At 43.7% G+C, this 283,105-nt stretch overlaps 6 protein-coding genes across 15 annotated transcripts; 2 read left to right on the forward strand and 4 right to left on the reverse strand.

The window, feature by feature from the left end:
• Positions 1-324: 324 nt before the first annotated feature.
• On the forward strand, positions 325-62,708 carry ABCB1 (ATP binding cassette subfamily B member 1). Of its 4 annotated transcripts, none has more exons than XM_035129581.2 (28): positions 325-565; positions 1,503-1,618; positions 5,821-5,875; positions 7,987-8,131; positions 15,401-15,452; positions 18,394-18,585; positions 20,918-21,089; positions 22,561-22,685; positions 24,309-24,480; positions 27,664-27,777; positions 28,381-28,491; positions 29,616-29,741; positions 31,753-31,956; positions 35,652-35,822; positions 39,459-39,620; positions 42,082-42,255; positions 43,376-43,522; positions 44,784-44,888; positions 46,262-46,339; positions 47,093-47,176; positions 49,404-49,607; positions 50,072-50,172; positions 51,621-51,761; positions 52,587-52,743; positions 54,721-54,918; positions 57,422-57,628; positions 57,839-57,985; positions 60,150-62,708. In XM_035129581.2, the coding sequence occupies exons 2-28, from the start codon at positions 1,527-1,529 to the stop codon at positions 60,354-60,356; spliced, it is 3,843 nt and encodes a 1,280-aa protein (XP_034985472.2). In that variant the 5' UTR covers positions 325-565; positions 1,503-1,526; the 3' UTR covers positions 60,357-62,708. The 4 variants fall into 4 exon arrangements, with proteins under 4 accessions (XP_034985472.2, XP_034985471.2, XP_034985468.2 ...); XM_035129580.2 differs by having other exon boundaries at positions 1,521-1,618; XM_035129577.2 differs by having other exon boundaries at positions 326-565; positions 5,818-5,875.
• CROT (carnitine O-octanoyltransferase) lies at positions 62,471-87,430 on the reverse strand. Of its 2 annotated transcripts, none has more exons than XM_060280784.1 (17): positions 87,407-87,430; positions 84,735-84,855; positions 82,789-82,913; positions 80,363-80,544; positions 79,612-79,736; positions 76,801-76,909; positions 74,442-74,535; positions 74,220-74,345; positions 72,522-72,623; positions 71,681-71,764; positions 71,467-71,574; positions 70,183-70,313; positions 68,421-68,544; positions 66,418-66,496; positions 65,151-65,244; positions 64,250-64,369; positions 62,471-63,043 (listed from the first exon to the last, which is right to left on the reverse strand). In XM_060280784.1, the coding sequence occupies exons 2-17, from the start codon at positions 84,847-84,849 to the stop codon at positions 62,923-62,925; spliced, it is 1,839 nt and encodes a 612-aa protein (XP_060136767.1). In that variant the 5' UTR covers positions 84,850-84,855; positions 87,407-87,430; the 3' UTR covers positions 62,471-62,922. The 2 variants fall into 2 exon arrangements, with proteins under 2 accessions (XP_060136767.1, XP_034985473.1); XM_035129582.2 differs by lacking the exon at positions 87,407-87,430 and adding an exon at positions 86,992-87,247.
• A 6,258-nt stretch (positions 87,431-93,688) lies between these two features.
• On the reverse strand, positions 93,689-102,156 carry ACBD7 (acyl-CoA binding domain containing 7). Its single transcript, XM_035129575.2, has 4 exons — positions 101,998-102,156; positions 95,076-95,193; positions 94,921-94,983; positions 93,689-94,820 (listed from the first exon to the last, which is right to left on the reverse strand). The coding sequence occupies exons 1-4, from the start codon at positions 102,007-102,009 to the stop codon at positions 94,747-94,749; spliced, it is 267 nt and encodes an 88-aa protein (XP_034985466.1). The 5' UTR covers positions 102,010-102,156; the 3' UTR covers positions 93,689-94,746.
• Positions 102,157-106,936: 4,780 nt separating this feature from the next.
• RPP38 (ribonuclease P/MRP subunit p38) lies at positions 106,937-111,360 on the forward strand. The gene is made up of 2 exons (XM_035129573.2): positions 106,937-107,057; positions 108,680-111,360. The coding sequence occupies exon 2, from the start codon at positions 108,713-108,715 to the stop codon at positions 109,559-109,561; it is 849 nt and encodes a 282-aa protein (XP_034985464.2). The 5' UTR covers positions 106,937-107,057; positions 108,680-108,712; the 3' UTR covers positions 109,562-111,360.
• Positions 111,361-111,880: 520 nt separating this feature from the next.
• Positions 111,881-143,678, reverse strand: NMT2 (N-myristoyltransferase 2). Of its 4 annotated transcripts, none has more exons than XM_035129571.2 (12): positions 143,551-143,678; positions 132,250-132,326; positions 125,136-125,238; positions 122,871-122,989; positions 122,564-122,655; positions 122,202-122,318; positions 120,096-120,266; positions 118,069-118,177; positions 116,327-116,497; positions 114,909-115,076; positions 113,414-113,551; positions 111,881-112,596 (listed from the first exon to the last, which is right to left on the reverse strand). In XM_035129571.2, exons 1-12 carry the CDS (start codon positions 143,576-143,578, stop codon positions 112,576-112,578), a joined length of 1,314 nt encoding a protein of 437 aa, XP_034985462.2. In that variant the 5' UTR covers positions 143,579-143,678; the 3' UTR covers positions 111,881-112,575. The 4 variants fall into 4 exon arrangements, with proteins under 4 accessions (XP_034985462.2, XP_034985461.2, XP_034985460.2 ...); XM_035129570.2 differs by having other exon boundaries at positions 125,094-125,238; XM_035129569.2 differs by having other exon boundaries at positions 132,191-132,326; positions 143,551-143,672.
• A 5,574-nt stretch (positions 143,679-149,252) lies between these two features.
• On the reverse strand, positions 149,253-226,085 carry FAM171A1 (family with sequence similarity 171 member A1). Of its 3 annotated transcripts, none has more exons than XM_035129183.2 (8): positions 225,769-226,085; positions 192,388-192,615; positions 186,587-186,679; positions 180,877-181,035; positions 178,965-179,141; positions 157,200-157,316; positions 156,561-156,675; positions 149,253-153,411 (listed from the first exon to the last, which is right to left on the reverse strand). In XM_035129183.2, the coding sequence occupies exons 1-8, from the start codon at positions 225,863-225,865 to the stop codon at positions 151,704-151,706; spliced, it is 2,694 nt and encodes an 897-aa protein (XP_034985074.1). In that variant the 5' UTR covers positions 225,866-226,085; the 3' UTR covers positions 149,253-151,703. The 3 variants fall into 3 exon arrangements, with proteins under 3 accessions (XP_034985074.1, XP_034985075.1, XP_034985077.1); XM_035129184.2 differs by having other exon boundaries at positions 178,965-179,102; positions 225,769-225,920; XM_035129186.2 differs by lacking the exon at positions 225,769-226,085 and having other exon boundaries at positions 192,361-192,451.
• Positions 226,086-283,105: the final 57,020 nt, after the last annotated feature.

Below are 283,105 nucleotides of genomic sequence, written 5' to 3' on the forward strand. Positions count from 1 at the left end.
CTACTACTATTATTACACAATATTTTGACTGCTCCCTTTCTGGAATCTTCAATCCCTTCCCTAAAACATTATTTCCATCTCTCCCATTTTGAGATTTCCTGCCTTTTTATCTTCAACAGGTTACCTATTCCTCTACCGTTTGTGCTCTGTAATACAAGAGAGTACTTTTAAACTACCAAGAAAGAGAAAGAAGAAAATAGTAGTTGATACTGATATTTTGGGAAGCAGATTCTGACCTTATAAAGCATCATGAAAACAGGAAGGGCTCTTTATTCATGTGGAATTATGAAAGAGAGAGAGGTTCCTAAGTGACAGCTCAGGCTGCATTAAACATTAAGTCTGGAAGGAGGTGGAGTCTCCCGGGGAGTAGGCAAGGTCCAAGGGGAGCAGGAACTGCCAGCAAATATCTGTTATAACAAGCATTTGCCTTTGTCACTCACTGCTTTATGTAACAGAACAGCAACTTGCCATATCAACTACCTCCCATCACCGGCTGTTTCACTGCAACTCATAGCTGTTTAACATTTCAGGAAGAATAGACAAGAAAGAAGAACCCCAATTTTCAGTAAGTCTGCATTTTTCTACATTTTTCTGAATTTTGTGCAGTGCTTTTTTCTTGGGGGACGACGACGCAAGGGTACACATACCCCTAAACATTTTATGAATCTTAGTACTTTTGTCCATTTACTGTATTTATTTTTCCCAATTTGAACTATAAAATGGTTATTTCATTGAGTCAAAATTAGAGTACCCCTAAACATTTTATTAGGGGGGGAAAGCACTGGTTTTGTGTATCATGTACACTTAAATGCTGTGTTTTTAAAAAGCAGAGACTGAGTGTGTGAAAGTGAGAGTGACAAACTGTTGTTGTTGTAGTTGTTTAGTCGTTTAGTCGTGTCCGACTCTTCGTGACCCCACGGACCAGAGCACACCAGGCACTCCTGTCTTCCACTGCCTCCCACAGTTTGGTCAAACTCATGTTTGTAGCTTCGAGAACACTGTCCAACTATCTCGTTCTCTGTCGTCCCCTTCTCCTAGTGCCCTCAATCTTTCCCAACATCAGGGTCTTTTCCAGGGAGTCTTCTCTTCTCATGAGGTGGCCAAAGTATTGGAGCCTCAGCTTCAGGATCTGTCCTTCCAGTGAGCCAAACTATTAAATAGAATACTTTGGTCCTTTTTTAAACTCTGTAATTAATTCCACAAAACTATTTCAATCAGGGATCCAAAATCCATGTTAATGTATGCCCAAATTTAAATGAAACAACACAACAGGTGTGTGTTTTTTAAAACCTACTCTGGTGAATTTCATGTTACCCCATCTGAAGGCTGTCCAATGTAGCATTTTATTTCATACAAAATAATTGCTGGCCGGTTGTTCTGAATGCTATTTTGGAGAAGGCCATTTGTTTTAAAAGCAGCATTTGCGTACGTGCGTGTTGTAGTTCCATTAGCTGCATGTTTCTTTAAGACCTAAAGTGGTTTGTTATTTAATTTCCTGAAAGATTCCATTTGCTCATCAGGCAGAAATGGCATCAGAGAGCCAAACAAAGGCAAACATGAACGGAAAGCTGGAAGAGATGGCTGAAAGAAGCAATGCTTCTCAGGATGAAAGGAAAAGGTGGGTATTTTCCTACATTTACAGTGCATGAGTTTGTCTTACTTGCTTCATAATGCTTCCTGTTAATGGGGGAAAACATCACTTACCGGTAGTTATACACAGCCTTTCAAATGCAACTAGTCTGTTCAAGTTATTTGCCTGCTGACTCTTGTACTTTAGGGAAGTCAGCAACATCTAATACTGTATCTCTTTTGGTGTATCTCTACATTAATTTGTGATATGCAGACATGGTAGAATAATATATTGTCTTCTTGGTAGCTTTACTGTCTGTCAGTTATTACATGGTTTGTTTGTCAAAATTAAGGATAGGGTAGAACTTAAATCCTATTCATATTTAAAGGCAAACTTAACAAATTGCATTTTCCAAAACAGGATGTGAAGCATCTTTTGAAAATCACACTTCTCTGAATTTCACAATCTAATTCTCCATCCTTCTAATCCATAGAAGAATCTATTAGAGTAAAGGGATAGATAGATGAAAATAACATACACTAATGTATTATATTAGGAAAAACTCGCAACAAAAAATGTGTGTGTTAGGAGAAATACATGCTAAGATGCTGACAAATTTTCATTTTTTAAAAAGGCAAAAATCATAAATTGCTATGGAAATGAGAACAACTGAACTTAAGATTGGATAAATGAGAACCAGAGAACCAGAACTGACTAATTTATCCATTCCGAGTAAAAAGTATATATTTTTTAAATAAAAAAACACACACAATAAACATTATTCAAAAATACAACCACCTAGAAACAGTTCTGACATTATATATTTCATCATTGGTATATTCTTTTTTGACTACTTTTTGACAAGGCCTTGGGGCCATTACAAATATATTTGCGATTCTAGATCTTTGCATCACTATCTTGATTAATTCAGAAAGCTTGAAACCACATTTGGCACTTTGCCAGCCATGTATGAATTTGCTCAGATTTTACTAATCCCCCCTCCTTGCAGATCATAATTGGTGCTTATAGGCAGAAGTTCAGCAGTTGTACCTTATCCCACCATTGCCACTAACTGCTAGGAGAAAGCTTCACCTGCTGCATTACTGTCTAGTGGTACTGCCTAGCTCTTAAAAACACAAGGACATTGCACGTCAATTATGTTGCTCTATTGTGTTCTCACAGTACAGTAAAATATAATGTACAGTAGGTGTTTGCTGCAATGCAAAGCGGGTCACATTAAACTTTTAGGAAGCTTCATGTCTAGTTTTGTGTGGGAGGTGAAACCAATGACAAATTGCCAAGCCTGCAGGCGAGTAAGGATTGTGCTGTGAAGATTCCCATCTCACTTTCTTGTGGGTCCCAAATGCCTTCAGAGCCCCAGTGCCCTCTAATGTTTAGGGCTCTTCTCATTTCCAGGCCCCCTCCTAGGGTGGCTTTGTTATGCTTTTGCTACTTAGCCCATTGTTGAGGTAGGATGCCCCAGATTTGGGGCCTCTCTTCCCTGTTTCCTCCTTCTCTGGTGGTATTTGTCATTTCCTTTTTTTCAGCTGTAACCTCTGAATTTACCACAGGTGATGCTGTTTCCCCTTATTCCTATCACAGTCAGCATTTTGCTCTCAGTTGCTGTTACTGTCCCTTGTCTCCCCACCCTGTTTACCGGTACTTCCAGGGCCTCTTCTATTCCTCCTCAGTTCCACTCACTCACATATTCCCCTTCATTTCCCTTTCTCCATGGCTGGAATCCAAACCCAAAGCCCCTCTAGCCCCACCTTATCCTCTGCAAGGCTGACCATCAACACCTCAGTATGCTAGGAAGGAAGCCTCCCTGATCCCTCCTCTCACACACATTTTCTTTTCTGTATCTATCATATATCAAGTGAGGGGGAGCTGATTAGATGTGTTTGGATCAGTTCATAAATAGTCATATCCACACCATACATTTATTTGAGTTCTCCTATTGTCAGAGGTCCTTTACCTTTATACCCCTGTATCAGTCTTGACATCCCTCAAAGACTCATGGGAGATGTAGCTCTTAAAGGGGTCTCTCAACAACTCTCAGTAGTACCCTTAACAAATCACTGGGTACTGTGGGTGAAGCCATGCCTTCTAAAGTGGTATAAGACTGCTTGAGGGACGCAGGTGGCGCTGTGAGTTAAACCACAGAGTCTAGGGCTTGCTGATCAGAAGGTTGGCGGTTCGAATCCCTGCGACAGGGTGAGCTCCCGTTGCTCGGTCCCAGCTCCTGCCAACCTAGCAGTTCAAAAGCACGTCAAAGTGCAAGTAGATAAATAGGGGCCGCTACAGCGGGGAAGGTAAACGGCATTTCCGTGTGCTGCTCTGGTTCGCCAGAAGCGGCTTTGTCATGCTGGCCACATGACCTGGAAGCTGTATGCTGGCTCCCTCGGCCAATAATGTGAGATGAGCACCGCAATCCCAGAGTTGTCCACGACTGGACCTAATGATCAGAGGTCCCTTTACCTTTTAAGACTGCTTGAAGCATATGCCATGGATGTGCTCATAATTCTAAACAACTCTGGTTCAGGATTATGACAAGCAAGTGAGGCTCACATGCTCTCCCTTCCCTTTTGTGCCCGAGGAAAAGACGTTTAAAGCTTCCTTTTGCTCTTTGGAATACATTTCGGGATCCTGTTATGTCTGAATAGTTTACATCAGAATATACGGTAACAATCCAGGATCAAAACTGTGGTTTCAAATCCTGGTTTAAATCATTGTGGTTTGGACAAACCATACTGTCCTCTGCATACAGCTGTAATGGGAAACCATGATTTGTTTGAAATAGCAAAACAGATGCTGTAAACACATACGATAATATAAATACTGTATGTAAAGTTCAGCCTAAAAGAAAAAGACAGATGAGAAGAGGAAAAATGAGAGATGAGAACTAAACTGAGAGATGAGATTATCAGGGTGTGTGCTAGTGAGATTTATGGCTGCTATCTAAAATGTATAAACCAGGCTTCCTCAACCTCGGTCCTCCAGATGTTTTTGGCTTACAACTCCCATGATCCCTAGCTAGCAGGACCAGTGGTCAGGGATGATGGGAGTTGTAGTCTCAAAACATCTGGAGGGCCGAGGTTGAGGAAGCCTGGTATAAACTAACTAGGGCCAATATTTGTTGAATGCCTTGTTGAATGCTTGTAATTACCGTATGTGTAATTTTTGACTTGCCACTGCTGTTCATTTGATATGTTCTGTGCCAATTTGGGGGGAAATGTTGTGTGGAAATGATATGCAAATAAACCGATGATGTGGCCCTCTGAGCCCTCTGAAATCTCAAAAGCTCTGATGCAATCCCAGGAATCAGGAGCAGCCCAATTCTGTTCAGATGCTTTGATGGATGCCTGTTTCAATTGGGAAACACATTAAATCCCTCTGAGAATACACAACCCTAGTATAATGTTGCCGGCCCTGCTCTGCTATTTTGAAATCCTATGTCAACCCAAAATTACAGAGCTGCCAATTCTGAGGAGCAGAAAGGGATTTTAGATTTTGTATTTTAATGCCTGCTCTTACTGTTGCCTGACCATAATTTGGTGGTGATATGATACTGACTTAAGAGATGTTCAGTTCTGGGCACCACAGTTTAAGAAGGATACTGACAAGCTGGAACATGTCCAGAAGAGGGCAACCAAAATGGTCAAAGGCCTGGAAACGATGCCTTATGAGGAACGGCTTAGGGAGCTGGGTATGTTTAGCCTGGAGAAGAGAAGGTTAAGAGGTGACATGATAGCCATGTTCAAATATATAAAAGGATGTCATATAGAGGAGGGAGAAAGGTTGTTTTCTGCTGCTCCAGAGAAGCGGACACGGAGCAATGGATTCAAACTACAAGAAAGAAGATTCCACCTAAACATTAGGAATAACTTCCTGAAAGTAAGAGCTGTTCGGCAGTGGAATTTGCTACCAAGGAGTGTGGTGGAGTCTCCTTCTTTGGAGGTCTTTAAGCAGAGGCTTGACAGGCATATGTCAAGAATGCTTTGATGGTGTTTCCTGCTTGGCATGGGGGTTGGACTGGATGGCCCTTGTGGTCTCTTCCGATTCTATGATTCTATGTTGCATGCACAAACATTTTAAAAGGGGCTTTAGAAATAGCTGCAAAATGCATCACACAAAAACAATTTGCTTTTATTTTATGCCTTCAGGGGAAATTTTTGTTTTTGTTTTTTGCTAACAGTTAAACTTGGTTCTTCTCTAACATCTCACAAAGCTATTTATTATTTGTTCAGCAGCAGTAAAGAAAAGCCAAGCAAAGAGAAGCCTAAGCAGGTCAGCCCATTTACGATGGTAAGCTCTGTTCCATGTGTATATTGTACTGCACTTCAATTGATGCACACTTCTACAGGCCCATTGCAGATGTAGCACTGGTGATCTTTTAATAGATAAGAGATCAACTGTAGACTCTCACCTCTTTTTTTCCTCAGTGCAAATTTCACCCCTTATTCTCTTATCAGCATTAATTATGTGGTGCAGTGTAACATCTTCATCAGTGTTAACTATGGTCAGCTTTAACCAGGATCTGCAGAGTCTGTTAAACACTAATTCGGGTAACCCTTCATGGTTAAATTAAGGCTGTGTGCATATTGCATGCTTAAAACACAGCAAGGTTGTTGTTGTTTTTCTCAATTAGGATTGAAGTTCATTTGGGGGGAAACACACCAAATCACAGTATTTCTATTAGAAACAAGAGGAGTGATATTAGTTGTGAATAACCTTATGTGCACACTGCTTCCGAAAGCGGCTGTGGGAGCACACTATATGCAGAGTAAACAAGAATGTGTACACAGCAGAGTTAATCTTGATGCTGATGTAACGCTATCGAAAGAAAGAAATGGTTTACATGGAAAGGCAAGGATATGGTAGTGAATGGCTGCATAATATTTGCACTAGGCTATTGTGTCAAATATTAAATGTATCTTGGGTGAGTAAGGACACAAGTATGACTGATTGCTATCCATCCATAGGGTGCTTAAGTTATGTTAGGAAACATCAAGCCTAAAGAACGACATCTTCATTTGCATAGAAATGTGCATTTGTTCAACTCACTATAGTACTGGAAGCCTTAGTTTTTATCCCATCCCATTTCCTGATGCCAGAGCCTCTTAAACTGGTGCAAATCAGCAGCTCTAGATTCTGCAGCCTCCCAAAATGGCACCCCACAACTATGTTACGAGTAGAGTGCGGTTTGGCAATTGCAGTTATAAAATTTATGCGACATTCATTTGTCAGATCAGGCAGCACAAACACCAACAAACTATTGAGTCAACTATTTGCCAGACCTATATTGTGAGTATTGTATTCAGTTCAGCACCTTGAGATCAGTGCGGATGAATTGGAAGGGGTTCTGAGGAGGACATCAAAGATGGGGCTGAAAGCTAGTTCTATGTAGAAAGTTGGAAGGAAGTTCGGAACTGGGGATTTAGCTTGGAGAACAGAAGACTGAGGAGGGAACCTGAAGAGCGGTCATATTATTTTCTTTAATAATAAAAACACAAGAATTATAACAACAATTAGCTCATAAACAGCAATGCATCCACATTAGTTTATGCATACAGATTGATACATGCCAACTGAATGTCAGAAAAGGGGAAGCTGAGAGGGTGCTGCTGACGATTGGAATCCCCTGCTTTTAGACTCACAGAATTATAGAGTTGGAAAGGACCACGAGGATCATCTAGTCCAACCCTCTGCAATGCAGGGACATTTTGCCCAACAAAATATTGGGCTCGTTGGATGGTTGCAAAGAGGAAGAGAGGAACCCCAATGCCTGAGGCTGGCCCTGTTTTAGCAAGCAGCCCATCTCTCCTATTTGTCGAAAGCATAGATAATTTAGATATTTTCTGACGTGGACATACACACCCCACCAGCATCTTAACAGCACATCTTCTGCGCAAAGCAGAATACCAAAGCTCTCATACTACATTGGGCCGTTTTTAGTTGCGTTCACCCTCTTGCCAAAGTACTTGTTCACAACCAATAGGAAAACTCGTATTTCAGCTACCTCAGGAGCATAGGGCAGTGTTTCTCAACCAGTGTGCCTCCAGATGTTTTGGGACTACAACTCCCATCATCCCTAGCTAGCAAGACCAGTGGTCAGGAATGATGGGAGTTGTAGTCCCAAAACATCTGGAGGCACACTGGTTGAGAAACACTGGCATAGGGAACTACCAGGAGTACCCCATCAGAGGATCTCAAGTGATCAGGGTCGAACAATGCCACAGTTCTGTACTTGATTTAATGCCAATGAGAAAGAATGAAGGAAAAAATTAGTAGATTTCTCTTGAGGTTTTGTCTTATCTGTGGAATACTGACAAAAGCAAATGTTTGTTTTATGTGCTTTGTTAAATGCACTTTACTTAAGACACTGCATGTGGATCTTTTTTTTTGTTTGTTTTCAGTTTCGTTACGCTGACTGCTTGGATAAGTTGCTAATGATATTAGGCACCGTCATGTCAGCCCTTCATGGAGCCTCCCTTCCTCTCATGATGATTGTTTTCGGAGACATGACAGACAGCTTTGTCAATTCAGCAAAGGTCCCTATAGGTAAGTGCTATCTTAAAGGGAAAGGGACCCCTGGCCATTAGGTCCAGTCGCGGACGACTCTGGGGTTGCAGTGCTCATCTCACTTTACTGGCCGAGTACAGCTTCTGGGTCATGTGGCCAGCATAACTAAGCCGCTTCTGGTGAACCAGAGCAGCGCATGGAAACGGTGTTTACCTTCCCGCTGTAGCAGTACCTATTTATCTACTTGCACTTTGACGTGCTTTCGAACTGCTAGGTTGGCAGGAGCAGGGACCGAGCAACGGGAGCTCACCCCGTCGCGGGGATTTGAACCGCTGACCTGCTGATCGGCAAGCTCTAGACTCAGTGGTTTAGACCACAGCGCCACCCGCGTCTTAGGGAGGAATCATTTTTGAAGTTTTCATATAGTAAATGTGTGTTTCTGATTTTTCTATATATAATTTTTTTTAATGTGGCAACTTTGGATATAAAACCGGGAGAATATAAATAATTCACTAAGGAACAGAAGCCAGAAAAGCTTCCTCAGGGCTCTGACTTCCCAGCTGCATCTGAGAAAAAGAAACAGAGAATTCTTGCTTCAGCTCATTCTTTGGTTCTGTCTAGGTCAGCCTTCGACAACTTTGTCCGCTCTGTGTCTTTTGTACTGAAATTTCCATGAGTCCCAGCTAGTATCAACAGGCTGGCCTAGGTCTAACCTTGCCCCCTACTACTGCTGACTAGGCAAACTCCCCGCCCTGCTTTCTTCCCTTCGAGATTGGCTTGACATATTGAAAGGGGAAATGGCAAATGGCCTTTGGGCTACTTTACAAAATAAGAAAGTATCACACTTACAGTTAAGAGTAGTTATGCTCCTAATGTGGGATGGAATACTGGGGCAGACAAGTCACAAAAGTTCCCAGAGTGTCCACATGGAGGACCACGTGGAGGAACACCTGACCAGGTCAGTTTCCTGTTCCTCCACACATGCAAATGAGATGGGAAAGGTGGCAGATAAATTCACTGGCCAGTAGCCATTTCCCTCTCTTGGACCACACACTTCAGAGAAGCAACATCTTAGCGTTAGAGTCTTTCTCGGCTTCCTGCCAAGAGAGAGACCAAACGGAGCCTTACTTTACTAAGTAGTCTCCACATGTATATAAATGTAACTTTTCTAAGCAAGCCTGCCTTTCTGAGATTATGCTGTTAACTCAGGATGTCATGTGAGTAAATTCTATCTTATTTTAAGACTATTGTGCTGTGTATTTCTTTTAAGAGGGATAAAGGGGATTTGCCAGGAAGTATAATATTGTTGTTATACTCTCGAAGCTACGAACATGAGTTTGACCAGACTGCGGGAGGCAGTGGAAGACAGGAGTGCCTGGCCTGCTATGGTCCATAGGGTCACGAAGAGTTGGACTTGACTAAACGACTAAACAACAACAACATAATATTGTTGTAGAGGTTTTAACAAACCTAAACGCTCATGTTCTGCTGCGCACAAAAGGGGAATGTCACTCTGCTGATATTGGAAGCTTGATAACACAAGCTTGGATAGGATCTATCTAATACCGTAATATATCCTAATCCACATCCCTAACATTCCCACACCTAAGGCAGGTGCTCATCAGTTGCCCTGAACAACTGCAGTTCATTAGGTACATTTTTGGGGCATGTCTAAGGATGCACATTTGCTTAGAAGTTTAATTGAACTTGATTAAATGAATGTCTGGTTAAAATGGAAGACTGGACTGCATGCTCCATTTATTTCATGGGAATGACATATCCAACACCTCCAAAACTAAGCTCATATTCATTGCAGTAGCCAACAAAACCTGTTATTTGGTTGTATATAAGTATTTAATCAACTTACAGTATCTTGAAATAAAAGAGGTGTCCCTGTTCTAAAGTCCTGCAATCTACAGTCTGAAAGTGTGCACAAACTGTTCTCTTTTATACCATACTGGGGTGTGAAAAGCTGTTTCTTAATATAGCTAACTGCTTATTTTGTTAGGGCAGTGAGTCTTTTTGAATTATATTGGTTTTCCTGGAAGCCTCTCTCCAAGGAGAATATCTAGCCAAAATGCTAATAGCTTGCTATTGAAGTCTATTCATATCAAACTCGTAAGAGAGTTTATTGGGAGATGGAGCAGTCATTCCCTTAATTAAGCTCTTAAGGAAGAAACAGCATCTTTAGCACTGATTTAATGAGAAGATGGAACTAGAGTGTGCATTCTGTTAATAAAGCCCTTGAAGAAAACAAGAAGTTTCATTTGCACTGATTTAATGAAAAAGTGGCACCTAGGGGTGTATTTAGTCTCATATTTTGGTCTTTGTTACTCACCTTAATTTCTCTTTCTCATCTGTAGTCCTTTAGAAAATGTAACTTTTTTTAAAAAATGATCTAACTCTGTTAATTACATTGAAGAATGACCTGTCCAAGGTTCTTGCTTTGCAATCTTGAATACAGCGTCTTAAAACTTTATTTCAATTATTTACAGTAAATGCAAAGACTGAACTAGAGGACCATAATAACTCAAGTAAATGATGCAGAACAACACTGAGGCTCAAAGGGCTTTTTAAAGGAGGCATTTAACCCAACTTTTTTTTTTTAAAAAAAAAAAACAAACCACAGTATTACTTAGTTACGCACACCACTGTTTATTTAGTACCTACTTGATAATGAATCAGTTCCTGTAATGAGAAGTATGTATTTATTTTCTTACATATTATATATATATATCCTTTCTATCATCATGGAACTCATGGTGGCTTATGTAGAGTTTCTAGATGGCTTCCCATCCAGGCATTGTTTTGCTTCGGCAAGGTGTTTGCTTCGAGTACCTTTGCACCGTGTCCTGAAACCACTTATCTTTATAGCTGATCAATTGTCTAGCTTATCTTACAGTTCTTCAACCTAACTGACCTCTTCCTTTTGAAACCATGCTGTCTTGGTTTCAAGGAAAAGCACTGCAGAATAGGAACTATGGGATTTCACTATGTTTGGGGTCTCTAACGTGGTGACGATGGGCACCATGCTGGTCTGAGGAGCCCCTCCCCATTAATGCTAAGGTTTGCAGCCACTTCCAAATTGGGTAGGTTGTTTGGTTGAGGGGTGTTGTTTACTTTTTTCTATCTGTTTGATTTGTTTTGGGATGCAAATAGTTGTTTTGCCTGTTGGTGGTGTTTTTTGGGGTGTTTGGAAAGTTTTCAACACCACCTGTTTTTCTATGGTGAACTGGGTGTTTTGTGGTGTGCACAACATTTTTCTAGGGGGGGATTCCCAATGTGCCCAGGTGTTCAAGTAGGCTAGGAGCCCCTTCACTATGGGATTGGAAAACAGCTGGACTTGTGCAGTGTAATGCTCCTGATAAATTAAACCAAAGAAGCTGCTAAGGTGATAACGGTGACTGAGTGGATATATCAAATTCAGCTCAACCTTCTCTCTCTCAAATGGACTTCGCATTCACGTTCAGCTAGAAAAAGCAAATCAGTTTCCAGGAGGAGAAGAGGGAACAGCCAGAAAGGAGGGCAGCCTGAGACATTCATCCAGATATGAGCAAAAGGACATCAGTGGGGCTTTGCAACTGTTTTGAGGTCCTGAAAGTAAAGGGGCTGAGAAGTGTGGCTCTGATCGTGGTCTGTCATGGATGGGAAATAGGCCGAGCTGCACCAAACAACGAGCAAGAATGAGTTGGCCATGTGGTAGTGCTATCTTTAATAATAATCACTTAACCTTAATAATAATCACCGCATGGAAACGGTGTTTACCTTCCCGCTGTAGCAGTACCTATTTATCTACTTGCACTTTGACGTGCTTTCGAACTGCTAGGTTGGCAGGAGCAGGGACCGAGCAACGGGAGCTCACCCCGTCGCGGGGATTTGAACCGCTGACCTGCTGATCGGCAAGCTCTAGACTCAGTGGTTTAGACCACAGCGCCACCCGCGTCTTAGGGAGGAATCATTTTTGAAGTTTTCATATAGTAAATGTGTGTTTCTGATTTTTCTATATATAATTTTTTTTAATGTGGCAACTTTGGATATAAAACCGGGAGAATATAAATAATTCACTAAGGAACAGAAGCCAGAAAAGCTTCCTCAGGGCTCTGACTTCCCAGCTGCATCTGAGAAAAAGAAACAGAGAATTCTTGCTTCAGCTCATTCTTTGGTTCTGTCTAGGTCAGCCTTCGACAACTTTGTCCGCTCTGTGTCTTTTGTACTGAAATTTCCATGAGTCCCAGCTAGTATCAACAGGCTGGCCTAGGTCTAACCTTGCCCCCTACTACTGCTGACTAGGCAAACTCCCCGCCCTGCTTTCTTCCCTTCGAGATTGGCTTGACATATTGAAAGGGGAAATGGCAAATGGCCTTTGGGCTACTTTACAAAATAAGAAAGTATCACACTTACAGTTAAGAGTAGTTATGCTCCTAATGTGGGATGGAATACTGGGGCAGACAAGTCACAAAAGTTCCCAGAGTGTCCACATGGAGGACCACGTGGAGGAACACCTGACCAGGTCAGTTTCCTGTTCCTCCACACATGCAAATGAGATGGGAAAGGTGGCAGATAAATTCACTGGCCAGTAGCCATTTCCCTCTCTTGGACCACACACTTCAGAGAAGCAACATCTTAGCGTTAGAGTCTTTCTCGGCTTCCTGCCAAGAGAGAGACCAAACGGAGCCTTACTTTACTAAGTAGTCTCCACATGTATATAAATGTAACTTTTCTAAGCAAGCCTGCCTTTCTGAGATTATGCTGTTAACTCAGGATGTCATGTGAGTAAATTCTATCTTATTTTAAGACTATTGTGCTGTGTATTTCTTTTAAGAGGGATAAAGGGGATTTGCCAGGAAGTATAATATTGTTGTTATACTCTCGAAGCTACGAACATGAGTTTGACCAGACTGCGGGAGGCAGTGGAAGACAGGAGTGCCTGGCCTGCTATGGTCCATAGGGTCACGAAGAGTTGGACTTGACTAAACGACTAAACAACAACAACATAATATTGTTGTAGAGGTTTTAACAAACCTAAACGCTCATGTTCTGCTGCGCACAAAAGGGGAATGTCACTCTGCTGATATTGGAAGCTTGATAACACAAGCTTGGATAGGATCTATCTAATACCGTAATATATCCTAATCCACATCCCTAACATTCCCACACCTAAGGCAGGTGCTCATCAGTTGCCCTGAACAACTGCAGTTCATTAGGTACATTTTTGGGGCATGTCTAAGGATGCACATTTGCTTAGAAGTTTAATTGAACTTGATTAAATGAATGTCTGGTTAAAATGGAAGACTGGACTGCATGCTCCATTTATTTCATGGGAATGACATATCCAACACCTCCAAAACTAAGCTCATATTCATTGCAGTAGCCAACAAAACCTGTTATTTGGTTGTATATAAGTATTTAATCAACTTACAGTATCTTGAAATAAAAGAGGTGTCCCTGTTCTAAAGTCCTGCAATCTACAGTCTGAAAGTGTGCACAAACTGTTCTCTTTTATACCATACTGGGGTGTGAAAAGCTGTTTCTTAATATAGCTAACTGCTTATTTTGTTAGGGCAGTGAGTCTTTTTGAATTATATTGGTTTTCCTGGAAGCCTCTCTCCAAGGAGAATATCTAGCCAAAATGCTAATAGCTTGCTATTGAAGTCTATTCATATCAAACTCGTAAGAGAGTTTATTGGGAGATGGAGCAGTCATTCCCTTAATTAAGCTCTTAAGGAAGAAACAGCATCTTTAGCACTGATTTAATGAGAAGATGGAACTAGAGTGTGCATTCTGTTAATAAAGCCCTTGAAGAAAACAAGAAGTTTCATTTGCACTGATTTAATGAAAAAGTGGCACCTAGGGGTGTATTTAGTCTCATATTTTGGTCTTTGTTACTCACCTTAATTTCTCTTTCTCATCTGTAGTCCTTTAGAAAATGTAACTTTTTTAAAAAAATGATCTAACTCTGTTAATTACATTGAAGAATGACCTGTCCAAGGTTCTTGCTTTGCAATCTTGAATACAGCGTCTTAAAACTTTATTTCAATTATTTACAGTAAATGCAAAGACTGAACTAGAGGACCATAATAACTCAAGTAAATGATGCAGAACAACACTGAGGCTCAAAGGGCTTTTTAAAGGAGGCATTTAACCCAACTTTTTTTTTTTTAAAAAAAAAAACAAACCACAGTATTACTTAGTTACGCACACCACTGTTTATTTAGTACCTACTTGATAATGAATCAGTTCCTGTAATGAGAAGTATGTATTTATTTTCTTACATATTATATATATATATCCTTTCTATCATCATGGAACTCATGGTGGCTTATGTAGAGTTTCTAGATGGCTTCCCATCCAGGCATTGTTTTGCTTCGGCAAGGTGTTTGCTTCGAGTACCTTTGCACCGTGTCCTGAAACCACTTATCTTTATAGCTGATCAATTGTCTAGCTTATCTTACAGTTCTTCAACCTAACTGACCTCTTCCTTTTGAAACCATGCTGTCTTGGTTTCAAGGAAAAGCACTGCAGAATAGGAACTATGGGATTTCACTATGTTTGGGGTCTCTAACGTGGTGACGATGGGCACCATGCTGGTCTGAGGAGCCCCTCCCCATTAATGCTAAGGTTTGCAGCCACTTCCAAATTGGGTAGGTTGTTTGGTTGAGGGGTGTTGTTTACTTTTTTCTATCTGTTTGATTTGTTTTGGGATGCAAATAGTTGTTTTGCCTGTTGGTGGTGTTTTTTGGGGTGTTTGGAAAGTTTTCAACACCACCTGTTTTTCTATGGTGAACTGGGTGTTTTGTGGTGTGCACAACATTTTTCTAGGGGGGGATTCCCAATGTGCCCAGGTGTTCAAGTAGGCTAGGAGCCCCTTCACTATGGGATTGGAAAACAGCTGGACTTGTGCAGTGTAATGCTCCTGATAAATTAAACCAAAGAAGCTGCTAAGGTGATAACGGTGACTGAGTGGATATATCAAATTCAGCTCAACCTTCTCTCTCTCAAATGGACTTCGCATTCACGTTCAGCTAGAAAAAGCAAATCAGTTTCCAGGAGGAGAAGAGGGAACAGCCAGAAAGGAGGGCAGCCTGAGACATTCATCCAGATATGAGCAAAAGGACATCAGTGGGGCTTTGCAACTGTTTTGAGGTCCTGAAAGTAAAGGGGCTGAGAAGTGTGGCTCTGATCGTGGTCTGTCATGGATGGGAAATAGGCCGAGCTGCACCAAACAACGAGCAAGAATGAGTTGGCCATGTGGTAGTGCTATCTTTAATAATAATCACTTAACCTTTCCCCCCATTTCCTCTCATTTAGGTAATATATCTTTAGGTAATATATCTGAAAGCCTGCAAGAGCAAATGACAAGGTACCTTTTTACTTTTAAGTCGTTTTGATCATTACATATATTTTGTGTATATTTTGTTCCGCATCTCAGGTGTCCCTTAATATAACAAGGCAGGTGGTGTAAGCCTGGATAGAGTATAGCAGTAGTCTGGAAGTCAGCTTGTGGTCTGTTTAACAGATATCAAAAAAATCTTAACAGTTGCTTGAAGGAATCGGGCTGACCCTCAGATATTTTGCTGTCTGTGGCAGCAGTGCCCTCCCCCCCCCCTCTCCACGAATAGAAGTTGGCTAGATGGATACACTGGCAACAAGAAAGCACCTTCCACCACACCTGTGGACAACAGGCTAGCATAAGGAGTATAAGGCAGGCCAGATGGTACTCACAACTCTGCCGCCTTTCAGTACCTCACTGCCATTGCCTCCCCTTCCTAGCATCTGCTGTTTGAGGCAACAGCTTCACTCTACCTAATGGTAGGGCCGTCCCTGGTAGACCTTTATGACTGTACTGCAATCTTGAGAACCACGCCTGCATGGGCGTGGTTCAGTCACCCAGAATGGGGGGGGGGAGACATTCCTGTGCAGAAAAATGCCACAACCAGCCAGGAGAACTCCAGCATGGTCACAGAACATAGTGTGGTAATTATATATATATATATATATATATATATATATATATATATATATATATATATAATGACTCCCATGTTGAGCACTGGCTCAGGGATGTTTTCCACATGGCTGGAGTAACATGTAAAAGAGTTAAAGCAGGCATCCCCAAACTTCGGCCCTCCAGATGTTATGGATTACAATTCCCATCTTCCCTGACCACTGGTCCTCTTAGCTAGGGATCATGGGAGTTGTAGGCCAAAACATCTGGAGGGCCGCAGTTTGGGGATGCCTGAGTTAAAGCCTATTAAGCTCTCCTTTCCCTTTTCTTCTCCCTTTTTGCCTTTCGCCCTCTCCCTTCCAGTTACCTTGTGACCTCGGTTATGAATGTGAATACAAGCCTTAATGCTAATGTGGCATAACTCATTTCGTATTCATAGTTGAAACTTTGGCCTCTTGAAAGCCCAGCCCGTATGTACAAAGGGCAGAACGCTTCCTGAATGAAAGCCTGAACTTGTTTGCTTCTGAAATCAATCTATCATTGCAAGCACAATAAATTATGTTTCCTTTGATAGGAGGAAAAAAGAAAAGCCCAAGTGATTTCACAAAAGCACAAAAGACTAGAGTTGAAAATTGGGTAGGGTTGCCACTGTACGTGTTAAGTAGGCGTGTCATTTCCTTCACATGCTCTGTCAAAACCTCACCTTTCAATGAGGACATCTCATTACAATGAACTCTTGCTGTCTTGTACCCCAGTTGCTTCAGTGTTTATATTGTGTTGTTTATGTATGCTTAAACAGGGGTGCCATGGCCCTGGGAGCAAAGTTTTTGAGGCGATGCGAACCAGGCAACCCCCCCCCCGATGACCCCATCTCTGGCCGCCAAGGAACTCCCCCTGTGCAGGCGGGCAAGCGGGTCAGTGGGGCCCTGTTTTGCTGCAGTGGGAGTGGGATTGCCGTTGGCAGTGAGGGCTGGGCTGGTGCCTCTTGCCTGCCCCAGGAGCCGGCAACCAATGCTATGCCACTGCAGCAAAGGTATTGTTTTAAAGCCCCCCCCAACTTGGTTCCATAAACTCAACTCCAGTGCCTCCCTACTCTACCCTATAAAAAAAGCATTATTCAAAATATATTGACCCACTAGCACAATAAAATAGCACAATAAAATTCGGAACAGTAGCAATTAGTTGTACATTTATTCAAAATCCAATTAAAGCTATTTAGCTTAATTAACAATGATGATAATTGATTCAACAACAATGGTATCACTGGTAGTCAGTGATACCAGCTTTTCAAAGTCTCATAATCATTTACACCTCCAACTCCCCACCCTTCTCCTTTGCCTCTTAGTGCAACAAGCTAAGATCACTGAAAGGAAAGTTAATGACATGGGGGGTGGAGAGGGGGCAAGCTTCTTGCTTGGAGGGGGTTTACTCCCTTTCACCCCCTTCTGGAGCCACCCTTGGAAGCACATCTTCAATTAACACACATTTAAACTATGGAAACTGCTGCCATAAAATGTCATGATCAAAACTACAACCCCAACTCTATTTACCTGGGAGTAAACCCCGCTGAATTCAATAGGACTTAATTCTGAGTAGGCATGATTAGGGTTGCACTGATAGTTGGCAAACTCAACATCAAATGGCATGGAAAGGAACTGGAGAAATGCATGGCGGATCATGTTAGCAATGGCTCTAGTCGTGAGTGAATGACTGTGTTATCTCCAGTATCAGAATACCAGGTGGTGGGGCCCAACTTCAGAGAGCAGCTAGAACAAGTGTGATGGTTAAGAGTGCAGGCGACAAGGGTTCAAATTCCCACTCACTGGCGGAGGAAGAGGGGTGTCGGGGGGAGCGCATCGCCCCCAGCAGCGTGATCCCGCTAGGGCGCCCCCCCCCCCCAGTGCCAGAGTATGAAGCTCTGCCACTGTTCCCACTCAGCTGTGAAGCTTACTGGGTGACCTTGGGCCAGCCATCATCTCTTAGCCTAACCTACCTCATAGGGATGAAATGGGGGGAGGAGGAGAACCATGTACACCACCTCAAGCTCCTTGGAGAAAAAGTGGTATATACAGTAAATGTAAATAATAAATAAATAAATAAACAAAACTATCACTTCCCTGTCCTGCTTGTGGAATTCTCATAGGCACTTTGGTTGGCCACAGGGGGCAGGAGGAGATGCTGGACTAGATCGCGATAGGCTCCAGCATTGAGACAACCATTTTAGCTGTGCATATTGAATGCATTTTCTCCTTTATACTCGCAAATGAAAAAGATTATTCCCAAAGACCATTTTGTGATGCTAAAGACTTGCACGGGTGCCCTTCTTGAATTTGCCTCTGCAACATTGTGCTTTCAGGCATGCATACTATTACTCAGGAATAGGAGCTGCTGTCCTTATTGCTGCCTATGCTCACATTGCATGCTGGACAGTGGCAGCCGGCCGCCAGGTCAAGAGAATAAGGCAACACTTTTTCCATGCTGTCATGCGGCAAGAAATTGGATGGTTCGATGTAAATGATGTTGGGGAAGTGAATACTCGTCTTATAGAGTGAGTATATCTGTTTAATACTTGGCTGGTGTATTTTCTTCAAAAGGAAAACCAAATTTTAATTCTGTTACTGGCTTGGTTAATCTGCGTAAAAAATTGTGCTTGTTCCAGATGCTGCAGTTAGTGCAGAATGCTGTGGCACAATTGCTGATCAGAGTGAAACTTTGCTAGCGTATAGCACCTGTGCTCACCTGGTTTCTAATCTGCTATTGGGTGAAGTCCAAGTATATAAAGCCCTTAACAACTTTGGGACCAGTTTATCTGTGAGATCGCCTTACCCTATAAATGCCGTTGTGACCAACTCAATCTGCGGAACTGGCACTGCTTTAAAAGATGATGCTGTTAAGGTGCTATACTCAGTATGCCAGCAAGTTTGGAAAACTCAGCAATGACCAGAGGATTGGAGAAGATCAGTCTACATCCCAATCCCAAAGAAGGGCAGTGCCAAAGAATGCTCCAACTACCGCACAATTGCCCTCATTTCACACGCTAGCAAGGTTATGCTTAAAATTCTACAAGGCAGGCTTAGGCAGTATGTGGACTGAGAACTCCCAGAAGTGCAAACTGGATTTCGAAGGGGCAGAGGAACCAGAGACCAAATAGCAAACATGCGCTGGATTATGGAGAAAGCTAGAGAGTTCCAGAAAGACATATACTTTTCCTTCATCGACTATGCAAAAGCCTTTGACTGTGTCAACCACAGCAAACTATGGCAAGTTCTTAAAGAAATGGGAGTGCCTGGTCACCTCATCTGTCTCCTGAGAAATCTCTATGTGGGACAAGAAGCTACAGTTAGAACTGGATATGGAACAACTGACTGGTTCAAAATTGGGAAAGGAATACGACAAGGTTGTATATTGTCTCCCTGCTTATTTAACTTATATGCAGAATTCATCATGCGAAAGGCTGGAATAGATGAATCCCAAGCCAGAATTGAGATTGCCGGAAGAAATATCAACAACCTCAGATATGCAGATGACGCAACCTTGATGGCAGAAAGTGAGGAGGAATTAAACAACCTTTTAATGAGGGTGAAAGAGGAGAGCGCAAAATATGGTCTGAAGCTCAACATCAAAAAAACTAAGATCATGGGCACTGGTCCCATCACCTCCTGGCAAATAGAAGGGGAAGAAATGGAGGCAGTGAGAGATTTTACTTTCCTGGGCTCCTTGATCACTGCAGATGGTGACAGCAGTCATGAAATTAAAAGACGCCTGCTTCTTGGGAGAAAAGCAATGACAAACCTAGACAACATCTTAAAAAGCAGAGACATCACCTTGCCAACAAAGGTCCGTATAGTTAAAGCTATGGTTTTCCCAGTAGTGATGTATGGAAGTGAGAGCTGGACCATAAAGAAGGCTGATCGCCGAAGAATTGATGCTTTTGAATTTTGGTGCTGGAGGAGACTCTTGAGAGTCCCATGGACTGCAAGAAGATCAAACCTATCCATTCTTAAGGAAATCAGCCCTGAGTGCTCCCTGGAAGGACAGATCATGTAGCTGAGGCTTCAATACTTTGGCCACCTCATGAGAAGAGAAGACTCCCTGGAAAAGACCCTGATGTTGGGAAAGATGGAGGGCGCTAGGAGGAGGGGATGACAGAGGACGAGATGGCTGGACAGTGTTCTTGAAGCTACAAACATGAGTCTGACCAAACTGTGGGAGGCAGTGGAAGACAGGAGTGCCTGGCGTGCTATGGTCCATGGGGTCACGAAGAGTCGGACATGACTAAACAACTAAACAACAACAACATGTGTCACATAATACCAATTACGCATCTGGATAACCTACACTTTGGAAGCTGCTGTCTACTGAAATCAGGAAGTCATCTACACAGTACTCATGCCTGCTAAAAGCCAGGGATTAAACCTGGGACCTCCTGCATGAAAAGCAGACATTCTACCACTGAGCTATGGCCCTTCCCTTCTAGCAGATAGAGAATGTTCGATACAGCCCTGTATCCTGTATCCTGTATAATGCTATTGCTGTCAACTGTGGAAGTATATTGTTAGTTCATTGAAGATTATGCTGTGATAAACCTGCCCTTAAAGTGTCCCATGACTCTTGTAAAATATCTGTGTATATCTGAAAGGCTTTGCAGTGAGGGAAGGGGATCAGAATAAAAGTAATTATTTGTTTGCTTTTGATGAAAACCTGTAGCATTGGTATCCATATCTCTGGGGCTAAATGAATATTTTGTAGCATTTGAGTTGTGAATTGAGTTGTGAAAACTATGCAGTAGCAGCATAACAGGAATCCCTTGTAGAAATGCTTCTTGTTGGTTTTCCTGTCCTAAATTTTGCCCTAATCGGTTTACCTTGATTTGTTTTTAGTGATGTCTCCAAGATCAACGAAGGAATTGGTGACAAAATGGCAATGCTCTTTCAGGGAGTAGCTACGTTTCTAACAGGATTTATAGTCGGATTTGCTAAAGGATGGAAATTGACTCTTGTAATACTTGCAGTCAGTCCTGTTCTGGGGCTCTCAGCTGCAATCTGGGCAAAGGTGGGTATAATTTTGCTGAAATGTTAGGGTACCGTGCACAATAAGCATTGTTCAGTTATGAAAACACCACCCTGGCTACCTCTAAAGCTTGGCTTCCGATGGCTTTTGTGTTGAGCAGAGATAACTAAGGTCAGCAAGGGCTTTTATCTTTCTGGCAAGCTTCTTTGCTTCCTCGTAGCATCAGGTTAGCCCAGAAGCCATGTTCCCTTCTGGGCAACATTCGGAGGGATGCCAGTGGAGGTGAGGCCAGAGGCAAACGTGGATGGAGCAATGGATGTGAATGCTGACCTTCGTTTCTGCTCACACACCACTCTATCCTTTGTCCAGACAAGCAAGAGGCGTTCTCAAAGTTCCAGGTCACATTTCAGCTAGGCAAAAGCATTTGGGATGCAAAGCAAGACCAGTGAGGGATGTGGCCTGGAGAGAGGTTGGGCACTGTGGGGACAGTTCTGAGGGCCAGATAGGGAGGCTTGGAAGGGCCACATTTGGCCCCTAGGCCTGAGTTTCTCTACCCATGACCTAGATCAGGGTTACCCAAACTTGAGTCTCTCCAGCTGCTTTGGGACTACAGTTCCCATCATCCTTGACCCACTGGTCCTGCTAGCTAGGGGTGATGGGAGTTGTAGTCAAAAAACAGTTGGAAACCCCAAGTTTTGGAAAGCCTGACCTAGATCATTTCCCACAATATGTACATGTCTACAACATCACCGTCACATGAACAGCAGGTCTTTTTGTTTGTTTGTTAAAAAAGACTTTATTTCAAATTTTTAAAATATACAGCAAAAGAGGAAACAAATTTAGACGATGGTAAAATCAATCATATACATAAATACAAAATCCCCTTTACCCGCCCTTTCCCTCCCCTCCCCCCTACACTTCCCTCCGCACTCTTTCGACTTCCTTTTCCACTATTATAATCACTCGTGCATTTATTTCCAATACAATTCTACTTTACTGTTAAAAATACTAATTTTACTTATTATATTTATTTATATTATATTTACTAATTAATTATTTTTATTTTTATTTCCCTTCATATCCCCTAGTCTACACATATTAACATACCTTCTTTCGAACAATGTTTTCTTATATACTCATAATAACTTTCCCACTCTTTTCTTAATTTCTGCTTCGACTGATTCCTTACAGCTGCTGTTAGTCTTGCCATCAGAAGATACTCTCTCAATTTATTAATCCATTCTTCCACTGATGGTATTCTAACAGATTTCCACTTTGCTGCTATTAGCATTCTTGCTGCTGTACTCTCTCCATTGTTGGCCCCTGCTTCATGAATATTTATTAGAATATGCAGGGACACAGATTCTTGACCACTGTATTACACCACGATTGTTTTGGAGTGTTGTTTTATTTAATAGGGAAGTATAAGGAAAGGGAAAGAAGCACGTGCCAGACCCCACACACAATTGTATTGGATCATAGCATTGAAATCAGTAATGTCTCTATCTCACAGGTCCTTACTGCATTCACCAACAAGGAGCTTGCTGCATATGCAAAAGCTGGATCTGTTGCTGAGGAGGTTCTCTCATCAATTAAGACGGTGATGGCTTTTGGAGGACAGAAGAAAGAAATTGAGAGGTCAGGTTATGTTTTGTGGTCACTAGCTATAGATGTACACCTGGATTATTCTGTATTTGACCTTTTCCAAACCTAGGGTTGCCATACGTCTGGAATTTCCCAGACATTCAGAAGCAGTGACTGGATGGAAATTGGGGGGGGGGGGAAGTGAGAAAATCCAGACATATGGCAACCCATGTCGGCAGTGTCATTTTTGGTGATTTTGCTCAAAAGCTGCTTATTTTTTTTTGCAAATTTGCCAAAAAGGGTCAACAACTTTGGCCAAAAGAACCCCAAAAGAACCCTGGCTAAATGCCACCAAAGGTTAGTGAGCAGTAGGCCAGTACCTCTCCCCCCCCCCCCCGGTTGATGATTTAAAATGAGAAGGGCCATAGCTCAGTGGTAGAACATCTGTTCTGCATGCAGGAGGCCCCAGGCTCAATCCTTAGCATCTCTGGAGAGAGAATCCTGCCTGAAACCCTGGGCAGTGTAGACAACACTGAGCAAGATGGACCAATGGTCTGACATGGTATGAGGCAGTATCCTAAACCTAGTTGGGGGAACCTTTTCCAGCCCAAGGCTGACATTCCCTCATGAGTAACTTCCTGTGGGATGCATGCTAAGGGTGGGTGGGGTCCCTGGATGCACTCTTACCGCTTTATGATAGGATACAATCCATCCACACAAACCCAAATGTTTCTACATGCATTCCCCATACATATGCATATTTCTTCGATCTTTATCCATCCCATGGACACACTCCAGCCATGCCAAAACACTCAAGAGGACGAAGAGCAGGAGGGAGAAGGGTGTGGCTTAGGGAGTAGTCTGGAAAGTGGCCTGGAAAGTTGAGACTCCTAGGGAGCCGCATTTGACCCCTGGGCTTGAGGCTGCTGATCCCTAATTTCAACATTCCCTATGTAGCTATATTTCTGCCTGCAAGTAATTGGCAGACAAGAGATAGGTGGCTAACTAAATTTGAAGTGAAGCCATACGATCCTTCCACCGTTTCTGGCTCCTAAAATGTCATGTCTTTGCCACATCATATAGCACAGAGCTTTCCAAACTTTTACTCTTAGTGACACACTTTTTAGACATGCATCACTTCGCGACACAGTCATTCAGTTTTACTATCAAACTGGAGGTTAAACTAACCCCTTTCCAACCACGACACACCTACACACTGCAGCCGACACATGCGCCACAACACACAGTTTGGAAAGCTCTGATATACCGGTAGCAGAGGCAATTGTGTTGACCATTCAAAATTTTGTAGGGGCAATTATTGAACTAGGGGTGTGTGAGATTTTAAAAGTTGGAATGATTGTGTTAACAGACAACTATATTGGTATTTGTTTAGGACCTAACTGGCTAGTTGTTTTTTTGTTTTAGCAAATCACATAAATTTCTACAGGAGGAGTGATCTTTTGGAACCACTAAACATACATTTTTATCACTTCTGTGTAGGATTTTTAAATATATGTATATAGATAGGTTGGCCACAAAAAAATATGTTATGTCTGAATGGACTGGGTATTTTCAAAGAAATTCTAGCAAAAATAAATAATAAAAATGGGAGGGAAAATGCATTTTCCTATCAATTGGAGATCATATAATTCAATCAGTTTGCTGTTTTTCTTTCAGATATCACAAAAATTTAGAAGATGCTAAAAGACTTGGAATTAAAAAGGCTGTGACTGCCAATATGTCCATGGGGATTGCTTTTTTATTAATATATTCTGCATATGCCTTGGCTTTCTGGTATGGAACTACCTTGATACTGGATGAAGGTTACACCATTGGGGAAGTCCTGACAGTAAGTGTTGGTGAACAGCTGTTCAGTCTTCTCTCCATCCCCCCACCAAAAAGGACATATTCTGCACTGAAATTCAGGATTGCTCAGAGGCTAAGTGGGTCTTTGTGATGAATGATGAGGCTATGTACAATTCACTACCTATGGATTGTCATATTGGTAGACGCATAAAAACACCCACAAAATAAATACTGTACTGTATTTTTTATCCTGCTCTTCCTCCCAAAAGAGCTCAGGGTGCCAGACAGCAAAACGATGCCATTTTGGAAAAACATTGGCCCTGTTTGCTGGGGCTGATGGGAAGTGTAGTGCAGAAGCATCTTGAGGGCCAACGGTTCCCCACACTTGGTCTAGACCATACTGAGCTAGATAGACCAATGGTCTCAGTAGAAGGCAGCTTCCTATTTTCCTCCAGGCTCTGGGGGGGGGGTCCTTGAGCAAGACACCCTCCATGTGCCAAATTCAGCAGGTCTACCACCTCACTGCAGTAAGTTCCAGAATGCTTTTGTCAGTGGGAACCCATGCTGGGATTGTGAGCTGTCTGCAAATGTCCAACCTTGCCAACCCTTAACACTGTCCCTGTCTGTCACTTTGAGAGTGTAGCTTTGGACCAGTCTGTTGGTTCACAGCTTTGCTTTGCTTTCCCCATATCAAAGTCTGTGATGAGTTGGTCTGCTTGCTCCATCGCTGCCTAATTTTCTTCTGTGTCCCTGACCTTGCCTGAACTTTCTACTTCAGGTTCCCAGGCCAGTGACGCCAAGTGCATCCTGGTTTATCCCCTGACACATGCACTAGCTTCCTTCCATTGTGCAGCCAAGCATTGTGGAGCTATGCTCCCCCTGCCAATTCCCACCTATTTAAGCAAGGAGGAGGAAAGGGGCTGTATATTATTATTTGGGGAGGCTCCGCATATCTCTTGCTCACTTGCTGGCACAGCATGAAAAGGCATAATTTGGGGGGCAGGTGGGGGAGGTACACAGTGTTTTTCATCCCCTCCCCTGTTCTGCCTTCAAAAATGTGGAGCCAGGCATTAGGAAAAAATTAATGCATATGGAGCTGCTCTAGGCCTCATAAATAATGCTTTTAGGCACAGGAGGAATTTCCATTGATTTAGCAGACTAGTTGGTTTGTGGCTTGATAACTTAAGGGGATCCAGAAGCATCATCTCAAGATAATTTTCATTGGTTCATGAGTCACTGCACAAGCCTATCGGGTGAAGGCGCTGGGACTGGTGGCTGTGAGGTTGGCTTTAGCACCTGAGCATTGGCGCAGGTTTCCACTGTGGGTTTTCTAGAGTAGGGTGATCTTAGGCAGGGGTAGGCAACTTAAGGCCTGTGGGCCGGATGCGGCCCAATCACCTTCTCAATCCGGCCCACGGGCGGTCTGGGAATCAGCGTGTTTTTACATGAGTAGAATGTGTGCTTTTATTTAAAATGCATCTCTGGGTTATTTGTGGGGCCTGCCTGGTGTTTTTACATGAGTAGAATGTGTGCTTTTATTTAAAACTAGCTGGCCCTGCCACACATTGCTGTGGCTCATCCGTGTGATTTCCCCCCACCCTGTGGCGATCCATGACGTATCCCGCCCCCTCCTCCCCCCACCCCCGGCTTATCCCTGTGATTCCCCCCACCCTGTCCTGACCCATGATGTACCCCCTTCCCCCCCCCCAGCTCATCCCTGTGACTGGTCCCACCATGTCCTGACCTATCCCGTCCCCTCCTCCCCCCAACCCCCACTCAGGCGACTCAGTACCTCCATTCGGCCTAGTCTGTAAAGGCTTCGGCCTAGTATGTAACCGGGAGCCGAGGTGCTGTTGAGAGGGAAGGTTTTATAGGTGCAATACCAGTGTAGCCGCCGCTAGGAGGTGCTGGTTTGCAACCTGGTTCTTTTCCCAGCATGAATTTTCGTCTGAGTAGTATGTTTTGAAACACGGGGTTTGGGGGGTTTTACCTGGCGGAGGTGTGACATCTGTCTTAGCAAACTTTCTTATAGCCTTCAGACATTCACATGTGATGTGTCAAAATTTGACCTCAATCGGTCAAGCGGTTTTGGTGAAAAGTGGAAACACACCCACATGTCCAGTTTACATTTTTTATAGATGCATCTCGGGGTTATTTGTGGGGCATAGGAATTAGTTCATCCCCCCCAATATAGTCCGGCCCACCACGTGGTCTGAGGGACGGTGGACTGCCCCACGGCTGAAAAAGGTTGCTGACCCTTGATCTTAGGGCTTTCATGAAGCAAGTGACACAGAGTTGCCTGGTGATACTCCACTATTGCCAAGTATAGCATGGCATTTTATGTGGAGATAATATAAAAACACAATTTTACAGTGGAACTTTTTTCTTGTACTTAAACCTTTCCTTGTGCTTATACCTGCTTGATCTCATTAAAATTGGATATAACATTCTCTGGACTGCATTATTTTTAGGGGGACAACCAATCAAGTAGCCACTGGTGTATGTTTTGTGTTGTTGTTGTTGTTTATTCGGGAGTATAACATGCTTTCTAGAGACTGTAATCACCTGGGATTTACTTTTCAGTAAATATGCATAGAACTGAGCTTTTAGGAGTTCCTTGGAATTTCTCTGGATTGCAGAGAATCAGGGATCTTTTCAGATATTTAATCCTCAGTACTTTTTATTGAGCTTTCATCCTGATTTGTACAAAGTTTGTGGGGAGGGTGTACAATGCTGGCTATTTATTGAGATTTCCTTATTTCTGTGTGGAGAGATTGTGCCATTGTTATCCCCCCCCCTTTTAAAGTGTATTTCCCCATCACTTTCTAATCTTTTTAGTGGGTGGGGTGACCAAAATGTCAAATCCTCTTTAATTATAGTTACAGGTAGGTAGCCGTGTTGGTCTGAGTCGAAGCAAAATAAAAAAATTCCTTCAGTAGCACCTTAAAGACCAACTAAGTTTTTATTTTGGTATGAGCTTAGTTGGTCTTTAAGGTGCTACTGAAGGAATTTTTTATCCTCTTTAATTATGCAACCTGTGTTTGCTGGTATGCGATTCCATCTGCAAAAGGACAGTCTGGAAGCACCAGTCAGCCTTTGTTATCTGCTAGGTACATGTCTGTTTGTTGGAGATCAGCCACATCGCAGTTAAGGGATGTGCATCCTATCTGGCAAAAAGGATTCAAAAACATATTTTCTTTCTCTTTTGAAAAATATTCCTGTTTAGGTCTTCTTTGCTGTTCTGATTGGCGCCTTTTGCATCGGTCAGGTGACTCCAAACCTAGAAGCGTTTGCTATTGCAAGGGGAGCAGCGTATGCAATATTCAACATCATAGACAACGTAAGCCTCCTTTTTAGAATCGTAGCTTGATATGATAGAGAGACAAAATGTCTGAGATCTAAGTTTGTAATCACCACTGGCTAAGATCTACCTACCTCACAGGGTTGTTGTGAGGATAAAATGTGGGGGGGGGGGAGAACCATGTACATCACTTTGGACCCCTTGGAGGGAAGGTAGGGTTATAATTGCAGTATGCGTTGTAATAATAACATACCCCTTTTTCTTCCCTGCTATGGTTGCAAGGAAAATCCTTCCTCTGATGTTGGTGTTGGGAAGAAATCCTCTCAGTGGAAGCTTTTCTTCCCAGCTAATGGTGGTCATAGATGAGGTGGGGTGTTAGTTGGGGCTGTGGTGGGGGGGAAAGAGTGAAACCTCTCTTTTCCATGACTGTGTTCCTGATTAAATGGATTAAAACTGTTTGTTTTAAAAGGAAAAAAAACTTGACATGTTTGCTAAAGGCAGTAGCATCTGGTCTGGATGGGTCTCCACTGGTGATGCTTTGCATGGGCGCATGAAGTGAACAGAATCTTTACATGCTAGCTTGCTTTCCAAGATTTCACTTTCCTTCCAAGTTTCAAGAGAATCTTCTTTTCTTTTCTACAGGAACCTAAAATTGACAGTTATTCACCAGCTGGCTACAAACCAGACAAAATTAAAGGAAATCTGGCTTTCCAAAATGTGCATTTCAAGTATCCCTCAAGGCCAGATGTTCAGGTACTCTATGAGTTAAAATCCATACGAATTCCCACTTACTTCCATTGAATATTTAACATTATGTTTGCAAGTGTTAAGGGAAAAATCAATACACAGTCCGAATGGTGTTTGAAATGCATAATTAAGCTCAACTGTTCTAAGTGCTTTTGTAGACATAGACTCATAGAATTGTAGAGTTGGAAGGGACCCGAGGGTCATCTAGTCCAACCCCCTGTAATGCAAGAAACTTTTTGCCTAAAGCAGGGTTCAAAACCCTATTGGAGCTGAACAATAACTGTGTCCCGCTGACCCCCATACTGAAAGCAGATTATTCACACTAATGCAAATGTTGGATGTCTTGGGTACAATTTGCATGAAAATCCTTTTTGTTTGTGAGGCATCCTCTTACTAGTATTTTTGCAAATGTATTTGCTGTTCATTTTTGTTATTATTTCTTACCTGCCCTTCCCCAGATTCTTCCAGGGTCAGTTACAGCATATAAAAACACAATAGAATTAAAACGACAATAAACACCAACAACCCCCACTCATAAAGGCATAATGGTATAAACACTGGGTTCTTTTGTGCTGTAAACTGTTATCTAATTTTTTGAGCTGTAATCTAATTTTTCTGAGTTTTTGAAGCTCAGTAGTGAATGCTGGTTTTGACATTCCCTGGCTTTTGTCCTTTAAAGCCAGACAAACATGGACAAAAACACACATACCTCCATATATGGCCCAATCAGACTTGCTGTGATGAAATCTGTTTCAAGGCAATTAACATAAGAAGAGCCTGCTGGATCAGGCCAATGGCCCATCTAACTGTGCATCCTACTCTCACACTGGCCAATCAGATGCCTGCGGGAAGCCAGCAAGCAGGATTCAAGCACAAGAGCATTCTCCCCTCCTGTGGCTCCTAGCAGCTGGTATTCAGAAGCATTGCTGCCTCCAGTTACAGGTGTTTGTGTCAGGGAAACTTGCTGTGTCTGATTGTACTTATGAATGTGCTCCACTGTCGCTCACTTTTCTCTGAGCTTGCATCATGACTGTGCATTCCAAGGACCTGGATACTGGCACAACCCTTGCGAATAAAAATAAAATAAAATTATAGCAGCTCTCGTTGTGTTTCCCCCCCCTCTCATCCAGGTGTTAAAAGGCTTGAATCTGAAAGTTAACAGTGGGCAGACAGTGGCCTTGGTAGGCAGTAGCGGTTGTGGGAAAAGTACGACTGTTCAGCTGATCCAGAGGTTTTATGATCCTATTGAAGGCATGGTAAGATACTTGATCCAAAAGCCCATAAAATGTTGTTGTTTTTCCCCATGAGCACTGTCAATATCAAATGTCAGGTTATGGATATTTTATTTGACACAGGTGTAAAAGTCTGATTTCCTATATTTGCCCTGAAGTATTCAGGGTAAATAAGTGTCTGTCTTGCTGTTAATATTCTTCAGATGACATTCTTAAGACACAGATTATTATTATTATTATTATTAAAAACCTTACACTTGCTTTTCTTTATAATATAAACTCAAAGCTAGTTATGAAAGAATTAGTAAAAAAAATAAAAGGTAAAGGAACCCCTGACAATTAGGTCCAGTCACAGAGGACTCTGGGGTTGCAGCACTCATCTCGCTTTACTGGCTGAGGGAGCCGACGTTTGTCCACAGACAGTTTTTCCGGGTCATGTGGCCAGCATGACTAAGCTGCTTCTGGCAAAACCAGAGCAGTGCACGGAAACGCCATTTTACCTTCCCGCCGGAGGTAAAAGCACTTTGATGTGCTTTCGAACTGTTAGGTTGGCAGGAGCTGGGACCGAGCAATGGGAGCTCACTCCGTTGCGGGGAGTCGAACCGCCGACCTTCTGATCAGCAAGCCCTAGGCTCTGTGGTTTTACCCAGTGTCACCCGCCACCCACAGTAAAATACATAAAATGCATTAAAAACAGTTGAAATGGAGCCGAAACCTATTTCAAACAATTTAAACCAAGAGCAGGATAAAACAGTTCAGCATAAAAACTGGGAGGCAGAACTCTGATCTGTATGAAATGAAAACTAATAAATATACGGTAACAAGGTCTTGGGAGTTCAACAGGAAGGAGCAGGACAGAACTCTATAGGGATAAAATGCATGGCTCCCCACAAAGAATCTGCAGTTCCCTGAATTCTTTGGCGAGGGAGTCATGTGCTTTAAATGTGGGGTAGCATGTGTGCTGCAATAGAGAAGCTGGTGTTCAGAATCAGTTGCAAGGCAAGTCTGTGAGAGAGTCTCAGGTCTCAAGTAGTAGCAGCTCTTCCTCCTCCTGGACCTCTGCCTGCCTCTCCTCCATTCTCTTACAACTTTTCCTGGCATCTTCCCATATTCAGCCTAAACTCACCAAAACTGTGCTTCTTTACATCAGGGGTGGCTAACTCCCAGTTCAGGAGCAGATCTACCCCCTCCAAAAAAAACCCACCCTTCACTTATTTTTATGACAACAAAGAAGGAAAACAAATAGATACAGTGCTGGGGTGAGCATATGCCAGGGCCTTAATGAAGAGACAGTTTACTCCTTCGCTTGTCATTAGACTGATAATTTGGTGAGTAGGAAGGAGGCAATAATTCTCCCCTTCCTCAGCTGATCTGCATAGATCAGCTGCGGGTGTGTGTGTGTGTGTGTGGCTGTGTATCCTGTGTGTGCATTTGAGACTGTGGGTTGGCCGCACCCACCAGTGGCACACAACCACCAAAGGGTTTGCCAAGGCTGAATGCAGCCCTCAAACTGTAGTAGTGTGGTGTAGTGGCGAGAGACTAGGAGCTGGGAGACCAGGGTTCAAATCCTCATGCAACCATGAAGCTCACAGGGGTGCCCTGTGCCAGCTTGCGCTTCTTGGAGGAAAAGGTGGGAAAGAAATGCTCTAAATAAATAAAATAAATAAGGAAGTTTAGCCACCCCTGCTTTACATGCTCGTGCCCTCCTCCTTGACTAGGGACACAGTCTATTTCCTCTTTTTCTTTCCTTTGTCAGGCTTATCTCAGATTTGTCTATCCCTCTTCCACAAAAACCTTGCAGCTGACTACCACTAGTAATAGGCTGTTGTCTGATCCTGTCCCTATCCAACACCCTCTCCCCTACTTTCCTGACTAGATATGCCCCTTTCTTCCACTCCCCTTTTCAAACTATGTACCATACCCATGATAATATTTTCCCTTTTACTTCACACATTCCTTTTATGACAGTTTGCCAATATTTATTCTGAGTTCTGTGTGGAACTCTCTTGTGTGATTTGTGTGTGCTTTGTTTTAGATTACCATTGATGATCAGGATATCAAGACCCTGAACTTAAGGTACCTGAGGGAGATTATAGGCGTGGTGAACCAGGAGCCTGTGTTATTTCATACCACGATTGCAGAAAACATTCGATACGGCCGTGCAGACGTCACCATGGAAGAGATTGAAAAAGCTGTCAAGGAAGCCAATGCTTATGACTTCATCATGAAACTGCCTAATGTGAGAAATTAGGATACCCTCCTCTGCTTATCTTATTTTAATGCCTTGTGTGATCTTCTAAAGCTGAAATAAACCAAGCAGAATAAAATATTGCCTGAGGGTTGCCTTCCCTAAGCTGTGTTAGTGGCAAGGAGAATTCCCTGGGTGTCAAGATCCAAGTTTTGGGGCAAGTACTCTTTGGTGAGAGAACCCCAGCTTCAATTTAAAATCACAAGATATATAGCAAAGTAAAGCATGGAAATATATGCTGTAAGACTTTCAAAATATGCCCTTCTGAGTTCCAAAACACCCCTCTTCCCTTAGCATAGAAAAGACCCCACGTTTGGTAAGTTACAAACTCTCCAAAGTAATGGGTTACTTACAAACTCTCCAAAGGTCAGGTTCATGTGTTCTCCATACACCAGTCAGAAAACACAGACAGAAAAAGTTGGCTTCATTACAGTGGTAGAAGTTCCTGAATTGTTGGTACTCAATAATGGCTTATAAAAGCCATGTGGTCTGAGCTTAGACTACATCGTGCTGAGCTACTCAAGTAGACAGAAGAGGAACAGTAGGCTTCATTACCCTCCTCCCAAGGTGAGGGGGCTAGGCCTGGGAGGACAGCTTACTCTATGGTGTTAACCCCTTCATGCATCAATTAGATTTAAGCATGTTGGTTATATGAGGCTTGTTTTTTAAAAAATGTTATTTATAACTTTCCCAAAATTTCAGTATATACCAGGCACCCCCAAACTTTGGCCCTCCAGATGTTTTGGACTACAATTCCCATCATCCCTGACCACTGGTCCTGTTAGCTAGGGATCATGGGAGTTGTATGCCAAAACATCTGGAGGGCTGCAGTTTGGGGATGCCTGGTATATACAGTTGTGAATACCTTTATCAACCCAATACTTCTAAGCTTCCCATCCCACCCCTCCATGGCTTCCCTTTTCTTCCTTGTTGTGCTGCACCTCCTTTTTAACCACCCATTTTCACTCTAATCTCTAGCCCAGTTGTTAATTACTACTTCTCACACACCAAAACCCACATTTAGATTTATCTGACGATTACCGGTATATCACTTTAAATAATCTGCCTGTGAATGGTTCTGACTCCTCCCTCAGCCGAGTCTCATCTTGCTCACTGATTTCAGTTGTCATGCTGGCCAATTCTACATATTCTATTTATTTAGCCAATTCTCTTTTGTTGGAATTTCTTGTTCTTTGTATTTTTGCACGTAGACTGTTCTTGCAGCTGTAGTTGCATAGAGAAAGAGGTTGAGTACCTTCTTAGGGATGTCAACATTTGTTATTCCTAATAAGAAAGCTTCTGGGTTTTTTGGGATTGTTATCTGAAAAATCTTTTTGAATTGTCCATAAATCAAATCACCACATGTGAAAAAAGGTACCCTCGGTCTCTTGGAACTTCCAGCATAAGTTAGATCCTTTTTATACATCTTGATGAGCTTGGTAGGGGTCAAGTACAATCTATGGTAAAGGTAAAGGGACCCCTGACCATTAGGTCCAGTTGTGGACGACTCTGGGGTTGCGACACTCCCTTTATTGGCTGAGGGAGCCGGCGTACAGCTTCCAGGTCATGTGGCCAGCATGACAAAGCTAAGCCACTTCTGGCGAATCAGAGCAGCACACGGAAACGCCGTTTACCTTCCCGCTTATTTATCTACTTGCACTTTGAGGTGCTTTCGAACTGCCAGGTTGGCAGGAGCTAGGACTGAACAACGGGAGCTCACCCCATCGTGGGGATTTGAACCGCTGACCTTCTGATCGGCAAGCCCTAGGCTCTGTAGTTTAGACCATAGCGCCACCCGCGTCCCTAATACAATCTATATATCATCTTTAATAGATTTTCCTTTGAGGTATAGCACGGGTTATATGAGGCTTGTTATCCAACCCGGTGTGCTCAATATATTGTTGGACTATAGTGCCCATCATCCCTGACCATTGCCCATCCTGGTTGAGGCTGATGGGCTTTGTAGTTCAAAACATCTAGAGGGCAGCAGGCTAGGAAAGGCTGCAGCTTTTTAAAAGTCTCATGTGGAGTTTGGAAGAAGAATCAACAGTCTTGTGGGATTTTTTAAAAAAGTTAAAGGTTGAAGGTCTTTATTACAGTGATACTTCTGGATAAGAACTTAATTCGTTACAGAGGTCTGTTCTTAACCTGAAACTGTTCTTAACCTGAAGCACCACTTTAGCTAATGGGGCCTCCTGCTGCCGCCGCGCCGCCGAGCCCAATTTCTGTTCTCATCCTGAAGCAAAGTTCTTAACCCGAGGTACTATTTCTGGGTTAGCGGAGTCTGTAACCTGAAGCGTTTGTACCCCGAGGTACCACTGTATTTATGTGGCACCGTGCACACAATTCTTCACAAAGCAACACATGCAAGATCAGTGCAAGGGGATTGACAAAGACAGGGAAGAAACTTGGAGGGTGAAGGTAACAGTGGAATACGTGTGTGTTCTGCGGAAAGAGGAATTTATTGTTAGACCACACTGGGAATAGTTGTTTGGGGGGTGGGTGGGTGGGGAATAGAGGACTCCTAGCAGCTCTCGGCACCTGTAACAGGCTACGGCTCCCAGAATTCTTTGGGGGAAGCCATGACTGTTTAAAACGATATGATACTGATTTAAATGTTTAATACAAATGAGGCCTGTGTGCGTTAGGGCTGCCACTACTGCTAGCAAGAGATTCACTAAAACAAGGCTTTTTAAAATATTAAAATCTGTTGTCGAAGTTTAAATACAGGCCTCATGTTTTGATCTCTTTTTTTTTAAGTTCAATTGTTTGAAAGGGCAGTGGTTCAAGGACGTACTGTAAACTGAGAATTAGTTTATTTTCACCTTCCTGTGCATGTTGGCTATGAGGTCTATTTTCACACACATTATTATTTTTTCTCTAAATATAGATGAACCTTCCTAGGTAAAGAAACAACCCCCAAATGCCTGGTGCTTGATGCAAGTATTTTTTCTAGCCGCTAAACACGTGGTGTGTTTTCAGCAAGCAAAACACACATAACACACTTGTATATTTATTCAATTATTTAGACTAAATTTTCCAGGATGACTTATAGTCTGTGCCTCAGAATTCCTAAGTATAGATGGCCTTCATGCGGGAAAAGATTCATGGTGAGGAGTGTGCAATGTCAGTGTGGACATGTGTGTGGGTGCGTGGAGTAAACCATGGGTAGGCAAACTAAAGCCCAGGGGCCGGATCCGGCCCAATCGCCTTCTAAATCTGGCCTGTGGACGGTCTGGGAATCATGTTTTTATAAGAGTAGAATGTGTGCTTTTATTTAAAATGCATCTCTGGGTTATTTGTGGGGCATGGGAATTCATTCATATTTCCCCCCCCAAAAATATAGTCAGGTCCCCCACAAGGTCTGAGGGACAGGGGATTGGCCCCCTGCTGAAAAAGTTTGCTAACCCCTGGTCAGTAAACACATGTCCCCTCTTAGCCAGCCCTCTGCCAGTGGTGGGTGGAGCCAAAACATGAGTAGGTGTGGCTAAAGTGGGCATGCTGGCCACACCCACTCTTGTATTGGCTCCACCCACTGTTAACATGCAGCCCTCATCCCCAAGAGCTGGCCAAGAGAAAATGCCATCTGTGGGCCAAAATTTACTCCCTAACCCTGATATAATATATCAGGCCATAACATCATTTATTGGTTCTGAGCTGTTGCTGGTTTTTTCCCTGTTTTGCAGACGTTTCACACTATGGTTGGAGAAAGAGGAGCTCAGCTAAGTGGAGGACAGAAGCAAAGGATAGCAATTGCCCGTGCTCTTGTCCGGAACCCCAAGATCCTGTTGCTGGATGAGGCAACATCAGCTTTGGATACCGAAAGCGAAGCTGTGGTTCAGGCAGCACTGGACAAGGTCTGTTCTCCTGTGAAAACCTTACATACCGGTAATAGAAAATGAATGGCTTACAAATAACTTACGATGAAGAACAGGTTTCATTACGAGAGCAGGAATCTCCTTGCACGATGGGCCTTTCCGGCCTCTTTCTCTCCCACCGACATGAAAGGGAAGCAAAGTTTCAGTCATTTTAACTTATTGTTGCATTTATACTGTTAGGGAGTATATGTATGGGAAGGGTGTTAGGTGAGCAGTAGTGCCTTTGGTGAAGGACACGTTGTCATGCTCCTTCTGGGGTAGTTTGCCCACCTTTGGTCCCCACCCAGCACTTAGCTCTCACCTGTGTCTCCCAGAAGCTGTCAACATGCCACAGCGACCACACCCCAGGAAACGGCTTTTGATTGGCCAGCTGAACCAGGTGAGGGTAGCCGATGGGTCTCAAACCCCTAGTGAGAAAGGGACCATAGCTGCCAAGTACCCCGTTTTCCCCGGGAAACCCCCGTATTTTCTTACTGTTTCCCGCAGGTGTCCCGGATGGCAAAATACCCCGTATTCCCCCGGATTATGGAGCTCCTGCCGGCGGCCATGTTCTTCTGGTGCTGCACCGGCACCGGAAGTCACTTCTACACACTTCCGGACATGCGTAGAAGCAACTTCTGGCACTGTGGACATTTTAGAAATCGGCAGAGCTGCACCGGAAGTCGCTTCTACGCATGTCCGGAAGTGCGTAGAAGCGACTTCCGGTGCCGCACCGCTGCTGATCCCAGATTTTTCAATCCGGAACTTGGCACCTATGGATAGGGACCTCCCCCTGCATGCAAAGACAGGCTCTGGTGGATTGAGTGGATGAGACCAATAGTGGGTCCAACAGTCAATCAGGCAGTTTCTTCATGTGCTATAGAGGGAAGTGAGGGGCAGATGGGGCTGGGAAAGTAGCCCTTCTAGGAGAAGGCAAACTCTGATCCTAATCCTCCGCTGCCTTGCGGCTATACTCATTGCTGAGAAAGGCCTTTGGAGTAAACCCATACCTGCTGCCTTGTGGGACATATTCAGGAGAAGAAAAGGCTAAGACGTAAACACTGCACAAATCCAGAGTGGAGTCCCTTCTGGCAACTCCTGCAGCCAAGCTGGTGTCAAACATATTGCTCTGATTTCCTTTGGACCACATCAGCAAGGCTGAGGCGGGGGTGGGTGGGTGGGGGTCTTGTCACTTGGCCAACCCAGACTTGCACCCCAGAGAGGTCACTTCTGTGCTGCTAATCAGCAAAACCTATCTGGGAGCAGTTACAAGTTACTGGTCCCTGAACCACAGGAGGCACTGTGATTCTCCAGTGGTTTGAGGCACACTCCCTCGTCTCTTGAGATAGATAGATGCCAGCTGCTTGGGACATGGGATTTTCTGCCGCTGGTGCCAGCCTTGGATGCTATGCACTTTGATTTGGAGGGTGGGCATTTGCTGCTCCACACCAGGCCTTTGCCCAGCCCTGCCTGAAGGTCAGGGAACCTCCAGGAAGGGCCAGCAGGGGACTGAAGTTGGAGGAGGGAATTGACAGAATGGAGGGGTCTTCCTCTCACCAGCGAAGATGCCTTTCTATACAGGGCACTCTCTTGGATGCCAGCAAATATGCTTAAATGCATTTCAAAAAGAAGATACAGTGTTGTTTTAAAAGGGAGCTGCTTATAAGGATCTGGTCATCTTCTGTATGCGTATTTCAGTTTAGGAGAGGCAATTAAAGCATGCCTCACTTGAAAGTGAAATCGAGAATATTGATTGTTTTGAAGGATGGGAGGCTCACCATCCCAAAACAGAGCAGGTGTGTTGTAATCAATATTGGCAGATCCCTATGGGAATTGCAGAGAAGCCCAGGAGTTGGTTCCAAAAAGCCTCTATAACTGCTTTTGTTTCTGGTGTTGAAAGGGGGACTGTGGGCATGTGAGATAGGGATGGGAAGAGCTGGTGCAATATCTGGTTAATTAGTTACCCTCCCGGGGTTGCTATGGATTGTTTCTGGTTGTGAGGAATGTTAACTCAAATTAAAGATTAATGCGCAGGATAACCAGAGGCCAAAAGGTTTTAGCACAAAAGTAAGGTAAAGGTAAAGGGGGCCCTGACCATTAGGTCCAGTCGCAGACAACTCTGGGCTTGTGGTGCTCATCTCGCTTTATTGGCCGAGGGAGCCGGCATACAGCTTCTGGGTCATGTGGCCAGCATGATTAAGCTGCTTCTGGTGAAACCAGAGCAGTGCACAGAAATGCTGTTTACCTTCCCACCGGAATTTATCTACTTGCACTTTGACATGCTTTCAAACTGCTAGGTGGGCAGGAGCAGGGACCAAACAATGGGAGCTCACCCTGTCGTGGGGATTCAAACCGCCGACCTTCTGATCGGCAAACGCTAGGCTCAGTGGTTTAGACCACAGCGCTACCCGCATCCCTCTAGCACAAAAGTAATGTGTGCTAAATAGTACACTTTAAAAAAAAAAAAAGACTTTGAAAGCTGGCTAGGCACAGCTGGCCATCCTTTCACCTCTTCCTGGACCAGGACCAGAAAAGGCTTCAGGTCAAATCAGTTCAATGTCGTGCAGTGAATTACTGAATTACCTTGTGGAAGATCCAAATTCAGCTCCATTCCTGGGTGTGCCACTCTCTGGCTGTACTTGGGCTGATCAGTTGCTCTCTTGCTGAGTTCCTGTTGAGGTCAAATAAAGATAAAAATATTTTTGTGCACTTGAAGAGTTTGGTGCAAGTGGTTTTAAATGCAATAGGTGGTCATCTGAGCATGTGCAGAGTACCTTTCTTCTTCTAATAAACCGGGAAGAGGTTACAGGGCAGAATTAAGCCATGATGACTGTGTGAGAGATCCTTAGAAACTGAAGAATCAAAGCTCAGTGATACAAAAGGTGTTGGTTTCAGTCCTCTGGGGCTGGGAATGACTCCTGCCTGGAACCCTTAAGAGTCACTACCAAACAGTGCAGAAGCCTTTTTCCTGTCAAGCGTCTCATCCCCACAGAGTTTATCTTTTGAGGACTGCATGCTGCTGCTGGTGAATGGGATCAGAGCCAAAAGTGGGTGGTGCAGGCTCCCCTTTCATCTCTCAGTATCTTTCTGTCCTACTTGCTACTCGTATGAAATCCGGACAATGCCTGCATGGCTTCAAGGATGCATTCCCTGGGATAGACGGTACTGAAGTAGAAAGCTTCCAGGTGCTAGTCTGTCTACGTACCAGTGGCGCCAGGTTCCCTCCAAGATTTGGGGGGGGGCTGGTGCGTGTTGCGTGCGTGTGTTGTCATGTGTGCATCGCTTGATATCACACACATCTCCTGACACTGCACAGGCCAGTGCAGTTGCACCGGACCCCCTCAGTATTGGGTGGGGGGCTGGACCCCCTTCAAACAAATGTTGAGTTGGTGTGCCTGCTGCATTCTGACTGCTTTTTTCTTTTGCAGTTTTGAGCAAGGCCTAAAGCTCAATGGCAGAGCATCTTACAGAGCTACTGCCAGCTAGTGATTGGGCTGCTTTTGATGGGTTAATGTCTCTGTGTAAACCAGTTTATTATGTTCCTTTGCCAAGTTAATGAAAGCTGTAAGATGTGATGCAAAGACTTGTGAACGTAGGCCTATGTTAACTGAATCTGAATACCGTACGTCTCTTTAGGCAAGGGAAGGTCGCACAACTATTGTAATCGCTCATCGGTTATCTACAGTCCGCAACGCAGACCTCATAGCTGCTTTTGAAGATGGCTCCATCACAGAGCAAGGGACACATAATGAGCTCATGGCAAAGAAAGGAGTTTATTTCAAACTTGTTAATATGCAGGTATTGGTTCATTTCTTTTCTTTTCTCCCCTTTTGTCACATTGGCATATAAGTCCTCTTGAACTGAGTTCTGTTCCTGTTCGTCCCTGTGGCCCAACTCCAGAAGTCCTTTGGGAATTGATGCTGCAATGCAACCTGTTTTCCTATATGCACAGTCCTATCGACTGTGCTTGATTCTGCAAATCGCCTTGCAAAAGTGCATCGTTCTGTCCATATTCACACCATATATTTAAAGCACTGCAATACCACTTTGAACAGTTGTAGCTCCCTGGGAGCTGTAGCCTGTTAAGGGTCCTGAGAGTTGCTGGGAGGCTGATTGCTTTAAACCACTCTGGGAATTGTAGCTGTGTGGGTGGAAAAGGAGCCACCAAACAATTCTCATGTGCACAGACATCACTGCCAACATGCACATCTCTCTCTGTTTGGACCATTTTGTAAACTTTTAAATGTTTAATTCTGCAACAGCTGCTCCAAGGAATTGAATACATTTTTCTTTCTGTGCCATGGGAGTCTGGGAATGACTTCTGATCCTCTTTAAACCAAAATAAAGTGGTGTCATTTATTTCGCCATACATTTATCTCACCTACACTTACCTGTTCATTCCTTTTGTTGTTGTTTAGTCGTTTAGTCGTGTCCAACTCTTTGTGACCCCATGGACCATAGCACGCCAGGCACTCCTGTCTTGCACTGCCTCCCGCAGTTTGGTCAAACTCATGTTCGTAGCGTCAAGAACACTGTCCAACCATCTCGTCCTCTGTCGTCCCCTTCTCCTTGTGCCCTCCATCTTTCCCAACATCAGGGCCTTTTCCAGGGAGTCTTCTCTTCTCATGAGGTGGCCAAAGTATTGGAGCCTCAGCTTCACAATCTGTCCTTCCAGGGAGCACTCAGGGCTGATTTCCTTCAGAATGGATAGGTTTGATCTTCTTGCAGTCCATGGGACTCTCAAGAGTCTCCTCCAGCACCATAATTCAAAAGCATCAATTCTTCGGCGATCAGCCTTCTTTATGGTTGCCGAAGAATTGATGCTTTTGAATGCTTTTGTCATTCCTTTACAGTCCATTTATTGACAGAATGCGGCAGGTTAATTTGCAGAATCAAACATTTGCTATTCTTGAGTTTTAGTTTAGGGAAAAGGCAAGTAAGAGGGACCACAGCACAGGTGAATATTTACACCCCACCTTTTCAGTGGTAAGGATTCTCAGTACAAAATTAACTACTGGGAGGGGGGGGTAGCATTTATAAAACAACTTGAGAAAGCTTAATTCCCCAAACTCCAATACAAGCTGAACGGAGGAAACACAGTGTTTGTAAGTTTTTGTCCTTCAAACAAAAATCTGATGGGTGGGTACAGGTAAGCAAAATAGATCTGCCAGTGATAATATATGCTCGCTGCAGCTTTGTTGTGCTATGGGCCCTACCAACAAAGTTTGTCCACCATCCCTTCTCTTCTCCTCTGTCCAGGGCTGCCAGCGCCTTGGTAGAAAGATCCCTCTGGTGCCTGTGCCCTCCCCCATTTCCCAGAGTTGTCGACCTTTTCCCAAGCCTCTGTGGGGATCACTCTCCTCCTGTGGAGGCTTGGGAAGGAAGCTGCACGCCCACCAGCCATATAGTTGGCGGAGCGCAGCTTCCATCCTAAGCCTCTGCGGGGATCACTCTCCTCCCATGGTTGACGGGGCACAGCTGGTGGGTGTGCAGGGAAAGGGGAGGCCACTGGCAAAGCTGCGCAGCTCCCCCACTCACTGGGGTGCCCCTGAGAGGCCAGCGCCCTGGCACAATGCGCCAGTAAGCCCAATAGGAAAGACAGCTCTGCCTCTGACTCTACCCTATTTTGTTGAGCGTTGTTGTGTATGCTGAAGTAAACAGTTGGTCATTCACCAATCCATGTAGGAAAAGGATGTCATGCAGAAAATGCCCCACAAGGCAGAGCTGAGGAACCTGTGGCCTTTCAGAGATTTTTGGACTCGCAGCCCACTTCAGGCCCAGCAGGCATGGCAGGCAATCGGGGATAAGGGGAATTATAGTATAAGTAACACAATTCCCATCCCTGTTCTTAAGCCTTTATATTATGACTGTCTATATTTAAATGGTTTACTTTTTTATTTAAAAAAATCATATGTGTATTACTGTGTGCATGCACATGAAAGCTCATACCAAAATATAAACTTAGTTGGTCTTTAAGGTGCTGCTGGAAGGAATTTTTTTATTTTGTTTGCATTGTTGTTACTTGTGCTGAGCCTTTGAGGGAAGGGCAAGTTAAAGGTCTAACTAATTAAATTTGAAAGTTGTGCCTTTTGTAAAACCACAACAACCCCAAAGCCCACCAGACTTGATACAGGCCCAAGTAATGTTTAATATATTCAGTTTTTATTTTTTTCAGTTCACTGTATATAATTCTATAAACATTTCACACCAACATCTTGAAATCCAAATCTCTTTCAAAACTTCTGCTCTCTTATTTCAGTCAATTGTAACTGAGGCTTCTTCAGATGAAAATGAGCCCATTGATGGAAAAGGCATGTCAAAAGAGGCCTTAAAAGACTTCTTGGCAAATGGAGTGCGGAGGCGTTCGACCCGCAAGAGCTTGAAAAGGCCAGAAGAGCAGGACAAAGACCTTGAGGTCCAAACTGTTCAGCCTGTAAGTGTCTCAGCTTTAAATTGCAACAGTGTTGATTGTGCTTTGTTTGTACACCAAGACACATGCCAAGACTTTTTTTCCAGGTCTCCGTCTCCCTGTTCCTGGATGATCTTATTTTCTTCTGCTTTTCTTATACTATGTTCCTCTACATAGGCTCTTATTCTGATGACTCCTTTGGTTTTCAGGGCTCGTCTCCTACCTTACAGCATCCCCAGTAGTTTCTCCTCTCCATAAGAGTGGCTCTTGTTGTGGATACACCTGACAGCCTTGATTTGATGCGGGGGGGGGGGAATCCCCGAGGTCTGAACCTGGATGTTGAAGGATATGTGTCTGCGGTTCACACTTTACAAATTTGTTGAAGGAAACACATGCAGCAGCAAACAGAATGTAAAATGTGTAACCACTCTCTGTTAAAAAATCTTCCGCTCTCCTTTTTCGAGACTTTCCTTAATGAAGACCCAGGCGTCGGCAACGTTTTCTGCCCGTGGGCCGGAGGATTACCACGGACTATTGTCCGTGGGCCGGACATGGGCCGCACAGGCGCAGAAGCGATTTCCGGTGCCACGCTGCCCATGTCCCAAACACCATGGCTGTGCAGAAGCGATTTCTGGCACTGCGGACATTTTGGAAATGGGCAGCGCAGAACCAGAAATCGCTTCTGCGCATTTCTAGCGCCGCTCAATGTGTCCCCGCGCCACGCTGCACCGGTTTACCGCAGCACGCAGGGGACTTGCTGAGCGGGTGGCTTGGTTCATGGGCAGCCTGTGGGCCGGATAAACGGTCTCCATGGGCCGTATCCGGCCCATGGGCCAGAGGTTGCTGGTGCCTGTTCTAGAGCCACTTTGGCCCACCAGTTGATTTCTCTTCATTTAAGGGAAGGGTCATAATCCAGTGGTACAGGCTTTGTGTACAGAAAGTCTAATATGCAGGCTAAGAATAGGTGGCAAGAATTAGCTCTGTCCAGAGCTAAACAATAAACAAAGGTCTACAGGGAGCAAACAGAACCTTGGGATCAACACTGTATTTCTTGTAGAAAGAAAAGCAACAAGTATAGAGAGTTTATGAATGGAAGCCAGAAAAGGGCAGAGAGCACTGCATAAAACATTCTCCTGTGTTCTAGAATGAAAATTTGCCCTCAGTTTCATTTATGAAGATCATGAAGTTGAATGTGTCCGAATGGCCTTACTTTTTGGTGGGAACGTTTTCTGCACTCATCAATGGAGCGTTACAGCCTGCGTTTTCAGTCATATTCTCTGAAATCATAGGGGTGAGTATATCCATTCCAAAACTACATTTAAATGTAGAAAACATTCAGGCCAGAATTGATCCTTCAAAAGAGAATTTGCATTGAGAAGCTTGGATCTGTGCATAGGGTTGGAAACCTTAAAGAGAAACCAGCAGGCCCTTTGTTTAATTTCCAAGCAAAGGGTCTGCTGGTTTCTCTTTAAGGTTTCCAGACTCAAAAGAGAGCAGGGCAATTAAAGGCACAGAAGTCCTGTCCACTATTGAGTCTCGCAACCCTCTCTTCATCCTTCTTTGCTGTCATTTCTAGAAGGTGTTGTAAGTCTTCATAGAATTGGTCAATGTCAATTTCTTCAGCACCGGTAGTTGGTGCATAAACTTGGATTACTGTGATGTTAAAAAGTCTGCCTTGGATTCGTATCGAGATCATTCTGTCATTTTTGAGATTGCATCCTGGTTCAGCTTTTGCCACTCTTTTGTTGACTATGAGGGCCACTCCATTTCTTCTACGAGATTCTTGCCCACAGTAGTAGATATGATAGCACTTTAATGTACCCATGGAGAAGTTCATAATACTCCTGTATAACTGAGCAGATGACTGCTCCTACCTTTTTGAACCTGTTCATAAAAATATTTCCAAACTGCCTTTTGGCCCTAACAGCCAGCCCCACAAGTCCGGGTACCCAAAGTATGTATGTTAAGCTGTCTTCAGACCAAACGTTTCCTCATTTATTTAGACAAGCTCAGAACTGGCCTTCTCACTCAAAATGAACTCAGTTTATTGATCGTCATTGGAACCTGCTCTTAACTGCCCATGTTTTGAAAGTGGCTTGCCAGTCTTTACACATGACTACTATTATAGAGTCTAATAACAATGGCAAATGCAGACTTGGAAGCCACAAATATACAGTTCCCCCAATGGCCCTCTGGGCTACAGCCAATAACAGGAAACCTCCTTCTGGGAGCAACAATTGATGTATTTTTTTTTGTTACCTACATCTTTTCAATATATGTCTCTCTTGCAATATTATATTGCCTCAGGAGAAACATTGTAGCACAATGCAAAGAAAATCTAACCCAGAACATTGTTTTTAGGGTTATTGATATGTACCAGCTAATTAATAACTGATAAGCAGTAATTCATCTGTTTAAAGATATATATGATTTTACTTTTTATATTGCGCATTTTATACTTAAGAGAATGAGTTTCAGTACAAGTAAGCAAGGTGAAGTTTTTAGAGATAGGTTAATGAAATAAAATTAACATTGAGATTACTGTTCCATAGATTTTTGCACTGGATGATCCAAACACAGTACGAGAAAAGAGCAATTTGTATTCACTGCTATTCTTAGGCCTTGGGGCTATATCCTTTGTAACATTTTTCCTTCAGGTAAGTTGGATTTGCTTTGTTCTTCTTGTTTCTGGCCAGATCCTGAAAGTATTCAGAAACTCACAGAACTATTGTTTGTTTGTTTTTGTTTTGAAGAGGTGACATTACTTTTCATCCAAAGAATTTAGATTAATTTTTGAAGAAGGACTAACATAGTGTACGTATTTAATTTTAGAGGATTACCGGTATATAGTTCCTTTGTATGCAGAACTATATCAGACATCTTTCAAATTCAGAAGGATCCCTGGATAACTGTAGCAAATTTGACTTCACAGATGTGCAGAATATTGATGTGTTGTTGTTGAAATTGCAAAACTGCAAATAAGGCAAAATATTTGAATGCAACCATGTTTTAGGTGTGCTTAGCATAAGCTTTCCATCAAAATATCCATGATTACATCATAAACATATCTGATAACAAAACAAGTTATTGATGTCAGAAGCCTTGAGAGCTTCATCATATGTCCTGTAAAATTTCTTTAGACCCTGAATACAGAACTGTTCTTCTAACTTCAGACTAAAGCCCATACACTTGTCATGGGATACTTTTAGCATTTCCAGCAAGAGCCAGTAGTTTGAGTCTTGAATCTCAAATTCAGTACTGGAAAAACATTCTTGTAGTATTATCATAGACTGGTGCAATGTTTGTGTGGCTCAAAGAAAATAGATATTTTGCTTTTGGAAAACATTGTGCTTGGCTGCCATGCCAGTACAACTTATTTTGAATTATTCTGCCCATATTATGCATTGTTGTGATTTCCTTCATGTTATAAGAAAACAATATCCACTTGAGCAATACTGTTCCAGTAGTTTTGGCCAATGGCATGCTCGGAGAATTTTGCAGCCTAGTGCCCCATTGCAGCCAATTCAGGAACCAAGATCAAGATCAGAGGAGAAGAGACAGAAGTGGGGAAGGAACTAAAAAATAAACCTGTTGATCCGCCTGGCAGGATGAATGTTTTCTCCCAATGCCTTATTTTTCTCATACAGAATGCAAAGTAATTAAGTTGCTTGTACTCTGGTATACATACATACATACATACATACATACATACATACATAATGTTATTTGTATGCCACCTTTCCATAGTTAACACCATGCTCAAGGTGGCTTACAACATGAAAAAATACACAATTGCAAACATAACAAAAGTAGTCATAAACAATAAAACATCCAAAATGACACAACCAAATTAAAAATTTCTATGTTTTTATATATGCTGTAAGCAACCCAGAATGGCTGGGGCAACACAGTCAGATGGGTGGGTTACAAATGTTGTTGTTGTTTTTTTATATATATTTATAAAATAAAGATACAAAAAATAATATCAAAACCGGCAGCATCCAATTATGCAGAAAACCTTTTCTTTCAGGGTTTCACCTTTGGCAGAGCTGGAGAGATCCTTACAATGAAGATTCGCTACATGGGATTCCAAGCAATGCTTAGACAGGTATTCTAAGGGAGAGATTTGCTTGCTTTATTGAGCTAGCGCATGATAAAAACTGATTTCAGTTTTTATTCTGTGCTAGTCCATTAAATGGGTTGCAATATTGAACTGTGCCATCACCCCTTACAACATTGCAATGAGCAATCATCCACATACGTTTGGGGAATATGTAGCCCTTCGGATGTCACTGAGCTGCAATTCCCATCAGCCCTAGTAATATGGCCAGGGATAATGGGAGTTGTAGTTCAGCAACATCCGGAGGGCCAAAGGTTCCTCACACCTGATCTACAGCCCACATCCAAGAAAATCATCCAAGTAGTTCCTTGCATCTGAGAGGGGGTTGAGTTGTGTTCCTTGAACTGGAGCTTTCTTCAGTGGTAAATTGCATTTGAAAGTGTCAAAACTAAGAACATGGCGATCTGATGTTCAAAGAAAAAAATTACTCATACAAACCCTTAATTAGTTGTATGACTCTCAGCCAACATGTTTGGAAACCTCTGAGCTCAGAAACCACAAGAGTGTGATGGACCCAATCTGTCTATTTAGATGCAGAGGGGGCTGGGATCTGTTGACTTCACTGGATTTTAGGAATTAGTTACTAGGTGCAAGACTGCAACTCTACAAATGAATAATGACCCTAATTAAATATATTTTAAAATACCTTGCCCTCCAGAACCTGAACAGCAAAAACTGGATTTGCAATGCTGTTGTAGCCAGGATTGTGTTGGTACCTTAAAATGTATTGTGTATTTCCAGGACATTGCTTGGTTTGATGACCCTAAAAACAATACTGGAGCATTGACTACAAGACTTGCGCTTGATGCTTCTGAAGTAAAAGGTGTAAGTAATACTCATCAGTACCCTCCCCCCAATTCTCATTCTCTTGATAATTCTAGTTGTGTTGTAGGCTATCCAGTGCAACTCTCACGTCTGAGTTCCACACTTGATGCTAACTCAGTTTGTACGTGGCACTAAACCATAATTTAGTCATTTCCAGTTGTGCATTTCAAAGATGCTCCCAATGAGAGATGACTAATTCGAGAGGCTTAAATAGGCTAGACTCACAGGCAACTTGGTTGGGTTCTTGCACAGTTGGAAAGTTTATCAAAAACTGAGAAGTGGTTTTGCAGAATCCCTGGACATAGGCATCACTTCTGAGATGTTGAACTTGACGTAGAGTTGGGTGAGCTGTCCATTTCTAGCAAAGCTCTCGAGGGAAGCAGGGAAACAATACAAGAACATACCTTGGACAGCTCCAAAGTGGCCCTTCTGGCAGAAGCTTTCTTTTCCTAAGGCAGCTACAGAACACTCTCTGTGACTGAGGATATAATAGTATTGTAGAGACACGTTCTCCAAGTTAGAGAAGGATAGCAGGACTGTGTCCTCCAGACGAATAAGGAAGGGTGATGAATAAGAGACTGGCAGTCTCTTCCCCCAACCCCAACAAGGAAGTAGCCTGAATCTCACTCTCTTTTTATTTAATATATATATTTATTGTTTTCCCAAATACAGAAAGAAAATAGTCATAAATAAAACAATTCATCTGATACATTTCAATTACTATTTAATACAGCTATTACTCTACTAATCCTAACCTTCGAAACATACTAATGTTCTGCCGAACACGACTTCCTTCCTTCCTTCTCCACTTTTGGTTTTCAGATCTTTTCTCTTATGTTATGCGCCTTCTCCCATATTGTCTCTGTCATTCTCTTAAATAGGTCTTTCTCGTTTATAGACAGAAACATCCATTGTTTCTGTTGTAGGTTTATGTTAATCCTGTCAGTGTCTTCACATTTTTACAGCACTCCTTTAAAGAGTCCACAAATTTACTCTACTCTTTTTGGAACTTCTGGTCTTTTTGCTCCCTTATCCTTCCAGTCATCCTAGCCAACTCTGAATATTCCATCATCTTAACCCGCCACTCATCAACTGTTGGAATTTCTGTTGTTTTCCATCTTTGAGCCAATACCATTCTGGCGGCTGTGGTGGCATACATGAATAATCTTTGGTCATTCTTATTAATTTCATTCCCCATTAGCCCTAACAAAAAGGCTTCGGGTTTCTTGTGGAAAGTATATTTTAACATCTTTTTAAACTCATTATAAATTAACTCCCAGAATGTTTTTACTTTTTCACATAGCCACCACATATGATATAATTCTCCATCCTTTTGGTTACATTTCCAACACCATTTGTTTTTCTTTCTATAAATTTTTGCCAATTTGACTGGTGAGCCTGAATCTCACTCTTGTCAGAATATTCCTCTTCTCGCTTCAACACCCATTGGCTCCAGCCAACATAACTAGTGATCAAAGATGATGGGAGGTGTAATTTAACAACACATGGAGGTTCCTAGGTTTCCCATTGATAATTTAGAGAAACCAGCTTCTACCAAGTTTCTCCACTCACCTCTTACTTCTAGGTCAAGGTTTCTGAAACAAATATTTTGCCACATGCTTCCTTAGCCCTTCACAGAGCAATGCATAGTTTCAGAGGCAGCACTGAAAGGTATGATAAAGCCTTTGGATGAGAGAGAATATGAGGTTTCTGTAATATTTACTTACTTGTTTATGCCATTTATATCCTTCCTTTTCTTCAAGAAGCTCAGGGCAGCATACAGTACATGGTTTCCACCACCCACCCACCATTTTATCCTCCCAACAGCCCTGTGAGTTAGGTTAGTCTGAGAGACAGTGTGTGGCTCCAGGTTTTGTTACAAATATACAGACTATTTTGGAGACAAACAAGCACTACTGCAGTGGGCAGCAAATATGCTTACCTTGCATCAGATTCCTAGAACAACTTTCTGTACTCAAAGACATTTCATCTTCGGTAAGTGTGCAGCAATTTGCCCTACATTCTCCCTCTGCTCCATTCTTCTCAAATACGAATGGGGGGGAAAAAACAGTTGTACTGTTCTGCCTTGTCCTACTAGCTGAGGAATGGCATGTTCACAAATTCTGGTAGGCATTGTACTCCAAAGGCCACAGAGAAATGTTCAGCTATCAGGAGCACGCCCCCACACAATTGATTAATACATTTTGTTTTCCCCTCCTTCATTCAGGCTACAGGGGCCAGGCTAGGTATGCTTGCCCAAAACATTGCTAACCTCGGGACAGGAATAATTATATCATTGGTGTATGGCTGGCAGCTGACCCTCGTCATCTTGGCTGTTGTGCCACTCGTTGCCATTGGAGGACTCATTGAAATGAGAATGTTGGCTGGACACGCCAGGAAAGATAAGAAGGAACTTGAAGGTGCAGGTAAGGTAAGTATCTGTTATAAACCATTCCCTCTGACAGCAAACACAGCTGGTTGAGTTCCACCACAATTAGAACCAAAACAGGGATGCTGAGAAACAAGAGGATGATGTCTCACCTTCATGAGGCTGAAAACCAAAGAAGAGTCAGCGAGAAAGTGGGAGGATCCTGCATTTTCCATATCCCCTCCCTTCTGCAAGTGCTTTAATGTGGGATCAGAGTGCCATTTTGAGCGAAGAGAAGAAGTCCCACTATAGTAGACTTGCTGGGTTGTGACTGATTCTTGGAAACAATTACGCACTGGTGCCTGTAACTGCTCCGTGAAGATCAGCCTGGAGCACTTTAGAATCAGTGGAGAGCCACACTATAAGAGTGTGCTGGTGTTTTGCTCTTTTTAGCTCTTTCCTCAAGAAAGTAATACTTGGGGAAACTTGTTGCTTTCCCACTAGCCAGTGTGTTATCTCTCTTACAGATTGCAACAGAAGCAATAGGGAATATCCGAACAGTTGTTTCCCTTACTCAGGAAATAAAATTTGAACAAATGTATGGAGAAAATCTGCAAGGACCATACAGGTAACAGATAGTGAACGTTGTGATCACCTCTTGAAATGACATGGTTAGGATGTTGCTGTTAAGTCTGGATCCAGCTTTTTAATTCTCAGGACAATTACTTTTCAAGTTTGAGCCAGACTTACACTGCTGTCCTAACCATGCCTTCTTGGAAGTTAGTCCTGTTGAATTTGGTGGGGTTTACTTCCAAGTCATGCCTAAGAGTAGACCCATTGAGCTCATTCACTCTTAAGTATGACTCAGCATAGATCCAACCCCAAATGTTCTGTCTTGAGTTCCTTCTTGCAGCTTGTACAAGTAGTGGCCAAGCAGTCCTGCCTTTGCCTCTCGGGTGCTACTCTTGAGAAATCTAGCTGCCCATTTGGTGGGAGGGAAGGAATGTCAAAACTGCTCCCAAGAGTTATGAGCCATCTCTTGTCAAATTTAATAGAACCTACTCAGGACTTGTACGGCTTTTGGAGATACAGTCTTCCTAAGGCAGATGCATTTTATATAGCTTCTGGTTGTGCCATAGAACAAAGACTTTTGGGATGTCTGTTATAAACAAAAATAAGACTATCGCAGGATCTGAACTGCCATTTGACCAAACAATTATATGTTGTTAAAATCTTATTCAAAACATTGCTTTATTATAAGATACCGAATTACTAATTCACTTCTTGACTGCTGCTTGCATAGCTTTAAGCTTCAAACGAAAAAAAGAAAACCTCTCCTACTCTGGATGAATGGCTTTTAAGAGTGGCCCTCCAGACCTCTCTGTCTGGCCCTTGGAACTCTCTGAGGCCACACCCTCTCTCTGCAAGCCACGCCACCTCACTGGTCATGCTTTGCCTCTGATGCAGCCTTGCCTGGCTGCAAGGTGTCCTTGAATCTGATAATAATATATGAATATAACGTTTACATTTATTGCTCTACCTTCACTGGCATATGGCTTCTGGAAATTTGCCCAGAACCTGGAAAAGGTTTCCCACCACTGGTGTCATTGGTTCTGAGATTGGCAAACACCCAGAGCTAAATTTCAGAGTCCTGGGCGAGATTTACAAGTTATATTGAACTCATAGCTACCCTTCAGTCCATAGTATCAAGGACAACTTACCTATATTCACATGCCAGTGCTGTGCATATTCCTCCCTCCCCTTCCCATAGCTGCCAAGTTTTCCCTTTTCTCACGAGGAAGCCTATTCAGCATAAGGGAAAATCCCTTAAAAAAAGGGACAACTTGGCAGCTATGCCCCTTCCAGCAGCAACCAATGATGTGATCTGTGGGAAATGTGTGAGTGGCAGGTAGGTAGTTGCACTGCAGCAGGGATTTCATCCAGCTGGCCTTAAGGCTCTTTCATTTTCTAGGGCTGTTGCATTTCATACAGAGCTTCCCATGCTTTATATTGAGACGGCCGTAATGTGTGTATCAACACACAAATAAGCAAAACACCCTTCATCTCTTGTTACAGGAATTCCTTAAAGAAAGCGCATATCCACGGACTAACTTATGGCATTTCCCAAGGCATTATGTACTTCACCTACGCCGCTTGTTTTCGATTTGGTGCCTTCCTTGTGGAAGGGGAATACATGGAATTTAAGAACGTTTTCTTGTAAGATCTCTGTTGCTTTTCTTTTTATTTGTGGTTTAAACAAAACAAATTATTATGAAATCAGCAGTAATATAGGTGTGGGTTTTCCTGTGTTTTACAAGGGCTTGGGTTGCTTTCTCAGTTGATAGATCCAGTCTGATCCAGCCCATATATTTCCTAAATTGAAGCTGTGCAATTGATGGAGGAGAACTCGCGCCTCCCTGCTGCCCCCTGACCCCAGACAAAACTGGCCTGTTCTGGGGCCTGTTGGGTGTTTGCATGGGGGTCTAGCATTTGCACGGGCTATATGCACTTAAAATCCAATGGCCCTGGACCTGAAATGCATACTCTGTACCCCAAAGCCAATATGGGAATTAATGTTTTCTTTGGAGGTCCGCATGCTGGGTTTTACACATGTATGTCAGATTATTGGCCCGTTAGGCCAGGGGTGGCCAATCTGTAGACCTCTAGATTGTTTGTCTCCAACTCCCATCAGCGCAGCCATCATGGCCAACAGTCTGGGACGGTGGGATTTGTAGTCTCACATCATCTAGAGGGTCACGGGTTAGGCACCTAATCTAATGTAAAATTGTCTATTTTGACTTGCAAAGAGAGTCTGGGGTCTTAGGCAGAGGATTTTCACATCACCTGCTATCTACGTCTTCTAATGGGAAGTGCCGATATTTGAACCTAGGACAAGTGTGTTAGTAAAGGACAAAGTCTTGTTCCCCTTGTTGCATGTAACCTTCATCAGAGAGATCAAAATAAATGCATTACAAGAATGGAAGCAGGGTAAAAAATTTAAACTATTATTATTATTATTTTATTTTATTTTTGCACTTCTAGGGTATTCTCATGCATTGTCTTTGGTGCCATGGCACTAGGACAGACAGCTTCATTTACACCAGACTATGCCAAAGCAAAGATATCTGCAGCTCACATGTTCCAGCTGTTTGAGACTGTACCCTTAATAGACAATTACAGTGTTGAAGGACAGAAGCCTGTAAGTTGATCCCTGTGCATTTATATATTACCTTCCAACAAAACACAGAAAAAGTTTCAGCACTTGAGTTTGTTGCCTTCTGGGTTTGAAAGCTTATGAGCGATTCACTGATGGATCCAGAGAATTTGAATTTGTGCCATTTTCTTCCTATTGATGTAGTCTTAACACATTTCCATCATCCTTCTCTGTTTAAATTATATATAGGCTTTGTGCATGCTGGAGACATACGGGCCTTCAGTTATTGTATTTTATGGATTGATTGATTGATTTAAAAGCACTTCTAAACCACACAACATTTCAGAAATCTCTGAATGGTGTACACTATGTATGATATAGCAACAGTATCCATTAAAATTAAATTAAAATACAACCTGATGCCAATGAAACAACAATATAAAGCCATATAAAAGTAAATATGAGAGAAATTCAGGAAATTCATTCACATAAATCAGGGTCCATTTTTATGAATCAAGGAAAGCCTGGGCAAAAAAGAAAGTCTTTATAAGATGCCTGAAACAACTGAGGGTTGATGCTTCATGCATGGCAGAGGGAGGGTTATTTTGCAGTACGGGGGTAAAAGCAACAAATGTCTGTTCTCAGGTCATCGCCCAATGATATTCTGTAGGCTGTGGTACCACCCCGATGATCTAAGTGATCTTACTGGTCTCTGCCAGTACAGGTCATCTTTCAGGTAGCCTGGTCTACATTGATCAGAACTTTATATGGTAAGAACAATACTTTGGGCATGGCCCGATAGCTGATTGACAGCTAGTGTAGTTCCCACAGCACAGGGGCAATAGATGTACCTCCAGGTGCTCTGCTCAACAAACTAAGCCACAACATTATGGACCAACCCAGCACATTACAGTAGTCTAATCATGAGGTTACCGATGCATCAGTGTCTAAGCTACCCTTGTCCACAAGTTTGTGAATCTATACCATACTCCAAGCAATGCCCACTGCAGTCTTGGATGGCTGCTACAACAAAGTGCTTTATACAGACTTTGCATTTGTGATCAACTGCAGGGGCAAGGCATCACTGATTATATGTTAGCCTGCCCCTTATATAGAGACCCAAGAGATCACTTTCTGAAACATTTGTTCACACAAGCAAGCAAATACACCCAGGCAGAAATGGTCCAATTTCTTTTGAGTGACAATAGCTTTGTAACACACACACAGAGTGTCCCTTTCTGCACTGGCTGCAAAATTATTATTATTATTATTATTATTATTATTAATTTTAAAAAAGGAAACATGAGTAAGATAAACTCATTATAAATTGTGGTGATTCAGAGGTATAATTTGAAATCAAGCTAGATTTGAGTTAGTTGGTTCTCTGGTAACTTCTCTTTTACATCTTGGATGTTATAGATGTAAGAGCCATATTGTTTAATTGGTACTATGGGTTTGTCATGGCCTTTTGTGTGAACAATAAACCTATATCATTTAGTTTAAAAGCACAGTTCCCATACCATACTTGTCCTACGGCCACCCATCTTCATGCTGGGAGTCTGCTCTCAATCCCAACTACAGTGGTACCTCGGGTTACAAACGCTTCACGTTACAAACTCCGCTAACCCAGAAATAGTATCTCAGGTTAAGAACCTTGCTTCAGGATGAGAACAGAAATCGTGCGGCGGCGGCAGGAGGCCCCATTAGCTAAAGTGGTACCTCAGGTTAAGAACAGTTTCAGGTTAAGAACGGACCTCCGGAACGAATTAAGTTCTTAACCAGAGGTACCACTGTACTCCTATAAAACACTCAGATTTCCAATTTTCAAAATCGTGTGAGATGCAGAGATGGAGCTGTACTTTCTCATAACATCAAGGGGATGCTGCACATACCTCTGTGTCCGCCTCAGTTCCACCCCTTCATCCAACTATTAATGGTATTTCCAGTGGCACCAGGTGCTAACATGAAATTGCTCAGCCATTTTTTCCTGTAACAGGCAGGTCTTGTTTGTTATCATTCTAGGACGACTTTAGCGGGAATGTCGCATTTAAGCAAGTAGCCTTCAACTATCCAACCCGGCCTGATGTCTCGGTACTCCAAGGACTGAGTGTGGCAGTAGAGAAGGGGCAGACCTTGGCTCTCGTAGGAAGCAGCGGCTGTGGAAAAAGCACTCTGGTCCAGTTGCTTGAAAGATTCTACGACCCCCTCAGTGGAGAAGTGGTAAATTACTCGGCCGAGTTTTCCGCACAATATGAATGCAGAATATATTATGTAACAGTCGTTCTCATCCATTTCATGCCAGGGATGCACCTTTTTTCACTTGCAAAATGGGGCAAAGTTTGAGTCTGCTTACAAACCATACATTGGAAGTACATGAGAACTGTAGTTTGTGAAGGGTGCTGGGAATTGTAACTCGGTGAGGGGTAAACTACGGTTCCCAGGATTGTTTGAGGAAGCTATGACTGTTAAAGTGATACGAGTGTTTTAAAATGTATGAAGGTTGAATCCTGATAAGACAGAAGTACTGTTTGTGGGGGACAGGAGGCGGGCAGGTGTGGAGGACTCCCTGGTCCTGAATGGGGTAACTGTGCCCCCGAAGGACCAGGTGCGCAGCCTGGGAGTCATTTTGGACTCACAGCTGTCCATGGAGGCTCAGGTTAATTCTGTGTCCAGGGCGGCTGTCTACCAGCTCCATCTGGTACGCAAGCTGAGACCCTACCTGCCCGCAGACTGTCTCACCAGAGTGGTGCATGCTCTGGTTATCTCCCGCTTGGACTACTGCAATGCGCTCTACGTGGAGCTACCTTTGAAGGTGACCTGGAAACTGCAATTAATCCAGAATGCGGCAGCTAGACTAGTGACTGGGAGTGGCCGCCGGGACCACATAACACCGGTCCTGAGAGATCTACACTGGCTCCCAGTACGTTTCCAAGCACAATTCAAAGTGTTGGTACTGACATTTAAAGCCCTAAATGGCCTCGGTCCTGTATACCTGAAGGAGCGTCTCCACCCCCATCATTCAGCCCGGACACTGAGATCCAGCACCGAGGGCCTTCTGGCGGTTCCCTTATTGCGAGAAGTGAGGTTACAGGGAACCAGACAGAGGGCCTTCTTGGTAGTGGAACCCACCCTGTGGAACGCCCTCCCACCAGATGTCAAGGCAATAAGCAACTATTTTACTTTTAGAAGACAACTGAAGGTGGCCCTGTTTAGGGAAGTTTTTAATGTTTGATGCTGTACTGTTTTTAATATTCGGTTGGAAGCCGCCCAGAGTGGCTGGGGAAACCCAGCCAGATGGGCGGGGTAATAATAATAATAATAATAATTTATTATTTATTATTATGGCATGTGTGTGACCTATCTGTAAAATATTTCTAATGCATTAACACACCGCAAAGTGCTCTAAATGTATGGGCTGTAGACGGCATTTTTTAGACAGATGTTCTGCCTACCTGTTTTCGTTTTTGGATTGACTTTTTTTTCCTGTTACAAAAAGCAGGCCCTGCAGGCAGCTCTCTTTGGATCTGAGCTGATAGTTAGGCAGCGGCCTCTGCTCTGCTACGGCTCCTCAGTCTCCCTGCTCCTCCTCCAGGCTGCAGCCGGTACTGCAAAATGCAGTTTCAACCCTGCTTGGAACTCTCACGCCACTTGTTGTTTGACCCAGAGAGAATTATTTGCTTTAGGTGGGGTTGTAACCTGTGCCCCCACCCCACCTGAAGGACAACTCCCACCAGACCCAGGCAACATGGTCAATGGTCAGGGATGACCTAATACCACCTGGTGAATTCCAAGACGAGATGATATTTAAACCATGGCTTTCCTGGTTCAAAGGCTGTATAATCCTGCTTACCTGAATGAGCAGTGAATAATAAAGGCATAAATACATAAATTCATAAAGCATAACAACAAAGCATGATGCAAAACCACAATGTATTATTTAGAATAAGGTTCCCGACATCATAATCTCTATAAACCCAATTACACCTTGGGTTTCCTAGTACAGGTAGCAGTGGTTACATAGGCTTATGACCACTGCACCTTAGAAGTTCACTTTGTTCATTGCTGAGGTATGCATTTATGTTGTTTAATTTAATGGAATTTATTCAATTTTATCATGTATGTTTTGTAAATGATTTTGGTCATCAGGACTCAGGTTCATGCGGGTTCTCGTCCCTGACATTATTATTTTTTTGTAGTTAACACTACGGAAGATTAAGTCGAAACAGTGTTATTATCCAGATCATGTGTATCGATGTGCATCGACAGGCATTTCAAAGACTGCATTGCCAGATGAACATTATTTCAGTTACTATTAAGAGACTATAGTACACGCATTGTTTATAGAGATTATGATGTCAGGAACCTTATTCTAAATAACACATTGTGGTTTTGCATCATGCTTTGTTGTTATGCTTTATGAATTTATGTATTTATGCCTTTATTATTCATTGGTCTATGTGTTGCCTCTTTTGTTACAGTTTCGGAGTTTGCAGCACAGGGGTTAATTGATTGTTTACCTGAATGAGCAGACATGGTTAGGACTGCAGCCCAAGTCTTACCTAAACTCTCAAGTTTTCATACGTTATCAAAATGAATTGGAATAGTGTTTGAAAATGTCAGACAATACTTTTAAACAACTTGTTAACTGCGCACTATGCGTAACAGAAATGTTCATTAACAGTACCCTGCTTCATAAAATGGACCAAGTCTTTTTTTCCCCCAGCTACTGGATGGCAACGGTGCAACACAGTTAAATGTCCAGTGGCTGCGATCCCAGATTGGAATTGTCTCCCAAGAACCCGTCCTCTTTGACTGCACTATTGCAGAGAACATTGCGTATGGAGATAACAGCAGAAAGGTGTCCTTTGATGAGATCGTTGAAGTAGCCAAAGCGGCCAACATCCACACCTTCATTGATAGCTTACCAGATGTAAGTTCATAAGATGAGCCTGCTGCATGTACATATATACATATGTATATATACACACTCATACTTCAGAAATGTTGATTGGAGAACCAGTAACAAAAAATAAAACTAAAGTCCTATTATGTTGCTGGTATATCTAATGAGACTGAGATAGATAGAAGTATAATGCTAATATAAACCTTTCTTAATTTATATTTTTTGCACATACCGTAGAAATATAACACTCCTGTAGGTGACAAAGGGACTCAGCTCTCTGGGGGTCAAAAACAACGCATTGCTATTGCTCGTGCTCTCATCCGCCAGCCAAGAATTCTGCTACTGGATGAAGCAACCTCTGCACTTGATACTGAAAGTGAAAAGGTAAGTGTTTGCATTATTTATATTGGGTGCATTAAAGGCATGGGCTGCTAGCCATCATGGTTTCACTTTATAGCATACCCAGGTCTGCTCTGCAACATTTCCAGCCTAACCGGGCAGGTGGACAATAGTTATTTGTATAGTAGCACTTTGAAGTGTTCGAAGTGTCTCGCATATTGTCATGCTGGCAACAAGCCTGCAAACTAAGTTAGCATTACTTCCCATAGCAGAGGCAGGGAATTGGGAGGGGCATCACCTTGCTTAAGGCCAAATTTATAGCTCAGCCTCTTAACCTGTATGTTACACCACCTCAACTGTGGCTACCTAATTGGCTAGCAGGCCAATATCTTGAGCAGCTGGCATTTGGGCTGGTATCTGTCTCTCTCAGAAGACAATGGAGGAGTGTGCCTTTGGGGGTGAAATCAAACTGTTGGAAGGTTACAGCACCTGTTGTGGCTGTAGAGACCGATGCAGGAGAGACATGTTTTGTTGCAACTGGAGCACCTGGTTGTGCAGCTGCACCACAGCGATTCTTCTTTCTGCGCTCCTCCCAGCAGTCATTCCTCCACTGGTCCCTGCCATGAATACACATCTTGACTGTGGTCGTCTGCAAGAGTTTCTCACAGGGTGCTGTTGACCTACCAGCCTGTGTGTCATGTCTGCAAACATCTTTGTAACACAGAGTTGATCTGCCAATGTCTAACTGGACGGTGTCCTGCATGTTCTCATGGAAGGGCACTGTCATCTTGTTGAGCTTAGGTGGGCACAAACAAGATGAATTTTAACAAGGAGAAATGTAAAGTACTACACTTGGGCAAAAAAAATATATGAAAGGCACAAATACAGGATGGGACACACCTGGCTTGAGAGCAGTACATGTGAAAAGGACCTAGGAGTCCTGGTAGACCACAGACTTGACATGAGTCAACAGTGTGATGCAGCAGCTAAAAAAGCCAATGCAATTCTGGGCTGCATCAATAGGAGTATAGCGTCTAGATCAAGAGAAGTAATAGTACCACTGTATTCTGCTCTGGTCAGACCTCACCTGGAATACTGTGTCCAGTTCTGTGTCCAGTTCTGGGCACCACAGTTCAAGGAGGATACTGACAAGCTGGAACGTGTCCAGAAGAGGGCAACCAAAATGGTCAAAGGCCTGGAAACGATGCCTTATGAGGAACGGCTTAGGGAGCTGGGTATGTTTAGCCTGGAGAAGAGAAGATTAAGGGGTGATATGATAGCCATGTTCAAATATATAAAAGGATGTCATATAGAGGAGGGTGAAAGGTTGTTTTCTGCTGCTCCAGAGAAGCGGACACGGAGCAATGGATTCAAACTACAAGAAAGAAGATTCCACCTAAACATTAGGAAGAACTTCCTGACAGTAAGAGCTGTTCGACAGTGGAATTTGCTGCCAAGAAGTGTGGTGGAGTCTCCTTCTTTGGAGGTCTTTAAGCAGAGGCTTGACAGCCATATGTCAAGAATGCTTTGAAGGTGTTTCCTGCTTGGCAGGGGGTTGGACTGGATGGCCCTTGTGGTCTCTTCCAACTCTATGATTCTATGATCTAGTTGTGAAGAGTCTTTTACAGCTGATGAGATCAAATGCCTTCGCCAGGTCTATGAAGGCGTCTCTGCTCTCAGCATTTCTCCTGCAGCCTGTGCAGTGAGGAAATAGTTTACCTGTGAACTCTAAAGCCACACTGTGACTCAGGATGGATCCTGTCAGCGAATGAGTGTAATCTGAGGCAAAGGCTTTCCCAACAGTACTCAGCAGGGAGATTCCATGGTAGTTGTTACAGTCATTGCAGTCACCCTTATTCATGTTGAGAGTCGCAATGCTGGAGCCGTGCATGTCTTGTAACACTCTGGCACTCAACTAAAACAAAAGGGCAGGTGGAATAATGCCCGATTGCACAACAGGCCTTTCCCCCATCCCCAAATCTGCCCCTGGTTTCCCAGTCCTGGCCATGATTTGTTATGATCTAAGGTGGTAGAAGGCTCTTCATTCTTACTATGGTTGCTCATTATTTTTCCGGTGGTGCATATATAAAAAATGTCCAGTTATGAAAGCTTGCACGATTTCCTCATTGTGGTGAATTTCCCTTATATGGTGAAATATTGTTCACCACTTGTATCTCAAGTAAACCCTTTCCATTTCTGTTTCCAACAGGTTGTCCAAGAGGCTCTGGATAAAGCCAGACAAGGCCGCACCTGCATTGTAATAGCTCACCGCTTATCAACAGTGCAGAACGCGGACAGTATAGCAGTGATCCAGAACGGTAAAGTCAAAGAACAAGGAACACATCAACAGCTCCTGGCTGCAAAAGGAATCTATTACGCTCTAGTCAATGTTCAGGCAGGATCAGCCCCTGCATAAATTCAAACAAAAGCAAAATATTGCTAAAGCTGAATTCACTTCTTGAGGCGGCGATTGCAAGAGGCACTGCTTGTACCATCACCGTATTAAACAAAATAAACCAGTATTGGCGAATGGGCTGAATTGCAGCAAGGCTTCTCAAACCGAAGCTTTTCCTATCTCGATCCATTTTCTACACTAGTGTGCTTACCTTTTGTTCTCAGCTGTCTAGACTCTAGAGACACACGTACGCTGTACATTTTCAAAAGTTGCAGTTGTGTGATCACTCCAAAAAATACACACACCTGAAAGTGAAAGAACAAGAGACAAGCCCCTCCCCTTCCTTGCACCCTGGAAGCCAGAACTAGAGACCAAGAAGATAGGTCGGCATCTGAACGGCTAATTGAAATAAGACCAACTATTATCTATTAATTTAAAAATGGACAATTGTGCCGGAGCAACATTGGCGAGTACTCTCAAAGCCAACTATTTTGGATTCTCGGTGAAAAGGGTTTTTATGAAGTCTCAGTTGATTGTCAAACTTCCTGGATTGACCTTGGGATGGCTGCAGTGGAAACCTCACCCAAAACTGTGTGTTGTTGTTTTTTAAACGAAGCAGCATTAAGCATGTTTCTTTATAGCTTCCTTACAACATACTGGGAAGCAAATCTACTCGTGTGGCTGTCTTTTCATTCAAGACTCCTAAAGAAGACCATAGAGCCTCCCCACAAATGGGCCAGTCAACAGCAACGGGGAAAGAGCCTTTTAAAGCTTTGGTGGGCATTGCTACTCTCTGTGGTAACAAATCCTGCAGTTAAACTGAGAGCTGCATGAATAACTCCCTTCTGTTCTTGAGTAGAGGACTCCAGCTACTAGTATTACTGGGAGAACTTTTCTGTCCACTTTCTCCAGAATATTCCTAATTTTTATACACAAAATATATCCCTTCCTGCCCACTTTTTCTTCCTAAGCTAAAGCCCCCAAATATTGTCAACTTTCATAGAATCAGGGAAGGGACCTCAAAAGTCATCTAGTCCTACCCCCGGCAATGCAACTAAAGAATCCATGACGGATGGATAGCCATCCAACCTCTGCTTAAAAACCTCCAAAGGGAGACCGTTCTACTGTTGAACAACACTTCCCATCAGAAAGTTCTTCCTGATGTTTAGTCGGAATCGAAGTTGCTCCAGCTCCTTGATCATTTCAGTTGCTTCTCTCTGCATCTTTTCCAGGTTCACAATATTCTTTTTGGGATAAATGACTGGATTTCATAGTTTACCACATTTTTGTATTGCTTTTCATTAACTGAGAGCTGCATTGGGTAGCTTCTTGTGGAAGAATGGGGTATAAAGAGATATGTTTTAAAGATAAATATCCACATTAAAGTGTTTTGAAGAATTTAAGCACCATATGGGTTCGGGGAGCCTGGCCCCCTTTCTTCACAATGAAGTGTGTATATGTACATACAGATTAATCAAGCCAACACTATCTTTGATGTGGTTTTATTCCAAAGAGAAGAAATTACATAATTGATAAAAAGGAGAGGATGGTGAGGGGGTGCTTCATTTTAAAATGCCAAGGAAGTCCTGAGAATTTTGCGGAGCTATACATGTGAAGCAACAGTGGTATACATACTTTCTAATAATCACCTTATATATATATATATTTTGCAAGCTTTCAAGTACAGTTTCACTTTATATCCTTGGTTTGGAAAATAAAAGTAAAATTTTAAAACAAGTTTCGCACATGATCATTCTATTCAAAGGCCTTTCTTAAAGTGGTGGTTTTTGAGTTGCAAAGATCCCATCACAGAAAATAGGACAGTAGTGAAGAATTACATAAAGCAATAATCCCAATACCTATCGTGATTACTTTACACCAGGGGTGACTAATAGCTAGCATTACCCAGCCCCACAACCAAGTTTTTCTGCCATTTTGTTTTTAAGATAGAAATAGTATTGGGGTCCAAATCATCCCCCATGACTAGACTGATAATTTGATGAGCAGCTGGGTGCTTACCTGCCTGAGTGTGTGGCAAGAGGGTTGTGTGTGTGTGTGTGTGTGTGTGTGTGCATATCCACTGCTGGCTGGCAGCTCATGTAAGGCTGGCCAAGGGTGATTTTTCCTCCCCATGGTCCAGAAAAGCTTACCCACCCCTGCTTTAGAAGCTAAACATTATAAGAGCCATGATAATCATCCTGTCTAGAAAGGAATCATGATTCATAATCCTTGCAAAGGCTGCTCTAAGGCACAGAGCATGTGTACTATCTTCTGAACTCCCACTGATTCGCTCATGTTTTTGCATTGCTGAGGCTTAGTTTAATATTGCATAGTTTCTACTAAAGAGTCTGTCATTTTGCATTGCTGTTGCAACATTACTCAATGCAACTACGCATTGTTACTGCAGTAAAGGTCATTATAAAAAAGAAGTGTCTTTCATTCTCTCTGCCTATGCTCAACCGGAAGGTAGCTTACCTAGTTGTAAACACTCCTCTTGGCTTAAACCTTCCTTCCTCAAGTGTACAGGGTACACAGACATAGTAATTGCACAAAGCTTTAAAGGCACTATATAGCGTCGGCTTCTTCTCTACAGCTGGGCTGTGCTCATTAACTTGACCATGTCCTGTAAACACTGGAACAGAATTTGACACAGATTTTCTGCATCTGTCTCTGGACATGACTTCCAGGTGGTGCAGGCCACAACAATCCTATCAGTGGAAATGTTAAAAAAAAAATTGTTTAGATAAATAGCATTCTAAAAATCGACACAGATGTTCAGTTGCATATGGGTGAAGCTGCTGAGCAACTAGAGCAGGCTTCCTCAAACTCGGCCCTCCAGATGTTTTGAGACTAAAATTCCCATCATCCCTGACCACTGGTCCTGCTAGCTAGGGATCATGGGAGTTGTAGGCCAAAAACACCTGGAGGGCTGCAGTTTGGGGATGCCTGAACTAGAGGATGCCATTGTGATTTGAAAAAGTGACATACTATACAGCAATTCCGAATACTAGAGCAATGACTTCAATGTAAAAAGGTATGAGTGACCAAGAACCTTTTACACCCTAAGCTGAAATGTCTGCACCGGATTTCCAGGCCCAATTCAAAGCACCAGTTCTGATTGGGTCTCAGAGTATATTGGGGAGCACTTTCCCCTTAATGTATCTCCCCCCCCCCTGCCAGCTCAAACGCTTTATCCAGTGAATCACAGTAGCTCATTTTTATATTATGAAGTCAACTGTGAATCCAGAATCTGTTATCTTTCTTTACCAGCACATTCAGCATCAAACTGAATACCATGGCAATACTAGTATTTCACAAGGAAAGTAACCTTTACTGTATTGCCAAGACAGGAACAGAAATAGCAATCCTGAGCTCTTCTTCAGATGCTTGTTGTACTTCTCTTCCCCCCCTTATTCCCCCCCTTTGAAGGACATTATTTCCTCCCATTCTTTAGGGTTGCCATACGTCCAGAAATTCCAGGACATACACGGAATGCTGGATTTAGAAGCACTGTCTGGGTGGAAATTGGCAAAAAGTCCAGAAAAATCTGGATGTATGGCAACTCATGTCAGCAGTGTCATTTTTGGGTAAAACTATAAAAAGCACCCCCCCCAAAAAAAAAAATACAGAAAGAAAAAGCTCAACAACTTTGCCAAAAATGAAAAAAAGCTCAACAACTTTTGTGTCTGGATGTTCACTTTTTGAAATATGCCAACCCTAAATTCTTGCTCAAACTCTCTTTGGCAAAAAAATATATACTGAAACCGGTTAAGTGCTAGCGGTGAGGGCAGGCTGTGATTTCTGGTTTGCCTACTGAAATACTGCCAGGGCTGATACTTTCACTGACGATGCACTTAGAGAGAAAGACAGAGAGCAGGTTTAAGTTGTTGAGTTAGGGCTAAGAGCATCCTCACCTGTCGTCTCTAATTCTGTAGAAAAAGCCGTAGCCCTGGTGCACCATGGGAACCACAGCTCCCCCGACTCTCGTGTAGCCGACAAGGCTAGTTGAAAGCACAAAGTTTCCACCTCCCCCACTGCGAATTAAAAAGAAACACGGTTGCAGAATGAATCGTTTCCATCCGGAAATCAAACAAACACACGCGGCTGCTTCCCCTTTGATCCTTAGTAAGCTACACTGGAGGAAGTGAATGCGCTCTCATCATTATCAAAATCGAAGCATTAAGAGAGGTTGCCCGTAGGTCAGGTGGTGGGTCCATCTAGCTCAGGGTTGTCTACACTGACTGGCAACAGCTCTGCAGGGGTTTCACAGAGACATAGAATCTTAGAGTTGGAAGGGACCACGAGGGTCATCCTAGTCCAACTCCCTGAAATGCAAGAATGTTCTGCCTAATGTGGGGCTCAAACCCACGGCCCTGAGATTAAGAGCGTCATGCTCCACCAACTGAGCTATCCCAGCTCGTGGGAATCATTCCCAGTCCTACCTGGAGATAATGGGAATTGCAATACTATGGCCCTGTGCCAAAGGAAGAGGAGGAGCTAGCTGGAAGGTGGGTGGAAGTCCTCTTTTTATCTGCATCCTTCCTGGACCAGCAGCAAAGACTCAAGAAAGCACCAGGTAAGAACATTTTTAAAGGGAGTGCTGCAATCTTTCTCCAGGCTCTTCTGGAGCATCTGGGACTGCTCAGCCTACAAGCAGTTGGCCATGTCACCAAGGCAACATTATCAGCTGCTATAGTGGGCTGTTACTCATCCCGTTTCACCCAGTCAACCCCGACAAATCTGCCACTCTGGGATATGCTAAGGTGTCCCACACTCCCACACTGTCAGACAAAGACATAGCATTTTAAAAGGTACCTTCTAGAGAAAGCAGGATCTAAGAAGAGTTCTGGCACGGGAAGGCTGTGCTCCTTTGACAGAAGCAGGAGACCTAAAAGATGACGGTCAAATCCTGTAAAGAGAAATTAAAATCCCATGTGGTTTAGATGTACTGTATGGATTTCTTACTCGTTGCTTGTCTCAATGGCCAGCTGCAGATTTTCATAGCTCCCTGCGCAAGAGACCTGCGGTGGGAAAAGTATGGTTCGAGCACTTTGGCAATCTTTAATTGGTCCAGCCTATCGGCCTCCTGATTACAGGAAGAGCAGTGGCCAATTGGATTGGGGATTGTGCTCATGGCCATCTGCAGGGATTTCTCAATGGTGTGTGTGTGATAAATACCACAAAGAACATATGCAAATTAGCATAGAACAGGTCTACAATTTCTGATAAATATGGGGTCTGGATGGTGACAAGGCCTAAGTAGGCCTGGCCTCTAATTAACACACATTCCAGGTCAACTCCTGTTTCCCAATGGGTAAATCTGCTGTCTCTCATAGTGATGTCAGGTGATGCTGTGCTTTGCAGTCCCAATTGTTGGGACATCAAAGTGCAGCACAGCAATGTTTGAAGGCCTTTTTCAAGCAGCCTCAAGCTGATCCTTTAAAAAATCTCGAATTTTCAGAAGTTTAAGGAGCAGACCGAGGTCACTTCAAAGAGCAGCGCTGGGAGGAAGAATCTGGTTCCATTATATGCGAACAGCTCCTCTGTCCTTCAGCAAGGTGCACTCCAACTACCCATCATCACCCGACGGGCAGGTGGGACTACATCCTGCTCCAGCAGTGAAGTGATCAGGAGCCCACTTTAAGTTTCCAATTGTTCCTTTGAAGCCCTGTCATACATGATGGGTGGGAAGGCATGGCTTCCCCAAAACAGCCTAGCAGGCCAAATCGTGAGGCCTGATAGGCCAGGATTGGTCTGCAGGTCAGCAGTTCCCTACCCGTGTCCTGGAGACTTTCCTTTTAAAATGAAAGCTGGACATCAGAGAATTATGGCACAGGGGGGAGGTTAACTACCCGTCTTGCCCCCTGCTATGGATGCTCATGAATTTGCTAAAAGGGTAGCAATGACAGCAGTTATGCTCCTAGGAGGCAGAGCTTCCAGTGCATGGAAGGGTGAATTAATAGGCCACATTTTCAGCTCAGATCAAGCAGTGTGTCTCAATAAAGAGGTGGAGAGAACCCAAATGCCAACTTATCACAACAGAAACATCCCTTGGCAAGCGTCAAAAAAAGAAGGAAAGTACCTCTTCCATTCTCACATTCTTTCATCAGTTTATTGTGCTTTGCAAATGCCTTCAGCATAAGCTGTTTTCGTTGGCCGAGCTGCAGAAAGTTAAGAAAAGAAAAATCATTTGAACAGACTGTGGTGCCCAACAGCGTAAAACTGAAGACCCCTCCCTCAAGCAAGTTGCTGGAGGAAAAAGCGTACATCCCTGCTGTTCCGTCAAAGCCAACTGAAATGTTTCCCTGTCACCGTTAATGACCTGCAATCCCCGGGCAAAATGAACACTTTTAGAGTTAATGCAACAACTTAGGGCACTTGTCTATTTAACAATACATCCGTCTGCAGGAGGGAGTCACTACCTTTTCATAGCCGTGTCCTGCAGAGATGAAAGGCGAATCCATACACAAACAGTGAGCATGCATTGTTTTATTCATTATCAGTACGTGCACTCAGTCAAGTCAGGGAGGTCTTATCCAGGTGGAATTTGCTCAAAAAGCACTGCCAAAAAGAAAATGCAGCACACCGTCCAATCCATACCTTATGCCTGCTTCCTCGCTATGCATTATTGCTATTGCTTAAAGTATGTCGGGACAGCAGGACTGGCTCCATTGGCTCAGCAGACAGATGAGCTGGTGTTTCTCTCCTCCTCTCCCCTCAACTGTTAGCTGCCATTTCCTATGGCTGCAGCAGAGGGAGAGATGGGAAGGCGGGTCCATCGCATTTACTCAACTGAGAGATCAGCCTCACCTCCTCCTCTCCCTGAACTGTTTCCTTTCAAGCTGGTCATCGGAAGAACTAGCTAACCATCAGAGTGGATCTCTGATTTGCTTGTTTTCCTCAATGGGACCAGGTAATGCTTAAATATCCATACATGCTTGAATGAATTTATTAATACGGTCACAGACCAGCATCAGCACGCACAATATCACGAATCATAAAACATATCAAAAATACACATGCTAAATAAACAAAACCTTGTTTTAAGTTTCCCCAAACGACCCAGTCTTTGGAAGGGATGGGGGAAGAGATATACTTTACTCGTGGAACACGGTATCAAATAGATACACGTGATATTTGCCCAACATGGCTAGAGCAATGGAGGTAACATACCCTAATTTCCCCAGAAGCAAAACTCTTACCACCTGCAATTCACTGGGTGCCACCTTGAGCTCCTTGGAGAAAAGGTGGGATATAAATGTAATAAATAAAAACTGCTTTAAAAGTGACTAAATAAGGGGAAAGACCCTTAAAAATGGCAATGGAAAGTGACCGCAGCAAAACCGAAGAGGCCAAACTAAAATGGGCACAGAATGAGCCCTGTAAAGGGATAAGCTTTATTACACCATCTCTGGCTGTTTGTCTTGCAACAAGTCTGTGGTGTGAGAAACCTGAACAGAGAACTGTGGGATTTCTGCAATGTGATATCCTGGCTTACAAGTGCCCAAACCGCTCAGTTCATAGTGGGTGAATCCAGAGCTCAAATGCAAGCAAAGCACAACGGTACAGTGAGCAGAATGAAAAGCAGGAGGAAGAAAGGAAGACACCCCTCCCCCCCCAAAAAAAATGTAGAAGTGAGATGGCCTTCTTATTTCTCTGCCAGATTGATAGCAAATCGCAGGAGAGAGAGATCTATCACTGCCCCACTTAAAAGCAAGGAAATCAAATTCCAGTGAAACAATATAGTTTGTTCTGCATTTTAAAAACAACAACAAACGGCTACATCTCCCATGGTGAATGGGTTTAGTCTTAGGTCTCGAGCTGTGTGTGTTACGTAACATGATTGCTTTAGTTATCTGTACTCTCTGCCATGAAGAAAGCTGGTGAATGGGATGTATGAGGCAGCGACCAAAATTTAACTACCAAGGGAACATAAGGGCTTAAGTATCCACTGGATTTCAACCTTTATGACAAAAAGGCTTGAATAGACAGCCTTGATTGCCACATCCCGGCTGCTTTTCACAGTGACAACACAAAGCATGCAGAATTGGAAATCCTAAAGTACTTATCGTTATCAATGCTTACAGTAAAGGCTGGATCTACCATGGATTTGCACCAATCAACTGCTTCCATGGTGCACGGTCTCATAGTCTCTGTCCGGCCATGGTAAAAACGTCTGGTCATAGCAGTTTCATAGCAGCAACCTGGGCTAGAAAAGAATGTTAGGACAATTACAAAAAAGGAAGCTCCCTTTCCACTCGAATGAGAAAGTATCCAATTGTGCAAGCATGTTTTAAGGAAGTAGAGGGTAATAAAAGGAGGCAGGCAAATTGGAGGTCTTACTCATTATTATTTTTTAGCTAACGCAAGTAAAGTAAGATTTTCCCCATTCATTTTCAAGGGCAGGAACAGAAGGTGAATGCATGTGAACTTTTAAAAGCAGCAGCGTAATCACAGTGCATTCGTTTATTTATGATATTTCTGCCTCACCCTTTCTCTAAGCAGCTCATGGCGGCTCACACCGTTTCACCGCTTTCATTTGATCTTCAAAGCAACTCTCAAGTGGGATAGGCTGAGACTATCCCACTGTGCTTCAAGACAGAGAATTTGAACCCAGGTGTGTACCAACTCCTGCAAAGTTGGTCATATGCAGCACGGCTATTGGGGAATCGGGATTATCACACAGGCACAGGTAAAGACAGTGGCAAAAAAAAATTTCCTTGCTGCTTAGCACAACATTTCCAGCATGGTTACATGCAAACCACTCTAATGATTAAGTGATGAGTGACCATCTGTATTTATCACTGGTTGATGGAGTGTGAAAATAGTGGGGGTGGAAGAGAGGTTACTGGAGGTGTAGTGTGGGTATATTAAAGATCCTACTGATTCAGTGTTTTAGCAGAAACCCATATACAAAAAAACCAATCAGACTAACTCAGGCATCCCCAAACTGCAGCCCTCCAGATGTTTTGGCCTACAACTCCCATCATCCCTAGCTAACAGGACCAGTGGTCAGGGATGATGGGAATTGTAGTCCAAAACATCTGGAGGGCCAAAGTATGGGGATGCCTGGACTAACTGATCCAGAAACATGAAGGTAATTGGATTGTTCAAGCCATCAACACAGTGTGTGTGTGTGTGTGTGTGTCAGAGAGAGAGAGAGAGAGAGAGAGAGAGAGAGAGAGAGAGAGAGAGAGAGAGAGAGAGAGAGAGAGCGCTGTGCAGGAGCTCTGTCAGGAGTGCACTTTTATGCAAGCCTTTCTTGGTGGTGAAGTGATTGCTTCCCAACCAAAAAAACAATTCAAGCATCCAATGTTTTAATGTAGCTGTGACTGGGGAGCAAGGTATCATAGTGGAATACCTACTGACACAGTCAAAAGTGGCTGGGAGGGGGATAAAAATACACCCCTCACAAAGGAGCCTAATCCTCCCTGGCTCCTTGGTGTGGTGTGGGGGCCTTGCCCCACTGGCAGCTATTTTTGGGGTGCACCTACTTTACTTCCACCCTTTGATGACTACCCCGATATGTACTTTCCCCGATATCTACGACTGCTTTAAAAGCATGTATACCAAGGCAGTAGTCAAAGCCTTGATGTCTCCCACAGAGCCTCAAAATCCTACAGGGACATCCCACTTTTATTAGGAGGTCCGAATGCTTTTGAAGCATCCCACATCCCACTGTATTTCAGGCTTCATTCCAAGTGGCTGCACATCCTCTCATATAGGTATTTTTGGGTGAACTACTAAGGATCTGCTCCACAACTGACTTCATTTAGGAATCAACGTATTCAAAGTTATTTGATTCTGAGTGATCAAATTTTGCCTAAATAACATTTTTTTTCCTTACTGTCCGTGACGTTTATAGTACGCCAGCTGGAGAGCAAGCTGGACAAATGTATCGGGATGCAACTGCTGTTTCTTGATCAGTGCTTTGCCAAAGGTTGTAAAGGCGTAATTCACCACCTCTATGTCAGACACCTGAGAAAAACAAAACACTGTCACCACAGGATAAAGGAGCGGGAGCCCAAACGAAACCCAAAATTTCTACACAATTACGCCTATCGACTACTCTATCTTCTCCACCCTCCACACCCCTTACACAGCACTAATGGATTCAGGTGAAAACAGGAACTCTAATGCATTCGAATCTTACCCTTCTTTAAGATAAGCCTTCATAGGCGTACTGGCAAGGGCTGATGGGAAACATCTGGAAGGCACCGTGTTGGTTTTAGATAAAGGAAGTGATGGGGTTTGTCCCTGGTTACATTTAAGCAACCCTCAAAATGTTTCTGCTCGGCTTTTGCTTGTCTAATTGCGCACCTGGAACCCTAATAGGCAAAAGTTGCCAGAGACTTCTTGCACTTTCCTAATACATATCTACTAGGCATGTCAGCAGTCTTTTTTAATCACTACTGGTTTCCCCCAGCTACATTTACTGTATGGCTACAACCTTTAATCAGTGAATATAATCTTTTTACTATGCAACCCTATGCACGTCTCCTCAGAAGTAAGCCTCACTGAGTTAAATTGGACTTGCCTGGAATTAAGCAGAAATTATTATTATTATTATTATTATTATTATTATTATTATTATTATTACTACCCTGCCCATCTGGCTGAGTCTCCCCAGCCACTCTGGGCGGCTTCCAACAGAACAGAACATTAAAATGCAATAATCTATTAAACATTAAAAGCTTCCCTAAACAGCACTGGGGCACCATCTAAAACCAAAGGAAGCATACTATTTCTTTCAAAAAGATTGCTTTCATCATTTACCAGTTTACGTCGCTTTAGAACTCAATCCCATGCAAGTTTACTCAAAAGTAGGTCCTATTAAGTTCAAAGCATGTGTGCACGGGTTTTTAGCTCTAATCAGTTAAAACCAATTTGATTCAACCGACTCTTTACTTTAATCAGGTTGCAATAATTTATAGTCACAAATAAATTGCTATCAGAGAGAAGGAGGTTTGTACTAATCAGTTCTGAAATCTCTAATGTTTAATTAACTGTGCCTGTCCCAGATATCTTTGTGCTTTGAGAACTCAGTGAAGCTAGTCAGGCAGCTAACCCACAACAGGTCTAAATAAAGGAACCCGTGTCTACAGAAAAAAGGTGCACAGAGAGGACATACCTGCTTCTCATACTGTTCCTTAGAGTGCGCAATGTCATTTAGCACTTTCTGATCCAACCTGAACACAAGTTCCTCTGGCCAGGGCATATCCCGCACTTTGTCTGGTCCCTGTTTTTCATTTCAAAAGATGAGAGAGTAGTCCCAAGATTTATTTCCATAAACGTGAGGATCTTATTATTAACTGGCATAGGATGGAACTGTAAATCTTTCATACCTTCCACCTTCCCTCCGACTCAGCAACCTTGGCATCGATGTAAGAACAGAGGACTACCAAAACCATGGCATCTAGAGGAGAATGCTGAAACATTCGCAAAACAGAAATGACTGTATTAGTGCACCAGAAATTTGGGCCCAAACTTACTGATTTTGATTCTCTGGCATTCCTCCACAAAAAGACTCTCAAGGTGTAGCACTCTCAAGGTGTTTTGCATTGCAATGATAGGCCACACCTTCTATTTATTGTGGTTTATCAGAAATGAGTAATCGTGCTTGTGAACACTGAGCAATTCCTCCCACTTTGCTACTCTCATAACAAGAGTGCCCTGGCTTTCCTTTATGTCTGTAACAGTAATTATGTTTTGTTGTCCCTAACTAGCCATGATCCTTGGCCAACCTGAAGCCATGTTTTGTCGTTCGTTTTGCTGACTAGGGAGCAACAAACCAAGGCTTCCTGGGGTATTCCATTTGCACCAGGGAAGGCTAAGTTCAGTCAGCATACTGCCCTTTCTAGATAAACCACCCGGGGCCTGAAAACTGGTTTATGGTTATGTGCAAATGCATTCATTGCGAGTTTCTTTCATTATGTTATGCTTCTTTTTTATTCAGTATATTAGCTAGCCAGCTATATCCCTCAGACTATGGCACTCTGTATCAAATGAAAGGAACTCCTTTATAAATTGTTATTTATTTGAGGTATTTGTGAAAGCAGAGTGCTAAAACTGAAACTGCTATTCAAAAAGACACAACACCTTTTTTACCACCAACTTTAAAAAGAATGTAGGATTTAAGGAAGACAAAGAATTGATGGGGCCTCAGGTAAAAAAAAATCTACTTACATCACAGTTTGAACCCAACACTCCATTTGAGAATATAATGCAGTTGTAGGATTTGTCTCCCCAGCGTAGCGTTGGATCTCCCGATAGAGCCAAAGTGGTGATCTAAGTCAAAAGTTAACATTTAAGTTCCAAAAGAAAAGCTTGCAGCGTTACCCTTGGCAAAAAATGAACAGAAGATCAAAATGAAATCATAAAGTTCCCATATCAGCTGGCTGCATCTAAGGGTGAAATGAGACAGCAAATTCCCGAACTGCCCTTTGATTCCTCCCCACCCAGAACTGGCTTCTGCAGGGGCCATTCCACCTGATCATTCATTATAGAACAGTATGAAACAGTTTGCACATTAATTTGCATTATTTTCCTCCTCTCTCTTCATTCCTTTTCAGTTTTCTTTCAAGTCTCTTAGACTATAGGCCACTAGTTTAAACTAAGTGCTTCAGCAGAAAGGTGGCATTTTAACGGAGCAAAGAAAGAACAGACTAACAGTTGCTCAAAATACAGTCGTACCTCGGCTCCCAAATGCCTTGGGAGTCAAACGTTTCAGCTCCCCAACGATTGAAAACCGGAATTGAGTGTTCCAGTTTTCGAACGTTCTTTTGGAAGCCAAATGTCTGGCGGGGCTTCCACGGCTTCCGATTGGCTGCAGGAGCTTCCTGCAGCCAATCAGAAGCCGCACTTCAGCAGTCGAACATTTTGGAAGTCAAACAAGACTTCCGGAACGGATTCTGTTTGACTTTTAAGGTACGACTGTACAGTTCTTCTTCTCATTAGCTCTTTTCGATATAGACTAAAGTACTGATATACACGTATGTGGCTAGTGCATTTGCCTGTATACACCGATATTTTATAGCACCGGTTGAACCGAAGATGCCAGTCTCCCAACACAAGCAAATGGTCCTCAGCCCCCACGTTTGGAAGCATGTGTTTTCTGACCAAAGTTTATCATTAAACGTTACAAGCACTTGCCACCAAAAAATACAAATAAGCCCTAAGAAATGACCACAACACTCCCACAGTTCAGTATTACAGTTAATGTCCAACAATCCTCTCGCTGCTAATCAGTGTTTTCCCTCTTTGCCTGTCCTCGAGAGCTGCCTGTAGAAACCATGTTGCTATATAACCACTGCAATAAGCCAAGATATAAAAGGCATGAAGATTAATGTTGATATTTAATTCCGATGGTTGTTTTGTAATCATTACTGTGATCCAACTTTGGTTGAGTTGGGGATTGTTTTGTATTTTATCAGAATTTTCGTTGTGCAACATCCAGCTGCACAGGTCTCGTTCTCTCTCCCATTTGACAAGCTTCTGATTGGGATGGAAATTTCCTTTGGCCTGAGCGAACGGCCGTCTTCCCTCTCATGACACGTGCTACTTTCTCAGGAGCATAACTGCCCTGCCGGCACTTTGGTGTTGTGCATCATGTTCATTTCCACTGTTTACTTGTGACATGCTGCAGCCTGTTCTGTGAGCGCCGTAGCAGAGATTGTTTAGCAGAGGGCGAGATGTGCCAGCCTCGTGTCGACATTGACACTGCACAATAGGTCCTATCTTAAAACAGTATCACTATTATATTAGGGTAATTGATGGGTGGAGTGAAACCTACAGCTTCGAGGACAACATGTTTATTTAACATGAAGCAGGTTATTAAGAACTGCACAGAATATGAAATCCAGCAATCCAGTAATCCAGAATTACCTCTGTATAATTTTCAGGTGTAGCTTGAGGACTCAGTCCATCGAGGCAGACTACAAATAAACTGCTCTGTATTTTTTCCAAAAGGGACAGGTTCTTTGGATCCAAGTTGATAAGATAGTCGCGTGTCTAAGAGACAAGTGTAGTCTTGATTAAACATCAAAAAAACACATCAATCCCAGCAAACGCTGCCTCCCACTACAAAAAGAAATGAAGTGTACCAACCTTTGCCCATGGGGTTCTTTCCTGAGATGTTAAGGCAGCCAATCCTGGCCCTTTGGGTTCATTTTGGCATCTCTTTTTGATGTAGGAAAGTTGCCTTGAAGGAATTAAAATAAAAAATGAGAAATTAAAGCTAGTCAGTAGTTCAGATGCAAAATATCAGTTAAGGTACTCTCTTATGCCGAGTACCCAGAACTTGAAACTAACTAATTCAAGTTCCAGTGTCCTATCAGCTAGGCCATCCTGCCTATCTTCATATGCCCACATGCTTTCTCTCAGACCCCACCAGGAGTCTAAGATGGTCTGATTAATTGTTTGCATGCCTCCTCTGAACTCATTTCAGACTCATGCCTTTTACAACTACAGTGGTACCTCTGGTTACAAACTTACTTCATTCTGGAGGTCCGTTTTTAACCTGAAACCGTTCTTAACCTGAGGTACCACTTTAGCTAATGGGGCCTCCCGCTGCCACTGCGCCGGCGCGATTTCTGTTCTCATCCTTAGGTAAAGTTCTTAACTTGAGGTACTACTTCCGGATTAGCGGAGTCTGTAACCCGAAGTGTTTGCAACCCGAGCTACCACTGGATACCCATGGCAAAAATTGCACAGAACTACTCATTTCCCACGATTTCTAGGAGGCGCACCTATGCTCAGTGGATCTTGCACTATTTCTCTGTGGAAATATGTCCTTACAGGTCAACATTCATAGCGCAACCACATATGTGTTTCTCTTTTCTAGCGCGTTCTCTTTTTCACGTCGAGATTTTTTAATTTTTAAAGTAATACTTTAATTGCTCTCTGAAGCATGCAAGTTGTCGCGATGCCTTTTCAGAGGAAAGGAGATAGAGGTCAATGGTTGTTTCTGCAGCAGGGCCCTTTAACGCGGTTGGAAACAGAACAGAGTCAAAAATCTCCTTTTCACCACCACATTCACAGATACAATGAATGGAAGAGATGGTGGTTTTTCTGGAGATGGAACACAAAAGATTGAAAGGAGAGGGATAGCTGTGGCAGCAGTGGCCCTTGTAACAGCTGCTGTCTGGAAGTTGTCATCCCCTCTTGGCTGTCCTGCCGCACATTTCTCAACAGCAAACGCCTATTAGCTGTACTTTTAGGACACTCTAGAGCAGGCATCCCCAAACTTCGGCCCTCCAGATGTTTTGGACTACAATTCCCATCATCCCTGACCACTGGTCCTGTTAGCTAGGGATCATGGGAGTTGTAGGCCAAAACATCTGGAGGGCCACAGTTTGGGGATGCCTGCTCTAGAGAGAGGGGAAATGGCAGCCATGGTCTCTTGCAATCCACTGAGCCAAGGTCTCTTGCAATAGTTTGCTCCTTTTCAGCTTTCACTTCTTTTATTAGTTCCTGTTCACGACACTTGGGAGGTTAGTAGTGACTCACAATGCAATTGGTTTCTTTCCGTTTCTCATGAGGCTGGAGAAAAGCATTAGTTTTATTTCTTTTTTCCTCTTTTCTTTTCCTTTCCTTTCTGAAATCAGTAATTGAAGCCTGTTCCCATGGGGAGCAGAAGTCGACTAATTAAGAGGCAATTCATCATGAGTCCCCCATGTATACTGAACAGGAAATAATAAGAGGAGCAGAAACTTCACGGAGGAATATTTTTAAGTCACAGCAAGCCCTTAATAGTGTCAGTATTACTTTGCTACAATTGTTTTGTTGTTGTTGTTTTGCAATAAAATGCAAAGGAAAAAAATGTCACAAATCAGCCAAGACAGAAAACACTGGAATGCAATGATCTTGTAATGACGTAATCTGGATCCTCCATAAAAAGTGAGTGAATAACAGACAGGAATTTTAGAGGAAGGCGTTAATGGGAAAGAAACATAATACAGTTGTACCTTGGAAGTCGAAAAGAATCTGTTCCGGAAGTCCGTTCGACTTCCAAAACCAAATTGCAGCTTCTGATTGGCTGCAGGAAGCTCCTGCAGCCAACCAGAAGCCGCGGAAGCCCCGTTGAACATTCGGGTTCCAAAAGAATGTTCCAGGGCGTTCCGGATTCAAGGTACAACTGTACAGCTCATGATGAAGTGGAACTCTAATATCAGAGTACAGTCCACAAAACGCTACTGCCTTGCAGATGCCATTTATTTCAATGGGGCTTGCACAACTCCTTTAAAGATGTATAATCTTCCTTGCAAAATGTCCCCTCAGTGATTTCAGGGAGACATTTTTAGAATACAAATGTTACTTGTTAACATGTTGGGTAACTCACATTAAATCTACATAGAAACAAAGTAACAAAGTTGGGTAATGCACATTAAATCTACATAGGAACAAAGTAACAGAAACAAACTTGATCATTGATTTTTAATTTGTACTTATTGTAAATATGCTGTACCTAAAAATCTCTGGTGGGCTCAATAGTTGACCATCATGTACCCCATCAAATGCAAAAATTCGACCTTGGCACAAGACTATCAAGTGAGATGGAGATTCACCTTCACTGTCTGAAAGATGAAAAAGAAAAAGAAAAGCCTGTGAGCATGATAGTAGTCACTGCAAAATGCCAGGTAAGGCGCTGCAACAAATAAAACTGATACAATAACCTCTTTTAATCATTACCCAATTCAATGGATAAATGTGTTTTTCAGCCCAACACAAGTCTGCACTGCAAAGATAACTGAAACAGAAAAGCTCTATAGCATGATGTGACAACACAGCTGAATATTTAGGATTCTCTGCAATGTTTACCTCTGGAAAGGAAGAAATGAAACATAGCAGGTGTTGGGTGCATTTTGTTTTATCTGGATGAAAACTGCAGCGATTTCCCGTGGATGCTTGGACACTTTGATCACGATACATTGGTGACTAGAGTATTTTTTTTAAATATCATATTCTTAAATGATATGAGCATTAGCATCCACACAAACAAGCTTGAAATACTGTGTACTCTTATCAGGAGATGGGTACACAAGTGGGATATTAGTTGGCTAAACTGGTCCAGACAGCCAGGTGTACACCCAGATGAGCTTTGAGACACAAATTGACCTCAGTAGCTAGACTGGTTGTGAGAGTATTTGGCTGGGGTGGAGTGTTAGGGAATTTGGCCTGAGACAAAAGCCACTTAAGAGGCTAGTGTGAGGGCCTCTCAAATCTTCAGAAACTGTCAACAAGCACTTTTAAGAACCCCAAATAATTATTTGCATTCCCTGATGTATACAGCACTCCTTTAAAAAAATCAGCAATATTACTTTAAAATTCATGCTCTGTCTAGTGGCAGAGTTCATCTCACACCTAGGTCTACTATCCATGTTCCTAAGGCATTCTGAGTGAATTGGTAGCAGTGGATTTAAAACAGAGAGAGAGAGAGAGAGAGAGAGAGAGAGAGAGACAGACAGACAGACAGACAGACAGACAGACAGACAGACAGACAGACAGACAGACAGACAGACAGACAGACAGAGACCCAAACCTGTGTTCATATAAAGGAAGGATGAGGGAACCAGTACCCCTGACATGCTAATCTTCATTGTATGGCTTTCACCAAATGCTGAACTATACTATTTAGTGTTTTGATTATTGCAGCACTTTTAAATGCTTCACTTGTTTTTAAAACTATATATTGTGACTGGCCTCAGGACTTTATGGTAAGGGGCAGGTAAGCAATATTACAAATAAACATGTGAGAGAGTTGGCAGGTCCTCGGCCGTTGCTGACACGGTCCAGGTTACAGGCTCTTTCCTAGAGATGAGAGGAAGAGGAAGCAACTGCAGATGGACTCAGGGGACAGGTTGATAGTAAAGACGCCAGCCCACAGAAGCAGCCCTTGTGTTGATCTAGAGAAGAACTTCTCACCTTTGAAGAATGGCCTCATCTTTCAATAACCAAGGGAAGAAAGAAACGTGAGTGAGCATTTGCTTTCTCCTTAATCACTGCCTCTTCCAGGAGGGGGAATGGGAGAGTTCAAAGGTTCTTATTAGGACATGGGAATATGGATCTGCCTTGAGACATCTTCATTCCTACAGCTCAGTGAATTATTGCTGCTAATGGTCTCTGCCCTTCGGCCTCAAGTACACAATTAGTGCATACTTCCCTAACTACCGTAGATGGCGCAGGTTTATAAAGAAGGCAGGCAGATCATTTTACCTTCAGAAATGTTACATGAAGAAGGCATTCTCGCTTTGTACATCGCAACTACCTAGATACTGGCATAACTGAAGAGAACAGTGGCAACAGGCAGGGCCATCTCAAGCATGTCGGGCGCCCTGGCGCCGTGGTGCAGAGATCGCTCCAGCGCCCCTGCCCTTGTGGGCGGGCGCAGCGCGCAGCACAGCTTCCGCACGGCTTTGCCGCGCAGCACCCCCCTGCCAGCCCAGCACCCTGGCACTCCGCGCCACACAGCCTACCCCTAGAGCTGGCCCTGGCAACAGGGCATGTTTTGCAGAGGCAATCAAAGCGACCGGGTGTGCCTATAAAGATTATTGTCTCACCAAGAGCTCCATACACCTGTAAACAACATTCCTGGTGATTACGTGTTCAAGCGGATTAACAGAGGCAACTCAGCATCAACGTAAATGTAACTTTGTCAGTACACTGCATGACTGTGGCATCAATTCATATTCCCTGAAGCCTCTTGCACTGATGAATAGTTTTACAACTAGTTTTATTTATATAGACATTACAATCAATGCAATTTAATCAACCTGCTAACATTCACTGTGACAAAGTACAAACATAATTTAAGAAGCTTTTTTACTGTCAACCAAATCAGGCCAAAGGAAATCCACCCCCTTTTCAATTAGATTTATAGATGTGATTGAACCTTTTTGTTCTTATGTAGGACTGCAAGATCCTGTTACTGAAGGTGCTATTGTGCTTTGAAGAGTTGCACAAAAAGTCAAATCTTGTGGCTTTTTAGTGCCAAGATGCTGCAAAGACCATGCTTAACTGAAGTTGTCATTTTAAGTAACTTTTACATAGGTTACAAAGATTTCACTGGGACTTTTAACAAATAAGTGACTACTTCCTCTGGATTTCCACACTGCAGATTAAACCTTACTGTGAGGCCAGAAAATGAAACCAAACAATAATACTGATTCTTAAAACCAGAGCAGCAAAATAAATGGACTTGTGAGCCCTTTTGTATGCAGTGGATGTTACATAAACATGCTTTGTAAAAAATATTTTTTCTTCTAATCATTTTTTTTACCTGTCCTGAAATAACTGGCAATGGAATCTTGTGTAATTCCTGGAATCTTGCAGGTGCTAAACAACTTTCGGAACTGATTCATATCCAAAGGCATATTGCCATTTTTATGTACAGGCAACTTTTCTCTGCAATAAAGACAACAATACATTGTTAAGATATTCAAATTCTGTTGAAAAGAATGGGCAGCAAACCCAGGGACTAGATGACACCAGATTTGAGACCAGGAAGGAATATTTCCCTGATTAGATAGGCTAGTGTTCTGAACCATTTTTCTGTAGCCCATGATAAGAATCACTTACCCAAGTCAGCTATCTGCTCATCAGGAAGCACTAGCGAGGTGTCCCATGTCCCTTCCTTTTATGACAATTACAGCTTCATATTGTGCATGCTAACTTGGATGCAGTGCCATACATTTCAATGGGACTTACTCCTGCCTGCAAGCCTTAATCCACAAGAAGCTGATATATGCTTGAAGCATCTTACATTAGGACACAGGTTTGGACTTCCAAGACCTTTGGGTTCCTTCCGTATTATGACACGGACAGTGGAGTCCTATACATGTCTGCTCAAAAATAGTCCCATCGAGTTTACTGAGGTTTACTCCCAAGTAAGCAGGTACAGAACTCTTCAAACAATCAAATGGGACTACATTCAGCAATGAACATTCGCGATATTTGCACTCCCACCCAAAATGTGACCAGTATCATCCTTATATATAAGAACTAACACATGGTGCTTTTAAGTTTCTTACGTTCTCAATAGTTCCCAGAATTTCAAGGTATGCCATACAGCAATGCTTCCTCTTTCTATCTGAGTCCCTTCTTTGGGTGGCCAGTAATGTTCGAGGTAAGGGCCTGGCCCTCCAAAATTATGATAGATTTGTGTTGGTAAACGTGCATCAAGATAGGCCGCATTCAGCCACCATTCCTCCAGCTGAAAAGAAACAGCAATTAAGAGCATAAGGAGCCTTGAGCACAGCTCTGACACTTAATTAGATTTGTCTTCTGCCGAATGGCCTCAGAGCAAGCATTGCTTCATAACTGGCATCGGCACAAGTAGTTCTGCACATCAAAAGAGGGTTGGGCATATAAGGATCAAACAGCCGCCCTCCATGCCACACAACAAACAACAAGCAACATTTGAAAGTAAAGGGAGGCTCAATTTCTGATCTGGCATGGGCGGTTCCTATGCAAAGGGGGGTATTTTAAAATGTGCCTAAAGTAGTTATTTGGATCAAACATTCTCCTATTATATTTTAGAAGAAGAAGAGTTTGGATTTGGTATCCCGCTTTATCACTACCCGAAGGAGTCTCAAAGCGGCATTCTCCTTTCCCTTCCTCCCCCACAACAAACACTCTGTGAGGTGAGTGGGGCTGAGAGACTTCAGAGAAGTGTGACTAGCTAAGGCAGGGGTCCCCAGACTACGGCCCGGGGGCCGGATGCGGCCCAATTGGCCTGCCAAACCGGCCCGCGACGCCGCACGCCGCCCGCTCTTACAGCGCGCAGCGCGGCAGCGCTCTTCCGGGTCGAGAAAAAAGTGCCGAAAATCCTTTGTGCGCATGCATATGGGCCTCTCCCGACCCGGAAGAGGTCATTTCTGGTGCACTTCTGGGTCGGGGGAGGCCCATACGCATGTGCACAACGGATTTTCGGCACTTTTTCCACCCTGGAAGCGCGCCACCGCGCCAGTAAGCGCCCGTGCGCATGCGCACAGGCGCACACTCCCCCGCCCGCCAGCCCGCACAGGCGCGCGCTCCCCCGTCCTCCGGCCCGCCCGCGATCAGCGCGGTGGGAACCGGCCCAAACGCCGGTAAGTCTGGGGACCCCTGAGCTAAGGTCACCCAGCAGCTGCATGTGGAGGAGCGGAGACGCGAACCCGGTTCCACAGATTACGAGTCTACCGCTCTTAACCACTACACCACACTGGCTCTATTGTATTTATTTTAGTTAAAATTGCTTTTCGTACTCTTACACAGAAGTCCTTGCATGCTCCAAGCGATGTGTTGACCACATATGCCTGGTCCAACTATCTGGAAATGCAAGTGGGCTTTGCCCCTTGCTCACATTTCTAGCAGGTAAATCTTACTTGTGGTCAACAATGAACATGTGGACATTGATCTCATGTTCAGAATCTATAAATTTAGCACTCTACAAAGGATTATCCTACACCTGAAGTGTTCTTTGTCTTTAAGTATTAGATGCTTGAATTTTCGGAAGATATTGACGATGACATTTAAAATTTCATGTGAAACTGTCTCCATTTTCTAAACCCTGATACGGGTCTCTGCACAATTAAAATAGGAAAGAAAAAAGGATTTCCTTCTGTTTCTTAGATATGAAATGGTAAAACATCACAAACCAGGAATCCAATTTAAGAATTCTTATGCAACAGATATTTTTTCTAACTCTTTTAACTCTTCTTCAATCAACAAATTTAAGACCAAAGCAAAGCAGCCTGGGCTTGAACACATTAAAATGTTTGTTCCTGCATCTAGATGGATCCACAATACAATTAAAGCGAAGCATTGGTCTTATATTAATTTAGGCTGCACTCCTATGCACAAAGGAAGTCCAATGAACACAGAGGGACTTCTGTAGAGAGTAAACATGCATTGGATTGCTCTGCAAGACTTATTGACTTCAGTGGGATGGAAATCAGAATACAGTCATACCTCGACAACCGAACGCTCCGACTTCCGAAGGTTTCGACTTCCGAAGTCGACAACCCTGGAAGTCTTTTTGCCACGCGTGCTCAGCGCGCGCGTTCTGCACCTGCGCAGAGCGGCGTGCGAGTTCTGTGCATGCACAGAAGTGTGAAATCGCGCTTTGCGCATGCGTCGACCGCACACTTTGACATCCGAAAACCTCGCGGAACAGATCGTCTTCATAAGTTGAGGTACCACTCTATAATATTTTTGTTTAACTGAACTGGTGATCTGGTTATTATACATTTGTGCTGGTTTTCCACATGTAAAAAGAGGGTTTTGTCCTGAAGAGTCTGCTAGAATGTGTGGTTCATCCCGCAACAGGAGATGAAGCAGTATAATTAAGGATCAAAGTATTGAGTCAATGACTGATATTTCTAAGATATAATCCTTGCACCCTTTTCTTGTCTTTCATTAGAAAACTGATTATCAGCATGAATTAGCAAACTGTGCAAGCTTTCTTAAAACATACCCAGTTCCTCTTCACTTTAGCTCTTTCAAGTAATTTTTGATGTAGCTCTTTCCCAATCCCATTTCCAAATCTTTTTACTATGTCGGAAGTTCTCCGATATTCTTCTTGGTTTAGGAAAGGTCTCACTGCAAAACACAAACGTTTAGTTAAACAAAAATGTTCTGAACCTATTTATGATTCTACTTCCAAGTTGCATTTATGTTCCAAAGTTCTAAATCAGTGTGCAGGAAACAAAAAAACTGCCACGACTAACAGTATCTGTAGAGAGCTATTTCTTAACAACTGAATGTTAACGAGACAAACACAGTGCAGGTTCATACATGCAAACCCATCTCTGTAGTACTAAATGACAGGTTACGTGTGCAGAAGAATCGTTATAAATTAATAACCACAAACACAACTTTCATTACTATCCAGTGTCAACTGAAACACAATGTTGCTGGAATAGACAGAGTTTGCACATATGGCTTAGTTAACAAGACTAAGATGATGCCTGGGTGAATTAGCCTGCAGTCACTACACTCTCAAAGTAAAATGGAAAGCTCACATTGAGCCTGAACAGTAATCAGTGTTTAGTAGATATATGGTAGATACGCATAAGTTTTGGGGGTTTTTTTCCCTTTGAGAAGTAGTTCACCGCAACAAATCCTGAGAAGATGAAGAGTGAAACGACATGGTCGTCAAGTCCTTTGGAAATATTTGAATACCTTGCCAAACCTATATTTTGAGTATAACTGAGCCAGGGCTATTTCTGTATTGCAAAATCTGCAAATTACTATCTCCTACCCTTTTGCCAAATCAGAATAGAGCCAAGTACCAAGCACATCCTATTTCCTGGCCTGGTTTCAAATTATTACATCTGAAGAAAAAACGAGCATGGAAGAGTTGGTCAGCAATAATCACTCAGTGATGATCCACCATTGCTAAATCGTGCTGGCAATCCTATGTCCATTTGCCAAGTGTGCTTGTTTTCTACTGAACTTCTTTCAAGTGTGCATATGGTCAGAGACTTACACTGCAATTCTAAGGAGCATTCCAACAGCCTGGTATAGCTTGTAAATTGACTCTTAAGGACATAGTCATTATAGTGCTTGGCTGGAGAAATCCGAAGTTGTTTGATTCTTAGGACTATGAAACTTTTAACAAATTAAACTTAAAGGACAGAATGTACAATGGCAGCTTTATACATTGGCAGAAATGCCCAATGTTTAGGAAGATATTCAGCGATAGCTGGGAATTACTTTGATTCAGAAATGTTGCTAAAAAAAAAGTATTCAAGTCTTCGGTAACAACCATCCTTTTCTAATAATGTTTCATGAAAAATGAAGACTTACAACAATAAGGGTTGCAATTATTAATCAACTACGGCTTTAGTTGATCAAGCAATCAATGGGAGCTAATTTTATTTAGTGCTTTCCAACCAAGGTTTAGTGCTTTCCAACCCCCAGTGGATACAACCCATCCAATTTTAAATCGTGAATATGAGAGTTAAGGTTAAAAGAAACATTTTTTTAAAAGCTACATGATTTGTAAGAGAAATAAGAAAATATTTTTTCCTTCTCGTAATGACTGCTATTTTTTGGCTTTTAAACTGTAACATCTCATACAGTAGTTCCTTGGGTATTTCAAACAGGCATTATAGTTCAAGCTCCTCCCATTTGACTTTTAAAAGTGTAGAGTTGCATAACGCTATACAACCTTTGCACAGTTCAGTGGCAAACATTTTTATCGTGACTTCATGTGCCTTAAATATTGAAAGCATACTGGTACATTTCGTGCTAACTCTGCAAATAAAGTAATGTATTATAGTAACTGTTTCAAAATCCTTAGTACTTTCAGACTCCTAACGTGCATGAAGTTATTTGACTAAGCAGACAAAAAGCAGGTTATTCTTTCCATGTTACTTAAGTCTTCACCCACAATAAACATTAACATTTGTTTAAGACCTGAATCGAGGTACTTCCTTAAAGATTCGTCAAGAGCAGGAACGGGCAGTGAAGGGAGTGAACTCTGATACTGAAAGGTACGCTCTTCGGAAGAATCAGTCACTTGGTTTTCCATGACGATCTGCAGAGAACAGTATTTTTTAAAAAATAAATAAACAAACAAACTGTGACTCCTATGAACTGATCTTCCTGATCTAGATTCAGGTAGGTATCCGTGTTGGTCTGACGCAGTAGAAATATACAGTACAGTCATAGCTTGGTTTAAGTACGCTTCAGTTTGAGTACTTTCAGTTTAAGTACTCCGCGGACCCATCTGGAACGGATTAATCCACTTTCCATTACTTTCAATTGGAAAGTTCGCTTCAGGTTAAGTACAGATTTCCGGAACCAATTGTGTACTTAAACCGAGGTACCACTGTATAAGGTGCTACTGGAAAAAATTATTTATTTTATATATATATTTCTATTCCTGATCTGTCGTTAATTCATTTTACTTGGGTCATTTACAATGTAAACCTCTCCCACAATCCAAGACGATTTGAATTCCCTTGCCTGTTTAAAAACAACCACACCTTTTACTCCAGAAACTTCACGCTCTCCTTCTGCTGGAGTGCATATCTTCTACAGACCTGTTTTTAAAGTCAGAACTTCAAAGCTATTCCCTTCTATTCTGTGGGAAAGGGAAACAGAACTGCAAGTGCTGGGTGTGCCTAGTGAAGAAGGTATTTATCCCGCCCTTCTGAAAGATCGTAATCTAGAGGGGCTCTCAATGACACTGAAGTTGATAATGATATGCAAATTTAAGTACGACCAAACCACCGTGTGCAGCTTATGAATTATAGTAATTATATGCATAGTAAAAATACATAATGATCTTAATATCATACTCAATTAGGTTTACCCAACATGAATTTTCCCTCCATGGTACATATGATACCTCTTAGTGACAACCTTAAGGTAAAGGGACCCCTGTCCATTAGGTCCAGTCGTCACCGACTGGGGTTGCGGCGCTCATCTCACATTATTGGCTGAGGGAGCCGGCGTACAGCTTCCAGGTCATGTGGCCAGCATGACAAAGCCGCTTCTGGAGAACCAGAGCAGCACACGGAAACGGCGTTTACCTTCCCGCTTGGGGTGGTAACTATTTATCTACTTGCACTTTGACGTGCTTTCGAACTGCTAGGTTGGCAGGAGCTGGGACCGAGGAACGGGAGCTCACCCCATCACGGGGATTTGAACCGCCGACCTTCTGACCGGCAAGCCCTAGGCTCTGTGGTTTAACCCACAGCGCCACACTCTATTATTTCAATCACTGCCCTTTGTTTACCACCAGTAGGTTGTTGTGTCAAAAGTCCAGAACAAGCCAGTCTTTACTGATTTTTGTGAAGCATATTGGGCACCCATGGCAACAATCTCCCCTGACTGTGTGCTCTGCCTGCCTGGCATCTTTGCAAAAGGTAATCTAAAACATATTTATTTTGCAGGGCAATTGAGAAACACACACTTCACTTTCTTCCCGAACCCTGATAAGGTTGCTATCATTTCTTGTTCATACACCGTCTAATACGCCCTAAGTGCTTCCCAAAAAGTAAAACTAAAATCAGAGGCAGCTGACAGCTTAAACAGGCTGCATATACACACTGTGTGTTGAAAATACATCACCCCAAAAAAAAACAAACCCCAAGAACAGTCGTTCATTCAGGGACCTACAATCTGCAGCACCCTTAACAAGCCACAGTTTCCAGGATATTTTGGGGAAGGGTATGCTTTCAATGTGTAGGCAACCCTATTTTCGCTGTCAGGCGCAGACAGGGCCGCCCTGCGTTCAAGTTGTAGCTGGGGCTCTACAGCAAGCAGTTGCAGGGACAGTACAGTAAGTAGTGGGCTAAAAAAGTTTTGCTAGTGACGTCAGCCCTAGCCCAGGACGGCTTATTGCACAGCAAATCAATAACACTAAACTCTGCCACTCTCCGTGGCGAACTTTGCCCGTTTTCGCGTTACTGATATTTGGTTTTTTTGTTTTTACAGAATTCATCGGGTTGTGCTTTGCAAAGTGTCGAGTTTGTTTGGCTTTGGCTGCTGAGCTGCAGAAACAACAGGAGGCGACTTATGGGGTGGGGTGAGAGGAGAAAGGGGAGCAAGCAATAGCCCCCAAAAAACTCACTTGCGGGGCGCCCCCCTCCCACTTTCTGCGGGGCTCCCACCCCACCCCGGCGCCCTCCTCCTCTTCCCATCGCGCTGCGCTGCCTCCCCCTACCTGAGCCCCGGCGCCTCGCAGGCCGCGCTGCTTGCTCGCTTTCCCGTTCGGAGGGGCCTCGGCGTAGCAGTCGCCGCCACCCGTCCCTCGGCCTCCAGCCCCAAAAGTGAAGCCGGAGTTGACTGAAGCGGGAGCGGCGGGAGGCGGAGGCTTCTGCTTCTTGGCTCGCTGCTCCTCTCACCTTTTCCCCACATCCAGGCCTGCTGGGAAGGAGGAAGTGCTAGCGGCAAGGCGGAGCGCGCAAGGCAAAGCGCGTTGGAGGCCGGCCTTGGGTTGCATGGGCTGGCGAAGGGCCGGCACAGAGGGAGAGACCCAGGGGGCGCCGTGAGCAGCTGGAGGAGGCGGGAAGCTAATGGGGGGGGGGGAGGAAGCAGACCGGGCGGCCCTCGCTGTCGGTCGGCTCGCACCTGCTCACCTTTCCAACCCCGCGTCGCCCGACCCACTTGCTACATTTCTGAAGAGCTGCTGCGCGCCACACCTGCTCATTCCCTCCTCATTCCTTCCTTCCTTCCTTCCTTATTTATTTATTTATACATACGCCGTGCTTCTTTTAAAGAAGCAGTGCGCGGAAAGGAAAGGAAAAGCACTTCCAGACGGAATATTGTCAACGAACCCCGTGAATTTCGTTGGGTTTTTGAACAGGTTTTCCCACACCCGCCGCCCACAGCAACTCTTCAAAGAAGAGCGCGTCCAGGTGTCCACAGGATATATAAAAAGGTAAAGGTAAAGGGACCCCTGACCATTAGGTCCAGTCGTGACCGACTCTGGGGTTGCGCGCTCATCTTGCATTATTGGCCGAGGGAGCCGGCGTACAGCTTCCAGGTCATGTGGCCAGCATGACAAAGCCGCTTCTGGCAAACCAGAGCAGCACATGGAAACGTCGTTTACCTTCCCGCTATAGCGGTTCCTATTTATCTACTTGCATTTTGATGTGCTTTCGAACTGCTAGGTTGGCAGGAGCTGGGACCGAGCAACAGGAGCTCACCCCGTCACAGGGATTCGAACCGCCGACCTTCTGATCAGCAAGCCCTAGGCTCAGTGGTTTAGCCCACAGCGCCACCTGGGTCCCTTACAGGATATATACACACTGTAAAAATTGCAATCGTGTTTGCTGATGCTGCAGCCAGAGGCACAAAAACCCAGAATCTTCAGGATTTCTTAAAACTTCTAATTATAGATCACATCTGAGTCCATGGGACTCACCATGGTTTGGGGAGGGTCCCCTCTGGAAACTCAGAGGATCCATGCTATTCAAACTTTTACACCCTGGAAACCCGCCCCGCCCCCCAATGCATGGTTTTCCCAATGCAGTCTATAGGCACTGGTGTGATCTGATATGTGATTCTTTTCCCTTAACAATCCTTCCAGGTGACTCCCTTCAGAACTTTTCTTATAGATGTCTTATATGTAGATTTTCTGATTCTAGGTATTAGAGTCTTTTGGAAATGACATGATTTAGACGAATACAAACATTAGCAAAAATGTAAGAAGACTGCAATATAATGCAACAATAATTATTATCACACCCGTACTACCGATTGCAAAAGGTATGGAGGTATTCCCATGAACAGTGTATATAAATTACAGAGAAATTAGTCAGGGCATCTCAGAAATTTACTTCCGGTGTTGTATTAGTAAGAATATTAGTAGGGCCCTCTACAACATTTCTAATACCAATTATATAAGTTATACAACCAAAGCTAAAATTAAGCCTCAGCTGAAAGTGGTGTATGTGTATGTGTGAGAGAGAAATCTTGTTTGCCTCAGACTGCACAATTTTAGCTATTGTTCTGGAGCCTTGCAAAACAAGGGAAATGTTCACCCATTCAAATGAAAGTATGAAGCACTGGCCTTTCTCCAAGCTGTCTTTGTGACATCATCATTTAGCCAAGTCTGATTGCCTGCATGATAATGTGACATGGTCACACCAGGAAAAGGTAGATTCAAATTAATTTCCAGTCTTAATTTTGTACTACGGTGAGAAGGCATTTGCCACATATGAATAAAATGTCTTGATAGCTCATCTGTTTCTTGGAAGTGTGGGCCACAAACAAACGCGTAGTTGACAAACTTTGTGGCAATTCCGACTGGTGAGTTTTGCATCTTGCCTGTTTCAGATGACCCTGTGAGGTAGGTTAGGCTAAGACAGGCATCCCCAATCTTCGGCCTCCAGATGTTCTTCCCCAACCACTGGTCCTGTTAGCTAGGGATCATGGGAGTTGTAGGCCAAAACATCTGGAGGGCCGCAGTTTGGGGATGCCTGGGCTAAGAGATGGTGAGTGGCCCAAGGTCACACAGTGAGATTCATGGCTGGGTGGGGAATTGCACTCTGGTGGTCACCCAGGTCATAGTGCAATACTCTTAACCATCATGCCACACTGGAAGATTCATACAAACTCAAAAGAGTTCATTTCCACTGAAACCCTACTGCTTAAATAACATTTTGTTTCTGTACAGCCTGCAGTGTTTTGAATTGTTCAGGAAGTGAAGCTTACCTGACATTGTCATATATAATCATTGTGTCAATGTGGAAACCTCATGGTTTGTTAGGTCACTGCCACCCCCAAACATGGCTTGACTTAGGGTGTAGCTAGGCAGGGTGGCAGGAGATCCACAATTGGCTCTCATATGTTGTATTAAGTTTATTCTGGTTTTTTGTTTTCTCTTTTTCTACAATATGGACCCATTGGTCTGCTGTACAGTGTTATATTTCTGCCAGTCAGTCAAACATAGGAAGCTGACTTGTACTACACTAAATAAAAAAAGAATTCCTTCCAGTAGCACCCTAGAGACTAAGTTTGTCATTGGTATGAGCTTTCATGTGCATGCACACTTCTTCAGATACCACAGTGTAAACTACACTAGTTTAGAATTGTGTGACAGGATTTTGAACAACAGCCCTACCTGGAGACACCAGAGACCTCCTGCATGTAAAATAGTTGCTCTACCAAATGAGCTGTGGAGGTTCTTCTCAGTTATTTATCAAACTGTGTAATGAGTGTTTAGTCAAATGTGGGATAAAGTAAACACACCAAGTCAGAAAATCAGTCTGGAAATCTCCAGTTTCTACACTCCCACCAACTTCCTTCATTTTAGACGTGACTTGTCAATTAGTTCCAGCAACCCCACTCCAAATCTGGAAGCTTGTGTTTCTTGGACTAGATCTTCTCATGGTCTTCCAACTGCAAAAGGTGTCTCCCATATCTGTATTTCCAGTACTGGAAGTTTATTCCATTTGCTTCTGGTGTGGCCTTGCCTCGCCTCTTTTTTGTCCTTATGACAGACGTGACTTTAATAGGATTGTAGCACTGACACCCCCTATATCCAAATTGATTCTGGTTTGTACTTCCTTTGAAAAAGGATCTACGGGGAGTGGGGGAGGGCTTTCAACAGGGGGTGTTTCAGGTCTGTGTGCATTTCCAGCATCCATCTGTTAGCAAAATGCCTAGGTGTTTAAAGTTCACTGGTGGTCCAGCAGACCTGATGCAGTATTTTTGTTGTTGTTGTTGTTGAATCAACCTCAGTATATCACATCACAGTCAGCCCTCAACTAGCCTCCATCTACCAGCCAACTTTTCAACCAGTCAGGGAGTGGCTGGACCTACGATTGGTCTCCCTGCTTTCCACCCCACCATCCCCAATAAGCACCAGCAACCACTGCAGGGATGGTTCAGTTAGTTCCAGCTCCCTGGTATATCAAGCAAAGGTACATGTGGTTTAAGTAAAGCACGCACAAGAACAGCAACCTCTCACAGTCAGACTGTAGGGCATGTTGCAGCTTGAATGTCCAGTAGATGGCAGTGTTGCCTACAACAGCCACAAGTACAGTACGGTACTGTACAGTACTTCGGAAATCCTTTGTCCAGGGGTCAGCAACCTTTCTCAGCCGTGGGTCTACTGTCCCTCAGACCATTTGGTGGGCCGGACTATTTTTTTTGCGGGGGGCGGGGGGGGGAATGAAAGAATTCCCCTGCCCCACAAATAACCCAGAGATGCATTTTAAATAAAAGGACACATTCTACTCATGTAAAAACACGCTAATTCCCGGACCGTCCGCAGGTCGGATTGAGAAGGCAATTGGGCCACATCTGGCCCACGGGCCTTAGGTTGCCTACCCCTGCCTTTGTCCTTACCAGTGTTTCAGCAGAATATTATACTATGCTTACTTAGTCTAAAGGATGTTGTTGTTTTATTTCAAACCATCCTCTACATTTGACTTCTTTGCCTACTTAAAAACAAAAACAAAAATGTGTGTATTGGCAGTTTCTGAATGTCTAAGTTCTGTCTGTTGGTCATGGCTGCAACAGTGGACATCATTTATCACACTATAAATAAATCAGGATGTTTTGCCCAGTGAGTTGGATGAGTAATTGTGACTCCATTAGAATATAATACCTGCTTGCGATAGCCAGAAAGAGCAGAACTGATATTGTAGAATGCTGAACTTGCAATCTAAATTGGTGACTTTTAAATTCTGAGCATTCAAGAGAACAAGAGAAACAAAATAGAAATGAAAATATATATATTCAAAAGCAAGGTGTAGAGTCAGATTTATGTTGCTTTTGTAACTGGGTTGCAATATTGATGTACAGTGTTTCTCAACCTTTTTTGGGCCAAGGCACACTTGTTCCATGAAAAAAATCACGAGGCACACCACCATTAAAAAGGTTAAAAAATTTAACTCTGTGCCGCCCTATATTGACTATATAATTATGACTGTAAGAAACACTTGCCAATTGCTGTGTTGGTTGCAATCTCCTGTAATAAGGCTTCACAAGCCGCTGATTTCTCTGCCAGCACAATCCTTTGCTCAGCAGGTTTCAGGTTGAGCTCATCCAGCCAGCTTCTTTAAGTTTGTCTAAAACCACCCTCCCGTGGTGGTGGCTGTTGAGAGCTGCGCTCGCTCCGCGTCGTGACCCGGCCGGCTTCCTTTCCGGCGGGCCAGGGTTGTGTATTGGCGGCCGCCAGGCACGTGACAATGCAAATCACCCTTCTCGTCGCCGCACGTCGCGGCACACCAGCCAGCGTCTCAACAGCGGTTGAGAAACGCTGGACTAGGAAACACCTACCTGCTGAGTTCCATCTCCTGCTATCAGTACTCCTGTTGTGACATCACACTCCCAATAGCCTCATTTTGGGGGGAGGGCCAAGTCTTTAACCATATTTAAGGGAGCCTTTAAACATTCAGAAAAAACTTGAGTCACAAATGACCCTAGTAGTGTGACTAGTTGCTGTTGCACAGCCTTGCTGCAACCTCACTGCTAATGAACTGCTCTTCTAGGCAGTAGCAATGGTATATTTACCAGTTTTCTTTGCAAGTGCTGATGTTCACTGCAGCCCTTAAGGCGATGGCATCATGGCCCTGGGCCAATGAGGATTTTTGCCCAGTCTGGGAATGTAACTGCTCATGCAGATTATCAATACTGCTATTATTACATTAGGTAATAGCTAAATTAAAGATTTGAAATAGAAGTGGCTCATATGAAAGACTCAGTGAATTTTATTTTAAATGAAAGAATCAATTGTTGTTTTTAAGAAAGGAAAATATTAAACTGCCCTGAAAGCCCAGTATTATTTAATGGTTTATTTGTCTGCTTTCAAGTGGCAGTGAAGCTCCTCATATTGCACATGGCGAGACAAAATGGACAGTTCAATAGCAGGTGGGTAAGTGTTTCTCAGATTAGAAGTACAATTCACTGCAGTAATTTAGGTAGATATCATTAAGTAGGCCAGAATAAACATATTAGAAAGGAGAAATATATTTTAGGGTTCTTCCCCCTTTTACAATCCATAAAAGGCAAGTCCATTCACTTGAAGACCTGTTACATTGGAAAATTCTCAGCTTCTTACAAAACAGTGAACTGCAATTTTCTGTCCTGTGCAGAGGGCAAAAATTATTAATTTTGAAACGTTTAATGGTTTTGTAACAATGAAACAACATCCAATTACTGAGTAAAGCAATTCCCATGGCTATCGTGTTGTACTGGCAACTGCAGTTTCCAGACCCTTTTCAAGGAAAAAGACCAATCAGGCATCAAGTGGGCTCATTATCATGAATAGAGAGTAGCTCCCTGAATGGCTCTATTGAATTTGTTGTGCAAGTCACATCCAGTTTCTTTCCAAACTTGTAAACTAAACTTGGAGAGGAAAGAAAGTGTGTTGAGACAATTGAATCCTTTGTTCAGTAGATGTAAGAACACGTTCAGTTAAAGAGATTCCTGAACTGTAGAATAGTGTTCACTGTGGCCAAAGAAATAAGCAGGGTGTTTTAGCAGTTTAGTTCAGAACCAAGGTTGGAATGATGGGAACAGCTCGCTGCAATTTGTTGCATATTTTTATTGCTATTTTGTTTCTGAAGGGCTTACATAAACTTGAACCTCTTGCAATTTATCTGGAATTAGGTCAGTCGTTCCTTTGGTTTTTTGTTTGTTTGTTTGTTTGTTCCTCTGGCAGAGGACCAAGGCAACCATTTCCATTTTATCCCAAACAGTTACAGCTCACGAAAAAACCAGAGAGGTTTCAAGAACTGGCTAGTCCACTGAAGTAGTTCAGCATGTCCCACTTCCTACATGGCGAGAAGTTCCAAGGCAGTGGCTGGGGTAACCCAGCCAGATGGGCGGGATATAAATAATAAATTCTTCTTCTTCTTCTCCTTCTCCTTCTCCTCCTCCTCCTCCTCCTCCTTCAATGATTTACCCCACCCAGAACACTCAAAGAGTGTTCCAGTTCCCTCCCACCGCTACCTGTTCAGAATCAATAGTTAGCAACCTCCTCAGCAAAATAAATGTATGTCCAAAAACTTAAGATTCTAAAGCTGCAGCGAAATGAGATAGCATAAAGGCATTTGGCCTTAATTGATCCTTGTTCTAATTAGACATTGTTCAGTCATGTACATGAGGCCAATGGAGGCCTGTCTGGGTATGACTCCACATGCTTCCCCCAAAACTCAAAGATATCCTCCTAAATCTCAAGATGTAACAGAGGTCAGGCGACGTGATGAAATCTGCACAAGCAGAGGTGATCACTTCACATTTTAAGGACTGTGTCATAATCTGCAAATACGTTTTGATTGCAATCAGTATTTTTTAATTAATTTTTGCCTGTTCATTGGAATATTTTGTTCTTTTAAAGAAGAGTTTCGGATAACTAATAGGTAAATTGATTTTCAGGGAAGGAAATTGCATGCAACCAGAAGCAAGTTATCATATTTGAGAAGTTTGTGTGTGGTTTCGTGTTTCTTTGCAATGGGTGTGTAGGTGTAAATACACGATTTCAAAACCTTATGCCATGTGGCAATGGCGTAGTTTCTAAATTAGAGGCATGGTTTCAATCTTATCTGAAACAGTCCATCAGTGCAAGACAGCTCCTACCACAGCCAGCACTGGCAGGGCTGATGGGAGTTGCACTAAGCAACATCTGGAGAGACACGGGTTCCCAATCCCTGGTGTCACTAGTCGGAACAGAAGTGGTACCAGTATTTCCTGTAAGTAAAACTATCCAGATGTATTATAATAGCCTAACATTGTTGAATTATTGTTTTTCTACCGCATGAGTGCAAACTTTTATATTGGCATGGGCAATGAGAAGATTGATGTGAATATTTAAGTGGCCCAAACCATGAATATTACCAGTTTAAAGAGGATCCAAACAAGCCATGTCCTAAGGGGGAAAATGTTTTTATTGCAAATAATGATGTTCACATCAGTCTGAAAATGAGTAGTGCCCTTGCCTTTGAACTAATTGTCCAAAGAAAATCTACAGTCCATATTTCTGTATCATCTCATTTGCTTTAGAAATGTAAGCCTTCATGGCATCTTCTTTTGACATACCTGTAAAGGAAAAATCAGCTTTATTACTATGCCTTATTTGTTATTTTCACACGACATTATTTTGAATCAGAATAATGAAGAGCTGAAATAAATCCATCACCTTTCTTAAGGTTCCATGCTTCCCATTTTGCTTTGCCTTTCAAATCCAACATCCCAGGACACTCTGCCAAAAAGACAACAACTAAGTATCAATACAAACCACGCAAAGTATCTTTAAAAATTAATATATAAACGTGTAGGTATGTACAAAGTTACCAATATTAATATTTCCCACAGTTGACTGCTTGTAGAGTCCATACAGTTCTTTTAGTTCATCATCAGTTGGTTTGGCCTTTAATTTTTTTACTTTTTCTGCCACAGTGTTGAAGTCGGCCTGAAGAGAGGCAAAAAACAACAACAAAAAACCCATAAGAATTTCACTTAAAACAGCCATTTATTGCTTCCAGTGAGTTTGATGCTTCAGGGAGGAGTCTCTCTGAACCCCACCTGGTCATGCCAGAGATTGAACTTGGGACCTTTTGAAACACAAGACAAATGCTCTACCAGCGAGTTATAGTAAGAAGCGTCCCATGCAACCAGCAGTTGCATGCAGTCAAGTTGTAGCATCGCTTGAGTCTCACTCTCTTTCTCTGCGTAAACTGCAATGCAGATTCTGAAGACACTGGGCATCTTTCCAACTCTGTTCAGTATCAGCTCTCTCAGCTAGTTGGGTTGTTTTTTGTTTGCCTTAGTATTTTTCTATACTTGGGTATAAGGTTTCATTTGAATGTCACATTATACTTCCAGGCTAGAATATGCTCGTCTGCAATAGGACCAATATATAAGATCACTTACTTCTTTCTCAGTCCTATGCAGGTTGGTTCAAAAGTCCCAATGGACCTGCTCCCAGGAAAGCAGGTATAAAATGGCAGCCTTAATGCAGGTTTTATTTCTCTATAACACTTTAATCATCAGCAAGGGGCTAATTTGGCTCATTGATTTTAAAGCGTGTTTATAGACTGGAATTACCTACCCAAGTTTATTTTCGAGTAAAAAGCATGGGATTTCATTTTTTTTCATATCAGTATCACAGTGTTCCACCACAAAGCAGGTTTATGCTAATTTTATCCTAAGATTTCTGTCAGACGGGCTAGCTAGCAGTTTGCCAAAAGGCCTCACTGTGGGCTCCATGGCTGCCATCTGTTCAATATTCTCTCAGTTCCACTGGTTTTCGAGTACACTGATGTCAGAACTACATTATGTGTGAAACGCAGATACTGTTGTCAAGGATTCAAGTTCTGCTCCCGTTTCTCCATAATGGGCATGCTCAGTTAGCCTGCATTGTCATATAACCACACTAGAGATGGAACCACATATTGCACGCAATCAACAATCCAAGTTCTTCTGTCTTTGAGCTGAAAAAAGGCAGCTACCCCAAGTTCAATATTATTATTTTTGAAAAAGGTTTCCTTCCCATGGGTGGGGGGAGAGAATGGTTTTTGGCTGAAAACAGCTGCTTCCACCCTAATCCTTTCAAGACCAAGTGTGTGGGCTTTGATATTTGCACTAATGACAGCTCCCAAGAGCAGGAAGCTCTGAATAAGTGAATCCAGTAACTCAAGGAATAGAGCGAGTGTAATTTTTTGTGAATTAGCTCCTAGAACAGACAACGATGTTTTTTAAAAGAGAAACGTATGGGACTGGAAAGGCTATTTTCCAGTTCTTTTTGTCAGTCTCCAAGAATCACAGAATTCTTGTTTCAAGAATTCCAAATGAAGAACTTGACGAGTTTTAAATATTCATTTATATAGCACATTGGCCACTTTTTCCACACAAAACCCCCTTAAAAATAAAGATGCTAGTCTAGAGTCCATATGGTTTAGCAATCTCCTTTCCCCTTTAGAGCAGAGCTAATTTTACAAAAAGCAAGACATGCCCAGCATCTTTTTATTCTGATACTTCAGGGTAACCTTGAGTCAGTGTCAATAATTCTCTCATCTGCCTTTGCTATAATTTTAAGTCACAAGAGATGCCTTACAGCAGGCATTCCCAAACTGCGGCCTTCCAGATGTTTTGGCCTACAACTTCCATGATCCCTAGCTAACAGGACCAGTGATCAGGGGTGATGGGAATTTTAGTCCAAAACATCTGGAGGGCCGAAGTTTGGCGATGCCTGCCTTACAGTGATGCAGGAAAGGAGATACTGCTCTATACACACAGTAGTACAGCTCTTGTATTGACCCTTTTTTTCTTCACCAACATGCATGCATTAGCTATGCCCTGATGGTTACATTGCTAAGTTATTTTATTTGATTAGCACTGTGATATCTCCAGGCAGACCTGCAGTTATATGCATGAGCAGTAGGATGCATATTTTGCACGAAGCTCATGACACAATAGTCCTGCCAGAACGGCATGCCAGCCTTTGGCAATTCAATCGGGCTCTTTCCTTGCAAATGCTCAAATGTCTGTTAAGAGAAATGAAGGTCAGATTGAGCATCGTGACTATTTTAACAAAGGTGTCATAAGGAACCTGTCTCTCCTATCAGAAAGTAATATACTGCAAAGAAACAAATAATTCAGTATGAAGCTTTCCAAATAGGCAGACAGCCAGCACTAAAATCCAGACTCTTAACCAACTCATCCTTGGCTCAGAAAAAATGCGGTGATCAGCTCTTAAATTCCCATAACCTCTCTTTCCCCCCCCCCCCAACATTCATTAGATGAAACAACTACAGTATAAACATCACTGAAATTAAACAATGAGCTACTGTGTTCCATTACAGAGCAATTATAACAGGGCACCCATTCTTTAGCTACTGTTTCCACTATGTGTAACCATGGTATCCATTCATTCATGCTATCTTGTTTTAGAACCACTGATACAAATACCGTTACAAATTCAGAGTTGGTTTCCCACCCTTCTGTTGATTAATTCTCACTATTCCACCCCCCCCCCCCAAGATTCTATTCTTTCTTCCCACATGCTTCTATTAGAATAGCAGATTTAACTACACCTAGTCATAAAACGCGGGTGGTGCTGTGGTGTAAACCACTGAGCCTTGGGCTTGCCGATCAGAAGGTTGGCGGTTCGAATCCCCACGACGGGGTGAGCTCCCGTTGCTCGGTCCCAGCTCCTGCCAACCTAGCAGTTCGAAAGCACATCAAAGTGCAAGTAGATAAATAGGTACCGCTCTGGTAGGAAGGTAAATGACGTTTCCGTGCGCTGCTCTGGTTTCACCAGAAGCGGCTTAGTCATGCTGGCCTCATGACCTGGAAAAACTGTCTGTGGACAAACGTCGGCACCCTCGGCCAGTAAAGCGAGATGAGCGCCGCAACCCCAGAGTTGTTCGCAACTGGATTTAACTGCCAGGGGTCCTTTACCTTTTAGCCATAAAAAACTTGCCATGAAATTATGGCAAACTATTCAGTTCCAGAGAATATGAATAGCCAATAGGATTATTACCAACTTGATCACCAGGAGTTGTTATTCAAGCAATAGCAAGGATCCAAAGAAACACACTTATACCCAAGTGCTTAACTTGGTCCAGTAGTAGTAGTAGTTGTTGTTGTTTTACTTTGAGCAGCAATTGCCTGCCCGCCCCCAGCATGCACACCATACATTTAAAAGACATTTCCCCTCCCTAAAGAATCCTTGGAACTGTAGGTTTTTAAAGAGTGTTTCATGTTGTAGGCCTGTGGGGGGTAAATTGGTTCCAGTGATTCTTCCAGGGCCCAGGGAATGCACTTTAAACCTAGTGATTTATATACACAGTCTAAATCAGTGGCCTTAACAGTAACACTGGTGTTACAGGAGGAGATGGCAAGTGTGGTGGGAAGATTAAAGGACAATCAAAGAACCTTTTTAAAATTTCAGTGTAGAATAGTTTAAGACGATATAGTATCAAAATGTTTTTTTTTCTCATTTGCAGAATATGGGTATATTTTCAAAATCAAGCACTGCTAGGAGTTGTTTCTTTTTGTTTTGCAATGTATTTCTTTTCCAGTTTCTTTTCAATTTTTAATTATTATTCTGAAAGTGTGGCCTAGAGAAAAAAAAGTTTTAGAACCACTGGCCTAAATCAATGCTTTTAAAAGTACCCTTTAGCTGCAATGCTATATATACTTAGGAGTAAGACCCATTGATTACTGGGACTGCACTATTCATAGGACTGCACTGTCAACTCAAAAGGGGTCTTCCAGGGGCATAGCATGGGGGGTGCTAGTGTGCAATGTAACCCTGATGTGCTTTTTTAAAGGATACCAACCAGGGTGGTAATGGCTTTGTAGAAAAAAAGGAATCCCAGTAAATGCCCCCTCTAGTTAAGAACATAAAATCTCATACTTCTTAGTTGGGGGTGCTTTGAAATTATCTGGTAAACTGTAACTATACTGTATTCAGGATTGTTTGCGTAAAGTCACTTATGCACGTGCTCTGAAAAGGAGAAAGAAGATCTGAATTGTTACTGGGGCACTGAAACATAAAAAAAACTTCACAAATATGTAATCTCATTAGTTATCACTAAATATTCTGTAATCACCTTGTGAGCTCTTTTGCAAACAGTGTATTACAGCTAACCCAGAAGGCATAGCTTGATTGCACAATACTGTATAGAATTGCCTAAATAAATGTATAAAATAGGTCACGACCGACTGTCTCTATCCTGCAGCATCCTTTCTGTAATGCCAAAACTGAGAATAAAGCCCCTACATGGCCATGCACTGTTATACCTCGGGTTGTGTCCAAACTGCCAGGCAGCTGCGAAGGAAATATACTCAGGGAAGTAGAGGAATAGAAAGTAAAAAAAAGTTATTTATTACAAATTTGCAAATTTGATGAACCCCGCCAGATGTCTTTAAGGTAAACATCCTAATGGGCTCATTCTTACAGCTCTCAGTAGAAAGGATTTCAGGCAAAAGCTAAATGCTCATTTCTCGAAATCTATATACCTGGGGCTTCTACCTTTACCCGAGACTTCAAGCATTCAGCTGGGCTAATTCTATCAGCAATAGAGTTTCAATAGATGTCCAATAAAAAGAGTTTGAAAGACTCTTTAAACTGAAACGGCAAAAGCCATTTAAAGACTTTTAAAAAGACATTTTACAGACTTGGCACACAGCTACAGCCACTTTCTATAGAACCAAGGACATTACATCAACCTTCCAGGTGTTTCACCAACTCAGTAATGGTCAGTTTGTTCCTATGACCAAATGTTCTGTAACATGCATATTTTAGCCAGGTGGCCTTAAGTATAAACATCCTGCAGTGAACTCAGCGTCTTCTTTAGTGGGTCAGAGGGGAGAGGCAGACTTTTAGGATTTTAGTAAGACAAAATGCAAAATGGTTTTAAATCTACCTGGGGACCTGTTACCTACGTACATCAGCACTTTGATGGAAAGACCTTTATGGGGGGAACCCCATTAACCACAAAGGTGGCATACCAGCATTAAAGAAACAACAAAATCTTAACATCTATTTACTATTGCAATTGATGTGGAAAAGCTATTGTATTCTAACTGGATGCTAATCACTTCTGAATACAGTTGTGTTTTTAATTCTAAATTGCTCCGTTGCCTTATTACATTTCTACATCCAGATGGCATTATAAGTAACAAGCTAGCAGCCATTCATTTAAACTGGAGCGGATGGCTGTGGCTTGCATATGTGCAGAGAGTCACAAAGACTGCATGTTACACAACAATCATCTGTAGTCCTCAAATCCTCCCTTGCGAAAGATTCAGCCAAAATCCAGGCAGTTAAGCAGAGCTGCCAAGTGCAGAGTTACGGTAGTAGCGATATTTTGAGTACTTCTGGGTGAGGGATTATGATGCTGCTGTCTCTGCCTTCAGGAGCTGCATCACTCTCGCTCTTCCTAGCCCTTCTCTGCATGACGCTAATGCTGGCCCAGCAGAATAAGTAGGAAAGAGCTGAGGTCTGCATATCAGAAAGAGAAGAGACTGCGGCTTCCAAGAGTGTTGCAGTCCTCAAACTTTGCTGGTCCCCAGCCATAAATGCTCCAATGGAGGAAGCCATAAGTGTTTGAGCTGTCACACTTAACTCGGAGTGGAGACTAGCTAGCAACATGAACAAAAAATGAACACGCAGCACCTGAAGGCAAGCTGTCTTCAAAGTGTCCCAAGTCCTGAAAGACAAGACTCTCCACTGCGCCCCTACAATTTTTTAAAGCTGAAACCCCAAACCAGTCCATCAGGCAGGTAGGTCCCTGCCCTGCCCCCAAGCAATCCCACAAACCTTGTGCGACTGTGCACGGAAACTTGCCCAAATTTATGGTTTCAACACTAAATGGATTGCAACTCACATTTGTGTGGTTGGGTGGGGGTGGAGGGACTCGTTTAATCACATTATGCTTCATGAATCAGTACTAGAGGGATGAGATGCAAATGCACGGCTATAACTGTCCAGCATTTAAAGTTCTAAAGTCCTCAATTCTGCACCTACGTACTTCGACATGAAGTGCAATGTTATGGTAACTTATGGGGGGGGGGTCCAGTTGATCTCCGCAGGGCTGACCCCTGAGCCAAACAGTTGGGGGGGGGAATTCCCTTCCAACCAAAAGGTGTAGGAAATAAACAGGGAAACCTAAGTCACACTCCCCTCTGAACTTTTTTTTTTAAAAAAGAGTGTATTACACAGCAATTCTATACATGCCTGTTCAAAAATAAGTTCTATTGAGTTCAATGAGGCTTAATCCTTCCAGGTATAGGATTGCAGGGTGCAGGCATAGGATTTGCCTAAGAATAGCTTCGCTGGATTGGATCGAACCGTACCGAACCCAGCAGCCTATCCTGCACAGCACAGGAGGCGACTCACCGGATACTGGACCAGCAGCCCTCCGCCGCTATTCTTCCCCAAGGACCTGTTTATGCAGTTAGACGTATAGGAGGATTGCGCGTTTAGGCGACAGTCATGCACCGATTTACATGGGAGTATGTCCCATTAAACTTTGTGGGACTTACTCCGGAGTAGGCGTGCGCTGGATTGCCTGGCTGGGCAAGGAGGCACCGACGAGCAAAGGGGCTTCCAGATCGGAGCCTGAAATCGCCTCCTCCGCGAAGCAGCTGCGCCCACCCCACTCTCGCGGCTCAGTCCAGGTCCCTTGGCTAGGAGCCAGGCGAGCCTACCTTCTCCAGAAGCTGCGCTAACGTCGCTGCTTCAGGCCCCGCTCCTTCCCCTTACCTCCAGAGTCATGGTGCACAGCCTGCGACGGCAGCCGCTCCGGCGCTCTCAGCAAAGCCCCGCCCCCGTCCGGAATGAAGCCGCGGCTCCCTCTCGCAGCCCTTATTTATAATGCCATCGGCCCAAGCGTCCCCATTGGACAAGGAGGCACTGTGACGTCGCACCAGAGGCGCGAGCTCCCGAAAAGTAAGCCAAGTAGGTGATGCTACTACTGCTGCTGCGCTGCTGCTGCCGCCGCATTGTAAACCAGACCAGCAGCGGCGAGGCAGCGCGCTTTCGTGATTGGCGGCTGGACTGAGTCGCTAGGGGGCAGTGGTGAGCAACGCGCGAGAGCGCCGAACGCTGTTAGCTGCAGACCCGCTCGCAATGGGCTGATCTTCAAGTCCGACCTGCAACAAAATGTTGCAGTGTACAGTTGCTTCTGACGATGGGAATTGGAGGACTGGTTCTGACGATGGGAGGTGGAGGACTGCTCGCCCTCCGGATGTTGTTGGACTGCAGCTCTCCTCAGTAGCATGCCTGCGGAATACTCTCCCTGCAGAAAGCCACTGGGTCACACTTTTTATAGCCTCAAGGTGGTTGCTTAAGATTATTATTTTTTTAATTTTCCCGTGTTATTATTGTTATTGTCTTCCAATTAGGTGGACTTATTTTTCAGCTGCCTTTTGTTTATTGCTGATTTATTGTTCCACCATCTGCCATATTGTACGTTTTAGTCTTTCATTCGTTTTATTGCATATGTTTATAAGCCTTGTAAACTGTGTTGCATATCTGTTGGTTTAAAAACCAGGATATAAATAAAAACACTATCAGGGCTGCTAAGAGTTGTTGTTGTTTAGTCGTTTAGTCGTGTCCGACTCTTCGTGACCCCATGGCCCATAGCACGCCAGGCATTCCTGTCTTCCACTGCCTCCCGCAGATTGGTCAAACTCATGTTCGTAGCTTGTTGTCCTTGTCCATGGAGTTTTCTTGGCAGGGATACTGGAGTGGCTTGCCAGTTCCTTCTGCAGGTGGATTACATTTAGTCAAAACTCTCCACTATGACCTGTCCATCTTGGGTGGCCCTGCACGGCATAGCTCATAGCTTCTCTGAGTTATTCAAGCCCCTTCGCCACGACAAGGCATTTCCCTCACAGAGCTGCAATTCCCAGAGTTCCCTGGTAATAAAAAGGATTGATTGTTAAACAGCTCGGTGTATTCTAGCACTGTGAGGGGAATAACAGTCTCCTAACAACTCTTGCAACCCTTTGCAAACTTTCAGATCCCAGGATACTTTAGGAAAACTGTCCTGAGCTCTATGGATAAAGGGCAGTATAAAGTGCAGTGGGCTGGAGACTTTGGCTACAACATCCAGATGGAATCATGGGAGAGGCTGTGGAGGGATGACCTCAAGTTCACAGCATGCTATGGCTTGAAGGATAACCGCATTAAGACACTCTACAGATGGTATTTAACACCTGTAAAATTCACCAAAATGTACAAAACTAGATCAAACATCTGTTGGAGATGCGGGGAGGCGGAAGGCACCATGATCCACATGTGGTGGAACTGTAATAAAATCAAGGATTTCTGGGAAACAATTTACAATGAAATTTTAAAAAAATGTTTAAATGTACCTTCCCAAAGAAGCCTGAAGCCTTCCTACTAGGCATAATGAATACCGTAATGAAATCCTAAAAAGATTAAGGAAGATATTTATAAATGTTGTAGTAGGAGCTAGGATCATTCTTGCTAAAAGATGGAAAGGGGACTCTGTGGCCACTAAGTTAGATTGCCAAAGTAAAATGTTAGAATATGCTGAACTAGCAAGATTCTGAGACCATACAGATCAAATATTCAACAGAGAGTGGAATATTTATAAAGGTAAAGGTACCCCTGACCATTTGGTCCAGTCATGGATGAATACTTAAAAGAACATTGTAATATTACCAATTCATTGGCAGGCTTAGATTGAGTTTCTGCTTGAAAACAGGAGACTGTTACAAAACAAAAATGATAGAGAATATAGGACAGATAAAATTAAGTGTGTAGTGAAAGGGAACTTAGGAACCACAGTGGGGGGGGGGGACTGGAAGTCACATTAGAATTATTAAAGGATGAAATTAATTCTGTGTCTTTCTTTGGGTATGTAAGGAGTTTTTTGTTAATTGCTATACTGTATATTCTGAAGGAAATCAGCCCTGATTGAGGGCACTAGGAGAAGGGGATGACAGAGGACGAGATGGTTGGACAGTGTTCTCGAAGCTACGAACACGAGTTTGACCAAGCTGCGGGAGGCAGTGGAAGACAGGAGTGCCTGGCGTGCTATGGTCCATGGGGTCACGAAGAGTCGGACACGACTAAACGACTAAACAACAATACTGTATATTGTTTGATTTGGTTTCCTGTTTTGTTAAACCAATAAATATGGTGTTGATGTGGGCAAAATCTAACAGCAAGGAGAGGCAAGAAAATAGAATGGAATTGTTAGTCAGGGACTCATTGGCTGCCAACGAAACTTGTCAGTATTTTGAGGGAAGGGTTCAAATGCTTATCGGAAATTTAGGCTATATGCATATTAGCAGTTTAAAATGCAGCAAGTTTGCTTCCCCCCTGCTGCATTTCAAGTTGCAATTTAACTTTGCTGTGTACAGAGAGGAGAGAGGCATGTCATCATCACCTGATGCAAATTACCTCATTTGTTTCCCAGCGCCCTGTGGCCTCCCAGCTCCAAGGAAGCTGTCCTCCGCCAGTGTGCAAGGGATGTCCAAACTTGTTGCAGCAGTCCGACACTAATCCTTGCCTTTCTCTGTGTCAAACCTCCCCTCCCCACCCAAATGCAATGTAAAGCAGGCCTCTTGCATTTGCAGTTTAAAATGGGAAGAAAGTAAACTGAAAGAAAAGACTTTGGTCCCTGGAATGTATTGCTTCCTTCTGAATATTATGTTACAGTTTTTTCTATGTTGACTGTCAGCCAACAAAGGTTTTGTACACGCATACATTGAATTTCCGCCGTGCCCTTGGAATGGACTGAAGCGAGAATGGTCACAATAAGCATCCCATTGTACATTTGGGATGTACATCTCATTTAGCGCCACCTAGTGTTTATTTCATGCAGTGCTAGTTCATTCCTGCCCATTAGGGCTGATGCGTTATGCGTACTTGCATTGCATCATTGATCCTAAATGGGCAGGCATAGGCAAACTCAGCCCGCCAGATGTTTTTGGGACTACAACTCCCATAATCCCTAGCTAACAGGACCAGCGGTCAGGGATGATGGGAGTTGTAGTTCCAAAACATCTGGAGCGCGGAGTTTGCCTATGTCTGCTAAATGAGTGTCATTGTGCTAACAGATTATATAGGTTTGAAGAGGAGCTGCCTCCCCCCACTTGGTCTTGCCATTAAATCATTAAGTTAGCAATGTTTAATGTATTTTAAAGTTTATTGTAGGGGGTAATATGTGGTTTACGTGGGGGAGCAGCAGTTGTGTGTGTGTGTGTGTGTGTGTGTGTGTCTGTTCAGACTATCTCAAAGTGACTTTTGATGTATTTATAATGCCATTGGCTTTAAACAATAAAGTTCATTCAACTTTATTCATTCAGTCATTCAGCAGATGAAATAGGGCTTATATCTTATTTGCCACCATAAAGCTGTCAGCCTTTAAAGCATGGGTGTAGCCAGGATTTTTGTTGGGGGGGGGGGCAGGACTTTTGCTAGAGGGGGAAGAATCAATGTCATTGGTTGGTTAGTTATTTCTATTGTTTTACCAGATGGGGGGTGGGCAGCTGTCCATGCTTTAAAGTGTTATAAGACCCATTTCCTGTTTTTGAATAAGCCGCAGGAGTGGTCAACCTTTATATACCCACCGCCCACTAATGCATCTTTCTTGATGGTAAAATTTCCTTACCGTCCACCAGTGCTCAATGGAAGGATTCAGCTTGTGCCGGTAGAACCCCCACCCCCACCACCCACCTAGAATCCTGAAACGCCCACTAGTGGGCTGTAGGGACCAGGTTGACAGCCCCCCCCCCGAATAAGGACGTGGTGGCCCTCTTAGTTTGTTTGCTGCTGGGCTTTATTTAATAGCAATCTTAGAACTGTTACTTCTCTACTTTAGTGGGACTCCTGTCCTTTGTCTCTAACAGCAGAATAACAAGCGGATATTCAGTACAGTACTATTGACAATACAGTATGCTTACTGAAGGAGAAAGCTGTACCAGTTGAACTACCCAGATCTCTCTCTCTCTCTCTGTACACACACACACACACACAGAGAGAGAGAGAGAGAGAGAGAGAGAGAGAGAAAGAGAAAGAGATCTGGGTAGTTCAACAGGTACAGCTTTCTCCTCCTACAGTTTTCTAAATATACTCACTCTGTGTATGTGTGTAGCACAGGAACCTCTGCCAGCTGGAGGGAAACGGTAGGAAGGTCTAATCACGGTTGATATTGTGCACTGATGCCGGACTTGGTTAGAGCTGATAACGCCAAGGTTGCAAGCTCAATCCCTGTATGGGGCAGCTGCATATTTCCGCACTGCAGGGGGGTTGGACTACTAGATCCTCAGGGTCCCAACTCTACAATTCTTCTATGACTCTACAATTCTTCTATGGGGCTGGTGGGAGCTGGACTCCAGCAACGTTTAGAGGGCCCCAGGGCCCCCTTCCCCTATGTCTTGGGTTGCGGGGAGTCCGAGGGAACGCTCAGCCAGGAACTAGTAAGGCCGAAAGGCTTGGGCTGCAGCCCCCCCCCCCTCCGCGCAACCTTATCCTCGTAGTAAAGCCCCGTCGAGCACAGCGGGGCTCCCGTCGGGCATCAGCTCGCACGAAACCTACACGAAGACTGTGCTCGCTGCGCCCTCTGGCGGTCGCCGAAGGGGCAAACCACGGTTTGGGAGCCTGCCTTGTGCCTCGCTTTCCGGGCGCAAGCTCCGCCTGGAAGGAGGGCGGTCCTGGGCCAGGCGAGCCGGGCTCTTCCGCTTCCCTCCGCGCGCTCAGGGAGGTTTCCAAGGCCGAGGGAAGGAAGCCGGGGCCGCAGCGCTCTCGGCCGCCGGAGAGGAGCCTGACGGAGGACGCCCACGAGGGTAGGAAGGAGCCCTGCTTTCTGCTAGAGTGGTTGGTTGTTGCCACGTGGGGATGGAGACGGGGGGTTACGGCCAAGCCTACACGTGCAGCAGCGGCCAGAGGTTGTAGCAACGTTTCCGAATGCTTCCTGCTGCCGGAGCGGAGAGAGCAGGCCGGCATTGAGCACGTCTCTTTAAAAGGAAAGGTTGGGCTTCGTTTTTGTTTAACTTGCAGAGAGGAGCTTTTTATTCCTTTTACGCTTAAGGAAGCTTTCTAAGACGCTCATCTCAGCCGCAACCCGTAGTAGTCCTTGAATTTTAGATTATCGGAAGTGATTTAGTGCAGGTATGCTCAAGATTTCAATGTCGGTAGATCTACCTATCAGGGCTAGGAATAAAACATTTAAGATTTAAAGAGCAGGGTGCGCGGCACCGTCTTCTGAGTCTAGACTTCTGTTTTCCGTTCCAAATCCGAACTAAGATCTTTTTGCATAAAAAAAGTCCACTCCTGGTTAGCTTTCTGCAGTTCAGCAACATGTTTTCTGTGGGGAAAGCCATTATGTGCTGCTGAAAAAATGGGAGTAATTCTTGATAAGCTATTGCAAATTACCCAGCGATCTCCCAGTAGATGCGATCTTCTGCCCACCTCCTTGAACTACAGTTCCCTATTTAGTGTAGGAGTCGTGCAACCACAGTTTACCTTGCAGCCTCTATCTCAAGTGCAGTGACAGAGGTTGAGCAAACAGCCTTCCTAAATCTACTGCCTAGGTATTCTCATTACTTTTTATTTATTATCCTTTATATATATTTTAGCTTCCTATGTTTTACCTATGTTTTAATTTTCGTCAGCTGCTGCAAGTCCTGCTTCGGGGGGGGGGCAGGGTTTAAATAAGTAAAGTTGATGATAGGACAGACATGGTTTAACATCGGGAGACTGATGCATTGAGGCAGGAGTCAGATATACAGATGGGTTGTGACATGTCTTCTTGAGAGACAAGGGAAGCTTAAATATTGAACTTGACTAGGTTAATGCACATCGTTGGCAGAGTCCAGGGTAGTGTTTTGTCGTTTTCATTCATTCGAATGGGGCTTGTACAGGGAACCCCCTCCTGGCAGATTGTAGCCTTTTTGCAGAGATCTCGTGAAATGCAGAAATCGAACTGAATTCCCAGATCAGAGAGCCTAGTGGAATTACACATTTCTGAGGTTTTTCTAGGAATGCTCTTTTTAAAATTTAGGATTTAAATATCCTTCTAAACGATACTAGCTTTTCCTCCTAGACTTCTCATTGTTCTAGTATATCATGTACTGTTTCCAAAATATAATTCCAGAATATTTCAGCATCAAATGGAAACACATTTGTTGCTTACAACTTTTAGATCCTTGTTGCATATTTTTGCAGACTGCCCCTTTTGTAAGGCTAAGCATGTAGCGCTGGATACAAGCAACCATGCTTTGTGCAAATGAACCGTTTAATTTGCAGTTTCAAGGCTAGGTAGGAGATAAGAACTTAGCAATGCCAAGTATGTTAGAAAAAATATATTAAAGAAGCAAGAATATGTTGGAATGGGGAGTGCATGCCTATAAATGTTGTGTGTATCTGGTTTAGTTCACAGAATTTATTGCTGATTTTTCATTCGCAGCTCAGGTTGGCAAACCATACCAAGAGCATCAAGATGTCCCTTCAGGCAACAAAGGGATCGTCAGCCCGTAAATCGAAGCAAATGCCTGTAAAGACATCTTTGAGCAACCCATATACTCTGCAGTGGAGCCCTGTGGATGGAGCAGACATGCACTACATATTGGGGGCCTTAGGAGATGTTATGAAACAGATTGGGTTAGAAAAGGTAGAGACTCGGAGAAGGAAGAAACCCTCTTCTGGAAAGAAGCAGGAGAAAAAAGAATGCCATGGCCAGACCAGCAGACTTCAAGACGAGAATTGCCCTGGAGATGCTAAAGCACATGGGTGGACTGACTTGCAAATCAGGAACCAACTCGCTATCGGGATTAACGAAGTAACCAGAGCGCTGGAAAAAAACGAGCTGCTTCTGGTGCTTGTGTGCAAGTCTGCCAAACCTGCTATGCTAACGTCTCACCTTATTCTGCTCTGCGCAAGCCGGGCCACTCCAGCCGGCCAGGTTCCCCGTCTCAGTGAAAGCCTCGCACCGGTCCTCGGGTTAACGTCCGTCCTAGCCCTGGGATTTAAAAAGGACACTGACACTTTTGCAGAGGTAGCCAAAACGATTATCCCGCGAATACCACATTTGGATGTGCCCTGGATTCAGCACGGAACAGAACGTTTGCTGGCCACTGAAGATGCTCATCCGGCGAACTTGCAGGCGGTTGAGTGCGCAGAGTCGGACCCGGAAGAGCGCTCTCCCAACCACAAGCGGAAAAGAGCAGGTGGTAGCAGGCTTGTCTCTCCTGGTTGTACAGCCCTGCAAGCACTCAAGGTTAAAAAAATAGTACCCAACCCAAACAAGCGAAGGAAGCTTCCCAAAACTAAAAAGCGTATTTCAAAGTAATCAATCATATTGGCTTGTTCCCACATTTCTTATTTGCCTTTGTGTGTGTTTAAGAAGTCAGTAAAAGCTATGTAATATAAAGGAGGCTTGCAGTTAAGAATCTATACCAACATTACAAAATTCATATTTGTGGCAAGATATTCATGCTTGGTACTTGGACACATGTCTTTTCAGAAAATCGAAAAGTGCTTGGAACAAAGCCTTTTTCTGGATTAAACGTAATTCAAAACAAAATAGTATGAAAGTGATAACGTTTATTCAAACATCCATCTGTGCTGATAGATCCAATAGCTAGTAATCTCTTTAAGATGCCGGAATCACAAAACATCTGCAAATTTGATAGCACAATGTTATCCTTTGGACACTTGCATTTGGTCAAATAATGCATGCAGAACTGACCCCCAGGTGCATTTGGCCTTTAATAGAGGAGTATTTTCTTTAGCATGTCAATCAGCCCAAATGTCTGCAAGAAGAAAAGCATTTCAGATTTGGATTTTGGGATGCAGGTCACAACTGTTCTTGGGGACCCCACAATGCAGATTTCCTAAACAGAGGTCACAGCCTTACCACGTTCAGTTTAACAGCATGCTATTGAATCTAAAAACTAAAAATGCCCCTAAACAGCTAAAACGGTAGTGCAACTTAAAATGGCTGCTCAGAGGAAACGTGTTTCAATCAGCTGCTATTAATATTAATACTGAAAACAGGCAAGTTGTAGGGACAGTAAGGATGCAGCAGCAAGAACTGGATATAGGATGTGTAGTTAAATTATTACCTATTTAGTCAGGTGCAAAACTCTGTGCTTGCAGTAGTTTGTGCTTAAAGGGTTATGGAAAGGCAAAATCACCACATGTCTACACCAACTGTGCTTTGCTTTCTTCTCTTTCCGGCACAAATATTTAATTTGTTGTAATTTTATTACAACAGGTGATTACAACAGGGACCCAGGTGGCGCTGTGGTTAAACCACTGAGACTAGGGCTTGCTGATCAGAAGGTCGGCGGTTCGAATCCCTGTGACGGGGTGAGCTCCCGTTGCTTGGTCCCAGCTCCTGCCAACCTAGCAGTTCGAAAGCACGTCAAAATGCAAGTAGATAAATAGGAACCGCTACAGCGGGAAGGTAAACGGCGTTTCCATGTGCTGCTTTGGTTTGCCAGAAGCGGCTTTGTCATGCTGGCCACATGACCTGGAAGCTATACGCCGGCTCCCTTGGCCAATAATGCGAGATGAGCGCGCAACCCCAGAGTCGGTCACGACTGGACCTAATGGTCAGGGGTCCCTTTACCTTTACCTAATTTTATTACATTTCTATTCTGCCTTTCCTCTGCCACGGAAACCTAGCTGGTTCCCTGGTGGTTACCCATCCAAGCACCGACTAGACCTGCTTGGCTCCAGCAATTTATTGGATAATAATTGGGAAGATTGTTCTCAGTTGTCTAGTGAAGGAGAAAAATGAAGGGTTATAATTAATCTTATGAAGTCTTGCGTAGTTCTGAGGCTTTCCTCACTCCTACTTCCACACTAATTTCAGATATTCGGTGTTATTTTAATGTTCTCTCTCTCTCTCTCTTACTCACACACACTTGTTTAACCAGTCATGTAAACTTATCCAGATCACTACTGAACATCTTCACCTTTGATTGAATCACGATGCATTAAATTGAAAGCTTAGAGAAGCGTGGACTCATTTACAAGAGCCGTTCAACCTATACCAACTCACTGGGAAATCGATCTGGGGTGAGTCTAGCTTGGGAAATACCTTCGTTTCAAGCAAGCAATGTCTATGCATGGCCTTTGCTTTTTTTTAAGGCTGGTTTCCATTATTAGAATTAAAGAACAAGGGGTGGGAGGGAGGAAGAAAGAAAGAGACACATTATGGCTGGTAACAGCCAAAAAAAGGTACTTGCAGAGTTGTGAACATTTGCTTATAATAAGCACAAGGGACAGTGAAATCCTTTGCTCCAAAATCCAGGACATACTACTATAAGCAAATTTTACTTATTTACACAAACATACTTTTTGTTTAAAATGGACATCCCCCCCTTTTTTAAAAAAAACAAGTAGACAAAAGGAATACCGTATGTGCAATTTTGCAAAAGCCTTGAACACATTCAGTTGTAACATCTTGATAACAGTACTAAAATTTGTAAGTTTTTTTATGTACAGGCTGCTCATAACTCGGTCACCGAAAGAACCCCCGAAAGATTTTCCTTCTTCACAGCTGCAAGATTAATAGAGTAATATATAATTCAGGCAACATATACACACTCGCACGAAACAGTGCAATACTCTTGAAGTCAAGTCAGTGATCTACTGAAGATCGAAGTACAAATCTGTAATTTTTTTATTTTATTGATTTGGCAGCATTGCTTATGGAGAAACAAATGCACTAGTCAAGGCCAGTGCATTTCCCGTACCACTCCACAGTTACAAAATACATCCAAGGTTTTCCATGTTTCCTAACAGACAGTCATAATACTCCCCAAGAATTTCCTCCTTCCGGCGATGACATCCACGTGATGGAAAATAAGCAGAAACACTCAAAATCGGCTCCTTCATTTTGTTACATTGATAAATGTACACTACCACTTAATAAATAGAAATGCAGCAGTTCAGTCACATTAACAGTAAAGAATTTGTACTCTATTCCACCACTGCAATCGAGTTGGTTGTACAAAAAACAGTCTTTCACGCAGGGGAGGGGAAGGAAAAAAAAAGGAGAGAACCCTTTTCCATCAAGATGCGAGCTAAGCGTTGGAAATTAAAAGAAATGTGCTTTTATTTCGTTTCATCGACAAAACAGTAAAAGGTTTTTCTCTCTGGTCCGAGCTGAGCTGAAGGATTGGTCAGGCATGGGTCTGTCACGCCCCCTCCGCATGGCCCCAAGGTTCAAAGGATTATTTTAAAGTTCACCAGCCTTTGTGCTTCTCTCCTCTTGGAACGGGACCGATCCAAGAGCTTCCATCAGCCCAGATGATTACTTCCGAGAACTATAAATACAAGTGTCCTTCCTCATTATTGTAATACAAGACCGACCTAGAAAGACAACAGCGGGTTTGTTAGTGCAGGTAAGGGTAACAAATAAAAACATTGGTAAGGAAATATCCAGCCCATTAGCTTCATCATTAGGCCCAGCACAGGTGCCAAGTTGGCCCAGGAGACATTCCTTCAGAAACCATTACTGCCTGCCTCCCCACCTGTTGGGCAGGTACGGATGTGGCTACAAAGAAACCACCGGGAGCTCCTATTGGTTCCTTTGCAAGCAGAAGTCCCTGCCAGCACCAATCAGCTGATTGGCACTGACAGGGAGACTCATGGAGATTGGCTGCACTAGGGAGTTCTCCCTTGGGTTTCAATACAAACCAATTTGTACTGATGGGAGTATGCCCTTTTAAAGGCATCATATGATGGGCACTGGGAGCTGGCCCTTAAAGGAGGTAGCTGTAAATGCACACCAGCTGATCAGTGGTTAAAGTGATCCTCTTTGAACGCAAGTGTCAATCAGCTGACATCAGGTGAGTAATAGAGGCAGTCCATGGGGAGTGAGAGACAGTGACCCACTGGATGGATCCAGTTCCCCAACCCTGTTTTATGACTTAGTGCTAAAACAGGCTTTGTCAGACACGCTTGTTGCTAACCTCTGGCCCTCCAGATGTTGCTGGACTCTTAACTCCCATCAGCCCCAGCCAGCATGGCCAATGGTTAGGGATGATTTCACATGTAGTCTAGTGACATCTGGTGAGCCATAGCTTAGCCTTCCCTGCCACAGGGTACAAGAAGGAGCAAAGTCACAGGGCATCTGGGTAATTCAAATCACTATAGACAACTGAGCCTCTGAACTGAAATGTGTTACCTTTTCAGAGTCCATGCCAGGACACCTCCAGTTATACAAGTAATACTGCAAGTTGCCGTCTCCGATGCCAAACTTCAGTTTTTCCAGGAATGTTTTGTTTTCCATCAAGTCTAGTGCATTGAACACATCAAATCCTTTCTGGCAATATGAGAAAAATAATAATGATTTTTTCCCTAGTAGTGTTTGCATCAAGGTTACCTATAAAAGCGTGCTGTGCTTAGCATGTGATCCCATCATTTGGTACGCATCCTGTACAGTATAGTCACCCCTCCATTTCTTGCATGTCTGGGGGTTAGCTCCCCAATTCCGTTGCTAGTCACATGTACCTTGAAGCGTGCAAAAACTTCCAAGTGGCGGGCAAGTGGAATTGATACCCAAACTCACTTTGACTCAATGCATCACAGGCAACATTCAAGGTTCTGCGCCAAAGGAGTCCACCCCGACAAACAGGAGATAGGAACAGGCACCCGCTTACATGTGACAAATGGCAAAGGTGTTTTTTTTATTTTAGTCTGCTGGCTTCTGACCTATAGTTTGTGCAAGACAAAGTTGTTCTGGACAAACCTGAAGCACGCTTGGCAAGCCAATCTATTGTTCATGAAAATTGTAATCAGACCATTAAGTCAAGACTTTTAATGGCAATGGGTATAAAAAAACAGAACTGAGAGAGACCAAGAGCTGGATTTACTTTAATCGGAACTAAAATGACATCTACTGATGGAAAGTGTTACTTTAGCATTAGTTTTTATTTCATTTGGAGCTCTCTTTTTTAAAAAAATAAATAAATTCTTGAGGTTTTCAATTAAGTACTGACAAAACAGATAATGTGAGAAAACAGGGAAGTTCTGTTGCACAGCCTCAAGTTTTTGTGCTGACGGGATCAATGTGTTGAAATACCACCCCATGGGCTCATTGGAAGGTAATAGGTTAAGAGCTCTTCTCTCTCCAGAGCCCTGCAATGAGCCACTGTTGTTGTGTCTTAAGTTTGGATTAAGACAATGATACGGGGACAAGGAAAGCTCCAGTCTTATTCAGTTGTTTCTTCATCCAGAAGTAGCAGCAGCAGGCAAAAAAGAGGTCTCTCTCAGAAAATAATAGACTTGGAATATGTGGGTGTATCGTGAACCCCCTGTCCCTCGGAAGGTGGTGGACTCTCCTTCCTTGGAGGTCTTAAAGCAGAGTCTTGGGTGGACATCTGCCATGGGTGCTTTAGCTGAGATTCCGCTATTGCAGGGGGTTGGACTAGATGACCCTTGGGAGTCCCTCCCAACTCTACAATTCTCTGGTTCTGTCTGAGAGCTGTTCCGTACAACCCAAAGGCCTCCTGGGAGCTCAAACACATAAGCAGAGGCTGCCCTGTTCTCTCCAGTGCCAAGTGGGGTGTCACACCAGGAATTGTGTTTTCCCAGCTCTCCTGGCCACGGAAGACTTGGGAGAGGCAACCATGTTTTCTATATATGCAGCCCAAGTGACCGACGATGCCAGGGCTACTTACCAGCTTTGCTATAATGAGTGCATCGTTCATGAGATCCAAGAGAGGGGTTTCCGTATGAACATTGTAGAAGGAGTAGGCTGCTTTGAGGCTTTTGTGAACAGGATGGTGCATGACCGTCGAAGGTAACGTGTAGAAACTCAGAAAGTCGGTTAAAACACCATTTGAACTCTAGGAAAGGAAGGGGAGGAAAAAGACACTACTGAGAAATCAAAGCGAAAAAGACTATAGCACACTGCAGACAAAAGCAACTCAAGCTGGTTGGCAGAACTACAGGTCAAGAAAAACTACTGCAGCCAAGAGTTATTTGATGTGCTGAGAGTTTACAGCCAGCCAAATAAATATGGCCAACAGTCTGTCTTATTATAGCCCTGTTAAATTTGTTTGAAAACAATCTCACGCTGATCATGATCTCTAATACCATTACTTTAGTCCAGTCTTTCCCAAACTTGGGCCTCCAGCTGTTTTTTTGGGGACTACAATTCCCACCACCCCTGACCACTGGTCCTGCTAGCTAGGGATGATGGGAGTTGCAGTCCAGAAACAGCTGGAGACCCAAGTTTGGGAAACACTGCTTTACGCCAAGGGGTGGCTAACCTGTGGCTTTCCAGATGTTGTTGGACTGCAACTCCCATCATCCCTGACCACTGGCTATGCTGGCTTGGAACTATGGGATTTGGAGGGCCAAAGGTTCTTGCAGCTAGAACAAAAATGCTCAATGTGCAGGCTGTCCCCTTTATTACATGTATTTCTCATCGTTTTCCCAAGGAGCTTAAGGTAGCATACACGGTATGCCACCCCAATTTAAACCACTCAGTGAGCTTCATGACTGAGTGGGGATTTGAACCAGGGTCTCCCCAGTCAATGATCACGTTGGTTCTCGCTTCCTTCTCTAGTGTCGAAGTGCACAGCCTGCCATTAAAAAAATGCAGCACAGAACGAGTCTAAACCGTGAAAGATCCCTAAAACGAGATATCTAGAAAATAACTCAAAGAAACCTTTAGATAACTCAAAAAATGAGTTGCCGGCTAAAAATATCTCGTTTCACTGTAAATGATCTATCAGTTTCCGCAGAAGGAAAAAGAAACTTATTGCATTGTAAAGGCTCAAGGTCACTTGTCAATAATTCAGAATAAGGGGAGGATTTATGAACTTTAAGGAAAACTGAAAACTCCCAGGGTAAATTACCCAAAATAAAATTTACCCCTTACTGTCTGGGAGTTTTCAGTTTTCCTTAAAGTACATAAATTAATAGATTAAAATGGAGATACAGGAGTTTCTAATGGTAAGGGAAGAGCTTCTCACAGGCACCAGGTCCTTCATTGTGAGAAATGGATGATGGACAAGACTGGCTTTTGGTCTGATGCAGCTGGGGCTTTTCTGACATTCTCGATGGAGGCAGGGGACAGACTCTCTCTTACCTCTACAACAAAGGTATCAATAATGTGATCCTGAGGCAGGAACCAGTGGGACACTTCTTCTTCGTCCATAACAGGAGCGAGGTTAAACTGCTTCAAGTAATTGTTGATTAATTCTTGCACCGCTTTAATGTCTTTTCGTTCCATTGGTCTCAAACCTGAAGTCTTTGTGGCCTTGTTATAACGAAAGAGGTCAGAGATTAAAAAAGAGAGAGCTTATACATTAAGCAGAAAAACAATGCTAGGGCATTCAGTTAGGGAAAAAACTACTGTGCCTATCCTCTAGATCAGTGGTCCTCAACCTTGGGCCTCCAGATGTTTTGAGACTACAATTCCCATCATCCCTGACCACTGGTCCTGCTAGCTAGGAATCATGGGAGTTGTAGGCCAAAAACATCTGGAGGCCCAAGGTTGAGGGCCACTGCTCTAGATTACTCAGGTGGGCAGAAGACAGATCTGAGAGATCTCTGGGAGTTTTGAGAGTCTAAAGCTTGGCAAGTTTTAGACTCTCAATTGACAACTAAAACAGCCTCCCCCATTATGTTGTTGATAATGCTGGGGTAGGGAGACCAGAAGTGAATTTTTGTGTGAAATTGCTTGGGAGCTGGGTCCTGGCACTGTTCCGAAATTCCTGGCTGAGTTTGCGCATGGAGACACACTGTTCCTTAGCTTACATCCAAAGTACATCCTGTAAGCCTGAAGTCTGCTGTCGAATGATGCTTTGCATAACTCCCAGCAAATTCAACACCTTCAAGGAGACACCAACCAGGCAGGAAAGTCATCCTTCATGAACATCTGCATGCGTACAGATGTTTGGGCAGCAAAAAAATAAATAAATGACCCCGGTCTTCTGAGTACCAAGAGGGACTTTGTAAATACAGGAAAACAAACAGTGGCTTCAAGAGTACAGTGGTACCTTTACTTATGAATTTAATGCGTTCCGAACACACATTTGTAAGTCGAAAAAAATTGTAAGTCGAATCCCATAGGAATGCATTGGGAGAAAAAATTCGTAAGTAGAAGCAACCCTATCTAAAAATTCGTAAGTAGAAAAAATCCTATCTGAACCGCATCCAAGATGGCGGACGGAGCTCCATTCGTAAGTAGAGGTACCACTGTACTGTGTTCTAAGTCTCCTTATGGCCTCATCAGATTTTACAGGAAAACACACGGATCTGTGTTGTCACACAGCGTATATCTCCTGTTTTCTCTGTCCTGTTTAATGGGGACATAATGAGTATGGAACAAACCCTGCCTTTAAAGCAGGGATGGGGAACCTCTGGCCTTGAAGATGCTGCTAGACTACAACTCCCATCATCCTCGAACATTGGCCAAAATGGCAGGACTGATGGGAGTTGGAGTCCAACAAAACATCCGGGAGGTTCACAGGCCATAGTTATTTCTCCCTAATGAACCAGTAGATTGCGGGCCCCCTCCCCCACAAAAAGCTCAACAACTTTGACTTCCGAAAAAAAGCTCAACAACTTTGGTAGATCACTGCCAGTTTTTTTTTTTAATAGTGGGAGTAGATCACAGTCTCTTGAAACTTGGACATGCCTGGCATATGCCATCAGTACATTCAAGTCAACTCTACAACTCTTTGAAAGCGTCTTCCCAACCAGAGTTAACTATTTCCACATCTCTCGAACAGTCTTGCCTTCCCAAAATGAAAGTCTGCCTTGTCAAGGATTGATAGAAGGATATTTGGGAGAGTTGGGGGTGTTGTGAACAGACACAATGCTTACATCAGGAAGTCTGTAAAGCTTCATCGTTCTCTGTAAAGTCATATTCCTACTCAAATGAGAAAATTTCACCTCTACCAATTTTCTGGGATTCAAGGATCGATGCCAATACCTAGAAATGTTAATATATATATATATATTAATTTTATTTATTCAAAATATTTATTACTACCCCTCTTCACTGTTACAAACAGGATACAGTGCATTTTTTAAAAAAACAACAACACCTAATATAATAAATAAAATTTATCTCACTTGACATCAGTCCCTGAATTGCAATCCCCGCGTTTCATTATAAGTAAACTTAACATTTTAAACTAAATTATCCAATTTAAGGGAAGTTATTGCTCCACTGCTTGGGACAGGACCTAGAAAATAACTGAGCAGAATTTTTTTACACAGAAATCTGATTTCGGTCTTTGAAATGTGTTTCCATGCAAAGCACCCACAAAATTTAACACACTGGCAGCTAATATTGTAAACACAATCTACCAAACTGCTGGATTAATTAGTTTGTTTAAGGTATGTGCTCCCCACTCCCCAACTCCCTTGACACTGTGAATGTCCCAAGGTCACCTGTGAATTTTATGGCTGAGTGGGGATTTGAACTGTGCTCTCCTAGGTCCTAGACCAGGGGTCAGCAAACTTTTTCAGCAGGGGGCCGATCCACTGTCCCTCAGACCTTGTGAGGGGGCTGGACTATATTTGGGGAGGGGGGGGATGAAAGAATTCCTATGCCCCACAAATAACCCAGAGATGCATTTTAAATAAAAGGACACATTCTACTAATGTAAAAACACATTGATTCCCGGACCGTCCGTGGGCCGGATTTAGAAGGCGATTGGGCTGGATCCTGCCCCCAGGCCTTAGTTTGCCTGCTCATGTCCTAGACCAACACTCTAACCACTACACCATGCTGGCTGTGGGCAGGAAAGGATAATGCAAAATTTAAGAGGACAGTGCATTCTACTTCCTCTTCCATTAACAGGGAATGACAGCTGAACGCACAGCCCACTAAATATCCCTTTGCAGCCTCACACTGACACCATAAAGTGATTCACCCGCAAGCTGGTTTTTCTTAGCGGAAAAGATGGAGAAAAAGAAATTGAGGCAATAGCATATATTGAGCCAACACTGACCCAGGGCCGGCTCATCATAGACCCCCGGTGGCGCAGAGCACCATGGCACCAGCCCGCCAGGAGGGCGCCGCGAGCTGCGCCCGCCCGTTGACCGGCCGGTCCGCTACGCAGCTGCGCATGGCGCCCACCGCGCTGGGAAACGGGGTGGGAGGGCGCCGTAGAGATCACGCTGTGTCTGCCCGCCCGTCGCGCAGCAGCGCCGCGCCCACCCGCCCACTGCGCTGGGAAACGGGGCGGAAGGGCGCCGGAGAGATCCGGCGCGCCATGGCGACAGGGGCGCTTAAGACGGCGCTGCACTGACCGTTTGCAAAATGAACACTGGGCACGAAAAGGTGCTTTCACCGACTCAAAGTATTCCCAACCCTATTTCCCCCCAATGCCGGTTCACTGTTCCAGCACCAATCCCCTCTTCTAGGGATGTTCCTAAGCCAAGAGCCTTTGCTTAGCCATCCATACTGTGCATGAGTTACAGGCTGCAAACACAGCCTGAATCCTCCCACTTTGCACGAGCATGCAAACAAATCAGTAAGGAAATGGTTTAGCACTACAGCCAAGTCTGGGATTGTGGTTGATTCCTCCCCAACAAGCCAGGACCACTAGTTAAGGCTTAAATCAAGGCTTGTGGTTGGCTTCCCAATCCTGGCTTATAGAGGATAAACAAACCACAATCCCTGGTTTGGACGCCACATAAAACTATTCATTCCTCTTACTGAATTATTTTTACCTGCTTGTGCATAGCAAGGGATTTATCATTAAATGAAAATGCAGCATTAAACTGGAAACTTTAAAAACACAAGATGTGTTTTGAAAGCTGCATGTATAAACCCCATATCACCACCACCTGCAAGATTTTGGAAAAGCAACCATATCTCAGGAAAACCCTTTGCTTACCTGCAAGTTGCTACAGGTTTGGGAAGTACCACTCCTGCAGTGTAAACTGCCTGAAAGATCCCTTCCAAGTTTACTCTCCTGGTTATTTCGCGAATCAGGACCGGTGCGACTCGCTTAGATCTCAGTTTTTTATGGACACACAGAAAATTAATTTCTACCATTTTCTTTTCACTGGGAACAAAAAGTTATAACCCAATACTTATTTTTTAAACAACAACAATCCAAATATTCTCTAATATTCTGTCTGCGGTGCAGAAATGTAATATAAACTTTTGCGACGATAAATAAATGAGAGATGATGACTGCAAGGCTCACTTCCTCTTATGCTGCCAGTGTATTGCAGGGATTTGCAAAGGAGGCGGGAGAGAGAAAGTGAGGCCATAAGCCTCACCTCCTGATTCTGGGCAAATCAAAAGAGCAGCCCAAGTGGGCTGTTGCAGAACGTAAGGGAGTTGAGGCCTCTCCCTGTAATTCAAGCACTGATGTAATGTGCCAAAGATGCGGCTGCAGAACTAGGAATCGCAAGCTCTTCGCACGATTAGAACTTCCCATGTAACCTTCTGCAAAATGGCCTTTTCACATGTTACATAATTGCCTTGTGCTCCCAACTTTCACTGCCTCTCTCCTGGACCCTGAGATCATCCTCTGAGGCCCTTCTTCGTGTGCCTCCTCTACGAAAGGGTGGCAACATGAGAACGGGCCTTTTCTGCAGTGGCCCTGTTTGTGGAATGCACTCCCCCTAGGGAGGATCAGGTGCCCAGTGCTCCAAGTGAGGATGCAAATTGCTCTCTCCCTGGTCATCCAATAGGTCATTTGATAAGTGGTTAAGAGGGCAATAACTTCCCTCCTCAGTGGACCTGCACAGATCTGCTGAGAAGGAAGAAGCTGTGTGTTATGTGTGTGTACAAGTGTGTGTGTATGTGGGGGGGGTGACAACCTCTAGCCTGTAGCACAGTGGCTCCCACAGTAGCTGTTTGGCCACACCTCACGGGGTGGCTGAGGGCGAACGCAGGACCTTTGGAACAAAGGAGTTGAGCCACCCCTTTTAAAACAACGAAGAATTCAAAGCTGGCTCCGTTCAGCAAAAGGAATGCTCGATTATTTCGAGAGAGAGAATATTCCAATGGTACGTTGGCTGTTTCTTATTGAAAGGAATGTGTTCTTTGCAGACCATGTACCACCATAAGGCCACATTTTTTAAATCCTGCCTTCCTCCAGCTGTATAAACAAAACATGTTTTGGAAATAATTTGCCAGCACCTTCTCTCTGGAACTCTCTTTCCCGGGGAGGTGCACTTGGGATGATTCCCTTAAAAGGTTTTTTTCTTTTTTCCTTTTCCATGGCTAGACAAGTTCTTCCCTTATTAGACAGACCTTTGGACTGTAAACATCTGGGTTGCTGCTGCATACTGGGGCCTTCTGACTTTCAAAAACGTTTTCGAAGCGCTTCATATTGCTGGCTTAAGGATTTGTGTTTTAAATGTAGGGCGTTTTGATTCAACCATGCTTTTAAGCACTAGCCTGGTAGCTCTTGGTGATCCTGTATTCCACCCAGGTGGAAACAAAATTTAAAAAATTCTTCCAGTAGCACCTTAGAGACCAACTAAGTTTGTCATTGGAATAAGCTTTCATACCAATGACAAACTTGTCATTGGTATGCATGCACACAAAAGCTCATACCAATGACAAACTTAGTTGGTCTCTAAGGTGCTACTGGAAGGATTTTTTTTTATTTTGTTTCGACTATGGCAGACCAACATGGCTACCTACCAGTAACTCCACCCAGGTGGATATGTGGAACACCATGTAGACCAGGGCCTTGATGGACATCTTGGTTTTTGTTCCAAACTATCATGAAATAGAGCAGCATCCCATTATTTAGAATAGTAAAAAGTTGCCAAAGTGATCACACTTGTATTGAGGGCATTCCCAATAAATGCCAAAGCAGGAATCTTTAAATGGGACTTCAACTAGTGTAACTGTATACTGGATTTCGACCTAAGAAAACAGTGAACATCTTTCCAACATGTCCCAATCAGCCATTGATGAAATTGATTTTTTAAAACATGCCTAGCCAAAACTAACATCAGACGTGGTCAGGACTTACCTCTCATAAATCCGTATGTGTGCAGGAATGGCGCTTATGAACCCTACCAATTTTCTATTGGATGATACTCTGACACCACAATGCCATTGCGGAAGCCAGCCTGGAGGCCGCAGAGCCCTGGAAAGAAGAAAACCACAGGTTAGTATTTATTGTTGTTATTTAAAAAGAACCTAACAAGCTTTCTAGGCACTGTTCCGAGATTTTTTTTTTAATAAAAAAAATTCCCTGCCTGCAGACTTGTTATGCAACAGACACGACACAGAAGGAAATAGAGTTGATGAGGGATGAGGAAAAGAAGTATAGCCAGGTACTAATTTTTTCAAAGGTTGCTACTTGGGAAAACATGGAATTTTGTTACTCACCACAAGAGAAACTCTGGTGAATAGTCAAATCTAAACATATTATCATCATCTTCTACATAGTTTTCATTTAGCAGCATGTACAACTCCTTGAGCTGAAAAGGCATTAAAGGGAAAACATTAGTCCCAATGCACTAACTAGAATTCTGCGCTGGACTCTGTAGACCAGTGGCTCAAAGTGCTGCATTTACTAACTGGTGGAAAACTCCCCTGGTGCCCAAGCGGAGCTGTGCACATAAAAAATGCCCAGCAGCGAAATATGTGGGCCTCCCCAGCTTGTGTTTAAAGGACTTCAAGCAGTTCTACTTACGACTTCGGCGTTGCTCAGGTCCAAAGTGTCCCATGTGAAACCCTGTGGCAAAGAATATGGCTCTATGCGGATGTTGTCCTTATCGGGCTCAATTGCGCCGTGAGATGTAATAACTTCACCTAGTTCATAAAAGAAGAAGAAGAAGCAGGGAAAGGAAAAAAATTCCATTGTGTGCAGCTTATGGGCATGTGTCAGGGCGACTCCTTACAGGGAGCCTCCCGCCATCATCCTGACCAGCGACAGCGGGGAAAGCGGAATGGAAGGGGGAAGGCTCAGCGAGGCACCAGAGCCCTGGCAACACTCTGGGGAACAGATGGTGGAAGAAGGGCTCAGCGACGTATCGGAGCCCCTGCACCACTCTGACCATCTAGGGGAGGAGGGACGGCTCAGAGGGGCGTCGGAGCCCAGGCACCGCCCCAGCCAGCGAGGGGAAGAAGGGACACCGCTCCTTCCGGCGCCCAGATGCAGCGCGAAGGGGCGGTGTTTCGGGGTGCCCAGGTTATTATGCTGGCCCCGAAGCCGACGGACACCATTGCCGGGTTCTGAGAGTGACTATGCGGTCATGTTTTCTGCTATCTCTGCACTGTAAATAGCATGCACAATAAGACCTTTAAAGACACAACGGACTGCAGCGTCTTTACTCGGGAGTAGCCGCAACAACTCCCTGACAGCATGCTTTTGAAAATCCCTACTTTTAAGGGACGAGGGGAAGATTGATGGAACCAATATGGAGTGAGAATATTAGACGTCATACTAAAGTAAGCTTCAGTTTGTGTTCTCCCAGCTGCCCTCAATTACTCAAGTCAGTCCAATGTACTGTATCTTGATTGGTTACACCAGCATAACCACTGTGAGCACACAATTTCCCTGGATGTCACCAGTCAGCCTGTCACCTTTTGCCTCTTTTTGCTGAATGCTATAATTCATGTTTAATTGTTTTTTTAAAAAATATATATCAAAAAATCTCTCCCCCCCCCCCCCCGCGCTTTTAGCTGTTTCTATTTTCTGTAACCCGCCTTGAGTCCCTTGTCAGGGGAAAAGGCAGGATATAAATATGATAAGCATGACCGCTCCTCAAAATGAACTCGCTTCAAATGCAGATTCAAACCCCAACAGCAGACTCACGGCTCCCAATTAATGCAGCAATACTTTTCTATGGCAAGGTGGGGACTGGGAATTCAACACCCACCCCAACATAGCTGCCAAGTTATCCCTTTTTTACAGGGATTTTCCCTTATGCTGAATAGGCTTCCTCGCGAGAAAAGGGAAAACTTGGCAGCTATGCACCCCAACAACTCCTGCGTGTCTATCAGAGGTTCCCTTTGGAAATTATATAGTCTTTAAAAACCAGTTTTTCTTTAACTGGTTTTATACTTCTCATTTTACAGTCCTTACTCATCCCTTTTCTCCTTTGACATTTCATCACAAATCCAACTAAGCATGAAAAAAGACCGAACAGAGGAAAGGGTTAAAAAGCAGGGGGGGGGCCACAGAGCTACAGTTCCCAGAGTGGTCTAACAATTGATCCTTCTTCCCAGGGAGCTCTGGGAATTGCATTTCTGTAAGGAGAAAAAAGGCCTTCCAATTGCTCTCAGTACCCTTAATTCTTTGGGGGAAGCCACAACTGTTCAAAGTGGAATGATATTGCTTTAAATGTTTAGTGCAGATGAGGCCTGTGTCAAAGGGCCCTAAGTAGGCAGATCTAAGTCCCCCCCCCCAAGCCGTGACTATATCTGAGGAGCAGGACCTGATGTTAAAATCCACCCGCTGTTAAGCTTTCTCTTTTCCCTTCTGCCTCTCTTTTGTCAACTGCCCCAGGATCCCACCGCAAGCTCACAGAAACGAGAGTCTGAGTTCTCTCCTTTCCGCTGCCACTTTTGCTTAGATTGCTCTATTAAGTCCCATATACAGTGGAAGGACGATAGGGGTCGTAGAACTGCTAATGGATCCCACTTTCTGACCAGCGCCCCCCGAAGCTGGGCGGAAGGGGCAACGCAACTGTGACCACCCTCCTCTCTCTCTGCTGGTTCAACAGGTGCCTTTTGGGCATCCTTCCCCAGAAGTTTCCACCTCCGATTAGACTGGTTTTTAACGCTGCCGATACACTTGCTTCTTTCGTTCTGGTTGTTTTTGCACTAGGATTCCACAAGGCAGGCTGTAAATCGATATATTCAATCAGTCAATCAGAACACTTTCATTATCCGGTCCCGGCTACAGACTTACTAAGCTTGGGTACAGGCTGTGTATCCCAAAACTGGTATTTACGTTTGCTCGCCTCGTCAATGTTCTTTGCTGGGCCCTGACATGCTGAGAGGAGCTCCATGGCTCTCTGAATATCTTGCAGTTTCTGCATTGGAATGGCTGGATTCTGCAGGGAGAGGGAGAGAGAGAGAGAGAGAGAGAGATGCAGAGTCAATTAGGGTGCATCCAAGATGTGGGGAATATTGCATTAGCTTTCCTGATTATAGTGCTAGCACTTCTAGTCCTGTGCTCTAAGGTCCCGTTCTCACTGCATTACCTGTTGTGCTATGGAACTGTGGCTTCCTGACTGATATATCATTCTAAATTTCACTCGCACCGTTAGGTGTGGTGTGACACAACAACAACAACTGCCATTGGGCAATGTCACTACCCCTCCACCCTTTGTGCATGTGTGTGTTTCTCTTTGCCCGTGATAACAGCAGGGAACAACAATATATGCTGGGATAGAGCACCCAAATTTTGTCACTCCACTCCTGTGATTTTCCAGGTTTAAGGGGGCTGCAAATGGATCCCCCCCACCCCCCACCTCCGGACTCAAACAACAGGAAACGAGTAGTAAAAACATGCCATGTTGCCTAAGTTTTCCGGAAATGGCTTTTAACATTGTGTGAAAGCTCAAATATATTGCAGGAATTAACAGTTTTACTTTATTACTGGTATATATGAATCAACTAATGCCATATATTGTGTTTGCTCTCGTCTAGATAATTTCTCCCCTTCATGGATCACTGCCTTGTCGTGGCAAAGGGGCTTGAATAACTGCAAGAAGTTATGAGCTATGCCGTGCAGGGCCATCCAAGACGGACAGGTCATAGCCGAGAGTTAAAGGTAAAGGGGTCCCTGACCATCAGGTCCAGTCGTGTCCGACTCTGGGGTTGCGGCGCTCATCTCGCTCTATAGGCCGAGGGAGCCGGCGTACAGCTTCCAGGTCATGTGGCCAGCATGACTAAGCCGCTTCTGGCAAACCAGAGCAGTGCACAGAAACGCTGTTTACCTTCCTGCCGGAGCGGTCCCTATTTATCTACTTGCACTTTGATGTGCTTTTGAACTGCTAGGTGGGCAGGAGCTGGGACCGAGCAATGGGAGCTCACCCTGTTGCAGGGATTCGAATCACCAACCTTCTGATCAGCAAGCCCTAGACTCTGTGGTTTAACCCACAGTGCCACCTGGGTCCCTACCAAGAGTTACTTTAGACTAAATGTGATCCACCTGGAGAAGGAACTGGCAACTTTCTGGATCATGTGGCCAGCATGACTAAACTGCTTCTGGCGCAACGGGACACCGTGACGGAAACCAGAGCACTCAGAAATGCCGTTTACCTTCCCGCCGCAGCAGTACCTGTTTATCTACTTGTACTGGTATGCTTTCATAGAATCATAGAGTTGGAAGAGACCACAAGGGCCATCCAGTCCAACCCCCTGCCAAGCAGGAAACACCATCAAAGCATTCCTGACATATGGCTGTCAAGCCTCTGCTTAAAGACCTCCAAAGAAGGAGACTCCACCACACTCCTTGGCAGCAAATTCCACTGTCGAACAGCTCTTACTGTCAGGAAGTTCTTCCTAATGTTTAGGTGGAATCTTCTTTCTTGTAGTTTGAATCCATTGCTCCGTGTCCGCTTCTCTGGAGCAGCAGAAAACAACCTTTCTCCCTCCTCTATGTGACATACTTTTATATATTTGAACATGGCCATCACATCACCCCTTAACCTATTCTTCTCCAGGCTAAACATACCCAGCTCCCTAAGCCTTTCCTCATAAGGCATCGTTTCCAGGCCTTTGGCCATTTTGGTTGCCCTCCTCTGGACACGTTCCAGCTTGTCAGTATCCTTCTTGAACTGTGGTGCCCAGAACTGGACACAGTACTCCAGAACTGCTATGTTGGCAGGAGCTGGGACAGAACAATGGGAGCTCACCCCGTCGTAGGGATTCGAGCCACTGACCTTCTGATCGGAAAGCCCAAGAGGCTCAGTGGTTTAGACCACAGCGCTACCCGCGCCCCAATAATAATACAGTCATACCTCGGTTTAAGTACGCTTTGGTTTGAGTACTTTCAGTTTAAGTACTCTGTGGACCCGTCTGGAACGGATTAATCCACTTTCCATTACTTTCAATGGGAAAGTTCACTTCAGGTTAAGTACAGACTTCTGGAACCAATTGTGTACTTAAACTGAGGTACAGTGGTGCCTCGCTTAACGAATGCCCTGCTTAACGAAATTTCCGCTTAACGAAAGGATTTTTTGAGCAGAGGTTGCCTCACTAGACGAATTTGTTTTATGAAAAATTCGTCTAGCGAATCGCAGTTTCCCATAGGAATGCATTGAAATTCAATTAATGCGTTCCTATGGGCAAAAAAAAAATTAGAAAAAAAATTCAATGCATTCCTATGGGATTCGCTAGACGAATTTTTCGTTATAAGAAAAGACCCGTGGAACGAATTAAATTCGTCTAGCGAGGCACCACTGTACCACTGTAATATGCCACCCATATCATATTTCTCAGTACCATATTATTTAAAAAGAGCCATTTGAAACCAAACGCCATTATGCAAAAGGCATCAAACGATGACAGCAGTCTAAAACCGGCAGTTAAACATAGTATAAAAAGCAAATACAGACAACCCAAGAAATCCAATTTGACTCCCCAAGTGTTTTTTTTTTTAAAAAAAAATGTCAACATTCAAATGTCACTATAAGCCAGGGTTGCTGGGCTCATTGTGGTTCACTGTGAATAAGCAACCTGTTGGTGCATAATGGCGTTATAGAAATATATGGCATCGCCACACCTGGAATGCTGTGTACAGTCCCCTCCCTCACTTCAAGGAGGACATTGCAGAGCCCCAACTGGCCAGCTCAAGGGCTATGGCTTCAACTCAATTGTACAATGATGCTGAAGCACTCGCAGTGGACCACCAGCTTCTGAGCCCCCAACCAGGATGGCTCACTGAACTTTGTTCACTAGCACTTGGTCTTCCATGTCTTCCCTCCCAGGTGAAGCCCCAAAGTAGGTGAGTTGGGACTTGCCACCCACTTACAACATGCCTCAAAATGTAGTGCTGCCTCTGAAAATCTGGATTTCCCCCCCTAGCACTAACCTAGCATACTTATTTCGTTCTGCAGGCTTTAAACCATATGAAACAGAAACTGTTGCACTTATCTGCTTGTACATGACCTACCACACACACTACGGAGCTAGTTAAAAGCTAAATGGTTATCGTATGAGAAGCCCTCAAAAAGATGCCTGGGAGAGAGAGAGAGACTTGCAGATTTCAGGAAACCACTGTGATGAAAATTGTAACGTGAAACAGTCCAATAACGATGGCCTTTTATTTGTCGACTACTGGAATAATAAGGGAAAAGACAATATAAGTCACTTTTCTTTTCTTTTTTAAAACGCTTTAAATCAGTGATTCCCACACTTTTTCAATTCACAGAGCACCTGGGACTTTGAGGTGCTCTCAGCAGGAAACTTCTTCTCCAGGATGTTGGCTGTCATCTTTGCCATCAATACGGGTGTTTAGCCTGAATGAACTAGAATTAAAAACTTTGAAGAGCTGATTACAGAAACATTGGGCTGTTGGCAATGATGGCACAACAACTCCCACAGGTGGAATTAGCTGAAACCTGGTCCGATGGATGGTTTTTATGTAAGAGATTGCAAGACAATTAAAAAATAAAATCCTAGCCACTAACTTAATCCCCCCCCCGTGAATTGGGAGAAGTCTACCGTTACTCCATTTCCCAGTTAATTGTGTTACCACATTCTGCAGCATCTGCAGCTTCTTAGCTGTTTTCAAAGACAGCCCCACAGACAATGTGTAGGACAGGTAACTGAAGTCAGGCTATCATCCCCATCTAGGTATTTTAACCACAGAAATGTAAGTTTGGGAACTACTGCTTTAAATGAACTTGTTTCTCAAACTATTGCCCTGATTGACTTGTGAATACACTTTATGGGTAACAGATTAACTCAAATATCCTCTCTGCCAGCCTTGTTTGTTTTCTCTTCTCCATCTGTTTTCCAATATTATATAATAGATTGAAACTTTGTTAATCTATCTTAAAATACTATTTAGGAAAGAAATAGGGATGTAAGCACAGGCCCATTTCCTTCACCTTACCTGAGAAAGGGAACTGCACCAGGTGAGGCAGAGGTTTCAGGTGCTGTGTTATCGTTTTAAAAATACAAGAGATCAAACCCACATTTTAATAACCACCGACAAATCCCCCTACACCAGGGGCCAGTTCACAGAAGAATCTGATACATCATTTCATTCAGCCACCTCTTTTGCCAACTGGTTTCCATACACACAGCAGCTGGAAAAGATCCTGCAGCACTCATGAGAATCAACGCCACCCGAAAGTGATCTGGGGACGCGCTGGATCAGACATCACTTCATTTTTATGACGGCAATCTTCGGAAAGGAAGTTGTATGTAAACAGCAGAAGCTGACCCAAATCTTAAGCAGACTAGCCACTGAAAGGTTATTTTGAATGGGTGCGTCTAAGCATAAGAAGCGGGGCAGAGCCACTATGCTAACTGTGTGACAAGTATGTTGCAGTTGCTTACTGGGAGGCAGATGGGAAGGTGCAAGGGAGCAGGGCTGGGGTGTGTGGTCAGCGCAGTGCAAATGCACTGGCAGGAGCACCATACTGACCCTGCTGGTGCGTTTGCAGCAGGCTGAGCTCTCTGCCTTTTCCCGCTCCCTGTAAGCAAATGCAACCCACCTGCCAAATATGGGACAGAAAGCCATGAATTTCTGAGCCTTTTTTGAAGACTCTCCCTTGCGGAGTGTTCCCTTAGCCTTCTCTCCTCTCTTCTCTCCTTGGGAGTCCTTTGGGCAGCCGCTGCTGGTCCCAAAGAGAGGTGCCATTTGCCTGCAGAGCTTATAGCCAGGGCTGCTGCAATAAACAGCTGTGCAAGCCTTTGGGAGGCAGAGATGTGAGCGGGCATCAGGGACAGAGCTGCCCGCAGCATCCCTGACCATCATTCAAGGCACCCCAGGGCGCCACCGGCACACTGGTTGAAAACCACTGCCACAGCACATCAACTCTTCCCAATCAGCCATGGCATCCACAGGATGATTTTGATGAGGCTTGTGTTCTGTCAGATTTGCCCGAGATACCAACCTGAGTTGGCACTTGTATGGGGGAAAAACCAAATGGAAGGGATGTACTGGCAAGCGGAAAGCATTTACTTGGAGAAGAGGCTTTTGAGATTCAGGTTGAACTTACTTCCAAGGAAATGGGTTTAGAATCGCTGCCCTCAGAATAAAGCCGAGGCAACAGAAGGCAGCAACAGTAAACAGTTTCGGTCTGAAGCACCAGAACTTACGACAAGCTGCAATCGTTTGTAAATGGAATAAAAATAACTCTCCCCCCCCCCCCCACGCTACGGAGAACACAATGGGTCACAGGCAGGCTTGAATTTTGCTGACATACAAAGTAGTACTTGGTCTTTGTGATTTAGCAGAAAAACCTACAGGCCCTTTCTGTGTGGGTAGGTATGCAATTATATTTCTACAGCACTGCGGGAAGAGGTTTAACAACCTAGCAGTTGTTATGCTCAAGATAATCGGGTGGGGTGTGCCGAGCGAGACAGAGAGTTGCTCATAGACTAAGAAATGGGTTCACAGAGGTTCTCGTATTTGAACTCTCCGTCATTCTGTCCTGTGGTATTCACTAGAGAACGCTATGACTAAGTGGTGTTATAAAGCACCTACCGTCTCATGCCCAGTGTTGCCAGGAATTCTAAGAAATCAAAATATCAGTGTTTTTGAAATCCCTGGTTAAAATCCAAGATAGCTTTGAAAGGTTCATCCCACCATCGGTGATTCCAAATGGCATCCAATTACATCCAAACATAAGACAAAAGACTGCACTTTGGACCCACTGTGCAAAAATTTGGCTGTGATACCTTAGCAGTTATTCAAATGCAAAGCAAGCAAACTTCTTTCCAAAATACGCAGAGAGAGATGCATGCAGAGAAGCAGCAGAACAAACAACAGGCAAAATCAGAAAGCAGGTAATTCAAAGTAATTTGTGCTGTAACTACACAAAACGGCAACTGAATAAAATGCAGATTTGTGTTGAAGTCCTCCAACTATAATGGATGTTATAATCTTATGTCCACTTACCTAGGAGTAAGGCGCTTTGAACTTATTGAGCCTTACTTCTGAGTAAACACATACAGGATTGCACTATTAGATGCTTTTTTTAAAAAAAGGAAATTACAGTGCATCAAAATAAGTCAACAAATTTAAATGAAAATTTCTTAAATTTGGCACATATGAACCTTTCCGGAGTAGGAGTTCTACAAAATGGTTGCTAACAAGGATAATGAATTTTAGGAGCCAAAAAGAGAGAAAAAGAGAGGGGGAAAGGTTCTAATTTTGGAATAACAGGATAGTAGAGTCTGACCTTTAGACCTTGAAAAGTCTATTAAAGTGCCACATTTTTCGCTCCATAAGATGCACTTTGTTTTCCTCCTAAAAAGTAAGGAGAAATATCTGTGTGTCTTATGGAGCGAATGTGTGGTCGATCGCTGGCTCCCTTTCCAGGCCCCGCCCCCTTGCCCAGGCCTCCATTGTTGAATGTTCTGCAGACGGAGGCTGTTTGTTGCCCCAACAACATGTGACCGGCTGATTAGATTATCTGTTTGGAAACTGTAGAAATGGCTCCCTTTCCTTTCCTAAAGAAGCTGCAGAACTGTGAGTTGAACCCCATAAAAACAGGATTTTTTTCCCTTTGCAAAGTAAGCTCAACAACTTCGAGCTGATCCTCAAAAAGCGGTTTTCCCCCTTCACAAAAGAAGCTGCACAACTTTGAGCTGATCCCCCCCAAAACGGGGCTTTCCCCCTTTCCTCCTCTAAAAACTAGGAGCGTCTTATGGTCAGGTGCATCTTATGGAGCGAAAAATACGGTAGCTTTCTTTCTGTTGGGCAGTTACCTTTACCTGCAATTGTGACAGCAGCCCATTCAGCACACCCCTTCACCCAGCACTGCCTATTACGATTCTCACACTATGCTACCAAAGTTAAAATGAAGCCCAGGCTCTCACTTTTGAAGGTTGCTGAATTTTAATCTCCTGGGAGTCAGATGCAGAGTCTGATTTGGTACCTCCGGAATTGGGCTTTTCCTTTTTTCGCTTCTGTTTCTTTTTCTTCTTTTTCGCTCCCAAGTCTCCTCCAGGACTTCTGTAAAAAAATAGAGAGTTGGAAAAAAGATGACCTGGTGTTGTTTTTAAAAAGCACGCACCCCTCCAAGAATGTACCAAAAGTAGCTCAGGGTGGTTCTGCTAGAGAATGAAAAATTAAATTAAACCTTGGAAGAGAAGCGTATTCATGCAGTCTCTGTATTTAAAAGTGGAGCTAAATTACATCATCACCCTCCCCAAAACAATTCCACCCCCCCAAAAAATGCACCCCCCACATAGAAGCACCTTCTTTGTAATTGGAATAAGAAGGACAATAATAAAATTTTATTTATACCCCGCCCTCCCCAGTGAGAGGCAGGCTCAGGGCACCTGACACCAACAAGATCACAACAAAACGTAAAAGAAAGAAAAACAATCTATTAAAATGCGGAATAAAATACAACCCAGATTTATTTATTTTTTAAAAAAATGCAGCCTCATTTTAAAATGGCCCAAATCAAAACCATAGGGGAGGAAAAATATAGTGAAACATAATAGAATGAGGTTCTTTGGGAAGAAAAAAATGTAACTCTGCTATCTGAATTGCACTGCATACACTCCCAGCATCCAGCAGAAAAGACAATATTTGAAAAATATTTTGATACCTGCATCCCTCACAGCCATCAATGATATCATTATTTTCTGTATCAAGTTTATGTAGCCTCGTCTGCACAGGACTATTTTTACCACACCTCCACAGAATCACGAAACTGTTTTGTGGTCATCAGCGTATAACCTAATTTTAAAATGTCAACCTAGGGGGGGAAATGTCTTCATTTAAATGTTCGTGTCACACCATGGAATGAGAGATTGCAGGCGTCCCCTCCCTTGAAGCTTGAGATCAAAAGGGATTGTGTGCTCAGTACCACAAAAGCAGGAGGTTCCAAATACAGCAAGGAATTTGACATGATCACATCTTTTAAGCAGCATTATTAGCTTGCAAACCTTTCTCTGCACATTGGTGCATGCAAAAAAAAATGGCACTGGAAACTGGAAAAGAAAATTTCCTGGTAGTTAACAACAAAAGGCTTTCAGTTGGCTGACTCCTGAAGTTAAGTACTCTGCGGACCCATATGGAACGGATTAATCCACTTTCCATTACTTTCAATGGGAAAGTTTGCTTCAGGTTAAGTACGCTTCAGGTTAGGTACAGACTTCTGGAACCAACTGTGTCCTTAAACTGAGGTAGCACTGTAGCTAGGCAAGCCTACTACAGTGGAACCTCGGTTTATGAACACCTCGGTATACGAATTTTCGGTTTACGAACGCCGCGGACCCATCTGGAACGGATTAATTCACTTCCCATTACTTTCAATGGGAAAGTTCGCTTCAGTTTATGAACGCTTCAGTTTATGAACAGACTTCCAGAACCAATTACACCCATGCTTCGGGTTAAGTACGCTTCAGGTTGAGTACTCCGCGGACCCGTCTGAAACGGATTAATCCACTTTCTATTACTTTCAATGGGAAAGTTCGCTTCAGTTTATGAACGCTTCAGTTTAAGTACTCCGCAGACCGTCTGGAAAAGATTAATCCACTTTCCATTACTTTCAATGGGAAATTTCGCTTCAGTTTATGAACGCTTCAGTTTATGAACAGACTTCCGGAACCAATTGTGTTCATAAACCGAGGTACCACTGTATCTGGTTCCTTGAAGAATTTATGATGGAGCCTATTAACCTAATCCTTCCCTGCAATCCTCTATCAGAGTGTTGCCTTCCAAATGTTGTTAGACTATAACTACCACCATCTCTTGAGTCATGTCTTCTCTGTAACACCCTCTGCTGTGAATTGGTTTCTTTTTGAGTCTTCATGTAGCCAGGGTGGTGCCCTTGAGATGTTGGTGGTCAAAGATGGAGTCTGGAGTCCAACGACATCTGGAGGCCAGTTTCCCATTCTGATTTTATGGTCCTCCCCTTAAAACCAGGATGGAGAGCCTGTGATGTTGTTGGGCTCAAACTCCCACCATCCTAGACCACTGCTGTGCTGACTGGCGCTGATGGAACTTGCATTTCTGCGGTATCCGGAGGGAACCAAATCTACCCTTACTTAATATTTCAAAAACCCTCAGCAGCAACTCAAAATATTCATACAATGAGCTCGTTCTTGCATCCAGTGTTAGAAACTCATATAAGCTAGGCGCCAAATGGCTCCTTAAACCAAGGTTACAGTCGCCAAAACGGAATGTCTAGTTGCCATTTTGGGGCCAGGCAGCTCTAAAGTCTTATTTTCCAAATGATGGACCAGCTGTGATTGATTCCCAGTTAAACATCTGGCTAGTTCAGGTGACAATCTTAAGTTAGGGTAAGAGCTTTAAGAACTTAAAGCAGAAAAAGGCACTTTTTCCAGGGATAGTCCACATATATATTGGCCTATTCCTACAGGATGTGGTATTTGCGTGTGAGACCAGTCCAGATCCAGTGATCTCCTGGCATGTACCTCCAGATGGTGGAGATGTCAGGCACCATCCTGGCACCCAGGCACCTTCTCAGGTGCAAAATATGCCTGGCTAATTTTGAATACTGCATATTGCTAAACGTGGTTTAATGCTACCTGCATAAGCAAAGCTCATGGTCCCTTTTGCTTTGCCTGCTTGTTCACTTGGCACTAAATCATGGTTAACATTAAATATGAACCAGCCCAATAATTTGTTCCTTTTCTGCATTTTGAGGAACGAGAGGCAATCAATTCCATTGAGCTTTTATTTACTGTATCCCATCCCTCATTAGTAATTGCTGATGTATTCCTGTCATTTGCTTATTTTCTGAGGATGCATCGCTATGCTCAACAAATTTCAACAAGTGAATGGTATGATTCACAGCCCCGTAACACTAGGCAATTGATGGAACAAGGCACCTTGCTATATGCATACTGTAGAAGTGACAGAATCAACAGCCAGGATCCAAAGGAGCTACAACATCAATTCCATGTGCCCATATAGTGGCTCTGGACTCCTACTGTGGCAAGTTGTCATCAAGCCCAGTGATTATGAACCTGCCTAATTCTCATCCTTGGGCACAGGTGCAGGGCCGTCTCAAGCAGGTCGGGTGCCCTGGCGCTGTGGTGCGGAAATTGCTCCGGCAGCGTGCGCCTGCTACCCAGTGCCCTGTGCCACCGAGACTACCCCTAGAGCCGGGCCTGCACAGGTGTGTAAGCGAGCTGGACCTAGAGAGTAGCATAGCACAACTTTTGCCAACCTGGTGCCACAGCTGATGAGTTGCAGTACAAAACATCTGGACAGCATCAGGCTGGCAATGGCTGACCTAACGGCATACAATTGTGTTGCACTTAAAGCAGGTCTGGGTTGGAGACTGCCCCAAACACCATGTAATCCACCCTGAGCATATAAACGCAATTAAAAAAGAAAAGCCAACTGAATCAGATTTGTTTTAAAATATTTGTGCAGTCGCCATAGGTGACAAGGAATTGCATACGAAGTCGTAAGGAGGCTAGCAGAGGAAAGATGGTACAATGTGTCTCTCTTCTGTGTCCAGCACAAAAACAAAGTGAACTGGGTTTTTTTTGGGGGGGGGAGGTTAGTAGCTTTTAACAACTTTACAAGGCAGACAAAGTGTTTGTAACTACTTCTGCTTGCAGCCTACTTGCACATTCATTTCAGCAGTGAAACTTTCACTCCAACCAATACATTTTTCACTTCTGTTTGCAGAGAGGAAAACGGGTTGAAAACCTGATTTGTCTTCATGACAAAAAGAAAGCAACAGCTATGCCATAGTCCCTTGCGTTTAATTAGGATGCGTGAACAAGGCTGCCTTTAAAAATTGTATCTGAAAAAGTGTGCATGCACATGAAAGCTCATACCAATAACAAACTTAGTTGGTCTCTAAGGTGCTACTGGAAGGATTTTTTTTTTACATAAAAAAATAAGAATGAATAGTATTTTAACCCAACCTAATTCTGATCAGGGGTACAAACATGAGTCTGGCCCTCAGAACTTTGCAAACCGATTATTTCAAACACCCCAGGGGAGAAACTGCCGGCAGCAATTTAATTCCAAACTAATGCTGATTTTAAAAACCAGACCCATAGAGAAGCAGGGGCATAGCCAGAGGCAACTCCAATAGTTACGGTAGAGTCAGCCTTCCTAGATGAGCTTTATAAATAAATTGAAAAGCAAGAATTTTTACAAGCCCTTACATACATACATGTATTGTCCGAGGGAATGTTCCCTCCAATTACTGTATTAGGTAAAGCTCCCTAACTTGGCTTTTATAGGCTTTTTAAAATTATTTTTCACCTAGCGAAACTGATCTGCAGTTTTGTTGATGTAAAAATTGCCTTTTTTTGCTGTCTTCCATCTGTCAAGGGCCTATGTGTATTACCTAAGGATGGAGACAAATCTAGGTAACAGTTGGATTTTGTATTTTCAGAACTGGGACGTTAACTATTGTATTTTTCTTCCCAATACAACTTGAAACCTGTAACACACCAAACAGAGCCTCTTCTGAATGTCTGCTACCTCCTCCCACATTCCGTCTTAAGACTGTGACTAAATGCATATTCTATCCACAGCTTCTGCATCAGCCAACTCCCCTCACAAGCATTTACCATTTCGCCTGGTGAACATGAAAGCTCGCACACCATTTTGTAATGTTTTGGTTGACCCAAGGAAGACATTGTCCTAATATGGATTTTGGAATACTGTCATTAGTTATTTGGATCACACCAATGGTCCAAAAGAACCACAGTTCAAATGTCGGTATGCTTCCACGGGTTGTTGACTGATTACCTGGAAGCAATTTTTCCTTACCATCAGCAACCAGGCTAGTGGCTATTTACAAGGCTACTCAGGACTAGATTGCCTGGCCTCTCTTACTACTGACATTGGGTTCCTTCATTGGAATGACCCCCATAGAAACCTCAGGTCAATAAGCTGTGCTGTCATCTACACACAGAGAAAATAGCCAAATACTTTGATTACAAGAAGAAGCTTTTGAGTGGGGCATTTTTAGAGTACCATACCTCAGTGTTAGAGCACATGTTTCACATCTAGAAGTTACTGGATTCAGTCCTCTACATCTTGATTTTCAAAGAACTGTTCCCTGTGGCAGCAGTCAATATTCAGCTAAGTGGATTTATGGCCTGACTCTGCATAAGGTAGCTTTATGTAGATGTCAGGCACTGTGGTGCAACCTCAGGATCCCAAGCCCATCCAGTTCCTTATTTGGATGGACTTCAGCTGACACAGGGGCCTTGTGCATTTCAGCTGATTTAACACAAAGGAGGGGCATTCAGTTTTAGCAACTGCATTTCAAGAAGATTGCAAAGCAAAGCAAAGCAGAGAAGATTCCATGAACAGAAAAGCTGGGGGGAACTTTGAAGAGATGTTTGGCACCGGGGTGGGGGTGGGTTGGGGGGAGAAGAGGACACATATTTTTTTAAATAGGAGGGCAGAACATTACCATCTTCCAAGGTTTAAGAATATACCTGAAAGAAGAGGGAACACACTGATTGCCCAGAACAGCCAAGTTTAAGGACACGAAGAGACTTCAATCTGGAACAAAGTGGTTTAGAATGGCCTAGCAAGACCAGCAACAAAATGTTGCAGTATGCAGTGCTCCTGTTCTGCATTACAGCCAGCTATGCCCCCCCCAAGCCAAATTTTTGAGTCCTTTTCCAAACAGTCAGTCTACATTCTGTATCCACAGAACATGCTCAGTCTTCCTTTGGGCTGTTTTAGGAGAGAGGTTGCTTAATTAAGTTTGTTCCTAAGAGTTTTTTCCTACCTTAGCATCCTGTCCATTCCATACACTTAAAGCAAATGGTGTTCTCCAAAGAATCCTGAGCACTGTAGTTTATCCCCCCAGAGAGCTACAATTCCAAGTACTCTTAGCAAACTACAGTTCCCAGGATCCTTTGGAGAAAGCCATGTGCTTTAAATGTATGGTGTGTTTGTGGCGTGGTCTTGAAAGTCTTGGGTTTTTCCTGAATCTGCTGATATCTCCTCCCCTCTTGTGTGTGTGGTGGGGGTTTGCCATTTGGGGGCTACATAAGCAGTGACACTCACAGCCTGCACGTCAAAGATGGAGGGAATGATTCCAAAATAATGTTTACCATGCGCATAAGGGGATTATCAGACAAGGATCCATCAATGTTAGTCTTGCTACTGCAACTTTGATGACTTCAAACATCTCTTTTGACTTTTGGCACTCTGAATAATGGGTCCCAATCACAAAGGGTTTATAAAGTCTGTTGGACAGATACTGTATAAGGAGAAACAAATTAACCTCTGCCGTAAGCTTTCCTATATGTTAGTACCAGAAATTCTGTGGAGCTGGTACCTATTTATACAACTGAATTTAGTACAATTTCTCCCCTTAGTATCCAAACTGGTGTCACTCTAATTAGTTCTTGTTATCTCAGCAGCACAGTGCAAATTGAATGATACAGCTGGAGTCTATGGAGAGCTGAAATTACCCTTTAAAGAGGATACACACAGCATACTTGTAAATGTTTGCAAAGACGGTGGTTACCTAGCAGGTCCCACGCTTTCAAGACACCAGTGAGCTTCAGAAATCCTTTAACCAAAATGAATAAGGAGCCTAGGGGAATCATCATCATCCATTACAGTTTTATTTATTTAACTAAATTTACAACAGTTCTATCTAATCCCCAAAGCTGTTTAAAGAATAAAAACAAAAAAAGGCATTACTGATGCCAAGAGGCAATCTTAAAACAGAACCAAAACCAAACAAGCAAGATAAAAAAAAGAAAAAAAGATCAATCCTCAAACCTGCCTCTCCACAGAAGCCAGGTGTACCTTTTGACCTGGCAACACCCAATGTCATGAGGTCCAGTGACTGGCAGGGGGGCTGTGGCTTGGCCAAAATGGGTCTGCCATGCCAAATGGGGAGGACTGGAAGCCGTAATGAGACCCATGAGCCAGAGGTTTCCTTGGTGTCCTAGGATATCCCTTCCAATTAACAGAGGCCTTGCTACCAAAGTGCTTGTGGAGCAAAAATATTCCTCCGTTGCCAAATGTTATGGGGCCAAATGCACTTCCCTGAAGCAAAGCATTCCACAGTTTGGGGGCAGATACTGAAAAGGCCCTGCTCCAAGTAGATGATGGTATTAACTTCCACAGAAGTTGGTATAATCTGAAGCAGGACTTCGCTGACAGATCTTCAAGTGGATGGGGAGAGTGTTGTGTGGGAAAATACACCGAGGACATTTTAGCAATAAATGTGAGAGTGACAAACATACTTGTAATCGGGGTGTACTAGATCTGGAGGTCACCAAGTGTCTACTCAGTGGGCATACCCCAAGTTTGTCTTGTATAAGCTATGCATTGGCCAGAAGGACTCAGAAGGCACCTGCTAAGATGATTCGATACACCTCTAAGCATCAACTAATACTTTTGCTTCTGCCACAACTTAACTTCTTCTTTCAACAGCAAAGCACGTTTATTCCCTTGGCAAACATTTTGCATCTGCTGAGCAACAAGACAATCTTGTTTTCCAGCCCTCCAGGTTTGTGTACTTGCCTTTAATTTTAGACAATTTATCTGAGTTATAAAAATCTGAATGCCTCTCTTTCAAACACTAGAAGCTTTTAAAATAAATAAATAAAGAGAAAGCAACATATTTGAGAAAAAGAAGGGGAAAGTGTAAGAAGTGGCTTTCCTTGAAGCCCATGAACCATAGTTCCCATTAGTGAGATACAGGGTTAAATAGTTTTGGCTTGCAAAAGGACTGTTCCTTTATGAAGTCAAACTGAAATGAGGTGTTTCCCACTGTACACTGGATGCAACTTGGGTCCAGTGGTTGGGCACATGCTGCCAAGTTCAGTAACAGCCTTTGCCAAAACACAGCTGAAAAAGACTCCTGTGTAAAACCCCAGAGCAGAGGTGGGGGACCTTTTTCAGTGGGCAAGTTTCTGCTCATTCACACAGCCCTCTCTATTCATCCAGACAGCAGGAAACATCAGCAAGGACACATTTATTATTATTATTATTATTATTATTATTATTATTATTATTATTATTCCACCATCCTTCATCTGAAGACACCTGAGCAGTTCACAACAGAAAAATACAAAATAAGAATACAACATATCAGCCAGGCCAAAAAAAACACGATCAAGGACACCACAAATCAGGACTGGTGAGGGGTGTGGCTAGAGAGGCCTGGGGAGAGTCCCAAGGGCCACACAGAGTGTTCTGGCTCCCAGGTCTGAGGTTCCTCATACCTGCCCTAGAGAGTCACTGCTTGTTACTTTTGGAAATGCTAAGCTAAGATGAACCAATGGTCTGACTCAGTACGAGGCATCTTCCTACGTCAGGCATCCCCTCAGCCCTCCAGAAGTTTTGGACTACAATTCCCATATTCCCCGACCACTGGTCCTGTTAGCTAGGGATCATGGGAGTTGTAGGCCAAAACATCTGGAGGGCCACAGTTTGGGGGTGCCTGTCCTACGTTCTAATGTCAATACCGCAAGATGCAGCGATGGCCACCCAATTGGACGGCTTTGTAAGTTCAGACGAATTTCTGGAGGATCAATGGCTACTAGCCATGACGGAGGCCATGGCCTTCCCTTTATAGCCAGAGGTAGTCTGCTTCTGAACACCAGATGCTGGAAACTGCAAGAGGGGAGAGTGCTCTTCTCCTGCTTGCAGATTTCGTACAGGCATCTATCAGGCTGGCCACTGTGAAAAGAGCATGCTGGGCTAGCTGGACCACTGATCTGATCCAGCGGGCTCTTCTTAGGCTCTTAAGTAGGGAAGCTCTGGCCTGCGGGCCAAATTAGACACAGCAGGAGTCCTAATTTGGCATGTGGGCCAGAGGTTGCCCACTTCCGCTTTAGTTGCTGCTTCTTGTGGCACCAATGTCAGAACATAAGAAGATGCACCAGCCATAACTATCTGCCCTACGTTTAGCATTGTGTATGAAGGGAGGGTTTGCAGGTGCCACCAGACAGCTCACTGGCAGTGCCTGCAAACCCCTGTGCCTTTGCACAGTTTGAAAGCAGCGCCAACGAGCTGACCAGTAACGCCTGCAGATCCCTGCGACTTTGCCAGCATAGCCTAATTTCCTTTGCCCAGGCTATTTGAACTCAAAGGGTTTGATCAGGAAGGTCAGGGTCTGGCTCACTCATGATCTAACACAGGTATGTCCAACAGGTAGATCGTGATCTACCAGTAGATCACTGGGTGTCTGCAGTAGATCACTGGCAGATCACTGGATCCCCCCCAAAGAAGCCCAAGAACTTTGGCTCCCCTAAAAAAAAGCTAAACATTTTAGCCCTGCAGCCCATAAAAAGCTCAACAACTTTGACCTGAACCCCACAAAAGGGGATAGATCACTGCCAGTTTTTAACTCTGCGGGTAGATCACAGTCTCTTGGGAGTTGGCCACTCCTGATCTAACAGATCAATCCTAAACAGGCAGATATGGTGGTACATCCTCTGTATAGAAGATAAGCTGCATCCTAACTGTGTTTCCTGCCCTTTCAAAGACCTCCTACCGTAGGTGCTGAATTTAGTGAAACCTGCATTTTTGGTGGTGCAAGTTACGCTATGCTCTGTGTAGCGAGACTAGGGAACAGAGGAAATTAGAAGGCAGCATAACTTCGTTTATCCCTCTACGTATCTCCAACTTGCCCCTTTCATACCCTTTAAATGCCCCTTTTTAGTCCTGGACCTGGCTTAACTTCCATGAGCTGTCCCTCAGCCAGCCTAAGCAGAAACATCAGGAAAACACCCCACAATTTATGCCAGCTTAAGTTCAGCCAATGGTAGGAGAAGGGACAAGATTATATTGCACATCCTAACCTCTCCCAACCTGCATACCTGGAAGGAAGGATTGCGTCCTAAGTCTGTCTATCAGATTCAGGAGAGTCTGCACAGCAACACAAGTTAGCACCCAACACATTCCTATGATTGGTAGTTACCAATCTGGGGAAAAAACTACTTTCCCCTCATTGATTTTTCCAGTTGGAACCAGACACTCAGCTTGCTGAATGTATATGTATGCCCCTAGCAGGTACATTTGGAAAAAGAAAATACCACTGAAACAAAAATCTCCCTGGGTGCCTTACATCTGACTGCAAGTTCTGCCCTCGGAGCCCTTTCAACTTAAATGAGGGTTTCATTGGTGAATCAACCATAATATTAAAAAGCACTCTGTGCATGCTCAATGCGTTTACTGGCTTTTACCTCTACCTGCATCAGAGATGAGATTGTGGCTTTCAGAACCAACCACACACTGCATATAACTCTTTGATACATGTTCTCTCCTCCAAACCCTATTTATTATAGATGACAGGTTTTTTCTGGCTAGAGAAGTCACACACCCTTTGCTTTACCTGCAATAAAGACTTTGAGGGATGGGGGGGGGGTGTCAGCAGGGCTACAGATAACCCACCGCAACCTAATTTCCACGGGGGTGGACCACATCCCTGGGTTCTGCATCAATCCATCAGAGACTGGTACCCCGGTTCCATTGACTCCCAGACACTTTAGCGGTGCAAACAGCCCTTCCCTATCCCGGGGTGGGGGGCGCAAGCGAGGGGCCATATCCTTGCAGCCAGATTTAGAGAGGTGTGTGTGTGTGCCGCCCTTCTGAACGGCAGACAAACGGCTGCAAAACACGAGAGACGTCCACAAAGGAAGCACGCGGGAAGGTGGAGGAAGAGAAAGAGGCAACCGCGGAAGGGGGGCGGCTGCGGCGGCGGCGAGTGCAGAGGGCGGCCAAGCCCCCTTCCCAAGCAGACTCCCTTGCTCGCCAGCTGCAGCAAATGCCAGGCCCAGGGCCGGGCGAAGGAAGCGTCGGATCGGCGTGGAGGGACCCGGGCTTGCACACTCGGCGGGCGGCGGGGCTGCTGCCTCCTCCGCGGCCACCCGGCAGCTGCAGCAAGAGCAGCAGCAGCCGCTGGGCCCCGCGCCCCTCCGCCCGCCCAAGGCGCGCAGGGGAGCGGCTCGCTCTGCCTTCCCACCTCACACAAAAGCGGCGGCCGAGCCCGAGGCGGCCGCTTGCACCCCCGTGGCCTGCGCGCTCCCTCCCGCCTGGGTCGTGGTCGCCCCGGCCGCCGCCGCCTCCTTCCCCGGGCCACGCCGCGCGCCGCCAATGCCGCAGGGAGCCGTCGGCGGGTCTGGCCGCCCACCCGCGCTTGCCGCTCGCCAGGCCGGGCCCACCCGGGCTCCGTCCCCGGCCGGGCTGCAGACGAGGCGAGCGCAACTGCGCCGGGCTGGGTGGAGGGTGGCGTCCCTACCCTTTGGAGTGCTCCGTCTCCTCTTCATTGTCGCCGTCGATGCCGCAGGTGTCCTGGTCGTCCAGCTCGAGGCTCTGCTGGCTGGCGGCGGACTCGCTGTCCTCCGCCATCACGGGGGGAAGGTGGGGGGGGGGAGGGAGGGAGGAGGGACTCGCCGGCACAAGCCTATGAAAGACAACCAGCTTGGGCGCGCAAGGCGGCGGCGGCGGCCGGAGGAGCTCCCCCTAGCTGCGGGCCTCCCCCCGTCGCTGCCCCGCCTTCGCTCGTCGCCAGACGCAGCCCGCCGGGAAGCGAGACGCTCCCTCGCCGGGAGGCCCGTCCTCAGGATTGCGAGGCTGGCTCGAGCGCAATCGACTCATCCGCTCCTGAAGTTTGCTAAACCTGCCCCCGTAATGTTAAACGGGCACGTGCGTTTTAGGACGGGTCCCTTTGCTTATATGTTAATAAATGTTATGTCCCCAGTCGGCTATGTCTTCTCATTCATCTTATAAAAAAAGCCTGCGCAAATTTGTATTTTTAACGTGGAATTTTATTACGTAGATGCGTTTTAAAACTGCTGGTTGCATTTTAGTAAATTTTATGACTACTTGCTTTTAATGTGTGGTTTTACCGGGGTTAAATGAATGTTCCTTATTGTTTTATGTAAACGGGTTAGAGGATTTTGTTGATTAAGAGGTATGTACATATTTTTAAATGAATAAATATGCACAATTAAAAAACATCCTAAAAGCGGGGAGGATGAACAATGTATATTGTTTCCTTTGGAGCTATGCATGCCTGTGGGACAGCACCTCTTCATCTTAGCAGAGGTGTTTCCCTGTTTTCTCAAAGTGTTGGTGCTGATTTTTAAACGGCCTCAGCTCCCTGTACAGTATACCTGAAGGTGTGTCTCCACCTCCATCATGCAGCCCTGACACTGAGGTCCAGCTCCAAGGGCCTTCTGGTGGTTCCCTCACTGCAAGAAGTGAAGTTACAGGGAACCAGGCAGAGGGCCTTCTCGGTGGTGGTCCCTTCAGATGTCAAGGAAATAAACAACTATCTGACTTTCAGAAGACATATGAAGGCAGCCCTATATAGGTAAGTTTTAATGCTGCTTCTTGTTTTTCCTGTGTTTTTGTTGGCAACCGAGTCAGATGGGCAGGGTATGAGAAATATTTTTTTATTAATTTTACCCACGGTTTTTATGTTGGGGAAAGTCCTGTGCAAGCACCCCATTGCATGGTTGGTGGTGTCCCCAACCCTGAGCTCTGTATGGTTAACAGATGGGGCTTCATGTGGCCAATTGCATGTGTACTGGATCCACTGGACTGGGGCCAAAACATTTCACCTATTGTGTGAAACTAAACCCGCATTTAATTTTTCATCTGCTGTGCTCCTGTGTAGCCAAAGGATGTACACGCTCTTTAAATAAGCATGCTATACTAAAAAGCAGCGTGCCCACTGTTTACATAAGAGAGTGAAGAACCTATGGTCCTCCAGATGTTGGTGGACTTCAATTCCCATCAGCCCCAGCCAGCATGGCCAATGGTCAGGGATGGAATTTGTAGTTCCAGCAACATTTGGAAGGCCACTACTGTACCTCCCCACTGTTGGCTTACATGAACAGATGTTGTAGAGGAAATTCACAAGGACGAGGCTTCACTAAGAAGAGGAAGAAGAGTTTGGATTTGATATCCCGCTTTATCACTACCCGAAGGAGTCTCAAAGCGGCTAACATTCTCCTTTCCCTTCCTCCCCCACAACAGACACCCTGTGAGGTAGGTGGGGCTGAGAGACTTCAGAGAAGTGTGACTAGCCCAAGGTCACCCAGCAGCTGCATGTGGAGGAGCGGAGACGCGAACCCGCCTTCCCAGATTATGAGTCTATCACTCTTAACCACTACACCACACTGGCTCACACTAAGAAGAGCCACTAAGCAATAAAGGTAAAGGTAAAGGGACCCCTGACCATTAGGTCCAGTCGTGACCGACTCTGGGGTTGCGCGCTCATCTCGCATTATTGGCCAAGGGAGCCGGCGTATAGCTTCCAGGTCATGTGGCCAGCATGACAAAGCCGCTTCTGGTAAACCAGATCAGCACATGGAAACACCGTTTACCTTCCCGCTGTAGCGGTTCCTATTTATCTACTTGCATTTTGACGTGCTTTCGAACTGCTAGGTTGGCAGGAGCTGGGACCAAGCAACGGGAGCTCACCCCATCACAGGGATTCGAACCGCCGACCTTCTGATCAGCAAGCCCTAGGCTCAGTGGTTTAACCACAGCGCCACCTGGGTCCCCGCCACTAAGCAAAAGCCTATCAAATTCCAGCATCCTGTTCCCCCCAGTGGACAAGCAGGTGCCTATGGAAAGCCACAAGCAGGAACTGAGTGCCCTGTCCTCTCCAACTGCTGCTCCCCAGCAGCAGCTTCTCAGAGGCATCTGATCCTGGAGGTAACATAATACAGCTACTGTGACCAGCATCCATTGATAGCCAATGGATTTTCCCAATCTGCTTTCAAAGCCACATAAGTTGGCCATCATTCAACACACCTTGTGGTAGCAAATTACAACATTTAACTGTGCAGTGGTTAGCCAGATGGGATGCTCCATTCTATCTCTCCCCAACCGCTCACCCGATTGACTGTTTTTTCCTCCTCTAGCAGCTAGCGAGTAATCTGCCCCTGCTTCACATACCCTTGGAACAGGGCCTTCTCAGCAGCGGCCCTATAATTACGGCACTCAATTCTGCACAAAGTTAGGCAGGCTCCATTCCTTATTTAAACAGGGTGTGAAGACCTACCTTTTGACTGTTGCTTTTAATCGCTAGTCTGTTGCTAGTTTATGCTGACCTTAGTCATATTCTGTAACAGTTAAAATGCAATGACATGTCTGTTTTTAATCTGATTTTAAAATTATGGTTTGCTTGTATGCATTATTCTTATTATTATCAATTAAATTTGTATACTGCCCTTCGTCCCAAGATCTCATGGTGTGGTTCACAGCATAAAAATACAAAATAAAAACACAAAATACATAACAAAACCAATAACAAAAAAGAAAGAAGAAGAAACCCAAACCCAACACATCTAAAATACCATAGAATGCTAATCAACCCAAGGCCTGGTTGAAGAGGAACGTTTTCATCTGGTGCCTAAATAGGTATAATGAAGGGGCAAGGTGAGCCTCCCTAGGGAGAGCATTGTACAAACACGGAGACACTGCAGAAAATGCCCTTTCTCATGTTGCCATCCTCCAGATCTCTCATGAAGGCACATGAAAAAGGGTCTCAGATGATGGTCACAGGGTCCAGGTAGGTTCATAAGGAGAGGCAGTTCTTGAAGTATTGCAGTACAGTACTGAGGCACTGAAATGGGCCTGGAAACTAATTGGCAGTCAGGCCAGGATTGGTGTAATATGCTCAAGCCATCTTGCCTCACTGAATTTTACACCAGCTGAGGTTTCTAAACTGTCTTCAGAGGCAGCCCCACATATAATGCATTACAGTATTCTAACCTAGAGGTTATCAGAGCATAGACAACAGAAATTAGGCTATCGCTGTCCAGAGAGCGGCACAGCTACTGGAAAGCACACTGAAGCCACCTGAGCCTCAAGCGACAGAGTGCAACTCCACCAAGAGCAACCAACATCCTATCCATCTGATCTCGGGGTCCACCCACCAACAGAGCCTCATCTTATCTGGACTGAACTTTAGTTTGTTGTAAACATGTTTGTAAATCACTTTGGGAAGCATTTTGTTTGAAAAGTGGTCTTTGAATCTTTTGAAGAAGTAATACGTGTTTCTCTTAGTGACTCTCTAATGGTTATCAGGTTTCTGTGTTGAAGAGATTTGATTTCTTAAATTAGGATCATTGCTTTTGTTTGGGTAGCTGTTTTATCCCCGAGAAGTGCCTCATTTGTGCACACTAATTACATCCTGTTCGTTAACAGCCTTTGCTTGAAATTAAAAAACTGCCAGAAATAAGCTAACGAAAAGCACAGTGGAGCTGGTGCCACCGTTTATTGAGCTATAACCTGGTCCTTGGTGAGTAACTGAGGGTTATTGCCGAGAGTTACTATCAAAGAGACTGCTGGCTCAATTAATTTCAAACACTGCTCCTTGTGCCAGCATCTAGGTCAAAAAGACAACAGCGGCAGTTTCAAACGGCTCTCTGGAGAAGCAGAATGCTATCGCAAGGAGGGAGAGGCAAAGTTCAGATTTGTTAGGTGTTGTAGGCATTGCATCAATCAATGATTGCATCACTTCTGTGTGATTAACAGGGGAGCTGCTTTAGATACATTGAGGGTTTTCTCTACTGGGTGTGGCCTGGCTGTCTTCTAGGAGTCACCTTCATTATTGACCTAGCCACATATTCCATTCAACTCTTCCTGCCAGTACAGCTGACATTTCCAGGAGCTGTATTTGCCAATGTGGTGATCTCTCTTTTTTGTGGGGAGGTGAGTTTAGAAGACAGGATATGCTATATTCATTCAAATACCTACATTATTTGAAAGATCTACACTGGCTCCCAGTACGTTTCCGAGCACAATTCAAAGTGTTGGTGCTGACCTTTAAAGCCCTAAACGGCCTTGGTCCAGTATACCGTACCTGAAGGAGTCTCTCAACCCCATCGTTCAGCCTGGACACTGAGGTCCAGCACCGAGGGCCTTCTGGTGGTTCCCTCGCTGCAAGTAGCCAACTTACAGGGAACCAGGCAGAGGGCCTTCTCGGTAGTGGCACCTGCCCTGTGGAACGCCTTCCCACCAGATGTCAAAGAGAAAAACATCTACCAGACTCTCCAAACAGTGACCTGGCCCAAGGTCAGCCAGTGAACATGGCAGAAACTTATTCCACCCTGTGACAGCAGTGGCCCAGAGTTGCTGGTGGATAGTTATTTTTGTAGTATGCCATGCTCACTACCAAAATTGTGAGGGGTCTGCAGTCATATGAAATTGTTTTGCGGGGGCGACATCAAGTCCCTGGGCTAAGACTTAGGTACCCCTGGTATACATCCACTAGTATAAATGTTATACTATGAAGCTTGTAGGATAGGGTGCAGAGTAAATATGCATTTCAACACCTCTTAGGAAGGACACAACCAGAAAGTGTCCCTTTTTACAAGATGGCGGTGAGGGAGAGTGAGGAGCAGTGGCTGAGGAGGTGTGGAGTAAGGGAGATGAGAAAAAAAAGCAGGATCATGAGAGAGTAGTTTGCCCCGAGCAAATCCCAACGCTTCCCCAATACCACAAACCAGGGTCCTTTCCCCTACCAAGGTGGCAGGGGATTCTTGAATACGTTGGCTGGGGGAAGTGCCATCTAAGTTACACACCAGGTACTCTGGAGAACAGCTGAATAATAATAATAATAAATTATTTATACCCCGCCCATCTGGCTGGGTTTCCCCAGCTACTCTGGGCGGCTTCCAACAGAAAAATAAAATAATTGATGAAACATTAAAAGCCTCCCTAAACAGGGCTGTCCTCTAAAAGTTTGGTAGTTATTTTTCTTTTTGACATCTGGTGGGAGGGCGTTCCACAGGGCGGGTGCCACTACCGAGAAGGCCCGGCTCCCTGTAACTTGGCTTCTTGCGAGGGAACCGCCAGAAGGCCCTCGGCACTGGACCTCAGTGTCCGGGCAGAACGATGGGGGTCGAGACGCTTCTTCTGGTATACTGGACCGAGGCTGTTTAGGGCTGTAAAGGTCAGTACCAACACTTTGAACTGTGCTCGGAAACATCTCCTACGAGTATCTTCTTTGTTTGATCCCCAGGATGAGATGAGTAACTATGTATCAGAGACCTTTGTTTCCTTACCTGCTAATGCTTACATTTTATATGCTCTTTCACCACATGATGTAAAAGCCACTTCTGGAAATGTAGCAGAATTTGAGGAAGTTTACCACTGCTCATTTCCATGCCGTTTCCAGAAAATCGCAGGAGTTTTGCATTGCCATTTTCACATGGTTTTTCATGATTACAACTCAGCTGCTCATGCGATGAAATCTGAAGCAGTGTTCCAACATGCAGTTCTTTCCTGATGTTTAAAATTTAGCGCAACATTCTGGTAAATTAATCAGAAAGCCAAAGTTCTGTAATGCAATAGGTATTTGCAGGGTAAAAGGAACATTGCAAATTGGGACAGACGCTCTTTCATTATAACCAGTAAAACAAATGCAATAAACCCCATGTATGAATGCGGCTTTAGTTTCTTTTTACAGGAATTATGTATATTATAATACGCTTGCAGGCTTCCCATAAGCATATGTTTGACCACTGTGAGAACAGGATGCTAGGCTAAATTGTCCTTTGGCCTGACCTAACAGGCTCATCTTCTGTTCTTATTTAATATACTGCAATACATCCATTATGGATCTCCAATGTAGAGACCACCCTTGCCCTTGAAACATAGCAAGAACGTTAAATATGTATTCTTTAATACAAGCATTCCCAAAGGTCTCAAGTAGTGTAGCTTTCTTAATATTTGTTGTCGACAACATTAGAACAAAATATACAAAGCAAATTGTGTAACATCTGTGAAATCCACAAGAATTATTATGCTCTTTAATGATACACTCACCTTTGCCCCCAGTTTAGGGAGCCATTTAAAACAGATGGCAATGTTCATTTTAATTGCCTTGAATTTTCTTTCAAAAACAACGCAACAGGTATTAAAATTGCCCCCGGGGAAATGTACAGGATTTATATGGCTGCACTGCATTTGGGCTTCTGCATTAGAGATGTACTTTGGCCTTTGAATCACTGCCGGTGGACTCTCTGTGTTCAATTATCTCCTATGTCCACAATGTTTTCCGCTACAGTGGCAAATGGAAAGCCAAGGGTTTGGCATTGCCCCTCCCTTGCCATAGAAAGATGAACCAAGGAGGGCATTGAGATTCCATGAGAGTTAAGTGAGAGTTAAGTGATAGAATTCAAGCACACCAACCTCAGCAGCCACTTTGTAGAGTTCAAATTGCTAGTAAATAATAATGCTGCAACTAAAAAGAGGAATTAAAAAAAATCCTAAATTTTTAAAAAGTTTATTTTTCAATTATAATTTTTGGATAACCAAGCAGCTTTATATAGAGAAAGCACAGAAGTGTTTATCTGGCACTTTTGGATAGCACATAATAACTTTTGCCTGAACTCTCTAAAACACACATTCAGTCCACTTGCTTGGTCCATAATAGTCCATGTTACTTCAGCCTATATACACCATATTTACAGTCATTGCAACTATCTTCTTGGCTACTTTGGGGTTTTTTGTTTCTCCAAAGATGTCCTCTAGCCTATCTTTGCTAAACAGAATCCACAGTACACACCATAACTAGAGAACACACTGCGGTGAAATGAGGAGTCCCATCAGCACAGACATTTGATGGCATGCAGTTCTTAAAAGAAAATGTAAAGCTTTAGAAAGAGAAAGAAATATGACTATTCAAGGCGCTAGCAAAAAGAAGGGGCTGTTCATTGTTCCTGTAAAAAAGGCACTTGGGAGTGGGGGATTGGAACCAGAGGAATCGCAGCTGACTTTAAAATTCAGTTTGGCTTCATTAAAAAAAGGCTCTTCAAAATACCAAGAGATCCTACTCAGGCTTTTGTGTAGATAAAAATCAGTTGCTGAGCAGACTTATCGTAAGGACATAAAATGTTTAACAACTACCTTGTACATAAGTAAGAAAAGCATAGTTTACGCAAAAAAAGGGTTACTAAAAAGCAGCAATGCATAGCCTTCCTTGGAGATAATGCATATCGGTAGACGTCAAGTGTCAAAGTCTAATGAAAGATACCCTTTCAGTAGCACATACAATTGAATTTAAGAAAACGCAATGAAGTTTCACATAGATCCCTTTTAGGGGAAAATCTGAGGTCATAATCCGCCATACCACATGCCAAACATGTCCAAATGTCCTTGATGGCTGATGTCAAGTAAATGGAATCAAGAGTCACGCTCTTAAGAGCTCTCTCGTAGGAAGCGTCCCTCGCGCAGCCTCTTCAGAGCAACTATCTGAATCTGCACAGTAATTCTTTGCACTTGCTCCATTGCCCCACCCTGAGGGTTCTCCCCCCCTCCTTTTTCTTCCCCCTTCCACAGACAAACTGAGAACATCCGCCGAAAGAAATATTTGGCAACTTTAATACTCCCCTGGGTCGGTGGGGGGAAAGATGAATGGACCGCAGCTCACTTTAGGTTGAATGTCATCAGGGGCCTCTCCTCTCGCTTTTGCCAAGGACTCTTTTTATCTTCTCCTTGATCGTCGTCGTCGTCATCATCCTCGTCGTCTTCATCATCTTCAGCTTCATTATGGACAGTCATTCCATGCTCTGGGCTCGTTAAAGGCTCTGGTGAACTTTCCACCGTTCGTTTTAGCGTCTCCTCCTGCAGGCTGGGCAGCTGGCTGCCCGTCCTTCTGCTCCCTGCCTCCAACAGGCACCTTAGAGTACTGTCTTCCGGACTGCAAACGGCAGTGCCGCATTCGCTGCCACTTTGGTCCATATCATCCAAATACACAAGCTGTGTGTAAGCTGTGCTGTCAGGGGCTTTCTGCTCCTTTTGTGGATGTACCTGAACTTGCAGGTGGGTTTGGTGCAGGGACAAATGGTCTCCCCTTCCCCTTCGGGCAGATTTGGGCTCGTTCATGTCCACCCCAGAATCCAAGCTGGCATCGTTGCTTCCGTTCCTCCCAGCTCTTTGAAGATCGATGTACGAATGTCTAACGTGAGCGTTGGAGCGCCCGTCTAGAGAAACAAACCATGCCCGGGGATGAGGCAAAGGCTTGCCTCCTCCTAACTCCATGAGAGCTTTCTCTGTAAGAAGCTGCACTTCGCTATTCATCTGCGCCAAAGAGGCGTCATTGAGCGATGCCGGAATGGATACAGATTCAGACATTGAGACATTCTGGGTGCTCCATTCACTTGCTCCAGCTTCTTGCAAATGCTGCTGAGATATTGCTTGAGCAGCCAGCTGCTGGGGCTGCATCTGTTGTTGTGAGTGTGGGAAGAGCTGTGAATGAGGGCCCGACAGTTCCGCCTGGAGCCTTTCTATGTCGATCTGCTGATCGGTGGGAACCACCAAAGGCTGGCTAATGTAAGGATGTTCTCCGGGAAGTTTCATATAATGGCCTGGAATAACCAGCGTAGGCAATACTTTTCTGTAAACACTGTCATTAACCTGATCAACAGAATTACAGCAGACCAGCTGACCTGGCCGAGGGAAGGAAGTGGGTCTCTCGAGGTGGTCAACAGAGCGAGACATCATACATTCACTGGGCCTGCAGTCTAACAGTTCTGTTTCGGGTGCTGAAGGGATGGGGTACAGTTGCTCCTGAAGATTGTATTTACTTCCTGTAGAAATATGGTTCATGGAGGCCTGCTCTGGCTTCTCAAACAAAGGCCGAGTCAACATTGCACTGTAACTCCTCCTGTGATCTTCCTTGTCAGGGGAGTCATATCCTTCTGATGCCTCCATAGATTTCCTGGGGTTTATAGGAAAGCTATCTACTGATTTAAGGTAGTCTTTTCGCAGGGTGTCGCTAGAGGCCATGTTCTCTAGAGACATACGGCTCTGATCGTTCTCCTTATGGGAAAGCAACTCTTCTCGGGAACTAAACTCTTGCGAGGTGCTGTATGTGTGCTTGAGCATGGGAGTGCGCATATCTGCTTCTCCCCCCGAACACACTTTCTCCATGCGCACAGCCCCCATCAGCTCCTTGTGGCCTGAGGATTCTGTGTGTCCATTGCTGGCAACGGACAACCCGCCAGGAAATTCTGACTCGCGGCGTGAAAATATCAAGTTGAGGTGGGACATAGAGGTCGACTGGTCCTTCTTAGCGCCACTAAGCGTTGAGGACAGCTGCAGTTTCTTATGACGTGGTTTCAGACACTTTCGCCTATTGTAAAAAGAGAACAAAAGTAGTTAGCACCTGCAACAAGATATTGTCTTTTGTTAAGTGAATGCTCCTGTTCAGGGTTCCAACTTGACAGCTCTGCAGAGAACAGGTTTTCTTAGTGGTGGCTCTCCCTTCGTGGAATGCTCTCCCTAGAGAAGCATGCCTGTCACCATCTTTATCTGTTTTTGGTTGCCAGGCAGAAGCATTTTTATTTACCCAGGCTTTTGGCCCTTAATTTGTATATTTGTGGCCTATTTTTGTGCTTATCTTTTTAGTGGGGCAGGTGAGGCTGGATTTGCCTGTACATTTTACTTCTATGTACAGTTGTACCTTGGAAGTCGACCAGCTTAGTTCCCAAATGTTTTGGCTCCCGAACGCTCGAAAACCGGAAGTGACTGTTCCGGATTGCGAACGGTTTTTGGAAGCCGAACGTCCGAAGGGGCTTCCACGGCTTCTGATTGGCTGCAGGAGCTTCCTGAAGCCAATCAGAAGCTGCACTCTAGTTTTTGAACATTTTGGAAGTCGAACAGACTTCCGGAATGGATTCCGTTCAACTTCTGAGGTACGACTGTATATATATGAACATTTTTATTTTATTCTCAGTTCTTTTACTTGGTTTTAATTCCCACCCCATTTAAGTTGCTGAGTCACTTTTGTGAAAAGAGACATAATGATGATGACGACGACGATGATAATAGAATTCCTAAATGTCTGTGCTGCTTTTTATCTTCTAAAAGTTCCCTTGGGAAAAAATCAACTACTTATATTTTCATTAATTTCACATGTTAAAGGGGGGAAAAAGATGACTCTTTTTAACATGTGACCCTCCAGTGAGCTTGTTTAGGTTCACTGGGTTGCATCCTTCTGGATGTGGAAGCCATCCACCCTCTGTTCTGACAGCAGTCTGTCTTGGCAGTTTCTCCTGGCTAGAATATTGTGTGAGGTGAAGGTTTCAAAATGCGGGAAGTCTTCGCAAGTAAAGGAGGTTTCCTCACAGCACAAAGAATCACCAGGTAACATGCTGAGGGTGACAGCAAAGACGATGGAGACAGAGTTAGCACACCCATCCATGCTCTGCTGTTTCCATGTGTTGGCTTAAGTTGTTTTTATACGTATGGCTTTTAAATGCTGCTTTTACATATAATTTATTGCTGCTGCTTTCTGTATTTAATGGTGTGTTGTTGTTGTTTTGGTGCTGTTGCACTTTTGTAAGCCACACTGAAAAGTCCTCAGGAGAGCTGGGAAATAAATAATACATAATGGCAATCAAATCTTCCTTCAAACGAAATCCTTTTTCTTCCATTGCTGTTCTTCCCTTTGAAAACGAGGCCCTCATTTTGACTAGGTGGATATCACATGCAGTTCCCTCCATGCGAGAAGCGAGGTTACAGGGAACCAGGCAGAGGGCCTTCTTGGTAGTGGCGCCCTCCCATCCAATGTCAAGGAAATAAACAACTACCTGACTTTTAGAAGACATCTGAAGGCAGCCCTGTATTGGGAAGTTTTTAATGTTTGATGTGTTTTTTATGTGTTGTAAGCCGCCCAGAGTGGCTGGGAAAATGCAGTCAGATGGGCAGGATATAAATAATAAAATTATTATTATTATTATTGTTATTATTATTATTCAGAATGCCTGAACAGAGCTCATAACAGGGAATTGAAATCCAAAGGTGTTCTTTTGCTTGACTATTATGGCAGCTGGTATACCTATCAGAGCACCAACTGCAAGTGTTTGTGGGAAAGCAACATTTGCCCTCAAGTTGCCAGTTCTTTGAAACCAACCCACCAGAACGACAAAATGAAATGGCAAACAATAGACATGAAGTTGATGGCTTTGGAGTGCCTCTCCTCCAGTTATACTATGATGCCTGTCACCTTAGGCAATTGAAACAGATCGTATGGGGAGATCAGGATGTGGACTACTGAACTGGGACCAAGATCTCTATTACAAAGTGCTTCCCTCTCTAAAGATAACTGTATATGGTTTAAACAAAATTGATAACCCCCTTTTGTAAAGCTACCCTTTTGAAAAATGGGCGTGACTCCTAGTTCCCCATTGTGCCCCTTTTTATACCACAGAGGAAAGCAAATTTAGGCAATTTAAGAAATGGGCAACTATGGGCAACTATGCCCAACTATGGGAAAAATACATAATCTATTCAAACCGGTCAGTTACTGGCTCAACTAGGGGACATCAGTTCGAATTAGTTTCAGATGGTTCAGACCCAATCATTCAGTTCTTGTTTTTATCTCACTCAAGGTGCTCCTAGAGGTCTAATGGTTTTTTCTTTTTCTTTTTCTTTTTGAGAGCTTCTGAGCCAAGAGAGAGAAAATTTAAAGGATCACTCATCAGGATGGAATGTTTCTTTTTTCCCTAGTATTAAAGCAAAATGGGAAGATGATCTCTGTACACAAAATGAGGAAACACAGTGGAGATTATAGACTTAATTTCCTCCCTATTGGCAGCCTGCAGGCTTTGAGACAGCAAAACATTTGCGCCAGAAATCCCCATCCATGCTGCAAGGATGGTGGTTCAAAGGTACGAGAGTAAGCTTTAGTAGAAAAGCTAACAGAAGTGAGTCGAGTTAGAAGGGCAGCAAAATCAATACACTTTCATAGGGACTTCATATCCTCTTACCATGGTTACATCAAGACTAAGTTGAACTGTGAAACTTCCAGAGGCCCCCGAATCATTTTGACACGACCTCCTGCCCAAACATCTGTGGTCCCAATATTGTGACTTACTGCTATGGACCATAATATGCTCAGTACAGTTGTACCTCGGGTTACGAACACCTCAGGTTACGAACTCTGCAAACCTGGAAGTATTTTCGCTGCACGTGCGTTCTACGCATGCACAGAAGTGGCGCCCACGGTTTGCGCATGCTCAAAGCGTGAAAATTGCAGAAATTGCGATTTATGCATGTGCAAAATGGCGCTTCGGGTTACGAACTGCGTCCCGGAACGGATCGTGTTTGTAACCCGAGGTACCACTGTATATGAAGACCCTTTTAGGAAGTATGAGATGGACAATGTAGTTACATTGCAGTTTTAGGGTTTTTTTTTTAATGGATGCTTGGAATGTAGGATGGAAAATTTACCGGAAAACTCTTAATTGGTTAAAAAAGAAGAAGAGTTTTTTTAAATACCTGCAGTAGTACAAGAGGAGGCACAGTAAAACCAGAAGTATCAGAGCCATCCCTCCTAGAATAGCCAAAAGAAACACTGTGTGGTAAGTGGTTATGTCCTGGGTAACAACGGGACCTAGAAGAGAAAAAGTTGAAAAGGCTGAAGAAAAGCAATTCAACCAATACAGAGCCTTCCATTTCCCCTTTGGGTGCATATTTAAGGGACAGGCTGGCTCTGGGTCCAAGTGTGCACCCTTCCCAGCCTTGGAACAAGGGCAGACTTTGGTCTCTCAAATTTCAGTGGCGCCCTCTGTGATGCTAAAATTCAGTGCCCCCAACTCTTGCACCCCATGCTACATTATTGTTGCAGCGCAGGCACACAGCTGAACCAATCATGCTATCCTAAAAACACCTCTGCTCAGAGGGGGTCCCCTGTAGGTGCTTCTGCAGGCAGCAGAAGGGATGCCACCCATGCCAGACAGTGACAAGGGGCCCAACATTTACACTTCCCACAATGCCCCAGAGCAGTAGTACGTTGGGAGGGCCTTGTGGGTAATTAAAATGGTGGGTGCATTGATACTATAGTGAAACACACAGGCCCATTCACAGCATGGTGTGCCGATATTTATGGAAAGAAGAAAAGACCAACTCTCATTTCACCTGGATTTGTGGGGGACATGGCTGCAACCCAGTATCCCAGCTGTGGGGCAATATACGTCCAGGTCATCTCGTTTCCTTCTCGTTCTACGATGCCCAAGCTGCTTTTCAACCATGTTCCTGTAACACAGGAATTAAAAATGTATTTAGGAACACCATACACATAAGGCTTAACAATTCTATGCATTGACACAAGTCACCCTGTGGCGAAAGGCCTTGTTTGAGGTGGTTTTTGTTTGTTTTGTTTTAAAATAAGAGAGAGACCAGGGCTGCAGCTGTGTTTATCTTTTAAGTGGCCCTTCAGCCCCAATGAAAACAGTGTGACTTGCTTCTGAGTAAGCATGCAGAGGGTTGTGCTATGAAGACAAAAGTTGGCCGTGATGCTAAACGTGATGCTAAACATGGAAACACGTTAGCTGAAGAACAAGAGAGTTAACAGAAGATGAAGGGGGCTGAGCTGGGAGGTAAGATTTGGCCCTTTCCTTGGTTCCAACCAAAATCCCAACAAAGATGGTCCATGTTAGTGCAGGTCATTAAGGCTGCAATCTTATGCACACTTACCTGGAAGTAAGCCCAAATTAGACACAATGTGACTTATGGGTATAAGAGTGTTCTGTTGGTGTCCCTCAAACCTCTGGAGCTACATGTTTATCACATATGAGCAACAGCAGCAAGCTTTTAGCAAAGGGAGGTGTGCACACACTTCCCATTGTTTTCAATTTAAAGAATGTCTATGTGCCCATCGTAGCACAAATCAACCATCGTGACTTTGGGCAGTTTTATTAAACGAGCCCAAGTAGTTTTGCTTTCCACCAGCAGTGGGCGCCAAAACTAACAAATAAGGAGGGAAGCAGGCAAAGTACCTGGAGGATGAGCTCGATTCAAGTTCTGCTGTATTCATTACCCTGATTTGGTGCACACTTCTCAAGAATCATATAAACGGGGGCTGTGCCGCCACCACACTCACTTGAAATTAGAATTATATCCTGCGCTGCAATTGTATTTCAGCTGGATTAACGTTACCATGCGCAAAACCAGGGATATTTGAGTAACTTGGGAATGCAAAGCCAGCCTGTGCCCAGCTCCTCACTGAATGCTGATAAGAACTCCTGGACAACCAAAGGGAATCATTAATTTTACAGCCCGGGCAAAATCTGAGTTTGCGGCAGGACTGATATTCCGCCAGCAGGGGTAGAGGAGGTGGGGGTGGGGGAAGGAGGACTCGCATCCTCCCTGACTCACGTTACACTTCATTAATACAAACAAAATCCTTCCCAACCCTCTTTTAAAAGTTCTTTGTTGCTGCCGCTGAGTGAATTTTGTCCCTGAACAGAGCAGCCATCAAAGGAGCCAGGAGGAGGTCACACAAACACACAAGCTTTTTAAGGTAGAGTTCAGCCATGGTTCCAGCTGAATTAAGGAAGGGCTCGGATCACTTTGCATTTGCCAACAAAAGGAAATACTGTACCCGTGGAGGAAGGAGGTAGCCAACAAAAGAGGCTGTCTTCCTGCATGTACAATGCTCATTTATTCCGCCCGCCTGCTGTTGCTCCTTAACATTTGGGCTGCTGTCAGGAACACCCCTCAGAACACAAAGCACTCTTGGTTAGGGCAGCGCTTTCTCTGTGGGAGGGGGATTTGGATGGGTGGGGCTGCAGCCCCCTCAGATGTTGCTAGACTCAAACTCCCACCGTCCCTGACTATTGGTTCAGGCTCATGGGAGCTGGAGTCCAGCAACTGCTCTAAGATAGAGAATTGCTTTCTTGTAGAGATGGATGAATTTTGGTTTTGCTCAGTTTCTCACCCCCCCCATTCCCATTCTAAAGTTCACTTTGCCACGTTTCTGCATCGGTTTGCGGATTTTTAAGAAGCAAGTCCGTGTGAAAATACAGCAGCGTTTTAGTGTTCTTCTCTCCCAATATGCACATCTTTTTATGTAGTTTTGGTCAACATAAACATTTTGGCAAAACCATTTCCCCTTAACGAATGCATTTCTGCAGGTGATTTTCACTAACCCATGCATTTTCATATAGGCTTTTGTGTAATTTTTGGTACACATTCCTTGGCTTGGGAACAGCATTGCGAAATTTGGAGAAGTGAGAATTTTGACGGGTGGCTGAGTTTTGGTGTGCAGATATAGTTTCAAGAAAGTGAGAATTAAGCAAGTTTGCCTGCAAATGTGAGCTGGATTGAATTTCTCCTCCACCCACCCCTACTTTCTTTGTCACAAAAGCTGCCTCTGTTCTTATCTAGGTATCTCTGCTGGATGCACAGAGGAGGAGACAACAAGAGCCAGCGAGTGGCTTCCTCCCAGCTCTCAGACAACCCCTTAATCAGTCACCCCAATTAAATCTCTCTAAGTTCCTGTAGGGAGCCATCTCCTGCCAAAAACCTAAGATGGAATCTTTTATCGTCGCCATGTTTATCTTTGAACATGCCAGAAAATGGGTCCAAAGTATAAATAGAATACAGTGAGGAGAGGGGAGGCATATTTATTTATTATTTATTTGGTTTTTTTTTAAAAAAAACCCTCTAAATCTCTGCCTGACAGTTTTGTATGAACTAAGACACAGCTCTGGTCATTTTATCATAACGCTGGCCTTAAAAAAACAAAACACACACACACCACCTAGTCACTCAAAATATACATTTTTATCCACATAGACAACGGAACTTTTTTTTTAAAATAGAATTTTCCATGGAAGAACTGCAGCTGGTTTTTATAGGCCAATATCAATGATCATTTGGCTCCAGCAAAACCCAGATGAGATAATGCTTTCTGATTCTGCTCCAAACATATGCTATCAATATTATAATACTTGTTTAAAAAAAGAAAAGTGATGTAATTGTTTGTGAGGGGACAGTTAGCAGGTAACATCCAACCAAGGTACTTTCCTTTTCCTGCCAAGGAAGACATTATTTGTCTCAGCAAGCCTACCCAAGCATGTCATATCAACATGCAATTTTAATGGGTATACTTTTTCTTTAAATGCTGCTTTTATTTATGTTTAATCTTTCTAATGTCAACTTTTTAAAACGTTTGCTTTTAATCATTTTTTTAAAAAAATATTCGCATCTCATATTCTTCTTTGTAATCCGCTTACAGTTCTACTGTTGAGTACGTGGCATATAAATATTGTTAAATGAATAAGGGAATGCTGAATAAAGGAAGGAAGCCTAAACTACGGCACTTGCTCCCACAGGAAGCAGTGATGGCCCCCAACCTAGATGGCTTTAAAAGAAGATGAGACAAACTCACCGAGGAGAAGACTATCAATGGCTACTAGCTATGACGGTTATGCTCTGCCTCCACAATTTGAGACAGCAATGCTTCTGAATGAAGGTAAAAAAATAAAAGGTAAAGGACCCCTGGACGGGTAAGTCCAGTCAAAGGCGACTCTGGGGTTGCAGCGCTCATCTCGCTTTGAGGCTGAGGGAGCTGGTGTTTGTCCACAGACAGCTTTCCGGGTCATGTGGCCAGCTTCTGGTGCAACAGGACACCATGACGGACAACCAGAGCGCACAGAAACGCCATTTACCTTCCCGCCGTAGCGGTACCTCTTTATCTACTTGCACTGGTGTGCTTTCGAATTGCTAGGTTGGCAGGAGCTGGGACAGAGTAACAGGAGCTCACCCCGTTGTGGGGATTCGAACCACCAACCTTCTGATTGACAAAAGCCCAAGAGGCTCAGTGGTTTAGACCACAGGGCCACCCGCGTTCCACCGGTTGCTGGAAACCACAGGAGGAGAGAGTGCTCTTGTACCTGAATCCTGCTTGCAGATTTCCCACAGGCATGTGGTTGGCCGCTGTGAGAACGGAATGCTGGATCAGTTGAACCACTGGCCTGATCCAGCAGGCCCTTCTTATGTTTTTAAGAATAGCAATTTTTCTATACCGGTATTTTTCACTGGTATATTCTGCCACACATCATTGACCCAATAATGGTGCATTAATGGTGGATTGATATTACATATTATTCTGTTTTATTAGTTGTTCTGCAATGCTTTCCCAATGTTACCACACGGTTGCTGTTTGGAGGGGCCCCCTTGCATTATACAGTGCAGCTAGGGCTGAAAAATAAACAAGTGGGAATATTTGTGGTATAACAAGCTACAGGATTTCAGCAGGAAGTTACAGGACAGGTGCTGATAGGAAACAAGCTAATGTGTTCAACCCCAAAACATCTGAAGGCACAAGTACTATTGAAAGCGGGATTGTGTAGAACCGCCATGAAACCACAAGCACAAGGCATAATGAATACGTACTAAAAATGTGTGTCTGGAGGGGCCGTACATCTACATTGAGTGACTATGAAGCCCCCTGACACATTCAACAAATGTTTAACCAATGTGCAAGTGATGCCACATGGCCTCATTAATAATAATAATAATAATAATAATAATAATAATAATAATAAAGGTAAAGGGTAAAGGGACCCCTGACCATTAGGTCCAGTCGTGACCGACTCTGGGGTTGCGCGCTCATCTCGCATTATTGGCCGAGGGAGCCAGTGTACAGCTTCCAGGTCATGTGGCCAGCATGACAAAGCCGCTTCTGGCAAACCAGAGCAGCACATGGAAACACCGTTTACCTTCCCGCTGTAGCGGTTCCTATTTATCTACTTGCATTTTGACGTGCTTTCGAACTGCTAGGTTGGCAGGAGCTGGGACCGAGCAACGGGAGCTCACCCCGTCACAGGGATCCGAACTGCCAACCTTCTGATCAGCAAGCCCTAGGCTCAGTGGTTTAACCACAGCGCCACCTGGGTCCCTTAATAATAATAATAATAACAATTTATTACTTGTACCCCGCCCATCTGGCTAGGTTGCCCCAGTCACTCTGAGCAGCTTCCAACAGGACATAACACACAATACACTAGACGTTAAAAGCTTCTGTGGCAGACTTGTAATCTGGGGAACCGGATTCGTGTCTCCGCTCCTCCACATGCAGCTGCTGGGTGACCTTGGGCTAGTCACACTTCTCTGAAGTCTCTCAGCCCCACCCACCTCACAGGGTGTCTGTTGTGGGGGAGGAGGGGAAAGGAGATTGTTAGCCGCTTTGAGACTCCTCCGGGTAGTGATAAAGTGGGATATCAAATCCAAACTCCTCCTCCTCTTCTTCTTCTTCTTCTTCCCCATACTGGGCTGTCTTCAGATTAAGTGTGTTTGTGGGGGGGGGGAGAGGCCAGTGCACACATGCATCTCTGACTGTGCTATACAACAGAACTATGTACCCAGATCTTTAGACCCTCTTCAGAGGCCCTTCTTCAGCAGCATACTACTCAACAATGTGTGATGGATGAGTACTACACAGAGGGCCTTTTTGGTGGTGGCACCCCGGTTATGGAACACCTTCCCCAGAGAGATTTACCTGGCACACAGGTTATGGATGTTTGGGCGCCAGGGAAGAGACTTTTATTTTCCAAGGTGTGTTAAAATATTGCTGCTGGTTTTTAAATAACCTTTACTTTACATTGGTTTTGCTTTATTTGTTTTGGATTTGTTTTGTTTTAATCTTTATGGCTTAACATTTTATTGAGAACAGCCCAAATAATATCAGTTATTGGGTGGCATATGAAAACTATTAGTAAAAATAAAAAAAAGCCCCCCAAAAGGGCAATGTCCTCTCTTCTGAAAACAGATGAGCTTGCAGTCTTCAGGAAAGCACATTGGAAAAACTACCAAGGACATCTATGGCGTAAGAACCCCAAAGGAATTGCAGAGGAGACTCTGCAGCTCATACTACCTTTCCCCAGGAATTCAGATGAAGATTATCAGTTCTCAGAGTGGGAGGCAGGCCTCCCTAAGGAGATGTTTATATCTGCCACAGAAAGTCTGAACAAAACCGAGGAATTAAAATAGCAAAGGGGTGGGGGAGAAGAGGAAGAAGGGAAGAGGCAGGAAAAAGATAAAGCCATTGTTAAATGCACAATTGAATGTCACTCAAAAAATGATCGCTATGATTTTGGCCTTGTCAAAGAGCCCTAACTCACTTAGGTACCACCAACCACATGTAAAAATTCCTAGGGCACAATCTAGCCAACCTCCTGCTCCCATTTACGGTATCTTGGTGGCATGGATCATGCCCAAAGTAAATGCAAGCTTCTTGTTTTGATAGTGGCCACATTTGCACATAATGATAGACCAAGAAAATTGGTTTGCCTTGTGATCCTAAGACTGGCCTGGGAAACAACACTAGAAGGTAGTTCATCAGGCCTATCCGAAGTCCTACTGGTCTCTCTCCAGGGTTAGAGGAGCTGATCAGAAGAATCTTTATTTGCGTCAGCCACTAGCCATAGCAATTAAACAAAACAAAATGTACTGGAGATAGAGGTGAAAACTTAACTATACAAAATACGTTTTGGAGGTTTACATCTGTAATCAAATAACAGATTTTATTCTAATTGCCCCAGCTAAAAACCTTGCAGTTTTTGCTGTCACCTGATCATCTTGATCTGCTAGAAGAAAGAGCACAGCAGCAATGCTTGAGCGACCCAGCATGGACAATAAGAGAAGAGTAACAACCTCACTCATCAAATCTTTATAAAGAGTGCAAGCACACAAGCCACTGACTGAATACTGCCATCTCCACATGGGAATAACCATTTTTCCAGCAGAATTTTTTGAAATTGACCTTCAAGTACAGCCGAAGGCAGTATATTCAATTTTGGCGTTAGTGAAAGTGCATCTGTATTTTGGAATTGTTAAATTTTGCAAACAGGGTGCTAAAGTGTCCAAATGACTAGGTGGAAAATAATCATACCACGGACCAAATTTCCTTATTGTGGCCAAATTACTCCAGGCTTAGAGGAGTGTTCTCCTGCCTCGCCATAATTTTTCAGTCCAGCCTTAACCCCCCCCCCAACCTCTATTCAAAGTACAGTAGTCCCTTGGTTTAAGAACAGCTTAGTTTATGAACAACTTGGATCAAGAACACTGCAAACCCAGAAGTAGATGTTTGGGGTTTGTGAACTTTGCCGTGGAAGCAGAACACGTTTCGCTTTCTGTTGAGTGTGTTCCATTTGTAAATGGAGTCCCCTGCTGCTATGGGAAAGCATGCCTTGGTTTAAGAACGGACTTCCGGAACGGATTAAGTTTGTAAACCAAGGTTCCACTGTATTTCCCTCTCCATATTGAAAATAAAGAGAATTGTGCTACACCAGCTCCAAGACTGGTGTAGTTCAATCTCTGGTTTGCGCATGTGCTGGGGGACTTTGGATCCATGTCTTCTCCTGATCCTCCACCTGCATGCTTCCAATCCACCCCCAACACCCCCCCCCATTTTTGCCCCTACCAATGTTAGAGCTCTAGCATTGCTAGGGCTGTGGAACTTGCCACAGTAGCTGGGAGGGGGAATCCAACATCAGAGCTTCTGACCCCAGAGGAGGAGATCTGGCACATCCTACGGCCCCTGGGATGCCCATAAACGAGACTGTGACTGAGGTGCATGATGTTCTATGCAGTCTGATTTTGCTCAGAAAGCAGGAAGAGGGCTGCCTTCACCAACCTGGTGCCCTCCAGCTGGAAGCCTCATCTGGAGGGCACCAGGTTGGCTAAGACTGGCTTAGTATTACGTCTGAAACCAGGACTGCTGTCTGTTTCTTTCAAGTCAGGATTCTTAAGCCAACAGCAAAGCACGGCGTGTTGGATGTAACACTGAACTGCCCACTTACTGTTTTGCTTACCAGCTCGTAAACAGCTGTACTGTAGTTTATTATGCCAAAGTTCTTGGCTTATTGTTACATGCAAAATGTGGCCAAATTATATCGTGCTTTTAAACAAGCTTAATGTTTATATAAATTATTAAACCTGCTGCACCTTCTTTTTTATTCGAAGAAGTTTATTTCAGCCACTGATCAAAACAACAAACCATTTAAACTTTTAAGATAAATACTGAACCCCAACTATCATGGGAATTTAGCTGCTGTGGTGTAGTTGTGATAATTGGATGGCATCCAAGTTAAGTCTTAGAGTAGACACATTAAAATGAATGAATATTACTAAGTTAGGCCCATTAATTTTAATGAGTCTATTCTGAGCAAAAGTTGGCTAAATACAACCCACAGCCGTCAGTTTCTGCTGCTGGAACCACAGGTTATCTTACCTTCTCCCATACTGGCAGCTAGAGAGGATGCCTACCTTTATTGCAATGATTGTGGGAGGGGGAAGTTAACAGCCTGGAAATCCAATGTTTTCTGAATGCATGAGTTCAGATCCCACTCTTCTGTGGTTTACAGAGCTCAACAGCAGAGCACACTTAGCGTGAAGAAGTTCCAAAGTTTAATTCCTGACATCTCCATTTCAAAGGTACACATTTAGCAGGATTGGGAAGATATCCTTGGGAGCTACAGCCAAGTCAGAGTAGGACCAGGGGTGGGGAAACTGCAGTCTTTCCGATGCTGCCAACAGCCAATGTTCAGGAAATATAGGAGATGTAGCCCAAAAGCATTTGGAGAGCTATAGGTTCTCCAACCATGGTATAGATTTGGGGGCCTAGATATTCCTCCACATGTTTGCGTGGGCAGCTATTGGAATTCATTTTTGTCCACCTCCTGCTCCACTTTGGTGGTAGCCTACACCAGTGTTTCTCAACCTTTTTTGGGCCACGGCACACTTGTTCCGTGAAAAAAATCACGAGGCACACCACCATTAAAAAAGTTAAAAAAATTAACTCTGTGCCGCCCTATATTATAATTATGACTGTAAGAAACACTTGCCAAATATTGCTTTCCGGTGGGTTAGTGTTCTATATTGGCGGCCGCCAGGCTCGTTTGCACTGAGCTTTGGGAAAGAGGAGGAGAAATATTGCTTTCCGGCGGGTTAGTGTTGTTTATTGGCGGCCGCCAGGCATGTGACAATGCAAATCGCTCTTCTCGTCGCCGCACGTCGTGGCACACCAGCCAGCGTCTCGCGGCACACTAGTGTGCCGCGGAACAGCGGTTGAGAAACGCTGGCCTACACAACGTTTCTAGGAAACACACACAGGTACGGAGGGAACCAAAACAGAACGATCTAGCATGCAGCACTTCAAAGGTTAACTCTCCACTTCAAAGTCATATCCCCACCTTATAGGGATTAACATGATGGCCAACTTTTCTTTCATCTTTTAATTACCTTTTTTAAAAGAAGAAGAAGAAGTTTAGCATGGAGAATTCCTCCCATGTGGGTAAATCACCTTCCCCATGAAGAGTTAAACATTTATCCTCAGACCAGGCATAACAATGCCTTGCCATCAATCAGCCCAAGAAAGCTTTCCTCAAAAAATATATATAGGGGGTTTGTTTAGAGTAGAAAGCTATCAGTGGTGAACATAAAACACTTCAGAAGTTCCTCCTAGGCAATTACAACAGCGGCAACAGTTCAGGCCTAAAGGTTCGCTCCCTGCCCCCCCTCCTGTCATACATAGGGGGCTCCGACCATTGTTCTGAAGTTACCAGGCAACAGAAGAAATAAGCATATATGGTCTGAGATCATACCTTCATTACTCCCGCTTTTCATTGAGTATTTTTTCCTAAAGGCTTCCAGCCAGCTGAACCGTTTTGCCTTCAGCCTGCTACCCTTTTTATAGCAGAAATATAATGGCTTGGCAAACAACAAACATAGGAAGCTGCCTTGTACCAAGTCATGGAGGAAGGGCTATCAGTGGCTACTAGTCATGATGGCAATGCTCTGCCTCACACATCACTTGGGAAGACAGGCAAACTAATGCCAGTGTACTGGAAGAAGCAAAGATCACCAGTGTTGAAGCAATGATTCTTCAACATCAACTTCGTTGGACTGGTCATGTTGTGCGGATGCCTGATGATCGTCTTCCAAAGCAACGACTCTATTCCGAACTTAAAAATGGAAAGCGTAATGCTGGTGGTCAACAAAAGTGGTTTAAAGACTCTCTCAAGGCAAATCTTTTAAAATGTAGTATAAACACTGACAACTGGGAAACACTGACCTGCGAGTGCTCCAGCTGGAGAACAGCCTTTACCAAAGGTGTCATGGGCTTTGAAGACACTCAAACTCAGGACGAAAGGGAGAAATGTGCTAAGAGGAAGGCACACTAGGCAAATCCACACCGTGATCAACTTCCTCCTGGAAACCAATGTCCCCCCTATGGAAGGACGTGTGGACCCAGAATTGGCCTCCACAGTCACTTACGGACTCATTGTTAAAACCCTGTTTATGGAAGACAATCTTACTCGGCTACGAGTGATCGCCGAAGAAGCAGCAGCAGCTCTGCCTCCACAGCTTGGGGGCAGCGGTGCTTCTGAATGCCATTTGCTGGAAGCCACAGGAAGGGAGCTTGCTCTTGTGCTCATGTTCTGCTTGTTGAATTCCCACAGGAATCTGTTCAGCCCCTGTGAGAATAGGATGATGGATGGGCCATTGGCCTGATCTAGCAAGCTCTCCTTATGTTCTTAATAGATCCATCTAGCTCAGCATTGTCTACATGGACCAACAGCAGACCTCCTGCCCTACCTGGAGATGCCAGGGTCTGTACATGGGACCTTTTGCAATGATGATGATGATGATGATGATAATGATAATGATAATAATAATTTATATTTTAATTTATCAAACATTAAAAACTTCCCTAAACAGGGCTGCCTTCAGATGTCTTCTAAAAATCAAAGTTTATTTCCTTGACTTCTGATGGGAGGGGGTTCCACAGGGCAGGCGCCATGACCAAGAAGTCCCTCTGCTTGGTTCTCTATAACCTCACTTCTCGCAGGGAGGGAACCGCCAGAAGGCCCACGGCACTGGACCTCAGTGTCCGGGCTGAACGACAGGGGTCGAGACGCTCCTTTAGATATACTTCAGATGCTCTACAACTTATCTATGGGCTTCCCTACTTTGTGTGCTTTAGGATAACCAGATTAAAAATCACACATGTACACTTGTTCTGACATGCAATCTATATGATTTTTGCTAAGTGCAGAAAAAGAAATCCCTCCCTGCAAAGGATAACTGCTTGATTCATTACTAAAATCCAAGTTGAACTTTTCATTTCCCCCCTCCTTTGTTACCGCTGTCATTTTAAGTCTGCATTTCCGTTGTATGTTTAAATTACCTGTCTAATACTGAACAAAAGAACACAGCTCTTCCCTGCACTTAGCAATTCTAATTACATCTGAAGGAGGAGGGAGGGCGAATTATGCACACAGGTAGCTTTCCATTGTTTTTGCTCCCTAAATGCTTTTTTTTTTGCTTTCGGGGCTGGGGGGAAAACTATGAAGGAAGAACTCCAGGGATATTATATATTACACTGCAAATTACTGCTTCACGGTTGGCATAGGGTATACTGCTTCCTTCTTTAGTGGAAAAAAGGAAAATATATATATATATATGCAAAGGATTCTTTTTCAGTTGTAACACTCTTCACAGTTAGCGTTCAGACACCATGTCACAGCCACCACCCCAGTTCACAATTCACACTGTTTTGATTAGAAGCGAAACCTATAAAGAAAGGCAGCCTCCTGGGAGATCATCTGATTTGCCTGGCAGAGGCCATAAATGAAAATCATGGGCAGGGAGTGACCGTAGCTCAGTGGAAAGGGACATGCTTTGCATACAGAAGGGCCCGAATTCAATCCCTGCCGTCAAAAAGATCAGGTAGCAAGGGATCATCCTGTTGGTGCCAGAGCAGGCAATATTACTAGAATTGACAAGTGAGTAGTTTGGCCTGGTAATAAGGCAGCTTCCAAAGCTTATACCCATAACTCAGGTGTACCTGAACTACTTTTCAGGTGCTTCCAGGTGTTTTAGACTACAACTCACATCAGCCTCAGACAGCATGGTCAATGGACAAGGATGATGTTGTTCACAAAACCCGGAGGGCACCAGGGAGGAGAAGACTTTGTTTTGCAGCGGGGAAATCCCTGTATATGCATACAGATCAAAATTATGATTTTTTTAGGATCTCAGGACTGAGGAAAGATTTCTACTTGAAGCCCTTGAGAGCTGTTGCCAGAGACATAGCCTACTGAAATCTCACTGGAAACAGGGGGATCTGTTCATTGTAGGCTTCAATCCCCATGCTGCATAGACATGCCTTATTTTACCTACAGCACCAGCCTCTCCAAGGCTGTTTTCTTTGTGGTGGCTGTCTGCAGTCTCAGGCTCAGCTCACACCATGGTTTGCGCTAACCACGGTTTAGAACCCGATGCCATGGTTTGAGCTTTGAAACGTTCAACAGGCAAACCACGAGGCAGAGCTGCTACTTTGTTTTCTGTTCTTCAGCACTCAGTGTGTTATGTGAATACATTCCCTCTGCTACCATCTCCATTGTAGGAAGAGGAGGAGTTGTAACTATGGTTTGTCAATTCTGAAAGAATGCCAGACTATAGTTAGCACAAACCTTGGTACACAAATCCACCCCAACCCATGGCTTCCAATTATAGTTTGCCAGTCAATCATAAACCAGAGTATATCAGCTAGAGTTTATCAGCTCAAACTACACACTAAACCACACATAAAGGTTCCTTAACCATGGTTTGGTATGACATCAGCATTGAATTCTCATAATGCTAAACCATACATCTAACTATGCTTTACTATGATCACCCCTGTCTGTTTTGTCTCTCTCTGCTCTTACAAGGAAAAAAAAAGCCACAATCTCCTACTTAGTGTTATATCAGACTCAGAAACTGTGCTACAAACAAACCATAATCAAAAAGTCAAGAACAAACATCAGCTACATATCATGGTTTACTTGAAGCAGAACAAACTATGACCCCTAATTCAGACATAACGCTAAGCCAGGGACTGCAGTTCGTTTCCTCTCAGCATGTGGAAAGGAGCAAAAGAACCCTCTTAGGTACACTGACGGCAAACCATTAACACAGTAAACTATGGTTTACTGTGATGTGCAAATTGGACTCCTGTGTCTATAGGAGGAGGTTGAGCTGCAAGTGCTTTTACACCTGCACTTCAGAAAATCAAACCAACATGTCTGCACCCTTAGCTTTTAATTGCTCCTTTCCAGTAGAACCAAACAGAATGCAAAACATTCAACACAGCAGCAGATCTTTTCCTCTCTACACCACAGCATGTCTGCTACCATGCAATTATATTTGCCTCCATTGCATTATGTAGTTGCTGCAACTGATTTAAACTATTTTTTTGGGAAAGTTTCATTTCTATAGCAACCAGGGAATACCCCACTCTTTGGAAATGGTTAAATCATGTAATCCTTGGGCAGCGTAGTCTCTCTTTTATTCCAGAAAGAAGCACTTAACAATGGTATTCTCTTAAGGCAGAAAAGGATGTCCAAAGCAAGTTATCAGCAACTGCCAAATAAAAAACAGCATGAGCTGTGAACTTTGCACCGGCTCAACTTCCCCTCTGTAGCTTGGAAACAATAATTATATAACAAGCAATCTGATGTTGTTAACAATGTTGTTTTGGTAGGCAAAACAATAAACGGCTTGGCTACAGTGACTGCAGTCGTACCTTGGTTTTCAAACACCTTAGTTCCTGAACGTTTTGGCTCCTAAACGCCGCACACCTGGAAGTGATTGTTCCGTTTTGCGAACTATTTTTGGAAGCCGAATGTCCGACGGGGCTTCCGCAGCTTCCAATTGGTTGCAGGAGCTTCCTGCAGCCAATCAGAAGCTGCACTTTGGTTTCTGAATGTTTTGGAAGTCGACTGGACTTCCAGAATGGATTCTGTTTGACTTCCAAGGTACGACTGTATGGAGGAAAGATAATTTCTTAAGATGCATGCACATTATCTGAAGAAGTGTGCATGCACACGAAAGTTCATTTCAATAACAAACTTAGTTGGTCTCTAAGGTGCTTCTGAAAGGATTTTTTTTTATTTTGTTTCTTAAGATGTGTTTTGTATGCTGCTGTGGTTTTTTTAACCACAGTTCTGCTGTTCATTTGCACACTTCTGCATACATTTGTGTACCTTAAACTTGAACACATTCACCACTGGGTAGGTGTACACATCTGAGGATTTTGAGGCTGGAGACAAATGGAAACAAATGAAAAGCATTTTGGGAGAGGCAGGGCTTCTCTACTACCTCCCCAAATATTCCTTTTGTCCCCAAAGCTGATCAAACAAGCTTTGCAGTCCCCCAACCCCCAAACAAAACAGAATCTTCCAAAGCCTGTTTACCAAAGGCAAAAGCGGGATGAGTTGTGCCCATCGCAAACAGCAACACTTGGAAAAAGAAAAGAAAACTATCATCTGATCCTGGCCCTTTATTTGAAGGGTACTGCTGTGGCTTCTTTTACTGAGGCTGGAGTTGTAGTTGCGTTTTTATTGTTGTTCTTAATTGCTTTTAACTTAAGCTGCTTTGAGTCACCCCGTGAGAAAAGCAACTAACAAAAAACAACAACATGTACACCACATGCTACCTTTGCCAAATTTTGGATCAGACAATATAAAATTTATTTAGTTACAGGCAGGTAGCCGTGTTGGTCTGAGTCGAAACAAAATAAAAAAAATTCCTTCAGTAGCACCTTAAAGACCAACTAAGTTTTTATTTTGGTATGAGCTTTCGTGTGCATGCACACTTCGTCAGATACACTGGTGACTTCTGTTTCTGTGTATCTGATGAAGTGTGCATGCACACGAAAGCTCATACCAAAATAAAAACTTAGTTGGTCTTTAAGGTGCTACTGAAGGAATTTTTTAATAAAATGTATCTGTTTGGCATTTATTCATCCAGTTTATATCCCACTCCTCTTTTAAATCCAGTGGGCTGTAGGACTTCCCTTCTCCAGCCTCTCCCCTTTCCACAGGAAGACGAAGTATGAAAACATGAGGCCCATCTCCAGTCTTTCCTGGTGAGAATCTCTTGGGAAAGCAATGCCTGACGTTTGTAGGTCATGCACATTCAGTCCTGAAGTGCCAATTGTGCGCATTGACTCAACATGTCGATATATGTCAGGCACTTTCTGAGGATCACCTCCAAACTCTTTGTGCCAAAGCGGTGCAGGAAAGCACCTTTGCATACACTAAGCACATAAACAGCACCTTGGCATGCAAACAATCCATCACAATTACTATTGATTAACTGGCGCTCGGTTTAGATTTACTCAGAGGGGGGGGGTCACAGTGGTCTATTTTGCATGAAATATAGCTAAAAACACGGTTATGGTCCAGGATGTCGGCTAAGTGTTCAGGAAAAGGAGGATGTGAGCCAAGAATGGTACACAAAAAACTGCATCTCACGGAAACTGAAAAGGAAAGAGCACACAAGAGCAAAGCACACAAATTCCCTTTCCTATCACGCAGATGAAGCTAATAAATGCTACTTCTGATACTGTTAAGTGCCTGCAAAAGTTTTGGAGTGGATGCATTGCTTCATTCTCAAGCAATGCATGTCCCAAAATGTCCTGCTGGAATCCTGTAACTCTTTAATATTGCAAATGTTCTGGATGTGTGTGTGTGGATGGGTTGTTCCACTTTAGTTGTGCTGTAGCGCAAGAGGCCCCTTCATGGATCAATGCCTTGTCGTGGCGAAGGGGCTTGAATAACTCAGAGAAGCTATGAGCTATGCCATGCAGGGCCACCCAAGATGGACAGGTCATAGTGGAGAGTTTTGACTAAACGTGATCCACCTGGAGAAGGAACTGGCAAGCCACTCCAGTAACCCTGCCAAGAAAACTCCATGGACAAAGACAACAGGCATATAAAAGTTATGACGCTGGAAGATGAGCCCCTCAGGTCGGAAGGCGTCCAACATGCTACTGAGGAAGAGCGGAGGACAAGTACAAGTAGATTCAGAGCTGATGAAGCGGCTGGGCCAAAGCCGAAAGGACGCTCAGTTGCGGATATGCCTGGAAGCGAAAGGAAAGTCCGATGCTGTAAAGAAAAATATTGCATAGGAACCTGGAATGTAAGAACCATGAATGGAGGTAAGCTGGATGTGGTCAAAAATGAGATGACAAGAATAAATATCGACATCCTGGGCATCAGTGAACTAAAATGGAAGGGAATGGGCGAATTCAGTTCGGATGACTATCATATCTACTACTGTGGGCAAGAATCCCGTAGTAGAAATGGAGTGGCCCTCATAGTCAACAAAAGAGTGCCAAAAGCTGTAATGGGATGCAATCTCAAAAATGACAGAATGATCTCGATACGAATCCAAGGCAGACCTTTTAACATCACAGTAATCCAAGTTTATGCACCAACTACCGGTGCTGAAGAAAGTGAAATTGACCAATTCTATGAAGACCTACAACACCTTCTAGAAATGACACCAAAGAAGGATGTTCTTCTCATTACAGGGGATTGGAATGCTAAAGTAGGGAATCAAGAGATAAAAGGAACAACTGGCAAGTTTGGCCTGGGAGTTCAAAATGAAGCAGGGCAAAGGCTAATAGAGTTCTGTCAAGAGAACAAGCTGGTCATCACAAACACTCTCTTCCAACAACACAAGAGACGACTCTACACATGGATATCACCAAATGGGCAGCATCGAAATCAGATTGATTATATTCTCTGCAGCCAAAGATGGAGAAGCTCTATACAGTCAGCAAAAACAAGACCTGGAGCTGACTGTAACTCAGATCATCAGCTTCTTATAGCAAAATTCCAGCTTAAACTGAAGAAAGTAGGAAAAACCACTGGGCCAGTAAGATACAATCTGAATCAAATCCCTTATGAATACACAGTGGAAGTGAGGAACAGGTTTAAGGATTTAGATTTGGTGGACAGAGTGCCTGAAGAACTATGGATGGAGGCTCGTAACATTATACAGGAGGCAGCAACGAAAACCATCCCAAGGAAAAGGAAATGCAAGAAAGCAAAATGGCTGTCCAACGAGGCCTTACAAATAGCGGAGGAGAGGAGGCAAGCAAAATGCAAGGGAGATAGGGAAAGATACAGGAAACTGAATGCAGATTTCCAAAAAACAGCAAGGAGAGACAAGAGGGTCTTAAATGAGCAATGCAAAGAAATAGAGGAAAACAATAGAATGGGGAAAACCAGAGATCTGTTCAAGAAAATTGGAGATATGAAAGGAACATTTCGTACAAAGATTACCATAATCAAGGACAAAAGTGGTAAGGACCTAACAGAAGCAGAAGACATCAAGAAGAGGTGGCAAGAATACACAGAGGAATTATACCAGAAAGATATGGAGGTCTCGTACACCCCAGGTAGTGTGGTTGCTGACCTTGAGCCAGACATCTTGGAGAGTGAAGTCAAATGGGCCTTAGAAAGCACTGCTAATAACAAGGCCAGTGGAAGTGATGATATTCCAGCTGAACTATTTAAAATTTTAAAAGATGATGCTGTTAAGGTGCTACACCCAATATGCCAGCAAGTTTGGAAAACTCAGCAATGGCCAGAGGATTGGAGAAGATCAGTCTACATCCCAATTCCAAAGAAGGGCAGTGCCAAAGAATGCTCCAACTACCGCACAATTGCGCTCATTTCACACGCTAGCAAGGTTATGCTTAAAATTCTACAAGGCAGGCTTAGGCAGTATGTGGACCGAGAACTCCCAGAAGTGCAAGCTGGATTTCGAAAGGGCAGAGGAACCAGAGACCAAATAGCAAACATGCGCTGGATTATGGAGAAAGCTAGAGAGTTCCAGAAAAACGTCTACTTCTGCTTCATTGACTATGCAAAAGCCTTTGACTGTGTCGACCACAGCAAACTATGGCAAGTTCTTAAAGAAATGGGAGTGCCTGATCACCTCATCTGTCTCCTGAGAAATCTCTATGTGGGACAAGAAGCTACAGTTAGAACTGGATATGGAACAACTGATTGGTTCAAAATTGGGAAAGGAGTACGACAAGGTTGTATATTGTCTCCCTGCTTATTTAACTTATATGCAGAATTCATCATGCGAAAGGCTGGACTACATGAATCCCAAGCCGGAATTAAGATTGCCGGAAGAAATATCAACAACCTCAGATATGCAGATGACACAACCTTGATGGCAGAAAGCGAGGAGGAATTAAAGAACCTTTTAATGAGGGTGAAAGAGGAGAGCGCAAAATATGGTCTGAAGCTCAACATCAAAAAAACCAAGATCATGGCCACTGGTCCCATCACCTCCTGGCAAGTAGAAGGGGAAGAAATGGAGGCAGTGAGAGATTTTACTTTCTTGGGCTCCTTGATCACTGCAGATGGTGACAGCAGTCACGAAATTAAAAGACGCCTGCTTCTTGGGAGAAAAGCAATGACAAACCTAGACAGCATCTTAAAAAGCAGAGACATCACCTTGCCGACAAAGGTCCGTCTAGTTAAAGCTATGGTTTTCCCAGTAGTGATGTATGGAAGTGAGAGCTGGACCATAAAGAAGGCTGATTGCCGAAGAATTGATGCTTTTGAATTATGGTGCTGGAGGAGACTCTTGAGAGTCCCATGGACTGCAAGAAGATCAAACCTATCCATTCTGAAGGAAATCAGCCCTGAGTGCTCACTGGAAGGACAGATCGTGAAGCTGAGGCTCCAATACTTTGGCCACCTCATGAGAAGAGAAGAATCCTTGGAAAAGACCCTGATGTTGGGAAAGATTGAGGGCACTAGGAGAAGGGGACGACAGAGGACGAGATGGTTGGACAGTGTTCTCGAAGCTACGAACATGAGTTTGACCAAACTGCGGGAGGCAGTGGAAGACAGGAGTGCCTGGCGTGCTATGGTCCATGGGGTCACGAAGAGTCGGACACGACTAAACGACTAAACAACAACAACAAAGTGCAAGAGGGCCCCTCCAGACAACAGCAATGCAACAACATTGGGGAAGTGTCGCAGTATAAATCAAACCACTAAAGCTCTATTATCATGTTGCAGAACACACCTGCCAAAAGCGACAGCAGTCTGGAGGGGCTCCTAATGATGTTGGCATAAAATGTATTCAGGGTGAGGCCCAAGGAGCAATCCAGGAGCAACCCATTGTGCTTGGCCTGTTTGCATATGAGGCACAGCAAACATTGTCAAAGCTGCTTGAGCAGGAAGAGGAAAGGGAACAAGTCCAAAGGCCACTGATGGACTTTTAACAAACATCAGAAATAATTCACATTGCGCTGAAAGCGCTGAATTTCATCAAGTCGTGGGAAATCTGGTGGGCTACCTTTCTATCTCCACCTGTACATTAACATCACAGGCTAATGGAGGTATGCTTACTTTAGACCCTAAAAATCCAGGGTTTCATTCAAAGGCATGACAGTACATCCCACTAATGCATCTCTTTGCCTGCCATCTCCTGTAGAGGCAACTGCTGCAGATTAAGACTTGGAGTGTATCTCCAGCTCGCGGAATAAACATAGAAATTGTGTCCTCAGGGCACAATTAGGCTGTTTAATTTTTATCAATTATTCAAAAGGTGCCACTCCTTTAATTTAGTATGCTTTGCATCCGAGGCAGTTAAGTTTTGTTTGCAATGCTTCATTCATGCTTGGAGTAATATGGCATATAAATGGATAACTGCAAAGTATAAACAATCAGCGTGATTTATTTATTTATTTTTGCTTTAATTTAACAGTTCTAAGGACATTTATGTGGAAGAAAGAGCTATTGATTTCAGTGGATCTTCCTGCATTGGGTTACAACACGTGGATGGCACTTTCTGAGCACAGCAGCAGCAGCCCTAGTGATATGTCTCAATGCACGTCAATGATGAGGTAAGCTGGTTTCAGACTCTGGACTTAAGTGGTCTGACAAGTTGCCCTTCCTCTTTAGATCAGGGGTGAGGAACCTCTGGCCCATGGGCTCAATTATACCCACCAAGTCTCTCCAATTGGCCTGTGAGGCCATTTTTGCCAAGTTTCATCCACCTGCCCTAATCCAGATGTCACAGGCAGGTAAAGTCAAGGCTTGGCCGGATGGGTGTTTGCAGTCATTGCTGATAAGTCAATAAACCACAGGGGAAGAAAGCATTTGGGGATGAGCTTGGCAAAAAATTGGGGTGGAGATGTGAGCTGGCACATTTAAGAGAATGGTACATGAAACTCTGCAATCTTGCAATGTGGTCCATATGCGTTGGACAAGGAAGATTTTAAGTCAGGCATCTTCAACCTTGGCCCTCCAGATGTTTTGAGACTACAATTCCCATCATCCCTAGCTAGGGATCATGGGAGTTGCAGGCCAAAAACAGCTGGAGGGCCGAGGTTGAGGAAGCCTGTTTTAAGTGTTAATAAATTTGAAGAAGATTTTGGAACGCTAAGCAGGATATTATATTAGGAAATCCCTCCCCCGTTTATTAACATCTAGCAGTATATCTGATATGGTGCTTTGTTTACTTCTGTGTATATGCACTGTTTTGTTTGCAAACTGAAAAATCAGCTTTATAAAATTTTCTAAAAATTACAAATATTGAATTTTATGTCCTAATTCTTGAAATAAAACAATTTTATGTAAGATCATAGCAATGATGCTACTCATCATTATTACTGTTGTTATTAAGAATATTACTCATAATTGTTGTCATATTATAAATATATCATGATAAAAGAAAAAATGTCCTCATGCCATTGGAAACAAAGGTCCCAAACCAGGGATGGTGACTCTCCAAGTGTTGGACTTCAACTCCCATGAGCCTCTGCCAGTATGGTCAATGGTTAGTGTCACGGTGGCTGGAGAAGGCTACTTCAGAGTAACGACTCTACACAGCTCTGCATTTTATGGTTTTATTGGTGCTGAGTATTTACAGTGCTAATGGCAGTGCTATTTACAAAGACACATCTGTTCAGCTTGAATCAGAACCTCCAAGTGGCTTTTGGCGCGTTTTGCGCCAGCATAATAACTTGGGGAGACCCATCCTCTTCCCCCGACGCCTTTTGTGAAGTTCCGGAGTTGGGGGGACTGGCCTGCCCCCCTTCCTTTCCCCTTCCTGTCCCACCTGGGACGATGGCTCTCTTTCCCTGCCAGAGCCTTGGAACCCACTTCCTGTTTCCCCACTTGAGCTGGAGCTTTCCTTCTTTTCAGCCTCGCTCGGGTCTGGGCTGGAACTCAGGAGGGGAGGGTCGCGATATCCCTTGCCCCTCAGATGGGTACTGAAGTCCAGTATTAATATAACCTCAAAGGGCCTAAGGCTAGCCACCACTGCCCTAAATTAATGTGAATATGGCTAAATTTGCCAAGGACTGTTCTATCCATATATGCTGAAACAGATGTTTAAATACCAGATGAGGAAATTCCCTTCATTCAGCTTACCAACTGCATACAATTTACAGCTGCACATGTAGCATTTTAAAAAAATACTCAGCAGGGAGCAATATATAAAGCAGATAACCAGAAGAGCGAGAGATTTAAGTGCCTGGCCACTGTGACTTAATGATCTAATTCAGAAAGCCTCTTTCCTTGCAATCATTTGCAAACGTATATGCCAACCTTTAAAACAGGATACAGGAAAAGGTGGACTGCTTCTTGCAGGAAATAAACCAGGCAAGTATGAGTCAATTTTCTGTCTCCCTTCACAGAAGTAAAAATGACAACATTGAATTGTAAATGAAAACTGAAGTACGTAAATGGGCTCTTGAATTAATGGATTCTAGGTACTGGAATTAAACTAAAAGACAGCCAAAATCCAACTGGCAAACAGCAATAAAGGCAGCGTCACGCTTGGCTTTGTGAAACACAAAATGACAAGTCTCACTTAACCAAGAGGCTCCCTTAAAAATTCTACCCCAAACTGTAAAATAAGAACTGCAAAGGAGAATTCTCATAATCAAGCAACAAAAAAATCATTCTTGACCCATCATGAATAATTGCCTCTCATTACTCTTCAGCTGTGTTCCAATCTGAGGTTGTGAATGATCTAATGAAGTGTTTGAGAATTTAGGATTAGTGACAAAAGGCTCCTTACCAAATTTTTGGTCAAACCTCCAAGCGGGCACATGGGTGCTATGCTTCAAGTTGTTGGTTGTAGGGAGAGGCACTGTTACATAGATGGGTCCATTCACTGGAACTGGAGTCCCATCGCTTCTGAGTAAGTGAACACTAACTGCAGTGACAGGAGTAAGATCATACCTAGTGTTATTTCCTGTAAGCAAATGAACAACAGTATGAAAATGCATAAAATATAACTTTCAAAGCCAATTAATAAATAGAATAATCACATGAACACCCACTATTTTTTATTAACGAATCAGCTTCCTGCTACCGATATACCTAAGGGTGGCATGACCTGGACACCACTTTGCAAAATTTAAAGCATATGAGGCCAGTTACAGGCAGTGGTGGAGCCAAAATGAACATTGCGTTAATGGCATGATTAACGATCACAATATGGTTTTTAAAATAAAATAAAATAAAATAAAATAAAATAAAAAGGGCTTACGAGCTATGTTCTTGGTAAAAATCCCTCTCTTCCCATGTGACATTAGAGGGGGAAAACTCAAATTGACTTCATGATTGCAGCTGGAGATGGAAGGCTTAAACACCCCTATCCATATGGCTGATGACTACCACCCCCACAATACCCAATTTTTATTTTTATTTTAGAAAGCCACAACGTGATTGCTAATCACATCATTAACTAATGTACAGTTTGGCCTTCAGCTCATTCCAATTCAACATTACTATCCTACAGAGGTTTTAACTTCCTTGTTTCGAATTGCTTAAGAGTTTGGCCACATGCCTCTCAGATGAAAGCACCACTGATTACATTGTCTTGCTACGTCCATCCCATACACCGACAGTTGCTGGTGACAAAGAAAGTGGCAAGCGAAGGATGACAATGACAAGCAATTGTTGTTCCTGTCATCCTGCAGCAGCAATGCTTTTTCTGCATGTGGACATTTAGCAAATAAATCCAAGGTGTGAATTGAAAGTACTTTCATGCACATATGAATGGCCTGTCAGTTTCTCCATTCAGCTGCATCCCTTCACACTGCCATGACCCATGACCCAGAGACCATGCACTGTGCAACACATGGGGTTCAAAGGATGATGAAGCTTCAGCTCTGGCCTTGGGGAAAGAACAGTTAAGACTGTCTTCCAGACTCCCCTGACTGAGACATGTTACCCCTGTCTCCCCAGCCTATCAGGATCCAAGGGCTGCAGAATATGGTGACGGCCCCTTCAAAGCCAGTCAGCTCATCTGGGATGGTGGGGTGTACCGCATGACAGGTCCGGACCACTTATAAGGAATCGGTTGGAGCTAGATGCTTGCTGAGACATCAGCTTGCAAAGCTAGCTCAGCAGGACCCTGGGAGCTCTCCATGGTCCTGTAGATACTTTGGGTGCCTTGCATTCCTGACTTGGCTTCTTGGTGAGACACTGTCCAGCTTCCCCTGTGAGCCTCAAGCTGTCTTAGGACAAGACCCCTTGTTCCTACAATGGCAGGAATGCCTGTTAGGTGCCCTATTATTCAAACATTGATGCAGAGAACTAGTTGCAGGCAGCCTTGGGGAAGGGAAGGGGAACAGGTCATTCTGACCCAGTATAAATGAAATGTAGGATTTTATTTTTATTCTTTGCACTTTAAAAGGCCATAAATCAGGCCTGCACAGTCTGTGACCCATGAAGCAGAACAGCAGAGTCCCTGGAGGGTTGAGTTCAGTTTGGTGGGTCACAAGCCTCACAGGACTGCTACAAATGATTTTGGGGGTTGGGACATCCTTTTTTAAAAAATAATTCAGTAGAAGAGCTAATACAGGAAGTAAATAATGGTACTACTGGCTACACAGAAATGGTACTATTCTGGTAATACTTGAACTAAGCTAGTCCGATAGAACTTAAAACATACTTTAATAATCACAAGAACAAAAGTTTACCAGTTCCATTGCCGTCATATCCTTGTAAATAAGGAAAACTATCCACTTCCCAAGGTGAACTAGCTGAAGTAAGAAATGCTGTGAGGTCGCTAAAGCTGGTATTCTCTGGCAGCTTCAAGGCTCTCCTTTGAAAATGGACTTTGGGCTGGATCCTTGCACCTAGCAATAAGAAAGGAACAGAGCAACTAAGCAAATGAATGTGACAATAGCCATCTACATAGAGCAAGTTTTCTATAAATGCAATTATAACTTTAGTAGCAAAGCCATGATATTCACCATATCCCCCACAGGATTACATTTATGATATCTATGGGAGATAGCCAGCATTCATTGTTTGCTTAATTTAATGGATTCCAGTGAAAGCAAACAACGCCAGCAGCAATTACTGTTCAACAGTTAAGCAAGCAACAAGTGATACAAGATCCCAAAGGTTAATTCAGCTAGGATGCTTGGCTATTTCATCTAAAAGGAACCCACCAAGCCTCTTCAAAGTCAAAATGTACCTTTAACGGTGCAGCCCTATGTATGCCTTCTCAGAAGCAAGTTCCATTGCATTCACTGTTAAATATGCCTAAGATTGCTGTCTAAAGTTATCTGCAGCTGGAAACGGCTACTTGTTTTAGTACATGTAAATCCTGAACGTGAGCAAACGATCAGGCACACAGAAGTGATGTGACAGGGCAATTCAATTAAATGTACATCTGCACAGTACATTTAAAACACAGAGCTGCTGTTCCCAGTGCTTCCTGGAAAGGAGGATTGTTAAACTGTTATGAGAGTTGTAGATAAGTGATGAGGACAGAGCTCTCCTAAGAACTCTCAGCTATGACTACTAAAGTGGTAAAGGACCCCACAGTCAAAGGCGACTATGGGGTTGCGGCACCCATCTCACTTTCAGGCCAAGGGAGCCGGCATTTGTCCACAGACAGCTTTCCAGGTCATGTGGCCAGCAGGACTAAACTGCTTATGGCACAACGGAACACTGTGACGGAAATCAGAGCACACGGAAATGCTGTCTCCCTTCCTGCCACAGCAGTACCTATTTATCTACTTGCACTAGTGTTTTCCCCCAAATGGCTAGGTTGGCAGGAGCTGGGACAGAACAACGTGAGCTCACCCCGATGCGGGGATTCGAACCGCCGACCTTCTGATCGGCAAGCCCAAGAGGCTCAGTGGTTTAGAGCACAGCGCCACATGTAGGGGGCTCATTTGCTCTCCAGGTGTTCACTTGCTTTCTCTCTGGGTCTGTGCCTTCACTTGCATTTACCATCCTGCTGTAAGAAGTTAACACTCCCTCCGAAGGCCACATGCAGGCCCTGCTCCGTGCTTTTGTTCAGCTAGATCATGTCACTAAACTGCAATAATGCAGGAGGAAGAGGCAGTTGCGTGAGGGTTGCATGCATGTGTGTATGCAGAAATCTCTGACTTTTGAATGGCTTAAGCACAGCCTATGGTCCACCCAATGTTGCCTATGACCCCACCCACCACTGGCATCGAGGCCCCAGGAGGATGCCTCTTGAGGGAATGTGAACATAGGGAAGCCATTGCACCATTGGCCTGCAGTATCTCTCAGCTTGAAGGCAGTTCCAGGGTGGAATCATGTCCAGAGAAACCATTATGGTCCTCCCCAGGTTTCTGAATGGCTCTCGTTCATTAAATTCCTGCTACTTTATAGTCACTGAGGCAAGGCAGTGGTTCCAGAAAGCCAGGAGTCTTTGCTGGCTCAGGTGTCAAGAAAACAGCTATCACCTCAAACCTCCATCCTCCAGGTCCAGAGCAACTTGGCTTGATTCTGCTGAGGAGTTCAAACAATCTTCCCATCATATACCAAATCTCCACCCCAGAGAAAATCCCCTGTAAGGGGAAGCCGTCTTCTAATGATTTATGCTTCCCTTGAACTCTCAACCAACAATGAACTTTTGTTCAAAGCTACTTAATGGGATTGGAGGGTTTGGAGTCTTGGAAAGATTAGAGACAGCTTCATGTAGTATTTATCATTTCAGGTCCCATTAGGTATCTGCTTCTGAAGCCAAAAGCACTTCTCCACAAATTTGTACCATTAACAAAGCTTTGCAGCAAACACAGACAGGCCCCATCTGCAAGCCTTTGCATAACATGCAAATGAAGATTTAAAACAGCTGTTACTGTTTTAAACCCAAGAGCTTCTTTTTCGATACATGGAGTATTGAAAAAACAAACAAAACCCCTGCAAATCAAGGATTAACTCCTTATTACAAGGTATGGTGTGTGGTTCTAGGATGGCCAGCTATATTCATAGCTGTCAACTTTCCCCTTTTCTCGCGAGGAATCCTATTTGGAAGGAGGGAATTTCCCTTAAAAAAAGGGAAAAGTTGACAGCTATGGCTATATTGCTCTGGGATATTCATGCAATACATATACAGTAGCTTTAAATCTGTGCAAAAATGAGTTAAGGAATCATAATTTTAATGCCTACTCAAAAGATGAGCTTTCCTTCCAACAGCTTTCTGTCATTAACACTAGATTCATAACTGAGTACTTCCCCCGAATGAAGTAAATAATAAAAATAGTAATAAAAATAGTAATAGTAGTAATAATAATAATAATAATAATAATAATAATTTATTAATCATACCCCGCCCATCTGGCTGGGTTTCCCCAGCCACTCTGGGCAGCTTCCAACAAAATATTAAAATACAGTAGTCCATTAAACATTAAAAGCTTCCCTAAACAGGGCTGCCTTCAGATGTCTTCTGAAAGTCTGGTAGTTGTTGTTCTCTTAGACATCTGGTGGGAGGGCGTTCCCAGGGGGGGGGTGCCACTACCGAGAAGGCCCTCTGCGTGGTTCCCTGTAGCTTTGCTTCTTGCAGTGAGGGAACCGCCAGAAGGCCCTTGGAGCTGGACCTCAGTGTCCAGGATGGACGATGGGGGTGGAGACGCTCCTTCAGGTATACTGGACCGAGGCCATTTAGGGCTTTAAAGGTCAGCACCAACACTTTGAATTGTGCTCGGAAACGTATTGGGAGCCAATTATAGGTCTTTCAAGACCGGTGTTATGTGGTCTCGGCGGCTGCTCCCAGTCACCAGTCTAGCTGCCGCATTCTGGATTAATTGTAGTTTCTGAATCACCTTCAAAGGTAGCCCCATGTAGAGTGCATTGCAGTAGTCCAAGCGAGAGGTAACTAGAGCATGCACCACTGGCGAGACAGTCCGCGGGCAGATAGGGTCTCAGCCTGCGTACCAGATGGAACTGGTAGACAGCTGCCCTGGACACAGAACTGACCTGCGCCTCCATGGACAGCTGTGAGTCCAAAATGACTCCCAGGGGCACAGTTACCCCATTCAGGACCAGGGAGTCCTCCACACCTGCCTGCCTCCTGTCCCCCACAAACAGTACTTCTGTCTTGTCAGGATTCAACCTCAACCTGTTACTTGCCATCCATCCTCTAACCGCTGGTAATCACCAGGGGCAGAGCCTTTTCAGTAGTGGCACCCCAATTACCTTCCCAGGGAGGTACAACTGGTGTCATCTAGTGTTTCCATATTTTGAAGAGCAAAAAAGAGGACACTATGACAGCCACTCAAAGCAAATAAATGCAATTTTTCTCCAATTCTACCCATGAAAAAGAAGATGTGTCCTGGAAAAAGAGGACACTTGGCAACCCTAAACTTTTCAGCTTCAAGTGAAAACCTTTCTGTTCATTCAGGCCTTTCAAATATTCAATGTAGTCTGGGCCTTTCAGTTTTAAAATCTGTTGACTTAACTTAGGGTGCCTGGTGAATTTTGTTTTCATTGATATTTATGATGCTTTTGATTCTTTGTCTTATTTATATTCAGATTGTTCTCTTACCTATTCTTTTTCTTTCCTATTTATTTGTAAGCCACTCAGAGAAATTTATGTTTCGGGAAGAGATACAAATGCTGCAAGTGACCACTAAGGCGACTAAGTGCCTTCTGCCCCCAATAAAAATAAATTCATATCCAGTTATGTACTCAGAACCAGAGCTTGCTGTACAAACTTACACCTACTCAAAATAAAGCCTCACTGTTTTCAATGGGGCTTACTCCCAGGTAAGGACAAAATGTTGTGAGGGTAAAATGGAGAGGGGGGGAGAACCTTGTATGCCGTATTGAGCCCCTTAGAGGAAAGGTGAGATATATATGTAATAATAAAGTAAAATAAATAATGAACACTTTTCACTTAGAACAACAACAATGTATTGGAACAATTATAGCAGCTTTCTGAAACACAATGCGAGCACAAACCACAGACAGCTGCTAAATCTGGGATCGCTATGAGGGCACCTTTGGGTGCAATGAAGCCCCTGGGGGCTTGCAAAGCCCCTGAGCCCCTCCCTGGCACTCACTGTCCCTTTTGTCAGGAGGTGGCAAAGGTAGCTGGCAATGAAATACATTTCTCAAATAGTAAGAGGTTCCCTTTTAAAGCAGTCGAAGGCAAATTGAAGGTAAAGGTAAAGGGACCCCTGACCTTAGGCCCAGCTTCGGGTCATGTGGCCAGCATGACTAAGCAGCTTCTGGCAAAACCAGAGCAGCGCAAGGAAACACCGTTTACCTTCCCGCCGGAGTGGTACCTATTTATCTACTTGCACTTTGACGTGCTTTCGAACTTCTAGGTTGGCAGGAGCTGGGACCGAGCAACGGAAGCTCACCCCATTGCAGGGATTCGAACCGCCGACCTTCTGATCAGCAAGCCCTAGACTCTGTGGTTTAACCCACAGCGCCACCCACGTCCCTCAAATTGAAGGTAGCATTTTTATTATTATTTTTGCATATTAGTGAAGTTAACTATGAGAAACTGGAGCATGCATAGCTCCCCTATCCTCAGGGATAGCTCTGCTCAGTCATAAATCTCTGCCTGTGCTGCTTTGCATATGCATATGGATGAATATCTGCAACAAAAACAAAAGCAGCAGAATAACGCAGAATAATTTTATTATCTCAGACGAAGAAACCTCTCCAAGAATCCTCAGCTGCAGTTTAGACAATTCATGCTGTGGAGCAGAAGCACCGTTTTGGCTCCTTCAATACAGGATGTATTGTTGCAAGGTGTTGGTTGGGTTGTGGCTTCAGGCCATAACAGCAGTACAGACGTAAACCGGTTCCACTGCCATGGTTCTTTTCCCTCAAGGAATTGTGGGATCTCTTTTAAGACAGAATTTTCATCACCATCACAAAACTACAAATTGCTACAGACAGCAACTGTCAACTTTAAAGAATTTACAGCTGTGAAGTGTGCATGCGTAATCCAAAACCACTAATAAAGTCTCATTTTTTCCCCCTCAGAGAGTTTGCTTTATTCATATGCAGATTATGCATATGTAATTAATCAAGCAACCCAATCTCTTGCAATTTATCTGTATTATTTTTCACCTACTAGGAAAACCTCAGGGTGTTCAATTCCATCTTGGGAGACGCACAACTTAAAACCTGCTTTATAAAGAGCAAATATCTGTTTGGTTTTTTTAAAGGGATGAGTTGTTCAGGTGATTTGTATCCTAGGAGCCAGGCCTAAGAAATTATTAGGTAAGGCCAGTAGAGGCTTCTACTGGCTCTCCAGGTCACCTAATTCAGCTCCGCTAACACACTGCAGCCTCTCTTCCTGCCACCATCAAGATGTCAAGTTGGGAAAAGGCTCAAGTCCTAGCTCTAGCTGCGGGACAGGTAAAAACTATTATGACAAAGTAAAGAAGGTCCCTTTGCACCACATACCTTGAAATCCTGAGACTATCTGTACAACATCTTCATATACCATTAGAGTAGCTGAACGTTCAGGAAGAAGGCCAAGACTTAGAGAAGAAAACACTGTGGAAGGGAAATTGGTTAAGTGCAATATAAAGTAATATTGAAAGAACTCTTTCCTCCAGATCCCCAATCTTTCAAAGGTTACCAACTAATGCCTTTTTTAGGCAATACATTTGTTTTCTGAACTACTGCATCTACCATATCTACCACATGCATTGGCTTCAACAACTTTTGTATGCTGGAGTTTGTACATTATGTGCCCACAAGTAGAAGATCAACGTAGACAGCAAGAATGAAATAACCCAGATGTATAGGGAGAGGAATGATGAATATTCCACAAGCAGTACACCAGACGTGATCACATTTTTAAACACAGGATGGGAAATACAGTCTCATTGTCCCCTTGAAAAGGACTTGAAAAGTTTACATGGCAGATTTGGTCTATATAAGGATCTAGCTCAGCAATCCCTGGTGTCCTCCAGACTAGAGTCTCCCAAACTTGGGTCTTCAGCTGTTTCTGAACTCCCATCAGCCCTAGCTGGCAGGACCAGTGGTCTCAGATGATGGGAATTGTAATCCAAAAAACAGCTGCAGACCCAAGTTTGGGAAACCCTGCTCCAGATATTACTGCGCTTCTGCTCCCTTCAGTCCCAGCCAGGATGGTGAATGGTCAGAGGTGATGGGAGTTGTAGTCCAAAAACATCTGGAGAGCTGTCACCCTACCCAGTCTTAAATGCAAGTTGCACTGGAATTCAGATTCAGTGAACACAGCACAAATTTTCTAAAAATAAGAACAGAATTCAAAATCTAAGGGAATAATTAACAGAGTTCACTAAAATTTTTGCATCAAATTAAATGTTTCAGTTCCTGTAACTCTAAATCTAGAAAGAAAGGAAAATATTTTTTTTTCCAGAAGATGGGGGCACACCCTCCAAATCTGAGGTGTTGTTTAACAGATCCCCCCCAGCAAACAAAGGAGCTTGGTGTCAATATCACTAAGTATTAATTTGCAAGACGATCTGTATCTTTCAAAAGTCAGGAGCAGTTTCCCTGAATTCCAAACATTCCCCATGAAGTTGCATTTAAAATAGCAGGAGATACCAGTCAGTAGTCATGTAAACATTATATGTATAAAGATTTTCTTCTAGTACTGCTATAACCACATTTGCATTTTGAGAATGCTCTGCTAAGCATTAATAAATTCACACTATAAATCAGAATCTTCTCAAATTTCAGCTGTTCCATCACAATAATTTCCTTGCTCATACTAAAAGCACATTATCGAGCATAATGTACTACAAGGAGAATGAATTATGGAATAGGTAGCTCTGAAGGATGGAAATATAATAATTTATTTCTTTTTTGCACCTAATTTTTATTGGTAAGAATTAAAGCCAATGCAATTCAAATAGCTTGAAGAAATGAAGAATATGTACCAATGCAGTTCCCAATTAATCGGCGAATCGAAACAAGCACAGCCTATGAATGTTCCTGAGATTTTGACTCCCTTTTGACAGTTTATTAGCTATTTGTAAACATTAATATACAATAATTAAAAATCACATTTTATTGTCTTCATATTATTAAGTTTCACAAATAACAGCATGTCCCATAGAACACATCTGGTAAAAAGTCTGTTTTTTGGGGTTTTTTTACTTCCAAAATAATCTTAACACAATAACCTTCACACACACAAAAAAGCACAACACAACATGTTAACGACATGCTTATATAAATAGCACAGCTGCATAATTGCACCGTTACCAATTCATTGCATGGTTATAGTATACTTTAAAATATTTTTGGCACATTGCATTGTATATATTATTAGAGATCTTAAATTACTTTACTCTAAATCGCTGAAAAGTGTGCTTCTGTATTTGGATTTAGAGCAGGCACCCCCAAACTCGGCCCTCCAGATGTTTTGGGACTACAACTCCAATCATCCCTAGCTAACAGGACCAGTGGTCAGGGATGATGGGAATTGTAGTCCCAAAACATCTGGAGGGCTGAGTTTGGGGGTGCCTGATTTAGAGCATTATTTATGCAAAAATAAATGGAGACCATTTTGCAGTAAATTTGTTCCAACTTTGGTCTTCTTGTTCTTATGTAGGGTACTAATGCGATCACGAGTGAAAAGCCCCACATTTTATATTTCCATTCTCTTAATGTGATTATTAGGGCCGCCCCAAAACATTTTCCCACCTGGCACAAAGGACAAGATGCTGTCTGCCTCATTCTGCATCCTGAAGCCAACTGGACATGCAGGCGAATGTTACTTTAACACCAGTGACAGAATGGGCATCCACCACTGCTGAAGGCAGTAGGCAAGTTTAGTGGGTGCAGAACAGGCCACCTGGTTCATCACACAGCTCTGTCCTCCCAGTTCCTCAAACTCATTCCTTGCCCACCTCCTCCCAGTGCCTGGGAAGAATGGGATATAAATATACTACTACTACTACTGTCCTGGTTATTATATGGATTAGTTGTTGGACAGTCTGGGACAACCTTCCTCAACTTGGTGCCCTTCAGAAGTTGTAAGACTCCAACTCCCATCAGCCCCTCTGTAATGGTCAGGGTTGACGGCAGATGTTGTCAGTTTGCAGAGCGCTGCTCTAGGATCACTGGCTCATCCTCTCACTAAGGGCCAAACCCAGGCCACAAAGTTAGGGAGGTCTCCCTAGGGAAGTCTCCCTAGTTTTCCTCTTTGTCACCGGGTTTCCTCAAGCTCTTCTACCATCCCTTAAATGTTTTCAGGGTTCCCAGTGGAGGAACTTTAATCACCAGGGTTTCTCCCACCATGGCTCACAGCTGAGCTTATGAAAGTCTTGTTTTACCTCCATGCAAAGCCGTGTCCCAGTTGGCAGTATCCGAACTGAAGCAAAAGCCAGTTTGAAAATCATAATGTTTGCACACTTTAAAACTTGGTTTGCATTAAGCTGCATTAATTTATTATTAATCATAAAGAAGCATGGTTTTGCAACACACGTTTTAATCCCCCCCTTTTCATCTCATTTGGTCATTTATCAGAGGAACTAAGTGCAAATAAGGGGACAAAAGACAAAATAATAGCTCCTTCTCACTGCAATTTGTGGCAAAATGCCTAATGAACTCGGCAGAGGATGCCCAAACAAGTGTTCCTTTCAGAGGCACACACTCATTTCAAGTGCCTTCTCTCGAAAACACACAAAAAGCCTAGTTCAGATTTCAATGACTTGTCAAAAGCTCTGCAAAACTGGCTTTCCTCAAAAAATTAAAACAAAATCAATATTAAAAGCAAAAAAAATGCACTGTAAGGACCCCTATATACAAGAAATATGGGCTGAAATAAAAGGAATAATCTACCCTGTGCACTAATGGCACCCTCGAGTCCCTCCCATTCCCCCTGCCAAAATTTTGATTAGACATGAAAAAAGAAAAGCAATATTCTTTGGTTCATCATTTTTCAAATACAGCAACAGTGGCTGCACTGAGTCCCCAGTATCTTCTGATGCAACCAGCAGGGCACTTGTTCACTCACTGACTAGAAAAGGGTGCAACTGTGCCTCATACATGCCCCTGTGTCTCACCTGTAGGAAAGGCATAGCTCAGCAGCCTTGCATGCAGAGAGTCCCAGATTCAATCACCGGCATCTCTAGGTAGGTCTGGAAAAGCCTCCTGCCCTAAACCCAGGAGAGGTACTGCCAGTCAGTGTAGACTGCACTGAGTGAGTTGGACCAAAGGCCTGACTCATTACAAAGCAGCTTCCTTTGTTCTATAGCTCGCAGCTACCTATCAGTTTGAGAACCTCTGCTCTATTTAATGCATGGCTGCTCTTTTCAAGCATGCCAGGTCAGCCAATATCAGAAAGGCCCCTTTTAACTCCAAAATGGAGGAAATACCGATGGGAAAAATGGGCGAGAACATCCTCATCCAGAGGCCAATAGGGTTGCCAGACTCAATAGAGGACAGGACTTCTGTGCCTTTAATTGCCCTGCTCTCTTTTGAGTCTGGAAACCTTAAAGAGAAACCAGCAGACCCTTTGCTTGGAAATTAAACAAAGGGTCTTGCTGGTTTCTCTTTAAGGTTTCCAGACTCAAAAGAGAGCAGGGCAATTAAAGGCACAGAAGTCCTGTGCTCTATTGAGTCTGGCAACCCTAGAGGCCAAAGAAAGATCAGCTGAAGTGATTCTCCCCTCTGGTCAGAAATAATTCTCTTCCCCACTACCAGTTAGCATAGTCTGTCCCCATCCATTTGCTAGCGCTGGGGTAGGCAAGACGGGGCCCTCCAGATGTTGCTGGACTACAGCTCCCATCACTCCTGATCGTTGGCCATGATGACTGGGGGCTGGTGGGAGTTGGAGTCCAACAACCTCTGAGTATCAGAGATTCCTCATTCTGGCTTCACATGTTCAGCTTCATTATGACCCAAGACAAAACACTGGCGCTGAAGCCAAGCTAAGGAAAGCACAGTCAAACTAAAGGCCTAACCAGGGGAGTATGGGGAGAGGCACTGTTCTTACTGGGCATCCATATTCTTCTCATGTGAAAACCATCAGGTTCTTATCATATTCATATCAACTGCCCTGGGCCCTAAAACTGGCAGGTGAGGCCTCGTTGGTGCTGCTGCTACCAGGGGCTGCTGGATTTGCACTGACCCAAGACAGGGCATTTTCAGTGGCAGCTTGCCATTCGAGAGAGGTGCACCTGTCTCACTGACTTTCAATTTAAAAACAGGCATAGCTGCCAAGTTTTCCCTTTTCTCGCGAGGAAGCCTATTCAGCATAAGGGAAAATCCCTTAAAATAAGGGATAACTTGGCAGCTATGAACAGGCATTGCCCAGGCATTTATTTGGTGGCTGAAAGGCCCCCCTGTTCCTGACAACCCTGAGATAACAGTTTTAAAGTGCTTTTAGAATGCTTGAAATATATATATATATATATAATGTAAAAATGGCATGTGGGTGTGTTTCCACTTTTCACCGAAACTGCTTGACCGATAGCATTCAAATTTGCACACAACGTCCCATGCTACCGTGAGATTAATCTTATAAAGTTTACTAAGACAGATGTCACACCTACACCATGTAAAAAAAAACCAAACCCCATGTTACAGAACACACAACTCACCCAAAAGTGCATGCTGGGAAAAGAACCAGGTTGCAAACCAGCACCCTCTAGCTACACCTATAGGTACTACACCTATAGAACCTTCCCTCTCAACAGCACCTCAGCTGCCATTTACATACTAGACCGAAGCCTTTACAGACTAGGCCAAATGGAGGTACTGACTCGCCTGGGTGGGGGTTGGGGGACGGGATAGGTCAGGACACGGTGGGGCCAGCCACAGGTGGGAGGAAGAGGGGGCGTGATACGTCATGGGACGGGACAGGTTGGGGGGAATCACAGGGAAAACCCGGGGTGGGGGGAGGAGGGGGCGGGATATGTCATGGGTCGACATAGGGTGGTGGCAGTCACCGGAATTAGCCATGGCAATGCGTGGCAGGGCCAGCTTTAGTGTGTGTGTGTGTGTGTGTGTATATATATATATATATAGATAGATAGATAGAGAATTATAGATGTGTTTGTCACCATGGGCTCCTTTGAAAGAAAGGATGGGATATAAATGATGAATGAATAAATAAATAAATAAATAAATGATAAATATGATTTTCAGCATTCAGGTTTTCTTGGTTTTGTTTTGTCCTTTAAAAAAAAAGCACACCACAGTTTTGTACCCCCCCTTTAGAAATAAAATCTTACCTCAGAACAAAAATAAAGATCTCTTACCAGGCAATCTTATTGGTTTCCATGGTGCAGAGTTTGGCACGTAAGCATGCTTAGTCGCAGTAACGATCAGCTGACTGCCCAGCTTATACTGAAACTTGATGAAGGCAGTGCCATCCGCTCCTGAGGTTCCAGAGGCAATGGGGATCTGGTTGGTAAAAATCTCAATAAAGGCTTCGGTGACTGGCTGATGTGTGCTGGCATCACTTACGTGGACCTTCAGAGTCACTTCTGCAAACAACAACAACATAGCAGTTAACCTTTGGGAGAGCTTTGCATTCCCCATTTGCACGAAACAGGTGCAAAAAAAAAAGAGGTACAGGGTACATATGAGGTATTGAAGGAACGGGAGTACCCATTCCAAATGCTGGCATTAACCTTTAAACTCCATACGATCTTCACTTGAGCACCTTCTCAAGGTACCCTTGATCCCATTGACGGCAACAGGAACTCCCCCTGCAAGTCTAATTCCAATAGGGAGCGGAGGGTTTCGTTGGGATGGCAATGAGAAGAGGAGAAAGACAAAAGGGGAAAGTGGCCGGAGGGGCTTGGCAGAGAGAGAGAGAAAAGGGGGTGGTCTAATGTTGGCTCTTAGCCTTCTGCCAGTTCCAGCCCTTCACACCTTGGCTACCCACCCATGTTATAAAGATGTTATCAAAATGCTGGTTGGAATCCAGAGAGAAGAATAATTGAACCTTAGGGGGTTTTCTGGGGTGGCGGTGGCGGCAGCTTCCCCTCCTGAAAGTTTTCCCATTCAATTCCGAAACTGCATTTTAATAATCCCTCCCTCCCTCCTTCTCTGTCTGTCTGTCTCTGTGGTGGAAGTAAAACAAGGAAGAAAAGAAGGAGGGGTGGAGAACAGCTTGGAGGCCAAAGAGAAATTCCACACCCTATTTGTTATTTGTAAAGTTTATGTGCCACCTTCTCCCCATCTGTTTTATAAAAGCAGAACTGATGGGAGGAAAGAGTTTCAACAGCACTTTCCCAGATACAACTCCAGTGTGCCTGTGGAGCACGTGTTTTTCTAAGTTGTGGCTCCCCAGAAGTTGACCATTGGGATGAAAGCTGGAGTCTAACACCATCTGGAGGGCCACAGGTTTGCTGTAGAGGTTTTGCCTATGTACTTCCGATTTACAACCACAGTAACTCAGCTCTGCATATCTTACTTTTACTTACACAAAATGCTCCCATTTTGAAGAAGTTTCTGAAGAGTCAATCTGATCCTGTTCTAGAACCTAGTGCCATTCCATTAGGTGCTAATAGGCCAATTAAGAATTGACGTTCCTGATCTTTAAGAATGCATTACACAACCCCATCCTTGCTAAAATACTGTGTTATTATTTACAACAGTCACGATCCAAAATTCACTCTGAGAACAAGTACTTGCTGTCCAGATTTTTTCGGCCTCCCACACATGTGCCATTCTTCAAGAATGCCACCATAGCAACAGCATATGATTTTAAAAAAACCCCAAACCATCCATATCACTGTGTTCTATACTGAAGGGGGTAAATCTCTACCAATTTATGATATGAAGACACAACTTGCCTTCCATCATATTCATGATTTTTGTGCTACAGCTGTACCAAATAACCAATTCATTTTACAGACCCTTCACTGCATTTCAATCAGCTCTGGTGTGCTTAAAAATAGTTTTATTTAACCACATTTATATACCACTTGATTGCAGAAGACAACAACTTTCTTTGAAAATCCCGAGCCTTGACACTTTATATGTAAACCAACGAGGCATGCCAAATTCTTTGCACCCCATTGTTCAAAAATCTGAAACCCAGGAAGCCATCATGGTGCCCTTCAGATCTGTTGTTGGACTACAATTCCCTTCATCCTTGACCCCTGGCCATGGTGGCTGGGGCTAATGGGAATGGTAGTCCAACCATACTGGCTACCCTCTGCCCTAGTCCGGGATATTACAAGGGGATGGAATAGATTTCCCTTTGGATCCCTTCCAGCTCTACAATTCTTTGATTCTGAGATTAATACATTGAAGTTTCTAGTTCACGCACTCAAAATGCTCCAGAAATTCCTGTCAAATGTGAAACACTGTGTATATTAAGGAGAAACCGATTTGTGATTCGTACTTCTACAAGTTGTAAAGTAAGCAACAAAATGAGCTCTTTCCCAGAATATGAAACACCTTGTAAGAAACTAAAGCTCTGTGATCTCAAGCTTGATAGCTAGGGTGTGCACCATTAGCATTCATTTTCTTTTGACTTGACTATTAATTCAGAAGAACCAGTGTAGCAAAGAATAATGTGGCATGCAAGAAACAAAAGAGTGAAGTAATAAAAAGGGCAGGTGAACATTACAGCTACAAAAGACTGTTCAGAAGCACCGATTCTAGAATTACACATTTTAAACTGAAAGAACAAACAGGCAAAGAAAACAAAAAATTCCCTGTTTGGAAGATCAGAATCGTAATGTGGTCCAGTATAGCATACAGTTGTACCTCTAGTTGCGGACACGATTCGTTCCGGGGTGCCGTTTGCACCCCGAAAAGTCCGCAACTAGAGCAGCGCTTCTGTGCAAGTGCAGAGCGCGATAGAGCACTTCTGCGCATGCGCGAAGCATGCAGAACGCTTCTGCACGCATGCGGCGAAACCCGGAAGTAAACACTTCCGGGTTTGCCGCGTTCGCAAGCTGAAAAGACACAACATGAACTTAATGCAACATGAGGTATGACTGTAATGGTTAAGGTTCTGGACTAGAATCTGGGGTACCAAGATCCAAATCCTCACTCAGCCATGAAGTCAAAAGTTTTCAGCCAAACCTGACTCACAGGGTTGTTGTGAGGATCAACAGGGGGAGGGGGAAGAACCTTGCACGTGGATGTGAGGGCGAGCTGGCTGCGACATCGGTCACCCCATTGATCGCCAGGGTTGATTCGGCCAATATTGAAATAAAGATAAATGCGAGCTGCCATCTTCACAGTGGCATCCTTGGAACATTTAGAATGGTCTTTGGCCATAGTTAAATATTAAGCCACCTCATGAGAAACATTGGCCACCTCATGAGAAGAGAAGACTCCCTGGAAAAGACCCTGATGTTGGGAAAGATGGAGGGCACAAGGAGAAGGAGACAGAGGATGAGATGGTTGGACACTGTTCTCGAAGCTACGAACATGAGTCTCACCAAACTGCGGGAGGCAGTGGAAGACAGGAGAGCCTGGCGTGCTATGGTCCATGGGGTCACGGAGAGTCGGACATGACTAAACGACAACAAAATATTAAGCAGTCATGTGACAATATTTGACCAGTCAGCTGCCCAGTGTGTCAACCTAAGCTACAGCACTGCGGAGGAAGACTATGCACCTGCAAGGTGCTTCTAAAGCCATAGAGTACTTTCAAAGAAACGAAATCAAACCAACAATATGTGGGCTACAAATAGCTAGCAATATTGTAGATCGGCAATAAAGGAAACAACCCCAGAAGTCACGTAGCATTTAGTGGCTTCACAAACTACACATATTTCCTACCATTTGCATTCCTTCTCCTTGAGCTCCTTGGGAAATTATACCCTACCGGGGTACTTGTTTTTACAACTTAGACGGCACACCAAAATCACTGGGTTTGGGTGAAATACAGTCGCGCAAATATAGCTGCCCTTTCCTATTGCTAAATTTGTTCTCTCATATAAAGAACAACGAAACCACAGTGTGGGTTATCATTTGGGAAGAGGTAAATCCAAAACAGGCCACAATCCAAAACCTACAATCCTTTCTGCATTGTCAATGTGATGTTATAAAGAGTTTAGGGAAAACCTACATTTGATTAGACGAATCCTCGCTGCTCCATCTGTTTTGGCAAAGTGAGATTTTTCCGCTGTTTAAAACACGTTTGCTAAAAAGAAAGGCTCTTCCATGAAATGTCCCAAAGCAACAACTTGAAATAGTCACTTGGCAAGCAGCTAGGTTTCCTGGCTGCCAGACAAGTGCTGATCTAGGGAGGATGGAGCCATTAGCTTTCACTGTCGGCACAGAATGTGTTTGGATAACAAATGTTCAACATGATGTTTGCTTTAAGACTTTCCAGGTGGGATCAATCCCGATTTCCAAATGGACTTCTTTACTGAGGCTGAGAAACAGTGGCATAATCATGGATTAAATCAGAGATACCCAACACAGTGCCTTCCATTAGATTACAACTTCCATGGCTCACTGGGCCAAATTTCCGTTGCAGTCCAACAAGTCATTTTGAGTGTTATTTTAATATAAAAGGGGGCATAAATATCTAATCTAACACCTGGAGGGTACCACATTGGCTATTTGTGGCTTAAATGTTGGCTGATACTACATCTTGGTCCAACTTTACCCTTCTCCCTAGTACAACCCCTTGAGCAATCGCTCTGAAAGGATACACTTCATCTAAGAATAAGATGGCCATAATTTTTCTCAATCCCTCATCTTTCAAGTTTTCCAAACTTAGGTTCAATCTGTCCCACTGCTGCATCTATTTTAAACAGATGTCAGCACAAACAGCCTGGAGAAGAGAAGGTTAAGGGGTGATATGATAGCCATGTTCAAATATATAAAAGGATGTCATATAGAGGAGGGAGAAAGGTTATTTTCTGCTGCTCCAGAGAAGCGGACACGGAGCAATGGATTCAAACGACAAGAAAGAAGATTCCACCTAAACATTAGGAAGAACTTCCTGACAGTAAGAGCTGTTCGGCAGTGGAATTTGCTACCCAGGAGTGTGGTGGACTCTCCTTCTTTGGAGGTCTTTAAGCAGAGGCTTGACAGGCATATGTCAAGAATGCTTTGATGGTGTTTCCTGCTTGGCAGGGGGTTGGATTGGATGGCCCTTGTGGTCTCTTCCAACTCTATGATTCTATGATTGTCACAAAGTTCTTTCTTTGCATCTGCCCATGTTTATACACACATCAGCAAATAAATTCAATGTGAACACCACTTGATCTGAACTGGCCAATTTCACAATGAGGAAAAGCTCAATGCAAAAGGAAATGTCAACCTGAATGGGCATATATTCCATGGCATTTTATCTGTAAACACAGTATGGGCTTTGGGAACATGTTGGGCACAATCTGGACTGGTTATGCAATACATGAAAATATTCAAAAATAATTCAAGCGCTGCTACCCCAAATAAGTGATTGTTCTATAAGGAACTAAATTAACTTCTACATTATCTCCAATGGCAAGTAGCTGACAAACTGTTTTGTTACCAAGATGGAAAAATACTGTAATGAGGGGAATTTCCAAATCCTACACTATCTGGTTCCTAATATCTAATTTACTGCAAGCCCAGCAGAATTCTCTTTTAATTTTTGAAACCAGAAGGTGGCATAGTCTGTGGATGTCCTTCTATTGTGCGATTAAAACCACACTCATAAATAACTTGAAACAAATAGTTATAGCTACATAAATGGTCTTATATTTGATCTTTTTAGATGCTGAACCATAATATCTTTTTTCAGCACACTGCTTTGAAGTTTTGCTTTACAATCAAGTCGTATATAAATTTGATGGAATAAACACGTATTTTATATCTGTTATTGCATGATGATACCATAAGACAGGCACCCCCAAACTGCGGCCCTGTGGTCAGGGGTGATGGGAATTGTAGTCCAAAACATCTGGACGACCGAAGTTTGGGGATGACTGCCATAAGAAAATACCAGGCTGGATGTCCTGAACTTGTACCATAGCATATTTTTAGAAAGAGATCCCTTTAAAATACAATCAAAGGGGTGGTGATAGGCCAGAAAAGGTTTAAAGTGAAAGCATTTGCTGACGACGTTATTGTAACAACGGAGGACCCAATCAATAGCGTACCCAGGGCGTTGGAAAAAATTGAGGAGTATGGAAAGTTGGCGGGATTTAAAATAAATTATAATAAAACAAATATGATGGTAAAAAATTTAGAATTAGAGGAAAAAGAAAAATTACAAGAATTGACTGGTATTCAAATCAAAAATAAAATAAAATATTTAGGGATACAAATAACGTCAAAAAGCATTGATCTGTTTCAGGAAAATTATGTCAAAATCTGGAAGGAGATTAAAAGGAAAATGGAAATTTGGACAAAATTAAAAATCTCTTTATTAGGGCGAATATCGTTGGTTAAAATGTCAGTCTTAGCGAAAATGAATTATTACTTCCAAAATCTACCCATCCTAGGAGGAATGAAATGTTTTAGTGAATGGAAAAAGGATATCACCAAATTCATATGGGGAGGCAGAAAACCTAGAATAAAATATAAGGTGCTAATAGACCACAGAAGCAGAGGTGGCCTGGGCCTACCGGACCTAGAACTATATCATGATTCAGCAGCCCTCTTCTGGATGAAGGAATGGGTGGACCTTAAAAATGATGATATATTGGACCTGGAAGGGGATGGGTTAGGATTCGGGTGGCACTTTTATTTACTTCAAGAAAATCTAAGGCCCCAAATTATTTTCTTTTATAATATTATTAGGAAGTCTATCTATAGAATCTGGGTAAAATATAGAGGCATCTTAGAAACAAAAATTCCCAAGTGGATATCCCCATTGGAAGTGGTGGCAGTCAAAAAACGCAATATGGGCACAAACTGGCCAACTTACAAAGAATTATTAGAAGAAGACGAGGGCAAATTAAAATTAAAAAGCTACAATGAATTAAAACATCTTCTAAACAGCTGGCTACAATATTTCCAACTAAATCAAAGATTTCAAAAAGACAGAAAGATAGGATTCAATAAGGAAATGTCTAAATTTGATAAAATTCTAACAATCGGCAAAAGCAAATACATAAAAATTTTATATAATCTACTATTGGAATGGGAAACAAAAGAAGAATTAACTAAGACCTCAATGATTCGCTGGGGACAGGATCTGGGAAAAGAAATAATGATTGAGAGTTGGGAAAAACTTTGGAACAGAGACACGTATTTCACACCAAGCTACGATCTGCAAGAAAACCTAATCAAGATGCAATATAGATGGCATCTAACCCCACACAGATTGGCCAAAATGTACAAGGGAGCAGATGAAAAGTGTTGGAGGTGTAAAAAGGAGACAGGTAACTATCTTCACATATGGTGGAGATGCAGTGAAATCAAGCCATATTGGGATATGATATATAGGGAATTGAAAAAAATGCTCAGATACTCCTTTAAAAAGAATCCGGAACTCTTCCTCCTGGGAATGCTTCATGATGAAATCCGACCAAAAGACAGAAATATAGTAATGTACGCAGGAACAGCAGCGAGGACTTTAATTGGTTCAAATTGGAAAAGCAATAAGATACCGACCATAGAGGATTGGCAAAACAAATTGTTTATATATTATAACTCAGCAACAAAAAATGCTGAAGTTAAAGGAATAAATGAGGAAGTTAGAAACAAAGATTGGGGGAAATACAGAAACTATCTAAGAACAATGGTGGAAAATCCCTCCTTAGCAGAAGCCATATGAGGGCTCAGATACAAAAAGGTTCAGTAACAGTACCACAATAAGAAATCAGGTATACAATTGCACGCAAGAACATGAAAGGCGCAGAACAGAATAAGGCTGGAAGTATCTAACCACGCACGGTGGGTGGTGGGTAGGGTGGAGGGATATAGGAAATAGGAGTATAAGAGAATATGTACAACTTGGAAAAAAAATGTATTATTTTTGTTTTGTTTTTGTTCGATGTTTTATATTTTGTTATTTATCAATGTTTGTTTTCTTCATTTCTAAAAAAAAAATAAAAAAAAATAAAATACAATCTCTTTCTTGAAAAATAATTAAAAGATATGAGAAACCGATTGCAAATTTTTCAGAAATGAGGCATTAATTTGTATGCATATTACCAGATAATAATCTCTAATACATTTTTCAAATTGATAATCTAGCAGTATTCTGTAATAACCCACTCTACAGGTTTTTATTTTTATAAGCCTTTCCCTATTTAAGAAGAAATATTTAATAATTAATCTGCACATGACTTCCAGCACCAGTAAAGTCATGTGTATGTTAAATACCTAGCAGAAGCAAAGCTGTGTCACATGTTGGAGAGGAGGGAGCACTGACGATTGAAAAATGTTAAAGATCTCATACTTGTAGGGGTGAAAAACAGAAACTTTAGGAACCTAGGAAGCTACATTGTACCGGGTCAAACTATGTGTTGATTTCGCTCACTGCTTTCTACTCCGACAGGCAGCAGCTCCTCAGGGCCTCAGACCGAGGTCTTTCCCGCCACCAGCCACCTGACCTTTTAAAGTAGAAACAGCAGGGATTGAACTTGCACCTTTCTGCATGCAGAGCATGTGCTCTGCCACTCAGCTACGGTCCCTTTCCTTATCACTATTGAAACATACCCATTCTTGCTTTAATGGGACTCAGAAGCAACCCATAAGGTTGCAGAACTTATGTCATGGGTCCACAACACAATGCCCAGGGGTTATAGAATCATAGAGTTATAAGGGACCACGTCGGTCACCTAGTCTAACCCCCTACAATGCAGGAATATTTTGCCCAAGGTTGGGCTCGAACCCACAACCCTAAGATTAAGAGTCTCGTGCCCTACAGACTGAGCTAACCAGCCAGAGGCCTTCCGTGGTACCTATAGAGTTTGTTCTCTACCTCACTGGAATTAGACCTTTCAAGCATTGGCAGGCCTTAGGCATGACATGAAGGGCATCCCCCCCCCCATTCCTATGCCAGTGGGTAGGCAAGGGTTACCCCTTCCCTGGCTAGCTGGAACCCCTTCTATTGGCTCCAAACTTAACTGTTGTGGTTGATGTGTGTGATATCTTCCTGGAGACTGCAGTAAGGGAGGTAAAGTTACCTCTTGCCTCCCCAGCTGAACTCTCCAGGAAGATCACGCCCCCCCCCCCCAATGGGGAATACATTTTTCCAAGCCTAATTGCTGGCAGTGGCAGGTGGGTGAGGAAACATTGTGGGGTGGTGGCGGTTGTGTGTGCATAGTTGTGGTATCCATGGGATGGCCGGCCCCAAAAGCACCTGCGTACTACCACAAAGAATTGATGCTTTTGAGAGTCCCATGGACTGCAAGAAGATCAAACCTATCTATTCTGAAGGAAATCAGCCCTGAGTGCTCACTGGAAGGACAGATCGTGAAGCTGAGGCTCCAATACTTTGGCCACCTCATGAGAAGAGAAGAATCCTTGGAAAAGACCCTGATGTTGGGAAAGATTGAGGGCGCTAGGAGAAGGGGACGACAGAGGATGAGATGGTTGGACAGTGTTCTCGAAGCTACGAACATGAGTTTGACCAAACTGTGGGAGGCAGTGCAAGACAGGAGTGCCTGGCGTGCTATGGTCCTTGGAGTCACGAAGAGTCGGACACGACTAAATGACTAAACAACAACAACACTACCACAAATATAATTTCTGCCTTTTAAGATGAGGGCAAGGCAGACAGGAAAAGAACCTCATAGTCATTTAGCAGAAGAAGCATCTTAGAAAATTAACGGATTCCCTTTCCACAAATTCTTAAAACACACAGCTCTGAGCTGATGCCGTTTCATTGCCAGCGCTGTTTCTCTGTGGCAGAATTTTCTGTCTCGGGCCCCAGAGAAAGCAGGTAAAGTACAACACGGTATTTCAGCACACCTTCCAATGATGCCAGGAATATACTTTTCAGTTATATGCAACAGAGTTTGCAGAGAATCAGTCTGGAGCATATGCCTTTACTCCCCCCACCCCTTTAATTGGATTTATCCAGTTTATTTTTGTTCTCGTATCAGATCTCGCTCACCTTGTTTTCCTGCCTACGCACGCTCCTAGCATTTCTTAACATAAATGCTTATATTTGCACTCTGCCATGTTTATGTCTCCTTGTTCAATAGAAAATGCTTAATTAAACTGCTGCACAGCCCCTTTCCAGATAATTAATAGAGACATTAAATTACAGGATGGGTGCAGAAAACCTATTTAGCCGTTACTATAATAAAACTCCTCTAGTATAACTTGCAGCCATTTATAACAGCTATCATTTATTCCTCCATCCTCTTTTCAATGTCAGGCAGGCCCCCGCTCGCCTCCAAATCATTCTGAATTATTCTTCAGATGAATACTTCTACCCAGGCTCCGTACTACACAATGATCAACAATGATAGGGTAAGTGAAGAGATAATTTTTTAGACCAAAGGGGCACACTAACAAATTATTCTGATCTTGCATCTTGGAACAGACCATAGTTAAGAAAAATGTAACCATTTCCTTGCTGGAGCAGGGCCCAGAGTGGGCAGGATAAATCAATGGACTTCATTGTCCAGCGGGGTCAATGAAATTTAGCAGTTTTTACCCCACTAATATTAACGGGCTTTGAAATATTTATTACCGGTAGCTGCCTCATAAGGATATGTTTCCTCATAAGGAAATGTTGCTCCTTCTCACAAAATAAACAAATCCTTTATTGCCTTTATACACTTTTCTCTCTCTAAGAAACTTGAGGAAGTGTATATGGTTTCCCCCCCACTCCTTATTTATTCCCAACAACAACCCTGTGAGGCACTTTAGGCTGAAAGACTGATGCAAATTATGAAAATGTTCAGAGCAACAAACTGTGGTCTTGTATACTCATTCAGCTGGACACATGAAAATGTTGTGTAGGTAGTAGAGATGTGAAGGCCCAGGAAAAACCCAGAAAAATTTAAAAAAACCCTGTTTTTTCCCTGGTCTTTTTTGTTTCCCCCCGAAAAATTGGAAAAATTGAAAAGATTTTTAAAAATTTAAATACTGTGCAGAGAAAATTTGTGGAGGTTTTTTTTTTTGTTCCACATAAACTAGTAAACAGTTCAGGAGATTGTTGCTCTATTTGTTACAAATACAAATAAATATTATTTTAAAAGTAAATCCTGATTGTAATTATTGTTTGGATACACTATATTTTTAATATGCTAGTTGTGATAATTTTATGCCCATTAAAATTGTCCATAGTTATATTTTATGTTTCTAAAGTAACAGAATTACTATAAATCTGGAAAAGAAAAAAGAAGTGCTAATGTAGCATTTTCCCCACAATTTTTCCGAAAATTTCAGTTCTCCCCCCCCCCCCCCAAAAAACCCTAGAGAAAGATCCGGGGGTTTTCCGAGCTTCGAAATTTCTGGAAATTTTACATCTCTAGTAGGTAGATCCTATTTTAACAGGAGGTGGAGGAAGTACTATGGCCATAAACCTTTACCATAGCCCATCAAACTCAACAGGTTGAGGAAATTCACCAGTGGGATAGATGAGAGATAACCATCCCTTTTAAGAACAATACTTATACTCTGTAGTGTCAGACTACAGGGTGCAGGTCTGGTGCCTTGTTGCACCCAAGTTTTTTCTCTATGACCCCAGAGATTCCCTGGTACAACAGCAATTAGCAGCAGTAACACATGAACAGTTGTATCAGCAGCTGAGGCTCCACTTGTCTACCATTTCCTCATCCCATACTGAGAGTGGCAGGGAGCTCAGGGATTGGTCCACCCCGTTGCCACTCCAATGCTCTTTATGGTCACCCAACTTTAAAGCTAGTCTCCTATTGGCTGAGTTCAGTGCCACTCTTGCCTGGGGGTGTGGGCCAGAAATTCAAAAGCACCAGATAGCAAGGTAGCTGGGACCACAGAATATCCAGCAAGCAGAGCAGAGCCATACTTGTTTGCTACCCACTCAGCAAGGTTTTAGGGGATGACCAGGAGTTCAAGCATTTTGAGAGAGAATTTCTTGCTGAACGTAATTTCGTAATTTCATACATCTTTACAATGTTTTCCACCACCTCCAGTAAATTCTAAGCAGAACCTTTCAGAAAGCTTTCTATGGAGACCACAAGTTTTTTTCCTTGGTTGGTTACAGTCAGTCAGAGGCACACCATTTTGTACCTGAATTCGGCATCGCTAGTAATTTGGCTACCTCACTGTTTCAGATCATTTATGAATTCTGTAAATATCTCTAGTCCTCCTAACAGAGGTTCGTAAGAACATGGCAATGTGCTTCCCTCCATTGTTAAAAACTCCAGGTTTAGGAAGTGATGAGAAATGGAAGGAAGAGTAAGAAATCACAGGGGCACTATGCGTTGGAAAATAAGAATGATGAGTGAACAAATATGTTACAGGCCCTGTTCACATCATACATTTAAAGCATATGGCTTCCTTCAAAATTGTGCTAATTGCAATCTACCCCTCACAGAACTACAGTCCCAGCACCCTTAAACTATAGTTCCAGGGATTATTTTGGGGGGACACCAGTATTTTAAATGTATGGTGTTTATGCAGCCACAGTAAACTGGAGGGGAAGCAGATTGGTCAGCTCCCCAATCCTTGTTCCCTAACTATTATCTTATCCAATCACTGTCAGCTCTCTTCAAGAGCCTTCAGAGAGTATCTCCATATTAGAATGCCTAGCCCTTGGATATTATCCACATGATGTCTCTCCAAGAGTTCTAATACACAAGTTTTCCCCTTTCCGTTCTATAAATTTTAACCCCAATTAGGAAAAACAAGTCTAATACACTATGACACCAATGGAAACCTAATAGTACAATTTTGCTTTATGGGTCTTTGTTGGATATTCTCATTCATAACCAAGGGTTCCACCCAGTCCAGCATGAATAATCTACAGCTTTTACTCTATTATATGTATGGATGAACAGCACAGAACAGGCAATTAATTTGCTACATTTTTGTAAAAACAAAATGGGGAAACCTCTCCCGAGTTAAATTAAATCAGCTTTATATCCACAAAGTTATAAATGTGCAAAGTTATAAAATTCTGAATGACTGCTGAAACCGTGCTCCAGTTACGCTCATATTCCCAACCTACATGCTTAAAAAGAGAATGTCAGCATTTACAATCCGATCAATAAATCCATTTGCTCATTAATAACGAGTGCTCAATCATCTCAAGTTACTTCACTGATAGTGAACAAGGTACCTCTATTTGGTGGGCCATTAAGCTAGTGCACAAAGAACCAACTGAATTTATTCTTGAGATTATATGATTATTACTATTTATCTCACATCAGAAAGTCAGTTGTTGAGTGAACAATGCTAAAGCAGTAATAAAAAGAAGAAAAACGCAGAGCAATCACTATGCAGCAGTCCACCTATTCTGGCTTGGTGCATAAGCCAAGTATTATTTGTCATCATCACTGGCACACTTCCCCCATCCATAACTTCTGCATGTGAGAGAGCACTCAGGGAGAGGAGACTAGGGGTCATCTTCTGGGAGCTGTAGTTGCTAAGGATGCTGAGAGTTGTTAGGAAACCCCCAATAGCCCCCAAAGAGCTACAATTCTCAGAGTGGCTTAACAATCAATCCTTCACAGGGGGAATTGCAGCTTTGTGACCTTCCAGCACCCTTAGCAAACTACAACTCCCAGAATTATTTGGGGAAGCCATGGCTCTTTAAAATGTGCTTTAAATGTACAGTGTGTATGATCAATCCTGGCTCATCCATAAAAGAACGATAGTAGTGAAATTAGCTGGCATTTTCAATCATTTATTTGTGCAACCCACAAAATGTGACGTTATACAAAAAACAGCACTAGTGTGTACTTTTCACATGTTTATATAAAAATGCATTTCAAGTACTCATTTACATTGCAGTCAACAGGTTGCTTGCCTGAATTTTCAGATTCCAAGTAAGTTACTTTCCAACAAGCAAAAAGTTCTGTATCTGAAGCACACAGAGTTCCTTCCATTTTACTTTGTTAAAATCTCAAAATAATAACATACCTCACTGAGCATCGGTGCCTCTTCATATATTATTTAAACCTTTACAAAACACGGTAATGGAATATAATGGAAGTGATTTTAAACTAGCATTAAAGCAGTCTGAACAGTGAGTTAGAAAACTGAGTGCCTCTCCCTTTTATAGATAAGATCAATCACACACACACATGCACACATAGTTCATTATTAATCTGTTTCCCAAGTGAGGAGAAAACAAGTCTTCAGTTTCTTCAATGGCATTTCAAAGCTGAAATTCTTTGCCTGCTTATCAACTAAATGGGACTTACATCTGAGTAATCATGTTTTAGGATTGTGCTGTTATGCCTATCATTGCCATGAGCATGTTGGCCTTTCAGTATAACATTTTTTTTTAAAAAAAACACTTTAGAATTTCACTGTTCTTTAAGATGCATTTTTGTGATGCATATAGCAAGTTCAAAATCGGCAGCAGGTGAGACAGGAGGTATGTCAATGGTAGGAACTGTAACATTTTGGAAGTTGGCCAGCTACTATCCTTTGTTTCGGAACTTACAATCCATTGCGAACTTGTGACTCTAGAGACCTCAATTGCAATTATGGCATTCTGCACAAACCTATGTTTCTGTGTGACAAGAGAATAACTGAGCGAATCAATCGAAATATATAAAATAAAAAAAATTGTCCAGTAACACCTTAGAGACCAACTAAGTTTGTTCTTGGTATAAGCTTTCGTGTGCATGCAGACTTCTCCAGATACACTGAAACAGAAGTCACCAGACCCTTATATAAGTGTATGTGTTTCAGTGTATTGAAGAAGTGTGCATGCACACAAAAGCTTACAGTGGTACCTCTGGTTGTGGACACGATCTGTTCCGGGGTTGCCGTTCGCACCCCAAAAAGTCTGCAACCAAAGCGGCGCTTCTGTGCATGTGCAAAGTGCAATAGAGCACTTCTGCGCATGTGCGAACATGGCCTCTGCCTATCCTCTCTGGCTTCAAGCTGGAGGATGTCAGCAGAGGCACTCAGAGTACACAGCAAGTCCTTCACAAGTCTCACCCATCTCTGGTTGGTGGCACAGGTGAGAGGCCTGGTCTCTTAGCATGGGCTTGGAGAGTGGAGGGCATAGTCCCTCACCTATATTTTAGAGGTCCAGTCATGGTCCTGATGTTGGGTGTACCACAAAGGCCAGCCAAACTTTGTGGAGCTTTGAATATGAGTATTTTAGAAGCAGAATCACAACCCTACAAAAATGACCACAACCCTGGGGTATTGGGGCGATGGTCTGGTGATGAGAGGACACTGAAAGGAAGACACAGAAGGCTGCTTAAGGGCCTAAGGCTGGGGCTCATGTAGGACAAGTAAGGGGAGAGCCACATGTTCGGTGCACATGCATGCAACAAAAGAAAAGCAGCTTTGGCATGGAGATTTAGAGTACAGCATCTTGTATGTTACATTAATATATATATTTATATATAATCTTATTATTAAAATGCATATATACCCACTTCTCCACTTCAAATTGTATTGGAGGGTTTCTTTCGTATTGGAGGGTTTCTAAACATATGTTTGAAGTGGTATTTGCATGTTACACATAGATAGACCTTAAATCTGCCCTTGCCTTCCTAGGCTCTTCATAGTTCAAAGAGAGGATTTTGACAGTTTGACAGCTGTATGTATGCGTGTGTTACTAGTCCTTGAGATTACTTTTTTTAAAAAAAGTGTGCCTTTTTTATTACACTGTGACAGGCACCATGACCTTAAAGGGATTTTCTCCCCCCTGCAAAGCTTTTGTTAACAGCTGTCAAATGAACTCGACATTGCCACAACAATGGGCTTAGAGCACACAAAGTATGCATTGGGAGGTTCCTATCAGTATACAGATAAGAACCAAGGTTTATTCTAATGGCTTTACTCTAAATTCAGCCCTCCTTATCCTTCTGTACCTCCTCTCACCAAAATCCCACCAGCCCGTCCTCTCTCCCTGATTTTACACCTGAAGCATTCGGTGACTACACAATATCTCAAACAATTTTGGCAACCTACACTCTGTGCCCCTCCAATATATTTTCTCCACTTGCACCCTAACTCCTCCACCCCTTGTTGAAAGAAGGGATTCTTTCCTCCTGCTTCTTTTTCCCCCTGGCCCCAAATTGTCTTCACATTCAGAGCTGCTTTTTCTACCCAATGTTCATCTTTATGCTTCTCCACCTCTTCGCCTGGTTTCCATCATAGCAACTCAGGCCAGCTATGAAAGAGGAAGGAGCTTGGAGGTGGACAAGCTAGCAGCCACTGTCTTGCATCCAAAGAACCACGAGCAGAAAGATAAAAATATATTTCTGCTGTTCTGTGAACTCTTGTGCAGGCCAAAGCAGAAGACTTGGCCAGAGTGCAACGTACCAGTGTTTCTAGAGTTTGCATTACAGCAGGAGTGAATAAAGATGACGCAGGCAGATAATAGATATGATCCATTGCTGTCTTCGCCAACCTTGCCCAGCCAGACGTTGATAAACCACAAAGCTCATCATCCCTAGCCAGCATGTCCAATAGCCAAAGGTTATATAATCCAACAATATTTGGGCACCCATTTTGGGGGAAGGTTGTTCTAGAGGCCTAACCCTCCCCCCCCCAAAAGTCTTGCAAAGAACTAGTTTAAAATATTACAGAAAGAGTTTGTGCCAGCTGAAGAACTTTTCTGGATTACCGTAGATGTCACTTTTCTCACCCATGCTCATCTGTTAAGCTAAAAACAGGCCTTCCAAAAGTGGAAGTGGCTTTCTACTAGCACAGAAGAGAGGAATCTCAGGCCCGGTGGCTGAATGAGGCCCTCCAGGATTCTCTATTTGGCTTTTAGGACTCTCCGTAGCCCCCTCCTCAGAACACCCATTTCCCTGGTTCTGCTCTGTTCTGCCCACTTTTCCAGTATTTTTGCCTGGCTGGAAGAAGTCCTTGAACTTCTTGCATGCCTGGATGGAGAAGTGTGTGTGCAGGACCGCCTGACTTTTGAAGGCTGAAGTGTAGCCTATGTACCAAGATTCACGTCCATTGTTCCAACCACCATCAATCAATCAATCAATCAAAACCTTTATTGGCATCATCCTCCAACATTCAAAATAAGTAGGCCAGTACAATCACGTCACCATAACATCAGTACAGTCACTTGCCTAAAGGAAAAGGAGGCCGGCAATCTATTTCACCTCTGTGGGTCTCCAGCAAGGGCAGGAACTTAGCTACTGTCTTGGTAAGCTCCTCGTCTCCACCCACCATCAGTGGCAGAGCAAGCCAATCGGGCGCCTGGGATAGCATGTGTGCCCTGCGCCTAGGGATGGGGCCAGCTGCCCGCGGGGAGGGGAAAGCTGGGACAGGATGCTCCACGGGGCTTCTGAGTCTGCCTGCCTCCTCCCACTTAGCTGCCCTACAGCTGGGGGGGCGGAGGCAGCCGGCGGACCATTTGGGCAGCGGGAGCCTGCACGTGCCAAGCCACCGTGGCTCTCCCAGGAGAGACGCGTGGCTCGGGCGTGCTGCAGGCCCCAGCGCTTAGTGCCGCCTGGCATTTTGTCACCCCCCTCAGTGGTGATACACGGGGCAGACCGCCCCCACTGCACCCCCTTCCTCCTCCCCTGCCCACCATTGCATCTGGCTGGGACCCCCCCACTGGAACAGAGCTGCCAGAAGGGAACACAGCCCTCTGACAGAAAAAGTGTAGCCACTTCTGCACTACTTGAGTTTTGCATCCAAGTTTACTGCTGTAAGAAGAATCATAAGGTGCACCACCAGGAACAAAGGCAGTATAGGAGCCATTGATTGACAAATGTATTTAGGAAGTACGCTCTTACAGGAGCCATAGCAATATGTAGCCTGTGCACTTTCGCAGTCTGCATCTGTACTGGAATTGTTTCAAAGATGCTTTTAAGATGCTTTATTGCTTGTTGTTTGCCACCCTGGGTTCCTTTGGGAGGGAGGGATATAAATTTAATAAAGAGCATTACACCAATTGACCAAGCGATTATTAAAAAAATGCTAGCTCTTATATAAACGCATAAACGATAATTACTTTATGGAACTAAAGAGGTCTTTATACTCTTGTCAAAATAGTGCTCCTTCTCAACATGAAAGTCCTAGACTTTAATTCTTAAAAGTTACAAATTCTAGGGGAAAATATCTAATCTCTTTGCAATGTGGCCTTACAAGAATAACATGATTAAAACACATTTTAAAAAAGAAAAGACAGCATTAGTCATCTTTAACAAGGACTCAAATGTCTTGGCAGACTGTGGTGGTGGCTACACAATGAACAAAAGAGATCCGAGATCATCAAGTCCAGCGCCAATTTTAGGCAGTTTGCTCATGCACAGAGAATACATAAGCCCCAATCAACACAAAGCACAGTACAGAAGTATCACAAAACTTCATTATTCAACCATTCAACTCATACCGCTTGGCAGCCATAGCCATACAGAATATTTGGAACCATACTTATTCTCACTTATTATATTGAAGATCTTGGAGCATATTTCACAGCTACTACAGTATTTGTTTATGGTGTTGTGGGTTTTTGTTGTTGTCAGATTTGAATTCTCCAGCATCACCTTCCCAAATATGTATTAAGGGAAACAAACTTAACGTTTCCTAAACATAGTACAAGAAGCTGGCATCATCATCATCATCATCATTTAAAAAGCTTAGCAAAATGTGGTTCCCATTATTTTTCCACTGCTGACTAATAAAACGACTCAAGGAATAACTGTCATTTATAGCCTAAATGGATGACTGCATGTCTTAAGATCCAGAAACAACACATACATAAGATTACACACTTGAATCTCCATATTCCATGATATTAAGCATTAATACATTAGTATTAGAGGATGCAAAACTAGTAATAAGTCGTCAAGTCAAGTGAATGCAACACAAAACAAGAGTCTTTCACTGAAGAGAATATCTCTGCCATATACTACAATTAGGTAGCATAGAGATGGTAGATGTAATTCAGGGGTGGGGGACCTGCGGCCCTTCAGATGGGACTACAACTCCCATCATCCCTGACCACTGGCTAAGCTGACTGGGGCTGATGGGAGTTGTAGTCTAGCAACATCTGGAGGGCCAAAGACTCGCCACATCTGCTTTGGAATGCTAATCAATCTAGAATGTTATTGTTACCATACATTGCAATTAAAAAGTACTTAAGTATTCTATAATAAGGTGCAATATCTGATCTGTGTCTAGGGATGCTAAATTGCATTATACACATTTTCCAGTTTATATCTTAATTCCAATTTGGAATTCTAACTCTAAATTGAGATAAAGCCAGGGGGCTGTTTTCTGTTCTTTAGGTAAGAACAATGAATAGTAAGATAAAATCAAATTCATCACAGTGAATTTTTTTTCTACAGAAAGTTTATGTAAAGAGTATATCCAATAGGATTTCTACACAGCACAATATATTGCACTTAGCAAGCTGTAGATGTAGCACGGAACTGATTCATTTATTGATTTCTGCTTGTGTATTAGATATGGGTTTTAATCACACGGGTTTAGGCTCGGAGGGACCCAGAGGGTAGGTAGAGTCCACCTGACAGATCTGGTGTGACAGAATTCAGTCAGTGTCTTGACTGGCCAATATCCCAAGAAGGGCATTGCTGTAAGGACGTGATGCAGATCCATTCAAATACGGCATCTAACCCTCTCCCCACAGCTAATAAGAGCACACCATGTCAACTGGTATGGCACAGTAAGCACATTGATATTAAAGTTTGCACATTATTATATCTAACATCTGGCTTGTTTGGTTTATAAACAATTTAGTACAGTTTTTGAAGAGCAGAGAGTGTCAATAAACCACTAGGAAAAGTGCCCAATATACGCCAATTTATAGCTCAGGTTCAATTCAGGTTTAGTCCATTTGTTGCAGTATTATAATCAAACATCTTCCCACACAACAGTTCCCTAGTAGTCATACCTCGGTTTAAGTACGCCTCAGTTTGAGTATTTTCAGTTTAAGTACTCCGCGGACCCGCCTGGAACGGATTAATCCACTTTCCATTACTTTCAATGGGGAAGTTCGCTTCAGGTTAAGTACAGACTTCCGGAACCAATTGTGTTTGTAAACCGAGGTACTACTGTATATTCCTACTTGAATATATTAGAACATTAGGATTCTTTACATGATTAAGTGACCGTGTATTGTGCGAATTGGCATCATCACACATTAGTTTAAAAATGCATTTGCTTTATTGGTGGAACTGCACACATTTATTTACAAGATTTATCTCTTGACACCATTCAATTGATCCTCAAAGTGACTTACGATAGATGGAAACACATTTATTTGGCCAGAAATGTATGCCGTCCTGTTGTGTTTTTCCAGCTTATAGAAGAAAGATGCTCTGTAGCTTTAGGGTTGTTTATGATAGCATGTTAAATATAGCACTTTTTAAAATCTTCTCTGCACTGTTTTAATTTTTGTGTGTTTTGTAACCCACCCTGGGATCAGCAGACAAACAATGGGCTATATTTTAAACAAAATATAATGGAATAATAGGGCCACACTAACACCAGAGTCACACAATCTAGCAGGCTTTAGTCCCCAGTCCAGAGGTTCCCAATGTGCTACCCTCCAGATGTTGTTGAACTCCAATGCCCATCAGCCCCAGCCAGCATGATCAGTGGGCAGCAGTGATGGGAGCTGGATTCCAGCAACATCTGAAGGGACTCGTGTTGTCAACCTAAGTCCTAGCCAATGGTTGAGTCCAGAGTATGCTAACTGGCAGTGGGGCAGAGAAGTTCTCCCCTCGACAGGTTGGAGTGGGGAGCAAACTCATCTCAGCTGATCCTTCTTTGGCCACTGAATGAGAACAGGGTGGCCTCACCCTTGCCATTTGTGGACAGCACGGTTGCACTTATGACTTCTGTTTGAATTTCTGTTCTCTTGAGCAACACAAAATGACAAACCTGAAGCATAAGTTGCTGGATTAGTTATACTCTTAGGAGCCAAACATGCATAAATAAAATATGCTACAGACCACCTCCAAATATAGACCGATCCCCCCACACATGGAATATTAGTATATCAGGCAGAAGGGTTCAAGTCTAGTCTCTTTCTTGACATACCAGCTTCCTATTTACACGGAGTGAGGTACATAATTGCACCTCCTGAAGCATCTCATTCCACGGTACTGGGAACACTACAAAAAAGGCCTTACTTAGCCAGAGATGACTAGCATAAAGTAGCAAAATTCAATATGACACCTCAACTTGCCCAAACCTAACCCTTAACATTTATATCTCTAGTATCTGTAAGACAAAACACACCACTGCTTCAATATATAACGACTTCACTGAAATTCACCCCACAAGCCACATAATGAGTGTGTTATAATAACTTAGTTTAATTCTTTCTGTGATCTATGTGAGGGTAGGTTTTTTTGTTTTTGTTTAGCTTTCAAACCCATTCAAAAATCAGGACCCCATTGGTATTGTGAGTTTCCATCCATGGGCTAACTGGCTGGCTTGTCTCACGGAAGAATTTGATTGCGCTTCCAAATATAGAGAAAAAATCCATATGGAATTGTAATTGTGAAACTGCTAGTATAAGCACACCAAGTCAACTTGCATGACATTATAAGCCTGACAAAGTGAAAGCCTGCAGATTACTATTTCTAACATCTGGTTTGTTGTTTTGTCTTTTTTTTTTTAAAGCATGACTTAAGTACAGCAGAAACTATCAACAAACCATGAGGAAAAGTACCCAATATTAACCATTTTTTATTTAACAGCTAAAAATAAATAAATACAACTTGTTTCATTGGAAACAGTTTTGAAGGTTAAAATTGCTGAAAGAAGCAATTGCTCTAGAGCAGGAGGGGGAAACTTGTGGTCTTCCAGACACTGTTGCCCTAAAACTCCATTCATTCCTGGCTGTTGACCTTGCTGGCAAGAGCCGATGGGAGTTGGGAGGCCAGCAAGATTTGGAGAGCCACAACTTCCCCTGGCGCCAACTGGGACATGCCTATTTGCCAGCTTCTCAGACACACAAAAAGAAACCATATACAAAAATAAATGTGTGATTGCTCCATGTACACACAAAAATTGGACCTTGAGCAAGCCTGCAACGCATCAATTTTAGCTGTCTAAAATGCTATGTGAATGTCTGAAAAATGTCCAGAGCCTAGCAGTAAATCAACTATACTTGAGGGTCTAAAATGTCAAGTTCAAAGTCATTGCAAGACTGTTGTGACTGCCTACAGTAGACCCAGATCCCCAGTTTTGTCAACACGTGACAAATGGGGGAGGGGAATATTGCTACCTTGACACCCATCACTTGCATTTTTCTCATGTCATTGTTAGGAAAGGGTGAAATTCCTCTTCCTGTTATTGAATCAGCAACCATAGAACACTTTCGATAAAGATTAGCCCAATTTTATTTCTTAACATAAAATCAACATTTTAATTTGATCTACTTCAAATTAAACAAGAGCCCATTCAGCATTTCTGGCCATCCTAGTGATGCTCAGTTGCATCTACGACCCATGGGCTTAAACATTAAATGGAGCAGGCAGATATGACTACATGCGTCACTGTGATCAACAGACTGTCACCAAATTAATTTTTATACCTGTCACCTGAGAAGATGCCGCCTGAAGGGATGTGCAACTTTGATAATGAACTTGAGTTGGCCATTTGAGTTTAGCTTGTATAATGATGGTAAAGATCTGCAGGGGATTGCCTTGGGCCCCAATCCGCCTCTACAGGAGCCAGGGCTGTAACTCCAAGTCACATACACAGCGTATATTTAAAGCACATGGCTTCCCCAAAAGAATACTGGGATCTATAGTTTACCCCTGACAGAGCTACAATTCCCAGCACCCTTAAATTATAAACTGAGGAAGAGAGCAGGAACCTGTGTGAAGGGAGAAAGCCCCCAGAAAGCTGGAGTCTATTGTGTTGGCAATGGAGAGTCACATTTGGGACATGCTCGCCCATGGAGCATGTTGCGTTGAATGTGGACACCCCTAGGGTTGGCTCACAAGACTGTTTTATTGCTGCCTGCTGTACTGTTTAGTTGGTTTTCAGTTTTCTTACGATTTGTCTCGTTATCGTAAGCAGCTTGGAGTTTGAATTTTATCACAGACAAGATACACATATCCACAAATAAGCAAACAAGCAGAAAACAGTTAACAGGTTAGAGAGCAGCTCTTGGTATTCAGCTTTGGGCCTATCTGAGTGACTGGATATTTTTTTGCGATGCCCACTTCCTATGCAGGCCTCTTAAATGAACATTAAACAGAATGTATCTGTGCGTGAATATGAGGAGCCGCTTGCTATTTTAACTCCCTTGCTGCAAAAAATTTGCTGACTTATTTCCTATCCTTTGTTCTGGGCTGCCTTCTCCTGTGACTACTTCAGGACAGTTCATAAAGGTCTCCACATTCCCATCCCCTACCAAAACCCTTAAGGATTTCTCGCCTTCAGAGAAAGAAAGAGCTTCCTGTTCTGCAAAACCCTAACCAACGCAATGTGTGTTGGAGAGTTCTCTAGTCCTTCTCCAGGCTCACAATGGTTGGCACCAGACAGCATGGGGCAGTGACTAGAGGAAGGGAACGGAGCCTCAGACCTGGGGGTGGGGGTCAAATGTGGCCCTTCAAGCCTCTTAGTCTGGAGCTCTTCCCAAGCCATACCCCTCACTGACTCTTCTTTGTACCCCTAGTGTTTTTGCCTGGCTTGCCTGTGTCCTTGAACTCTTCTTGTCTGGATAGAAGACAAGAAAGGTGTGTATGGAAACTTGCTTGATGTACACCCTTGGGCAAATTAATTGAAACAAAGCATGTTTTCTATGCAACATTGATCAGTCTGTCAAGCACCCACAAAAGAAGATGTTTGGGGGATGCTTCAGTTATTATGGTGTCGGAAGCCTGCAGCCAATAGAAGGAATGATGCGCTCACCAAAATGTATTGAGGTTCTATGAAAGTGTGTTATTCCAGAGCTGGAAAAAAAATATTCTGACGGTACTGGGATATTGCAGCTAGACTTAGCGCCCCCCCCCAATCGAAAGTGAAGAAATTCATGACAGAGCAGAAAATTCGGGTACTTGATTGGCCAGAGAATTTGTGAGCTATATGCAAAAGTCACTTCTGTGCTGTAGACTGTGCTGTATGGAGAAACTCATTCAGGCTCTGATTCAAGTGTGGTACAGGGATCCAAAAATCAACAGTGACTATTCAAAACTAGTAGACTCCATGCCAAACCATGTTCAAATGCTGCTTAAAAATAGCAGAGGTCCTATCTGTTACTAATGTACATATATGTGAATTTTGTACATGTATATTTGAGTTTTGTACAATAAACTACTGTACTAAATTCATTGTTCGTTTGCATATTGTTTGTGGGTGCTTGACAGACTGATCAATGTGCCATAGAAAACATGCTTTGTTTCAATTAATTTGCACAAGGGTGTACAATGTGAAATTTACATGGGCCTTCCTCCTTCCTAAAAAAAGCTCAACAACTTTGACCTGAACCTGAAAGGGGGTAGATCACTGCCAGTTTTTAACTTTGTGAGTAGATCGCAGTCTCTTGGGAGTCGGCCACCCCTGGTATATAGATATGGCTGAGTTACTATACACCCTAGAAAACATACATAGGATCCCGTCATAAAGTAAGTTGACAAGGACACTACAGAAAAGGCTTACCAGAGCAAATACAGAACTCACAGGTCCAGATTTGTTCTCTTCTGCATTGTCCCCCACACTTTATAAGACACATTCAAAGAAGAAGGTTTCATCATATGAACACTCGACATGAGAAGAGGCGTCAGAAGAAGAGGATAAAAGCCAGCCTATTTTTTATTTTATTTTTAAGCAAGAGGAATAAAAAACTATGGACCAGACAGACACCAAACTGGCAAATGTAGAGAACCTGAACTTAGAAGAATATGTAAAGTCAGCCAAAAACCTTCAGGAAATGAGGCATAAGCCTGAACACAGCAATTACATTTCCCAGAGGGAGAAAATATGCAGTGAGGAAAGCCAAGGACAGGGCCTGAAGGCAATTGGGGGGGGGGGAGAGATGGATGGAGATAATAAATACACTCAGAGCACCGATTAGAAAAATTAAGGGAAAGCTGGATGAAGTAGGCTGATGTGGTAGAGACACCAGCTAAATCCTTGAGGTGCTCATGTAGCAAAATGATTGATAGAAATGCAAGCAAGGCACAATGACTGCAGAAGACCAGCAACAGAGGAGGTCACCACTGGGAAACTGAAGGTCATACTTCATACCTCACATGTCTCCAAGAGAGACTGAAAGCAGCTAACATGGTTGTGTTAGGATTTAGGAAAGGCTGCAAGAGATAACATCCTGCCAATCCATGCTGATGTGATAAGAAGTCTGGATAACCTTTGGAACACAACATCATGGATTAGGGCACAGCTGGCCCTACCATTAGGCAGAGAGAAGCAAGCCTGCCTCAGGCAGCAGATTGGAGGCCCTGCTAAAGAACAGCAGGCTTTAATCTTGTCATGTTTTGGTTCTTGTATTTGTAGCTGATATGTATTAATTACACAGCTATATTATTTCATTGTAACACTGATTTTGACATGCTGGATTTCTTTAATTTTCTTGATATGCACATAAATAAGTGCATTAATTGTTATAATTTTACAAGGTGGAATGAGATTATTTCCATTTACAGTGGGCACTCTGAATGCACAATTTCCTCTCTTCCTCTCCTTTTTTATTTGACGGAATTTCAGGTAACTTGCACAAGGTACGAGCCTCTATTTGGAAACCACATTGATGTCTTAAGTCACTGTGGGTCACTAGGCGAATGCTGTGGAGAGTTGTCCAAGTTTCCACAGAGACTGCTTATAGCGTAACTGGTGAAGCCATGCTTAGAGAATTGCATGGTTGGACCTACAAGCAGCCACCCCATACATAACCACATAAGAAAAACGCATGTGAGCTTCTTTTAAGGAACTGATTTAGATGGTCGCACTGCAGTTCACTGTGAGCTGCTGCAGATTATGAAGGATAAAGTTACAGCTGAGCATTAAGAAAAGTTGCATTTATTCTTTTACACTCTTTCCACGTGGGAATGGGCTGGCAAAGACCCGGGACTTGCTTGACAGCTGTTGTTTCTGCTTTGTGAAATGCTTAAAGCAGGTGGCATGCTGACCTGGCCAAAAGCCTGCCTTGGTCTTAAAATCTTGTGCCATTGTTGGTGAAACAGTTGTGAACTTGGTTGGTTGCTGTCTCCATTTCACTTCTTTTCACTGACTTGGAGGGAGTCAGTGTCGTTTCAAGTCACAGAGATAATTGCATCACTTACAGTCTGTACTGTTGTGGCTTAAAGATCCCACCCTTTGGTTTAATAGCGTTGCCCAAAAGTGGCGGAAAAAATATTTCAGAATTCCTTGCACCAGCCTGAAATTTTAGCAACCACAACCAAAAGGTCAGACAACAGCCTTTTTACTGGGATGAAAAGAAAATATTTCATGTAACCGCATCATATGCCAGGGCCTCAAGACCGCTGGGATATTTTTTGACCCTTCAAAGTTACATTTTCTTCTTCTTCTTCACAGATATAATTCTAGATTTTCAAGAAGGAGGCAAGCCTCTGGAGTGACAAGACTGTTTGATACATGCCTATACGTTCGATAATCATCAGTTTCTTCTTTCTACCCTGGCACAGGATATCTGCAGAGCTACACTTGGTTTACAATGATAACAGAGATCCAAGAGATGTGCAGGTCTTCCTCAGTCCAGACTGTCAGTCTAAGCCACGAGGCAGGAAACTTGCTTCAGCCCAAGGACCACAATTCTTCAAAAGTGAAGTTCCAGGGGCCACATGCCAGTGGCAAAATCGGTAAAATCAATGGATGTTACTCTTTGTCCAAAGACTACATCTGAGTCACACAGAGGTTTCAACACATGCAAGCACACCTCTCTATTTTCCATCCAGACAAGCAAGAGGCATTATGGCAGCAATTGAAGGACACCTTCCTATCAGGGAAAACACCTAAAGAGGCTTTAGAGGTGGGACAATGAGGTGGTATGGCACAACATTCCCTCTCTCCCTCCCAGGCCTCCTCCTTTAAGCAGGAGAGGAGTCTCCCATCTCTCGCTGGCCAAACTGCAGTTGACTTGGCACTGTGTCTATTAAGACTATTATTAGGGCTCAGGCACAAAAAGGCAACTTGAAAGACCCTTACAACAGACTGAGTGTGACTTTATGTAGGAGTTTCTCGTAGACTGAATTCCAAGCCTGTTTACAGCTACAAGCCATTCGTTAAGTGCTAATTGGAACAGACTTCAGAATATTAAGCTATTAGAAAACATAAAAAAGCCATAGCTGCTGAGAGGGGAAAGAGGATTTTCAGAAGCATTAAAGGGCACTTCTGAAATCTCTGAGCTTTGACATTTTCTGCCACCTAGGTAAGAATTAATGGACCTAAAAAAAATTATTCTTTCAGAATGTTCAGAGCAGGCAGAATGCATTCAGCTTCTAGAAATGCAGAGGTAAATCCCATTGGCATCGCATCTGTGGCACCCATGCCTAAGCAATTGCAGGAGAATGTATGTAAATACTCTCAAGCTGTCGTTTGTTCAGGAGACGCATCAAGGGAGTAAAAGGTGCGCTAAAGGAGGAAAAGGAGATTGCGCAGCAGCCAAATGATTTCCCCACCCCCTGCATCTGTCTTTGCAGTGGTAGATACAGGGCACGTCCCTACACCTGTGCTGAAATTTTCAGGAAGGGAGTCTCAGGAACTGAGGCAAATGGGGGTGACAAGAGACAAAATTCCAGGACTTATTCACAAATTAAAAACAATCACCACATCATAGCTGCCAAGTTTTCCCTTTTCTCGCGAGGAAGCCTATTCAGCATAAGGGAAAATCCCTTAAAATAAGGGATAACTTGGCAGCTATGCACCACATCCAGACTGGCACCCACCCAAAAGTCCTGAGAGAACTCAAATGCGAAACTGTTTACCTGTTAAATAACAAATATTAATGTCCCTGTGATCAGCTTCCATACCCAAGGACTGGAAAGTGAGCAATGTTTTTTTTAAAAGATATGCAGGAAGGATCCAGGAAATTACAGGCTGTTTAGCTTAGTGTCCGTTGCTGGAAAACGGGTGGAAAGTATAGTTAAAGATGAAATTACCAAGCACATAGAAGAACAAATCATGCTGAAGCAGCACGGCTTCCACAAAGGTAAACACACTCTTTTTAAAAACTATACCAAGGGAAAAAAGAAAGAAAAACCATTGGTTGTTGCCAGCTGCCGTGCATTACCCCAAGCAGCAAAGTTTGCAGCCTGCTTCTGGAAGATGCTCAAGCTGTGTCAAACATCTACGGAAAGGGAACAGCCAGCAAACAGTTTTCTGCATGTTGTTTGCTCTAATTTGCCACTCCAGGTATTACGCTACTGATCTAAGAAATCATGACGTAAGTTATGCTGGGCCAAAGCCATACAGGGCGCCCTCTCCCTCTCTCTCTCTCTCTCTCCCTCCTAGCACCATTGAACTCTGCGCAAAAACACTCTAGCTAATATTGCTTTAAGGGACCTCAGTGACCCAAACCCCATCGGCAATGAGGATGCTGCATGATGCCCAGAAGTCACATCACCAAAAATCTTGATCTGAATAAACAGAGACACATTGTCCTAAAAATAGAATAAAGGAAAAAATCAACTGTGTCTGCTCAAAGAAGCATGCTGGGCTTTATCACAGCAATGTGAAATTTTCTGGGGTAATCATCAAGCGAGTTCAAGGCATTTCAGTTTAGATCAACTCTAATTTCAGAATGATCCTATAAGAACTGACATAAAGTTAGACTGCATGCGTGTGGGGGGTGGGGGTAGAAAATCACCATACAAATTAAACAAATTCTGTCAAAGTTTGCATTAGCCCCATTAAGTAAGGCTGTACAAACCAAGTCCTCTGCAAAACCTACAAACACTTCAAAGCAGCTCTTATCACAACATGTGCTGGGTTTTAGTATTCCTTTCCACGTTTATGTTGACATTACAAATACAATAAATAATAATGGAGATCACCCATAAGCAGCAGATAGCTAAAAGATTCCTAGCAAATATCATGGAGAAGGACCAGGTGCAACTTTCTGGCAAGACTCTTCCATAGCCAGGGTACCAATACCCCATTTTTACTGTTTGTTTGTTTGTTTGTTTTTGGAGTGGTGGACGCTAATAACTTGACCTTACATTTTATTATACAGGTAGCCAGAAATCTGCAAACCTCCTCAGCTTGTCTGAGAAGTTGTTTTTATAGGTCCAAAGAGTCAACTAATCAAATAAACAGAAAATAACAAAAAACCTCTGCCCTTAACAAACCCATACACAACACAGAATGCTGCCTTGTATTAAGTCAAACCAATGGCCCATCCAGCTTAGCATTGTCTACACTGACTGTCAGCAGCTCTCCAGCTTTCCAGGCAGAGGACATTCCCAGCCCTACCTGGAGATGCCGGGGATTGAACCCAGGGCCTTCTGCATGTATGGCAGATGTTGTACCACTGAGCTATGCAAGGCCCTTCCCCACTGGTCTATCAAGCGCAGCAATGTATACTCTGGCTGGCAGCAGTGGTTTTGGATTGGGGTCTTCCCCCAACTCACCTGATGCTGTTCACTGTTCCTGGGGTTTGAACCCAAACTCTCCTGCATGGGCTCTACCATTGAGTGTATACCACTTCTAGAAAGGGAGCCCCAGTCCTCCAAACTGTTGTGTTGACCTTACCCAATGAAGCTGGACTAACCAGGAGTACCAACATGTATAACAGATGAACATGGGTTCTCTAATATAGGGAAGAGTAAGTAAGAACTGGGAGAGGGACGTGGGTGGCGCTGTGGGTTAAACCACTGAGCCTAGGGCTTGCTGATCAGAAGGTCGGCGGTTCGAATCCCGTTGCTCGGTCCCAGCTCCTGCCAACCTAGCAGTTCGAAAGTACGTCAAAGTGCAAGTAGATAAATAGGTACCACTACAGCGGGAAGGTAAACAACGTTTCCGTGTGCTGCTCTGGTTCACCAGAAGCGGCTTAGTCATGCTGGCCACATGACCTGGAAGCTGTACGGTGGCTCCCTCGGCCAATAAAGCAAGATGAGCGCCGCAACCCCAGAGTCGGTCATGACTGGACCTGATGGTCAGGGGTCCCTTTACCTTTAACTTTAAGTAAGAACTGGATTATAATATCAAATTGATGGCACATCAAAACAAGGCTACTGCTTGTATTGCCAACACTTTATCCACCACCACCTCTGCACCTGATACTAAATCACTCTATAGAGCTTGCTCAGTGTATAAATCCATCTATATTAGAAAGGAAAACCAAGAAAATAATCCATTGGGTTTGGTATCTTGACAAACCATACAGCAGTAAGCCCTGGATTTTCAACTACTGATGACAGAACTTGACCACTCTATTCACCATAAATCAATGTTCTCTGCTCACTCAAGGGTGACATAGCTGAAAGCAGAAAAGAGGTCAACTTTTCAAAGAGGAAGAGAGAGCAAGTCCTCACTACAGCAGCTAGATAATAACAGCTGACTCTCCATCTTCAAACCTTTCCCTTGATTTACAAATCAAGCTATTCTGTAGCTGCTGCATTTTATAGTTCCTTTGACTCAAAGGCCAACCTTTAAGTCATCTTAGCACTAAAACAGAAGCCTGAGGAGACACAAGACACTGGAAATATTTAAAAATGAATGGTCTGGCAAATGTATCAAGAATTCTATAGGAATTTAGCTACTACATAAAAGAATTCTGCGGCGCACATATTTTCCATGTTATCATTCATTCGATAACCGACAACCTGATCCTATAAGAATGCTTTAGGAAACAAGTATGTCAATGGGACTTACTCCCACTCAAGAATGACAGGATCAAAATTGCACTTTCATTCCACATTATGGTATAAATTTTAATTGCAAAATCGTGAACATAGCATCACTTAGGCCTCTTAGCCTTACTTCACGGCCCTTCAACAAGTTACAAATACCACAGCTGAGATGGGAAATCCCCTCCTTACAGTGTTGGACCGCAGCTCCCATCATCCCTCACCATTGGCCATGCTGGCTGAGGCTGATGGGAGCTGGAGTCCTATAGCATCCTGCAAGAACACAACTTCTTCACCACTGTACCACAGTATCCCAAGTCACGTTTTATGGGAACCTAGTGGCAATATGAATTTTACGTTCACCAAAACAACGGGCATTGATTAATGTTTCGAAAACCAGCTAAAAACCCAATTGCCACAACACAGGGCAGCTATGCAAACTTTAGTCCCACTAAAATCAACAGGGCTTAAGTTTACCTCTCTCCCCATGCTGGGTTGTTACATTATTGTGCATGTAAAATGAGAATATTAATAACTATTTGCACAGGGCATGTCCAAATGAGCATCATTTAAAAACAAAATCTGGTAGATTAGCAATTTGTTTCAACTCATTGATCAGTTTTTCAATCATAATAGGAATTCTACACACACACACACACACACACACACACACACACACACACACACACCACTTTGTGGAGCCCCCAAGAAAGCAAAACAACAAAAGCAGCAGTCAAAAGTTCAAGAAGTCAAAGCAAAACTGATCTTGTCAAAATAAGAATCAGACCACAGGGCTAGAGCTTAGGGTTTTTTTTGGGGGGGGGGAAGGAGGTTAAGAGTGCATAGTGCAGAAGGGAGGGAATGATTTATTCAGAAACAATGACATAACATTAGTAAAAGGCACAATTGTAATCTATCTTTTATTGGTTATAGAATAGTGTCACTTAAAGGTCACTGGCCTTTACATGCATATCCACCAAAAGTGGAGGCAGGGACTGTTGCCATGGTGCGACTTGCTTTCTCATCCTTATTACTGGTGGGATGTTATTAGCCTGCCTTGATGAAGCTTTTTACTGTACAATAAGCACAAATGCCCTTGATGGTTTCATTACCAGCTACTTTGCAGTCAATCCTGCAGCAGGTAATTATTAAACTAAAAACACGAACCCCCCCCCCCCAAAAAACCCTAGTTTGCTGCAAGTTGGCATAAATACCGGTATACATCACAGCAGATCAGAGGCTTTTGAGAGGGTCTCTTTCAAAAAGATGCAAAAAGAAGCCTGGGGAGAAGGGAAAACATTCCTGCAACAATGAAGGACAGAAATGCACATGGGACCTAAATCACTAAATGGTGATTGAGCATCTCTCCCACCTCCGGCACTGTTGTGGAAGTGGCAGGTTTACAGCACACAGGTGCATTTTGTGGATGGAAGGATATGCAGCAAATAAAGCAAAGCTGCTTTACTGGGCAAAAATTGGTTCCAATAATAATAAGGCCTAATAAGTGCTAATTTTACAGATTTGGCTTCAGCATCATCTATGCTCCCTCTAATCTTAAGGCTTTTGCCATATAGGATTATTTGTGCCGGGGTAGGGGGTGGGGGATGGATAAAATCAGCATAGCAAGAAATGAGAATCGCATATGGTCACCTCTGAACAGATGAGCCCAAAGCGTGACTAGCAAGCGACACGCATGCTGCTTTTGTATTTGCAAAGCCTGCAAAAGGGCCCTGTGTAAAGACTACAGGACGGGCAGCTCTCTGAAAGCTGCTTTCCCCAGAGGAAGAATCTTAATAGAGCCAGGCGGGAGAGAAGAGAATCTCAACCTTCCAGGGCAGGGGTTGTCGCTGCCAAGATGGGTCCATAAAAGACAGCCAATGCCACCAAAAGGAAGGGTGTGTGTGTGTGTCACACAACCTGAAAGGCCACAGGAACAAAACCAGCCACAATACAACAAACACCTGGTGGAGCGGGAAGAAAGGCACGAAGCGGCAGCAGGAAGGGGTTTTAGCAAGAAGCGAAGCCCTGTGGAACCAGCAGTGCAGAACAGTTTGTCAAGGGGTCTTTTTTCCGGGCGGGGGGGAGGGGAGGGGAGGGGGAGGAAATCAAAGGTTTGCCAGATGGCCCTTCTCCCCCACGTTTTTTGGGGGGTCAGGCATCCCCTTCTTGCAAAATACAGTAGATAATTTTATTTCAGGACCTTGTGAGACCCGCAGAACAGAAAGGCTCTCATTCGTCCTCATTTCGATTCAACCCAGTAACCCCAGAACCAAAGCAGCCCGCCCACTCCAGCAGAAACATGCATGCAGAGGCCAGCCTAACACCAGTCCGAATCCTCAAAGAGGAAGCAACTGGCGGCCGGGGGGGGGAGAGGGGGGGAGAGAAGCGCCCATCACCGTGGCAGCATCGCGACAAGAGTCAAGGGGGAGGAGGGGACTCAAGACTTGCGCAGAAAAAGCCTGCGAAGGGAGGCAAGGACTCGGGGGCGGGAGAGAAGGCGGAAAAGCAAAGCGAAGCGTGCGGAAAGCACAAAGCCGAAGTGGAGGCTGCGGTAACAATAGCCTCCGGGGCGGCGGATTCGGAGCCAGGCGCCCCGCCGCCGCCACCAAGCGCCCCGCAGCTCACTTCGGCGGCGATGGGCGTCACGGCGGGCGCCGCCCCCTCGCGCCGAGAAAAGCAGCTACCTCCGGCGTCCTTCTCCCTATGCAGGAGCCCGAGGATCCCTCCAGGCGCCCCCCCCCCGCCGTCCACCCCCTCCCAGCATTAACCCATCCCGCCATCCCGAGACCCTTCCCGGGGTGCGCGCTGGGCGCTGCGGTTCTGCGCCGTCGCAGCGGCACAAAAGCGCGCCCCGCGGGCCCCCCTCGCACCGACCTTGAGCGGCGCCGGGCGCTCCTAAGGTTTTGGTCACCGCCTTCCACACGTTGCAGCCCAGCAGGCACAGCAGAAGCGCCGCCGCCGCCTTGCTCATTTTCCCCCGCCGTGGCAACAGCGGCCGCCGCCGCCGCCACCGGGAAAGGAGGAGGAGGAGGAGGCGGTGGAGAAGGAGGAGGTGGGAGGGAGGGAATTGCCGGAGCCGCTGCCCAGCAGAAGGGGGAGGAGGAGGAGAAAGAGCCGCATCAGGGGCTGGCCCGTTCCGCGCCTCCCTCCGCGCTGCCTGCCGCTGCCCCGCTTGCCCTCTCCGGTTGCTGCCGCTGCATCATTGCCCCTGCGCTGCGCCCCGGCAGCATGCCGCCCGCCTTGCTCCCACCACTGCGGCTGGGTGGGCTGCGAGGGGGAGCGCACGGCGGGTGGGTCTCCCTCCAGAGGCGTCGAGGCTCCTCCACCGCCACCATCAGCTACTTAACCCCTTCCTCGCTCCCTTCCCCAGGCGCTCTCCCCGGTTTCCAAGAGCGGAGTCCGGGGGTCGGAGCTCCACCTGGCGGCTGGCGAAGGGCTTGCTTCCGCCCGCACAAAAGCCCGCTTCGGATGGGGAAAGGGCTTGCCATTGTTGCCCCGGGGAGGCAGGTGGTCGCCGGCCTCCCTGACCCTCGGCACGCCTTAACGAAGAGTCCCGCTATGAACCTGCGCGCGAATAGAGATCGTTCAGTGGATTCCTACTCTGAATGAACCCCCCACCTCACCGGGCCCAACACCTTTAACAGGTGAGGGAGGGGGATTTTGACAGAAACGGCATTATTGATCAAGGGACCAACATTATCAATCATGTTAGGTGCCATTTGGAAAAAAAAAAAGGTTCAGGCCTCTGAATGCATTTACATTTTGAAGATCTTGCAGAAAAGTTCTCTTTTTGTGGCTGCTATCACAAGCCAGTTTAAGCTACACTCAACTTTTGATGGGGGAATGCCACCCGAAAACCTCCCTCTTTTAAAAAATAAATAAAATATGGAGCAGAGGTGGAAAAGCTCCGACCCAAAAGCCCAATGCAGCCCTGCTGACCCTTCCATTAATAATAATAATAATAATTTTATTATTTGTACCCCACCCATCTGACTGGGTTGCCCCAGCCACTCTGGGCAGCTACCAGAATATACTGTACAGAAACACAACACACCTCTTCAAGCCACAAGGCTTGCCAGCCCAACTTTGCCCCCGACTGACTGTTTTTACCTGACTGGAAAACAGTATGTTCTTGTACTATGATAAGGCCTCTTGCTTGCTGACATGGAGGATAAAGGTGTGTGTGTGTTTGTGTGTAAAACTAGACTTAAGGCAATATTTGATGCTCCTGTTTTTCCCAGTGACCACACCCACCACTGGTGTGTGACCTAGGATTGCCATATTTCAAACAAACAGGAGACAGAAAAGTTGTTGCCCAAAGTTGTTGTGCTGTTTTTATGGAAAGTTTTCCTGGACATTTGGCCAATTTCTGCCCTACTGCTGTATTCCGGATATGTCCGGGAAATTCTGGACATATGGGCAACCCTAATGTGACCTCTGAAGGTTGCTCAGAAGGAAATGTGGAAAAAGGCATCTTGTTTACCTGTCACCCTGCCAAAACATAAGGCAGTTTTTGCCCACTGGTTGCCAATGCATGGTAGAATGTGTGGCTTCCGGCTTCTGTCTCTACGCCGGGCTTGAACTCGCATCTGCCCCAGCCAGTATCTCCACTCTGCTGGAGGTGGAACACCCCTCCCCCCCACTGGTGAGAAAGAGGTGTTCCAGCCCATGGCATAACCATTCATTTTCCCTGGGCAGAGAAGACAAGCAGGCTTTGGGGCTCTTATTTGAGTCACCTTTTTAGTGGGTTGAGTTGGATCTGCCCTTTTATACATATTGTTGTTGAGCGTTTTAGGTTGTTTTTACTCTAGTTTTTAATTCTTGTTTTTAATATATATTTTTGTAAGTAATTTTCGGTCACTTTTGTGAAAAAAAGCAACTAAATAATCACAATAAATTAACACTGTGCATGTTACCATGCGGCAGAAGCAGCAATAAACAAACCTCATCCCCAGTGCAGCCCTCTTCCCCACCTAGAGACCCATTTGGATATTTGCTTTCTTCTTCCTCTTTGCAGGATCAGAACTGTAAGGAACAGGAAAAGTTCTGTGTCTGCACGAAGAGAAAAATGGATGACCTAAGAGCAAATGCCAACTGTGTTGCATCACAGAAAACAAAGCTGTTCAATGTGCTCATGAAATCGAAATTACAAATGTGTGTGCCAGCTTAGCTCCTGACCCTTGTTACCACATTTTTAAAAAAAACAAAAAACAAAAAACAAAACTACCCACCATTAATACATTATCTGACTGTAAATGTGTCTGGCTGTTTTTGTCGAATTGGTGCAGAATGTCTACCAAAAACGTATTTGGATGGTTGAAGGGCATGGTGAAATATCTTCTTTCAAAGCCTACTTTAAAACTACTTTAAAACATTTAAAGCATGCACACGAAAGCTCATACCAATGACAAACTTAGTTGGTCTCTAAGGTGCTACTGGAAGGATTTTTTTTTGTTTATATAATAAATAATAATAATAATAACAATAATAATAATAATTATTTATACTCCGCCCATCTGGTGGGGTTTCCCCAGCCACTCTGGGTGGCTTCCAACCAAATATTAAAAACAGTACAGCATCAAACAGTAAAAACTTCCCTAAACAGGGCTGCCTTCAGTTGTCTTCTAAAAGTAAAATAGTTGTTTATTGCCTTGACATCTGCTGGGAGGGTGTTCCACAGGGCGGGTGCCACTACCGAGAAGACCCTCTGTCTGGTTCCCTGTAACCTCACTTCTCGCAATGAGGGAACCACCAGAAGGCCCTCGGTGCTGGATCTCAGTGTCCGGGCTGAATGATGGGGGTGGAGACAATAACTACTGTTATTGTGCCCTGGGTCACATAAACAAGCTCAGCACTAATTGCAGTGAAACTCTCTCTCTCTCTCTCTCTCTCTCTGGCAAATGTTTGTGGAAAAGCAGGTGCCTCTCTGGGTAGACTGCCCAGTATTTGAATTGCAGTGAGATGGCCATCATCATCATCATCATCATCATCATACTGCCCTTTATCAAAAGATCCCACCTTGATCTCTGGCACCTAGAGCACGAGTATCCAACGTCTTGCCCTCCAGATGTTGTTAGATTACATATTACACTGCTGGCCAGTGTTGATGGGAGTTGTAATCCAAAAACATATTGGAGGGTGCTATGTTAGTTATCTCTCAGGTTCCTTCAGTTACAATGAGGTAAAGGGACTCCTAAGGGAGGATTTATCATAACGAAAGGGCATTCTGTCCAGGAGAGTCATACTTTTTCATCAAGAGCACAGACAACCAACCAGGGTAGGCTTGCTCCATGATTCTGTGAGCAAGGCATAGAAATTTTATACTGTATATAAAACCTAAAGACACTTACATGAGAAGAGTCTATAGCCTGGTTCCTGTGTCCATATCACAGCTTATAAAGCAGGACCAACCCTATCATTAGGCAAAGTGAGGCAACTGATTTTGGGTGTCATGAAAAGGCAGCAGAGTGATATTTAGCATCATTATATTTTTACTGTTAGGGATGGGAAGAAGCCCTTGTGGGATTTTCTTGCCTCAGGTGCCATAATCGGCTAGCTTGGAGTACTACATATCTTGACTTTTTAAAAAGAGGGTATCTTCCGCTGTTCTGCCCAAGGCAGCAAAATGTCTTGGACTAGCCCCATTATTAAGCCAAGTTAACAGACTCCATCTTCATGACATTCCCTCTTCCCTTCTTGGTGAGTCAACAGATGCCATGATGATTAACCATAGTTTCCTGTTACGTCTTTCTTGTGCTTATTTCAAAAAGCCACAGATTAGTGCAGAGGCAAGGAAGAATGGACGTATGAAATGAACACACACAGAAGTGATATAAACAGGGAATAGATGGATCTGCTCTTTTATTTATTTATTTTTTTATAATATATTTTTATTAATTTTCCAATTAAAAACATTTATATCTCATCCATTATTTCAAATTATACAAAATACATATCAATCAAACCGAATGTTATGCCAAATCATCTAAAATTTTTCGGGGTTCCCATGCTTCAAGAAATTGGGGATTCCTCGCAACTGCTCACTGCCGTCTTTTTTCTAAAGTCCAAATCATCACTCAAAGTCTATAATAGTCCCGATCTTTCCCTTACAATCACATAGATGTTTTCCTCTGTCGTCCGATTTTTTCCCAGCTGCTGAGATAAATATCAAACAAGATTTCACATATGTTCTTTCTCCTGTGTGAGTTAATCAGTCCAGCCTCCCCATAAATCTTCTTGGTCTGGAGCGTCCCTGTTGCACCGATCTTTCAACACGAAGCAGCGCCATCTTAGAAAACTCGAAACAGTTTCATTTTCTTCTCATAACTATGTAGATTAACGATCTTTATGAAATTTACAGCTTTTCCAGGCAGAAGATCCAGTCATCACATTATGCATAGATTCTTGATAAATTAGTGGCTCTCCTTGCCCTATAGCTGAACTTAGCTTCAGGTCGCTGTTCAAATTCAAAGTGCGTCACATCTCATAAATCCTCCGAACGCATTCCAGATACTCCTTCCCTCCAGCTAGAGGGGGGCTTCTCTCGTCAGCAACTCCACATCTTCAAAAAATATACTCAGTATCAACAGTTTATAAAAATCAACTCACACAGATCCCTTTTATTTCTCTTTCGTTCCAAACAAGCCAGGACATCACGTCTGGGAAGGTACGGAGTAACTCATATGCAAAAAATAAAAAGAAGGTCTCACTTCCCTTGTCGTTCCGTCCCCATCAATCCTCCTTTCAGATAAGATACAGCCTTTGACTCCTCACCCTCAGCAGCGTAAATTCCTCAGCAGTAAACAGAGCTTCTGCCCCTCCTTCTGAAGTATGTCCATGGATTTAAGCCTAATTATCTTCTTTAATCATGGAAATCCCCACCATGCAGGTTAGCGTCCGGGAGTTCCAGCATTCCTCATAAGTGCTACAGCCCAAGCCCCCCCCCACTCCTTTAACCATCGGAGTGGGTTAGGGGGCATTGCGGGCCAGCGACCCCTCTCCGTAACCCCCGGAGAGGTAAGGGGGTTGCCATTTACTCCCCTAGCAACCGCCAAATTCCTTATGAGGGTCGGAGGGATGGAAAACAGGTCAGCCATTCCTGCAGGCGGGAACCGGAACTCTAGATGGATCTGCTCAACTGAACTTAAAGTAAGAATGTGGGACGTTGTCATCCGGCAAGATCTATCACTGCTGGCAAACAGAAAATATCCACCTTGGTATAGGATGATTAAATTTTAACGTAATTATAAACTACTAGCCTGACCTTTGCACATTCTCAGTAAGGACGGCCTTTTTCTTATTTGATGTGCCAGCAAATCCCCTCAGCTGTTTTGGATGGTCATTACAGAAACATCCTGTGTGATCAAAGACATTGTATTTATGGCACATGTGTTGCGGAGGACCTCCATCATTATTTAGTTCAACTTCTTATTTATAAAGGTGAGAAATCGACTGAGTTTTGTAAATAGAACATTGAGGGACACCCTGCACCTCACTGCAAACACAATGTCTTTGATCTCACTTGATTTCCAAGGCTGCAGTCCTGTGCAATGGGAGTGCGTTCCATTGAACTCAACAGAGCTTGTTTATGAGTAGACATGCACTGAGCGATAACAGTGATTTCTGCCATTTCCACTTATATATCTGATTTATCCCATTAATCTGGGCCCTGCTAGGCCTGCATACTCAGCAGTTACAGTAATGCACACAGTAGAGCAGCCATGATGGATTAAGATGGATGGCACTAGGTCACACACCTGTGTCATTTTTGTGTAAAGTTACTTGGACCTTTCCGCATACGTCTGCTTTAGGTGCTGCCAGCTGTGACATTGGCATCATGGTAAAGCATCACAGCTATCGGCCATGAAGCCAAAACAAAAGTGGGAGCTTCATATGCAAGGTTGGCCCATGGATGAGATGAAATGAAGCAACCACTTATGGCAGTAGGATCCACAGGGGCAGCAGAAATGCATCGCCCAATGCTGCTGCTGCTGCTTTCATGGTAGCAGTGATAGCTGCGGCGCACTACACCAGTGTGGTGTAGTGGTTAAGAGTGGTAGACTCGTAATCTGGGGAACTGGGTTCGCATCTCCTCTCCTCCACATGCAGCTGTTGGGTGACCTTGGGCTAGTCACACTTCTTTGAAGTCTCTCAGCCCCACTCACCTCACAGAGTGTTTGTTGTGGGGGAGGGAGGGAAAGGAGAATGTTAGCGGCTTTGAGACTCCTTAGGGTAGTGATAAAGTGGGATATCAAATCCAAACTATTCTTCTTCTTCCTTGGAGGCCACAACTGCCAGCTCCTCGGCAGCACCCCCACCAATGCCTCTTGGTGGCCTGGCCAACATGATTCAGAGTAGCCTCCCCCCCCCCAATAACAGCCTTTGATTCCCACTTCAACCATCTGGTAAGGTTGATTTCATTCCCACCCACCCAGATGTAGATCTTCTCTCCACCCTTCTTCCTGATGTCAATCTTCATTCACCCCTTCTTTTCTGGTTGGGTGGGGGTGACATTTTGTGCTGGCCCTGCTCACGTGGAATGCAGGGGGGGGACCATCTTGTCCACCTCAGGCAGCAAAATGTCACTGTCTGGCCTTGACTTCAGTGGCAGTCCTGCCACACCCTGGTACAAGGTTCTCCCCCCAGCTCCTGCCCCAGCTTCTCCCCCAGCCCAGCCTTTTCTCTTTCCAAACACTCCTTAGTTCCCACATCTCTGGTCCTATCTACAACATACATTTAAATCACATGACACCTCCCCCCAAGAGTCCTGATCGCTGTAGCTTAACCCTCACAGACATATAATTCCTAGCACCCTTAACAAACTACAGTTCCCTGGATTCTTTGAGGGGAAGCTACCTGCTTTGAATGTATGGTGTGGATGTGATCTCTGTTTTTCTCCTTCCCTTGCTCATCCACTGACTCATCCATCTGGCTTCAGTTCACTTACCTGCTGGCCTTGTCCACCATCCAGACCCCCTGTCCTGTGTCTCCTTCCCCTGCCTCTAGACCCCACTTCTGGCCAACTATCTCAGCCCACAATTCACATGGAGACTTTTGAATTCTTGGTGTCCAAACCTACTACGAAGCCTACTAACTCAGGCAATCACTTAGTCACATATAGGGTTGGGTACCAATGCAAGACAGTGGAACCCAGCTCCTGTCCTTGGAAGCTGTTTTGTTACCATTCTTCAAAGCATATACACTGTACATTTAAAGCAGCCCCTGTAAACAAACCCTGAACTCTGCTTTTACCTTCCAGTGAGCTGCAATTCCCAGCAGCCTTAACAAACGACAGGTCCCAGGGCTCTTGGGAAAGACATGCTTTGATTGTGTTTTAAATGTAGAGTGTATGCAGCCATGATTCCTAATCTTTTCAAAAGAGCAACTTTGAAAATATCAAGAACGCGGGCCAATAAACCAGCCCTTGCTCTCTCTCTTCTTTAATTCCCATTCTAAACCCCTTTTTCTAAGGACTGAAATCAGTGTAAGCAGCTGGTGGCTTGGATGAGCAAGAGATTATATAGACTCAACAATGTGCTTCTTCATAACCATCCCTTTTCTGAACAGCTGTTGACACTGTCTTGTGCAATACTTGTCTTTGATGATTTCAGACACATCAAGTGTGGCATATTAGCACTAATCCCGAGACATAGTCTTCAGAATATTATGCACTCACTGATTCTGAATAATTAGTTTCCACCTGCATAGTTCACAAGGTTTTTGCTTTTTCTATATTAAATGTACTAATTAAAATCATGGGGTGGAAATACTGAAGGACAAGGGGAAGGAAATTTCACTTGAAAAGTAGTCCACAGTATGGATTAGGGAATGGAAAACGGTGTTCACTAAATATTACCACTGCTTACCTTGACACCTGCTGGCTTTTACTAGTGATGGAGAACCCGTGGACTCCATATTGTTGGACTCCCAGTCAGTATGAGCAGCCACCAGGAATGATGTGAGCTGCAGCGCGACAATATCTGGAAAGCCACAGACTTCCCACCTGTATTTTAGAACAAAGTCACAATGGAGAATGTCACCTTCTGAACACTTTTATGTGAAGTGGTACAAAAAACGGTTTTAAGGACATGCAACCACCCACTAAATATTCTGCTTCTTTTTTGGATGTTGTAAAGTGTTCTTTCTCCCTTGGTTTATATTGTGGATTTAATCTCCTTAAATAACCTTGTTGTCTAGATTGTGAGCCAAAGGAAATACTTTGGGGGGGGGGGTTCTTTCTCCTGCTTAAAGAGACTGTGGGCTGTTATCAACTAACTTTAACTCAGAGTAGACCCCTTGAAATGGCCATGACTAACTTGGGTCCATTAATTTAAGTGGGTCTGATTTTAGTAAAAGTTGGTTGAAGATAACCCCTTTATATGCAAAAACTTGGATACATACATACATATACTTTAAGCATAAGTTACTCTCCCATTAATTTCAATTGGCATACTCTTAATTTACTTAACCCTTAAATACATATAGTCGATTCTTTGATGTGGTGATGAGCAAAGTCTTAGTCCAACCCGGCACAAGGCAGCTTCCTGTACTGTTGATTTCCACACTCCATATTTCTACCTTTGCAATGTTGTTTATTGTTATTAAGGACCTTACTTACCCAACTCAGGCCACATCCTATTTTTTTTAATTAATGGGTTTAAAGAATATGATTATTTGATATTGTTTGTAGATGGCCCGATGGCCCGAGGACTCTGCAAAACTTCATTCACTCCTCGTCACAAATTTTTATGGAGTCTCTTGACACCAGACTACATAAGGATTTGCCTCTAGGATAATTTTGACTCAGTTGTGATACACTGTGTTGGTCTTCCCATTTGTTGCTTGTCGTTATCTTCTCTTGCAAGTCCTTATTCAGTTTTGCTGGATTCTGTGACACCTGTAACTGCTATGAATTGATACAAGGCACTTGTATACAGTGCACAGATATGATGAATGGCAAGAACACAACGTTAGAAGTTCCTTCCCTGAAAAAAACTTATTGTGATATTTAGGTAGTTAAAAGGTTGCGTACATCAGCTGAAATCCAACCCAACCTAAATTGGCTATTTAGAACCTGCCAGTAGTTCAGCCAAGTGAGCAGTAGATGGTGATAGTGTACTTTCAACAGATTTTAAATGAAGAAATGGTAATGATACCACTCTTTCAAATATGGCTACTATCTGTCAATGCATATGACGTTATTATCATGAGAAGCAACAACTGTTGGAAAATATCTGGCATTATAGGTACTTATTACAGCAGGAGAAATCAGAAATGCATTTACGTTGGCTGCCTTGGAAACATTTGTTTTCTGTTTCCCCCGTAAATGCTCTTTTTGAATGATCAGGATATTTAAGTTCTCCCAAAAGTAAATGTAGCCTTTGAAACCAATGCATTACAGATGTATAGAAAAGGATGGATCAGCCTGTCGCCAATTCATTTCAATTCACATGTGTTCATTCATAAGTTGGTTTGTCCTGTTTCCATATTAATCCACAGCTATTTATTTTTCAAAAAGCAAAAACTTTTAAAACATCACATTGGGCATTTCATTGGTTGCCCTCAGTCTTTTTGCACTGCTCTTTTTGGCAGAACGTAAGCATGATTACTCGGAAGTAAACCCCAATGTGCTCAGTGGGGTTTAATCCTAGTTAAGACTGCATACGATCCTATGTACACATACTTAGGTGTAAACTCCATTGCAATCAAACAGGCAAGCAATATTTATGTTGCACGTGTGTTTTTATTACTTATTGTTTGAGGGCTTTATCTTTCCTTTTCAAACGAATCATTTTATTTCATGCATTTTATTTTAAACACAGTATGACTACAATCCTTTATTCAATGACTTGGGAGTAAATGTCACCAAGCTCAATAGGATTCACTTCTGAGCAGATGTGAAAAGGATTATACAGGAAGCCACTTTGATTTAATCTGAAATGATTCTGACTTTAAATCTTAGAAGAGTCTGTCTTTTGAGGAAGAATTCTCATGACACACATTTTTTGATCTCCCCCCCTACCCCAAAATAGTTTTTTTTTGAAGGAATATTTATCATGGTGTTATTTGTGTCAGTACAGACTTCCACAGCCCCTTCCATGTAAGTGAGTGAGCAAGTAAGTAAATAAAATGTCACAAAATGCTGCTTTAAGAATACAGTCATACCTCAGTTTAAGTACGCCTCGGTTTGAGTATTTTCAGTTTAAGTATTCCGCGGACCTGTCTGGAATGGATTAATCCACTTTCCATTACTTTCAATGGGAAAGTTCGCTTCAGGTTAAGTACACTTCAGGTTAAGTATGGATTTCCGGAACCAATTACACTCATACTTCGGGTTAAGTACGCTTCAGGTTGAGTACTTCGCGGACCCATCTGGAACAGATTAATCCACTTTCCATTACTTTCAATGGGAAAGTTCGCTTCAGGTTAAGTACGCTTCAGGTTGAGTACGCTTCAGTTTAAGTACTCCACGGACCGTCTGGAACGGATTAATCCACTTTCCATTACTTTCAATGGGAAAGTTCGCTTCAGGTTAAGTTCGCTTCAGGTTAAGTACAGACTTCCGGAACCAATTGTGTTTGTAAACCGAGGTACCACTGTACTACTTCTCCAGCAGACGTATTTGAGAACCAGAGCCATTTGTAACAATTTGTGACTGAATAGAGGCCTGTGTCATACCTCAGAAGCATTTCTTGAGATTCACAAATGCAAAATGTACAGCAAACTTCCCTTTCTTTTGTGCAGATAGTGCATGCACTAACAAAGAGACTCAGCAGAAACAAGAGAACAGAACGTTTTATCTCTGGGTCGGCATAAGGAATCAATTTTGTCCTGTTAAGTCATGAATATGGAAGCATTTTCATGGCTGAATAAAATTCAAGTCCTAAAGGTGGGAACTTAAGACTCTAGGTAGAGAATTCCTATGAAACAATGTACTTGGGTTCGTTGCATCGTCAGGGTAATGCAGCCACCGCAATGTGGTTTTCTCTTAAATTAACAAGCAATCCTTTCATGAAGGTCAGTGCTTCAAGGCTGTGGTAAGGTTAGGGACATAGGAAGCTCTCTTACACCGGGTCGGCCCATTGACCCATCTAGTTCAGTGATGCCTACGCTGATTTCTTTCTGAGGAGATGCCAGGGACCGGACCAGAAATCTCCTGTGCGCAAAGCAGATGTTCTACTACTGAGCTACACCCCTTCCTAATGAAGGGTGGTTGAAGGATTATCTTTTCTTACTGCTGTATACTATATTTGTACTTGCCTGTTGTCATGCTGGCAACCCAGTGAATATGTACAGCCAAGTTTAAACAGGGCGAGGGGAGCCTGAGAAACCCCAGGTGAGTGAGCGAAATCAGTCCACTTGTTGTGGAAATGAATCCTAGCAACTTTTCCTCCCAGAATAGAGGATCTGGTGAGGAATGGCATCAGTGTTGTTAAAAAAAAAAGCAACTCCTGCGTGCCTTCCACACCCTGATTTCCAAAAGCCACAGGCACTGACCAAGGGCGGCCCATCCCATTTTGCCACCCGAGGTGAAATGACAATGTCCTGCCCCCTGGAAGAATGTTCTCAACAAGAGGGGGTGTTCCACCACTGGCAGAAGCAGCGGGTCAGGCGGGGCACTGCCTCTTGCGCTGTGATGCCTGAGGCGGCCACTTCACCCAGCCTTATGAGCCCTGGCACTGACTATCACAAAAGCCAGGGTTAGCTTATGTGGAATCCTCCAAAGTTGTTGGACAACAACAACTGTCACCCCTGACTGTTTGTCCATGCTGGTTTAGGCTGATGGAAGTCATAGTACAACACTGTCTGGAGGGTACCATATTGGCTATCCTAGATATAAGCATCATGACTAAGAAGGACTCTGTCAAATCCAAGATGGCTGCCATTTTGTGTTGAGAAGACATGGTAGATGTCTAGCTAGCCTATGAAATATTTTGACTGAAGGGCAGTGTAGACATTTCTACCCATAGCATCAATAACATTTCTCTCTCTTTGAGATGAGTGGGGGATTTGCTTGAATGGATTTTTGGACTTTCTTTGAAATAGTGCTAAAGTACTCAGACACTGTAAACTACTGTGCAGCATTTAAAAAGTTTCTGCTTCTGACCCCCCCCCCAAAGAAAACTTGCCTGGAAGATTAGGGGCCACTCCAAAACAATGTATGATGGGGCAGGGATGTATAGGAGGAGGAGGAGGTTGAAAAAATTTCTCCACATTAACTTCCTTTACATACAATCTAAGAGGGATTTCAGAGTCCCCTGTGCCCCAGCACATATTGTTCAGGAGGGCGACATGACACCACATAGATGTTTTTTTTTGGGGGGGGGAGGCATGGATGGCTGCAGGGGAGAGGGAAGGGGGAAAATTTATTTCCAAGAACTTCTTTCAATTAACTTACCTTAGGATCCAAGCCTTCATAAAGATTTATGATCTCAACGGCAAGTTATTTCTCGTGTAAACTATCTCATCTGCTGAAATACTTAGATGAATGGAAAATCTTGTGTTTGTGTGTCGTCTTCCATTTAAAGCCAGCAAACCTCAGCTTACAAAGAGCTCTAATTTTAAGGTGAAAAGTCTTTGTAATTTAAAAAAATACCCTTAATTAAGTTTAGAAATTTTTACTAGACTTCCTTTCATGTGACCTTTCCAGCAGGCTTTTAGTTCATCTGGTGTGTATGTGTGTTTGTTTTGTATCGAGGAAAGGCATTAGTGATAATCCATGAACGATTTCTCTAATGAATTCTAAACACACACACACACACAGCCTCAGCACACCATAACAGGGCATGGCAAAAACAGCTGAGCCAATCTGAGGTACCATCATAATGGCTAGTACATAAAGTGTTCATTCCAAAGACTGTGTCCAATGGACAACCACATGGTATGATGTAATTGGGATATGTTTTTGCATCAGATCCAAAGTTAAATGATAATTTTTGGCTGACAGCATCCAGCTCCTAATCTCTCTGCATTAGTTCCCCTGTTTTTGCATATGCAGCTGCATCCAGTTATGGGTCTGTATGTAAGGAAAAGCTGCTCTGTGCTCTCAAAGCCCCTACTGGCGGCATAGTTGTGATTCTGGGAGTGTAGAAGTTCAACATGACAGCCCCATAGCCACATCCCCAAGAACAGTCTAAAAATGCAGGTGGCTGTGGGTGATGCACGCACTACACACCTAGCCACTCCAAACAGCAGCAGCACATAGCAGAATAACCAGTTGATTAGGTTTTACATGACTTACATGAATGTGCATAGTTCCCCAGGAGTAAGCGCCATGCAACTCAGTTCAGCTTTTTACTGCACAGGGTCAACTTGCCAAACAAACTGAGCTTCAACAGGTGATCTCCAGGCAGCTGAAGTGCAACTGCATTTTAAAAACACAAATAGCATTGCAAAGAAGTAGGAACCCCATCAAAGAAAGGGAGGGAAGTATCTAGCCCAGGCATCCCCAAACTGTGGCCCTCCAGATGTTTTGGCCTACAACTCCCACGATCCCTAGCTAACAGGACCAGTGGTCAGGGATGATGGGAATTGTAGTCCAAAACATCTGGAGGGCTGAAGTTTGGGGGTGCCTGATCTAGCCTCTGCTCAATTACTTTGCTCATTTTCTGACTTTCTCAGTGCTTACTCGCCACAAAGTTGAAAACCTTGTTATCACCTCATTCACTTGCCAGAGCAAGACATGCCAAGGGACTCCTTGAGCCCAGAACCAGCCCTGCAGAGCAGTCCTCATTTACTGAATAGAATACAGTTTGCCTTTGTGCATTGGGATGCCATCTTGTTTGGAGGAGTGGAGACAGTAGGAAAACAGTGAGCCTGGACAAGGTAAGAGGGAACAGAAAAGCATCTGAGCATCTGAGAGAGGGGACTTCACATGCTGAAATATACATGCTGAAATTGGAATAAATCCACTAATTAAATATTAAGAATGATAAAAGATTACAGCTATGGTGGATCACTGGGATTGCAGGGTCAAACATTGTACAGAGATCTGTCTCACTGTCTATCCATCCCTCCCAAACTAAAAGCAGCTGTTTGTGGCTGTTATGAGAGTATGTTTGGGACAGAATGCATAACCCTTTCCCTACCGTCCATGTTCCTTCTCAAAAGTGCTCCCAGCTGCTTTTCCCTTGGAGGGTGGGTGGGTGGGGATAGACCTTCTGTTGTACTGAATCATCTTTAAGTAAAGACCTGTCTTAATTGCTCCTGATATTAAGAGAGATTATGAGTGCTACCATTTGACTTACTACTAAACTTCAAAATTTTAGCCTATGGTTTACCAGGTAGTACAGGGGTAGCCAATGTTGTCAACTAAAACTCCCATCATCTGTAACCTTTTCCCATAGTGGCTGTGGCTCATGGGAATTGTAGTCCACAACATCTAGAGGAGATCACATCGGCTACTACTGGGATAGTGGCTCGATTTCTTGGTTATCCAAAGAATTTTTCAACAAAGTGAGGAATGGGACAGGCATGTGCGTGTGAAAAAGCACAGCACTTAAGAGGAAATGAAATGCCTTATGCACTCATCTTATGCACAAAACAAAACACTATTCTGCATTGGGAGATTTGACATTTATTTCAACTGCTTATGCTTGTGCTTTTGGAGTGAACATTGGTATTTTATTTACAGAACAGGATATTGCTCAATTGCTCTGCTTTTTATATCTCCCAATCCTACCATCATGAACAATCCTAAATTGTTGTTTCCAGAAGGGCATTCTGCTTGTTCCACTTAAGCCTTAGTTGGCTCAAACACTTCCATATTGGAACAGATTTGTGGTCCTCCTTTAGGGATGAGGACTAATGTGCTTCACAGAACTAGGATGTTTTGCCTTTTTTTGGCTATACTGACCCAAAGAAGTATCGAGCCAGCCTTAAAAACCAACAATGCTTTTGAAATAAGAGTCAGAATTAACTTTTTGAACTATCCATATATAGTTTTGTATATTGATGAGCTTCGCACAGAGTGTGAAGAACTCCGTGCATGGATTTGTGAAAATGTTGTCTGTTCAGTTGCCCCACCTTCTTCAATACGGGAGAGTTATTACTTCAACCACTTTGCATGACCACCAAAAAGCTTACGATGTGTATTTATAGGCTTAACAAGGTCCCAAATGCAGAAAACATTTTCCCCTCCAGAACACCAGGGCGTGCAACTAGCAAGGCAATTTGCATCTGGAAGCCTTCATCCACCTGTGAACCATGCTTGATGAATAGGGTTTTGGAATCCATATTAAAGTCTTGGGCATACATTTTATCTAGCTCCTTATTTAATTCCTTTCCAGTCTGCCTTTCCTCAAGGAAAATTCATAGTATTTCCCTATTTTATACTTGCAACAAACTGCTGGGATAGATTGGGCTGAGAAATAGTGACTGGCCCAAGGTCATCCAGAGAGTTTTGTGGATGAGGAGGCAGTTGAACCGGGAGCCCGGTTGGATCAGCCCATGGCCCATCAAGTCCAACACCTTGTTCTTGTATTAAGAAGGATACGAAGCCATTCATAGCCTTTACCTCCATGAATTTGTCTAATCCTCTTTTAAAATGCCTCCCGAATGAGTAAGTTTGGGGAGCTGTGTGAAGAATCCTTTCTTTCATCTGCCCTGAATCTTTCCAACATTCAGCTTCATTGGGTATCTATCAGTGCTAGTGTTGTTGCTGTTATTCCTGTTCCTGGGATGTGGCTTTGACTGGCCCTTGGTGAGTTAGGGACTTCCCCCACATGTGAAGACAGGCTCTGGCAGATTAAGCCAATAGTCGGTCCAATGGTCAAGAAGGCAGTTTCTGCACGTGCTGTAGAGGGATGTGAGGGGCAGATGGGGTTTGTCAACATTGGAAGGTAGCCCATCTAAGAGAAGGAAAACTCTGGTCCTATTATTATTATTTATTAAATTTGTTTACCACCTATACTCACAGATCCTAAACCTCCACTGCCTTGTGGGAGATCTTCAGGAGAAGAAAAGGCTATGGTGCAAACCCTACTCAAATCTGGAGTAGAGTCCCTAAGATGGTTCAATGGTGCTTTGTATGCCTCCTTCTGGCAACCCCTGCAGCCAAGCTGGTGGCAAACGTACTGCTTTCCTTTCCTTTGGATCACATTAGTGAGTCCGAGACGGCTGTCTTGTTGTCCGGGCAGCCTAGGACCTCTCTACATACTGCTCAGATTTGCACCCCAGGGAGGTCACTTTGGTGCTGCTAATGCAGACATTTGACTTCACCCCTGAAGGCACACTCCATTGTCTCTTGAGACTGATGGATGCCATCATCATTATTATATTTATACTCTGTCTTTTCCCCTGACAGAGACTCAAGGCAGCTTACAGATAAAATGTCGTAAGAGAGGGAGAGAAATTATTCTCTGTCTACTTTCTCCATGCCATACATAATTTTATATAAACTTCTTACACACTTTTCCTCTAAACTAAAGAGTTCTACATGCTAGACTTGTATAAAATGGTTGGTTTTATGCTGAGTTCTGCACAGTTTCAGCTTTCAACCTGCCATCCATGCAGAAAAGGGGAATACTTTGCTTTGGTTGTAAATCACTTCAGAACTTTTTACTGCGAGAAGCAATGTATAAATTGAATGAGCCTAACCTTCTGGCAGACAACTGAAGGAAGAGAGTGGAAGAGAATCCTATGAGCATATGGCCCAGAAAAGCCAGCAGGATACATAGGAACACAGAAATCTGCCTGTGAGGGACAGGGGATATCGCGAAGTCCCTCCCCTCCTGAGTTCAAGCCCGTCCCCGAGCAAAGGGGAAAGCAGGGAGAGTTCCGATTCCAGTGGGGAAGCAGGAAGTCGTGTCCGAGGCTCAGGCAAGGTAGAGGAGCCAGGGTCCCAGGTGGGACAGGAAGGGGCAAGTAAGGGGGGAAGACCCATCCCCCCAACTCCAGAATTACGCAGGAAGAGGAGGGGCAAGAGGATGGGTCTGCCAAAGCTTTTGTGTTGGAGAAAGACGCGCCAAAAGCCATTAGGAGGTTCTGAAACCGACTGACAACATCGCTCCGTGTAAATAGCAATGACTTGAGCACTGTAAATACGCAGCACCAATAAAAGAATAAAATGCAGAGCTGCGTAGCGTCGTTACTCTGAAGTAGTCCACTCCGGCCACTGTGACAGCAACCTCCTAATCATTTTTGGGCTACTTTGGAGTTGCCGGGATGAGCGTGTCAGAGGCGGAGAAGTGGCGGCAGATCGCTGAGCAAGCCCAGCTAGAACTGCAACAGCTGTCGCTGCAGGCGCAGGGAGAATTGAAGGCAGCTAAAGAGGAGACTAAGAAGGTCCAGGACGACCGGCTACAACTTGCGGAACAGGTGAGAGAGCTCCAGGAAAAAGAGCAGCATTTAAGGGCGGTGGCGGTAGACCTCCAAAACAAGCTGGATGCAGAGAAAAACAAGGCGGGAGGGGCACCCCAAGTCCAAGTGCTGCCAGGAAGGAGAGCCGGGACCCTAGTAAGCAAGTTCAATGGAGACCCGAAGGAGTTTCAGGGCTTTGAGACTGAGATTGTGTATGCTCTTGAGCTGCACCACGATGAGTTCCCTGATGATGAGCACAGAGTAGCGTTTATTGTGGAGCACCTTACAGGGGCGGCCAGGGAGTGGCTAAGACCGTTAATTGCAACAAGGAATCCTTGCATGAAGAATGTCAAACTATTTCTAGAAGGTTTGAAAACGATGTATTCGTCCGATAGTCATATGGACCAGACTAAGGAGGAACTTCATAATTTACGCCAAGGAAATATGACAGTTCGCGCGTATTGGGCGAAATTCACCATGCTGGTGCACAGATTGGGGTGGGATCTGGAGTCTGCCCCAATGCAAGCGGCGTTTTACTTGGGGTTGCCTGGGGAGGGGTGAAGGAGAGCTTGGGAGGGGGGTGGATGTGAGGGACAGGGGATATCGCGAAGTCCCTCCCCTCCTGAGTTCAAGCCCGTCCCCGAGCAAAGGGGAAAGCAGGGAGAGTTCCGATTCCAGTGGGGAAGCAGGAAGTCGTGTCCGAGGCTCAGGCAAGGTAGAGGAGCCAGGGTCCCAGGTGGGACAGGAAGGGGCAAGTAAGGGGGGAAGACCCATCCCCCCAACTCCAGAATTACGCAGGAAGAGGAGGGGCAAGAGGATGGGTCTGCCAAAGCTTTTGTGTTGGAGAAAGACGCGCCAAAAGCCATTAGGAGGTTCTGAAACCGACTGACAACATCGCTCCGTGTAAATAGCAATGACTTGAGCACTGTAAATACGCAGCACCAATAAAAGAATAAAATGCAGAGCTGCGTAGCGTCGTTACTCTGAAGTAGTCCACTCCGGCCACTGTGACACTGCCTTATACCAAGGACTGTTGATCCATTTAGCTTAGTGTTGTCCAAATATATGGTTCATCTGGCAGTGGCTCTCAGGGTTTCTGCAGGGACTTTCTGCAGGCAAAATAGATGCTCTACCACTAAGCTATGGGCCTTCCTTTAAACACACAGATGTTTGGGGAGAAGGATGCAGCTGGGGAGGAGATATTATTTCTTTTGAGGCACTTGTCAACAATAAAATATTATGTATTTGAGAGGAACCTCCATTATCAAGCCAGGTGGGTTCCATCATTTACATTATGATGCTATTTATCCACAAAGCACACACTTTTATTCTAATAAAGATCACAGATAACTCAAGATGGAAATAAATGGCTCCAGAAGATCAAGACTAAATACCTTGGAGAGAACAGTTAAGACAATGGTTCTCAAACTGCCCTCCCATTTCCAGGAGACTACTTGAAAAAAGGTGTGGTTCCTTCAGAGCTGGCATCATCATCTAACCAAAGACATGGGAACATAGGAGGCTGCTTTATACTGAGACAGACCAGTGGTCCATCTACCTCAGTACTATCTACACTGACTTCCAGCAGCTCTCCATGGTTTCAGGCCCTACCTTGTGATGCCAAGGATTGAACATGGGACCTTCTACATGCAAAGCAGATGTTCTGCCACTGAGCTACAGCCCTCCTGCCTGGCATGTTATGAAAATCATGGCTCCTAGGCCAGGTCACTGAGAAAGGTTCATTCATCTGGTCATGGAGAAAATTGTGGGCCCTTAGGGGAAAACCTTGTTAGAATTGCTCTATAAATCCCTGGTAAAAATGGCCTTCACCACCACTTGTTAAAGAAAACAAGTCAAGTGCAGGGTCAAGGTTAATTGTCCCATAACCTATTGGAAGAACACCTGAGCAGAACTCAAGGAGGACAGGACTCTTCCTTGTGTGTGCCTTTAAAAGCACAAGAAAAGTCCTGCTGGATCTGGCCAAAGGCTCATCTAGTCCAGCCTCCTGTTGTCATAGTGGCCAACTAGGGACAAATGGGAAGCCTGAAAACAGGACCAACACTCTCCTCACCTGTGATTCCCAGCAACAGGCCTTCAAATGTATCTTGCAAAACCTAAGAAAATACGCGGTGGGGTTGGGATTCCCCCCCCCATTTCTTTTTTGCACATTTCTGAATTTAAGCCTGTTGACAAGCTTCCATTTCTATGGAGTTTGCACGGGAGAACTTCCCAGTGGATTGTGTCCAAACTAAGCTCTCTCTACTCAAAGACCATTCCTTGCAGCCTTTGTTAGTAAAAGAAATTGAATGTAGCTACCTCTCGGTAGTACCAGCACACATACCTCTTTGTGTGAACTTGTGCTGTGCTGGAAGAGAGAGAGAGAGAGAGAGAGAGAGAGAGAGAGAGAGAGAGAGAGAGAGAGAGAGAGAGAGAGAGAGAGAGAGAGCGCTACACATTTCGAAGCCAATCTTTTATGAAAAGTCAGTGTTAACAAAAAACCGTGCAGTAAAACTAAGTAGAAAACAAGACACCAGAAAAGGAAATAATGGTTTTGAGATTGAAATCTAATACAGAATGGAATAAATCCTGGCTTTCTTTGTGGATTCCAGGGCCTCATGAATACACAATCATGCCAGCTTTGGCCAGAGGCTATTGTAAAGAGGTTTAAATCTCAGGATCCCGGATAGGGGGGGAAATGCAAAAATATAATCACAACCCTTATTTAGCTTTCATCCATAGGTTGCATTTGAGAATGCAAAGAAGGAAATGCTCTTTTAGGTTAGTCCTCCAAGCATTTAAAGTTTTCATGTTTATTTTGGGAGCCAGAGTCCTTTTCTGAGATCTTTATGCTCCAATAAACTAGGTGTAACTAATATAAAGAATGCAATAAACCACATGATGCAAAGAATAAGGGTCTTGTATATGCGCAGCAGAAATCTTCAAAAGAGCAAACCGAGAACTATTTTAAGAGATGTTGAGACAAAGAAAGTTTAACTGGGTGACATTCTCAAATTTGCCACACGAGTATGTGACTATATCACACGTTGTGCAGAATTACACCCCCACCCCCGATATACATATCTCAGTGTTGGTCCCTTGGTTATTTCAATAGAAAGATCCAATTCTCATGCACACAAATACTCATATCCCTACAGCCGCCCCCTGTAATAAAATAGGGCAATGTGGGCTAGAGGCTGTCCAGAATTCTACCCACTCCACTCCATTCCCCCTCCCTCCAAGTTTTCCATTTCGCACCAATCGTAAGCCAGCATTCCATACCCACTGAACATGCTCAGTTTTCACTGAGCTGTTTCGAGTGGTGCCCATTTTCAGCAACATTCAAAATCTTGGGATTTCTCCATTGGCAGAACTCACTTCCATCTCTGGGACATTTAAAAATGGCTTCATAATGTGAATCAAGACATTAACCAGCCAGACGATGAGATGTTCCTCTACAATATGTACATATCACTCAATTAGAACCCTCTGCTCACTCCAGTTTTCATTTTCCCCATCTCAGCCATACAGCAGCCCTTTCTGTGGACTTTCAACTCCTTTTCCACATCTCAGGGTTTGCTTCCTGCATGTCTGCAAACCTCTGGATTATCCAGATACCTTATTGAGCGTGGTGGACGGATGCAGGTTTGACTACATCCTGATTTCACTGGTGAAGACTTGAACTGGACACGGAGGGAACAAGTGGCGCTTATAGTAAAAATGTTGCAGGGTGGAGAACTCCTGCTAATGGCTAGCTGGCTGGAACCCTGGCCAGTTACAGGACACTCCTTTCCATGGCACCTCTCCTCCCCTGGCTTTATGTTTTCTTTTTCTTTCCTCCAAAAGTCAGCGGGTATCAGATATGCAATGCATATACTCTACCACTGAGCAGCAACAGAGGTGTAACAAAAAATCACGGATGGGTCTAGAGCAGGCATCCCCAAAATGCGGCTCTCCAGATGTTTTGGCCTACAACTCCCATGATCCCTAGCTAACAGGACCAGTGGTCAGGGAAGATGGGAATTGTAGTCCAAAACATCTGGAGGGCCTAGGTTTGGGGGTGCCTGGTCTAGAGCATAGGCAACCTCGGCTCTCCTGATGTTTTGGAACTACAACTCCCATGATCCCTAGCTAACAGGGCCAGTGCTCAGGGATCATGGGAGTTGTAGTTCCAAAACTTCTGGAGAGCCAAGGTCGCCTATGCCTGGTCTAGAGCAGGCATCCCCAAACTTCGGCCCTCCAGATGTTTTGGACTACAATTCCCATCATCCCTGACCACTGGTCCTGTTAGCTAGGGATCATGGGAGTTGTAGGCCAAAACATCTGGAGGGCCGCAGTTTGGGGATGCCTGGTCTAGAGAAAGTGAATAGGGAGACTTTTTATCCTTGCCTGATAATACTTCAACTTAGGGCCACCCAATGAAGCTGAATATGGGTGGGAAATGGTGCTGAATGTTTTGTCAGAACAGACAAAATAAAGTGCTTCTTCACACAGAGCATAGTTCTGCTGTAAACTCTCACAAGAGGTAATGGTGGCTTTAAAAGCACATTAGACAAATTCATGGATGCTAGGACTACTAGCCACAATGGCTACGTTCTACCCAAGGGCAGACCTTGGTGATATGGGCCTCTGTGTGAGAGCAGAATTTGATGCTTCCCCCTGCCCTCATGCTGCCTTCCCAAAACCGAGGAAGAGCCCAGACTTTGGGAAGGAGGTGCAAGGGTTCTGGCATGGCTCTAGTGCGCCCTCATCCTGGTTATGCTACACTAAATCCACCTCTGTTCTACCTCCATGGTCAGAGGCAGTATGTCCCTGGATATCAGGTGCTGGGAATCTCAAGTGGGGAGAGTGTTGTTCAAGTGCTGCTTGCCGGCTTCCCATAGGGATCTGGTTAGCCAGCATGAGAACAGGATGCCAGGCTAGCTGGGGTTCTGTGTTGATCCAACAAGGCTATTCTTACGTTCTTACAATCACTCTCCAAAGTTGCCTTCTCTCAGTTAATCTTGAACCCTTGACCTAGGAGGGCTAAGTGTTCTCTTTGAAGGCCACCTTCCATGAGAAATATTTAGATCAGGCATAGGCAAACTCGGCCCTCCAGATGTTTTGGGACTACAACTCCCATGATCCCCAGCTAACAGGACCAGTAGTCAGGGATGATGGGAATTGTAGTCCCAAAACATCTAGAGGGCTGAGTTTGCCTATGCCTGATTTAGATGGTATCTTTTGGCCCTGAAGGAGTCTCACATAGGCAGTGCTAGGGTCTTCTTCTTTGGCGATCTCTCGTAGCCAAGTAAGATTCTGGACCCACACATCCTTCCACAGTGGGGACATTGTTTCCCAGGTGGGAGTTGATCACGGTGTAGATTTGCCAAGTGTGCCTTCCTCCTAGCATGTTTCTCCCTTGCATTCTGAGTTCGAGTGTCTTCAAAGTCCATGACACCTTTGGTAAAGGCTGTTCTCCAACTGGAGCACTCGCAGGCAGTGTTTCCCAGTTGTCGGTGTTTATGCTACATTTTTAAATATTTGCCTTGAGATAGTCTTTAAACCTCTTTTGTTGACCACCAGCATTACACTTTCCATTTTAATTGGAGTAGAGTAGTTGCTTTGGAAAATGATAGTCAGGCATCCACACAACATGACCAGTCCAACGAAGCTGATGTTGAAGAATCATTGCTTCAACACTGGTGATTTTTGCTTCATCCAGTACACTGATATTAGTTTGCCTGTCTTCCCAAGTGATGTGTACGATTTTTTGCAGACATCATTGATGGAATCTTTCAAGAAGTTGGAGATGGCATTTATAAGTGGTCCATGTTTCACAAGCATACAGTAAGGTTGGTAGTACAATAGCTTTGTAAACAAGCATTTTGGTTTCTCTGCGAATGTCCCCGGTCCTCAAACACTGTGCTTCAATTGGAAGAAAGCCGCACCCGCAGAGTTCAGGCAATTTCAGCATCAATGTTGACCCTTGTGGAAAGATAACTGCCTAGGTAGGAGAAGGGATCAACATTTTCCAACATTACACCATTGAGTTGGATTTGTGGCAGGTGAGGGCTAGAGAAAGAAACATCCATGCAGAAACCTATTTCAGTGCCTATGTCTGGCACCATGCCACTTTGTTGTGAACTGCTATCCTGCTGTCTGGAGTAAGATCTCAAGCAGTTCCTATTTGCCTTTCAAAAACAAGAGCAGCCCACCCCACCATCATTTTTGAAAACCATAAATCCCACCATCATTTTAAAGGGAAAGTAATAGAATGAGGCCATCATCATGAAATGCATTTGGACTCGCATATGTGTCGAAGCCTTAGTTTTAAGATCCCAGGATTCTTTTTAAAAGACTTCATGCACCATAATAAAGTCTGGTTTATGGCTGAGGCTCCTCTTTTCTTCACTGCTAGGCTTTGAAAACATGCCATGCCTCACTCTGTCTCCACTTCAGAGGTCAGAAGTCTGCTATAAAATGAAATGTTAATTTTATGGAGATCTGGCTTAGGAATATCCAGACCAGTCATTTCCAATACATTTATTTCTTTATATTTCTAGCCCACCGATTCATATATTAAAATGTTGGAATCCTGTATGGAGGTTGGAAGCATAGGAGTCTGCCTTATAGTGAGTCCATTTAACTCAACTCAATACTGCTTATACACTGACTTGCAGTAGCTCCCCAGGGTTTCAGGCAAGGGTCTCTCACAGCCTTAGCTGGAGATGGAAGCTTGTATAAGGCAGCTTCCCATGTTTCCATTGTTCCTAGATAAAGGTGCAAAGCATAATGCTGGTGGTCAACAAAAGAGGTTTAAAGACTGTCTCAAGGCAATTCTAAAAAATGCAGTATAAACACCGACAACTGGGAAATACTTGCCTGCGAGTGCTCCAATTGGAGAACAGCCTTTACCAAAGGTGTCATGGGCTTTGAAGACACTCGAACTCAGGACAAAAGGGAGAAACATGCTAAGAGGAAGGCACGTTCAGGCAAATCCACACCGTGATCAACTCCCACCCGGAAACCAATGTCCTCACTGTGGAAGGACATGTGGATCCAGAATTGGCCTCCACAGTCATTTACAGACTCATTGTTAATCATGTTTATGGAAGACAATCTTACTCGGCTACGAGTGAACGAAGAAGAAGAAGAAGAAGAAGAAGAGGAGGAGGAGGAGGAGGAGGAGGAGGAGGAGATAAACGTATTTGGAGCCTTAAGCAGTGTAGGATTTGTGTCTAGGATAGGGGAACGGACACAAAATTTTCAGGAACAACCAAGAGCCTTGTAGTTTATGACATTATAAATATGTTAAGTCTTTAAGGCAGCCTTCCTCCAGAAATAATTTCCAGGGTGAGCTCCAAAACAATGAAAAATGCAAGTGCTTTTGATGACAATGGGCGTCTACTTGTGCTATTTAACTTTAGCAGCCAGAAGCATGAAGTTACACATGCCAAGTTCTGTGCACTGCACCTCATGCCTGCTGCTGCTGCTGAACTGTAACTGAGGAGGAAGCGCCTTTTTCATAGAGTTGTAGGTACCACATCTATAGAATGGTGGACCTGTGTTGAGGTCTTTATTAGCAGCCCACCCAGGCACAAATTAAAATTATGTGGAATCTAGTAGATGCAAACACAGCAGACACCCTGTCAATAGAGCACTGAAGTAATCTTTGAGAGCAAGATTCTCATATCTGCTGTACTGTATGCCTAAGAACTCTGAAATGAGGTCACCGCCACATTGTCAATGTTTTGTGGGAGGGATTCAAACCTACACTAGAAAATAAAGTTTGTACAATTGCAGTTAGGAAAGTGACAGGGAAATGCATAGAAAAATGTGTGGCTGAATTCATGTTTGGTGGGAAAATGTATAAACACCACACAAGTACATCAGGATGAATGTTCATTGTGGCATAACCTCCCCAGAAACAAATCAGAACGAATGCTTGCTGAGCACCGGACATGGTCTAACCTCTGAGTTTGCAAACAAATCAGGATGTATTCTCAATAAACTGGTTGTCTGGAGGAGCCACAAGTGACACTGGTTGCTGCACAGATACTGCATGAAACGAGTCTGTCATGTGCCAAGCACATCCAGGTGCTCCAAATAATTTCTCCCCCCCCCAAAGGGGCTATTCAATTTTTGAACACTGGCCGCCATTCTGAGTATTTGGCTCTATTTTTTATTTTACTTCTGGGATCATCTGGCTCATAATCACCAGGGAAACTCTCATAAATACATGCATATCAAAAGATGGGTAATATAACACAAATACAACTTGACATGAGTCAGCAGTGTGATGCAGCAGCTAAAAAAGCCAATGCAATTCTGGGATGCATCAATAGGAGTATAGCATCTAGATCAAGGGAAGTAATAGTACCACTGTATTCTGCTCTGGTCAGACCTCACCTGGAGTACTGTGTCCAGTTCTGGGCACCGCAGTTCAAGAAGGATACTGACAAGCTGGAATGTGTCCAGAAGAGGGCAACCAAAATGGTCAAAGGCCTGGAAACGATGCCTTATGAGGAACGGCTTAGGGAGCTGGGTATGTTTAGCCTGGAGAAGAATAGGTTAAGGGGTCATATGATAGCCATGTTCAAATATATAAAAGGATGTCATATAGAGGAGGGACAAAGGTTGTTTTCTGCTGCTCCAGAGAAACGGACACGGAACAATGGATTCAAACTACAAGAAAGAAGATTCCACCTAAACATTAGGAAGAACTTCCTGACAGTAAGAGCTGTTCGGCAGTGGAATTTGCTACCAAGGAGTGTGGTGGAGTCTCCTTCTTTGGAGGTCTTTAAGCAGAGGCTTGACAGGCATATGTCAAGAATGCTTTGATGGTGTTTCCTGCTTGGCAGGGGGTTGGACTGGATGGCCCTTGTGGTCTCTTCCAACTTTATGATTCTATGATTCTACAACTTGCTTAAAAACATCACCACCACCACCAGCATTTCATAGTTATTATATGCAACAAGATATCATGGTCCTTGCAGTCGTTCCTTCCTTTTCCTATAGATGGCACTAAAATGTCAAATGTTATAGCAAGTACTTTCAGTTGTGGCTCCTATGTGGAGTTTGAATATGTAACGAAATTGAAGCCCAACGGAAGAGGGGAAAATAGCTATATAGAGATGGAGAGTCTTTACCTGCTTATTCTACAAGAAATATATCTCCCCATCTAATATTGCACATGGCTATTGTGGATGGAAGAACAATGCAATTTTCTGTGTAAAGTTCAGGCATGGAGTTAAGAATCAGCTACTCTACAGGAAAGCTATCTTTCAAATCCTGTGTTCCTTTTCTTTCTCAGCTTCCCAGAGAGATTAATTTTACAGTCTTTGGGAACAGAGACAAAGGAAATAATAGTGAAAGGTAGAGATCCATATCAGTGAACTTAGTTGTATGTGATTTCTTTCATTAAGAACAAAGAACCTCCAAGGGGAGGTTTGGTGAGCCTAATATCCGCAGGCAACAAAGACTTCTTAATGTGTCCTTCATTAATGCAAGGCTAGGACCACACTGCCACTTTCAGCTGACAGTCATCGAATGCTGAGAAAGGAAGCATTGCAAATGCACGTGTGAACCAGCCATTGCGTTCAAGGAATCAATAGATGCAGGTTTTTTATTTCTTTTTTTGGGGGGGAGTACCTTTAATAGCGGGACGCAGGTGGCACTGTGGGTTAAACCACAGAGCCTAGGGTTTGCCGATCAGAAGGATGGCGGTTCGAATCCCTGCGACGGGGTGAGCTCCCGTTGCTCAGTCCCAGCTCCTGCCAACCTAGCAGTTCGAAAGCACGTCAAAGTGCAAGTAGATAAATAGGCACCGCTCTGACAGGAAGGTAAACAGCGTTTCCGTGCGCTGCTCTGGTTCGCCAGAAGCGGCTTTGTCATGCTGGCCACATGACCTGGAAGCTGTACGCCGGCTCCCTCGGCCAATAATGCGAGATGAGTGCCTCAACCCCAGAGTTGGTCACGACTGGACCTAATGGTCAGGGGTCCCTTTTCCTTACCTTTAATAGGTAATACCCAGGGGTCAGCAATCTTTTCCAGCTGTGGGTCAGTCCACCATCCCTCAGACCATGTGGTGGGCTGGACTATATTTTGAAAAAATAATAATGAATGAATTCCTATGCCCCACAAATAACCCTAAGATGTATTTTAAATAAAAGCACACATTCTACTCATGTAAAAACACCAGGCAGGGCCCACAAATAACCCAGAGATGCATTTTAAAGAAAAGGACACATTCCACTCGTGTAAAAACATGCTGATTCCCAGACCATCTGTGGGCCGGATTGAGAAGGCGATTGGGCCGCATCCAGCCCCCGGGCCTCAGGTTGCCTACCCCTGCTCTTGCCTAATATCGTACCACAGCACTGGAACACTTATCCCACACTAAAGCAGCATAGCTGTGCCCTTGGCCCTTGCCATGCATTTTCCCACCATTTGAGGGATTCTAGAGTTCCAGACTGACTGGTTACATTTGGACTTATATCAACATACTATCAGGCTGTGATGTAGCCCTTTGTTCACACACAGAACCCCTTTGCTCCCCCATTTGCTGGAGCTCACTACTAAACCTCAAACACTTTTTATTAACCATAGTTTCTTGTTTCATTCTAAGCAAGAAACTATGGTTGCCAGTTTTAGAACAAGTCAGGATATTACAAATTGCTTGAAGTTGGTTTAATATCCTGGCTTGTTCCAATGATGATAGCCATAGTTTCTTAGTTAAGCTGCAGCAAGAAGCTATAGTAAATTAGAGACTTCCTGTTTTAATCGCAGGTTGCAGTGAAGGGAGAAGCAAAGAGGTTGCGCCTTGCGAGTAAGGGTTTTGTGCATATCTTGGCTTAGTAAGAGGAGATATGGCTGTTGTGTGTTCTATCTGCCAACTCTGATGTGTGCGAATGTTTAAGTACAGTTGTAAGTGGCCACAATGGCAATATTCCCACAGCAAGGCTGGTCATATTATCCATTATGTGGTGATGGGAAATTTTAGTACAGAATTTGGTTAGTATTTTTTATTTAAAATATTGATTGTCTGTCTATAAAAACAGACAGTTGTACAAGTTAATGTACAAAAGCCAAGACCAGCAAGAAGAAGAAAAATAGCAGCACTTAAAAAAAAAGAAAAGAAACCAACCCCAAACCCCAACTGCATCCTTTCTGTGTTGCTCCATAAAAACCAGAGTTTTCTGAGTGGCTGACATCAAACATTAAACGTCAATAAAAAAGCCAATAAAAGTACAGAAGCAAATGGCAGCAGGGGTACAAGTCCATAAGATCTAAAGAAACCCAAACAAACCTTAAAAGCATAGGATGATTTTAAACAATGCCATCAACATTCAAAATAGTGGCAGCAGTAAAAGTGTACCATTACAAATTCTAAGAACTGGTAAAAGCCTCAGTGAACAAAATCACTTAAATTTGCCTCCTGATTAATTGTCAGGAAAGTGCATTCCATAAATGGAGGTTCAGTTCCTGAGATGCCTGCCAATCACCTGATTTCATTTGCTGGGAGAATCCTGATAGGGCTTTGGAGACATTCATGCTGGGGAACGTGGTTCTTTCATTTGTCCAGGAGCCAGATTCATCTATCCCAGTGTGCCAGCGGAAGCCATCACAAAGACTCCCACTAATGCAACAGGGCTTTCCCCACTCTTCTCTCCCTGCATGCCTCACCCAAATCCGGAGAGGAGAACCCCCAGAACAGTGCACTGGGGGGAGATCTGCGTATGCTGATGGACCAACTGTAATCGAATGATGCTGAATTCCACCCCCAGTTCCAAGCTGCTGAGGCCTTCAAAGGTTAAGGCCTTGAACTGATGCCAGAAAGACAAATAAGTGCAGCTATTTGCAAAATCAATTTGAAATAAATGTTATGAAAACATACCCTCCAACATGTTGAGTGCCAAAACCAGGACATGTGTCTTCCCGTCTGTGCTCCTACACGAGTCATGTGACCTGTGCGAGATCACAGAGCCCCAAAGATGGATTTGGGGAGGCATGCTCTCATGGCATCTAAAAACGTGCATTTTGGGGAGCCGTGTAAGATCACAACCTCAGAAAAAGCACTTGGGGGGAGATTTCGGCACAAAATCGGGCAAAAGGGCTGCCGTGTTCTTGCAAGGGGGGGGGGGAATGGGACACCCTGGTTTTTCCAGGACACTTGTGAGGTATGTGAAAATGCTCCGAAAGCTGTGAACATTCTGCATCTTATGTGGCTGTCTATAACAGGAATGGGGAATCTCGGAGATTAAATGAGGCCCTCCAGGTCTCTCAATCTGGCCCTCATGACTCCCCCCCCCAGCCATACCCTTTGCTGACCCTGCTTGCACCCCCCTTGGGTATTTTTGTCCAGATTGGAATGTGTCCTTGAACTCTAATAACGGATTGCCTTTTTTTGGGGGGGGGAGAAGAAACTAGCTTGCTGTAAAAGGGGGGAAATCTCATTTGCTGCTCTGTCTACGTTTGCCTCTCACCCTCCCCACGATTTGCATGTGCCCCCCCCCCCCAAGAAGGTAATCCAGAAGGAAATGCAGCTTTCATGCTGAAAAGCCCCCTCCCCCGCACGAGTCTATAGCTGCCCCTAAATATTTGGACAATTCCTTTTACTTCTCAGCATCCATTAAAAGTGTCCTTCTGGAAGTGCATTGCTGAGCTAATGACAATGCAGCGATGTTTTAGTAATACTACTGTAAGTGCTTTACCAGTTTGGTTTCAGTCCTCCTGGGTAATATATTTCCATAAGAAAACGGTGTGCTTCTTTCTTTTTTTGTTGGCGTCCAGCCTCTGGCATCCAGACTGGTGAAAGGTGAGAAGGATCCAGAACTCATACAGCGCTCTTTGCTCTTCCAACATGACATCCTTCAGAGACGGAGCTGCTGGCTTCAGATGTTATCTGCAATGTACGGTCAGGGATTGACCTCCCTTTGATCTTGCTCCTTTGCCCTATGGCATCCAGCCACCACCTGCTGGTGCCGAAGCCACAGGGCAGCCAGCCCTGGGCTATGTTGGCAAAGAAGATGAACAGCATCAGGAGAGCCGGGAAGCCTTCATAAGGATCTGAGCAGGCTGGGGAGGGAGCCTGGGAGGCTCAAGGGAGAGGGAAGCCCTACAAGACTTAGGGGGAAATCTGAGTGAAATGGGATCTCTACCTAGACAGGCAGGAAATGTGGAGAATGAGCAAGTGGTGTTAGATGGAATTCATATAAATAAAAGCAGGGTAATTTGTGCCATAGAACAATCCTTTGTTGGATGGGCTCACAGGAGTTGGCACCCCTGGTGCTGGATAGAAGTCTTTACTCTGTCCTTCCTCGATGATTCTCTCTCTCTCTCTTTTAATGAGCCTTTCTCTGGTGGTCTGAATTGGGTTTAAACAAACACAGCAAAAGAGGAGATTGTCCGTGGGTGTGCTGGCAGTGCCCTACTGCCCCTCCACGTTCAAGGCTGTCTGCTGTGGGAAGGTCCTCCTGCATTCATGGACACTCCAACCCATTTTTGAACCCTGATTCCTCAGCGTGACTACAAGAGGCTCCCCTGCCGCTAACATCACCCTTGAACACACACTGCTGATAATGAGGCGGAGGCAGTGAAGTTGGGTACACTCTGCCCTTTTTGCCTGTTCTCTTGAGTCCCATTCAGAAGGCTTGGACTGAGGAATTTGCATCATTGCGTCTGTGCTTGCTAATTTTGTTTGCCATTTCATAATCCCATAGCCTAAGGATTTCTCAATCCAATCTCAACATTCACATTTCGCCACACAGGAATACTTGCGTGTCTGCACATGTGGGTATGCAAACCGTATTAAAGCCATTGGGATATGTATCTGTGCAGGATGTATTGATGCAAAATCTGTTCCAGAAGAAGGAATGCATAATGAATGCATGCTCCTTCGGTGCTCTGTTCACTGACCAGTGAGTGAATGTCCCAGGATTCATGCGAGCTACAGAGTACCTTTGGGCCTCATTTTTTTCATATTGGATCTGCAGTCCCCTCTGTGTACAGATGGGAAGTACATTCAAAAATAAACACTTCTCCTGTCACCATGGCGATGAAAACACATTTTGAACAGTTCAGCAAAGTGCACAAATTTGCATCGGGCAAAGCCTCTGCTTCCCACAATTAACTGTAGCATATCGGTATACTGCATAGCTGACAAGTTATCCCTTATTTTAAGGGATTTTCCCTTATGCTGAATAGGCTTCCTCGCGAGAAAAGGGAAAACTTGGCAGCTATGGTATACTGTTAAGCTTTAAATGTCCAAGACAAGAATTTGCCCACAACAGGAGCAACTTTTTAATTTTTTTATTTTTGAAAAGAAAAACCCACAAGTTATATATATTAAGCTGCTTACTCTCCAGGTGTTCTTCCTTTGGACAAACCACTTTAAATAGTTTCCAGGTTTCTTTGCAAACAATGTTACATTTGCTAGTTTATAGTTTCCTGCCTCGAGGCCCGTTAACATGTATTTGAATCAATCTTGCTGCTCTGTAATCTTTGGAACCTCTTCCTTCAAATCTAGTGCACTTTTAAAAACGCCATTAAAAGGTTCCTCACTGTCTAAACTGTCACAGCTTCGTGGATGCACATTATCTGGGCCTCAGGCTTTGTCTACATAAACTCATTTTATGTTTTTATCGCCACTGCAGTTCTTATCTGGGTTGTCATCTGTGGGCGAGTGATCCCTGACGTACGCAGGCCACATATCCCATGTCCTTTGTGTGGACGGAGACAAATGAACTGTTTCACAGACATGCCGTTTCCTATCATGCCATATCCGCTCACTGCTATCTTCCTGCAGTGCACCCAAAGATTATCCTTTGCCCATTGTGTATATGTTTGAAACGCAGCATTTGTTATACTAATCACGCAGTGCTTGCAATGCCCTAGGAAACTCGCCGTGCTCTCCATTAAGAATGAACAACACCATTTATCTCTTGAGGAACGGTGCTTTAGGGTTAGAACAGTTTCACCTGTAATCCAAGCAGATCCATTGGGCTGCTGGACTTTGATACCAGCCCAGTTCTACACTGGCTGCAGCCCCAAGATAAATTTTCCTCTATGGTGGGGACGGGGAACCTTTTTGCAGACCAAGAGCTGCATTCCCTCGTGGGCAACCTCCCAGGGGCCACATTCCAGTGGTGTGCAGGGCCACAGGCAAAAGTGGGTGGAGCAAAGGTTTTTGGCATGGGTGCACATATCCATTTCAGTTTCTTTCCACTTCTCACTTTTCTGGTCTTAAATTCCATTCTCCAAGTTTCTACATCAGATTGTGATTTTATTTAATTTTAAGTCCACGTGAGAATTCATCATCATTTTAGTGCAATTTTCTCCCAATGTGCACATCATTGCAAAGCAATTTCTCTCAATATAATATATTTCCAACAAAACGTGCCTTTTAATGCACACTTTGATGCACACTAGCATGTGCGATTTTTGTACAGATTACTTGGCTGGAGAAGCGCACTGCAGAATTCAGAGATCTGCTGGGCTTTTGTGTTTCTGTGAAGTGCCACATTCAGTGGCATCCAACATTGCACGAGTAGAAGGCAAATAGCCCAGCAGATCTTCCCCTTCCCCCTTCCCCCTTGCAGCCCCTGAAAAGGCTATTCAGAGGGTTAGAGACCGTCTGGGCTGTGCCACTCAGAGCTGCAATGGGTGAAGTGGGGAACACCCAAAATTTAGTGCAGGAAATTTGCACCAATATTGAATAGGTCTCCCAAACCCCTAGAGAGAGCTGTGACGTGGGGAGACTTCAAGAGAGGAGAAAACCCATTGTACAAGCTCAGCTTCTGCATCTTGTAGTGTTTGATACAGTAATGTTACCATATATTTTTTCAATGAATCCGGGGACACTTTTCAAGTTCAATGGATTTGTCAGGGGACTGATTTGAAAATCCGGGGACTGTCCCCGGGAAATGGGGACGTCTGGTAGCCTTATGATACAGCCCACCAGGCCATTACTATCTCAGTAGTGTTTATAGTAGGCTGCTCTCACTTAATGCCCTACAGTTCCCAGCAGCCCCAATCAGCCTGGGCAGTGGTCAGGGATGATGGGAGTTGTAGTCCAATAGCATATGGAGGGCACTTGGTTAAGGAAACCTGGTCTACGCTGACTAGAGGCAGTTCCCCAGAGTTTCAGACCAGAGCCTTTCCCAGCCCTCCCTGGAGCTGCCGGGAATTGAACCTGTGACCTTTTGAATGCAAAGCACATGCTCTCCCACTGAGCTATGGCTTCCCCCCAGTGTATACCAAAGCCACCAATGTCCTTGTTCAAATGTAGCACAGCTGTGAGTCCCAGAGGATGGGACAAACACCAGGAAGGGCTGTTTTCTTGACACTCTGCTTGTCAGCATCCCAGAAGCATCTGATTGGCTACCAGTACATATAGAATAAAATAAGAGATATGAAACTGAACCAGTGAGTTTCTTTTTAGATTAGATGTTCCTGAGAAATGTGGTGCATGAAAGAATCCATGTCTGCAAAGGAGCCTGTTTTCAATCCTCATTTTTGGGTTTTCTTTTTTCTTTTTTGGGGTGGGTGGGGGTGGGGTGGCGGACTGACCTTCCCTTGAAGAAATCTCCCTTTGATCAGAATGATTTCATGTTTGACTCTTCCCTCATCCATACACATTAGTTCCGAGTCGCAGTCGTAACCCTCAGCCAAATCTGCTCAGACAGACCTGTCTCAGCTATTTGAGCCACAAAAATTACGTAGGCACCTCTAGTAGATGGCTGTCAGTAATGCTAAGCCTTTGCCATTTTGATATAAACGCATGGAGTACTACTTCAGGTCTCTTGATTATTTCCAGAGGTTCTCAAGATGAGGTGTCTGCAGTGTGCAGACTCCTCTGTGTTTATCAGCAGCTGCACTCCATTCGTTTGGAATCGTATCTCAGCTGCTAAAGTTAGGAGGATAGGTGTCATATTATATCAAGTGTCTGCTTTGTGTTCTGTGGTACCAAGCATGGGAACTTGACATTGTCATGGTCCCAGAGAGAGGACCTTCAGGATCAAGTCCAAGTGGAAAAACAACAAATTCTAACCTTTGGAAGCTGCAGGAGCACTTTGGATTGTATCCAAAGCTAGTCCCACTTGAGGTAGATCCGCTGAAATTAATGAACCTAAATTAGTTATATCTACTATTTTCAATAGGTCTGCTCTGAGTAGGACCAGCATGATGGGATGCAACCCATAGCCTTAAGGGCATGCATTCTCTGTTGACTTACAGGTATCCAATACAGGATCCATACTCAAGTTTGGTGTGTGTGTGTGTGTGTGTGTGTGTGTGTGTGTGTGTGTGTGTGTGTGTGTGTAAAGGACTATATGTAGAGGAAATCCTGATCACTTCCACTGAACATCTCAGGGTTAACACAGTGGGTTGGTGTAAATGTGGCCGTAATCTTTTACAGTTAATGTGACTCATCAAACCTCCTTAGAATTTTCTGCATACAGACAACTGCCAGAAGCAAAGAAAATTTATTGTGATAAAATAGAACTTATGCAGCAACAGGAAGAAAAATAATTGTAAATTAAAAAAGGGGGGGGCACAGAGTGATTTAGTCACCCACACGTTAAAAGGTATAAATAAATATAGCTCGTTTTTACTTAAAGGCCATTAAATTAATAACTTTTTCTTTTCAAAACAACACAAAACCATTGTTAAAAATAGAGTTCTGCTTTCAACATTCAGTAATGCTTGATCTCAATGACATAAATTTGTCATCCTGTTGTCTATTACTCCTGCTCTGATAAAGTGAATGAATTTATCTATGAGAATACATTCCCACATTTTCTTGGCCCACAAACCAATCTTCACCCCCTTCTCTACCCCAACAGAACCTTTGCACCAGTACTAGTTCCTTACACGATTTATATCATCTAATATGATTTAAGAAAAACAAAAACAGGGTCCCATGCTATCTTTTACCCTGAAATAGTTTCCATTCAGTAATTAGTTGAACTCCAATACTTATTTAGGCAAACTTACTTCATGACTGCATGTGAATATCTTGCATTCCCATTTCTTTCCAACAAATGGAAATAAAATATTTACTTTGTTATTGCAAGTGACAGTTACTTTCTCAACCCTACTGTGTAGCAACCTCCTCTTACCATGATATTTAAAGAAAATCTACACATCATGTCCCATATAGTCTCCTAGTTATCCACTGGGATAATTCTGCCTATATCTTGTGCATATTTGTCTTTTATCTGTTTCAGTCCTGAATCATATTGTAAAAGCGGTTTACAAATATTTGATAATAGACAGTCCTTAGTCTATGTTATTATGGGACCCAGGTGGTGCTGTGGGTTAAACCACAGAGTCTAGGGCTTGCTGATCTGAAGGTTGGTGGTTCGAATCCCCACAATGGGGTGAGCTCCCGTTGCTCGGTCCCAGCTCCTGCCCACCTAGCAGTTCGAAAGCACATCAAAGTGCAAGTAGATAAATAGGGACCGCTCCGGTGGGAAGGTAAATGGCGTTTCCGTGCGCTGCTCTGGTTCGCCAGAAGCAGCTTTGTCATGCTGGCCACATGACCCGGAAGCTGTCTGCGGACAAACGCTGGCTCCCTCGGCCTATAGAGCGAGATGAGCGCCGCAACCCCAGAGTCGGACACGCCTGGACCTGATGGTCAGGGGCCCCTTTACCCTTTAGTCTTTGTTATTAACCTGTCAGCTCGCTTAATCAGCACTTAATTTTAAGTACAGTGCCTGCTTAATGGTACTTAAGATACTCAAACCAAGAGGAATTTGTTTCATTTAATTCTTTCTCAATCTCAGAATACGTCCCCATACTATCTTTATGTATTAATTTTTTATACCTATTAAACCTAGGAACGCCCCCTCCCGCCAATATCTGAAAACTACTAGTCATATTTCTTTCCAGCTCATCACAAATAATGAAGTAAGTAAGAAAGTAAGAAAGAAAGAAGACCACTTTTTATGTACGCAACATCTGCTGCCAGGATTCTGGTTGCAATGAATTGGAAGGGTGAAATTACACTCACAAAGTCAGAACGGCAGGTGAAAATGACAAAATACATCAAATTGGCAATAATGATGGGGGGGGGAGTTAGAGGATACTCAATGCAGAAGGTGAATAAAGAATGGATAGTACAGTATTTAAAGAATATTTGAAAACCTATTATGATAGCAAAAACCTCCTGGCAGACCCTGAATGATTCTTGTAATGTGCAGACAAAAAACTAAAGAATATTTTTCTGAAGGAAATTAAGGAAACAAAGTATAATAATATGACACTGTGTAAAAAATAACAAATGAGACTTAGTTTTTTTGAGAACAATCAGAAGTCTATTTTATCCTTCTTACTTTCATTTTTTATTTTGTTTTATTTTCCTTTTCCTTTTTATTTATTTATTTTGTTGTATTTTTCTTTTTCTTGTGTAGTGTTCGTGCATAAACTGTAATATGGCAAATTGTTGTGTAAATATGTGTTTGAATGTTTAATAAAGATTTATAAAAATTAAAAGAAAAAAACAATGACGTTAAGAGATTTTAGCAGAATATAAGGATTTTCTGGCAGCTTGATCATTGGAGGACTACTAAGAATTGTCTAGTTTCACAATAATTTCAGATTCCTTTACAGGCAATGAAACTTTCCTTTTTTTTTAATTAAATAATTTTTATTGGTTTTCCATAAAGCAAAACATACAAAAAAAAAGACAAAAGAAAAAAACGGGGGAAAAAATCTTACTTATATCATTTATCATAACAATATCATTATGGACTTCCCCGTCCCTTGCATATAACCATATAAGCAATGTTCACAATTAATATCTTAAACCTTATTATGACTTACACTTAACTTTTCTATTCTACTTTACATATAACATTTTTTAATCATTTTTAATAATCCACTATCCAAATCTAATCCTTTCCACTTTCCCATTATTTTATCTTATATTTCTTCCCTTAGCTTAATATTTTTTACCAGAAATGTATTTATAATTCAATTCTTAAAATTCTATTCCCCTTTCTTCAATATTAATATTCAGATCCATCCCCCCTTTTGCCGGAGCCAAATGTCCCAGACATTTCAGCAAATTCCTTATATCCAACCAGTTTCAGACCGTTTAAATCCATCCATTATAATATCCCTTTATTAATCACCCCATTCCCACCCTTTCCCACCAAAACCACCAAATTTGTTTCCACATCTTTTGCCATCTCTTCAATACTACGCCTGCTGCCCATCCCACTTCCACTGTCTTTGCATTGTTCTTTGATCAAAACCAGTCCTTTGCACTATCAAATTCCAGTCCAATTTCATTTCCCCCCCTTTTTCTGTCCAGTTCACAGTTCAGACCCTGGACTTCCTCTCTCACTAGGAGTCCAGCAGTATACACTGTTTCTTTTTTGAGGCCTCCTTGTATCCAGCCTAACTTTCCACAGATAAAATAGTTGCTAAACTGCTTAATATATTAAGTCAATGGCTTTTCCATTCTATCTTTACTTTGTGCCAGCCAATTAAATGACAGGGTAACTAGTGGTCATGGATATATTTAATTTTATATACTGGTGCAGTCTTTTAGGTTTGTGTCAAATAACTGGAATATGAAAAAGTGCTCTGTCTATTTACCAAAAATTAAAATAAACAAAATGAAAGTAATGCCACCTCTGCATTTCCCATCAAATTGATCTCAGATGCTCAGGTGAACATGTTTTTGAAAATAGAAGGTCTTGGGTTCAATCCCTGGCGACTCCAAGTAGGTTTGGGAAATGCCCCAATCTAAACTAGGTTGACCAATGGTCTGCCTTAGTATGAGGCAGATTTAAACCTGGTAGACTATGGCCAGGATTGCAGTATTCAGATTAATATCCGAATCTTTAATGGGTAGGATAACATCTCCCACTCTTCACAGTCCAGTAAAAACATTTGGGATTCGTCCTTACCTCAAAGTTTGGTAATGCGTGCTGATTTTGTCATGCCAATTAAGTGTCTTTGAATTAAGCAAAAGGCCTTTTTCTTGTAAAGGAGAATGCATATTCTTATTCTGGAGAAAAACGGGTAGCAGGCAGAGATTGTTTTGATAGCACCAACTCTTGTTTCACTTCAAAAGGTATTGAGCTATACCAGGCACCTCATCAGGCAAAAGCTTGTGCCAAACATATAAAATGTTATTTATTTTAAAAATCTATTTAAAAAATGTATAAGTGGGCTTTCAGCCTGGTTTAGCTTATGAATGGGTGAGGTGAAAACGTAGCTTCCTCTAGCTAATTCAAGGCATGCTAATTTATAGTGTATCCCCTACGCATGTCTACTCAGAAGCAACTCTGATGTCTACTCAGAATGAACTTATTCCCAGCTAAGTGTGCCTAGCATGGCAGCTATCAATGTTCAACAGGGTGTTTTGGGATCTGAATTAGAATAAACAATTACTTCCTGTAATGCCAAGCTTATGTATGGGCATTACAGAATGAGTGGTGTAGAGGCAAATTTTGAAGTACACAAATTCATCCTGACAAGCCCGTCTCAGAGTTTTTTAAAAATGCAAGTGGCTGTGTTGATCTATAGTCACATACCTCCCCAGGGCCGTCTTAAGCATATCTGGCGCCCTGGTGCCTTGGTGCGAAGATCCCTCCGGCGCCCCCCCGCCCCATTTCCCAGAGTGGCTCTCTGCCGGGTGCAGTGTGTAGCACGGCTGCCGCAGGCGCAGCAGCGCGGTGCCCCCCTGGCGGCCCGGTGCCCTGGCGCCTTGCGCCACCCAGCCTTGCCTTAGAGCCGGCCCTGTACCTCCCCCTCCCCAGCGACAATGCAGGACACCATTTCCAATTTATTAGGATCAGAGTCCTTCACTGAATAGATGTTTATAGAATAAATCAGGGGTCAGCAAACTTTTTCAGCAGGGGGCCGGTCCACTGTCCCTCAGACCTTGTGGGGGGCCGGACTATATTTTGAAAAAAAATATGAACGAATTCCTATGCCCCACAAATAACTCAGAGATGCATTTTAAATAAAAGCACACATTCTACTCATGTGAAAACACCAGACAAGCCCCACAAATAACCCAGAGATGCATTTTAAATAAAAGGACACATTCTACTCATGTAAAAACATGCTGATTCCCAGACCGTCTGCAGGCCGGATTTAGAAGGCGATTGGGCTGCATCCGGCCCCCGGGCCTTAGTTCGGGGACCCCTGGAATAAATTCACATTGTAAAAGAGATTTAACAAAAGATCTCAAGCCAGCTGAAATGCAATCTTTGGCCTTTCAGTTAGTCTTTCTATGCAAGATTCTTAGCATTTCTAATAGTGAAGATGGTTGGACAGTGTTCTCGAAGCTACGAACATGAGTTTGACCAAACTGCGGGAGGCAGTGGAAGACAGATGTGCCTGGCGTGCTCTGGTCCATGGGGTCACGAAGAGTCGGACACGACTAAGCGACTAAACAACAACAACAACAGTGAAGAGCGAAATAGGGAAGCAGGAGCCCCACCTAAGAAACAGAAAGAGCTATCCAGTGTCTTCTTGTTTAATTTCCACATTCACCCAATGCTCATCTGCCACAAACTTGAAAACCTCGTTATCACCTGATCCACTTACCACCAGAGCAAGTAGGTTCTATCAATTACCCTGGTGCTCTGGCAGATGACGTCACTATTTCTCTGTTCCAGGGACAGCCCTGGAGCTGTGCTCCCTGCTGTTCTCTCTTCGCTATGCCACAGTACAGAACACAAAAAGTAGAGGCTGCTCAGATTGCTTTCGGATAAGAGTATTTCAGCTCCTTTAATAGATTAAAAACGCTTTGGAAAAGCTCGAAACCCACTCACCGCCATGTTATCTTTTTGCTCTGTAAATAACCTAGCAAAGAAAACACATCCTGTGGATTTCTTTTTTCTTATTTTAATTTAAGGGGGTGTCTTTGGGTAACGTTCTCATGACTCTGCACCTCTCATCTTGACCTTCTGCCCCAAGTTCTGGTGACAGGAAGTCAGTTGGATTTTGGAGGGTGGGTTTCGATTTCAGGGATGCTGCCGCTATCCAAGAGAGCCGGCAATTGATTGAGGTCAGCAGGTCCCACACATACCTTCCTCTTTGTTTTCCTGTCCTCCGGGGCAACAGCTTTGAATAACAACTCTCCCCTTCTTGTAACTGAGGACATAAAAATCATTCTCAGAGGCTGAGATCCTGGACTTTACAAGCCATGTTCTCAGCAGGCCCTAGACTCCAGATATTGTGCCTGTTTCACATCGTGCCTTTATATATTCTTGACCCTGCTGCAGACTGTAATCAAGACCAAGTCCCATTGTGCTAAGAACCATGCAGAAACATAAGAAGCTGTGATCTTTGTCTCAAAGGGAATAGTGCTGAAGATAATCAGGCGGGAGAACAGGGACAAAAGGCAACCTAGATAGGAACATTTGAGCTGCTTTTGCCAGGCCACCAGGTAGCAGCATACACATGGCTCTCACATTGCTTGTACTGAGGTGAATCGCAAGAGTTTATGCTTTAAGAGTTGCAGCCCGGGCACCTGATGAGGTAGGGCACAATCCAGGCAAATTTCCACCAGTCTCTCCTGCTTAAATCAGTGGGAGATGAAAGCTTCCCTTTGGGTGAATTGATGCAGTCAGGACTGATTGGGGGCATAATAGAAGTTTGTAAAGATCATGCACGGCACAGAGAAAGTGTCCAGAGAAATGTTTTTCTCCTTCCCTCATGAAACTGGAACTTGTGGACACCCACTCAGCACATAGTTCAGCTGTGGAACTCACTCCTGCAGGAAGCAGTGGCAGCCACCAAAATGGCCACTGGGCCCTCGCATGAGAAAACAGAATGTCCCTTTTTTTTCCCTGGGACATGTGCAGGGTCTGCGCTTGTACTTGGGTCCTGTTAGCAGGTTTTCCACAGTCACTGTCAGAACAGGATGCTGGTCTAGATGGGCCACATGGAGGCCAGGAGTGGGAGCAGCAGCAGCAGCAGGAACAACAGCTACAGTGGTACCTCGGTTTATGAACACAATTGGTTCCGGAAGTCTGTTCAAAAACCAAAGCGTTCATAAAACCGAAGCGAACTTTCCCATTGAAAGTAATGGAAAGTGGATTAATCCGTTCCAGGCGATGGAAAACACCCCCAAAATCAGCAATTTAACACAAATTTTACTGTCTACCAAGACCATTGATACATAAAATGAAGGCAATAATCAATGTACTGTAATATAAAATAATTAAGACAGTATTGTACAGTACAGGTAGATGAAAAAAATTAACTTCCCCCCCCTTATGTCCACTGATGATAGCCATTGTTTGGATGGGGGGGGGCTTTTATCCATTTCGAGAGTCAAACAGCCACAGCCACGGAAGCGCTCCCATGGCTCAGCGAAGGCCCGGCTCCGGTGACGCCCACGTTGGTGGCGCTGGGATTGGGGCCAGGCTGCCGGGAGAGAGAAGAGATGGACACGGTCAGGAGCCCCGGAGGCAGCGGAACCCCCCAACCCCTCGTCCCTTCGCTTCTCCGCCGCTCTCACTATTGCGGCTCTGTCGGCTTCTCACAAACTCCCTCAGCCGGCAAGTGTCGCCTCCGCCATCATGGCGGCTTCTCCCTCCTCCTCCTCCTCCTCAGGCGACGAGAGAGGGAGCCTCGCTGCCAGCGCCTGAGGAAGAAGAACCCCTAGCATGCTCCTGCCCTGCACAGCGCCTGGCTCAAACCCCTTCCTTTCCCCCCCCGAGCGGGGACAGCGCTACCTCCCCGCCAAGCAGGCTCAGGCATTCCCGCCTTCCTCCACCGCGGTGCCGTCTCTTCTCCCGCTCTGAGATGACGGCCCCAATCCCAGCGCCACCAATGTGGGTGCCACCGGAGCCGGGCCTTCGCTCCGATGCCTTCGCGGAGCCATGGGAGTGCTTCCGCGACTGGGCCGCAGCCATGGAAGCGCTCCCATGGCTCCACGAAGGCCCGGAGCGAAGGCCTGGCCTCCAGGAGGCCTCGGAAACCTCGGTTTACTTACTTCCAGTTTACAATCATTCGTAAACCAAGGTGTTCGTAAACCGAGGTTCCACTGTATCCTGATTCCTTCCCCCACAAATTCATAGAACCGTGGGGGGGGGAAGAGGCTTACATCCACTGCAAATTGAGTTTCTAATTCACACTGGCAAATTATAAAGACCTTTTTTCTTTTTATTTGCAAATACGTATTGATTTCAGACATTTAGGCTACAATAAATGCAACAACCTGATGCTCTGAAGATAAATTGGCCTGGTGAGGGCATGCCATATTTTATGGGCTATTTTTGTCCTTGGCTATGACGTAAGCTGAGGTTGTTTCAGAGCCAAAGACCACTAATAATCTGCACGAAACGCATCAACATCCATCTCCTGTAAGCTCAATAGTGAGTTGTTTCTTGGGTCCCAAGTCAAAATGAAACGTATATGGGTTTCTTTACACATTTATACATATTCCATATGGAATGAGTCAACAATGCAAGCCTCAGAAATTCCTCTCTTTGTGTGTAAATGGGACATATTTGCTGGAACTTGCAAGAGAATGTAAAACAGTTTTAATGGCATATTATATGCAACTCAGATTTATATCACGAAGCTCCATTTCCCATCAAAAGGAGACTGAAGAGAACATTTCTTTTATTATTGCTATTATTTTGTTTACTAGTATTTTCCAAGGGAGAAAACATTTCTGAAAAGCTCTGAGAGGGTCTCTCTCTCTCTCTCTCTCTCTCTCTCTCTCTCTCTCTCTCTCTCTCTCTCTCTCTCTCTCTCTCTCTCTCTCTCTCTCGGTGTCCTTGAGTTCCCTCTAACATGTGGGAAATGTCTTTAACTCTTTATGAGTGGGTGGAAGAAAGACCAGCATTTGGGAACAATTTGGTTCAGAAACCCCATGTGGCTAAATCAATAGGTTTTGTGCTCCAGGGCTTACAATCAGTTCCCGCTTGATGTTCTCAAACATGCATCTAAGATATGCTTCCTGGAGGGCTTTGGGGGCCCCCTCTGCCCTATGAGGCAAAAGGAGCTGTTTTGCACAGCCAAATTCCTCAGTGCTCTCGTGCACATAGGTGGACAGAGGTATGGATGGAAGCTTGTGGGAACTCAGCTGTAAATGCAGGCAACCATCTCTGCAACTGCATCTGCAAGTTTAAGTAGGGCCACAGTGATAAAGTGGTTGCCAACTCGCCAAGGATACAGCCCACTGCAGCCTTCCCCCAGCAACCCTGTGAGGTAGGTTAGGGTGAGATTGAGTGGCTGGCCCAAGGTGGAGTGGAGATTTGAACCCTGGTCTCCCAGGTCCTAGTCCACCATTCTAGCCACTACACTACACTGGCGAGTTCCACAAATCTACATTTAAAAAATACAATAAATTACGACACAACCCTATGTATAACCTAAGTAAATTCAATAGACAATAGCCAACAAGTGGCCTTCCGCTCATGTAATAGAACTTCCCTCTCCTCCTCTCCCTGCTGAAATCCATTTTCCCCAGTGGAATTGGGGTCTGGCAGCACCGGAATCCATTGCTAAAACACTAAACTACTTTAAATGAATTCAAATCTCTAGGCCTGATGAGCTGCACCCAATTTAAGAAGGATATTGGCCAGTTGGAATGTGTGCAGTGGAGGGTGACCAAGATGATCAAGGGCAGTGATGGGCAACCTTTTGAGCTTGGTGTGTCAAAATTTGGCAAAAAACCGAGCATAACTCGGGTGGTGTGTCACTTCGAGAAAAAACAACCATATTTTCGTGATATTTATAGTTTAAATAACAAAAATGTATAATTGTAATATATAACTGTATTTAATAAACCAAAAAGTAATTATTTAACCTAACCAAACCAAAAAACCCTCATTTATCACAAAGTGCCAGAGTTGTTGAGCTTTTTGGGGGGAGCTGCTGACCAAAGTTTTGGAAGTTTTTTTGGGGTGTGTGTGCAAAAGTTGCTTTGCTTTTTTTGGGGGGGTGCCCCAAAGCTGCTGTGCATTTTTTGGGGGGGAGAGAACAGAAATAAATGGCGAATAATACCTTTGCTGGAACTAACATGCAGCACCGACATAGTCTGCCAAAGCGCCAAAAAACCCAGCACAGAACGGGTTAAAAAATGAACGCTGTTACACCCAATCATCGTCTGCCAAAGCGCCAGAAAAACAGCACAGAAAGGGTTAAAAAACCAATCTCTGGCTAAGGACCTTGGTTTTTACAGCGGAGACAACGGGTTTTAACAGCGGAGACAAGCTGTAGCGTGACAACAACAACAGTGTGAATGGGCCAATGGGGTGTGTGCCAGCAGTGAGGGCTCTGCGTGTCATGTCTGACACGCGTGTCATAGGTTCGCCATCACTGATCAAGGGTCTGGAAACCAAACCTTATGAGGAACAGTTGAAGGAGCTGGGTATATTTAGCCTGGAAAGGAGGAGACTGAGGAGAAGACTGTATTCTTCTAATACAGGCACCCCCAAACTTGGCCCTCCAGATGTTTTGGGATTACAACTCCCATCATCCCTAGCTAACAGGGCCAGTGGTCAAGGATGATGGGAGTTGTAGTCCCAAAACATCTGAAGGGCCGAGTTTGGGGATGCCTGTTCTAATATCTAAAGGGCTGTCACACGGAGGATGGAGCAAGCTTGTTTTCTCCTGCTCCGGAGGCTAGAACCCAAACCAATGGATTCAAGTTCCAAGAAAAGAAATGCCAACTAAACACCAGGAAGAACTTTTCGACAGTAAGAACTGTTTGACTACAACAGACGCCCCACGAGAGGTGGTGGACTTTCCTGACTTGGAGGCTTTTAAGTGGAGGTTGGATGGCCATCTGTCACAAATGCTTTAATAATTGAGATCCCTGCATTGCTGAGGGTTGGACTAAATGACCCTCAGGGTCCCTTCCAACTCTGCAATTCTATGATTCTACGAGGGTATTTATAGAATGCATACAGGAAGTGCAGAAGCATTGAATCATTCATTTGCCTTTCACAATGTTAAAATGCACTTTATTTGGGTATGTGAGATTGTGTGTGATATTTCACTGTAAGCTGCTTCCAATACAGATGCAGTCTTTTATGAAACAGGTCCTAGAGAAGGAATGAATAAACATTAAGCAGGAATTCTGACTTTCCTTAAGCCTTTTCTATACAGCTATCTTGTAATTTATGATTTGATTTTTTTAAAAAAGGATTTCTTTATTGGGCAAATCAGCAAATGTATGCATGAAAGAGTTCGTCAGTCAAGAGTACCGTAAATGTTATATACATGCCTATCCTCCAACCCACACACACACATTTCCATTGGTATTATGACTAATCTGAGAAAGCCTGCTCTGTTGGCATTTGAAGGACCTCTGCTATCTTTTCAAACTTAAATCTGCCAAGTGCTGACACAAAATCTAAGGTGGGATAAGACATCTAGATCTTTATGTCTTTCAGAGAATCTGGGATCTTTAAAACCAAGAAAGGCCTTATGATTTATTACCTTTAATTGTCTCACACGGATGTTAGAGAGAATAGATTGTTGCAAGAAACCAACATAATGCAGATGTCTGGCTGCTGACACTTTGCAGGAGGGAGTATTTCTTCCATCTTTTGGAAATAAATAACTGTTTAAAAATCTTATCTTCCCTCATTTTTCATGACACATTTTTTTCTTTTACTTTTGTCCAGGTTTGGGAGAGACATTTATGGTCAAAACTGAAAGCAAAGCTGCAGAGCTAACTTCCTTTCAGGCACGTTCAGTGCCCTGACACCCTGCGCAGACTATGAACTCAACAGGAAACCATCCTACAAAGCCACTCCATTCTGCTGTGAAAATAGATTCCTCCATGTGGGAGTCGGGAGTCTTCCCTTGTGCATTGCTGCGGATACTAATCTGTATTGGATGTTTACTGTACTCCTTCTAGAGATTTGCTGGCCTCACAGGAAATGAATAGGTACAAAACAAGGATGGTCAAATCAATCAATTAATGCTTTCTTGTCTTCTCATTTTTCCTACTTTTTGTTCAGATCACTCCATTTCTGAAATAGTTTGATTATTATTTTTTAAAAAGCACCAGCGTACAAATATTTATATGCATTTTCAAGCACATTTATCCTAATATATGCTGCTTTCCTACACAGTTTTTACTTTAATATATGCATGTTGAAAGCACTTTTGCTTAATGTATTGCATTTATTATTATTATTTATTTAATTTGTATACTGCCCTTCACCTGACGATCACAGGGTGGTTCACAACATAAAAATGCAAAATGAGCACACAAACTACATAACAAAAAAGAACAAAAACAAACCAATAACCCCCAAGCCATTTGCATATCATATCATGATTTTTTTTTAATTTGAAAAGACCTCCTGAAAATTCATAAGCATTTTAGTGCACTGCTCCCCTAATATGGGACCCAGGTGGCGCTGTGGTTAAACCACTGAGCCTAGGGCTTGCTGATCAGAAGGTCGGCAGTTCGAATCCCTGTGACGGGGTGAGCTCCCGTTGCTTGGTCCCAGCTCCTGCCAACCTAGCAGTTCGAAAGCACATCAAAATGCAAGTCGATAAATAGGAACCGCTACAGCAGGAAGGTAAACGGCGTTTCCATGTGCTGCTCTGGTTTGCCAGAAGCGGCTTTGTCATGCTGGCCACATGACCTGGAAGCTATACGCCTGCTCCCTCGGCCAATAATGCAAGATGAGCGTGCAACCCCAGAGTCGGTCACGATTGGACCTAATGGTCAGGGGTCCCTTTACCTTTATCTTTCCCCTAATATACACTTTTTTGCAAATAAATTTTCATTAATATAATGCACTTTGCATCTTATTTTCACTAACATATGCACTTATATGCAAAATTCAAATGGGTGAGTTTTGAAGGACAGCCCTCAGTGTTTAAGTTCTCCTTTAAATGTGAACTGGATCAAATTTCTCCCCATCCCTAACTCATCCCCCATCTTGTTGCCATCATACTAGTAGTAGGAATCACAGGTGGTAAGAAAAATAAATATCTGCACATATGTATGTGTGTCTGCGCGCACACACACACACACACACACACACACTGCAACAATATATTCTCTGTAGCTATTTTCTTTTTACATCATCAAAGATGATTACGTATGAATTCCATCAGGGTCTACTGCCATGTTGTCATCAGAGATGATATAAAGAAAATGGTTAGAAAAAGCAGCTATCTATCATACCATCTTAAAATCACTGATATCTCCTGCTGCGCTCTGTCCTGCTGCACTCGGAAACACAGAAGAGGCAGGAGAGTTTAATTACTTGGATCACCATGCAAAGATAAAGCCAAACCCCATACAAGTTCTCCTTTCCAGGCTGCTTCCTGTCTTTTCAGGCCAGGATGAATCTTTGGATATCCTAATGCAGCTTTCCAGCTACTTCAGGACATCAGCCAGGATCTATGGATGGTTCAGTTGTGGAATAGGGATTCTGCCCAACTCTGGAAAAGATGGATTTTGATGAACAGATGACGGAGCCAGCCTTTGCAGATTAGGGGAAGGACAACAGCCAGACTTCAACAGGCAATGGTTGAAGCCCAGTATGTTGACATAGGCAGATGATGACTTTGGCAATCTATATCAGCATGCATGCCTTCAGGCTGAACCTGGAAAGGCACACCTGTGCCACCCTGGTCTGGAAGTCAAAGTATTGTTATTAAAAATAACAATTTTATTTTGAAACAAAATAAAAAAATTCCTTCCAGTAGCACCTTACAGACCAACTAAGTTTGTCATTGATATGAGTTTTCATGTGCATGCACACTTCTTCAGATACCTGAAGAAGATTTATACATACATACATATATACCCCACCTTTTGATGGCTGTTGGAGGAGAGATGTTAACCAGAGACTCATCTACACTCATCAATCATGCAACACCAGATGGCACTGTAGAGCCAATGGGATTTTCCATTAAGAGCTTTTATAGTGTTTTTTCTGTAGTGTTTTTTTATAAAAAAAATCTGTATAGATCCAGCCCCAATAAAACATCTACATGAGACTGTGAGGCTAAAGCAGCTCCTCCTCTACCTGGTCCTCCGATGGGTAATTGGTTGAAGCTGCATCTTTCCTCTCCTCCTGAGTAGAGCCTTCTTCCTGGGTACAGCTGTGTTCAGAGAGATGTACGGCAGACTAACAAAGAATCATAGAATTGTAGAGCTGCAAGGGAACTCTTTGCCTTGCAAGTGTTGGCTGCTTGTGTATATACTTCCGTTTCTTATACACGGCATTTTTACATCTCAGCTCATCTGTAAGCTCCTTATGTAGCCACACTAGTTTCTTTAGGTGCTTCCCACTTTTCCTTCTTGTTGGGATTGCCTGTCTTTGTGCCTTCAATATTTCACCTTTAAGAAACCTCCATCCCTTCTCTTTGAGTATTTCTGACCATGGGATCTCACCCAGTAGTTCCTTAAACTTTTGTTTTTGAAATTGGCCATCTTAAAGTCCAGAGTGCATGTCTGACTACACTCAGCTTCCCCTTGCCTCTGTATAACGAAATCCAAGAGAACAAAATGGGTTCCTCCCAAGGTACCCAGTACTTTTACCTTGTCAATCAATTCTTCTCATTAGTGAGGACCATGTCCAAGAGAGATGACCCCCTTGTTGCTTCTTCCAAATTCTGGGAAATGAAATAGTCAGCAAGGCAACCGAGGAATTTGTTGGACCTTCCATTCTTGGCAGAGTTTCAACAGATATCAGAGTAGCTGAAGTCTCTCATGACTACTATATCCCTCCTTTTTAAATGTTTGGTAATCTGCTCTAGGAAGGCATCATCCAAGTCTTCAGTCTGGTTGGGGGTCTATAGCAGACAGCCACAGTAAGGTTACCGTTGTTTCCCTCTCCTACAACTTTTACCCATATACTCTCAATCTGCCTCCCATGCTCCAAGTCACAGATTTCTCCACAAGTGGGATTTTTGAAATTTGCTAACACTGCCTCTGGAGAAAAATGCACAAGGCTTTCCACCTTCCTATCTGCACCATCAGGGATGAGGCCAGCAGAGCAGCAGGAAAATGCATTTCAGGCTATGGCCTTAGAGAAAGCAATCTTTTGCTTCTGGATGATGTGACCTCTGTGGGAAGCTTCGTTTATCTCAGATAAACTCAGCTGCGCCCTGCATTGAGGATGAGGCCTGCATGCAAAGAACTCCACGTGGAACCTGTATACTTCTATTTCGAAAAGCTTAAAAAAATAAATAAATTTGAGGTTCAAGTGTTTCCATATTCCCCTAGGGCAAGGGTGGAGAGCTTTTTCTACAGCCCAAGGGCCACATTCCCTAGTTAGCAACCTTCTGGGGGCCGCATTCCAGCAGTGGATGGGGAATGGAAGCCTAGCTTCTTAAAATTTATTTATACTTGTAGATCTGTCTCCCATCCCCTCAAGCAAGAGGCTTTATTATAGTTCAGGGACACACCTCAGCCAGCCAAAGACCCGGGAGAGGAGACTGAACAGAGCTGGTGAGCGGAATGGCCCAGGGAGAGTCCTGAAGTCCAGACAGAGAGGCCTGGAGGGCAGCATTTGCTCACCAGGCCTGAGGTTCCCCACTCCCACCCTATGGAATGTGGCTTGCTGGAGCCATTTGGGATTACTTAGCAAGCACAATCCCCTTCCTACAAGCATCTGGGAGGGTGAACTTTTGCCATCTTCTTGTCTCCTGATAAAATATCTGATTACCTTCTGGCCTGTTGCAACCCAACAATATTTATCCCCGAGGGCTGTTTCCCCCCACCGCCTCCCTCTGGCCAAATAATATTTTCCTATGGAAATAATTGTGGGCCAGGATGTTCACATTTATTGAGCAGACCACTTAAAACACTTGCCAGGGCTTTAATGTTTTGCGAGTTTGTGTGTTCCTGAGACGATGGTTATCACACAGGCGGCCTCTGTGCGTCCACTCTGTCTCCAAAATGTGAATTTTAATTTAGGTCACTTTGGGGGTTGCTTTTCTCCTTTGGTTTTTGCTAGTTATTGATGTTTCCAGATTTCTGAGTGGTGGAGAGAGGATGGCGAGCCTGATCAAGATGTTCCTTGCTGAAACAGATCAAGGGTTTATCTACCCCATTGTCCAATTTCCAACACCAGCCATCCAGATGTCTAAGGGTGCATAAAAGCGGGGCATCACAGTTAGGAATGGAGAATATTGTCACTTTAAGTTCTCTTAGTTTCTCATTTGTCTAGTCTCCCCCCCCCCAGTTTTCTACAACTGTTTCATGAAAATCTACTAGCATTTTAGTGCAAATTTATCCTGACACACACATTTTGGTATGCAGCTTGCCCTACCCCAAGGCACTTTTGTTTGCCATTTTCACTATTATATGCATATGTACACAAACATGACACTAGTATGTGCATTTCTGTACGTACACACTACTTTGCTGGAGAACGGCATTTGAAGAATGCTGAGAAATGTGTATTTGTATTTCAGTTTGTCTACTGCTTTGTATAGTGTGAATTAGCTACGTTTGACTTTCAATGTGAACTGAATTAACTTTCTCTCTCATTCCTAATCAAAGCAATCCCCTTCTCCCGTCACACATTTTCAGTATCTTATACTCAGAGATAAACATGGAAGTCCTTTTTTTGTACAGGATGTTTCTGCCATTTGAGTTACGTAAAGACCCCCCACCCAGGGAACAAAACATTACGGTGTGGACAAGGTTCTTGCCAGGCACACCCTTTTCTAGGATACTCCATTCAATTTGCCCCATCTCTAGTTTTCTGCTCCCCTGGAACAGATGCTCAGCAGCCATTGCCCACTTTGCATGCTCAGTCCTCACTGAGACATTTTGGGATTGCCCCCTGCCCAGTTAAGTTTTTCTCTCTTAGGTTTCTTTTTTTGTGTGTGTGTGTGTGGAGGGAGAGGAGGAGACAGTGCCACGCCTCTGAGAGTGGTGCTGTGCTAATCAGAATGGGGCTGGAATATGGGGAGGCAGCAACAGTGAAGTTGGGGGAGCTTCAGGGTAGCAGCCCACAGGCATTTGCACTTATTGGGCTGCAAACACCCCACAGTCCCTCACACCATGCTGCTGCTGCTTCATTTCCTTCCCAATGAGCACAGCACTGCTGCTGTTCCTATGCAGTTCAGTGTAATGGTTAGAGTGTTGGACTAGGAGCTGGGAGACCAGGGTTCAAAACCCCACACGAGGTGACTTTGGGCCAGTCATTGTATTTCAAACAAACCTAATCTACCTCACAGGGTTGTTGTGAGGATAAAATGCGGAGAGGAGAACCCTGTATACCCTTGAGCTCCTTGGAGGAAAATGATCACACACACATGATCACACACACACACACACACACACACACACGATTATTGGGACAAAATAAAAAAATTCCTTCAGTAGCACCTTAAAGACCAACTAAGTTTTTATTTTGGTATGAGCGTATCTGATGAAGTGTGCATGCACACGAAAGCTCATACTAAAATAAAAACTTAGTTGGTCTTTAAGGTGCTACTGAAGGATTTTTTTAAATTTTGCTTTGACTCAGACCAACACGGCTACCTACCTGCAACTATGATTATTGGAATAAGTAAAGTTCCTTAGGTATGTAGGAAAGGTGATTTTTTTTTGGGAGGGAGAGTACGGAGCTAACATGGCTCCTTCAAGCAGGCTGAAGACAACTTGAGTGTATCCATCATTCTTGATTCAGAGGATGATAGTTTATTATTTCAGCCTAATTAAAATCAGTTGGATTGTTTAATTCCATATCCCCACCCCCATCCTCGCATCTGCTCCTCATGGGCAACGTAGCAGTGGCACGTGGCAGAACCGGAACTCAAAGAAGACGCACCGTGGGACCAAAGAAAGCAGATTTGTATTCTGCAAGGCTCTCACATACTCGCCAATGGAATTTCCACGAGATCTGGCTTCACTGAAACGAAGCAGCTCCTTTCTGCAATCTCCCCGAAGAAAACAACATTGCTGTATACAAGGAGCTTCCGTGTTGCTGGCATTCCAGCTGTCTCAAAGCCACAGCATTTAACTCTCTCCAGATGTAACCCTTCAGCCCCCCACCCTCTTATTACAAGATCATTCTCCTTAAAAATAATAAAAGCATGGAAAAAGGTTTCGGCAGGTGCTGATCAACGTCAGAGTAGAGAATTAGATGGTTCCCCCCTTTTTCTCCCCATGCGTGACCCCCCAAAAAGAATGCTCCCCAGGCCACTGCCCCATTTTGCCCACAAAGCCTCCTAATCTTGAATAGCTCCCTAATTCAGAGAGAGAGAGCAAGAGCGAGAGCGAGAGCGAGAGAGAGAGAGAGAGAGAGAGAGAGAAGGCCCCCCTGATTCCCATTGAAAGAAGAGTGCTGAAAAGGTTATAGCTGCAGCTGTCAATTTCCACTGATGGGAAGGAAGTAGCCACCTATCACGAATATCACTCTTATGTGGGTTCAGAGGCTTCCATGCACTTACATTCTTATCTTAAGATGGGAACTGTGTTATTTTGTATGGAAGCATCTAACTTTCTCCAACTTGGGTTCATTTATGATCCCTTTTGGTTCAGGTGTGTATGTTAGGGGGAAGCACCTGTCAACAGACTGGTACCATGTATTATGGAACTGAGTGGCCTTTTAACAGCATTGTACTGAATCTTATGCTTCCTGCAGACATCTATGAGAACAAGGATGTTGGAGTAGATGAGCCACTGGCCTAATCCAGCAGGCTCTTCTTGTGTTCTTAAAACAATTATTTGGGAGCTCCCTTAATACCAGGAACGTAAGAAGCTGCCTAGTACTGACCCAGACCACTGGTTCATCTAACTCAATGCCTGGCAGGCAGCAGCTTTCCAGTGTTTCATAGAGGGGTCTGTTTCAGTCCAACTTGAATGTCTTTAAAGGAGGATTAGACAAATTTGTGGGGGGAAAGCCTATCAGAAGCTGCGAGCCACGATGGCTGTGCCCTGCTCCCACAATCAGAGGAGGTATACTTCTGAAAACCAGTTTCTAAAAACTACAGGAGGGGTGTGTGCATGTTATTGCCAGTGTGGTGTAGTGGTTAAGAGTGGTGGGCTCGTAATCTGGTGAACCGGGTTCGATTCCCCGTTCCTCCATGTGCAGCTGCTGGGTGACCTTGGGCTAGTCACACTTCTCTGAAGTCTCTCAGCCTCACTCACCTCACAGAGTGTTTGTTGTGGGGGAGGAAGGGAAAGGAGAATGTTAGCCGCTTTGAGACTCCTTAGGGTAGTGATAAAGTGGGATATCAAATCCAAACTCCCCCCCCTCCTCTCAGGTCCTGCTTACAGGCTTCTCAGGCATCTGGTTGGCCAACGTGAGAACAGGAAGCTTGGCTAAATGGGTCATTGGCCTGGTCCACCATAGTTTTCTTATATTCTTTTGTAATGCCATTCACCAAGACAGGGGTCACGAAGAGTCGGACACGACTAAACGACAACAACAACAATGCCATTCACAGATCATGTAAGGTAAGCCGTAAGAGCAGCCCCCTTGCTTTACCTGCAATGTTTCATAGTCCTGATATTTACAGCAAAATACCCAAAGTAAGAAACAAAAGGTTTTCCAATGCTGATAAATAACAAGAAGCAAAAAAAGTATGTTCAGTTTCACAGCTTTGGTGTCTGAACTACCAACCCACAGGGCTGTTGTGAAGATAAAATGGGGGAATGGAGATAACAATATACACAACCTTGAGCTCCGGGAGGAAAATCAAGATACAAATATGCAATAAGCAACAAATATGTGCAGTTTCACAACTCTCAGAAATATATATTTGAAACACTTTGTCAACCTCCATAAACAAAGAGAAATTATTGTGTTCAAATACAGTCAATAGTCGTTTTAACTTGCGGCAGCTTTGAGATGCCCAGATATTTTGTGGCTGCATTTGTGGAGACATTTTGTATTTTATATTTTTGCTTCATGGTTACTGCGCATTAACAAATAGCACCCCAGTTCAGACAAACAGACCAGTAGTGGCTGTGCTGGGAACATGGAAGCTCAGCAGGTGGGGGACTGTAATAGTCCATTTCTTCCTGAGGAAAACCCTCATTTATTTTCAAAGTGAGTTACTTTTCTGTAAAACCTACCAAACCCAGCCAGTTTTGTTTTATTCTTTAAAGCAGCACATTGAGTGAATGAAATAATGGGGACACAAGCAAACTTACCGCCTTGCTCTCCTCCATTCAGCTTCTCCTGCTGCTTTGCGAAGGGCCTCTCCTGAGTCCCAGGTGGGGTGGTCAACATTCCTTCCTCTGATTGCTTAGCAACAGTGATTAAGTGACCTTAGCAACAGAGGCCTACCTAGGCTCCCTTGCACCCTTGGTAAGGAGCTGTATTGGTGTCCCTTTGTCCCTTGAGCCCTTGGCAAGGAGAGTGCGTGGATGGGTGTGCGGGCATATTGGTTGTACAGCCTATTGCAGGACCTGATCCCACAGGTTTACTTGTATGAGGAATGGGGCACCTGTAGCCCTCTAAAGGTAAAGGTAAAGGGACCCCTGACCATTAGGTCCAGTCGTGACCGACTCTGGGGTTGCGCGCTTATCTCGCATTATTGGCCGAGGGAGCCGGCGTATAGCTTCCAGGTCATGTGGCCAGCATGACAAAGCCGCTTCTGGCAAACCAGAGCAGCACATGGAAACGCCGTTTACCTTCCCACTGTAGCGGTTCCTATTTATCTACTTGCATTTTGACGTGCTTTCGAACTGCTAGGTTGGCAGGAGCTGGGACCAAGCAACGGGAGCTCACCCCGTCACAGGGATTCGAACCGCCGACCTTCTGATCAGCAAGCCCTAGGCTCAGTGGTTTAACCACAGCGCCACCTGGGTCCCTCTAGATAATATAAATATCAATAATAAAATTATTATTATTTTAGAAGATATCTGAAGGCAGCCCTATATAGGGAAGTTTTTATATAAAAAAAGTTTGATGTTTTATTGTGTTTTTATATTTTGCTGCAAGCCGCCCAGAGTGGCTGGAGCAACCCAGTCAATTTTATTATCTAAATAATATAATTATTATTTAAAGTTGTTGGGTTTCCATTTCTCAAGATCCCTGACCCCTGGCCATGCTGGCTACGGTTGATGGGAGTTGTGGTCCAAAACATGGAGAGCCATTGGTTCCCCATTCATGACCTATATAATGGCTGATTCTCTCCTCATGTGTATACCTCCCTGTTCTTGCAATCAAAGTACTTATTTGACCCCACTATGTTTTCTCTAAGCCCTTTGCTGGAGCGTTGCAGCCATTTATTCAACCGTAGGAAACATGTATAACATATTGGCTAACCAAAAACAATTTCAAAAGCGCAGTTATTTCTGTTCCTGAAGAAGACTTAGTAGCCAAGTTCCACATGTGATATCAACTTCCTGAAAAAACAGTGTCCTTTAATAGGAGCGCAGGGCAGGTCCCCAATAGGACCCATGGAACTGAAGTGGAAAGGAGGTTTATCGAATATTAATGGCTCCCACCCACCTGGCAGGCTTTACACAACAGCTTGGGAAACAATTATCTGATGGCACTGAAATTTCTTAATGTTTGCATTGAAATATGAGTTTAGCTGGTTTCAGGCTGATGTTAATGGGATAAACAGACCTTTGAGAAGGTTAAGGAATGGTGTTCAGTTCCAACCTCGATGCCTATTAATAATGCACCTAGTTAATTAAGTATGTTTGCTGAATTACATAAGTAATAACAGTTGTTTTCTAGTGGGGCAAAAATGAACAGTTTAAAAACAAAAACAGCCACTTTTTAAAATTACTTGTTACAACAGGCCGAGAAATCTCCAGTAACGATCTTTTGGGGTAATGATGCATCCAGAAATTAAAAAGGCTCCCCTGGGCGAGTACAGTATTTGGTGCTTAAAAGTGGACATGATATGCAGTTACTACCTTTCTGTTATTTCAACATCCCAGATCTTACTTTTCAAACACATCACTACCAAATTTCTGTAACTCAGGCCTGCCTTTTGTGCTATTCTAAATCCTCTTTAAAGTCAACGTTGCCTCTGGTTCAGGGCTGGATTAAGACCTTTAGAAGAAGAAGAGCTTGGATTTGATATCCCGCTATATCACAACCCGAAGGAGTTTCAAAGCTGTTAACATTCTCCTTTCCCTTCCTCCCCCACAACAAACACTCTGTGAGGTGAGTGGGGCTGAGAGACTTCAGAGAAGTGTGACGAGCCCAAGGTCACCCAGCAGCTGCATGTGGAGGAGCGGAGATGCAAACCCAGTTCCCCAGATCACGAGTCTACCGCTCTTAACCACTACACCACACTGGCTCCCCCTAAGCTCTGAAAAAAGGTTATGGTGCCCCCCACATATGTAATTCAAAATAAATAAATACTAAACAGTAAAATAAAAGGTTTTTTTAATGACACGAAACTTATACATATGCTGAAATTAAAATAGCAGCTTTCTGAATTTTTGGATTAAAAAATCCTTTCAAAAATAGGTTTCTCATTTTTGTGTGTGTGCCCCAACTTGCTGGTGCCCTAAGCTAATGCTTACTGGGTAAACAAGCATTGTTTAGGTTTAACTATAATTTCAATGGGGTGACAGCTTACTTTTACTAATTAGTAAAAAAAAAAAGAAACTCTGAATTATTATAATCTCCAATAGATTTATCAGGTTTTTTGGTCTCGGGAGAAGATTCTTTCTGGCAACGCAACACTGCATTGATATATCCCTGTTTGAATGGGGGCTGGGAGACAGATTATGGGTGTAATGCCCCTTACTCTGATAAAGTGTGGGGTACTGGAGTTATTTCCTATGGAATACAGTGGGGTGAATTGAGTGTTGAACTTGATCCCTACCTAAATTCTTTCTCTGAATCAGCTTCTCTTTTTTGTGCACGCATACACACACACACACACACACACAGTAGGGCAGCAACACAGAACAGCGATGTCTCTGCAATACAATACAAAGTCAGTCAAAACAAGCACCAGTCCTTAGATATTAAAAACATTCCTGCTGTGTCACATCATGGCGCCGGCATAAGCTAAAGTCAAGACTTTATAT

This window comes from Zootoca vivipara, chromosome 12 (assembly GCF_963506605.1).
Source record: "Zootoca vivipara chromosome 12, rZooViv1.1, whole genome shotgun sequence".
NCBI lineage: Eukaryota > Metazoa > Chordata > Lepidosauria > Squamata > Lacertidae > Zootoca > Zootoca vivipara.

Excerpts from the sequence above, each read along its gene's own strand:
- ABCB1 (XM_035129577.2), top strand. The coding sequence starts at position 1,527 with ATGGCATCAGAGAGCCAAACAAAGGCAAACATGAACGGAAAGCTGGAA. Across the intron at positions 5,876-7,986 it reads AGGTCAGCCCATTTACGATG|TTTCGTTACGCTGACTGCTT; the intron begins GTAAGCTCTGTT and ends GTTTGTTTTCAG. Across the intron at positions 44,889-46,261 it reads TTGTAACATTTTTCCTTCAG|GGTTTCACCTTTGGCAGAGC; the intron begins GTAAGTTGGATT and ends CTTTTCTTTCAG.
- CROT (XM_060280784.1), bottom strand. The coding sequence starts at position 84,849 with ATGGAAAACCAAGTGACTGATTCTTCCGAAGAGCGTACCTTTCAGTAT. Across the intron at positions 80,545-82,788 it reads CTAAAGTGAAGAGGAACTGG|CTGGAGGAATGGTGGCTGAA; the intron begins GTATGTTTTAAG and ends GTTTCTTTTCAG. Across the intron at positions 63,044-64,249 it reads TACAGAATTAGAGACGACAG|GATTGTTGTGGCCTGCACCA; the intron begins GTGAGGATGCTC and ends TTCCACTGATAG.
- ACBD7 (XM_035129575.2), bottom strand. Across the intron at positions 94,984-95,075 it reads TGTGGGAAATATTAATATTG|AGTGTCCTGGGATGTTGGAT; the intron begins GTAACTTTGTAC and ends TCTTTTTGGCAG. Across the intron at positions 94,821-94,920 it reads AGCATGGAACCTTAAGAAAG|GTATGTCAAAAGAAGATGCC; the intron begins GTGATGGATTTA and ends TTTCCTTTACAG.
- RPP38 (XM_035129573.2), top strand. The coding sequence starts at position 108,713 with ATGTCCCTTCAGGCAACAAAGGGATCGTCAGCCCGTAAATCGAAGCAA.
- NMT2 (XM_035129572.2), bottom strand. The coding sequence starts at position 143,660 with ATGGCGGAGGACAGCGAGTCCGCCGCCAGCCAGCAGAGCCTCGAGCTG. Across the intron at positions 132,327-143,550 it reads GAGACGGAGCACTCCAAAGG|AAGTCCTGGAGGAGACTTGG; the intron begins GTAGGGACGCCA and ends ATTTTTTTACAG. Across the intron at positions 122,319-122,563 it reads TCACCAGAGTTTCTCTTGTG|GGCTCTGCGGCCTCCAGGCT; the intron begins GTGAGTAACAAA and ends TCTTCTTTCCAG.
- FAM171A1 (XM_035129183.2), bottom strand. The coding sequence starts at position 225,865 with ATGAGCAAGGCGGCGGCGGCGCTTCTGCTGTGCCTGCTGGGCTGCAAC. Across the intron at positions 186,680-192,387 it reads GAAACCAATAAGATTGCCTG|TGTTTTCTTCTCTAAGTCTT; the intron begins GTAAGAGATCTT and ends TCCCTTCCACAG. Across the intron at positions 153,412-156,560 it reads CTCCTCTTGTACTACTGCAG|GCGAAAGTGTCTGAAACCAC; the intron begins GTATTTAAAAAA and ends TTTTTACAATAG.